Source organism: Rhea pennata, chromosome 2 (genome assembly GCF_028389875.1).
Source record: "Rhea pennata isolate bPtePen1 chromosome 2, bPtePen1.pri, whole genome shotgun sequence".
NCBI classification, from domain to species: Eukaryota; Metazoa; Chordata; class Aves; order Rheiformes; family Rheidae; genus Rhea; species Rhea pennata.
In genome coordinates this window covers 48,911,363-49,140,748 of record NC_084664.1, presented here as the reverse complement: position 1 = coordinate 49,140,748, position 229,386 = coordinate 48,911,363, and the positions used below count along the sequence as shown (strand labels likewise).

At 42.4% G+C, this 229,386-nt stretch overlaps 6 protein-coding genes across 13 annotated transcripts; 3 read left to right on the top strand and 3 right to left on the bottom strand.

Annotated features, from left to right (window-relative positions):
- The first annotated feature begins 4,688 nt into the window (after nt 1-4,688).
- Nucleotides 4,689-15,083, top strand: TGM4 (transglutaminase 4). The gene is made up of 14 exons (XM_062568483.1): nt 4,689-4,728; nt 5,599-5,817; nt 5,975-6,081; nt 6,411-6,540; nt 6,973-7,091; nt 8,545-8,652; nt 9,171-9,345; nt 9,913-10,051; nt 10,315-10,418; nt 11,590-11,841; nt 12,538-12,894; nt 14,106-14,275; nt 14,438-14,574; nt 14,942-15,083. The coding sequence occupies exons 1-14, from the start codon at nt 4,689-4,691 to the stop codon at nt 15,081-15,083; spliced, it is 2,199 nt and encodes a 732-aa protein (XP_062424467.1).
- Nucleotides 15,084-16,320: 1,237 nt separating this feature from the next.
- ZDHHC3 (zinc finger DHHC-type palmitoyltransferase 3) lies at nt 16,321-53,502 on the bottom strand. Of its 7 annotated transcripts, none has more exons than XR_009957609.1 (8): nt 53,130-53,502; nt 36,852-37,181; nt 33,960-34,084; nt 30,618-30,714; nt 28,668-28,749; nt 26,897-27,027; nt 17,707-18,213; nt 16,321-17,151 (listed from the first exon to the last, which is right to left on the bottom strand). XR_009957609.1 is itself a non-coding variant. In XM_062569451.1 (7 exons), the coding sequence occupies exons 2-7, from the start codon at nt 37,155-37,157 to the stop codon at nt 17,971-17,973; spliced, it is 984 nt and encodes a 327-aa protein (XP_062425435.1). In that variant the 5' UTR covers nt 37,158-37,181; nt 53,130-53,502; the 3' UTR covers nt 16,321-17,970. The 7 variants fall into 7 exon arrangements, 4 of the variants coding, with proteins under 4 accessions (XP_062425435.1, XP_062425436.1, XP_062425437.1 ...); XR_009957610.1 differs by having other exon boundaries at nt 16,321-17,154; nt 17,833-18,213; XR_009957611.1 differs by having other exon boundaries at nt 17,833-18,213.
- A 123-nt stretch (nt 53,503-53,625) lies between these two features.
- EXOSC7 (exosome component 7) lies at nt 53,626-75,496 on the top strand. 2 transcript variants are annotated; one of them, XM_062567878.1, is made up of 9 exons: nt 53,626-53,737; nt 54,414-54,515; nt 55,200-55,294; nt 61,624-61,789; nt 66,235-66,305; nt 70,943-71,066; nt 71,682-71,837; nt 72,573-72,667; nt 74,972-75,107. In XM_062567878.1, exons 1-9 carry the CDS (start codon nt 53,681-53,683, stop codon nt 74,985-74,987), a joined length of 882 nt encoding a protein of 293 aa, XP_062423862.1. In that variant the 5' UTR covers nt 53,626-53,680; the 3' UTR covers nt 74,988-75,107. The 2 variants fall into 2 exon arrangements, with proteins under 2 accessions (XP_062423862.1, XP_062423863.1); XM_062567879.1 differs by lacking the exon at nt 72,573-72,667 and having other exon boundaries at nt 74,972-75,496.
- An 8,722-nt stretch (nt 75,497-84,218) lies between these two features.
- CLEC3B (C-type lectin domain family 3 member B) lies at nt 84,219-94,497 on the top strand. Its single transcript, XM_062569450.1, has 3 exons — nt 84,219-84,466; nt 91,023-91,121; nt 92,456-94,497. The coding sequence occupies exons 1-3, from the start codon at nt 84,358-84,360 to the stop codon at nt 92,854-92,856; spliced, it is 609 nt and encodes a 202-aa protein (XP_062425434.1). The 5' UTR covers nt 84,219-84,357; the 3' UTR covers nt 92,857-94,497.
- Nucleotides 94,498-109,755: 15,258 nt separating this feature from the next.
- CDCP1 (CUB domain containing protein 1) lies at nt 109,756-143,152 on the bottom strand. The gene is made up of 10 exons (XM_062568482.1): nt 142,787-143,152; nt 127,028-127,109; nt 126,359-126,583; nt 124,551-124,907; nt 122,588-122,956; nt 117,166-117,393; nt 115,999-116,379; nt 115,129-115,494; nt 113,746-113,827; nt 109,756-112,394 (listed from the first exon to the last, which is right to left on the bottom strand). The coding sequence occupies exons 1-10, from the start codon at nt 143,150-143,152 to the stop codon at nt 111,947-111,949; spliced, it is 2,904 nt and encodes a 967-aa protein (XP_062424466.1). The 3' UTR covers nt 109,756-111,946.
- Nucleotides 143,153-186,266: 43,114 nt separating this feature from the next.
- TMEM158 (transmembrane protein 158) lies at nt 186,267-187,379 on the bottom strand. The gene has a single exon (XM_062567877.1). It carries the CDS (start codon nt 187,309-187,311, stop codon nt 186,409-186,411), a length of 903 nt encoding a protein of 300 aa, XP_062423861.1. The 5' UTR covers nt 187,312-187,379; the 3' UTR covers nt 186,267-186,408.
- Between the last annotated feature and the right edge of the window lie 42,007 nt (nt 187,380-229,386).

The window sequence follows — 229,386 nt, the reverse complement described above, 5'->3', positions numbered from 1 at the left end:
GCCAGGGCGGGGAGGAAGCAAAGCAGCTCCTCGAATAAGATCCAGCTCAAAAAAGATGGGCCAGAGCCTCAGCCGCTCTCAGCCGGTGTCACTTTTTGGCCCCGTGAACGAGGTGTCCCAAAGGGGTGCTCCGCCGGAGCGGGTGCCTCGCTCGCCGCCTGGCGCGCCGCGGCTGCCCTCCCTGAAACTCCACGGGCACCTACTCTACACCGAGCCTGGGAGAGTTTCCACAGTGTTGCAAGTGGAAAACCGTGGTGCTCCAGATCAGTGTTTTGGACAGCAATGGTTTATTTTGAGAGCTACTTTGAATGGACGTGGAAAAAAAAGGGGGGAAATAAAAAGGCAAAACGGAAGCAACTCAACAACTCAGACATTTCTAAAGAAACGTAGGTCCGCGTGCTGCTGTTACAAAAGCTGGTTGCTCTGTAACTAAACACGGGGCTGGAAGGGAATAAAAACATAAAGCTAAGGAGTGGGTGGAGAGGTCACTTTTCGTTTTCTTAAGTGCCATCAATATTTGCGGCTGTGCTTATTCCAGTCACCTTCAATACACAGAAGAAAATCACAAAAGATAAAGGACAACAAGTGCCCTGTAAACAGGGGAGCAGCCGCGGGGGAAACTCCGACGGCGCCTGTTTGCACTATGCCACCTCCAAGCGCTGGCTCATGAGGCGACTCTCCTTCTGCTCGAGGCGATGGAGAAAGGACTAATGGATCCAGCCCCCCAGTATCTGGTTTTGCAAGCTGGGAAGTGAATTGTCAGAGTCTGCCAGGAGCTTTGCTAAACTGATTGGTAACCGGGGCTGGAGTCTGCCTGGGAAATTCCTTTCCTGCAGTAGTTAGAGGAGAATATTGAGTTTTTTATGAGTCCCAGTCGAAGTGATTAATTGTAACTGTTTGGGGAAAAAAAAATCAAAGGGACCGATATCTTTAATTGCCTGGAACCAACAAGACAAAAAGAAACCAAACCAAACAAAACAAAAAAAACAAACTGCCAAACCACAGCCAGCCACTCGGTGTAGCTACATTTAATTGGTTTAGCAAAGCCAGAAAGAGATTTGCCTGTAGGAAGGACAGAAATCACCTGCTGACAACATGAAACAAGCCGAAATCGTGTCCTTGAAAAAAATCTCCTGCAATTTAACTAGAGCTTTTCTCAGATCTTGCCAACAACTGGCTCAGTGGGTGTTACCTTTCCTGGCAGGGCAACCTTGTGTGAGCCAGGGGAGAAAGGTCTCCCTGTTGTGTCTTGCACCAGGCTTAGTGCTGCTGAGCAGAGATGCCAGCAGTTCTTTGGAAAAGTTGCTGAGAACAAGGGAGAACAGCAGCTGCCGAAAGTGAGAGGAGAAATTAAAGCTGGAGCCTCCCTGCTTTCTGCTGGCACATGCCAAATGTTCCTGCAGCCAGTGAAAAGGTCAACCATCTTCCAAGATTAAGGAGGTTCGTTGCAGGGCAGAATACTCCCCGCCTAATTTCTCCAATCCTTGCTTAAATGTTGAGGTTCAAATTGAGGATCAGAATGTGCATATTGTTGAAACCAGCCTTTTTCAAAACTCTGTGGGAGTAGACAAGTGTCTGTGGCTGGGGAGTACACTCCCTGCCTCCACCACTGACCCTCCAGCACGCACCTACATGAAACCTTTTCAAGAGTGAAACATTGTTGAAAGCAACCTGTCCTGTTCACAAAAAAGTTTATTTTTTTTTACTGTAGGACTATTGCATCAGCACAATTTAAGCTGACTGCAACCCAGCTTGGACTCAAGCTAGATCTAAACCAAAATTTCTTTCACCTTCTAGGATTAAAGAAATAAAGAACAAAAACAATGCTGGAAGGTAAATTGGGCATTTAGTGGGGTTTTTCTTTCAATAACAAAATATGTAGCTGCCAGCATGTTGTCTGATTCTGAGTGGTAAATGATGATTGATCTACTAACAGCGTTGGCAGTTTGGGCATTCATACAGATGCATCGCAAGGGCACAGATGCGTGCTGAGCCCTTGGCGCCTTGCAATGTGGTAGAGTCATGTTCTCAAGCAAGGACATGGAGCAAGTGATGACATGCATGAAGGGTGGCATCTGCTAACTCAGCACCCAGATTGCACCTACATTTCAAGCACCAAATGGAGCATTTCAAGCACCACTGGAGCTTTGTGAAAGCTAATAGCCAAATTCCTCAGCTAATGGAGACAAGCTGGTGCCTTTGGAGTCTTCTGTGGGAAGATCATGTTTAGGAAAAGCCTACGTTTAGATATGCAAATCCTGAAGACTGAGCCCTACCTCGTTGGCCAAAACGTGCCACACAGCACTCGGCCTTACAGCCAGACTGGACCAGGGGGTGCCATAACGCAGGAGTGTCAGGGAGCTCCGTGGTGGCTTTGCTTGGGCTGCTCCCCAGCTAAGTCCCTCCTTCAGTTTTGAGTATTTGGGGATTTGTTTTCATCTCTTTCTGCCACTGACCCCTGTCCTGTACCAGCATCTACCCTTGCCACCAGCTCATCCTGAGGCACTTCAGGGAGATGATAGGTGGCTGGGGCCCAGCCATCCACCCCCTCCTGGACCAGGAACCTCAGGACAGCACACATTGGCTGGTAAACAGCTACTGACCCACCGAATCCCTCACTCTTCCTGAGCACAGTCTCTCTCTCCTCTTTCCCAGCCAACTGCAACAGCCAGGCTTCCCCCCACCTCTGCTTGCCCCCCAGGGGAGCGGCAGCCAGCACTAGGCTCCTCGGGCTTTCCAACCAACAAGTGCAAATATTGTATTTTATCCCCCAACCTCAACCACTTCAGGCCCAAAACTGACAACAAAAATCTCATTGACTCAAAGAAAGTCAGACCCATCTCTCGTTGCTCTGATGGCAATGCTCTTTCCTCAAGAATTAAATGTGCAAAGACTGACTTTTACAGGTAGCTCTGGAGTTGCAATCCCTGTAACGTGGATTTTATGGCACAAGTGCATTCCTGTTACTCATCCAGCCCATGCTCTGATTGCTTTGTCAGTGAAGGGCCTGTCCATTGGTCATCATCCAATTGCGCAAAGTCACCTTTCATGTGAATTGGGATTTAAGTTTCGCTATTCTTCAGGGTCTGACTATGTGCTGAGGGAGTTGTAGTCATTTTTTTTTCATGGGAACTTCCTTTCACTAAACACCACCCCTTGGCATTAGACCTGCTCACACCTCATAGCTGGAGACAGATAAAAAGGGCAGCTGCCTTCCTTCTTCACGCTCAGCAGCAAGCAGCAGCACTGACAGCACGGACGCTTCAGGTCAAACACCAGCAAGAAACATGAGCCAAGCCGGTGAGTTTTTAATGGTCAATACGACTTAGCGATAGCGTGCGGTAGATTTGCAGCCTGGCAGCAAGGACTGGCAAGCTGCAGGCTTTCCCATCACGCTGAGTGCCACGGATGGGACCTTGAAGAAATGTGGTTCGGTGCCACTGGGGAATAGCTCCTTCCTGGGGGCGGCCTTGTTCTAGATGTGGACGTTGTGGTTTTGTTGGGCTGGTAAACCAACCTGAAAAATGCAGCCTGATTTTCATCATTTTTCATCCTGCAGAAAGTTGGCTCCCTCAGTGATTGGAGGGAGTCACTCCAGATTGTTCACGCTTAGAAAAGTTGTTCTGTGTCAAGCTGAAGAAATTTCTTTCTTTCAGGCTACTTAACTGTGTAGGTTATTGTTCTTTAGCAGCAGCTGATATCACCTGACGAACGCTTCAAAACAAATCAGAATCTGATTTCCTTGGCACTGAGCTCAGCCCGTGGTGGCCCTTCCTTCCCTAGCACCAGCAGATCCTGCACCTACCTGCAAAGGTGCTTCAGTTGCCCCCGGTGCAGCCCCCAAAGCGCGATGGCTAGCGGCGCCCGTGGGGGTCAACCCGACCATAGGGCACCCAAACCTGCCGGCATGGCGTAGCCACGAGGCTGCCCCGCGTTCCCACGGCCCTTCGTCCCTGGGGCACTTTGCAGCCCGGCTCCAAAGCCGGGGAGCCCGTGAGGTTAAGTGGCATCTGAAAAACCTTTTGCAGCGGTTCACAAGTGCAAAACTCCCACAGGAGGCTGGTTAATGACTGCTGTGATATTATTCGGGGCCCATATTTGAGGGGAAGCGTGTGGAATCCTCCATACCCTGAAGAGTCCCATCTCCCGGCCCTCTGGCGCTCCTGGGATGTTGGGGGTCTCAGCAGTTCGGGGGACCTGAGTTTCCGCACGTCTGGTTCAATTCCACCTTGACTGCACGTGCCGCATTTTGAAAGGAGCAATTAAAGCTACCATTAATTATCATTTGCTAATTATTAAGGAAGTGAGATAACAGGGTAATAAAATCCCAACAGCCAGGACTGTTTTCTGGGCTGCCCCGGGCTAGCAGCAGGCCGCCTGGGAGCACCGTTGCTGAATGTTGTTACAACCACCGCAGTTGCTGCTATTATTATTATTATTTTAATACCGGTGACAGTGAGGCTCTGCCTGCTGCCGGCTGGCAGGGCGAGAGGGCAGCCGACGGCCAGCGGGCGCCGATCTGCAACCCGGCGAAATCCCGGCCGGCTGTTTGCTGAGCAAACAGCTCCGTAGGCAGGTGGGCGGCAGAGAGGGCGAAGGCAGAAATCCTTGCACCGCAGCCACCGCTCGCCCCACGGGCTCCCGCCGGCTGCCCCGTGCCTCCGTGACCAGGGGCTCCACGGCCAGGGATGAGGTGTGTTCGACCCCAGCTGGTTGCCCCTCATCGTGGTAAGGGCTCGTAACTCATCCCTTTCTGCAGGGACAGGGGTGGTCAGGGCAGTACTTTTTGCAACCACTTGTCTACTGTATGGGGTTCTGTGTGTGTGTGTGTGTGTGTGTATGTGTATACACACATATGTGCATATGTGTTTGTGTATATATATAGCCTTTTCTGTAGCAGTTTATGCATGCACACACACACGTGCACACATACGTGGTGCCCGCCGTCAAAGAAAGCAAGAGGAAGATAGTGCATTTTCACAGGGATGAAGTAGGAGAGGGTTCCTGTAGATGCCCACTTCACAGCTGCAAGGGAAACGCTTGCATTCATGCTTTTACACCGAGGCAAATTTTACTTTGTGGTAAAGCAGCTCCTGTGTGTCGCAGAAGAGCTGTTTGTGGCTGTTGCCTCCTTCACAGCATGTTCATGGGACGCTGGCATAAAGTCATCGCTGCCTCCTCTGGCCCCAGGCCAAGCTCTGGGCAAGGACCCACACACTCCAGGTGTTGCTCTAACCAGTACCCATATTTCAGATTAACAAGCCCAGAGGAATTAAAAATACCTGCTTGATCTGTGCCCATGGAGTTTGGGTGTTGATCATTTCCATTCCCATCAGGTTTCTCAAAGGCCACGGTGTTGGAGGATCATTTCTGCCCAACTTGGCCTCCTCCACCGGCACCTGGACCATAACATCAGGTGCTCAGTGCTGAGGGCAGGAGCAGAGAGGTCATTGCTAGTTGTGTTACACCACCCTTTGCTTGTTGAGATGCTTGACGTGGTGTCTTATGAGATTGCCGGACACACACAGACATTTTTGTGACCCATAAAGCTCCATTAAACAGACTAAAACTGTCTTTACTGCACAATTTCACGTCAAGCCTTTCTCTCTTTCTCCTTCTCTGCCACTGGCTTTCTAGGGACCCCGCTGAATGTCACAGGGGTTGATTTCCTCAAAAGCCAGAACACGCGCCTGCACCACACCGATGCGTACGACAACCAAAGCCTGGTGGTGAGGCGCGGGCAGGACTTCTGGCTGAAGCTGACCTTTGACAGGGACCTGAGTGCCACCGACAAGGTGAAGCTGCAGTTCAGCATTGGTAAGTCACTCGCCCGCAGCGAGGGGATGCTGGGCAAAGCAGTGTTTTGGGTGCACAAGGTAGCACCTCGCTGCCCGTCTGCTCGCTCTGGCCGTTAGATGTTGCGGCGCTGTCAGCTCACGTGGCTCCCTTGAGTTTTTTGTCGACTTTGTTTCAGGGGATAAGCCGATGAAGACCCTGGGGACCCTGATGTCCCTGAACCTGAGGAGTTTGAAGGACTACAACGGGTGGCGTACCACCATCATCACGTCCTCCAACAAAGAGGTAGAGCCCGTGGACGGACGTGCTGCTCCCACACGGATCAAAGCAGGGGGAAATAGCACTGTCTCCACTGGGACTGGCAGAACAAGTTCTCATGTTTCAGTCCTGCTGTCCTGATTATTTTCCATGAGCAGCATTATCCTATTTGATTCATTGCTCTGCCACTGCATACCCAAGAGCTGCCCCATCCTTGGCCCTTTTCCCCTCTCCCCGCGGCACTGACCGCAGGGGTTATGAGCATCAGCACTTGTGCCAGCCTCACATGGGCTTGCTTGTGCTGTGCCTCTTGCTATCGTGAAGGATCTGCCATCCCCACCTTGTCTTCTCCCTAGTGCCTGGTGGCTGTGACCAGTCCGGCCAATGCAATTGTAGGAAAATACTGCCTGAAGGTGATGACGGGGTTGAAAGCTTACAAGCCTGAAAATGATGCTGTCTACCTTTTGTTCAACCCTTGGTGTCAAGGTAAGGAGAAGGATCTAGCAATCGTGGATTATAATTACTGTTACTGGAGACCATGCTGAGGGGAACTTTTCCTCACATTTTTCATCTTCTCTTTTCCTGGTACAACTCTTCTCCCTAAAACACTGCAAGTGCTGTCCTCGTGGAGCCAGCAGTAAGGTGGCAAGAGCAACGAGCTCCAATTCTCTGCAGTACACATAGTCCGCTCTACATAAACGGTTATTCAAAATGAAGCATTTTTCTACTATAAAACAGTAATCTTACAGGTACAAAATAAGGAGTAGTCTTATAGGTGACTCTTCTACAATAGGAAGAAAAGTATAAGTGTTGGTATGGTCATTATCTGATGTGAATGTCACCAGCCACCAGCTCCCACCATTTTACTTGCCAAGGAAAGTGTGACAATCAAGTAACATCTCATGTTTTTTTCTCCAGCGGATACTGTGTTCATGGCCGGCGACGCTGAGAAAAATGAATACGTGCTCAACGACACGGGATACATCTACGTTGGCTCAGCAGACTACATACATGCGAGACCCTGGAATTTTGGGCAGGTAAAACATTACCATGTCTGCATTATCACTGTTATTTGCTCTTAGGCATTCGTTAAATGAATCAGACTGATGAACAGTTTAAGCTCAGGAGAAACCCAAAGCACTTGAATAATCCTACCAGTTTCACTGGGAAGGCTCACCTGCTTAGAGTAATCCATGTACTTAAGTGTTTCCCTTAGCCATAGCTTGAGACTAGACTTAATGATACATTTATAATTGCATCATGAGACCCTCTTGAAGGGTGTGGAAATGAGGAACAGGGCATTTCTAGCTAAAAAGCATCCCTTAAGGAATCCTCTCTTCCCTAATGCTGCTGATTATTGATTGCAGCAAAGCAATTGCCATTAACAGGTAAGGAGCTTTGGAGAGTGATAGCAAACAAAAGTCTGATTCTCTACCTCTTGCATCATTATCAGAAAAAATAGAGGGAAAAGCACTATTAGAGGTTGTTGGTCTCTACTTAGTACCTTCGCTACCAGTTTGGTGAACGACACAACCTGTCTTTCCTCTCCAAAAGGTCATTCCTTCATGATCTCTCTGGAATGACTTCAGCAGAGTGGAATGGGAAGCCCATTGGGGCTAGAGATAAGAGGTGGATGCCGAAGCAGGTCTAATGGCACCCGTAGAAACCACAGAGGAGCACAAACAGAGCACCCAGCAAACTATCTAGACAGACTTGGAAAATGCTGGGGGATGGGGAAATGTTGCCATTTCAGATTTCTCTTTTCTTTTGTTTTGTAAGTCTGTGTTTTCAAGCTGCAAGATAAAGCAAAGTCCCACAGAGGTCCCCATGCTAACACCTTTTTTACACCTTTAATGCCTTTTCCACAATGTGGTAAAAGGGCACTGTACGTAGGGCTGTTCCCATCCTAATATTTATTCAGCTCTTGAGCAATGAGAATTATGTTGATATTCTCTCAGTCTTCATGACCCAGGATGTTTGACGAGTCTATGAATTGAGCCTGAGGGAGCTTTATCTGAAATTGCTAACGAGGAATCTCCTGCTGTAACAATCTGCATTTCTGTCCCTTTTTTCCTCAGGGTGTATGTTGTACCTATGTCAATAGACTGGATACCTCTGGGTCTCTTAAGTTTTCATTATTCATGTGAGTAATCTGCGAGACTTCAGGGAGATGACGTAGGTAATTTAGGACAACTCACAGAAGTAAAGAGTGTTGGGTCAGGTTCCAGCTATGCTTGCAAGACACGTGACATGATGTCTTGCACAGTTTTCCTCCAAGGTAGTTTTTCACCTAAGACCATCCTAAAAGAGAACAGCCTTGGAAAGGCCCAGAGGCTAGAGAGCTAGGTTCATTCAGTGTCATAAAGCAGGTTTAGAAGTTAGGAGTAGTCAGATAGTTTCTTCCAAGTACCTAAATAGATGTCATAGTCTTGGAGCAAATTATATTTTAGAGCAGTGAGTAAAAATGTCTCCATTTTTCCTCGAAAACAGTTTGAGCAATTCATCTTGGATGCCTGCATGTATCTGCTGGACCAAAGCAAACTCAAGCCAAATGCAAGAAGGGATCCTGTTGTTGTGTCCAGAGCCATGTCTGCTTTGGTATGGCTCCACTGGGGAAGTGCTCTGCCACTCCAGCTTTCCCTCCTCCTTCTTATTTGTTCTTCTCTCCTTGGAGCTTTGAACACCATTTTGGGGCGAATCTGCAATGGGTTCCTTTGGGAAACTGCAAGAGAAGAGCCAGAGGAAATTTTGGGCAGAGGGGAGGGACAAGCGAAATAAAGCATCTCCCCAGCTCACAGCCCTGAGAGCTGCCCTGCTCCAGGCAGCCCGCGGGTAGGACCAGCACAAGGGCTGCATTTCAGGAGGGAGGCAGCTGCTCTCTGCCACAGGACCCCTTCTGGGGCAGTGGGGTTTAGGATGCAAAATGCAGCCTGCGCTTTACTGCCCTGAGCAGCGGTGCCAACTCCGCCCTGGCTCTCGCAGGGCAGCTGGCGTGGGCGGCCCCACCAGCGGCTGCAGCGCTGGAGCACATGGAAGGGGGGGACCTCAGGGTTTAAGCCCCGTTTAACCTCGTCCCTGAACGTGTCTCCTCTGCGTGTGCATGTCCCACACCACAGGTCAACGCCAACGATGACAGAGGGGTCTTGATCGGGAACTGGTCAGGGATGTACACCAGCGGGACCTCCCCTCTGACGTGGATCGGGAGTGTCTCAATTTTGCAGCAATATTACAAAACGAAGCAGTCAGTGCGTTATGGTCAGTGTTGGGTCTTCTCAGGAGTCCTCACTACAGGTAAGCAGTAAATTACCCCTTGTAATTATCCTCATTCCTGTGCCAGTAAATCCAATTACCTTATCCTCCCCGAGCACTGGGGTGGCAGGGAAGTCCCTGCATGCCCTTTCGGCATGATGTTTTGATTACAGGACTGGAGCATCTCTCAGATGAGAAGAGGCTGAGAGGGCTGAGACTGTTCAGCCTGGAGAAGAGAAAGCTCAGGGGGAACTTATCAATGTGTATGAATATCTGATGTGGGGGAAGGTAAAGACGATGGAGCCAGACTTTCACTAGTGGTGCCCAGTGGCAGGACAGGACGCAATGGGCACAAACTGAAATCCCAGACGGGTCCATTTGGATGTAAAAAACTTTTTTACAGTAAGGGTGACTGACCACAGGACCAGGTTACCCAGAGAGGTTGTGGAGTCTCCATCCTGGTGGATACTCCAAAGCTATCTGGACATGGCCCTGGGCAACCTGCACAAGATGACTTTGCTTGAGCAGAGAGGTTGGATGAAATGATCTCCAGAGGTGCCTTCCAGCCTCAGCAGCACTGTGAGTCCATGTTTTGTCTGTCTCTCACAGTCATGCGCTGCTTGGGGATCCCAGCCCGGAGCGTGAGTAACTTTGACTCAGCACACGACACGCAGGAAGACCTGAGAGTTGACATTTACCTGAATGAAAATGGAGAACAGTTGAACAACCTGTCATTCGACTCCGTCTGGTAATTGCCAAAGAGGGCTAACACTGGCCAGCCTTCCTGCATCGCACCATGCACACTGCTTGTGCTTTTGAGGATTTCCCTGCTACTTGGGGTTCGCTGCCCCGGAGAGACAGAAATCCTGGGGTTTTCTGGACTCCAATCTCCATTAAACCAGCTCTTTAGGAGGATAAAGCACAGGTGTGTAGGTTGGAGGTGTATATTACACCATCATGAGCCAGTAATCCTTTTTTTTTCCTTTCCTTTGCAACCCTAAACACACCCAGGAACTTCCATGTGTGGAATGATGTATGGATGAAACGGCCGGACTTGCCAGCAGGGTTCGATGGCTGGCAGACGATTGATTCAACCCCTCAGGAGCGAAGTCAAGGTAGGACCTGCCCAGAAAGGCTCTTCTGTGACACCTGGAGGAGGGAGGGACATTTCACGTGAAAATTAGGGTCCCTGGTCAGCAAAGCCCAGATCTACCCAGTGCCTCTGCAAGCACGTGGGCAGTGCCGTCCACCAAACAAATCAGGGGATGGAGGAAACATTTCTTGCCAGGCAGAAAACTGACCCTGCAGGACACTGTGAGGACGTGAACACCATTTCAAAGCTGGAAATCAGAGCTAATTTCTGTCCCCCACCATCCCCTGATTTGTTTGGTGAAGTTAATCATGGGCAAGATCCTGTCCCTGTCCCTCAGTTTCCCTGTCCATCATTACTACTCAGAGAGCAGAGTTAAGACATAAGGATTCACAGAGGGAAAATATTTTGAGGGCCCCAAACATTGCATGCAACTGATGAGCAAAGATTTTACTTCTTGTTTTTTGCTTTATTGTCTAGTGGTCACAGAGACGCATCTCAGTGCAGTGCCAGGCACTGTGTTGCAGCCTGGGAGGAGGGATTCTGGGGCCTGAGCAAGGCCCATCCATTGCCTGACTGACCCACAGCCTGCACAAAGCCAAGGTGTAAGAAGTGCAGCAGCACCATTAAGCACTGCAGGGACTCTTACCTAGGGCTCTAGACAACCCTACAGAGAGGAGCTGCAGCATTCCTGCATAATGACACTTTCGGTAAAGCTTTCCCAAGGAGGTCATGAGCTTGTCCATCTCTGAATGAGAGGAAGTCCTGCCAAAATTGGCCACTACCCTCCCTGCACAGATAGGGGGAATCTAGAAGCAGGAAGGGGAGCACAACTCTCAGAAGGTCAGATACTGCCAAGAGGTCAGCTCAGGTGCCCAGACTCAATGGACCCCCTCACAGGGCTGTGACTTTCAAACCCTAATATGATTATAGGGAGAAAAAACACATAAAGGCTACCATGAGACCTTTGCAGAATATATCTTTGATACAAACACAGTTGGTCATGCAAAAAAACAACAAACAGCTAGTGTAGAAATCAGACCTTTTGGAGTTCGTAGCTATATTGAAGAAGTACTAACAGTCAACTACAATGGCAACAAGTTCCTGCTTCGGGGGAGAGGGACTGGTGCGTGGAATAACATTTGGAGGCTCTGCTCACCTTTGGAAAAGTGCATGACACTCAATACGCTTTCTAGGTGTTTTCCGGTGTGGGCCATCTCCGCTGAAGGCCGTCCGAGAAGGGGACGTGTATTTGAACTTCGACTGCAAGTTTGTGTATGCGGAAGTGAATGCCGACACAGTCTACTGGTATGTGAAGAAGGTGAATGGCAAGGAGAAGTACGTCAAAATTGCTGTGAATACCAGCGCTGTTGGCAAGAACATCAGCACGAAAGCTGTGGGGCAGAACAGACGGGAAGACATCACCGCGCAGTACAAGTACCCTGAAGGTGACTGCCCCCCTCCTGTAAAATAGTGCCAAAGAGGAGACCCTTGGCCACGTAGGTCATCCCACAGCATGTTATTCCCAGGATGAAAGTGCAAGGGCAGCTGCAATGGCAATGGCAAGTGCCAGCGTAAGGCCTGGGGGAGGCAACTTTGTTCGTGGGTACCTTCAAGCCTGCAGTGACACCCATGGGCTGCTTAACAGGGAGATGTGCGAGCAAGGCTGCAGGTAGCAAAAGAAATGGGCCAAGCAACAAACCTAGTGTGGTCTGACTCACGGTTGCTTCGTTTATTTCCTTTTAGTCTTTCTAATCCTCAGACCACATTAGGAAAGAAAAACAAAAAACAAAAATACCCCATTCTCTCCATGGTTCTCCCTGCCTCAGACCCAGACGTGATGTGCTAGAGTATTAGACCCTTCCCAGCGAGGAGTGGGACATTTGCAGGCTAGAAAGCTTAAGAGTGTCCATCCTCTAAAAGTGTCTGCTTCAGGCAGTTCCTCCAGACCTTCATCAGTCCAAAAAGCTGCAGTTAGCTCCAGTGGTAGTGTAAAACTACCTGAGTCTCTGGAGCTGAGACAAGGAGGCAACTGGGGCCCCAGCATCTTCTCTGGGCAGCAGCAGCAGGATAAATAAAGGGAAGGTGGCTCTGGGTGAGGAGACTGAGCTACAGCTGATAACCCAGGTTTTTCCTTCATCCAGGCTCACCAGACGAAAGGAAGTCCATGCGGACAGCTTCCTCTTTCATCTCAAGAAATGGATCTGGTGCACGCTACGCTTCAGCCATCGTCCCCAGAGCTAGGATCCCAGAGGATGTGCACATCAGGTCTAGTGACCAGGATGAGGTGTCCCCCAAGCCTGAGGTCCAGCTTGAGATAACTAGCAAAAATCCTTTGTATCCCGGTAATCCCATTGAGCTGGACATCGTAGTGAAGACCTCTGCTTCCAAGAGCCAGACCATCAATCTTGCAGCCTCCTGCCATCTGCAGTCCTATACTGGGAAAATTAAGGCCAGTCTTGTATCTATCAAGGAGACCATCAAGCTTGAAGGCAAATCTGGTAGGCACAGAGATCTCAGCTATGTTCTGTAGACTATTTATTGTGACAATCTTTGATTTTCCTAAAGCCAAGGTGTGATGGCTCCACTGTAGGTCAGTCCATGGCTCTGTAAACCAGAAAGAGAAGAAATTGCCTACTTGTTACTCATCGCTCTTGTGACTGCATTTGAGAGTCTTAGTCATCGAGTGGGATCCCCGTACTGTGGCAGAGATCTAAACAGGGAAACAGCCCCTGCCCCTGCAGCAATTTCCGAGAGATGGCTAGAAATACCTCTCTTTGATGTGATAGACATTTTCACTGTGTGGGTGAGGTGTGCCTGTGTGTCTCGCTCCTGGGTACCATGCACAGCATGGCCCTACAAGCCTCGCATAAGCCTAAGTGCATCACAGATGGAACCACAGCCTCGAGGTGTGGATCGTCTGTATCGGTCGGATCCTTCACAGGATTTAGACGGGCTGAAAATGTCAGCCTTTTCTTTCCTGGTCTTGCTGCGCTTTTGTTGATGAGCTGATTGCAGTTTTGGTGACTCTGTTATTTTTGCAAAATCGAATTCTTTACCCCCAAAATTCCAGCCTGCAGGCTGTCAGTGTAGCTGATGCCTAGAGCTGTTTGCTGTGCATCTCTGAGCTACCCTGGTTGCATTTCTGATCCCCGACACTATGGCTGAAGTTTGCTAAACGAGAGAATGGCGAGTGATGACTAATTAGCAGCACTTGTGCATTCCAAGAAGGAGTCACTCATGCAAAAAAATTCTTGCTGCTGCTGGTTTCTGAGTGTTTTCACACACATACTGTGGCTGTCAAAATGCAGCAGGATAGGACGCAAGGGTAGCTGCATGCATTTGGAGATAAGAAAATCTAAAGTGAAAGACAAGCAGCTAATTTCTCAGCAGTACTCACTGTCTTCCGGCCACTGCCTTAGAGAAACCTCAGGGGAAATGCACTTGAATGCATGCACACAGATGTTTCTCAGCCACCTTGGGGGCAGCCGGGGATGAGGATGGGCTAAGCCAGGCTGTGGAGATGCCACACACAATGCAGACCTGGTGCTCGGTGGGGAGACAGCGCAGGCCCAGCTGGCCCTTTGCTGAGGTGGTGGCCCCTCATCCCACATCCCACTGGCACTGCAGGCATTTGCCAGCAGAGCCAGCTTTGCTGCCCAGTTCCTTGGTGTGAGATAGACCTGCGCTGTCACATTTTCTCTCCCTGCAGAGACAGAGGCTCCTCTGAAAATTGCAGCTGACAAGTACATGGAGAAGCTGGCCTCAGTGGGAGATGAAGATCTCCTCAAAGTCTTTGCCATCGCCGAGATTGAGGGAACGGATCAAAAACTCACCAAGGAGATGACACTGACCTTCCAGTACCCCCCCATCACTGCTGAGGTGAGGCACTGTCCAGCTAGGCTCCTCCAGGATAAGGGTGGAAAGTCCCATGACCTTTAATGCCAAAGTTTCCCTTTTACACAAAACAGCAGCAGGTCCAGCACGGATGGTCTTTGTTGCCTCCCTGAGCCCCAGCGTTCGTGTCTGCTTCTTTCTTGCCAGATGCCAGAAACTGCAAAAGTGAACCAGGAGTTCAGCTGTGCCTTCATCTTCAAGAACACGCTGAGCATCCCCCTGCAGGACTGCAAGCTGATTGTGGAGGGCCTGGGCATGTTTAAGATGACATCATTTGACGAAGGGTGAGGCAAAATTTTGAGTAATCCTAGGTCCTGTATTAAATTAGCACGCATCTTACAAGCGCGGCAGAACCATACTTTTTAAATCCCCCTTGAAGAAAAGAAGTGTTTCAGCAGCACAGGCCGAGCTTGGGAGCTCTTTCCCTGGAGAGCGCTGGGACCATCTGCCAGCTGCAGGGCGCCCAGTGGGGTTGAATCGCACTTGGGTTACAGGATGAGGGGAAACACCAGCACCAGACAGACTTGATGGCTATTTCTCTAAGGGAAATGATTAGAAAGCATTGAAATGATGACATGAAATGACTGAAATGACAAAGTGAAATGATTAGACGGTCATGCTGAGACTATTTGGTTTTTCTCTTCTTATTAGGGACATTCAGCCTGGTGGGATCTTCAAGTCTAAAATAATCTGCACCCCAAAGAGAACAGGCGAGAAGAAAATAGTCGCCACGCTGACCTCAGTCCAGGTCAATGGGATATCCGTGGAGAAGGCCATCACCATCACCGAGTAGGATAGGTGCTCAGCGGGCTGTAAATGGTGACTTGCTAAGCGCATATCACAGCTGTACGCCACTGGCACTTTTTGCCTCCTTGACTACTGGTTAACAGTTTCTAAAAGGAAAAAAATCTCATTAAGTGAAGGGAGTGTAAGTGACTTAAAGGGCATAGCTGCTTTGATTGCAGTTAATGATGATTTAATAAAGACTGTTAAAATCGATGGTGTGATTTCGCCGTATGCTATCATCATTGCCCTGGGCCGGGCAGCAGGGCTGGCAGCGCGCGCCGGGGCTGGCTTGTCCTTGCAAGGCCAGTGCCAGATTTGTGTGGGTTTGGTCAGTGACGGGCCAGCAATGCCCAGGCAGTGTTTTGGGGCTGGCGGCGCCGTGGTCCTGCCACGTGCAAGAGGCCACCCTGGGACCCGGCCAGGCTGCAGTGCCACCGCGCAGAGCCCTCACCTCCTCCTGCATGGATCCATGTTGTAGCTCAGAGGCGTGTTGAACAAATCCCAACTGAGCCATCCCCTCTCCTTCTCAGCCAGCTGATGACTGTGTAGCATCTGCTTTTTTCTTTTTTCTTTTTTTTTTTCTTTAGACAGCAAAAAGAGCAAATCTGGAATAGTTTTCCCAAACACCATTTTTCATACCTCTTCCTTCCTTATCACCCCAGTTTTTTTTTTTTTTTTTTGGGGGGGGGGGGAGGGAAGGGAATATTTAGAAGAAGTAGCACCTCTAACATCATTATCAGTCCTTTCCTGGAAAGCATGAGTTAACACCAAAAAATATGGATCATTTCTACCTTCCCCATCCCACCCTGATGGTTGCAAGAGGAAGGCGACCACAGTGCATTTCAGGAGCGCTTCTGGCAATAGCTACGTGTGGCGCGTTGCACCGGGCATGCAGCGTCGGGCAGGAAACACCAGCTGTGCACAGCTGGGTCACCCACAGCTTCACCCCGCTGCCCTGGAGCACCGTGCTCACATCTCCACCGAGCATCGGCTGAAGACAGCTCCACGCTGTGGGATCACCGTGACGGCCATCGGCAGTCAGATGCCAGGGTTTACACTTCCCTCCCCGCAGCCGCCACGGCTCAGCCACCCTGACACCCCTCGGTCCCCGCAAGGCCACCTCCTCCCACGGCACGGCGATCCCGGGACCAGGGACACCCTCCCTCCACGCAGGGCGGGCGCTGGGCCACGCACGTAGCGACCGCCGGGGAGAGAGGAGGAGCAGCCGGTTCTTAGGGGATGGACGCATTAATTCTTTAATAAGTACAGTAGCAACTGGAGGCATCAAATGAGTTGTTACAAGTAGCAAAATATATATATATATATTTGTGAGAGATGTAAATTCTTTACTTGCATAGAAAAGCTGCTTTAAAAGACACCGGATATAAAGCTCAGGAGCAGTTTCCACACCCGTCACACCGCTCTCCACCGTCAAAACGCCGCGCCGCCGCCGCGAGCGGATCGCGAGCCGGTTTCAGCAGACCCCGTGTCCGGAAAGCTCTGCGGTTCCTCCGTGGGGAGCGCGCCGCGGCGGGGCGGAGCGAGGTGCTCGCCCGGAGTCCCGTCCCGCGCCAGCCAGGCACCACATGCGCCCGTCGTCGTGCGCCGGCCTTCCCGGCGATCCGCAGCTCTGTCGGCAACGAGAAAAGTCGTAGCAGCAACCGAGTGATCTGGTCCGAAGACTAAGGCACCATTTAACAAGGGGCAGCGACCTAGGAATAAAGCCCTTTTTTGCATCCCATGAAGAACAGTGCAATTTCAGGCTTTTTGCGGAGCTCCACTGAGACGCAGCAGAGCAGGAGACAGCCCGGGGGCTGCGCGGTCCTCGGGGGAGAGGAGGAAGGGGTGGGAAGGAGGCGACCGACAGCCGGTTCGCTGGACCTGAGAAGTCACCAAGTGAGCAGGGTGACCCAGCTGGGACCGGGGGACGCCAGGGCAGGGGGCTGGGCTCGGTTCACCGCAGCTCTGCACAGGGTACAGGGACGCGGCCCTTGTGTCTCTCGCTTTGGCTGCGATTTCCCCGTGGAGCGGAGAGCCTGTTTCTTCACGGCAATTGAAATCACAACCTACAAGTTCTGCTGGGGAAAAAACAAACAAAAAAACAATCAAAAAAAAAAAAAAAATCTCTTTGCTCTCAAGAAGTCAACTTGCTTCCTGACAGCAGCTTTTGGAAATGGGTTTCTGAGCAACCCCAGATTCTAGGTGCCGGATTCCCACCAGCGAGGAGCTGCTCCCCAGTCAAGGCAGTCGGCATTCACCACGAGCTACCTGCAAATTTAGCTTAAGGAAACCCTGAATAACGTCAAACACTCAGTAGATAAGTCTGCCAAGAAGAAAAAAAATAAATAAATAAAATCTAAATTAAGCCACTTAGGGAGACAGTGAGCACCTCTGGAGGCAGAGCATCTCCCCCTCTCTGACCGCACATGCGGCCCAGGGGCTGGCGTAGAGCAGCTGCCTCCTTTCGGGGTCACAGCGAAGCCAGGGGCCTCCCGTACCAGCGGTCACCGGCTGCGAAGGAAGCGCAGCCAAAATTGCCCTCCGAAAGGTTACAAGAACAGAAGAGAAAGAGGGATTTTGTGATTGCACCTTTCTGGCTGCTGGAACCAATCTGTCCAACGATTACGAACCTTCCTTCGAGGCCAAGCAAGAAAAGCTCAAGAAAGCAACTGACAGGAGGAGGGAAAGGAGCTCATGGATCCCATCAGCTCTCAAGCTTTCTCTGCAGATTTGCATTGCTTCTGCTAGTGTTGTACCTGGCTTCCGGATAAATACTCCTGATTTTTTTTTTTTCACCAAAAGTCCATTTAAAAAATCCCCTCAGTCTTCAGCACAAAGAGTTATTAAAAAAAAAGAAATTAAAGCCTCTTTTGACGTCTTGGAAGATGTTTTGCTCATTCACGTAACACTTGGACTGCAACGTCTTGAGCTAGAAATTGCTCAATTTCTTCTTGGCTCATAATTGCAGATGCAGGGGCTGCTGCTGCTGCCTCAGGCGACGGTGGGTTTTTACAGTCCAGATTTGAAAAAGGACTGAACCAACCCAAGGAGAAAGCACCGCCAAAAGCCACTTTCATTCCTTCCCAGCCGCTGATCTTCTCCCAAGTTGGCTTCTGATTTTTAAGACGCTCAATACCCTGCAAGAAGAGAAGAGTTTGGGGTTGTTTCACATTTAAAGCAGGTGTTTGTGCAGCAACCGCTGCAGCACATGCAGAACGACGTCTCTATAGCTGGGCCGTCGTTCAAGTTTTAGTTAGCGATGAAGAAATAAATCCTGTTTTACTGTTCCATCTCCAAATTTAATAACCGCCCTGAAAACATGACAAAATTCAGGGACAACCTGAAACTGAATGCAGTTATTTCAGTATGAATTCCTATTGATTTTTATGGCAAAAGATGGCTGCTAAAAAGCCATCTCCTTTGAAATGCGGCTCTCTTTTCCTGATGCTTTCCGCAACCCTCCAATGAGTAACAAGGTTTGATGCCACCTTAAAATTTCACCTTATTTGCTCGTTTTTACAGTAGCTTAGATACAAGCAAAATACTGCAATGTTTTCCACTCACACTGCCTTACTGTAGCCATACGTAGTCTTGTCGCTAGAAGCTGATGTAAGAGCAAGTTTAGTTCGCACCAATTAAGAGCGAATACTGAAGAAGAAAAACTCTATTTCCATCTCTTAAACACAAATCAAAACGCAAGCTTGATACTCACTGGCGTGTGAAAAAATAAATCTATACAGACTGAAGTACAGGCCTCAGAGTGGGACCCATCGTTCTCTCTCTTCTAAGAGGCCTTGGTCAGTCAATATTCTGATATAGTCTGTCTCTAAGAACATCCCCTTATTAAAACAAACATTTTATTTCAAATATCAGGTCCCTTGAATTTTGGCAGTGACTGTTTTCTGGCAGTCTCCTCCAATAAGAAACACAGGACTAAGAACCTTTTCAAGGTTACTGCTTCTTGAAACAGGGCACAATTCTTTTTATGCACATCTTCGGCACCATATAGGAGAGGAGTCCAGTCTACAGGCGAGTATTATGCACTCAGAGTAATACAAGAGACAATGTAGAAACTGTTCTTAATAAAGCAGAGATACTGGATCAAAGTTTTGAGAAACCTTAGAAAAGGAAATACCAGCATGTTCAGCTAAAACCATTTAAAACAGCAGTTTTACATACGCTTATGTTCCAGTTCTGCAGATTTTCTCTAATCATCCACAAATCATTTCAAAACTTTGCAAGGAAAAATGGCTATGTGCAGGATCTCAGCAGCACCCTAATTGCACTCATAGCAGGCCTTACAAATAACACAATATTTTAAAGTAACAACAATTTGGTTTTGCAAGTGAGCATAAGCAGGCCCAAGAGGGAAAAACAAACAAACAAACAAAAAAACCCCACTATAAGCAGAGGAATTAAATGCAAGGCTTTTGTGAACTTCATTCATGCCGCATTTCTCATACTGACTCTGGAGAAATACAACAGTGAATTCAGAGAACGAGAAATTATGTAACATCAAAACTCAAATCTACAAGGTTGGAGATTTGGAGAAAAATTCAGCCCCTGAAGCACAAGCGACGTCGAGCACAGGGCGGGCTGCTGCTGTGCCAGTCCCAAGCTTGTGGGCGCACAGTTCTGCCAACAGCTCAGCCAACACGGCCATCTAAATGTCAAATAAAAATCTTTAACGTTTCTGGGCAGCAATCTTGCTCTTCCCTCCCAAAACCCAGTGTTGTTCACTTTGCTCTCAACAGTCATCTGCCAACCTAGGCGATAAGCAAGGTCAACAGGAGGCTGTGTTAATGCCAGATTAGAGTTTGCCCCATCCAGTCCAATCAACCGCACTTTCTCTCTCCTGCCCTGACCTCACTAATCCCTTTAGTGTGCGTATTCAAAGCAAGCAGAACTCTCGCAAAATTGAAACCTGTCCTAATTTTGTCTATTTGCCCCATGGGCAGCAAGGTCTTAGCGGGATTATGGAAAAAGGAGAAAAGGGAAAAAAAAAAAAAAAAAAAAAAAAAAAGGGAAGGAAAGGAAATATTTCCACGGTATCTAAGTTTAATTAGTGCTGCAAAACTACAGATAAATACAGACCAATGGAGGGAAAGAAAAGAAAACATAGTAATCAGTAATTTAATGTTTTACTTCAAATGTTCCCAAAAAATCTGGAGTCAACAAAATTGTAAGTAGTTTTGCTTTTAAAAAAATAAGCAGGAAAGAAAAAATGCAGAACTGCATGTAATGTTGCAGACATCACATTGCTGTTTAAAGAAACTTTTTTAGTATTTCCCAAGTACCTTCTCCCACTACTTTAGAAAGTGAGAAGGCTCTATTTCAAATCAAAATACATCTGTTTCTCTTCCCCATCATGTAGCTATTTCAACTCAGGGAAAAAAAAAAAAAAAGTTCTTTATTGTTCCAAACTACTTAATTTCTGAATAAACACTCAAAGAGAAAAAATGTACATGCAGAAATAAATACCGGACGCATCCATTTCAGTAAGAGGAGAAACTCTGCCAATGCAGGGATGGCAGGATAAGGTTCACCCTTGCTATCACAGGGATGTTTGAGGAGATACCAGAATAGACCCTTGCCCCGTTTCGCACGCTCCTTCCCTTGGTACCTGCTCCTGTGCACTGTCAGGAAGAGGAGGCTGAGCTGGCTGGTCCGACCCAGGAGAGGTGATCTGCCGGACATTAGAATCTCGCACGTTAGAAGAAATATAAGAGGTGCTTTTAATACACTTCAAACCCCAAGGCAAAGAGCAAAGGGAACAAGAAGGTATTGTCACGATTTGTAAATTAAGGTTAAGACACAAAGTATTGCTTACTATCCAAAACAGTGATGAAGGCACACCTTGACAGGAGACGCTCCTGGCCCTGCAGGGCGCAGGAGTTCCTTGAATTCATTCCTGCTTAAGCACAGCTTAACTGTTCAGAAAAGAAAGATATGAACTACCACTTCAATGCAGAACTTGTCACACCTACGCCAAATTGTTCCAACAGCAAACAGCCACCAGTTAATCACCTTAACTCCAGTCTGAAGTTTGTCTAGCTTCAGCTTCCAGATTTACCTGCCACAACGAACGGGCAAAGCGGTGTTTGCCACAAAGGCGCTCTGCCCGTGGCCAAGTTGGCCCTTCCGTTTCTCTTGGCCATGCTAAAACCGAACAAGCACCTGAAATAAGATAATCCTGTTCAAGAAGAGACTTTTCTTAACGAAAATCAGTAAATCTGTCCCTAACACATTAATGCTGACCCACATCTGGTGTCATTATTATTGCATCAAATTGCACCACCAGGTTGGTTGGTGTAAGCAAAATGAAGAAGGTCAGACAACCAAGACACACACAGGCAAACAAATGACAGAAAGCAACGGGTATTTCTGTAAAGCTGTGATGACAGTGTTTAAAACCAAAAGAGTTTGGCTGAAAGTATGAACTATATAACACCATTTAGCAACTTGAATTCACTAGAGACAAGAAAAACTGAATAATATTTTATCCACAACAGTCTGAATATCAGAGCAATGCAACCAATCTTCCCCCAAAACATATCGGCAATAAGGGTAACTAAAATAAAGCAAAATGGGAACTTGTATCAGTGGAATTCCACTATCAAAATCATTTTCAAAGTTGTGAAACATATGGAGAGATCCACTTGTTTGTTTCTTGTCTAGGTGGGTAAAGTCAAAAAAAGAAAAAAAATGATGTGACTTGATTTTGTGTCACAACTGTTTTAGGGCCAGATGCTCCACTAGGTCAAGTTACCACCTTCATATGCCCTGCCAGCTAAACTCATACTGTCCAAAGATCTAGCCCTTCACTGTTAAGCTAGTACCATAATCTGAAGAAAACCAGATCATACACATTAAAATCAGAGCTACAAATTTATTTACAACAGCTTTCCACTATGAGCAGACCAGAAAAACAAAAACTAAACTTTTTCTTGACTTTTCTTCATTAGGAAAGTTGTGTATGCAAAAACCACATTTCCTTCACAGTATTTTCCCAGTGAAGCACCAGTGCAGATAATGTGAATCTAAGTACAGTGCTAGAGCAGAGAGGCGACAACACTCTTGCAAATCTAACCCAGAGCAAGCAGGAGAATATTGGCTGTGGCAGACACATTTACACAGCTGATGCGATTACTGCAGCCTCTTCCCAGAGGTGAAGTAACATTGCTGATTAACAGATCAGTACATTACTGATTAACCATTTTTAAACTTAAAAGTTGAGCACTAAGCTAGTTCACCTTCATATGCTTCTGCCAGCTTGCATATGAAAATGAAAGTTCAGAGCACCACTACACATTTTGCCAATGTTTAAAGGAAGAAAATAAGAACAGCAAAACATTTTTTTTGGAAAAGTTTTATTGCATTTGTTTTCCATATGGAAGCATTGACAGATTGAAAAGATGCAGCATTCACATTACTTCCAAAGTGAGACATCCATTAATTTCTCCTTCCCCGATTTGCCTCCCTTCCCCCATGGCTTTGAGTAAGTCTAAACAGGTCATTTTCCAAAAATAAGATTTTATCTTAAACCAAGGAAATAAAAGATTCCTTGGGACTCGTGGACACAGTGGATTTATATTTTCCCTTTGTTTACGACCATTTGGTGAGCCCACGGGAGTCATGATGCAAAAACAGAACAAAATTCCTGCCTGAACACAAGATATCAGCTGTAGTCATGACTGGTTAAACTGTACTGGTTTTTGGAATGCCTTCTGTCCCTCCCGCTTTCAACAGCGCACACCGTATTATCCACACAGTTCGTGACAGCACACATGCTCCATACCATCAATATTTCCCAATTCAGAGTTCATACATGTATGTGTGTATTTATACACATAACACATGTATGCATAAAGAAGAGAAAAGATTTACAAAGCTCTAAACCAGGGCACTGCTAGGAATAGAGTCCCTCACTCTGGTATACCTACCCACCCCATCAATATTAGATTTTATTTCATTCTGTCTGCCTCTGGTCACTCATATCAGTTTTTCACATTAAGAATTATCATCAGGCATTGCTCTAACAACTCATTTACCAAGACAAACACACAAAACAGACATTCCTGCTATCCTAAACACTTGAAAACTAGATTTCTTTTTTTTTCCTGTAAGTGTAAGGCATTTAAAATCCAGAAGGTCTTCTAAATTTGCCACAGTTACCCAAGGAGGGCAACAATTTTCTGCACACAAGGGAGGGAACAGACAAAATAATGCCATAAATATGAAATCAGTTCTGTGGCTGGAAGGAAAGGGTGGAAGGAAAAACGCCAGGGTGGGGTGGGGGAGTGGATGGAAAAAGTGGTGTTGGCAACATTTGTTTTAAATACTTTAACTGTACGTGATCACCAGGTCAATTGGCTCTCCTGCTGTGTCGCACTCTTGTCTTGCACCTTTCGGTCAGTGAAGTGTCCATTTCTCAGTTCAAGTTCATTTATGAAAGAGCAACGTGCTCCTTCAGGAAGTCCAAAGGTGTCTGTGTAGGACTTGGCACTCATTTGTCTTCCACGGAGCTCCTCACCATTAGGAGACAACATGAGAACAGACTCTGAAGAGGTGGGTCACAGCAGAGAAAGAGGATCCCCTTCACATTAGTTATGCCATACAGAAAGCAGATAAAAACAAAGGCCAGTAAAAGTTAACAAGTTAAAAAAAAAGAGAGAGAGAAAAAAAGAAAAAAGAGAAAGAAAAAAAAAAGCAAAGGAAAGCAAAAGAAGCAGCAGCAGTTTCAGCCAGAGATACAGAATTATCTAAAGTTGTGGAATACAGGGCTTTTTTTTCTCTCTGCAATTATCAGCCATTTAACAGACATAAAAAAAAAAAGTTTGTTTTGCTTTATGTTTTAAACATTCATGGAAAATTTATAACAGTAGTGCTGTAATATATTTCTATTTTAGTGGAAATGCTGGTCAAGAATTCCTCAGACCACATACTGGTACGGGTCTGCTTTTCCTTGGTCTGGTGTTGCGAATGGGCTAAGCCATGCTATAGAGAACGGATGGCCAAATACTGCTTTCATGTTCATCCATTTTGTTTTTTTAGCCCATCTTCTCTCTTCCTTTTTCAACTGTTCTATTCCCTGAAAATAGAAATACCACATTTTCAGTCAAATACTTAATTTTTGTAGTTCTGGATTTGGGGAATAGTCTATTCTTCGTTACTCCTTATCCAAAGACTGGAGTAAGAAAATAAATATATATCTGTAAAGTGTTTCCTTTTTTTTTCCCTCATTGTTTTATACTAGAAAAAAAATAAGGATAGTAAATATTCCCCGGAAATAAAATTACTCTCGCCTTGTTCAAGCCTGGAAATTTCATCAAACTTTTCAAGACCTACCCTCCAATTGCCACAGATGTCAATTAAAAAAAAGCCCACCAACTAAAACCAAACACGTGTGTTTTAATGGCTGAAAGCATTATGTGCTAACCAGATGGAAAAGTTTTAGAGGAAACCATAAGCTTGCAGACAAAAAAAAACAAGATAATCTCTATCATGCTCCCAGATTCACCAAGCAAGTTCAGGAAGTGCCCATCGTTCAGGGTGGCTGAGTCTACCTGGTGCCTCTTCATGATTCATTAAAATCACTACCAAAACATGCATGGGCTGACAGCAGGGAGAAAGGGTTAAATAAGTATATTGATTTGAGAGAAATCATTGGCATTGTTTAGTAAAGGTTAGAGGGAGAACAAAAATACGGCATCAAGCAAATCAGCTGAAAAGTGAACTAGTCATTCACTTTAAACAAACAAAACTGTATCTTATCTAAAACCCCTGAAGTCAATTGGGTCTTCCAGGAAAACTAAGCCTAGCTGTCATGGAAGCAAAATTAACCAGTGCAGTCACTGGAGAGCACTACTCTTCGACAGGTACCAGCAGCAGACAGGCAATTCGGTTCTTTAACTTAGGATCTTCTGAAAGGTAGCTTCTCCTGATTCACAGCTCCCTTCCGTGCTACAGACTAATGCCTTGTACCATAACGGTGTGTCTCAAATTCACAATTCTCAGAGCTCTGCAGAAACAATACAGTCAACTACAAAAGATGCACTGACCACTGGTAATGTCACCTTCAGAGGCAACAGCCAAACACTATGGTTCTGTGTCTCTTCCAGCAAAAAGGGACCATCACTGTGGGACAGTGTACACAAAATGGTGAGGTGAAGTCTCCAATGGTTGAAAGAGGGACATGAGAAAGGGCAAAGGACAGCCCTGTCTCTAAAATGTGAAGAAAAACAGAAAAACAGACCACAGCAGGAGAAATTTCACCTGTAAATATTCCTCCACACATTGCATCCGAGACACAGCTAGCCCAAAGCTAGCAAAAAAAAGTCAATGAGAGATATCATGGACAACACAGAATTTTCCAAAGAGCAAAGTCACTACCTGTAAGTACCAAAAAAAAAAATCACACAAGCACACAAGCACACACAGGGGAAGACTACATTTCATTTTAATTTTAGATTGTGACATAAGAGATTACCTCTGTGGGTACCCAGCATTTGAGGGAGTGGGGAGTGAAATCAAGGGACTCCTGTGGGTACCTGGCTGTAGGAAGCAGGTTCTAAATATTCTTGCCAAGCTCTCAAACACCGAGAAATTCAGATGATGATTTCACAGGTAACGTTGTTAATTTATGTGATAACAAATAAACTCAAGCCTGGCAGGATCCTGTTGTTCTGTATTATACTGTACTTTCTCCTGGGAATCTCTCCCTCAGAAAAAATAGTTGAAATCTTCCTCTGTACATAGGAGAGCTGTGCAGTGTGATCATCAGCCTCCAGCAGAAGCCCAGCATAAAAACAAGTGCTGTGGAAGCCTGAGGAACAACAGGCTCTTACACGCTACAGTGCCAGTTCTAGGTCTCTTACGGCAACAAGAATACATATTCCAGCTTCAATTGGCCATGCACAAACAAATGAAGGGGAAGGAAAACTGATGGGGGAGGAAGGAAGCAAATAGAATTGTCACTCTTTTAAGACAAGTGCTTCTCTTCAATCTCTCCAATTCATTTCAGTCTCTTGGTGTGAGCTACCACAGACGTTTGAGCATGCTTGGTGAAGGCGAGCAATATTCACAAGTGTGAAAATATCACCAGGAGTCACAGGTTCCACCTTTACAGAAATGGGCAACTGCAGCAATATATGAGGGACTGTAACATTAGATAACCTCAGCTCTGCTGCCTCTCAACTGGGGATGACATTTGGGTTGGCAGCAGTGTACCCACCAAGTTACTGTGCACCTAGATGTTAGAAACCTCCTCCTCCTCCCTTTTTTTCCACCTGGCAGTTTTTGAACCATTTAACAAGTGGCTAAAGCTGGAAATTTCCTAGACTTAGAAGAAGGGGGGGAGGAGAAGGAAAAAAGAAAAGAAAAATCTCCTCCACACTTCCCTGGACCCTCCTACTCAACTTGGCTGCCTAACATGTAAAGCTGCGAACAGTGATGCCAGGGCATCCACAGCAGAATTTAAAATGACACCAATGTAACAGCACTCCAGAAAAGGAAAAAGATTCTCCAACTCACAGGCACAAATGCTCTATATAGAGTAATCCCAGTTACCAATGCTACCTTATCAAAGGTACTGTCAACACAAGATCCCAGCCTACAAATGCATATGTCCACACTAGTTCTCACAGCAAGAGAACTTTAGGGTGTACAACCTAGACAGTGCTAGCTCAGTTTGTTACATCAGATTTTTCCTCAAAGGGTACACATACACAAACTCCCTGTGCAATGAGGTAGAGCCCTGTAACTTTTCACTGTTTCTAAAAATAGCAAGACACAGGGTAAAGGGGAGCGCGAGACACCCACCGTTTCATCAGTGCAGATGGAGTGTACTTGAGTCCCAAACATTACTGAGGTGAAGATGAGGAATAGGAGAGCCTCAAAACATAAGAGGATAAGAAGAATCACTGTAGTTGGTGGAGAGAATGAGCTGCATTCTGTGAAGACAAAGCAATGGAGGTGGAAGGGAAAAGATCAGACAATGAAGTAGCTGCAAAACATCTGCTAATCTGTAAGTTTTTCATATTGAAATCGTAGAACTAAACTAAAATGGTGACCATATTCAAAAAAAGCCTATAGGCAAGTTCTGACATTCTCAAAGGTATGCAACAATGAAAGGATCATTCCTACAAGTGTAAGTACAATATTTCCCGTAATGATAAAGTCCATCAGAAATCTCAAGCTAGCGCTCAGAATGCAAGGAAGATTGCTTCTGCGTCAATATAAAAATAGAGGACGCTTTCATAACTTCTCCAAGTCATAACCCAAAGAAGTGTAGGTTAAGCCAAACTCTTGTTTTTTCTCATACTCCACCTATACTGCAACCTCCTGGCAAAGTTTAGCTGAAAAAGTCTGAAAAGATAACCATAAAGGACAATCAAAAGAAAGGAAAAGAGAAGAAAATATTATAGGGCAAAAATCACATTGTTGAGTTGGTTCCTCAGAACATTTCCAGACTTCTCTGAAATCAGCGAGTATCAACTAAAAAGAGTGCTTTCCCCCACTGTGAGAAGATGCTAACTTTTAACAGACCTGCAATAATCAGGGGCCAACATTATCAATACAGATCTAAGGCAGAAGGAACAACACATGCATGTCTGTTCTGCCAACCTGAATCTGGGGTAAGTATGAAAGTGCTTCACCCACAGAAATCAGGCTCCGAGAAAAGGTGCAGATGAAACATCTTCCTTTGATATATCCCTCCCACAAGGCCCTGGCCACTGTAGTTAAATCCAGACTTGATCAATTAGTGTCATTTGGCATCTGACAAATTTCTGCAGAATAACCTTGTCAAGTTCAGGTCGTATGTGTAAATGCACACATGCTCTGTGGCATTTTTACTGAAACTTGTCATCATGACACGTAAAATGACAAAATTAAATTCCAGTAAAAATTAAGCTAATGCTCTTCCAAAAAAATCTACAAGCAGCACATGTACATCTGCACATACATATTTCAACAGCTGGCTGTTTGACTCAACATTACCTAGATGGTTTCTTATGTATGTCATTTAGCTGTCACAAACATTTATATCATGTTTGCTTAGATCCAAAAACCCACCATCACAAAAACAAACAATTCACCTCCTTAAAAAAAAAAAACATAGTGTGTTTTTTTGGTTTGTTTGTTTTGATGGAGGTAAATTGTTTGTTCTTTTGAGGGTGGATTTTTGAATCTAAGCAAACATGTTTTACTGGCAGTCTTGTGTGAATGATACCCTTTTCAAAAGGGCACACACATTCTTCTTATCATGCTTTGACATTCAGGAAATCAGTGCAATATTTGTGTAAATTGTAGATTACTGCACACATTATCTACGAGTCTTTACATTTCAGCTTCTACCTGGGCAGTCTCAGGCTTAAGTTGAAATAAGACTTCTCTCTTCAGGACAGAGACCCTAGCAGGTTAGACAGAATTATTAAGATCCAGGATTGATCTTAAAAATAGATAGCACAACAGAGCCCTGAGAGTATTTATCTGAAACTAGCATTAGAAGGGGTTGCCTTACAAGCAAACCACATTCTAAAGTCTGCTTCATAGGTTAATCTGTAATTTAGAAGAGATACTTTGTACTCACTTGTCCAGTCTTCTTCAAAGCAATACAAGAAGTGAAATCCCACCATGATTAGAGCATGCAGGGAAATCAGTGCTATATACATCTGAAAAACAAAGGATGTAAAAATAGCTAGCAGGCAAAGCTTAAAAACAAAATGCTAACTCTTATAACCATTTTAAATAAAGCAATCAGAATGCATTAAGATTTTCTTATACATACATACACACACACATACACACCAGAAATATCAAAGCACCTTGAAGTTGGAAAATGCCAGAACTACACATGCACATTCTGGCATTGCTAATAGCCAGTGCCATTTTATGAAGGCACAAGAAAGGGACTGTTTTATCCAAAGCCAGCTGGACCCAGACTCCTGCATCCCAGCAGTCTTCCATATCGTTTACTTCCTACCTTCATCTCTGCCGAGTACAGCAAAGCTTTCAGAAAACACCACCACTAACAATAAGGTACCGTGTCAAAGCTTAGATCCTCACTCTCAAGCGTGAGAGCACTGTATTTTCCCAATGAAACAACAGGTAATTTGTTTTAATCACAATAAGCAATTTATCTACTTTCCAGAATAAGTGAGAAACAAGGCTTTTTTTTAAATAAGCATTTCTTCCGAGTTGGACACTGGCATGGTAAATTTCCGTCAAGATTTAACAGTTTGTACTTACTGTATTTTTTTAATTATGTCTTAGTTTGTAACAAAAGCTTTAAATTATGTGCAGAGCTACATGTACATCTACAATTTACAGACACAGAACTAACAGGAAGACTCCCCTGAACCTACTGACTGCAACAAAAGAGCCAGTAGGTGATAGAAATGGCAGAGACGTGTTACCAGAGAGATTCCTGGGGAAGCAGAAAAAGGTGACAGGAAACTATTTTGCTTTTCCTTGAAACTTTGGTGTGCAGCCATACTTTTAACTCCCCAGGTCTTATAAAGAATAAACAAAAACAAAACCAGCAACCTTTATTTTGCTTCTCCCTCAGCCAGCTTAAGCATTTAACGCAGGCCACTTCAAAATGTATGTTAGTTTTAACAGAAACAGAAATCCTTCTGATAGGATTGAAGCTCACCCATTACAGTGAAAAGACCCCTGCTCAGGGGGAAACAAATGGCATTCATTTTGTTCTGTAATCCACATCCTAACAAACCACACTGCAGAATGCAAGTTTAGGAGTAAGTCTTTCCATCTAACTGAAATTTCCCCCCTTTTTTCACTTGGTAATAAGAACATTCCTCTTTGAACCTACAAATTTCCCAAAAGATTTATTAATAAAACAGAACATCACTGAAACCCAGTCTTGTAATGTTCACACTACTCCCACAGGATAGTTGCAGTTGGCTTTGATGAAACAGATTTCAACTGTTCCATAAATATGCAGTATTAGAATCTGCGCTCCCATTTTCTTACTCATTATGCCACAGATAAGGTATAAAAAGTCAAACACCTCCCTGATTTTTGAGTATGAAAATAAACTACTTGCAAGTAGAAGGTGGATAATCCCTGCCAAAAAGGATGGAGACTTCCTACTCTCCATCAAGGCAGCATCAACAACTCTTATTTTATGGCCCTATACAGGCATTCATGAAGAACCCTAGATATGGACCAGGATCCTGTGGACATAGCACACTATAAAACAGAACAGAAATATAGCCCATGCCTCAAAGACCTCAACACGATAATAAACCACTTACATTATGAAATAAAATGCTTGAAATAATCGATAACACAAACCTCAGAAAACCCTGGCAAATACTTCTTGTGAGGCATTTCCCTTTTGCTGTATCACGTGCTCCCTAATTAGCAAAACAGAAATCTCTAATACTTCCCTATGAAGTTTGCCTGTAACACGAAAAAAGAAAAAGCAAGCCAACCTCCAGGGCTGCTTCGCAAACTATACACAGCATTGCATTGCTGCCAACTGGACAACTGCAACCACCACTTGCAAAATACTTACTGTAAACAGTACAAAGTACTTCTGGTTATTCTCTCCTACACAGTTATTGACCCACGGGCAGTGATGGTCCATTTTCCGAATACACCTCTTGCAAACACTGAAAGAATACAGATCTTTATAGCACATTTCATTCCAGAAATACAGCAGGAGTTCACATGCATTTTGGGAATGTGGAGAAATAAAAGATAAGAATCAGGGATGAAATGTGAACCTATATAAATCCACTGGTCACTACATTAGTATTTCTAGTTTGCTCACTTGATTATTTCTGTTCAAAATGAACCATATAATACCAAATCACTGTTATAAAAAAAAAATGCCAAACAAAACACATTAGCATAATATTCAGTGATTATGCCAGAATGTGGTTTGAACAATATATTCAAACAGATGGAACGTGTATGTTTTACTCTAGGTTTAACCTACTCGCTCTGTGAAAATGTTCACAGATTAAAAAAAGTCAAAGATATGAAAAACAGTAATGAATGAATTTTACAGTTGCCAGTAAATAAACCTTAATTTGTTGTTAACACTAACCAGTAGCTGGTGCTTGCCAAAAAGAAAAATAAAGCATTAGAAAAGATTCTTGACATAAAGGCAAGGCACACACTAGCATAAACCAGCAGTGGGAATCAATCAGGAAGACAGTTCCACAATATACATTCAAGGTAAAATTAGATGTTAAAGCACTTCACAAAACCAGACTAATAAAATAAAAATGCTAGTGTGCAAACTGTGGCTAAGAGTCAAACAATTAAAAGATTATTACTTTGTCTAAACATCACACTCTCAGTCAGGAACTGCTTCAACTCACATCATAAAAGAAGTCTTTTTCTCTGCTGCTTTCTCATATGATAGGGGAGGAAAGGCAGTCTCCTGATACCACATTGCACAAACAAGTACGAAAATTGATTAAAAAAAATAACCCCCAAAACAAACAAAAAAAATCCAAATGAAATAGCCATTCCAGAACACTTCTGGTCACACAGAAACAGAAAGCACTGAGGGCTCTGCTAATTTTATTTGCATTTTCCTTCTTACAAGAAAAATACTTTGACCTTAAGGGAAATAAAACAACCAAACACTGAAGAGAGACCAGGAACACTTTCAAACAAAAATATAAAAGTTGTCCTATGAACGCATATGAATAAATAATGGAAAACCTCTCTCATAACAGCTTTGCATTCAATCTACACTGTGGGAAGAGATAACCCCCAAGGACACGTGCCATGCCTGAAAAACAAATGAGCTGGGATAGCCCTGATCCTAAATGAAAGGCTGGTCAGGCAGGCCTGGGTTCTCAGCACATGCCCAGATCCAGAGCCACTTTTCTTTAGGTGGACGCAGGTATCTATTCCCTGCTAGCCCCAGGTACAGTGGTCAGCAGGAAAAGCCTGGTCTCATTGGAAGGAGCAGCCTGAAATGAGTTTGAAGCTGTGTTGGGGCTGAAATCAGCTGGCATAGTGAAAATAAGAAGTTAGCTGCCTGATAATGCTATCTTCATTGCACAAGCGTCTATTATTGGTATTTAAAAAAGGGGGAGGGAGGAAGACTGTGTAAAGGGGGAAGATGCCTCCTTGCAGCCTAATTTACTTTGCACATTTTTCAGCATATGCACATACACTTCCCTTGGGCTTTTAAACAGATAAGTACCAATGCGACTCTTCAATTACTCCTAGGTCTTAGTCCTCCCAGAGGGAGGACCTGAACCAGCCAAGCCAAAGACCACTTTCACAAAGGAGGTAGCGGAGGCACAGAGGAGAGTTTTCATTCCACTCACATTTGCTGAAAGTAGTTAGAGGCAGCCAGTAAAACTAGCTGGTGGAAAAGGAAACAGAAACTGAAAGCAGTAAGCAGTAGGGAACGCCCACATAAGAGCACCCCTCGCAAGCCCAAAATCAACCAGCTTCCAAACCCTGCAAGGAATAGTTTGATGGGCATGGGGCACTAGCTTAATAGCATATGAATTAGAAACCGCTCTGCTCCCTCAGGCACAGCTAGCAGTACCTCCTGCTGCTGCATGTGCACGATCTTGCTGTGTCAAAGACTAGCACAAAAAAAAAAAAAAAAAAAAAAAATCCACACGAAATTGACTGAAGAATCTCAACAGCATCAGTGCTCAGTTTTCCAAACCTTAACATCTATAAAATTATTTTGAAGCAAAGATCTTCATGGGGAGGAGGTTTTGACTTTAGCCAAAGAGTCTTTTTCATTTACCTACACTTGCGAGTCATCAGCAAGACAGCATTTTAGATGCAAAGTTTCATTCATAATTGAAGAAGTGTCAGAGGGAATTTTACAGTAGCATTAATAAGTGATAGGCACGATCACATTGCTCCTGCTGACTAACCAATTCCTAGTTTTGACTAAAATAAACAAAATAAACCACCATTGGTAAACTGAAGCTCTGAAGAGAAATTTGAAAAATGCAGACAGCAGAAGTAGGTTTGTTCAACTCAGTACCACGTACTCCCCTTCCCACAAGACCCCTGCATGAATCAGCAGTAATGATACAAGCTCTCCCAGTATGCATTGGTTTTTGAGTAGATAAGAAAGGGATACCACTGCAAACTCTTTAACTACTTACTGGAAAGAAGGTTCACTTGTTTTAAAAGCAGAAGAGAATTTTAGGAAGTAGTTATTTTTTTTGCTCACTGTCTTAGTACTAAAAAGCTCACTATCAGTAACTCTCTTCACGGAAGTTTATCCTACCAGAAAAAGAAAGGACATGACAGATCAGTAGGCATACTGATCTTTCACAAGGCACAAACAAAGTTACAGTACTTAATGAGAATATGGAAGTCAGAATTTTTAAAAACATATGTAGTTATTGGAACTTTATTTTAGAATTTAAATATCACTTCTAAGTAGAATCTACAATTATACAAATAGGTCCTTGAGTAACGAGTGAAAACAAAACTAAAAAGGACATTTGCCCTTTGAGAGATTATATTTTATGGATTTCTATGCAATCTGGTATGCAGTATCTCTCCTTTCAAGTTATGGCTACATGATGGTATGTGCTAAGAAAATTTATACAATGCCAATCAAAGGTCTGAAGTCAAGGTAGTACTAATTTGTTTCTAAATTTCTCACTTTGTGAGAAGTGGTCCCAGACTGTTGTAGATTAAAACTGTACAAATAATGCCCAAGATTTCTTTTTTTTCCCAAAAGTTCCTTAAATGTGTTTGGCACTATCAGTAACAGAATTTTGATGCCGAAGTCTTAATTTAACCACTGAAGTCTCAGGTATCTAATAACACATTAGATCAAGGCATGCTGGATAATTCCTGAACTCCAGTGGTATGTGGTACAAGAGCAGTTCCTCAGAAAACACTTTACCTGCAGTGATGTGCTCTGTCCGGCTTGATGCTACAGCATTTTGGGCACTTATAAACCACCTGCCCTGGCTTTAACTGTAAACTCTCAATGAACTCCTTTGTGGCATTACCTTTGGGTACAGCACCCTGCAGAGAAAAACAAACCAGAAGATTAATCTTAGCACTGGACACAATGAGTGCTAAGAACAAAACAGCTAACTCAAAATTATGGGAGGGGAGGGAGAAGATAGAGAGAAAAACTTCCTGAAACTCTGTTCACTTTAGGGCAAGATGATTCAGGAAAGAAATCAAAATGAGGTCCTAAAACATGGAATCAGGTACTAAACCTAATTTTGCCTTTTCTTTTTTTAAATCAAAAGCAGCAATTAATCCTCACTTAAGGAATTAGTCTTCTGAAATCCTATAGTAAAATTGCTTTACAATATTTAAGAATCCTTATCCCTTTCTTGACACGTATCAATGGATTTATCATTCCAGTGTTTCTTATCACAAACTGGAGATCACAAATGTTTCAATCCAGCAGAAGCAGCAACTGCTGAAGTACCGTTGCAAACATTAAGAGTTGCTGATAAACAGCTCATATATTTATAGCCCTGCTTCCATATGTGTATTTGTTATTTAAATTAGGGTTCAATATGCAAACAGCAAACACTTTCTAAACAATTCCCCCCTCCCAAAATAAGACTAGAAAAAACATTCTTAACTACATTTTAAGTGGGCAATATTACTGTTCCTGTAGGAGCATGAACTTTCAGAAAGTACCAAGTCTACATTTTCCAACATTTCTACGGCCACAAATTAATTCAAAAAAAAAAAAGTCATGAAATGCGCTGCATGAAGTCACTGCTGCTACATAAACACAAATGTATCTCCATAGATACAGGCTTTTACACCAAAATAAACAAAGATGTAGTATTATAAACAGATTTCTGAAGGAACAGTCTCCTCTTGACAAATCTATACAATCCCAGCAGCAATAAACAGAAATAGTACACATTAATAAAACAAGTGCACATTAAACCAATATTTCAAAACTCTCTTGAGCAGTCTGTTCTTTTTCCCCCTCCTCATAAGAACTTCCCAATAGGCCTGACCAATTTAAAAATTAACCAAGACCAATTTCCACAAATGTTACAACTCATCTCTGATTGACGTTCCCTCTCTTCAGCACACAGGAAAGCTCAAGACCTTAGGGACATATTTAGCAAGGACACACAGCTGACTGAAGAATGCTATCAACTTCTGAAGGATTCAAGTTTTCATTTATCTGTAATAAGAACACTATTCCTGTTTGCCTCAACAGTGCTTTCATTCTGATCCCAGATGTCTCCCTGGCTCTCCATGTTCCAGCATCCTCTTCATCCCAGACTCACGCTGTGCGCCCTACATTGCTGCATCCCACCTTGCCTCTTATCGTTACCTCCTCAATTTTGTTTAGCTGATTTCCTCATAAAAATATCTACGAAGAATAAAACAACATCCTACTGGCTCTCTCCATCCATGCACGAAAAAAACACCACATACTTGCAACTGAAGTATCTTTTTTCCCCAATTACTCTGCTTTGCAATTGTGTCTCTTTCTCCTACGCTGTACTTGCCCGGTTAGTTTTAGAATATAGCTTTTGTTCCAAAAGAGTTATAGCTAATTCTGTAAAGTAATTCTGGAGATCCAAAGGTCCCTAGGCATTAAAGCCACAAAACATACAATAATTAAAAATAACAAAGTTCATATTTCTTAGGATATAAACTATGCAACAAACTGCTACAACCCCATATTTCTGAATCCAATGATAAAAGTTTCAGTGCCTCAACTGCTGCTCACAGCTCTGCCAAGCAGCAGTAGCATGCAATGGATCAGTCTTTGCTTCAATATATACAGTGAAACTACCCCAAATTAAGATATTTGTAGCGCTGTGGCTTCTAGGAGAGCTGGAAGCTAAGTAATAAAGACTACACTAAAAAGTTTTAATGGCCTTTAATGAGGTTCCAAGTAGGAAATGACATTTGGAATGAGTAATTAGAGTATCAGAGAGTCACTGCCATTCCCAACAGCAATAAGCAGACTCAGGAGGAGGGGAGGGGGGAAAGGCTAAGCTTGTTTCTTCTCCCACTGACTAGGGGAGATAAGATGAGACTTTAAACTGAATCCACTGTCCAGAGGCTGAAAAGCAAAACAAACTATCACAGGGCATTCAGAATGAGCAGCATGTACGGAAAACATATCTTCACTAGCTGAAAGAGGAGGAAGCAACAGATCAGATCTCTCATGAAAATGTCCTATGGATACACAAAGCTGGGGCAGGGGGAAGGGTCTTACAATCCCTAAGCTTCCTGCCTGCCTAGGAACTTTTGGCTTGCCGATTCAGGAGTCTGGCAGCTTACTGCAGACCTAGAGACACAACCTCACTTCGGCAGAGAGATTTAATGAAAAATCATGCCTACATAATATTTGTTTTAACAGGTCTCAATAAACTCAATGAAATCACCAGTATGAGAGATGCAACAGTTTTTCAAAATAACAAATGTCCCATCCCATTCTGCTGAAGAAATACTTGCCAAGGCAGACAACCAAAACCAGTTTTTCTAGCTTTCCTGTTTGTCAAGATATGACAAGCCCTAAACACAGATCATCTGTATCAAACAGTGTAAGAGAGAAACACGTTCTTTCTTGAGGAGCTGTTCATACAGAATCTAAAGTCTGGTCCCTTACTTTACATCTGACTTGAGTGGGATGACAAATTAGCATACTACATCAGCAGCCTCACTCTGCAAATTGACACGCAAAAGTTATTTAAATCTGCCACTCACTCAACAAATGAGTTACCCAACATCTAGCAGTCAAGAAAAACACCACCCATCTCTTGCTGAGACATAAAAGGAGAGATATACTTACTGGATCTGTCAGCATAGCACGAAAATGTGAAGCCAAAGCGAGGAAAGCCAAGGTGTTGAACAGTGTGCCATTGATCACACTATACACATAATCTCTTGATGGAACTAACATGACAAGAAGGACTACAAAGTCGGCATAGAACACCAGCATCCAGGTAACAACAGCACACGCAATACCACAGCCATCTCGAATAAACCACATCGTTCCCAGGGAACTGCGGCTAGGAGGTGGAACACACTTCTCTGGCTGGAGGTATTCAGGTTTCCTTTCAATATCTCTGGAGCGGTAGACTGGAGTAATCATCATAGGCTATAATGTCCATACTTGCATCTGCAAAAGGATCAGAAACAGTGTTTCACCGCTTTGCAAGAAATGCAGAGCTCCTTTCATATAATGGTATGAGGATCATGTGGAAAATTCCAATCTGCAGAAAGAGTTGAAGAAGCAAAAAAAAAAAAAAAAAAAAAATAAATCAATCAAGAAATAATGGATTTGGAAACCAGACTCTCATGCGAACACTTCTTACTCAAGAGAATCTCAAAGTGCTTTTAAGACTTGCTTAATTACACATTAAATTCATGAGTTGGCCACCTCCACCCCCGTGGAGGAAAGGCAACAAGTGTTTAAGGAAGAGCACCACAATTAGGTAGGTGCCAATAGGAACAGCCACAGCAAGGACTGAAGCAAGAACTGAAACTGGCATGTGGGAGAGGACTAAGGACCTGACACAGGTGGCAAGCTCCTTGTTCTCTGGATCAGGTCTCAGGAAAGGATGGGTCTCTCCTACAGACACTGGAAGTTGAGCAAGTGGGAGAGGTTTCCTTCTGTTTTATCCATGGACTCACAGCTTTGGAGCAGAACTGCAAATCCAAACTACTGAGGAGTTACTGTGACAGGAACAACTGAAGAAACTGTCTGCACAGAGATCTTTACAGGAATTTCTAATCTTGTCTGGACAATACTTGTCCTAAATGACAGCTGTCTCCCACTCTCACCTCCTCCTCTGGCTTTATAACCCTCTTAAATCTTTTACATTGCTTTCCTTCTCCTGCCACCTCTGCTCCACCTCCCAATAGCATTTGTTTTACCTCCCTTTTAGCATTCCTAGCTATATCCAAGCCACTCTAATCAGGGCAGTAACATAACACTTACTGCCACTGCCACCTCTTCTCCACCTCTCCAGCCACCTTATCTATCCAGAGGGTAAGGTCCATCTCTGAGGCTGCGCTACTCCAGGTATGCACAGTGCTTACTGTAGTTTCAGTTTTCCACCAAGCTTTATGCAATTGGAGGTAGGAGGAAATAAAAACAATGCCCATAAAACTTTGGCAAGGGATCAATCAACCCTGTGCTGAGAACTTGCAGCACTCAATATTAGAATACACCTGGAATGTAACACCTTGAAAGCAGCTCTTTACACACCTATGAACTTCCAAGAATGCTTCTTTTAAAAAGGGCCAAAGTGCCAAAATTCATATTTACACAGTGCTCTAAATGCTCAAAACTCAACCTTCATACTTAAAGATCTTCTAGAAAACTGGATACAACAGTTCTGCTACCAGATACACTATATTCCATGTACCCAAACAGAAGGGCTCAGCCTCCTCCTATTTCAACATGAAAGAATTGTTCATATTTCCAGAAGACACTGCAAAAAATATAGCACATTTTTCCATTTAAATTCAGAGAAAGGGATACAATGCATATGCACTACTAACTATATCTTCTGGCAAAGAAGTTCATGCTGTATCTATCTTTGTGTTTAATTGTTCAAAACTGACACTGTTGCCCAGACAAAATGGATAATTCTATAGAAAACATGCTGAGAAGATCACAAGAATACCTAGAATCTTTAACAAATATTGCAGTTTCTCAAAATATTTATAGCAAAGTTCTGTCATCTACAAGGCAAAAGCTTTACTTTGCCGTAATGAGTAACATTGACTTAAATGGAGATGCTATTGCCTCTATCTAGACAGCAAAGGATTTGATAGCTTGCTTTCTGGTTATCATTTCAAGAGGACCAAATTCATAAGAGGACAATTAGTCTTTCATAGCCAAAGGTTAAGGTTATTACTGAGCAGGTTAATTAAATCCAAACACAGAAGGATGACTTTGTGCATGTTAGTATAAGTGACAAGGGAGACAGCTCACTGGATACTTAAATGGAGCTGGTATTACCCTACTGAGAGGCAAAACTCAAGAGAGCAAAGCTTCCAGTGCACAGAAGTGGATAAACCACACAGGCTATGAAAGCAAGTACCCGATCAGCATACATTAATCACAGAATTCTTTTCTAACATAACAGTAATAAATAAACTAAGAGAATTAAAGTATTTTCTTATATTTCTGCTTTTAACATTTAGGATGTTGTCCAGTGAGATAGCTCAAGATGTTTTATGAAATTGAGAAAGTTGCATGAATTAATGTTAAAGCATACCAGCTTTTCTATTTATACAGGTAACATACAGAACAGAAAAATCAAGACTAAAAATGTGCACATGTGCATCTCATTTACTTTGTGGGGGAGGAGGGACTTCTCATTCACGAAATTCACATACCACATTGTAATTTATTTTGTTTTAACCATAGCTATAATTTAGCTTCATGACTCCTGATATTTAGAGAAAGATGCTCTACAATTTTCAGAAACAGCTATTACCCATACAATCTGCTAGTATAACGTCAGATAAATCAATACCTCCAGATAAGTCCATATCATTTCCCTAATTTTTCATTTCTGTAAAGACACTTGCTTATTCATACTTTTACACAGCTTAAAGATGTTTTTAGAGACCGAGTACCCCTCCATCTCCTGACACACATAAGTTAACAATTTAAACTTCATTACATTATTTCATAATCTTATTACAAACTATGTTGGTTTGCCAGCTCAAAATAAACAAGATTAAAGACTCATGCCTGACAAGGATGTTTTAGTTGGCAGCAAGATCATATTAAATTAAAAAATAAGAAAAAATAGTAATTTTTAAACTAAAGTTTTAGATTTAACATCAGATGCAGTAACAAGTTGGAATAGTCCTGAATACAGACAGTCAGGATTTTTTAACCTAGAATCTGTAAGCTCTACTTATGTTAAAAGGCTTGGTTTTGTTTTCCAAAGCAAAGCACAGAAAATCTCACATGAAAAGTAAACTCCTATTTAACAGGGGAATCAGTCTGACAAAAGGTATTGCACTTAAGTATTAGCAAAGACTGAGACCTAGCCAAATACATAGCAGTTAAAATTGTAGGTTTATTCCTGAATAGCACACTACCTACGACAGTCAACTAAAAATTCAGATCTCTTGAAAATGCAGGAAATGGTTTCACTCCAGTGAAACACGTACAGCGCTCTCTCATAAATATTACTGAGGTGTGGGAGAGAGAGCAGTATTGCTGTGGAAGTGTCTAAAGAGGAATGGGAAGGGCCCTTGACACACCTCAGGCAGAGTCTGGAGACTAATTTTCACAGAGCAGAAAAAAAAGTGGTAAGTGGATACAGCACAGGCCTCCAACTCAGACTTTTGGCTGGAGGACAAATTTGTTATTAAATAGGTGTTGTTACTCAATACTTGCTTAAGAGTCATCTTCAGGAGACAGAACGAAGAGTTAGGAATCGTACATAAACATCACTCATTATTTGAGAAATATATAGGTATTTCAGCATATATAATCTTAGAGTCATGTTATAGGAGCACAGAGTCTCAGGTTCTCCTCTTCATGGCCTGGTTATCTTTTTTTTTTTTTTAATTCCTTTTTTTATATATATACAAATATCTGTTTGTGTTTACAGTGCCTAACCTGCTATTCTCATATAAACTGAACACCTCCCCCCCCCCCAAAAAAAAAGGGGGGGGGGCAGGGAGAGGGGAGGTAAGCAGAGTAACTTGATCTAACTGGTCTGCTTTTGAATTATATCACATGTGAACTTAATTTACAATACACGGACGGAATATGTCAGTCCCTCCTACTCTGGAGCAAACAATATGTAAATGCTAAAGACAAAGGACTTAATCACAGCATAAGGCTATAGGAGAGGCCACTTAGTAAGTGTGAGACACATTGACAATAAACGCATCAATCTAACTTAAGGATATGTTAGAGCAAAGACCTTTTCTTTTATATCTGGAAGGCATGTGACATTTCAGGCATAATCAAAAAATAGGTAATATACATATTAGGGATGTAAATAAATTATAACACATTTCCTGCTCAAATGAATCACTTAAAATATGCTTTTATATCCTATATAAATCAAGTAAATATATAAATAAGCCATGTCTAGATTTTCTTTTCTTTTTTTAAAACAGCCTGGCCAGCAACTCCTGAAGAACAGGTTAAGAATCAGCTAACAAGTAATTTGAGCCTTCATCCTACCGGTAGCTAGAGAATCATAGAATCAGTAAGGTTGGAAGGGACCTCTGGAGATCATCTAGTCCAACCTCCCTGTTCAGCACAGTCACCTACAGCATGTTAGACAGGGTTGAATCCAGGCGGGCCTTGAATGTCTCCAGAGAAGGAGACTCCACAACCTCTCTGGGCAACCTGCTCCAGTGCTCCGTCACTCTCATAGGGAAGAAATTCCTCCTCCTGGTCAGGTAGAACTTCCTGTGCTTAAATTTCTGCCCATTACCTCTTGTCCTGTCACACTGGGCAACCGAAAAGAGTTTGTCCCCGTCCCCTTGACACCCTCCCTTCAGGAGCTTATACACATTGATAAGATCCCCCCTCAGTCTTTTCTTCCTCAGGCTTTTCTGAAAAGGCCCAGCTCTCGCAGCCTTTCCTCAGAGGACAGATGCTCCAGCCCTCTGATCATCTTTGCAGCCCTACACTGGACTCTCTCCAGTAGCTCCATGTCTCTCTTGTACTGGGGAGCCCAGAACTGGACACAGTACTCGAGATGAGGCCTCACCAGGGCTGAGGAGAGGGGCAGGATCACCTCCCTCGACCTGCCGGCAACGGTCTTGCTGATGCACCCCAGGATACTGTTGGCCTTCTTGGCCACAAGGGCACATTGCTGGCTCATGGTCAACTTGTCATCTACCAGGACTCCCAGGTCCTTCTCTGCAGTGCTGCTCTCCAGCAGGTCAACCCCCGGCCTGTACTGGTGCCTAGGGTCCTGCTACGTGCAGGACTCTGCACTTACCCTTGTTGAACCTCATGAGGTTCCTCTCTGCCCAACTCTCCAGCCTGGCCAGGTCTCTCTGAAGGGCAGCACAGCCCTCAGGTGTATCAGCCACTCCTCCCAGCTTGGTATCATCAGCAAACTTGCTGAGGAGGCACTCTGTCCCTTCATCCAGGTCATTGATGAAGAAGCTGAACAAGATGGGACCCAGTACTGAGCCCTGCGGGACGCCACTAGCCACACACCTCCAACTAGACTCCGCACCACTGATGACAACCCTCTGAGCTCTGCCTCTCAGCCAGCTCTCAATCCACCTCACTGTCCACTTGTCTAACCCACACTTCCTGAGCTTATCTAGGAGGATTTTATGGGAGACAGTGTCCAAAGCCTTGCTGACGTCAAGGTACACAACGTCCACTGAACTGCCCTCATCTACCCAGCCAGGCATTCCATCAGAGAAAGCTGTCAGATTGGTGAAGCAGGATTTTCCCCTTGGTGAATCCATGCTGGCTACTCCTGATCACCTTCTTTTCCTCCACATGCTTAGAGATGACATCCAGAATGAGCTGTTCCATCACCTTTCCAGGGATGGAGGTGAGGCTGACTGGCCTATAGTTGCCTGGGTTCTCCTTCTTGCCCTTCCTGGAGTGACATTGGCCTTCTTCCAGTCCTCAGGCACCTCTCCAGTTCTCCAAGACCTTTCAAAGATGATGGAGAGCAACCTGGCAACAACATCTGCCAGCTCCCTCAGTACCTGTGGGTGCATCCCACCTGGGCCCACAGATCTGTGGATGTCTAGCCTGCTCAGAAGGTCTCTAATCCTATCCTCCTCAACCAAAGGAAAGTCTTCCCTTCTCCAGACTTTTCTCCCTCACGTCCAGGCTCTGCAATTCATGAGGTCTGCTCTTAGCAGTGAAGACTAAAGCAAAGAAGGCATTCAGTAACTCTGCCCTCTCTGTATCCCTTGTCACCAGGGCCCCCGCCCCATTCAGTAGTGGGCCCACATTTTCCCAAATCCTCCTCTTGCTGCTGATATATCTGAAGAAGCCCTTCCTGTTGTCCTTCACATCCCTTGCCAGACCCAATTCCAGCTGGGCCTTAGCCTTCCTCGCTGCATCTCTACATAATCTGGCTGCATTCCTATAATTCTCCCAAGTAGCCTGTCCCCTCTTCCACATTCTGTGTACTTTCTTCTTCTGTTTGAATTTGGCCAAGAGCTCCTTGCTCACTCATGCAGGTCTCCTGCCCCTTTTGGGTAGGTTACCTGTAGCTCTGATGCTGTAAAACTTACACTAAACTTAACATCATCATCATCCCACTTATTTCCATTTAATTACTCATGCTGCTATTGTCAAGCACATGGTTTAACTTTCAAGGCAACAGTATTACTATTCAGGCATTGCAACCATTTCTTCTATTAGAAGTCTATTAACATTCAACTTCACAAAAAGCTTACATTTGCCATACAAACTCAAACTTCAAATTTTGGCAGTTTGCAGTGATACTTTGGAAGACTTCATGACATGCTCAGAACTACAGTCCATTGACAGTATGTTAATAGTTGACAGACAATACTAAATTTAACTTTTTATTACCCTAAAAGAAAATAAACATACATCATCAGTCATGTAATACTCATTACAATTAAGCTAGGTAATGCAGATAGACATGTCTTTTAAACAAAAAAAAATATATAGGGGATATAAACTGAAATTGTGAGACACCATTTTGAAGTTCATTTCCTATATGTAAAGCTTAACTGATTATAACGTCACATATTCAGTCTTCCTTTGCAACAGAAATGGGAGAACATGTGCTGTTTTCTAATTAACACGTTACGAACCAGTGCTTCTCCTGCCACTTTCATACAATTCAAATCTAACAGCAAGCCTGTCAAAACTTGCCAAACCAAGTTCTAGCAGGAATAACAAGGAAATATCAATATTCTCTATACATTTCCTAATGGTTTCTGCAAGGCCTGAAAAGCTTTATCTGATCAACAGGAAGGAAACTGAGAATTTTTGGCAGTCTCCTGCAGATTGATCCAGATATCCATCAGCATGGCAGTTTTCAACCCAATTTTCTGAATGATAGAGGGACTTCTAACCAGTCTGTGAAAGACAGCTAAAAAAAAGCAAGTCTATTAATAGCAGGCTTAAATTAGCTATCCAGAGATCCGCATTTCCACCAGAGTATTTTCAAGAAAAAGTTGAAAACTACTTCTCTACAGTTAAAATGGCAAAAGCAATAGGGAAGGATCAGGCACAGGGCTCTTATGACTGCACTGACCAGACACCTGATGACTCACGTCAAAATGTCATAGCGAAAAGTCAGCACCACTAACTCTATTCCAGCTGCCCCAGGAGCAGGGCAGCAGCAGGATTATGCTGCATGTGGGTATGCGCAGCTTCTCTTGTGCTTTTAGCAAGAGGCTCACAAAATCTCAGATTCTCTAGAAGCCTTTGGCTGCTGACGTCATGGGATTACAGCAGAGTTTGCTTCCGTACTGAAGGAAAGTGGCAGAAAGAAATCAGATTGTGAATTATAATACATCCCTCAAAAATAATTTTAAAATATTTTAAGACTAAAAACACACTTTTGAGGATAAACGCACAAGTTCGGAAATCTGTTGCGGGGAGGGAGGGAAAGGAAGGAACACAAAGCCAAGCAGTAACCCTGTTACAATGTTTTCTATACATGAGAGAACCAGTGACTACATTACAACTCCAAGCTATATTCATGGATTAGAAAACACTTTACATGGTCATTTCATTATTTTGATGGGGCCATGATCAAGAGCTTAGTGAAAAGGCACATTTAAGAGGTAAGAGATTTTAATGTTTTTTTGTTGTTGTTGTTGGAAGCATCCTGTTAAAGGTGAAGATTAACTGCAGTTTCGCCTTTCTGAAGTATATGTTTGAACAGGGATACGTACACATAGAGGAAACTCTTCCCTGAGGAGAACAGGGGTAGGTGAAAACAACCTTAGAGAGACCTGTCAGGTCTAGAAATTCCATTCTGATGGTCCAGATCAGGCGGAGACTGACAGGCTTAAAAGCCACATAAGGCACAAAACTTAGTTGTCCTCTCATTTATATGACTGTAAACAAGAAGCAACTTCAACTGTGTCAGTGGAATGCCATTAGTATAACTGTCAGGAAAATAAGGCCATGTTTGCTCAATTAAAGACATGCTTATTTTCTATCCTAATGTTTGTGATATACAATCTCTCAGGACAGACGGTAACAGCTTCCTGGTTAATGTCTATTATCAGTTCTGTTTAACCAATGGAAACGTATTGTATGAATAAATCATAATGCGAAAGAGAGGAGATACCTGATAAATGATTGCACCCCCATCTATAGGGCCTGCTAGTCTGAATAAAGCAAGACAGAGACAACGCAGTAACTGTTCGAGGTACAGAAACACTGAACCAGTACAGACCAGGGGCTCATCATCTAGGAACAGGGTAAGTCAAAAGGGCAGTAAAGACTAAGGGTCTAATCCCAAGCTTAGGGATCTTAGTAAGCTTTTGACCAGAGATCTGCAGAGATCTAAGGTGGTTTACAAATCTACATTAAGTATAAACCATCACGAAATAACAACCGTCATAACATCTCGACTATCAGAGCAGCAAGAGCACGAGACATATTCGTTACTTCTTACATTTTCCTGATAGACTAAATAAACAGGAGCTACTCAATCTATGTAAAAAGAGAAATATCAATCCTGAAAATATAAATACAAACTAGCTTTGTGGCATTGTTGGTTATTTGTAGTAAGGATCAGAAGTACAGAACAATCTCACAGAAGGGATTGCACTGCGTAACAGAAAGCAACAAATGGCGACGTCATGCTTTCCCACAGAAGTTGCTGTTATTCTGAACAGACAGCCTTATGAGATAACAGACAGAAGCAGCCTTCCTAGTCTTTCCAATCTTAATGCTGACTCAGGACTTAAACTAGCAAGCCACTGGGTTAAGAGAGTTTAAATGCTCAGTTTGCCCTGTATCAACCTCAAAAGGGGAAAAAAATAGAGGGGGAAGGTCTGTCTATAAAGTTGGTATTATTTTTAGCATGTATTTTAGAAACTACACTGCCTTCACGGCATAAACATATTTTCTAGAGAAGGGAGTTTCAGTTTTTAAGTATTAATTTTACTAAGATGCTGGAATAACCATCCCAGTCTATAGAATATTCAGAATATTGTCTACAGGAGAAAAACCACCTTAACTTTCAGAAATACCTTTTTATTCAAGGCAGCCTAACACAGAATTTGGCACCCATCTTCCCTGGCTACAGCCTCCCCCCCCCCTTCTTCCCCCAAGAATGAGCAAGTCACTCAGTTTCTCTGTATTATTTTCCCCCACTGGCAGTCCAAACTTTTTCTGTATCATTTAGAGGAGCTTTGCAGCATATGAAAGGCTGTAAGACATTTTAAATTTTAAATCTAAATATAATACCCGAACAGGTAAATACACCAGATACAGAAGGACCCTTGGTGTATATTAAAATATGGTGTTGATGAAACAGTGAAATAGAACAAAATACCACCTCTATCCTGTAAAGGCCTGAAGTGAAAATTATTACTGTCACGATCCAGCTTTGTGATGTTAAGTTAGCCTAGGAGAAAGCTACGCTGCTACTTCAGAGAACATGAAAAACTTGCAGATTCAAAGTTGTTGCATGATGAAGTTTTTAAAACACTGTAAAGAATTTCTTGGTTGGCAAACTTAGTGTTCCTTGGACACCAGAGATTCAAGTAGCCACTGCAGAAAACGCAGATGTATATCACATCGATATCTCCCTTTATCTCCTGCTATAATCTTCTGATCTCCCTCTGTCTATGTATGGTACTACTATCTTCCGACTAGGTCATGTGGATGTTTCATTGTCCTTTTTTATTTATATAAAGTGCACAGTATTTCATTTTCCCTTTATTAATTCTTTGTTTCTATTTCAGCCCATTCACTGTAGCTTCTGAATACTGCTCCACTCCCTATCAGTTCTTACTGTAAAACTTGAAGCTGAACTTCATACACACACTATCCACTAGGTTAACAGCAAAAACATCAACAAGCACTTCCTCCTGTTCAACAATATTCCATTGTCCACAGAGGTATTAATGCGGGATTTTCCATGTCTTTATTTCCTACTAAGATTCCCAAACAGCAATTCCCAACGTTTTTTTTTTTTTTTTTTTTTTAGCTGAGCCCTGGTGCTGCAGTCTCCTTTCTCACTTCCTTACTTTTCCACCTCTACCCTCAGCTGTTATTTACTTGCTCCTTTCCTACTGGTCCCCTAAGGGAACCAGTTCTGTGCGGTCACTTTGTAACCCAGTGGGGTGAAGAGCTATCCAAGCAAATCTAGACCGACCTCTCACCATCCACCAGAGACATCCCCACCATGCATATCCTACTCCAGAAGCACAGCCAGAACCAGTCCAAAGGAGTTAACCTGCCTGTGCTCCCAGGCACTAAGAGCCAGCACGCAGCAGCACGTTGCCTATAATGCCTGGCACCTCCTTACCTGGGAACTACTGCTGCTGGAGGCCCCAGCATCCAAAGCCTGCGGATGCAAGTTGGCATTTCCTTTTGGACTCCCTGTTAATAGGGCGATGTGTAAAGTGTCACTGACAGACTTGCTGCACTGCAGCTCCAATGAAGCTACAGGCAATCTTTTTTCTTATTGTCTGCAGATCCTAGGAAATACATAGCTCTAATTAGGAAAGCTTTCCTTTCTCTTTTTCTCTAAAGCAACCTTAAGGTTCGGATTATTTGCATGCATAAGTCAAATAGATGGCATAATCACTCTCATCTGGTTGTATGCTTTAACCAGCTACACACAGGACAGGGAAATGAAAATTTGACAGTATACTTTTACATCTTGTCATATTTTACATTACCTGCTCTCTTCAGTCAGAATAGCAGAAAAACAGCATCCCAGGATATCAATCTGAACATAAGATCATGCCTACACTGCACAAAGACCAGTGATAACAGTAAGCTCCATCAATTAGTATCTGCAGAGACTGGCTGAGCTGCTGCCAGGCCATTTCCAGACCCAAGCTAGGCTGGATACCCATCACGTACACTGTGGTCCCCTCTACAGCAGGCAAAACCTATTATGGATGTATCTTAAGCATATGGCTGCCTGAGCACGTTACTGTGAAATAAAAGCAATGCATGGGTTTGGAGTACATCACCTATGTTACAATGCTGGCTCCTGTTCTGTGGAAAAAGCACAGTAACCCATCCATCAGAAAGACTAGGTTCAGATTAGGTAAGCAAAAGAGATTCACTAAAGCTGAGTTACCATCGCTCAAGCTATGAACATACTGCCTTAGACCATCAGTTGTTCCCCTTTACTGACACAAACTGAACTGCTCAGGGAAAAGGAAAAAAAATACAGAACTCCTTGGGCATAGCAATTCTGTATCTGCTAAATGAAGATTACAACTTATACTCAATGGCTGGATTAAATTACATATCATTTTAAGGTCATTACATATCATACATTATCACCATTACTACTGAATAAACGATTTCAAACTGGCATACACACCTTGTCTATAACTATACTACTTAAAATTAAAACTAAAAATGTAAAACTGAAACATAAACAAAAATACTCAGTACATACTCAGTGTTGCTAGAAATATCTTTAGTTTTTAGGCAGATCTCACATTTTTCCTTCTATAAACCTATAACTGCACAGAGTTTCTGGGTCACATCCTCTAAATTTCAATGAATAGTCAGTCCAAATACAACTTACTACCACCAGCAGCTCCCATTGATGTGACAAGTAGTGCTATCTCACTGATGCAATAGTAAGAGTTACATTGACACAGTTGTAGTATTTGAAGGACTGGATCTCGTATTCTTAAAGTTGTATTCTTAAAGACACCCTTGAATTAAAGCGTGGCTTCACTTACAGCGATTGGCATCACTATAAGGCTATGCAGAAGACTTATTTCCATTAAGCAAAGAAAAAACACAGTGCTTGCTATCTACAATGATAGGAACTGGAAGCATTTGCTATACAATATAAACCCCTTCTCTGTGATGCCATTGTAATAGAATGACCCTCTGGATTTGGGCAAGTCACCTTTCCTATAGGTCTGACATTTTGCATCCTTGCTGCATCAAGAGTCTGGCACACAATCTCTCTCTTCCATACTCAAAATACACTTTATCATTTTTGAATCAGGATCAAAGGAAAATATGTTACAGAGTTCTGGTGTCCACCAGGCATCCCTTCCTGGCACACAGTCAGAGGAAAGGCACATAAAAGACCAGAATTCTTACGCTTTCTCAAAGCTTAAGCTTTTCTAATAGGTCAAATTGAGTGTTTACGTGTTCTTAAAGTACTCCAAAAACATTCTGAAGTTGCTGTTTAAAAACAACCAGGTTTACTATCTATTGAAATGCAACTCCCAGTCCATTTCAACCAAAGCAGCCACAGCACAGAATCACAGTTTCAGCACAGCTTACTCCCAGCGGTGAAGCTCGTCACTGTCCTATGGCCCCACCGCAAAGCCGCAGTGAAACCTCAGGTGACATACAGCCACCTCTGAAGCGAGCATTTCTGTTTAGCTGCTCACTCCAACGCCTCACCAATAACTGTGTTTCACCATTACAATTCAGTAGCAGATTACAGGACCTTGGTGAAATTGCTGAGGCCTCGGAATTTAAGTTTCCTGCCAAAGAGGTATTATGCAGTCCCGAACGCTAGCAATTAGTAACGCAGACGCTGAAGTGGATCTAAACAGCATACTGAAGCTAACGTTATTGAAAAGCGAATGCTACAAGCCAGGGCAATGCAGGCAGGAGCCCAGCAAGCAGGCACGGCACGGCACGGCACAGGATTGCTCCTCGGCGACTCTCAGCCTCCCGACGCGTTCCCACCTCCCGACCCACGCGAATAGCTCCAGTAAACAACCCTTCGGGACGCGACCCGCGCCCACCGAGCCCAGCCCTCGCCCCCGCCCCGGGCGGAGGCGGCCCCCGGCTGGCCCTGCCGGGCACCAAGCCCCACCGCGGCGGCGGAGCGGCGGCAACGGGCGGGCCCCCCTCGGCGGCGGCGGCGGCGCTGGGGCCTCCCCCCCGCTCCCCCGCCCCCGTCCGCCCACGCAGCGCCGCCGCCGCTCCCCGCCACCTACCCCACAGGCCGCCGCCGCGGGTCCGGCGCGCGCCCCGCCACCCCCACGCAGCGCGCGCCCGAGCGCACGCCGCCAACGCCGCGCGGGCCAACGTCCCGCCGCGCGCCGCCACACAGCGCGCCCCCCGCGCGCCAGGCGCCGCGGGCGCCGTCCCCTCCCCCGCCGCCCCTTACGCCGGCTCGCGGGGAGGAGAGGAGAGAAGGGGAGGGGCGCGCGGCGGGGAGGAACCCGGAAGTGAGCGGCGCCGCCCGGTAGGGCACGGCCCCCGCCCCGCCCCCGGGGCGCCCGGCCCACGCGCGGAACCCCCAGCCGCGGGGGCTCGGCCCCTCCGCCCCGCTCGCGCCTCCGGGCAGGCGGTCTTTGGGAGGGAAAAATGCAATGTTTGCAAGGAAAAAACAGGTACGGCCTCGATAGGAAAAAGATGCCGGGCTCGTGGGGAAAAAAAGTGAGCCTTTGTGAGGGGTAAAGACGGTCCATATAAGAAAAATCTATTTGTTAGAAGGGAAAATACATTTTTTAGAAGAAAATGCAGTTACTGGAAGAAAAACACATTTTGTATAAGGAATAAAATATGCTTTGTATAAGGAAAAAAAAGCACTTCTTGCATAAAAAGGAAATTGCTAAAAAATGAAGAGGATCAACACACACAGCAGCCCAAACAAGACTGCTGCTTCTGTGCCACATGCCCTTCCACGTTGCGGGCTGTTGTGGGCTGTGAGGCTTGGACACAGGCTGCCCCACGTGTGCAGCACCACGCACATCGCGGGGGGATGCTGGAGAGCAGGTTAGACGTACAAGAGCGGAGGTACTAACATTTTCCGTCATGTGCCTCTGTGCTATATCCACTGCCTATGTGCCAAAGGCTAAGCATGTGTATATATGCACACGCATTCATGTGTCAGAATTGATGCACTGCCATGCTCACTCTTGAGCCCAAGACAGATGGTTTGCAAATATCCAAAATACTGAAACGTCAAACAGGACAGAGCATATCGCTGCAGATATAATCACTCCCAGGCACCTGCTTGTTGTAGAGGGAGCAGTTGCTAAATTTGCTTGACACTCTCCATTTTAAGCCATTGTTTCCAATGTTTACAACTTCACCAGGCATTAATCATGTGGTGTGAATTTTTACATTCCAGGTGGTTCCCTCAGGCTGATTTTTTTCTATTTCACCCAACACATGTCATTCATTTACCATAATGAGGTTAAAGAAAAAGATACTGCTTTGCCCTTGTTAACATATCTGGCAGCCCTTTTCTCTGAAAACCTTCACAGATGCTTTGCCTTGAATAAGGGTATTCAAATATACCAGGATGTGGCCTTTATATAAAGGAGATATCTTTCACTATCACTGAGAAAAATGAACCAGATCTGGACTTAAGTCATTGGAAAACTGTTGTTTTCATACAAACAAGAAAGATTTGCTAGCTGGGCATCTGAACCACGCAAGTATTTGACTCACTTTAGGCAGATTCTAAGCTGGGATTGCAGAGGGGAAGAAAAAGCAGTTTCCCTGCTATTGCAGTCATTGATGAAGCCACGAGACAGGCAGAACTGTGAGCCAGAACACAGTATTTCCTGTGCTCTCCACAGAAGCACAGGGTGCATCTGCATTAGCATTTTAGTTCAGATTGGGAATTCACTTTTTTCAAGGGACTCTCTCAGTCATTTCCCCTTGGTTTGCACTGTTGAGTTTTAGAACGTAAGAAATGTGCTGCTGGGTCAGACAAAAGGTCCATCTGTGTTGTACAGCAGCATTGGCAGTTATTTAGGGAGAGCATGTGGGCCTGCCTGCTTCCTGCAGTTTCATTCCCTTCCCTCCTACTCCCCTGGCCCCACAGCTGTTAGCAGGAACCAGCCTCAGGAAGAGGCCTGGCCCTGCTCACCTCCTCAGGGTTGAGGGAGGGCGCGCAGGAGTGAGGTGATCTACTCACAGCACAGCTCAAGGCCACTGCCACAGGCCTACCATTGCCTCTGTCCTCCCGGCCTTGCCCTCCTCCCCTGTTCCTGCTATACTGCTGAAAATAAAAAGATTGGGTGCCTGCTTGCCACCTTGGAGGAGCTTGCAGCCCTTGAGCCCTGACAGGCAGGCCCCAAGTAGAACAGAGAGGCAACCGTTTCTTACTCTTGGCACTGAGGATATTGAATAGGATAATTCTTGCTTTGATCCAGAGGGAGTCAGTGAGACTCCAGTGCTGACCCTTACTGTTGAAAAGTGATCAGTAATCCCCACTAAATAATCGTGGCATGCAGAAATTTAATTCTTTCTGGATGCAGGTAAGCCAGCGGGCGCATTCCAGAAATGCATCTACTGTGCTCCAACTGATAAATGAATCCCATTAAAGGTATCAGACCAGAGCTAATCCAAAGTAAAACTCCCCAAATGTATCTCACTCCACAGGATTGCTGCCATTGCATCATACTGTAAGCTGAAGCAGGCATAGCCAGAAACATTTTGTACATCTGATTGACAAAGGAGTTTAGGGAAGGAGAGCAGGAAATATGTACAGAAACTCTGGCTGTGTAGCATGTCATGCAAGTCACCAGTCATTCTTGTAAGCCACAGGCCTTTTTTACCCAGATATGTATCAATATGAAGCCAGAAAGCAATATTAAAAATAATTCAAAAATTATACACAAGAGCTGTGCTAAGAGCATGAAACTCACAACATTAACCACTCATTGTTTTGAAACACTGAATTAAGGCTGTCAAAAAAACTTAACTATTGTGTTAATATATAGCATGAGTTTTTAATAGCATTTCCCATACTACTTCACCAAGGATATCTGGCGCAGAAACAACATTGCTCTCCTAATGAGAACACTTAGCTTTTTTTCCCTGCTCCTGTGCCAACAGCCCTGTATGCTGCACACCACTGACCTTTCTCTGAGGTAAAAAAACGTTTATTTTCTCGTTTTTTCTTACAGTACTTATCACTGCCCTTCCCAAACACTCACGTACTTTCACCGCTTGAGTTACTTTTACCTTAGCAAAGGGCAGGCAGAGAACGATGAAGAACCCCCTCGGTTTATGATGAGTTTGAGCTTCTCGGACGCGAAATTTTTCGGCGCACTGGGTGCTCCGCAGGCACCGTGTCCGGAGCAGTGCCCGTGATTGCCCAGGCGGGGCTGGCGCTCAGTGCACCCCAACGAGCCAGCCGCCCACAGCCGGCAGAAACGTGCCCCATTGCCTATCCCCCATGAAAAGCCCTCGAGGGAAAAATAACGACTGCACTCCCGACCTTGCCTGTAGACAAGCGGGGTAGGGGGGAGGGAGACGGGGCAGCGCAGAGCCCCCGCCGCTACCAGACGCGCACAACTCGCCACAGCGGGACGATGGCAGGCGAGGCGCCCCAACGGCCGGCGGCGCGCGGAGGGCGGCAGCGCGCAGGCGCGGAACCCACCCCCGCCGCCGCGCCCCAACGGCCGCCGCGCTCCTCCCCCTCACCTCCCCCGGCGTCACGTGACACCGGAGCCCCACGCGCGCGCGCCCGCTGCTTCCGCCCGTTGCGCGTAACGGCCGCGGCGGCGGGGGCCATGGCGTCAGTGGTGCTGAGCGAGGCCGAGAAGCTGTACATCGTGCACGGCGTCCAGGTAGCGGCCGCGGCGAGCGCCGGCCCGGCTGTGTCTGTGGCTTGATAGCGCTGCCCGGTGAGGGGCGAGGTCAGGGCCTTTCTCCGGGCCTGCTCTGCGTGAGCAGGCGTGCTCCGGGAGAGCGGCTGTCCGCAGGGTTGTCGTTCCTTGCTTTTCCTTCCGTTTATCTTAAGAGTGTGACTTTTCTAAGCTGGAAAGGAAAGTCTGCGTTGAGAGTGTTCTTATTGCTATGAATACTAGTCTCCTTAAATTTTACGGGAAAGGAAAAGGAAACTTGGCAGTTAAGTATTACTTGGGGCATCCTAGGAAATGCCCCCCCCCCAAAAAAAAATAGAAAAAAGAAAAGCTGTGTTGTGGTAGGCAAAGTAACCTTTAAAATCGAAATCTTTGTCTTGTTGTAGTCTGAGGCCTTTTGTTGAAACTGAAGGGATTTAGTGATGGATTTCAGGTCTGCCTACGATGAGCTTGGTGTAAGCTCTAAATAAATGAGGTGAATGGAAAAGTATAATAGATTCTCTTCTACACTTTCCACTGAAAGTTGGTGGTGAAACTAGGAACCTTCATCTTTAGTACTCTGTTTGACATAGGAAAAAACTTTCAAAATCACAGATTTTAATTTTCTTTTTGCTTGATTATGAATTCACTTTAAACAAATTATGTTGGTTGTCTGTCTTAGGAGGACCTTCGCGTAGATGGTCGTGGCTGTGAAGACTACAGGTGTGTTGAAGTAGAAACAGATGTTGTGTCAAACACAAGTGGATCTGCAAGAGTGAAGCTGGTAGGTAAATTTATTAGAAATTGTGTATGTTGCTGATGAATACTTCTGGGTTGTGTGATCGCGGTTTTAAATCAAGGCAAGACTGTTCAGGGGGAGGGGATGTACACCTACCGATGGCTAAGTGAAACCATAGACCGTTAAGGTAATAACAACAGGATATATAATTTACTCACTCAGGCTAACTTCGTTGACTTGAACTAGATTTATTGTAAAGTACATCTGGAAAGCTTTTCCTGAGAAGTAATCTACAATTTAATCTTGGAAAAAATAAAATCACTGTTGTGCCTAATCACCAGAAAAATAATTTTCTTATTTTAGAGTGAAGCAAGGCTACTTCCAGCATGTTTTGAGTTGGAAGAAAATATCCTTTGCAATATTATAACAGTTCTGCAGATGTAACTATTCCCAGAACCAGAATGATAAAAAGTTGTGAATATTCAGAGTGTCTTGTTAACATAAAGAACCTTATGTAATAAAAAAAATGTTTGAAGAAATTTGCTCAGGCTTAACATTGTTCTCTTAAAGTGTTTGTTTTTTTAAAAAATGTGATTTTAGGTTCCCTGTAATAGAATGATCGGCACAGATAACCAAAGGGTAAAATTGTCAGCTGTTCTTAGGTGTCCAAATTAAAGAAGTAATTTTGTGAATATATTTCCAGATGTATGATGTTTTCTGTTTTAACAGGGACACACTGATATTTTGGTAGGTGTAAAAGCTGAAATGGGAACACCAAAGTTGGAGAAACCAGATGAAGGCTACCTGGAATTCTTTGTTGACTGGTTAGTACACTAAAGGAGAAGAAAATAGATCTAATATTTGGAACAAATCACTGATCAGACTTTACCATTTTTCTCAAATTTATATCTTAATTCCGCCAGCCTGGTGTTAGGGTCTGAGTAATAGAAATGTATTGTTTTAGTAGTAGAGTTCAGAAATTTTCTGCAACTTCTGCAGAACCAAAATGAGCAAAGCAGTAGGAGTTAAAGGATGATACCAGGTTAAATGAAACCACTCTGAATTGTGTAGCATCACTGCAGCTGGAGAAGATTAATGACTTGATTGCACATGTATTTAACTTGGTTTCATGATTATAATGCTAGTAGTCTGTGTTGCAGTGATAGAGAAAGTATCTTTCAAAAATTAAGTATTCCAGACATGAAAAAATGGAACGAGCTCTGATATAGATTGTACTTAAAACTGTACAAAGAATTTTGCTTGCTTTTGCTCTGAAAGCAATGGAAAATAGATTGAAGTGCATTTTGTTGGGCATATAGTAACAGTTCAATCTGCACTGTATACTTCGGATGCAGAAGTTAATTAGAAAACTAATTTAGTTATCACATTTCTCAGTGAATCAGTTCCGTGAACTAAATCCAAATTTGTTTTTAATCATGTTGATAGTTTTGTGCTGCAAATGGGCTATTGGTTATCCTTAATCCTTATAGTGTTTAAATTATGAAGGAAGTTAGAAGAAAACTGAAAACTTGTGTCTTCAAGTTGCTTTGAGATAGCATGTTGACACTCTAGTGTGGTTACAGACTGTTTCCTGTCTGAAACCACAGCATCCATGTCTTTCAGACTTCCTAAAGTTCTCCTCCTTTATGAAATAATCTATTTTGTGAGCCTGCTCATGAAAGCCTTCTCACTGACACATTATCTGTTTTGCATGTGATTTTTTTTTTAAAAAAAAAAACTTGAACTCTGACATTAGACAAGTATACAGATAGTAAACCTAAGGTATGAGAGCTGCTAAGTAAGCAGATATCTAGTAATATCACTGATCTAACTGACTCTTATCTACGTTAATGTTTGTCCGTTTCTATCATTATGCAAACAGATCTAAGATTGCCTCTGCACATTGCAAGATGCTGGTTCACTGTGGAACCTTGTGGTTTTTGGAGGGAAGGATTTACCTGTGAATTAATATTTAGTCTATGGCTACTGCTAGAGAAAACGTTGGACAGAAAGATACTCTTCTCAAATGTAGTCCTGTTGTTAGATGGAAGATCAGTTTGATTATGTATTATAAAATGTATTTATGGAATGTCCTATATAGTACTTTCTTGGTCCTGGTAGATTCTATATGAATCAAGTCCAAGGTAGAAGGCTTTAGTGCTGCTCCTCTACGTTGTGTTAGTATAATTCTGTTACTCAGCAATGTTTGAACTGGCTGCCAGCAAGAATCTTTCTTAATCTGGCATGCAAGTGGTATGTGTTATTTATTGTTCAGTGGCTCAGCAGGGACACCTGCCTATTCAAACAAGTAGTTTGTGGCATTATGTCATTTCTGTGATACTATTTTCATGTATAAATGAATATTAGAAAAACTTTAACTCATTAATGTTAGTTTGTATTTTACAATTGATAATCTCTGCTTCTTTTCATAAGATGATGATAGGGAGATGTGCAGGAATAGCATGCTCCATGGATCTTGTCAGGTCTATAAATGTGTAAAGCAGTTCTCACTTGGTGTAACAACACAGAGCAAAGCCTAAGTTTGGGAGGAGTGACTACCCTTATACAATGCTTATGCCACCAGGGAAAGGTTATCTCTAGCTTCCAGAAAGATCTTGTAGATAAAATGTGACATTGTGTTGTCACGAACAGCTTATTTTCTGTAAAGAGAAATGAGATGCTGCCGGTATGGTAACTGCTGATGTTTTCCCACGCTGCCACTGGGTGGTAGTAGCTGCGCATGATTTGATATACTGCATCTGTTGTTGAAGTTCCTATATGCTGTACTTGGCTTTTATATTGTTCAAACTAATAGTGAAAATTTGCATTGTACTGTGTGCACTCTTAAAATGCTTACTTCTTGAAACTTCCTTGACTTCTTTAAAAATCATCACTTTCTGGATCAATATATAGTCATCTGCACCGAAATTCTATTTCTCATCCTTCTACTCCGAGTCCTTATTTTGTCTCTTAAAATTTGAGAAGGGCATTTAGACCCCTTTTAAGACAGACTGATTTGCTAGTCTTTGGAAGAGATGAAATCTTGGGGAACTGGTTGATGATACTAGAAATTAATTATTAAAAAAAAATTCTTGTCCTATACAATGTCCTTATTCTCCATCAACATGGGGGAAGATGGTCATCTTTGTCACTGATGTTGGAATGCTGCTGTGTCTGTTTTCTTGTGTTTGAATTTTGGGGCTGTTCAAATACTGACTTACTAATTTTTTTAACTGAAGCAAATATGTATCTTTTTCAAAGTATAAGAAACAACCTTAAAAAAAAGAAAACAAAACAAGGAAGATGACTCTGAATTCCTTGAATGCCAGAGATGTTGTTTTTTGGAATGAGGGAAGCAAGAAATACTTGTGCAAGTCTGACCATCTGCTTCTCCACTTTGAAGGCCAGAAGTGCTTTTGTTCCTGCTGTGACAGTGGGCCTGTTTCAGTGGTGCAATGCAGAAACCTGGATCAGATATAGTCATAAATATTACAGATGGCAAATAGTTCTCCAGATTATAAGTGATCGCAGTATTGCAAAACAACCACATCAGAATGCGCTTGCATGATCTTCAGATACTGTTTTGGGGGGCTTTGTGGGAAAGAAATGACTTAAAACAAATTTCAGTGCAACTACTGTGGATGTGTTACTTGAATGGTGGTTGTAGTAAAGAAACCTTCCCCCTGCCTTCAGTCTGCAACCTAGTATGGTAGGAACTGTCTTTTGCAAAGGCAGTAGATAAACTAATGAGTGTTGAAGGAATCAAATGTCTTTATTTCTTTTCTTTCCTCCCCCCCCCCCCCCTTTTTTTTTTAAATGTACTTACTCATAGAATTGTAGAATGGTAAGGTCGGAAGGGACCTCTGGAGATCATCTAGTCCAGCCCTCAGCATAGCCCATATGGGGATTGAACTCATGACCTTGGCATTAGCAGCACTCTAACCAGCTGAACTAAACCTACTCCACTGAAGGTGATCAGTAGTTGGTTGGGATTTGGCTTAGTTTCAGAGATAAATACCATCCGATGCTTGATTTCTTTTGAGTAAAACTTTAGAACTCTGTAGGCAGATGTTTGCATCTGATGTGAAGTGTGGTGTCAGGTTGCCTGGTCAGTGACCTGAGTCAGTAAATCCATGTTGGTGGAGTCCCAGTTTGACTAGACTAAATCCAAACCACTGTTAGCCCGATTCTTTGTAGAATGTAGTTTTTAGAGCTTGGATATCAATCATACTAATACAAGTAGACATCTCTTGGACCCGAATTCAGGTTTTTCCATGTCTGAGGTGACTGTATATCCTCTTCCTTTTGTTTCTGTCTGTAGCTTGGATGGAGTGAGCCTGTTTTATCTGCCCTGGCAATTCAGATGTGTCCTAAGTGTGGTGCATTCTGGCTGCTTTCTACAAGATCAGACTATTAGTGAGGTGGTTAACTTATTGCTGATTCTAAAATGATGGAATTGCCTTCTTGCAGTAAATGATTGTATCTTTCTTTGGATATGAGAAAAGAAACCTAACACTGAGTACCTGAAGTAAGTACAGCTTGAATTGAAGAATATCCTATGTGTAGTGAGGCCCTGGCATGCTAAGGAAATAGGGGGTGTGCCTAGTGTGGAAAACCCAGTTGACCTCTTGTCCTTGGTGCAATTGAAATCTGTGTCTCAATCTGAACTGGGAATTTAAAACCAGTTTAGTTTTAAGTTAATCTTTGGGTAATTGTGAACTGCAGTTAGCACAGATAATCTCTGTGTTATTTCTATAGTCTCTGTAGACTGGCCTCAGATTCTTCTATTTAATGTTTTCTTTTGGCTGTGATTATTTACCTTGTAGATGATGATATGATAATAGCTGTAGCAACAGATGGGAACTACTGAACTACTCTGAGGAAAACATGGTCTGCTAACAGCAAGGGTTTTGAAAGGAGAGATATTCTTTAGTAGAAGTATCCTTCTTTGCAGGAGCCTAGATTGTTAGGCAATAGGACACTGAAGCTGTTTGAAAGTCTTTAGAATTGCATTCTGTTTGGGGATAGAAATTCTGTGCTCCATTTGGCCACTACTAGGGTCTTCCTGTGTTCCATAAAGCAAGCTTTCTGGCATTTTATTCCATTAGTGTGCTACACAGTTTTTTTTTTCCTCCTCTCTCTCCAAGTTTTACCTAGTAGAAAATCAGTAATATTATGTGAGCATAGGGTGGCAATGTTTACCACATAGTTGTTTTAATATTATTCTGCCAACATTATTTCTTCATTTCACTTTGAAAGGAACTTGGTACATTAAAACAATAATGGAATTAAGATGCAGTAAAACTTGCATGGTATCCTGACTGAGTCTTATTCTTCTTTCTTACTTGCTGCCAAATAAACTGACTATATGTATCCAAAACTACAGCATTTGATGATAATGTGGTATAGACTGAGGTTTGTATAATTCTTCTTAAACTATTGTTTGGAAGCCTAATGCTTGCATAACCATACTTTAAACAGAATGGTTTAAGCAGTAGTCTTGTTGACTTGCATGCAAGCTGCTTTCAGTAGGTGCTTGTTTAATACAGTCTAAAGGCCTGACTCAGCCATGTTGCCGGAATTATTAGGATTATATCAAAATAAAACTTACTTTATAGAATTGGAATCTAATCTTACACAACTACAAATATTATTAGTAATGTCATGCTTGCAGTAATCATACAGATAGCAAGTATAATTTGGAAGCATAGATCAGTGTTTGATTGGCAGTCTTTTGGTGGTTTTGTTTTCCCTTCCTCCACCCATCATATTTAGTGCAACCTGCTTATAAAAGGGGCAAAATAACTCTTAGAAAATCCAGGAACTCTTTCTAGTATCCTGGATCTTCATCAGTTCTGCAAAAGAATTAAGTTGGGAGAACTACTGAGGTAGGGATTTTCCCTTACAGACTACAGTCTGGTTAATATGACTCATTTGATTGGTATAAGGCATACATAGCTAATGTGGATCCCTGGTATTATAGGGGATGTTTGTTTGTTTTAGGGGAAGGCTGTATTCTCAGAGTTTGTTCCCTGCTGTATGTTTGCATTCCCATGGAGCTGTTGTTGGAAAAGCAAGGGACAAAATATGCATGAAAAATTGGTGCTATGTGGTGCCCAGCCAGCGGAATTCAAGGTTTTGCTATGAGATATTTTGAACGCATCAAACTGCTTTTCAGGATCCATCTGCTTTCTGCCATCCTGTAATCAGAAAGTAAGAGGTCAGGCTAGTCTGAGAACAAGATCGACAGGATCTCTTCCAAAGATCCACAGCTTGAGAATGCTCTTACCCTCTCTGTAAACTGGAGAGATTCAGAACATTTGTTTATTATTTCTGTGTGTTTCTCTCTGGGCATTTCTGTTCTACTTCATTGGGAGTTGGAAGGATTCTCTTTTTTTATAAGCCTGTTGTCTTTTATTTTTGATAGGATTTTGTTCTTAACTCTGTACGGGACCCCGGCCCACAAAGGCTTTCTTGCGTGGCTGCTAATAAACAGAGTTCATTATGTTGGAATCGGGGGAAGTGAAGACTGCACACTGTTGTCAGTTCCCTTTTGGGGAAAGGGAATGTCCTTTAATTGGTGCTCTCCTTCAGCTGCAGTTCCTAAAGATAATGAGATGCTGTCAGCAAGTGGCTTGATAGCAGAGCATACACTCACTAACAAAGTTACCAATTAAGGTCAGGCGGTCATGTCACTTCCCAAAAAAAAAGCCTCTTGTCGTATTGTCATTTCTTCCTCTTCTCATCCACTCTCTTGTCTTATTAATTTAATGTTCATCTTTAACAGGCTGCCTCATTAGCTGTTCTGAACTTAGAATGATTTTCTTGCAGTGTTTTTTTCTTTCCTTTGTGTGTATGAAGTGGGGGGGGAGTGAAGTGATTGAAGATAGTGCTTAAAAAAAAACTCAGTGAATTCTGACTTGGAAACTATTACTAAAGATAGTAGAATTTACCTGTGTTCTGTTAACAACGTTATACTAATCATCTGCATTATGATTTTGTTATGTAGAAAGAAGATAATTTCTTTACAGATGGTGCCTATGCTTGTACAAATTACTTCTTAGATATTCTTAATATTTAATAAATGCTCTTTGGTAGAGGCTACTTCAGAAGTGGAAGTCTGAGGGTTTTTTGTTTTTCTTTCTCTGACTAGTTCTGCAAATGCTACTCCTGAATTTGAAGGCCGAGGAGGAGAAGAACTTGCCACAGAGATAGCAAATACACTCTACAGAATATTTAGCAGTGAGAGCTGTGTAGACTTGAAATCACTTTGTATTAATCCCAGAGAGCACTGCTGGGTTCTCTATGTTGATGTTTTGGTAAGTAAGAAAGTAAAAAACTAGTGAGCTTTAAGGAAGCCTTCAAGGCACTGACTGACTGAATTCACATAATCATATGTATTTTCATATTAAAAATACTTCTCTCATAATGCAACGTAATGTTCACAGCATGGCCATCCTCTTGTGAATTTGCCTAAAACAGTTGCTGCTTCCAACTTGTTCTTTTGCTCTTTTTCTGGAAGCCACCGCTCTGCTGCAGAGCTGAAAAAACACTGAATACTCCGAATCTGCCTGAGATAAAAATTGGTGAGCTTAGACTGATAGAGAAATTACCACTGAAGAAGGCTTAACTATTCCAAGCTAGATACATTCTGAGAGTGATTGTCTCATTCTACAGAATGTAAGTGTGTTTGTGTTAGGGTAATGTAACTGTCTACTATGTCTACCTCTTGGCACTATTACTAGTACTAACTCAATGAAATAACTTCTTGTCAGAAGAGTTTCTAATTTATCTTTGGCTTAGGCACTTTCTGATGGAAGTTATGTGCAGGTATGGAATGTACAGGAGAAGCCGAATGTTTGTTCGTATTAAAAAATGTAAACAATTTTGTGCATGCAAACTTTGTGTATGCAGCAGCTCAATTTGCATTCAAAGCTTTCTGGTACAGGAACTGAAAGTAGAAGTCTGGGAGTCAAAGACTGTCCTGAGCTTTCTTTCTAGCTCTTATTGGTCCAAGACTGACTTTCCACTTGTCAAATGTGTAAATAAAAATATATAAAAGAATCTCACTTGGTGGAATCAGTTAATGTCTCTGAAGTGATTTGGTTTTGGCAATGCAGCTTAACATTTTACATTAAATACAGGGTTTTGTAAAACAAAACAGACATGCAGACTGAGACCTAAATAAATTTGGAAATATGAGTCCATTAGTGTGTGGTTTTTTTTCCTTTTTTAAATAAAGCAGGAGCATTAGACTAATTATAGTAGACATGGTACATGCTGTGACTTAGTCTACACACAGAATGATTTAAGTATGTACCACTGCTGAGTGCTTTAACAATTCTAGCCACCAGCTTTTTAGAGCCTGGCATAGTTTAATAGGGAATGAAGTGCTAGTTCTGAGAAATTACATTGGGGCCTTTAGTTACTAGGTAATTGTGAGCAGAGGTACAGAATATTAAGTGATGTGCTTATTTAGGCAGTGTACTGCTTCTACAGTATAAACAAACAGTTTCATAAAGTTGACTGTAAAAGTAGTTGTATACAACTTTTGCATGAGGGAGTGAGTACTGCTAATTTAGAGCTCTTGGATTCTTCTTGGACAAATTTGTTGGTATCCACAGCTAGAGAGAAACAGCTTTGGTCTTTCTACACTGCTAGTTGTATCAGAATTATGAACATGCATGAAATACCTTTGGTCTTGATTTACATGTAGTTTTATTTAGAGTACCAATAAAAAAAATCTGTTGTAGGTTTGTAACTAAGACTCTAAATGTGGTGAGTCTTTTTAATGTAACATTTTGCAGAAACTTTGCATATGAGCCATTAAAGAGCTGCTGGCATAGTTAGAATAAGACACTTAACATCTGTCTCTTGCTGTTTGTTTTTTCCTCTTCTTTTTCCCCAGATCTTTGTATGTTTTGAGATACTTGTATTCCTGTATTTCCTTTTCTAAATAGAAGATATATACACATGGTACTGAGTGTTTACACTGAATGTAGATACTTGATACCTATGGATTTTCCTGAATCTGCTTCTGCTGAATGTTTGCTCTGTTTTAATAACACATGGTGGAGGTATGACACTTGTGCTAATTAAAAATTATTTTAAACTACCTCCTCCATCTTTTGAGGGAGAAAGGTTCTAAAGGTAGTAATAAAGCCTGATGAGAGTTCTTTGGATGATGTTTTCCTTCAAAATTTCTGGAAATAACTCACATGAGTACTTGTGTGCATAGGTAAGTTGAAAGGAAAATAGACCTTACATCTCTGTCATAAGGCTGAAAATACTGGTATCTTGTATTCAGATAAAGATAATTGTTTTCACATCTGTTACTCTGAAAGACAAAGACCCAACAAGAGTGTTAGGAACCTGGATGTGTTACATTGCTATGTATTTCAATTATGCAGTTTCACAGAAGCATACATATTCAGCTCCTATGTGTGAACAAAACTTAAGATATGCAACCTCAAAAAAGAAAATAATGTATTCTAAACAGGCAGCTTAGAAATCAAAAACATCTCTCATACTCATTTAGACGTCAGTGTAATTGGAAGGTGTTTTAATTGTGTATAATCCTAATAGAGCTACTCAGAATGGAAAGAAAATAATTTGAAGTGTTATACACGTGGGCTCTAGGCTAGTATTCTGCAATGTACCTTGTGCATTCAAAATCAATATATTTCTTTAAGTAATAGAAGAAATATTACTTTCCTAAGAGTAGCTCATAAATGTGGAGTATCTCATATTGCAAATCTATAGTCTGTCATCATCCACTATCCTCTTCTCTTTTTTTTTTTTTTTTTTTTAAAAACTTCATAGTTACTGATTTCTGAAATAGTTTTGGGGATGTTCTTTTTTGTTTTTTTCATGGTGTGTTTGACATGTACATAGCCTTGTTCATATAAATTGCCTCAGCAACCTGCCATGCTGGGCAGGGAGAGTTAAAGTTGTGCTATCTCTTTCTGTTCCCCCATCCCCTTACAGCATTTTGTCTGTGTGAGGAGAATCTATTCAATTCTGCTGAAATTTTAGTAGTTCTTTGCTGAGCATACCTGAGAGGGTTTCTCAATCTTTCCTATTCCCCCAGTTTGAAAAATAAAGTCTTAGAGAAATCTCTTTTTGAGGAAAGATGTCTAGAATGTTGTTTTCTTTCTTTCTATACTCAATGTTTTTTCATATCAATAGATTAAAAATGAGTCTTTTTTTTTTAATGACTACTTTACTTCACACAGCTCAAATGAGTTTGTAGCCTTTCTTCATTTCTTTAAAAAAAGGGGAGAAGGGGATCCCCAAGTACAGTGTCCTACTGCTGAGAAGAGATTGCTTGTTGTTTTTGGAGGAATTGTTGTACCATGCTTTGTACAATAGCTCCTCTAGCCTGTAGGTGCCACTGCAATATAGATAAAACTTTAGAACGCAGCCTGAGCATAACCCTAGCAACAGTAAAGGCACATCCCATTGTTGTGTCTTAATAACAAAGATATTGTGAGTTTATTGCATTATCCAGTAAAATTCAATAACTACTGAAAGGGACAAGTTAACCTGTCTGTATCCAGCAGCTGTTGTCAAAGAAATAATTTGATCACCTTTGCATTTAGCTTTCTATCCCAACTTTATGTCATACTGCTACACAATTCAGTCTGTCTTGATAAAAGTAAACTGGCTTCCTGGAATATCTGGTTTATGGTTTGCTCTCAGTGGGGGAGTTTATCCCATTCTTAAATTGCATTGATTGTTCTTCAAATACCTATCAGTTTTGCAAAACTTATTTTGCCCATAACATATAGAGTAGGTGGATGTAATGGAGAAGCGTCCATATATTCTTGCTGAAATAGATTGAAGTGCTTGCCTGGCATGTGTGTGTTCATAGAACAGTACTGGAAGCATGGAGTGGAACTTGTCTGGCAACTATCATTTGCCTGTGACCAGATACATTTCTGAATCATATATCAAGCTTGTAGAAGGTGTTAATTGTTATGCCAGTGCTGCATTTATTTACTGGATACAGCACTAGTTCTTTCTATTGCTGTTCTTCTCCTGATGTTAAGGTGGGGGGATGGCGAAACAAGCTAGACACCCTTCACAGGCTTGACCCAAAAGATACTGTTATCACAAGTGGACTTTGAAGTACGATTTCCTTGGACCTTTTTCAGCTGCAAAACTTGCTGTTGAATACTTCTCCAAAAAATAATAGAGAATAAATCTGAATGTGCCTTCAAAAACATTCCTTGTATAATTGGCTTTCTTTAACACTTTATTTAATAATTCCATGCTGTATACTGGTTGAGAATTTGCATTGTTTCTTTGAGAACAGTGGGCTCCACTGGACTTGTCTAGGTGATACATTGAAAGGATTTCTCTTTGAAATAAAGTACACAAAACTGATTTTCTTGGTTTGATGTTAAACTTTGTATTTGTTCATTATCAAAAGGATTCTGGTCATAGTCTAGTTCCTAGCCTTAGCACAAGGAGGATGACAGCACTGGCAGTTTCATTTCAGCTTCTGTTGTTAAATATTATCATGAATACGTGCTTTACCTCTTCTATTTTGCATGTATAATACAGTCAGCTGAAACGGACATGTGGCATTTATTTTCATAGGCAGGCTTTAAACACAGCTTAAAAAATACTGCTGTGTGTATTTTCTGATTCTTAATTCATTTTCAAGTAAGTTTAATTAAAACAAAAGTTTTGTTTTAAAGACACTAACCATATCTTCTTTCTAAAAGACTGTTCTGTTTTGTTTTGTTTTCCTCCCCAGTTATTGGAATGCGGTGGGAACCTCTTTGATGCAATCTCTATTGCAGTTAAGGCAGCTCTCTTTAACACAAGGTAAAGCATAAATCTTGTTTCTTTGGTATGGGAGTGGCACAGAGAAAATGAGAACAGTGTTCTTCTGTGAGCTAAGCATTTTTAATGCTTCATTTCTTTAAGTAAGAAGAGTCAGAGGCAACTGCATTCAGATGCTAGGCAGTCTGTTTGCATGCAAACAACATGAACTAATGGCTTTAATCCAGTTTCTAGTAATCATTATGCATTACATGCTCAGTCATACTCAGAATATAACTCCTGTTCTGTAGCCCAATAAAAAAAAAAAAAGAAAGAAAAAAATGTATGGCTTAATTGCAAGTTGATGCCTTGTGGGTTGAAAGTCAAGTATTTACAGGTATGTGAGATCATCCTGAATAAGAAGCCCTGTTAGTACAACCACCAATGTGTAACTAGCTCTAATTTCCCACTTCTGATGTTTTAACTGTTAGTCTGTGGTTCTTTGTGAAACTAAGGGCAGAAAATGGTGGTGAGAGGTTGTAGGGAGGGGGAAGTGATGCGCCTTTAGAGTAACAGAAATCCATGTGTTTTGGTTCAGAGAATGGAAGAACAAAATCTAGTAGAATCACTAAAGCAAGTGCTTTCTATGTGTTTCAAGGATAGCATCCAATAGAATATTTTTTCTGATGTTTTTGTCTTCATTATAGACAAAAAGGAGTTTAGAGTTTCATAGCATCTTTGAGAAGGGAACTAGTGAATGGCTCCGGAAAATCTTATGTAGCAAGAATAGCTGGAAGAGCTGCAAAAAATTAGACTGTTACAGACACAAATGTTCTAAAGTGGATCTCGCATTGTTCCACAGCTGTAAATTAGAGCTGTGCCGAAGTTACTGGCATAGTTCTGACTTACTCATCAGGGAATTGGTGCACAGCAGTAGAGCTGGAAAACAACATGCCAGAAAGAAGAGGAAAATACACTTCTGAAGACACAGGCAGTATGTCAGGTTAGACACTTATTTAAGTGAGGAGGAAATCCCTCTGAGACTAATACTTGTGTATATTGCTGAGAAATTTCCCATGTTAGTCAAGTTCTCCATGGTACTTTTTAACAGTAGATTGTTTCGATAGCATTAAATGTCCTCACACATATAATCATTCACGAAGATTTTGACAGTACACTAAAGAGGGGAGAAATGCTTACATCTTTGTGTGCAAGCTGCCAGGATACAAAACTCATAGTTAAAACTGTTGCTCCCATATGGGTTGTTTTGCAGGTCCAAGACATACTTTATTTACAAGATAATTGAACCTCTTATCTTACTGTAACCAGAATCCTAATTCTGAATGAAAAACAAAGAGTGTATGGAAAAAAAAAAAGGTGCTCTTGGAGGAAAGGTAACATGGAGAGAGTGATTGATTTTGATGCTTCCAAAAACTGTTCTCTGTATAATCTTTGATTTGTGGGCAAACATCTTCAGTCTTATGAAAGCAGGATATCAAATCAGAATATGGTACAATTTAAAATAGCTTTAAACTTGTAGATTTTAACCTGCAAGAACCTGGTCTATTAACTTGACCAGGAAATGGCAGTATAGCTAATTTTGAAGTGAGTTAGATTTGGAAAAAGCAAAAACAAGAAAAAAATAACAAACTTGGAATTTCAGCTGACTTTCAAAGTGAAAAGCTTGTGTCCTGATGCACTACCCCCACTTTCCATCAGTATCTGCTGCATTTTCTTTGGATTAATACAAGATTGTTTAGAGTAGCTGTCTACTTCATAAAATATTATTGTCCAGTTAAGACTTTTCAAAATAATTATATTTTAAAGATGTATAATCAATTTGAGTAACACTTCAGATTAAGTATTTTAAATTTAACTTGACATCTCCATTCTCTTTCAGAGTCTACTTAACTACTTATAATTTGTTTACAGCTAGGTTTTTGTTACAAGGATTTTCAGATCTTTTTTTCATTAGTGTTGGCTGCAGCCTTAGAACCAGGAGCAGGGATTTCAAGCTGCTGAAAGATTTTGCTTTATTTTTCTTTTGAAGTCATAAATTTTCAGTTTCAGTGTTCAAACAGGCATTTGAAAAGCTCAGCTTCATCAACTTAGTCCTTAAAATCTAAGCTTTTACCATTTTTGTATTATCTGTGGAGACACTCTTCCTTAGGGCTAAATAAATCCACAATAGTAACTTCAGGAACTTTGTGTAGGAATTACAGTATTTAAATCCTTTGTTTGTCTAACTTGACTCATTGTATCCCATTCAGACATGGAACAATCAAAATATGGCTGTTTAGGGGGAATATTTACTCCTTATGGTTTTTCATTGTTCAGTGTGTTCTAAAAACTGCATTAAAACTGTGTCTGAGAGGTAGCAGATAGCAAAACTTGTTCTTAGCTATGTGTCTCCAAAGCATTTAAGGCTGCATTTGTCCATGATCAAAGTGGATATTGCATAAGTATGTAAACAGCTACGGAGCGAGGGCTTAGCATTAAACTCCTTCCTGTGGAACGTGCTTAACTGCAACAGAGGCAACAAACTAGATAAATATCAGAAGTTAACTGGTTTATAACACAATACCCTTGAAATGTGGTGCTCTTTTGTTAGATGGCATGATAAAAACAGCTGATGCTTGCTTGCAGGAGTAGAATGGATTTTGCAGTTACGAAATCTGATTCTCCAGAGCAGTGTTCGTTAAGTGCTGCTGTACGAATTTCTGTACTGATTAGTTGCTGGAATCAAGTGTGAAGAATAAAAGCTGCAGGATAAACATTTACAGATAATTTTTTTTCTTAAGATAAATTTCCACAAGCGGGGGAGAGAAATCTCAGGTTTTCAGGAAATGTACTTTATGCTGGTAACAGTTGTCTCTGCCCAGTGGGATCCTTTGTGTATATATCCATCTTTTTCTCTGTGTCTGATTAGCTGTCTTTCTGCCTGTGCATACCTTTCTCTCTTCTGTTCTTTGCTAAGACAGGTGTTAATTCTGGCAACTTACACCACTACTAATACTTGCTGTAAAGCACATGTTGTTCTGGTATCAAACAGGTTGTGTGTCTTTATCTTCCTCCTAGTTTAAATACTGCTTTGGCTCATACACTTCTTGTCTAGGCTGTTATCCAGTGTTGTTCACTGTCTTGTGTAGCTTGAGAGTTAGTCACTTTTTGATTTTATTCTATCAATTTTAATGGAATGTTTTAGTTTAGGGTTTGCATTTCCATTGAGTTCTTATATAGCTCTACAAAGCATTTTGAGTTTTATTTCATGAAGAAGTATATGATGTGGTTGTGTTCTGCTTACTGGAAGATTGTACTTATGGCTTAGGTTGGGCCAACATCGTGTAGAATTTGTCTCTCTTCACTAAGCAAGCTTAGCTGTTGTAAAGTGCTTGCCTCAAGGACTCTTAGCTGTGAGTAACTGAAATTTTTTTTTTAAGGAAACAACAAAAAACCATTTCCTTTGGTAAGGAAAAAATTAATTAAATCACTCCCAGTATTCTCCTCTCTTAAGAAAGATTTGTTTCAGAATGTGTAAAAGAATGTAATCTCCAGAGTCTAGTTACAAGACACAATGCTACTTTAAAAGTACTAATATAGAAACAGATTGCAGTTACATTCCACAGGGCTACTGAAGTTAGCTTTCCAGGGATGTCGTGAAGTATTTTGTTTTCAAGTGCAAATGTGTAAAAGCAGGAGAAGTTTGGTTGAGCTCTTTTTTAAACTGGCAATAAAGCAAAGTCTCTTAGTCAGTACTCTCTTTCTTCCTGGTGGACACCCACATTTCTCCGCAAATGTGACAACTTGGGGTGAAGAAGGCAAGTGACCATTTCTTGGTTTCTTGAAATGCCATCTCCTGCTAAATTGTTATAAATGTTTTTATTCATTACACTAAGAAAGCTATATTAAATCCTCAGAGAAAACTCCCATTAAATGGCTATAACATGTGCAGAATATTTGCCACTGATAAGCCTGTGTAGCTCATTAGCAAGAGATCATCTGGTCGTTCACAATAGACAAGAAAGTGTTTCCTGGATTCCTACCTGGGTTTTTATCCTTAGTCCTCGCTTTTCTATGTCTAGCTGTAGAGCAGTAGAGACTTCTGATGATTTGAAGAATGAGAATATCCTGCTGATCTTCCCAATCTGCTAGAGAGAAAGGATTTTACTAATGTCTCCTTTACGCTTTTCCTAGGTCTCTAGTTAGTGTCATCCTTCCTGAACAACTTTGCTGCTTGTATTTGCTGGTGGTGTTATGGCTTTACCATGCAATGTAATTGCTGTAATTCTGACAACTTCACTGCTGTCTGCAGGCTTGGGAACCACAGTATGAAAAGGTTCAGTTTTTGTAATTTCTCTGCTATTTTGCCAGCCAAGCGTACACAGAAACATTCAGATTTGCGATGTGCAAGTTCCAAAAGGCAACACTATTTGCTCCCCTGTGGCATAGCGTAGAATTCAGTTTAAATATTAATGCATAGAATGATGTGTATAGAGGGTCTCATTCTGAATATCTTCCCACTTAAGATATTTTCCTAGCCTCAAGAGCTTAATTGTTAATACTTTGATAACATTCCAGGATATTTTTCTACCATTTAACCTTATTTAGAGAAGAGGACACTTCTTGGAGTTGAGACTATAGGATAACTGTATTCTTTGTCTGTTCTGAGTGTGAATTTACATGTACTTCTGTTCCTGTAGAATACCAAGAGTGCGTGTTTCGGAGGATGCAGAAGGCTCTAAAGAGATTGAGCTCTCTGATGACCCCTATGATTGTATTCGACTTAGCGTGGAGGAGGTGCCATGCATTGTCACATTGAGCAAAGTAAGTTGGACAAAATTTTGACTTTCTACCTTGAGACTTCAGCTTCCATTAACTTCAGCTACTGTTTTATTTTCTTCAGAGATAAATTTTGTATTCCAGAAATGAGGTGTCTAATACGTATATGTTTATTCATCCTTGCTGCTATTTTGATTAGAAGGAGCTTTTACTGAATAAGTTTTTTTTTTCCATTCTGACTTACAGATTTCCACTTCATGCATTCTTAATCTTTTTGCATACAGAAGAATTGTTTGTTATGTATTCATCCCTCATTGCTCAACATGCAGTGCAGCAGATGCTTCAGTACATAACAAGAAATGAGCATTTTTGTAAGGCACAGAGGTTGAGTAATCTGTCTGGAGTCACAGAATGGTCATTTGTTGCTGTGGACAGAACTCTGTTTTTGCGGGAATAGCACTATCTTTTCCTTTCAAACAAATAGTAACATGCTTATCTCACTTTGGTTATGTACATACACCCAGTCTGGGGTCAGAAGCTGCTTTTAAGTGCTGCGCTGTCGACTTGGTGTCTGAGCAGCACCTACCACTGACAACTTAACTTCTCAAAAAGAGCTTAAACAACAGCAAATTAATATGTAATATTGTCACTAACTTGCAGATTGGATATAGGCATGTGGTGGATGCTACGCTTCAGGAAGAAGCCTGTTCTTTGGCCAGCCTGCTTATTTCTGTGACCAGTAAAGGTGCTCTCACTTGTATGAAGAAAGTGGGAAAAGGTAGTCTTGATCCAGAGAGCATCTTTGAAATGATGGAGGTAAGGAGTTTTGAACAGTTACTGTCTTAGATAATAATGAATTGGAACTTGAGTCTTTGAAAAGCTGTAATAAGGACTTTAGAAGCAGGGGTGCTGCTGCTTTATTAGTGCATGAAGGGGCTTGTTGAAGGTCCCAGGCAGTTCCTTTGAAGCAGAATCTCGTAGGAATGGAGGAATGGAAGTTATCTAAAACTTTTAGATGCCTGAAATGTATGAAACTCCGTTTACATTCACTGTGTGAATATGGTCACGTACCTCACAACTGTAAAACTGTAAAGCTTAGATTGATAAACCTTTAAGAATTTTGTAGAGAATAGTTTCCTCCTGTTTCTTTTTTTTTTTTTTTTTTTTTTTTCTTGAGAACCAGAGAAGACATGGAAGAGTCCCTGTAGAACTTGAGATGGTACTTCAATGTGTGCTAGTACATTTCATTCTGTTGTAGCACAACTCATTTTTCTTGTGATAAAGTTACTGTTCTTATTTTACTATCGTCTTTCTTTGCTTCTTTATTGCATTTTTGATTTGCTCCTACCCCGTGAAAATACTGTTACCTGGCTGTTGTTCACATCCACATGAGAATTAAATTTTAAACATTTCTTCAGGCTGTTCTCAAAACTCTTGAGTTCCAGTATAAATTCTCATGCCTGGGCTTGGCCTTAAGCATCAGACAGAAATGAGTTTTGAACTTTGAGTCAGAACAAAAATTAAATACTTAAAACTGTCTCTGTTTCCTAGAGATCCAAAACTAATATCAGCATAGCTCTAGTGAGGAATGCAGAAATTGGAGCCAAGCTTGAAAACAACTATTTTCAAATGAAATTGCATGTTGAGTATGTAAGGCACTACTTTGTTTCATGGTGTGCATCCAGAGTGCTAATCTTAGTGTTACCAGTGGGCTATTTATTCGCATCTAGAGAAGCCACTTACTCCACTTAACATCTGGGCAGATGCAGAGGAAATTTACCTCCAATTTGGTATGCTAAAGAAACCAAACTTTTTTGATATGGACATCTGATATTCGTGTCTTCCTGATGGCTTTTGAGTCTAATTCTAACTAAACATCATAGAGGAGTTGAGGTTTAGGGTGTATGACTTCTGTGAAGACATGAGTGTTTTAAGTCAGATACAGGTTCACGGTGGAAGCATACTCCCATATAAATTATGTGATAGCTAAGAGAAGAAAAATTTCGATCAGAGCCTCTACTTTGATCATCCATCTCATTCCACACTGAGCTCTAGGAAATGAACTTCTGTAGTTCCAGAATTCAGGAACTACTTGTATAGCCCATCCCCCAAAGGTGCACTTGGGACCGTATTATGCTCATCTAAGCATACATCAGAGATGTGTGTACAATGTAGCCACTGAAGCCTTCAAACCTTCCTACTGTGCTTATGAGCTTTAGTGAATTTGTCCCTAATTGCTGGTGCAAGGATTTAAAGCCAATAAGGTCATCACCCAGTGAGTTGTGCTGTTTCTCACCTGCTTGGAAGAAGTATTCTCTCCTGGGTAGTGAATAGTTTGCTGAAAGAGTGAGAGAGGAAATCACACAGAAGAAAGAAGTTTTCTGGGAGGCAGGAGATGATCTGTTTGATACTGCATCAGACTCAACACCTCAGCTGGAGAACCAAGAGGAAGAAGAAACACAGTGAATACCTGAGAATGTCCAGCGGAAAGGGTGCATAACCCTTGCTTACACCTCCATTCCCTAGCGATTCAGTTGCAGGTTAGAAAGTGTTCAGTTTTCCCTGCCTGGGAGTGACAGGAGTTCCAGCCAGGACATACCTCTTAGGAAAGCAGCTTCACGGGAAAGTTTTGGGAAGCTGCTAAAATTGAACTTTTCACTGGATTTGTCATCCATAAGGGGGGCGGCAGGAGTGAGAGATTGACACATTGCCCAACACTGTTACCAGCTCTGAAGCTCTATGCAGAGCCCATTTTACTTTGACTAGATGTGGGTGACGTTATCCTGCATTTGAGTACATCACCCCTCTGGACGCCAGAGTGCTTTTGTGAGCTTTGCCCCAGGGCTGAGCTGTGTGTTCCTGTGTGTCCCCTTTTTTTAGCATGACTCACACTGCCTAGGATTGAAATTAGGTACCCTACTGCATCAAAGCTTGTCTGAAATTAGAAATTTATCTTATTTTAAGGTTTATTTACCCACAGTGTTGAGAAATGCCATCAATAAGTGGCAGACAGCTTTGCGGGCCATTAGCTGTATGACAGATGTAGATTTAATTGGACAGATCAGGAGCTAATAAAATGAGTTAAATGTAATTTGACTTTGGCTTTTAAGAACAGGTGGGCTCTGTTCATCTCTGTACAGTCAGTACTTCAGGTCATTCAGAGGAATTGCAGGAAAGTTTTAAGGCACCACTGCTTTAAGATCTTTATTTCAGCATTTCCCAACATTACTTTTTCATGCAGCTTCAGCAGTATGATTGTGTGTGTGGAAAAGTGGGGGCTGATACCAGAACTAATCCTGGTGGATTTCCACTGCTGGGAGTTCATTTCTGTAAAGAAAATGTTCTGCTAATTTCTTTGAGGCCCCCAGACTGTACAAAATTTATCATAATGAAGAATCTGGCCTATAGAGACTGATTTGGTGATGAAGCCAGTGTGCATTTTAGGCTCCTAATACGAGACCAAAACCTCTGGCCATATGATGAAGCACTGAGCTAGCCTAAACTCACTCTTCAGAGTTTGAGTATGTTGAGAAAAGTTTGATGAACCTCTTATCAGTAGGTTTTCTTGCTGGATCAGGTATCTTTTGTCCTCTGGCAGCTGTCATGTTGTTTCTTAGCGTGTGTTGGCTAATTTGAATGTGTGCTTGTGTCTGATATAGATTTAACTTGTACTCCTGGACAATCCAGTGGTGCATCAATCTGGCATTAATAATCACAGAATGCTTCTCTGCGGAATGGGAGCACTGCTTTTAGGCACACATTTTTTCAAAAATCAGATTAAGATGAGACGTCCACCATTATTTTTCTTAATTAAACGCATGTTTTTCACATATCAGCTGGTATATATTAATCACTAAGGGGAAAATATTTGTCAAAGGAAGTGTTCGATTTGAATTATCTTCCCGTTAATAAGCATATCTCAGATTTGTTTTTCTTTCTTTGCATTGCAGACAGGAAAGAGAGTAGGCAAATCATTGCACACATCCCTACAGAAGATTTTGGATGAAGAGGAGAGTTTGGGGACCACGCGGCAAAAAGTTGGATTTCTAGGATGAGTGTTTATTAAATGTTCAAAACTCTTTTTAATTGATTGTGCAGTCTTGTTGTTTATATATGGAAAAAGGATATTTTTGTTCCAATACCTGTTTCCTTCCAGTGAACAGGCTTTTAAAATGCTACTAAGCATGAAGAAAGCTACATTTAAATGGGAATAAGCAAATTGGTGATGCTTTCCACATGGATGAGTGTCTGCGCATAGGAAGCACAACAACAGCAATTGATATAATGCCTGGGAAATGCTTGAGTCTGTTTTCAAGAGTGGCTGGCACAGATTTCAGACCAACTGTTGTGTTTTAGAGCATGCGTGGGGATGTCCTCAATGCAGCACAAGCGGGATTTTGGGCCTCTTGGGATTTGTTTATTCACTGGCCGCACAATTCTTTGTACCAAGAGTAAGAAAGCAGTGTCTGGTGGAAGTCTGCCTTCAAATTTTCTTATCTCTCTTTGAATAAAATGTGATTAGGTTTTACTATAAATGCAACATGGCCCAAAGTTTCCAGTTCATATTTTAAATCAAGATTTCTTTGCTACTAGAGCCCTGCCTTATCCCTTTTGCCAATGGGTACAATAGCTGAAATCTCATGGTAGCTAAGGAGAGAGGCATAGCTAAGGCAGAAGGGAAAATAAGTTAATTTTGAAGAATTTAATAATCTGGCTGGAGAATCGTAGTGGCTGTCAGTAATGAGTCTTTACATCCTGTGCTGGACAGCACTGCCACAGAGCTATTGCCTCATCTCTGCCACTGTCCTACTAATTCCTGATCAGTAATAACATAGGAGATACCTGTGCAAATGCAGGTGTTTGCTGGATAAGGGACAGAATAGAAAGGAAGACAACTGTATAGCTTCTACTAGGAGGAGTACCCTTGTCCTTCTGCTACGTTTTCACAAAGGCAGGTTCCAAATGGATTTCTTCAAAGTTGGGAAAGACGGGAAAAGCTGCCAGATCACCTGGTCTTCAAAGCAGTAGGTGCCCTGCACCAGTTGGCAGGTATTGCAGAGGGTAAGAGCTCTTCCTTCTGTGGCTTAGGAAGAAACACAGGAAGGGAGAGTCTAAAGAAAAAGTTATTTTTCAAGTAGTTGCACAAATATTAAAAACCACTGCAGTAATCCAGAAGTTGCTTGGGTCTTACTCGAGCTGACTTTGGTGAATTTCAGATTTTAATTTCCTACTCTCAGATTAAGAAGAGTCTATTGACTATCGGTGGGAAGAAGGGGAAGGTTCTCTGCCAAAAGAGAATGCAAATCTAGGACAAAACATGGTACAACTTAATTTAATAATCATGATCACATTAAAATATATGGTAAGCTTCAGACTGCAAAATCTCTTCAACCCTTTCCCTGGAGCTGGCTAATGCAATTGTTCAAGATGACTATGATACCACTGTGTATCTAGCCTATAGGTAGCCACTATATTAAACTGTACAATGAACAGTCAGGTTAAAAAATAGAAACTGTGTCTGTTTCAAATGGATGCTTTTTCAGTACTTTAAATAAAACAGGTTATGTAGGATATGGTAGTGCTTTGTAGTAATACAGGCAAGAAGTGACAATGGAAATATGTGTAATCATCTTTAAACACTGCTACAGAGTTATTTTACTTGGGGCAAAGACTAACTTAACAGACTCTTAGCAGATGTGGCCCGTTCCTTGCCATGCAAAGCTACTTGTAAGAGTGTAGAAAAAATGAAAGCTGTAGGAAGAAGAAATAAAAAACATTTACCTCAGATTTATCATAGGCACTTTTTTGTTTCATCACATTGTTTAATGTTCCAGAAAATAGTTAATCTAAACGAGGACTAGCCTTAAGCCACAGCTGTTCTCTGAGTAGCTGTTGCTTGTTTTACTGTAAATTTGTGGTTAGGTACCAAAAGACTTCCCGGAGTTATTTCTGGGGTGAATGTTGTAACATGTTAGTTAATAATTGGTGTGCTTCTGCATAGCCTTCCAGCTGAATGGAGGATCTCCAGATACGTTGTAAGTTACTAATGATAGTGGTGGCTCTATTGTAAACAGGTTTCACATCCCTTCTCCTTTTAAAAGTTTATATATATAATTATGAGAGCTAGGGGAAGAAAACTTCACCCTGTTCCTAAAGGCATTAACTGACATCTCTGAGGAGGTGAATGTGCATCCATTCCCTCTGTGCTTCTTACTAGGGAAGGGAAACACTCGGTTCATCTGGGATCCAGGCCGTGTGCTCAGGTACCTGAGAATCCATCTCTACTTTCAACACAGGGAAGCCTGGGGAGCAGCTGTGCATACAAAAATGGTTGCCTCAGTCACAAAATACTGGGGACCAAAACTTCCTCAGTCAGTAGGAGAGGTGTTGTGAACTGCCGTGTTGCAAATGTCAGCAGTGCCTCCTCCCACCCTGCATATCCTCCCACCTGTGCTTCTGTGGGGTCTGTAAGCAGGCACAGAATGAATGGGGGGGGCGGTTAAAGGACCTCTTAAAGGTCCTACTCCTACCATTTAATGGCAGCTAAAAGCAGTGGGATGAAGGCTGACCCCCATTCCAACTGGGGCTGTTTCTACCCCTGAGATGTAAATAAAGAGTCTAGCCAAAAGCATTACACAGCTTTCACTTGGTCTCAGCAGCCCCTGGAGAGTTGCTGCTACCAACCCATATCCCAAATGGATAAACAAAGCTCTGATGGGGGGGAAAAGGGGCCTACAGCTATCCCAGTTGACACAACATCTGCCAAGAAATATTTCAGACTGTGGTTCTCAGGCATGTTAAGGACTATGCTGCTCATTTCTATTTTCTTAGCTCTGCTTAACCCCTGCCTTCCACGCCCAAACAAAAATAGCAGTTAGAGATTTTTAATAGAAGCTTCAACCAAGACTGCTCCTGTTCCCATTTGGGCTGGTGGAAAGTTCCATGTGTTGCTGTGCAGATATTGCCACGTTTTCATTGACTCAAGTCCAGTAGAACTAAGAGGAAACATCTGTGGAGCAGGATAGCTCAGTGTTTGTCCCAGAAATTTTTAATTGCTTGTGCTGGGAGTGTCAAGTGACTGAAAGCTGTGTATTAGAGCCGAGGAGTCCAGCAACTCCTGCTGGGCTTCTGCTTGTGCTGCCCAGGAAGCACACACTTGCAATTTACCCTTTTTTTTTTTTCCTCCTGTATATCGCTGCCTAAGGTCTGTTTGACGATTAGGGCTCCCTTGAAGCAGAAGAGGGCTGTGCTGTAGGTCCTTGAATCTGTGATTTGCTTTCACGCACCTCCAGACCTATGTTTGTGCTGAGGGTGACGTTCACCAAGCTAGGGAGCCCGATCAGCTGGTGTTTTGCAGCTCTAGTAGCCATTCAACATTGGTTTAGTTTGTTTAGTTTTTAATAAAAATGGTTTAGATTGGGAAGGAGAGGGAGGCTTGTTTTGGCTGAAGATTGGAGGCAAAGGGGAAGAGAGAGGGTCCATGCCACACACTTAGGCTTTAAAAATTTTGCTTCAGCAGAGCTGTTCTGCAACCAAGTTTGTAGCTAAAAGAGAGCTAGAGGCTCTCTTTTGTGGCTCCCCAGGGACGTGAGTATGCAAGTATTTTTGGTTTGGTTTTTTGAGGGACTCGACATTCTGATTTGACACAGATAATATCTCACGGAGCTTCTGCATTTTCTCTGTAGAGAAACAATATACGATATAAGTAGGAATTAACTGGGACTTACACCTCCATTTAGAGTTTTTCTCTTAAACTTCAGCAGACACCACCACCAGTGGGATATTCTCCAAGCCCTGCCATGACACTAGTTTACTTTGCATGTGGAAAGCAACCACTGGGCGCCAGGGTTGGGGAGAAAAGGCAGCATGACTCTGTCACTGGCGAGACCTGGGAGGAGAGAGCTCTGATCCTTACCCCAGAGCCTTGCAGGCTGCTTTTCCTCAAACATTCATTGAGCAAAACACCAGAGCAGGCCCAGAACCGGGTGGTATATGGGTTTACTTCTCAAATTTACGGAACTATATTGCCTGTAGGACGTGACAGCTGTGAATCAGGTCTTCTGCTGAGCCTCCTTGGCCACAGGCTAAGATGATGGGAGCAATGCCTCAGGTCACGTATGCCTGCTGTTTTTCTTGCCACACTTGTGCTCCGGGGAATGGCTAAGCGTGTCTAAAAACACCAACGAAGGTTAAACAAGGTCTCTGCGGCGAATGGCTGCTGGAGGCGTGCGGGGCAGCGGTTATTTCCAGCCACGACCAAGCATAACGCTTTAAAGAGAAGCAGGTCCGCAGGAGCCTCTGTTGCTGCTCAGGCCCGCAGCCCTGACGTGGTGCCGAGGTGGCCGTAACCAGCACCAGCTGATGGCAGCCCTCGAGGAAGCAGCCGAGTGCAACGCCAGGCACAGTGGCGGCGGCGGTGGAGCAGCCGTCGTGGGAGCTGCGCGCTGCCGCAGGCTGAGCCCGGACCGCGGTCTCCGCGGGATGTCCCTGCCTCCGGCCATCACACCGCGCTCATCCTTCGGGGCGTGAAAAAGCAGAAATCGGTATTCCTTCCAAAGTAGGGTAGCGGTCGGCATTTCAAGATGACAGTGCCCGGACCACCAGTGAGGGACCTGAGTCACATGTGCCTTGTTTTCAAGGCATTTCAGGGACTCGCAAACAGGAAAAAAAGCAAACCTAGGTAGGCAGGGCGCTTCGTTAGGCACCCACCTACTCACAAAACATGCTTTCCTTTTTTTTTTTCATTTTTTTAATCAAGCACACCCAGTAACAAGGACCTTTTTCCTGTCCCTGCAAAACAGTGCTAGGCTCTCAACTGGGCTGCTGCTGCTGACTCTCCAGCGGTGCTTTTATACACCATTTCATCCACTGGAACGGTTTAACAAGGCCAAGGTTATCCTAAGAGCTCTGAACTTTTCCGTTGTCGTCCTGACCTCAAGACTAGGACAGGATCAGCAATGCCGACACCCCAGAGTGCCCATGTCACAGCATTCGCAGATCGGGTTTGATCTCCCCGATTTAGACTCAGGAGTTCATAGTTACTGAGGCCCCTCAGCTAGTACCTTGGGAGGGGTGAAAAGGGAACGAAATGTTGGCCATTTTGTGATGTACAGAGACCCTCTTCCGCCAGCTGGCGCGGCAGGGCCGGCTTTTCTGGAGCCGCTGGGTGTGCTCACAGACAGTTCTCTCCCTAGACGTTTTCTCGCAGCGTTTCGGCAAATGCTAAGTTTTGCTTTCGCCGTGCTTGGCCACCTTAGGGGTTCCAAAGTCCTGACTTAAGTCCTGCTTCTCTTTGTTGCTCCTAGAGAGAGACCAGCTTTAATCTGCTGACGGTTTTCGAGAGCATGCTACGCACTGGGAAGGTAGTAAAAGGTTCCTTTCTTCCTGCCGTGTGATCATGCAAGCCTTTCTCTAAACTCAAACAAATTAAGAAATTCATAAGGCTTATGCTGAAGTTCTCTTGCAATCCCTTAATTCAGCAACCACAGCTACGTGAAAGGAAACCAATTAGTCAAATATGAGAAAGATTTGCAATTAGATCGTAAGCTGGCAGCACTGCTATCTGCTTTGCTAGTGCTAAAATTTGGACTTTTATTTCGACAATTAACTTCACTTCTGCTGGTGCCAAGACAGTTTCTTGCCACCTGGCTAAACTGCTCAGCAAACTTATGCTACTAGGAATTTCTCCAGAGTTCTAGTATTACATTTAGACATTTGACTACAGTTTTCCAGGAGCTGGTCAGACATTTAGGAGGACATGGACGGCAGGTACATGAAAAAAAAGGCTGTGACGGAAGACAGAGTTACCCTTAGCCCGCAGCAGTCTGGATGCTCCAAGCAGGAGGGAAGGCAACTACTTCCGTGCAGCCCCTTCTGGAAACGGGAGGATTTTGAGAGGCTCCTAGCGCTTGAACTCGAGCTCTCCACGTTTGGCTTAAACTGGACTCAATTTAAGGCCCGCGGAGTTGCTTAGACACAGATCCTTCTGCCATGTGGCCTCTGGAGAGCCGTGGGGTAGGGAAGCGGCTGTGCTTGCTGCCAGATACGGGGGGAAGGTCCCTGCCCAGGCTCAGAGCCAGTTTCCCAGTGCTGGCATGGGGTGCACTGTTTGGGCAAAGCTCTGGCTCCTTCGTTTTCCCATCATTGTCCTCAGGAAAGCCACCCGTTTCCTCAACTATTATCGCGTTCTCCATCTTGATCGGTCTCAAAAACCATTGATTCAGCTCTTTCCATTCTAACCTGTTCTGATGTTGTTTATGCTGGTGGAAATCAGGAGCCCTTTCTCAGCTTGGCAGCACCTGCTCATTCCCTAGGAACCAAATCAAAATAGTGTCTGATCTCGCTGCCCATTTCCTTGCCTAGCTGGGCATGAATTCACAGGTCTGCAGTGTTGCCAGAAGGATCCAGCTTCCCTTCATGGTCTTATTCCAGCCACTGTTTTGCTAACTGAAATCCCTCCAAATTCAGCATCCCGGCCTATTTCTTGGGTTTCCCAAAGGCCACGTAAACTTTTCTGACTGCTTCCCTTCACCTCCAGCTCACTGCTCTTTCTTCCCTGCAGCTCTGGGACAGTTTCCCCAAGCATATTTTCTTTTGCACTCTTTCATCTCAGTTAAAGGGACTTATGGTCTGTCTGACCAAGAGACCAGGTGTGAAATAAGAGAAGTAATAAGAATAATAATAAGAATAATAATAAGAATAAGAATAATAATAAGAATAATAATAAGAATAATAATAAGAATAATAAGAATTTTCACAGAATCATAGAATGGTAAGGTTGGAAGGGACCTCTGGAGATCATCTAGTCCAACCCTCAGCATAGCCCCATATGTGGACTGAACCCACAACCGTGGCATTAGCAGCACCACACTCTAACCAGCTGAGCTAAACCTGCCCCTCTTTTACTTTAATGGGAAGTAGAATTTGTAATTCCACAGGTTTAAATAAACATGGACGCAAGTGAGTTTCTTGGCATATTGTAATATTCCTCCCTCTTGTTGATCCCTCCATAAAGTAACTGTCTCTTTCCTTCCCCGGGAGGTAACACCTCCTCTTCATCCCTCAGGTGAGGATTACCTTGCCCCTCCATCCTCCTAGGCCTGTGAATAAGTGTGAATCATCAAGCGCTCAGAAGCATTGTATCTGGCCAAGGAACCAACTTAGAAAAGACCACTGATATCCACTATCATTTGATTCGCACTACAGCCTCCGGTCTCAGGAGAAGCCCAGACAGGGAGTGATGGGCAACGGCCTTGTGCTCTTTCCCACAGCACTTCCCCATAAATGTCCCAGTTCTGGACACAGGCCTGGGGCAGCTCATCACACGTTGCAGCAGCACATCAGTGTGGTCCTGTTGGGTGAGTTCGTGTGTGTTTATGAGCTGTTAGGACGTCAAGGGTTTCTTCAGTCTATTTAAGACAGAGCTGTGGCAAAGCCTCCTTTCAGATAAGTGCTACAATCAGACACAAACCTTTTAAGCCTCTTTATTCATTCTTTTTCTTTTTTTTTTTTTTTTTTCGATCCAAGACTAAAACTCTGGTTATGGTGCTTATGGGAAGTCCCACCTGAGACAAACCCAGAGCAGGGCCGCGGGCTGGCGGGAGAGACCCTCCTGATGCCCAGGCTGGTGCTTTTGCACGGGGACCACGTGTGCTCCACGGGGCTGCAGTAAAGCCCTCTCACTCCTGCCACATCTCCCCAGGCTGCTGTTCGCACCATTGGGTGACTGGTGGCACCTGTGGCGACAATAGACACCTCCTGGTGGAAACCACAAGCTTCCTCAGCCCGAAACACCAGCTCTCAAGCAAAGGAGGACGGCGCCTGGTGCGACGAGCACGCATGGCCTACAGCAGTGGTCCTGCCTGGCCCGAGCCAACGGCGGGAACAGCTCGTCTCAGCCAGGCAGGACCATTGCAGTAGGCCCATGCTGGGAGAGGTGTTGAGGGTCTTCTGCCAACTCAGACGCTGGTCTAGGCAGTGCAGAAATACAACGTTCCGGCTGGCCCCTGCCACCCAGAAACCCTGCGGTTAGGAGCAGTGTCGGCTGACTCCTCATCGGAGCCATCTAATTAATTTTACACACAGCAGCAAAGAGAGAATTTCATTTTTTCCCCCAGTAGGGCAGAACACTAATTTAAAAAAAGACAAGTGAGCAAATCTGGAGCCAAGGAAAACCAGGAGGTGCTGAGCTGACCAGAAGTACTTTGGATTAGCAGATGCTGCCCGAGTATTGAGAGAAGGGACCGTGTGCGCCCGTGTGTAGGGTCTGGGATTTCTTGGGCTCTATCTGATCTCGGGGTGGTCCAAGAGGGAGGACAGTAAATCCCAAGAAATATTTATTGTTTTGCTTAAATACGTGTGGGACTGTGTGTGCGTGGTAAAGAGGCACGAACAGCAACCGCTGCTGCTACGGCGGGAGAGGCTCGTGCGGCGGCCGCGGCACCCCGTGCGCTGGCGGTGACCTCGGCAGCTCCTCGAGCTGCTCCGAGGCCTGCAGGGAACCTGTGGGAGGGGTGAGGGGAAGGGGGCTCCCCTGGGGAGCGTTTCGGCCATCCCCAGTTGAGCTCGCGCCCCTCACCTGTCACAAGCCGAAACAGCTGTTCTAGACACCAAATCAAGACCCGAATCTCAGAGCACGTTCGGTCCTCTAATCCCTCAGCTGGCCCCTGGGAAGGCCCCACATACGTAGCTGGGCTCGTTGCAGCGAACACGAGGCGTCATCGGGCTTTTCAAGGCCACTGAGTCTCGCTAAGCGGCTCAGCGCTTTTAAAAACCTGAGCTCGAGACCCTGTGGGTTGCCCGCCCCGCTGCCCGCCAGGCTGCCTGGGTGCAAAGAGCACCCGAGCTTTGGCTCCGAGGGGAGCGAGTGCCGTCCTCGGGAAGGCATGCCGCAGCCTCCCTCCGCCCCGGACCCCGGCTCCGGCCCGGCTCCGCACGCCCGTTGCCTCCAAAGTCCCTTTTATTTTATTTCATTTTATTTTATTTTATTTTATTTTGTTGCTTTTTTGGCACACGGGGCACGCGATCAACCCCGTGGCATTTTACCGAAATCCATAGGAAATGAGCCTGGCTGCGTTCCTAGCCCTTCTGCCCGTTTAGGTTAGTCGCCTCGCAGCAATTTGTGCCTTTTTTTTTCCCCCTTCTTTAAGGGAAAAAAAAAAAAAAAAAAAAAAAACAAAGTGCTGAGAAATAAAAGCCGGCCGGGCCGTTCCCAGCATTCGCCGGAGTCGCCTGGACGGCGCCGGAGGAGGCCGGGAGGCTGCGCCCAGCGGGAGGCTCCGGGGCCGGGATCGAAGCGGAGGGGACGAGGGGCGGCCGGCGGGGGCCGCGCGGCGGCATGGCGCTCCGCGGGGCCTGCCTGCTCCTCTGCCTCCTGGCCCTCCTGGCCCACGGCGCCGGGCAGCCCAACGGCAAGGGCCGCCAGAAGCCAGCCGCCGCCAAGAAAGGTAAGGAGCTTCGCCCCGCGCCGTGCCGCGCCGCGCCGTGCCGCACCGGGGGGCAGCCGTCACGCACACGCTGCCGAGCGCTGTAACGAAACCTACCTTTTTTTTTTTTTTTTTTTGCAAAGCACTTTTAAAACCTAATAAAACTCTTTTTTCCCCCCCCTTTTCTTTTAATTTTAGTCCCCCCCTCCCCCCACCACGCACCTCCCTGCAGGAACACTTGCGTCGCCCCCCCGCAAACTAGCAAAAAAATAAAAAAAAAAGGGGCGCCGCAAGGTTTCCGCCGGGCTCTGTCGCCCTGTCCGCGGCGCGCGGGACCCGCCGTCACCGAGCCCTCCGCTCCCCCGAGCCCTGCTCCGCGGCGGGCGCCTCTCGGGAGCAGCCGAGCGGCAGGCGACGGGCAGCTGTCCTAGGTCTGGCTGAAGGAGCAGCCTGCAATCCGTTAGGCATCAGCGCGGACCTTGGTGTTGAAACGTTTGCCCCCAAGCGCATTTTAAGCTGTGCGTGAGAGCGACGTGCTCGGGCTTACTGCAGTGTAACACTCGCAAAAGGGTGCCCGAGGTCCTTGGCATTTTTTTCGGTTTTCTTCTTGTTTTTCTTTTTTCCCTGCTGTCCAAAGCTTTTCTTTCTCCCCCTCACCCACTACAACTACACTAAGGACAGCCGGGGGAGGTAAGAAGGAGGTTTGCACTGCTGCCCACCATCGATCCGCGACGCTCTTTGGTCGATGTATTCGACCGTAATTGCATGACTTTGGAGTCCTCCTAGCGTGGGCTCTGCAGCCTGGAGCGAACTTGAAAGAAAAAGCAACATTTGAGGAATTCACTTGGCCGGGCTTCCTCTGTGCACTCTGCCATTGGCTATTTTTGTCAGATCTTGTCCTGGAGAAACGTCTCCATTTCCCCCAACCAGATCTTTCTGGGAAACCTCTACATTTTTGTTCATTCCACACTTGTTCTGCACCTATATCTTCAGCGGGACGGGGGGAGTCCGGCCCCCGGCGTTTCTTGGCAGGCTGCGTTCTACCACCCCTGTGTTTTATCTCCCCTATCTTTACCGCAAGCTTTCCCCGAGGAGCCATTTCTCGGGTCCCTTTTTTTCCCGTTCGGGAGCGTTCGGGGCGCAGGGGAAGGGGAAGGCGAGCGCGAGGCTCCTCTTTGCCCCCAGCCCTGGGCCACGTCCGCGCGCGGGGCGCCGGCCACCAGGCGCGGGGCGAGCTGCGGAGGCCGCGGCAGGGCTGGGGCGGTCCGTCCGACAGCTTCGCTGCGAAGCCAAGCCACAAGTGTTAGCACAGAAAATGGTGTCTCAAGCCAAGCTGTTTTCATTCGCTCTTTCTTTCTATTTTTCCCCCTTTTTTTCTTAATTTTTTGGGGCGAGGCGATGTAATTATTGCCTGTATTTCAGTCTGTTTCAGAACAAAAGTGGTGTTTCGAAATAAAAAACTCAAGACAGCATTTAGAAAATGCTGAAATCCTAAGTTCATTTTGACTGTTTCTTTCCCCTACCCCCCCAACAAATTTCCAGCCTCCACGGCCTGCTCCGTGGCCATGCACACGCTCTGGGGTCTACATAGATCTCCTGCCATAACAACACAGGCACAGCCAGGTCCTCCTTGGTGCTCCTTTAGGTAAGGAGGACATTTCAAAAAATACCTCAGAAGTCGTGTAAAAGAGCCATAGGTGTGTTCAGGCTCCTACTCTGATCCAGGGAATAGACTGGAATAGGAAACAACCTTTCTGGCTGGAACATTTGTGGAAATACCCAATAGTAAAGGAAATACTAACGGCAGGTGAGGTTTGATGAGAGAAATCACAAATCAGAGCTCTGTTCACCCAGCTGAGGAACAGAAACCTGTTCAGAGAGGAGCAAATCAGACCACAGCCTGTCCAGTCAAAGCTAAGCTACCTAGATACAAATTTCAAATATCAAATAAATATAATTAAATGATCAAAATAATGCAACACAAGGGATCGTTTATTATTTAGTATGCAATTAGAACATGGAAAAACTGGAGAGAACTCCCATTTGCAGGCATCAAACACATTATTTATGAAGCTTTCATAACTAAGAGCACATTGTGACCCATCTCCTTTGCGAGTCCCTTCTTCATCTTGTCTCTGGTAGTACTTAACTTTGCTACTCCCAGGATTTGCTCCAACCCCCATGCACAGCACTGGCAACCCTGCCACTGACTTCAATAGAAGCAAAACCAAGCTGTAATAGCCTTGATCATAGGCTTAAGGAGACAAGCCTTGAAAATAGCAGCATACAGACAAAATTTTCTGGCAAAAAAATAGAAAAGTCAATGTTTGTTGACGTAGTTGTGGTACTTTTATTTTTTTTTGTTGAAATGCAAATTAACCACTGAAAAGGAGCTACCAAAAAAAATAACTTTTTATAAAAATGCATCATTTCATTGTTCTAGGGAATGTGATTTATTTGCTATTTGGATGCTAGTCAAATGGTAGGGGCTTGGTTCTGCAAACTCTGCTGAGCACTTACTTACAGCACCCTGACAGAAGGTTGCTCACATCATTAAGGCAGTCCCATGCTATAGCACAGGTCAGCCTGTCGTCTGCTTAAGATCGACTTTGAAAGATCTGCTTAGACCTGTTGTCTTTTGTGCAACTTTCAATAGACATACGTAAGCTTTTATCATAGTTGCCATGGATTCCATCGTATTCCTTTCTTAAATCAAATCTCACTTGTCATTTTGAAGTTTGGGGATTGTGACAAGAAAGTAAGTGGAGGAACCACGTTTCTCCAGATGACACCAAAGTGACTGGAGGATCTCACTGCTGCAAGAACATCTTGTGACTAAGGACTTGGAAGCAAGATGGAAAAAGTGATGGGAAAAGGGACTGGGCACTTAGGCAGCTATCAAAGACATTTCCGATACCAGCTCACAGTATCATCTAGCGCAGAAATCTCCCTGTCCATCCAGCAGGAACAATGTAAGAAGCTGCTCCAGTAAGATTTATTAAAGGCATCTTTCTATGACCTTTGGATATTGTTTAAACCTGAAAGACATTCATTCCATTGCAGGAGAGGCTTACATGGAAAAACTACTGAATTAATTAGCTGTTTGCCCACAGAATGTTTTCATCAAAGGCACTAAAATGATAACTAGTGCCTCAGTGCTGACTGAACCCATTTAAGGGAATTGAGCAATGATTAAAGCAGCTCAATACTCTCCTCCTGATGTTTTCTTTTCCTTCGTATTCATGACACACTATAATCTTCTTGGTTCTTCATTTTGTTGAGTTTCCAAGCTGTTCCTCCTTCTCTCATGTAGTATCTCAGCTCACCATCTCCCTAATCTTCAAGGAAATATCTGCCCTATGGCTTTCATGTGAGAATTGTCCCATTTTCTTTCACCCTATGAGAACCACCAGATGTCAAGCTAGGTAAAGGAATATCACCTGAGGAGCTGTAGGGCCAGTGTAGTAAATGCAGATTCCTTAATGTCAAATTTCTTATCACAACCAAGGCATAACAGTTCTTTTGCTCTTACGTAGAAGAAATTTGAGTACTGATTAATAGCTGGTTAGAGGAGCTGTGATTGTGCTAAGCTGCAGATCATGATGGCGTGTTCAGTGACACAGAAGATGGTTTCAGCCAGTGGCACAAGGGTGCTGAAGATGCACTGAATAGACCCGCCTGCTCCTATCCCTGCTAAGGGCTGCATCACTTACATGGATAAAAACTGCCATAGGAAATTCTGAAGGAAGGGTCAGGGAGTTGCTACTGCGTCTCCATTGATGGGAAAGTGGTTCCTACCTTACCCAAACTTACCGAAGACCAAGAGCTTTGACGGCCCTGAAAGACTACTGCTTCTTCCAAGGAGCTGGTTAATGGGACAGTTTGCAAAGCAAGCAGGCAAGCTGTCCAACCCTGAAGCCTTTTCTCTGAAGCAGCATCTTTCCCATCCAGCAGAATGCATTGACCTCAGCACAGGATGTGCTGGGGTGCTTCCTGTGGCCCATGTGCTACAGGATGCCAGAGCAGATGATCCAGATGAGCACTTCTGCTGCTGAAAAATCTAGGAAACCGCTTGCATCCCCAGGGAACCACCAGCTAGAAAATCTGTTATGTAATGACCTGCCTCTGTCCGCAGGCGCTGCTGGCTCCATGTCTCCTCAATGGCAAATGTCACTCTCTGCCAAAATTTGACCATTTTCTTCCATTACATTATTAGCAATATCTTCTGGTTAGCACCTGTAAGGTATAACACAGAGTTATCCATGCTCATTTTCATAGTTGCAGCTGCCTCTCCCTGTTCAGCCAAAGCACCCATTGCCCTGACCAGTGGCCCCTGAGTCAGGCTTGGTACCTGCCATACCAAGGTACCATTCCAAGGTCCAGGGATGGAAACAGTGCAGTGAGGGAGTTGGCAGGGCAGTGTGGAGCACCTGGGCCCTGGTGCACTCACCGAGCACAGCAGGAAGAGGAGGACCAATGTCCAGGCTCTTGGCACCTCTTCTAAGCCCACAGCTATGGTACCAAGTGAGAGGAAGTCACCATGGGTGGTGTCTCCCATGAGGCACGTGTCTCCACCAAATCACCTGCAGGAGCAATTTGCTACTCGCAGCTGACTGAAGAGGAGGGCTAGGCTCTTGGCTTAGATACAGTAAGTAAGAAAAACTTAGTAAATACAAAAACGATGATTCCCACTCCCGAAAGACTCTAAAGGCTGTTTCATACTCTACTTGTAGATAGGTGATCTCATCTGCACTCAAATACAAGGCACAGCCACAATGACACAGAGGTTCATGACCCTGAGGATTTACTGCAGCAACAGATATTTCTACAGAAAAATTCCTCCCAGCCCTGAAAAACTTCCAGCAGAAGCAAACCATGTCTGAAGGGGTCAGCATGAGGACATGAACCAAGTACTCATCTCTCTCTCTTGGCTCCCTGTTGAAAATAATGCCTAGTTTGAAGCTGTGCTCTCAACATTTAAAGCCTTCTGTGAGGCTGACCTTGTAGCAAGTCATGGCTCCTTGCGTTGCTGAACCCACCATGGGGGCTGCAATGCGGCAACGCAGCACTGCTGTTGACCAGCTACAATCCCCATTTGGGTATATGTAATCTTTTCCTAAAACACTTGAAACAGGCTCAGCTTATCTTTTGGGCTGCAGCATCACATGGTACAGACAAAAGGGGACTTTTGTACCAAAACGATAAGGTGTGAAAGAGGAGTGGTGAAATTGTTGGGGGAGGGAAGGAAAGACATAGGGCAAGAGACTCCATCACTGCCAAGGACTGCTAGAAAAACCTTAGTAAAGAGAAAACTTTTTTTCTACTGCTTCACATCAGAGAAAAGTGTCCAAGGCTAGGGTTGCAGGAGAGGAAAGTTTGTGAGCCTGCTGGTGAAGTACCCGGGTACAGGGGAATGTCTTCTGTTGTGTTCACTGCTTTCCAAAGGAGGGTGTGAGGAAAGCGGTGGCGCTGTGCTTGTCTCCTCTGCATCTCTGATCTAGGGAAACCACAGGCAACCTTATCTTTCTGATCCCATCACTATGCTTCCCAGAAGAGTTTTGGAATAGCTCTTACCAGTGCAATGCTAATTTATGACAGCTGTGGCTGCACCCATTGGGGCAACGCTGCTGTCCCCGTGTGCTCTCTCCACCTGACGTGAGCTTGCTCCGCTGGAAATGTCCTGAGTATTAACTTGTACATCGGGAGAGTAGCCATGGGCGAGGACTGCCGTGGCCTCTCCCCACATGCAGACCCTATGCTCAGTGGGTCACGTGTGATGCTTCGCAGTCTGCCTGAGAAGGAAACAAAGGAAAGGAGGGGAAAATGAGAGAAAATGAAAAATGATGTTAAGAGAATAGCATCGTCCTTAACGTACTGGTTCTGATATGCAGTTGTCCCTTCCCCAGATTTCCTCCTTACAAGGAAGGTTTGGGTCTGTACTTCCTAGAAGAAAGCTCTTTCCAAAGTCTTTGACTTACTGTACATTAAGAACAAGTAGCTATTTTTGATATAAAGTAGCTCTGTGATCTCTTTGTTCTCCTATTAGCAATGCCAGAAGTGAAAAAACTAACAAAACTTAAACTTTGGTGATAGGCTACAGCCAACTCAGCAGCTTTCAGCAGTTAAAAAACAGTTCCTATTCATCATCAGCAGCTTAAAATTCTCCATAAAGCACCTATATGTGGCTAGACCCCTGCTCAGGAGGGCAGCATCAGACTGCAAGTTCCTGCTCTTTGAGGACATGAACCTGGCATACTGCTGCCCCAGGTGTACGCCCTGACCGCGGGCTCCTGGGAGGATCCTGCACCTCCCTGGGCCCATGCACTGGCCCCCAGCCCAGGCTCAATGTGGGGTGTGAGCCCCAAAATCCAAACTGGGAACGTGGAGGTGGCGCGACCAGCCTGGAGAGCCAACACCTACCCTGACGGATGCTTTGGGGGCTGGGGAGGGGCTGGATGGATCCTTTTCTGCATGCATTTTCTCAGAGAGAGAGGAGTTTTGATGCCAGGAATAGCTTCAGCTGCCTCCCTTGGGGAGGCGGGAGATGTTTATTCTCATCCTGTGGTTTTTCCAACAGATGGCGTGAGCATCAAAATGATTGAAGACCTGAAGGCCATGATCGACAACATCTCCCAGGAGGTTGCGTTACTGAAGGAAAAACAAGCACTTCAGACAGGTAAAGGACTCACTAAAGAAGGCTTGGGTTTTGCTGTGAGAGAGGAGCCGCTTTTAAAGTGGTTACAACTGCTCTGCACCGTTTTGACAAGACACATCCGACACAGACTCCGGGGGGGGGGGGGGGGGGGGGCGGAGAGCGAGCTGGAAGAGCAAAGCAAAGAGGGATCTCGTGCAAAGCTTCCAGGCAGATGAAGCTCCTCAGCAGTTAAACGTCTGGAGCTGTGCAGCAGATGTCCCCCTTCCTCATGTGCTCGTGTACAAATATTGATATTTCTATGACACTAAGACAGATGTTTATTTTCCTTCATGAATCAGAGGGATGGGTTGTGTGTACTGATTGCTGTGTACTTCAATCAAATGTACTCTTTGCTGCCTGCTTTTGCCCGAAACCCAGTGAGATGGGTGAGGTTGCATGACCTATTATATATATTGCAGTATTGCCCAGGCAAACTCACTGAAGGTCAGTCTCACTGTGCTTTGTATGATAGCTTTGGGAGGATGGTCCCAAGATGGTCATCTCCTAGATGTGCTCCACAGCTGCTCTGTGTAGAGTGCCATAGGCAAGGGATCTGCAGAACATGAATTAGAGATGCAATAGAAATGCAGGTTAAGGAGCATTTTCTTTCTGAAAGAAGAGGAACACAAGCACAATTAAGGCTTTAGATCCAAGCTCATGATCCTTGAGATTTAACTGGTTTGGATATTAAAAACGTGGCTCTGATTAGTTATTGTTTGGATGGAGTACCCTGAGCTCCTGGGGTTTAAAACTTAAAAAAAAAAAAGTTGCTATTCTTAACAAAATCAGATGAAAGTAGAAATTTCCTCTGAAGACCTTGAGCTCTGCAAGCACAACACTTCCAATCCAACCCTGTGAGAAAGACATTTTTCATGTGTGCATAGTTAAGATGATTGAATTAAATTTGTACACTTTCTCCAAAATTCTTCAACACCCAGCAGAGACAATAAAAAATCTTACCTCCAAAGGAATTTATCTGAGAAAGTTTAACAGCAGCTGGAAAATAGAGAAGTCAGGGAAAGGGGCATGAGACCCACACTGCGGCTTTGCTCTGGGAACACAAGAGCGCAGGACAGTGACAGGGACACCCTGGAGGTCCGTTTTCCCTGACTGTTTACCAGCAGGGAGGGCACATCCCTACAGCCATGCCATGTGGCTTACCCAGCGGAGCAGAGAAAGGCCCCTGGGGATGCTCATTCCCATGCCTAGGAATTGCAATATGCTGGGAGAAATGAACCTTGTCGTTTAACTGTTGTGTGTGGATTTTTAAAACGGATTCCTTTTCTTTTTGTTTTGTGTGCATGGTAATTTCTTAGTTTGTCTGAAAGGCACCAAAATCCACCTAAAATGCTTTCTTGCATTTACTGAGACCAAGACATACCACGAGGCCAGCGAAAACTGCATCTCTCAGGGCGGCACCCTCAGCACCCCCCAGAACGGGGAGGAAAACGATGCGCTCTACGACTACATGCGGAAAAGCATCGGCTCAGAGGCGGAGATCTGGCTCGGCCTCAATGACCTGGCAGCCGAGGGCAAGTGGGTTGACATGACGGGCACCGGCATCCGCTACAAGAACTGGGAGACTGAAATCACCACCCAGCCGGACGGCGGCAAGTCGGAAAACTGCGCGGCGCTGTCAGGGGCCGCGATTGGCAAGTGGTTTGACAAGCGGTGCAAAGACCAGCTGCCCTACGTCTGCCAGTTCATGATCGTGTAATACGAGGGCTCCTCCTGCCGACTAGGTTATCCCATTTGGCAACAGGATTATAAAGCTATAGGTATGTGTATGGGTACATACACACACGCGCGCGCGCGCACGCACGTTCAAATAGAGTCACTCTTTGCAAAGGAAGCTGTCGTGGCTTGGTTACAGATTAGAGAGAGTTAGACCTGAGCTGCACTGCACGCAGCTACACCCGGCTCTGTTAGCAGCTACCCTGTTCTTACTAAGGCATGATTTATAGATATATTTTTTTACACAGGAAATTTATTAGGATGGCTTGATCTTTTCAGCAAAGAACCAGTGCAACGTTCCAGCCTTGCAAACCAGCCGGTTCAGCTGTCTGGGGCGGCCGCTCTGCAATTTCCTTTCCGTTCTTGCTGAATTTTGTTGGAAGACCAGCAAAGCTAGTCTTCTCCTGTTTTGCTTCCTCATAAACCCCGACAGCGGTCCATGGGAGCTGGGCACGAGGAGCGCAGAACCACGCTGTAGTCACTCGCAGCGCCTAGATACACCCTTCTCATCCTCCTGATCCTCCTGCTCAAAGTCCCATCTCAAAGAGTAGGGATAGTCACTTCTGCTTTACAGTGAGATATCTAACTGGGCTTACTGGCTCAATACAACTCAATAGGTGGTCAGACTAGTGCCACTACGTGTATGAATGAATTAGCAAATGAGAGTCACGCGCTGATTTACTGAGGAGAAGGGGGTCCTTCTCAGAAGCACTTGCCATTTTGTTGGCTCATTTCTTGTCAGTCAGCGGCAACTGTTCCACCGATTTTGGTGAGAGAGCTGCCCCCAGGGCCAGGTCCTTCAGAAATCCCACCCAAAGCTTTATTTGTGCTCCAGCATCGGGGAGGAAGCTATGATTCTTTTACAGCTTGCTCAGTCAAAAATCGTATTGGAAATAGAAGATGACAGTATTAGGTATATCACAGACTTTTAAGGTAATTATGGGTTAGACAGTCATACCGAAGACAGCTGTCTATTAAAAGCAAATCCTTAGAAAACTGATTTTAGCGTCTTTAGGAATCATGCTTTTCTTTTGCTTATTGTTTAGTGATAGAAACTTAGAAACTCTGTTGAAATGAGCCAGTCCTTGTTGGTCAAGGCCTAGTCCTCAGCTAAAATCATTCTCCAAGTTCTGTTTGGGCTGATAAAGTCATGCTCCACTGAAGATCTGGCCTCAGTATGCATTTACTGAGAAAAGGGTTAACGTAAAAAGATTTAATTCAGTAACAATGATGAGAAAAGAAACAAGCTGCAGGCCACTTTGACAGCTTAAAGAGGCTTTGATAACGTTGATTTGCTTCCTGCTGGCCAAAACATATCTGTGGTGCTCTGAATGTCCGCGCTTGTCGGTTATATGTCCCTGGTGGAGGGTGTCAGGATGTAACACGTGCACTCAGGGAGCCCATGCGAGAAGTATTTCAATGTGCCGATTGGTTTAAAAGCAGCGCGACTATGTGTTCTCCAAAATGCCGAGTGGGAGAGCCAAGCTGGAGGAATTGAAATACACACACACAGTGCATACTTCTGAGGCTGTCATTATTGCCAAACTCTCCGCTGTTCAAATGACTATAAAATAAAAATACATATAGCTTGCTGAAAGAATAAAGTTGAGTCAATTTGTTTGGACTACTTTCTTCTCTCATTCCTTATATTTGCTTCAGAGGAGCGCCAGGGACCTGCCAGGGGACCAGAGACTGCAGGGGCAGAGGAGAAAAGCAAAAAGCAAGAGCCTCCTGCTCAGTGACGTTGTTAACAGGCTTTTCCCTCGTATTATCATCCCGTTCGCATGCCACATGACAGAGAGGCAGGGAACCTTTGTACAGAAAAATAAGTTTTCCTTGCCCCTTGCTGCTGGGAAATTTCGCTCCAGAACAGGAGCCTGCCCAGCAGACCGGCCCTCCCTGGCCCTGAGGAGTCTCGCTCCGTGTTCAGTAGCAGCAGCCAAGCACCACAGCTCCGGCAGCAGCACCTTGCGCTCCTGGGGCAGAGCAGGGCAACATTTCCCAGGCTGCTTCCCAGTTCCTCCACAAAGAGCACGGCGGCGGCAGCTGCACCCATCCCTCTACGATGTGGTGACAACTTCCTCCTCCTCAGCATCCTGCAGAGGAGAGGATACCGTTCTTCCCCTTAGGAGAAAATGCTCAACACCAGCCTGGAAGGCTTCAGTTACTGCCAAATTTCATGGGAAATTCAGCCCCTTTTGCACAAGTGGGTAGCCCCACACTGAGCTTCACTCCCCATCTCAATCATGAGGGTTTCCAAGCCCTTTGCCTGTAGGTCAAGGTTGCACCCTACATGCCAGCTTCACTTGATGTCCCAGCATACATGGTCCAGGTCCGCATGACCGAAGAGCTCTCTGGTTTTTTGGAGATGGATATGAACACAGAGCAGCAAAGCCGAAAGCCTTGCTGGCTTTAATACTGACCGATCATAAACCACGAGGTGTTAGAACTCAAACGTGTGGTCAGAGAAATGAGCAGAGGTCTTACAAGGGAGCCCAGGAGCAAAAGAGGGGCAACATGACAGACACAGTCCCAGCTGCCACAAGCTTTGGGTGGATGCAAGTGTCACTGCTGGGCCACCACTCCATGTCCATGTGGGCCTCAACAGCAGCTACAGAGAGCAACACTGAAGGAAAATCCCTGTGAGAATGCGAAGGAGTCCATCCATCAAAAGCTGGAGAATAACTAGTTGCTCTCTGGAGATTTCTTGCATGTCTTTTGCTTCCTCTTTTTCACCTAGCTGTGCTCATGCCAGACCCTAGTCCTCATCGCTGCTTTACCCTTCTGAAGCTAGGGGGAGCATGGAGAAAGGCAGCTTTGCTCCTGCCACAGTTGTTGGATGTAGGACACTAAAACTGACCTTGCAGTTTCAGGCTTATATTTATGAGTTTAATATTTTTCTACACATTTCCCATTTATTGCACATTATGAAATTAAGAAGGTCAAGGAAAAAAAAGCCTGGTTCATAACAGATGGAAGAGCTGACAGTTTGTGTATGCAGTTTCTCTGTGGCAGGGAAATTCTTGAAGATTCCTCATCACTGCTTATGACAGTACTTCTTTTTCTTTTTTCTTTTTTCTTTTTTTTGGACTTCTGAACTCTGGATTGCAAATATTTCCTCTGCCCTTGCTCCACCTCCTCTTAGCGCAGGATTTTTTTTAGCATAGCCTACCATAGACTGCACTAATGTCTGCAGTAGCAGAGTGAGGCAGAAGTAGAGGATGGAGGGGAAGCAGATAAGCAGTGCAGAGGTGGTCCTGGCACTACGTACATCATTTCTGCGGCCAGTCCAGACCTTTGTGGTCACAGTGAACTCCAGCATGGGACAAGTTTGAACTGGGAGCCCTGGCCACCTCCAATTGTGCCCCATCTGCTGGGCACTGGAACCAGCATCATCTTTTTGATCTTTCATTAGCTCTCTTTGGCACTCATGGCAAGTCAGAGAGAGACACCTGCCATCCTCGAAGTGCAGCCTCCACCGAAGGTGGTAACATCTGCAGTGCAGACAAATGGAGAGAAACCTCAGCTCTTCTGCAAGAAAAAGAAATGTGGAAGCAACCATACTGGAACCAACATATTGTGATGTCTGAAATCTTAAACGCACCTCGTGTTATTAAAACAGATGGATACTGCATCAGACCTGTGCCACTGATTATTCTGCTCAGCTGCCTGTGACTCTAACAGAGCTGTGGAAAAGATGAAGCATGAAAGGCATGTATATGTATATGAACAAAAGAAAAAAAGGGACTGGGTGAGACTGTCAGCCAGTGTTAAGCCAACACCACTCTGCCCACATTTGACTTCAGTAGAGATAGGCTAATTTACACAACTTATAGTCCTGACCCTAATTCATTTAGGTCCTTAAGTACAGGTAAAGGATCAATTGGTTAAAGGTGGAATGGTTGATCATTAAATGGTTCACAGCAGTCTCAAATACCTCACTGAGCAAGGGCCAGAATCAATAACCTGTTATTAATGCACATTAACACCCAGGCCAGCAGCAACATCGCTCCTGGCTTCAGCCAGTGAAAGGGCCAGAGATTAGTGCAGCAGCAGCAAGGAAAGATAGGCAAGAGTTTGGGAGCCACAAGCCTACAACAGTGCTTTGGGTCCTGAAACTGAACAATTTTGTGGAATTTGGTTCTTATCAGCCTGGGAAAATCCAGAACGATGAGTTTGGTGACATGGCAAAAGGACCATAGTCTCCGGTGGGAAGACAGACTGACACTGAGAATGAGCACCCAAGCACAAATGCAAGCTGCCTGCATCAGTCCATCCCTGGGGGTTGGGCACCAGCATCTCTTACCACATCAGGTGTCATCTCTGCCTTTGATCCTCTCAAGAAACAGCTACTACAGGCATCAGTCCCCACCTGTCACAAGGGGAAAGTGGTTCCCCCCTCTGACTGTAGCATAACACCATCCATAGGATGTACTAGCAATTCTCCAGAGGGAAGGAGCATCTCTCTCCTGCACCACCAACCCTTGTTCTTGCTGTAGGCTTTGCTATTTGGTTCAGCTTGCACTTAAGCGCTGAATGCCCTGTTTAAGGGCCTGGCCTCCCAGTCTCTCTTCTTGCAAATAAGGTTGCACAGAAGTTGCAGGTATCCACCTCAGCAGCCAGCACATACACAGAGGAAACACAGACGTGTGAGGATCAGCAAAGGGCAATAAGCCAAACTGTTGGGAGGACACATTTAGGAAAGGTTGGGTGGTCAATGCACTCACGGAGCACATAAAAATCATCACCTTGAGGGCGTAAGATAAAGCAGAGGAAGAGAGGATATTAGAGCACAGCAGGCAGAACAAGTTAAAAATGCTGTCCCCACCTCGAAGCTGCCAGAAGCTTCTCCAGTATAGAAGCACCTGGAGGGAGTCTGAACGTAACAGATGGAGACTGCTGAAAATACAGCTAAAAAGAAAAGCACAAGCATCTTAGCTGTGATTCACATCCAGCAGCCTTGCCATTCTGGTCTGCTGTTCAAAAGCAGGATGGTGGCTGTGTTAGCTCCCCGTAACCTCGAACACAGATATTCGTGCCAAAGGTCCAGGCCATCAGTGCTGGCAGCTACTGTAACATACCCAGTGTCTGCAGCCTCAGCCTCTTCTAGCCAGTGCTGCATTGTGAGCATGCAGTCTCACCTGCAACAAAACAAAAAAGCAATGCAAAGACAACTGCATGGCTAAGAAAGATCTGAGGCCAACTGCTAAAAGGGAATTGTTTCTCAAAATCTCAAATAAGCTTAGGTACAGCCTCAGCAGCTTTACGGAAACCCCCTTCTGTGAGTGCTGCTAGACACAGGCCCGACTTTGGACAGCAGGAAGTTTGTCCCACTGCTCAGATGTTTTGGCAGCATCTGTAGATGACAGCCCCTGCAGCAGGGCATGGTTTCTCATAGAGGTAACACTACAGAGGCTGCACGTGTCTGTGTATACCTACGTGGACAGGCAACGTTAGCATGTAGACTTGAACTAAAGAACACAACAAACCAGAGTTAAACGTAGAAAACATTTGCTTTCACTTAATTCCTGTTAGAAAGCTAACCCTGAGCCTATTAACAAGAGAAGGAAAAGTAAACAAATCACTTGGCAACCCTACAGACCATCATGAAGAACACATTTCAAGGAGCTATGTTTAGAAAACACTGTTCTGGATGCACTACATCTTATAAAGTAAATCTAATAGGTTCCCCCTGCAGTAACAGGAATACTTTTTATTTCTGTGACACCCATCAAAGCTGAATCACAGGGAATCTCAAAAGCAAGGTCTCTGTCATTCAATATTGCACCGTTTCTATGTTTCTCAGCACTGGTGAGACCACATCTGGAGTGCTGTGCCCAACACTGGACTCCTCAGTACAAGGAAGATATGGACATACCAGAGTGGGTCCAGCAAAGGGCTTGGAAGATGATTAGGGGACTGCAGCATCTCTCAGATGAGGAGAGGCTGAGAGGGTTGGGACTGTTCCGCCTGGAGAAGAAAAGGCTCGGGGGGATCTTATCAATGTGTGTGAATATCTGATGTAGGAGGAAGTAAAGATGACGAAGCCAGACTTTTATCAGTGGTGCCCAGTGACAGGACAAGGGGCAATGGGCCCAAACTGAAAAACAAGAAATTTCATTTAAACATAAGAAAAAACTTTTCAATTTGAGGGTGGTCAAACCCTGGACCAGGTTGCCCACAGTAGGTATGACGTCTCCGTCCTTGGAGACGGTTAAAACTGATTAGACATAGTCCTGGACAACCTGCTCTAAGCGACCTTGCCTGAGCAGGGGGTTTGGAGAGGATGACCTCCAGAGGTGCATTCCAGCCTCAGCAGCTCTGAGTAAATGCAGACACCAAGCAGGAAATCCTACCTACCTGTCTAGGTCCTTTCCTACAGTCACAGGAAAGGAATAGGTGATCCAGGGGCACACTCATGACCTCGGACACCTGATAAATGAGCTCTCACATGGAAAGTCTTCCTATGAAGGAAGGCTGTCAGGGAAGCTGAGAAAACTCTGCCTTGTGAGACACAATTTTTAGATTGTGATGGCACTAGAGCTTTAGACAACTTGTTTTAGGGCTTTGCCAAGAGCAATTACAAGACAAGAGCTGAAAGTTGATAGAGTGATTTAGCCAAAAGCAAACTGAAAAAAATCCACTAGAACACCAAAAAGGAAACAAGATACATTGTACATTAAAGGATCAGCACCAAAACACAATTCGTGAGTAGGTAGATTCGGCTGTGATACAGCACAATCACAGTGACATATTGCTTTACTGTTAAATCAGCATGGTCCACAGACAGATTTAATTTCATCTGGATTCACAGGCAGCCTCGATGCTGTCTCCATCACTAGGACTGCCCAAATGCAAATCCAGCCTCCTGGTGCTCTGAGCCTCTCCAACACAGGGGATCCAGACTTTGGGCTATGAGAGATGCTGCAGGTCCTACCAGCCTACACATCAACGCAGAGTTTCTGAAAACCACGCCAGTAGCTCTTGACTTTTATTCTTTATTCTATAATATGTCAGAACAGAAAGCCAAAACCTCAGGAGGGTAGACTTTAAAGCAGTCAGCTCTTAGGAAACACTCCAGAAATAGCCTCACTGCTTATAAACATAGTTAAACATTTGGTTCCATTGAGCAGCATAGACTTGGAGTGAACGATGTGGCTGGGCTACTACGTACCTACAGTCTACGACTGACGTTTTTCTGCATGGCCTGGAAATGGAACATGCCCCCAGAAAATGAAGTAGAGCAACCACGAGCACTTTTCACTCCTAAATTAAAATATAGACACAAAAGAAAGGGATGCAAACAAAGTGAGTAATAGGAGTGTATCACCCTAGAAAAATAATCCAACCTGAAAGCATAGCACTAGGAGGGGAGGGAAAAAAAACATGTATAAAACATGGAAAGCTTCAAAATAAACAAAAATCATTACTGAGATTTTTTTCTTCTCTGGACAAACACGTTTAAGCCTGCTGGAATTGCAGGTGCAGGTAATGTCCAGAGACAGATTTAAAACCACCTCAGGCCTGTGACTTTTATCCAGTGCTGAATGCACATCAAAAAAAAAAAAAAAAAAAAAAGGAGCATACAGCTCACAATATAAAATTGCACTGAGCAGTGCACAGATGCAAAGATGCAGCCTTTCTTCATGTAATAATCAGGGGGTCTTAATGACCCTGGAGATCTATAGAAAATCATGATCTCTAATTTGCTACATCAAAGGCAAGACAGTTTTCTTGCTCCCACTCTATCTTGTGAAATGATAGAGGCATCCATGTGGTGCCAGGACCTCTTGGGGTATCTGCCAGTTTGTTTCTTCCTTTACCAGGAACAAACTGGACATTGCTGAAAACTCTGCAACAAAGTTGTACTGGCGGGTGCCTCAAGCCACAGAAAAACTTCAGTGTACTTCCTTCCCTCTGCTTCTGGGGCAGAAAGACACAGGCAGAAGGTAGTTATCTTTGCCCTAGCTCATACAAAGGTCTCAGGCAGAGCTCAAGAATGTGCTTGGGGTCCTGAGACGTCTTCTTGTGATCACCCTTCCTCTCATCCATCCTCTGTGCTCTGTGATCAGGGACTTGAAGAACCAGTTTCAGCCTGTGGGGCTAAGGATAACATTTCCAGGTCTCCTTCCTCTCTCTCAGTGCCCTGAATTTGGACATCTTGGGTAGTAAAGTTGGTTGCTTCAGGCAGAAAGACTTAAAGTTGTATAAAAATTCTCTCTCTTAAAAAAAAAAAAAAAAAAAAAAAAAAAGGAGAGAGAGAGAAAACCCGAAAACCCTCAGAATCCAACAGCTTCCCAGCCTGTTTATCAGCTCTCCTTCTACGGGAATTGCATCATGTCAAATCTGATGTGTCATATTTTGCAGCTCTCCCACTACTTCCTCAGCTGCAGCTCCGTGGCACGTCGCAAGCTGTGATATCTAGCACAGAGCTAAGGTGTACGAAAGCAGAACTGGGATTTCAGATAACAGGAATACATGAGTCTAGAGTCTCAAGTAACCCTTCCTCCAAGAGCAAAGCCCTCAGTTAAATTCAGGCCTCCACAGGCGGGGAAAACGGGCCAGGACAACAGCAGCCCGGCAGGTGCCGCGCTGCTTTCCTCGCCCCTGCCCATCTCACGTACGGGCTCCCGGCCCGCCGGGGAATTATTAATGCATTATATAAGCCCAGCCACGCTGGCAGCACACGGACGCAGAAAAGACTGCTGCCGCTGCAGAAAGCCAGCGGGGAGGTTTTAAAGGCTGCTGAGTCGCGACATCTACTTTCCAGCCCTTCTCCATGGCAACACCCCAGAAACACTAATGCTGTTTTGTGCATTTGTCAGGAAAGCGACCTGCCCGGGGCAAGCAGCGCTCAGAGGCTGCTTTAAACGCCCAGGCTCGGATAGGGGAAGGCTCCTCTGCCCTCGGCGCTAACGCAGGGCGCGTGCAGGGAGCGAGTCCGGGGAGCAGCCGCGATGACGCTGGCGGCCGGCGCCGTCTCGCCCTCCTCCCACCTCTGCCCTCTTAGGGCTGTGTTTGTCATGCAGAAGGCACTGGAGGTTTATGAGCGCTATAGGTGTAGGACTCCAGGTTCAAATCCTGCACAATTAGAGGTGCGTACACACGCAAGACATATTAAGGCTGTAAAGCCCAGGACCATAAAAATCAGGAAAATGTGAAAATTAAGCTTGCCTGGAAACCCTGATTCAACATCCTTCTTGCATTATACCATCGTGTGTTAGCAATACCAGTAATTTCATAGCAGGCTTAGTACTTATTGCTGCTGCCACGCATGCAGTAAAACAGCAGCAAGTGCTATTATAGCAGCAGCTTTGGGGAAGAAGGTGAAATGCAAGTACCCCAGCACGAGCACACCCTCCCTCCCTGACCATTAGCAGCAAAGCTCCTTCTTCTTCCCCAGTTTCTTCGAGCTGTAACCTAGATTTCACCAGTATCTTGGCTGCAATTCCCACCTCGCTGGCCTCCAACTCAGACCTCGATTTGGGGGTCAGAGCTCAGGGGAGGGAACGCCAGGGACTTGCTTGGGTAATGTGGCCACAGCCCTGCGGGTTGGCTCCCGGGGCCACCACGGCCACCAAGTGCCTGATCCCCATCACATCACTGCAGAAGAGGGCCAAGTCTTACTGCCACGGCTGCGCCACGGCAGTTATTCAGCGCAGAGCTATTAATCACAAAATGGACAAGCAATCCTCTGCTTCGAAGCAATCAACCCCAGTGCTAACTCTAAATAAGCTCTGAGCACAGATGATCCTAGTCACCATGAGCAATCACTTGTCACTGAAAAGACGACACATTTCAGAACACATGGAAATATATTTCCCCTCTCTTAAGGAAAAGGCTGATTCTTTTTCTTCTTTTAGATAAGGTCTACAATCAATGTCTACAAAGGTAAATGCTCTTAACTGTTGTATAAAGATATCTAAAGATGTTTCACTGGAAGAGGATGGTGCTGCAAGCGATTTAACTGAATGCTGTGACTGGGAGTGGAGACACAGTGGTCAGATGGGCGGTAGCTTAAACTATCATCATCAGAAGCAACCATATGGGCAGCCCTTCGCCTAGGCCCTGCGTAAAAAGTCACGTCAGAGGCACCGACCAGTATTTCGCAGAGGCAGTGCACGCATGTGAGCTGGCTCGGGAGGGCCCGGGGCAGCATGCTCGGTGCTCATCACCCCTGAAAGCACAGCACGCTCTGCCTACCCAGGACTCCGGCAGGAAAAGATGGGTGGTTGCAATCCAGGAATAAAAAACACCCTTATGTACAGCTCCTGCTGCAGCAAGGGGTGCTCAGAAAAGGAGCCTTCTTCTGTGTCTCTGTATCCTTACCATGAGCCAAAGCAAATTTGTGCATTATTAGTTAACAAAAATAAATATCTAAATATGAGTTAAAAGTTACCAAAAAATATCTGAGCTGTATCCAAGCCATCACCACCGGGTGTCAGGAAAACAGATACACCTACCAGCACTGACAGCTTGCCACATTCAGTAACCAATCTCCGTTTGGTTTTGCGGCCCCTTTTCGAAACCTACATATCCAAACACGTAAACCAGAAACTGCCTCTGGCACAGTGGACACTATTGGGAAGTTCAGCCTTTCTAGGAGCTCTGTTTTCAGAGAAGCAATCCCACCCTTATGCACATCCGCTGGGGGCTTTCAGAATTTGAAATCTGTTCATTCTTTCCCCATCAGTCAGGTGTCTCCCACCTGAAGGGCACTCACACCTCACTTCTGCTATTGGAAATAAGCCAAGGAAATTAGCTACTGCAAACGCTCTCTGTGTCACGGCAGGAGCCTCAGCGGCTATGGACACATCTCACTCGCCTTACATGTGCTGGTGGTCTTCTCCCCGACTTCCGTGGGAAGGGGGCAGCACCTGCAGGGTGAAGAGAAGTTTAAAGCCCAGCTTAGGCTTAAACCTCAGCAGCATAGAGGAAAATGCCCACCCTCGAATAAAGGGTAAGTTTCACTTTTATGATTAGAAGTTAAAGTTGGTATCCGAGTTTCCAAACAACAATTCAAAAGGATGGGGATGCATCATTTTCATTACTTTTTGTACTTCAAGATAGCAGGAAGGGGAATCGATCTTTTATTTTGTTCATTGGTGACAGAAAGCCACAAGTCGTCACCATTGCACCACTTAATGCAAAGTGTGAATTGTGGAGACATTTTTGCCATTGTAAATGTTAGTGAAGCAATTACAGATTTTGTAAAGCTTATCTTGGAAAGAGGTTATATGATTCACAGCACCATTCATGGGCCTGGATCATTGTTCTGCATGTTTCCATCTAATTTGATGTCTAATTGGGTATTACTCACAGAGGAAGTCATTCGAGTAAAGCCAAGCCAGAGTTCCTAGAATATTTTGAGTCTCTCCTATCTATATTAATGTTTTTTCAAATAATTCTGCAGCTACTCGAAATCAAAGGCAAACAATTACTTCAAGCATCATCACCTCATTCAACTCTAAAGTGGATTTGTGTCAGCAAAACGTTGGAAGTCCGCTGTTGAAAATCTCAGCCAAATTCCTTGCTGTAATCCCTCCAGCCAGAAGAAAGGGAGAGAGTCAGCAGAGATATTTATTTCAGTTAAATCAAGGAGATTCAGGTGTGGCTGGGGTAAGAAATATGCTGTAGCCAGAGGTTAAAAGTTACTTCACTTTAGCATTTCTATCTGAGCATAAATTTCACAGAGAACAAAATTCACCAAAAAGTGCTTTCTGTTGACTTCCAGTTTGAGTTCAGCTGACCAGGGAGTGCAGGAGGAGAGCAAGAGAAGATGTGAAACTACAGGATGGAGAAGTAGAACAGAATGGGGGATGATGACAAAAATTTGCCTCTCAGTCAATAACTGAGTGCTTGGAGAAATGTCTCTACGTACAGTTCAATGTCTCCAGGTTCAGTTGTCTTATTTCCAACTATAACCTGAACACAGATTGCTCAATTTTTTAAGTTCCCAGAAGTAATATAAGGAAGCATCATCACAGAAATTCAGCATCTCCTTTCAGCTGAAGCTGCATTTGATCCTTTGACACAGTCTGGTGACCAAGAAAAATCTAAAAACAACGTGTAGGAATTTGATCTCCAGAACTGATTGGCCAAAAATCTAAAATGAATATACACATAATAAATGTCAAACATCTGAGAAAAAGGAGCTAAGAAAGGAAAAAAAATATTGGATTTTGTCTTCTGGGATACGTGCATGAACCTGTGACTTTTGCTAGGCTGGTTTAAGAATTTTATAAACTTTTCTCCATTAACCCAAAGAATAAAAACTCAAAAGGAAAATGAGATGGCTTGCTGCTTTTATTTTTAATTGTTCTAGAAGTCTAAATTAGCTATAAAATGCTAATATGGCAATCACACTACAAGATTTCATTATGTCTTTGCTCTCTCTTTTTTTTTTTTTTTAAGTTTGCCACTTACTGAATAAAGAGCTAGCCTTACTTTCATTAACTTAAGGAAATGAATGAAAGTAAAGTGTGAGCCTTTTCAATGTTTTGAATAGATAAAAAAAAATTAAGCTCTGAAAGTAATTATCAAATATCTAAACAGGCCTGATTTTACAAGGAAGCAGAACAGTTTTAATTTACCTTGGAAATTCAAAATCTATAAAGAGTCAAGCCCTTAGGTTTGCACAAATTTTAATTCTTCTTATACAGGAACGTCCTAGCATTTATCTTTCAACTCTTCACTTTTGAGGATATTAGAAGTTGCATCATTTTTCTTAGCAGCAGAGCATCAAAAGTTTCTAAACACCTATGATATAGCAACACACTGGTGGATGCTGCAGAACTCTCAGGCTGAAAGTCTCATGCAATCATGCCCTGAAGCACCCGTGTGCAGTCTAGTATGAACAAAACTATACTTCTCTGCTTAAACTGTACAGCAGTCATTTTCCTCTAGATACAAATGACTATTTAGCTTCCTACTTAACTCTTTGTTACAGAACAACATTCATGAATATTTGTTTTCAGGGCTTTTCCTCCCCACCCCCAAAATCCAGCAATTAAATACAAGTATCACTTTAAGAAGAGAAAGATACCACTAATTTGCTTCTCTTTTTCCTTAAAAAGATACTTTTAAATAAAAAGCTTTCACAGTGATGGATGTGAATTAGATACTAAAACAATCTGGCTCAGGGATCTGTTGTTCATACTCCTGAGACCATGAGGTGAACCTAACTTAAGGCCAGGGTCTTCCATAAAGAAACCTAGATTTATATTCAAGTACTTAACAGACGGTTTGCAGTGGTTAAATTTTACTTAATGAGGAATCAGTCTGTATAAGTTCCATCTATAGTGTTTCAGTCCTTAAAATAAAGATTGAAGGGAAGAATACTTCTACTGCAGTGGTATATCCTAAAACAACCTTCAGGTGAAAACATGCCCACGGTTCCCCTAAACCGGTTGCTATTTCATTTGAAAATATATCATCCCAAAATGGAAATTTCCTCTCAGCTCTCCCAATATTTAGCCAAACAGCTAACAGGTCTCCACTAAAGGACATAAGCGTTTCTTACTTCACCAAGCATCTAAGACGGACCCTGCGATGGTCTTGAATAATATTCTGTAGTTAGTACCCATCTCTCCAAAGGCCTTTGATAAATATTAGGAAGAAGGTTACTCGGAGTCACCGCTACAGCAGTGATGAAAGCCTCAGGTAGAGCTCCAATGTTCCTGTCTATCTGGAGGCCTAAGGCCAGCCCAAATTTCAGGCAATTTACTTTTCAAAGGGAAAAAGTTGCATTTAGCAGCGGAGGCGCTGCCTTAGCCGGCTGATGGAGACACGCCAGGCAGAACGCGTCTCGGCTTGAAAGCTGTTTGCGGATTGAGCAACAAGGTCTCGTGCAGCCTGCGGCATCCGCAGCTTTCAGCTCCTTCGGCGGAGGGGCTGGGACTGCGCACACGTTAGGATAAAAACTGACACTTAACCCTCGCTAGGAAAAGCAGCAGGAAGGTCAAAGCCCTTGCAGGGTCTCTGATATATCCTAAAGTCATTTTTGTACCTTTTACAAGCTTTCCCTCGTTTTCTGTGTTTCAAACACGTGAACCTCAGAACAAAAAGCCTCCAGAAGATACAAAATGCATCCAGGAGACCCATACATGCCTTTTGCTCCCCACACCACCAGTCACGCGTAGCAGGCCGTGTCCCTCGCGTGCTCCCTTTCACCCTTCCCCCATGGGATATGCAGAAAGGCGCTTTCAGGAAAGACATGGGGCACTCACCTCGCTCCTCCGGCAGGGCTCACTCGCTTCCTCATGGATTTGCATCTACGTGTGTTGGATAGACGTTCTCTTTGGTGAGTAACTTCAGAGTTCAGCTCTGTTCTGAAGCAAAATTAAAAAAAAAAAAAACAATAAAAAGGGCACTGGAGAATGTGCTTTACATTGAATATTTTTTTCGTAACTTAAAACAATACACTCCAAAAGCAAATTATTCCTGAATAGAAAAATAAAATTGTTCTGCCACAAGGACAGCAAGACATTGCCAGAGCTTTCCCCTCATTTTCTTGAGAAAGAAATCTTCCAGAGAAATTATGCCATTTTTGTGGTCTCTTATCTAAGATGACAACGGAATATTGCCCTATTAAAGCCTCTTTGACAGCCTGTACCATGGTACTCCTCTTCTACAGTTGTGACTGCCTTCAGGGGTTGTACCAGAATAATAATAGAAAAAAAAGAAGTATTTAAAGAAACCAAAGAGTTCCTTCTTTCTTTGAGGTTTCTTGTACGTGGTTGGGTGGTTGCTCTTTAATACGACAGATGGATGCAACCCCAGCTATGAAACCAATTTTTATTATATTAAGACAGTTGCTAATTGCAACAGTTTGCCATGCCTCATTTACACTGACAGAACAACACGCTAGAAGTTTGCGGTCCCTCTAACAGGACTGTCCCTTCCTCCAAGGTAGATTACTTGTTCACACCAGAATTGCTGTTTCAAAGGAAAACAGGACCTACTTGCTGGGAAGCTATACTTTATCAGAAATCAAACCATCGCTAAGCTGAATGTAGAAAAACATTAATACTGAAGGACTGAATCCTTATAAGTTTTTGTTTCCAGCCTCGGTTTTTTTGGGGGGACAGTTTTGCTTCCAACTTTCTGCATACCATCCTACAGCCTGCCTTTAGGCCAGCTGATGAAGATGCATACATAGATGAGGTTATTCAGCATTTTGCTTCCCCTCTGTCCTTATCTCCTCCTGACATTCGTATACTAAAAAGTATTCTGTCAGACCTACAAGTATCCAGGATACAGTTTCTTCACAGTAGCATGAGGTGTTTTTTTTGTTCAATCAAGGAGCTGAGATCTTAATGCTATTCTGCTGTCAACAACAAAAGCCCTTTCTTGTTTCTTAATGGTGCTCTGCAATTTTCACTCCAAAGCATAGTAACTTGGTTCTTTCACAGTCTTAACGCAATTTGTGAGTGTTCTGCTACTAAAGGATTTTCAAGTAGCTCACAGTACCAAGCTTAAGCAGCAAGAAGCATTCAAGCATTCTCTCTCCAGCTTTGCCACTTCTAGGAACAGAAGTCTCTGTTTCTCTTTGTTCTTCAGAAGAAAACTACAGTCTGGCTAGGATGTTATGACTCGTTCTATGGATGCCTACATCTCTGATTAACTGAAAATAGAATTTTTTATCTTTTGGCCTGGAGCACAGATAATCTCAGTCAAGATCCAAACAACTGAGTATCTTCATTTACATTTATACTAAGCAGTGGTTTTGCAGGGGGCCCAGAGACTGCCTTTCAAGAGCTGATCTGACTAATTCAGCCTAAGATGCATTCCCAAAGATCACTGAAATCCTCAAAAGTAGTGGAAATTTCAAGCACTACTTTCTGTGTGCATGAAACTTGCTCCAAATTATAAAAAGAAATAAGAAGCAAGCAGCTATACATACCGATTCCCTGCACTTTAATTTAGAAACAAAGAAGGGCTTCATATATTTTCACAAAGCTATCTTCAGGCCTGAAAGACTAGTAATAAAGTATACTTTTGTGCTAATATCCCTGAAAAGAAATTAATTTAGAATTCACTTTTATATGTCATTTGGACTTGAATAAATTACAAACATTATGAACTTAACCAAGAAGCTGCCAGGACCATTCATCATCATTTAGGAAGCTACAGTTATTTTACAACACTTCTCCCCAACAATCTAAACATAATCCTTTAAGAACAGCAATTAATAGCAATAAACGCAGCAAACCATGCCATGCACAATCCACAGTAGGGTCTCACTGTGAACTAGGTCCTCCACAAACTCATCCCTGTTGTCTAGGATGCGTCCATTGCTGTGGGCAGTCAGGCGTCAAAATACTCAAGGCTGACACTAGACACCATAGGGAGGCAAAGCTATCATTAAAATCTGTACAAGTTTTCCCAGCACGAGGTTTGCAGAGTTGGACACGTATATATTAGCTGATGGAATTATCCTTCTCTTTCTCCAAAGGGAGACTTGTTCTGGAAATCCTACAGAAAGCTTCCCTGCTTCCTAGGATTTCTGAGTATCACTAGTGTATTCTGAAGCACCAGATCTTTACCAGACTCCTTTGATCGCTCCAGTGTATGTTGTTTTCATGTAAAAACCTAAATCCACAAGTTGGACAGACTGCAGAGACCATAGATTGGGAAATGCTCAAAGGATCATCCCAAGATGATCAGAACATATTGAGGTTCTCAATATTTAACTCCACTCATATTATGCACATATTTATACGCGCACATTTGAGAAAGATGCACAGTAATCACTTCAGCTTGTAGTATAGTCACAGTTTATTTTTTTTTAAAAAAATTCAAAACTTTCTCTTAATGAAAAACGAAACTGGAATTTTGTTTGAACACTTATTTTAAACATAACCAAGTAAGTATAGTGAAAGTCAATCTCAAGAAACAACTGTAAACTAAGGTTCATAACAACATCATATCTTTCCTTCAAAAATTGAGCAGTTGTGAGCAAAAGCCTGAACTTATATTACATTCTCTTCAGTTAGTTAGAAGAAACATGAACTAAAAGATTTGGCAGAAAAGCAACAGCAGAAATAGAGCTAGAGGATGAGACAGAATTTCTCTAATGAATTTCTCATTCCTTTTCAAGAAAAAAGAGGAACATTGACCAGATGAAAACACAACTGGACTACCCTGATAAAATGTACTACGGCAATTCAATTATCTGAGAAAAATAGTCAATGATATTGCCGAAATCAAGTTTTCAAACAGCATTAAAATACTCCACTACACTCTGAAATATGTGATCCCAGTGACTAGCCAGAGATCTAGGAACACACATTTGTATGTTAAAGTGCTAAATGTAAGCACAAAAATACACAAAAGAGTTAAAAGGCACTTTTAGCTGGCACAGGTCATGCTATATGCTACAGGAAACTGAGTCAGATATAACATAATGCGTGGAACCAGTATAACAACTAGTGAGATAATGGTGTATACTATTACACATACAGAATCAAGTGCATAAATAGTTAATCTGCAATATCAACTTTGTTAACAGAGGGAGAAATACATATTCCTTTTGATGTAAACAGCAGTGTTTCTAGTAACAACATTTTAGATATTATTGTATCTACTTAACATTATTGCATGCAAGATACACAACACTGTCTATAAATTATAAGGCACTCTGTATTGTAAGGCAAGAAACAGTGAGGGTAAGACATGCAGAGAGAACTTCCCAGGTTGTCTAGTGCTGTACACAAAACTGAACATCTTCACTAACTGCACACCTAGACAGGCCAGATGTTTATATATAAAAGGCAATTTAATTCTCGTACCCTTAGTACTCTGATGCATGAAGATCTGACCCTCAAGTTTTAAAAGGCACAGAAGCTGAGGGGCATTTTAACTACAGTACTTAAATGAACCATGTTATTTTCTCGTTTTTAAGATGTATTGTTTTAAAGGCAGTTAGATGATGGAGAAGTTGCACCAGAAATCAAGAGTTGATCTCTACCTTCATTTCAACACAGTTGTTAAAGTCATTCTGTTGATTAAAAAAAAAAATAAAGCTTTCCTTATGGAGTCAACTTAGACACCTTGCACTCTAGAGAATGCTGAAAACAGAACGTGTTTTCTGAAAACAGAATGTGTTTTCTTTGTCTCTTTTTTTATCCTTTATTGAATAAGCCAGCATCTCTTATGGGTCAAGTGTAAAGCATTACTAAGCAGCTGGATCACCACATTATTATTTCCTCATTGCATCCTTGCATCTTATCTGGGACCAAAAGGGACAAGATACTAGTAAAATGTGAACACTACAGGCATCTGAATAGAAGTGAAAATTGTTTTAGGCTTTCAAAACTGTTTATGTAAAAAACCAAAACAAATAGTATTTGGTATAGGCCACACAGTACTATGGACTATTTTAACACCAGTCGGAAATTAGAGAAAAACACCCATAACTTTACTTCTGAACTAGAAGAGCACAAGCTCAAGTATTCACAATGATTTACATAAACAGAACTCTTTCAGGCAGCATATATGATCTTCCACTACATTTGCATACCCATAGGATGCTAAATGTGGTGAATTTTCAAGAAGCGAATGGTGAAAATGGCATTCAATGTCACCTCCTGTTTTCAGGCACTAGGAAAAGGAGCTAACATCTCCGCAATCTGGAGCTGCCTTGAACCAGGGATGTGGCTTATGCCTTCAAAAAGTCATTAGCCTACACACACGATAAATCTCTTGTGAAAGAGGAGAAAATACTAGACAAAACCCTCCTTCCACTTCTATTTATTGCCACAGTTTTAACCTGGTACTGTTAGAAATCCATTTTCCTGACATCTTGATAATTAAAAGAGAAAACAAAATAAGGAGTGTACCTTTGCCATCTCTTTCACAACTGAGAGTGCATACATTCCTGGAGAGCGTCTACTGTTTTTGACTTTGCTAGATACTCACTTTAAAATTGGAACCTACCAGCAGCTGAAGTTAAAACAACAAAAACAATATCAAAAACACACATAAAAAATAATACTCCTCTTCTATCTTTTTTCCCCCTAGACTGCTGTCCATACAAGTCACCTGTATTCCACAGAAAACTCAGTATAAAATTACTCCTGTAAACCATCCTGTTCCTTATTTTCCAGGAAGGATGTGCCCATGTCTCCATTATTCTTTTCATTTGCATCGCCACTGTTCTTTGATTCCCCGGATTTTTGATGAGCAAATGTATAAGCATCATGGTCTGTTTCTGTCAGAGGTGGAGGTTCCTCTGTGCTAGGGGAGAGTTTAATGTCTTTTCTGAAAGACAAGGGAGGTGGAGAAGGTGGCAGGCTACCAACAGGGCCATCGAAAGGCCGGTACACATCAACTTCTGGAGTGACTGAGCCATTAGATTCCTTTAGCAAGTGTCCATAGACCATAGCATCATCAATCACTGCGTAGACGTGAGACTCATTGTTTTTCCTCCCTTTTTTAAATAGGCCTTGTTTTCCAGGCATCTGGGTATTCACATTAGCATTGTATACTCCAACCATAGGATTCTGGCTTTTCTTCTTCCTGTTATAAAGTAGAAATAATAGGTCAGAAAGAATGGTCAGAACAGGTCTGCCCCATGGCTGGGGCACTTAGACAAGGTAATGACAACTTCTATTTACTCATTTCAGCTTCTCAGTATTAGACAGTCTACCTGAACTGAAGGCTACACTTGCAATCTCAGGAAAATCTCTTGAGTCTAGACACGCTTTCCAAAAATAGCAGAAAATAACTTTTCAGCATTCAGTTTCTTATTTCTGTTCTACTGACTTTGGACTTTGCAAGATTAACTCCAGCAATCTCCCAAGTTCAGGGGTCCCAACTGTGCTGGGCACCAAATCTCTTAACATCCACAAATGTTAATTGGGCCTAACTGCCATCAGACCCTCACAAAAACTGGCTGACTTGCTCAAGACAAGTAAAGTAAGTTAGATCCACTTATGAAAGTCAAGTTAACTTTTTCTGTTTCTAATGTAACAATCACAAAGCAGAAAGACTGAAGGGTGAGCTGAAGACTAAGCTTGTATTTCCAAAGTCTTTCTTGGGTGGCAGAGATGCATGCTTACAAAGCTCTAGTTACCATATTGGACAACTTTGTCCCAGCTTTATAGCTCCAGCTTGCCAGCACTGAGCATACATGCATCAGAAACCCCAAACTATTGATGGCTTCAAATTCTCCTTGTATGAGTAACGCTGTGTATGTCTGCTTTGCACAACCTAGTTCTCTCCCAAAGGGTTCATCTGTCTGTGAAAAGCGCTTGTATTTGGTGTGCAAATCCCAGGAAAGAAAAGCTACACGTTGTATTGAAAAATAATAGCTCTTGTTGTATCTGATTTTTCTCTGTGCCATTGGCATGTAATAAAGAGGTTCTCATTTTGGTCCATCCTCAGAAAGTAAAATTCCTCTGACCATGAGGAATAAAACATACTACACTTTTTAGAAAAAAAAGTCTTCATTTAATGACTTGGAATCAATCTAGGGACTCTGTCTCAAGGCAGGGATGCATAAACGTGGTTAGTTTTGAGACACCAGTAAAGTGAGTTTAAAGCTTGTTTGAACAGTCTTGTAAGAGTCATAGGCAGAGCAACCACACTGCGATTTCGTTTCATACCGATCACTGATTAAATCCAACCAATACCTTACTTTAGGTACAACCAGAAGCTAACACGAATGCAAAAGCTTATTAGTAAAGTCAAGCAATTTGGAGTAGAGTAGCGTTCTTGGAGTCACTTTACTTTAACCCCCAGTACATCGCCTACCTTTTGCTTCAGACCCGTGTTCTAAGGATATCAACATTTGAAATAAGGAGGGCCCAATGGCTCTCCAGAAATGTCTTATTGAACTGCTGTAACAGATGCTGAATTACGAACTTACTTCTTCCTAACACAGCACACGGTGAGTCCAATAGCCACAAGAAGTCCAGCCCCAGACACCACGGCAATTATCACCGCTAGATCTACAAGCAGACAATAAGGTACAGGAACACTAAGTGAGATGCAAAAAACATTGAGGTTTCTTCTAAAAGCCATTTGGATTTGAATCTTTTCAAGATTTCAAAGAGCACCAGTTGTGTGCAAAGCTGGCGTTCCCAAATTGTGCTCACCTAGGGGTACACAAGCCACTTTTAAGCAGTTCATGGCTGAGCAAAGATATGCTGCTTACTGTTTGAGGAGGAACTCCTGCTGCTAAAGGAAGGATACAGCCCCCAAAAATAAATAAATACAAATAAAAAGTTAATAGCCCTTGGTGTAAGAATTCATTATTTACACTTACCTCAGATGTCTTGCATGCCTCTAACTAGACAGGCCAGAAATAGGAGAAAGTGTGGGAAAAGACAGACAAGGATTCAGTAAGGAAAGTAGTTACATTTCATCAACCTTTCACTAGTACAATTACTTTCTATGAAATATAAAAAAAAATCCCAAGTCAACACAACTAAAAGTCATAAAATTCATCAGGGAAGTCCACATGTGAGCAAGGAGAAAAATGCCACATGTTTAAAAGACACACCCAGATTATAAACAAACAAAACAACCAAGAAAATCCCTGCAATTTGATACTGTTTCTGCTCTACTCTGTGTAGTCAATACTTCTACAGACAAGAGCAAATTCCCAAAGATGAAAATCGAACTGCTTATATACCTAAGTAATTAACAAATCTGAAGCAAATTACACAGTCTAAGCAAAGCCTACCCTAAAAATGACTTTTTAAACACCTTGCATTTCAGGGAGATAAAAACGATACGAAGAATACAGATTTTGCTATTAGCAGTGCTCCCCACTAAACGGTCAGACCTGCCCATGGGATTATTTCACACTCATGCAAACACTGAAAGTAACGGAACTCCTAACATTAAAGTAAAGACTACTTGGAGGAATAAGTTTGCACAATCAAATCCCAAGTCATTCACCAGGTCTGTGATCTCGAGAGGGAAAAACATCACTTGATCCTTCTGGCTGTGATCTCCAACTTGAAAAGCATAAATAAATAAATAATCTCACAAACCAAAATCTTACCCTTCTCCAAATTCAAAAGACACAGAAAAAAGAAATCTTTCTTCACGGACTCTAAAAGTACTCATCTGTAACTCAAGGAGGTTTTTGAGAAACAGGTATTTCAGAAGGCAAGGATCTCATAAAACACACACATGAACATATAAAACCGCAAGGCACGCAGCAGACCAGCATACATTATTGTTCTCACAAATAGAAAGGGATCAAGTGGAAAGCAAACCACCATAACCTCACAGAACTCACCTATCTTTTTTTCAGCAAAAGTCACCCAGAACAGTAAAGTCAAATGTGTCTTATCCACAGGTTTACAGTTAGAGATGTTTACCCAGAAGCTGTGGTACATATCTAGGGGCGCAGGCAGAAGCTCATCCTCCCGGCGCACAGTTTCTTCTGCCCCGAGTTTCTGTTCCTGTATGTTGACATAAGCACGTCCTGTCTCACAAGCAACGCCCATGCGGTCCTTTGTGAATCCCAGGCGAGCAACTTGCTTACTAGGCACAGTGATGTACCATGATATAGAGACATAAGGAGGTAGACCGTAAGGCCAGTTGGGAGTCTGTAAGTAAAGTTTAGCTTTTGGGTCTGGACTCACAGTGAACGTACACTCATCTGCAATAAAGGAAAGGAATACAGGAATGAAAACTTCCTTAGTTTCTATATATGTGTGTATATATATATATATATATATATATATATATATATATATATAAAAAAAAAGCTTTCTCTTTCAACATGCAAAATTTTCTGATCTTTCTTCTCCGTAACAAAAATGCATCACTTACACCTGCAACCAGCAAATTTTTACAGTCAATGGCATCTCAGAACCAGCAGTACAAGTCACCTACAACCTCTTTCACATCTGTAATTTTTACAGTTAGCACAGATTTATCTGCAGAATTTCCCACAACCACCTACCTACCTTCTGAAGTACAAAGTTTTGTTCTTTTTCAAGAAATAAACAATGCCACTGATTCAAACAAAGATTTGTCCAAGTAATCACATCAGGACTAGAAGCTAAAGAAGTGAACTCTTATTTCTATTTATTCATATACATATTAATAAATGTATTGAAAGATACAACAGTGGGGAAAGGTGTACAAAACATTACCTTACCTTTAATATGTTGCACAAAAGACATTTTCAGATCCTGATGATTAGACTCATTGAAGAATCCTTTACCAAATGTTTTTAAGGATATAGTAACATTGTTCCTCATCTGAATCTTTTCAATAGATCCACCAGGACAGAATACACCAACATTTAAATCCCTCTCTGGGGTGGCACTAACAATGCTGTAACTGTAGCTTGTGTTGCACCTCTGCTCTTGAACATGTTGCTGAAGTTTCAAGGTTGGAGACATAATTTCTACGTTGATCATTTCAGGAGCCAAGAGCTTCCAAATAAACTTATGCAGTCGAATTGGCAACTGGGTAATAGCCTTGGGTACTGAAAGGGCATAGATCTTCCTTTGACATCGCCAAAAATCAATACAGCCTACAATCACAAAAACAAGTCACACAGTTTTATTTTTCTTGCACCGGAAATAACTAGGAAAACCAGGTTTTCTTGTGTACCATAGTGTACACAGAGTCCTGTCACTTGTGCACGTGTCAAACCCAGACAAACATTCATCTGAGAAGGAACATATTCATCTGAAGGCACTGCAATAGACTTTTAAAAAAAAAAAAAAAAAAAAAAAAACTCTTGTAGTGACAACTACTAAAATACATATTAACCATAGTTTAAAAGCTTTCCTTAAAATGCTGCAGGACACTAAAGAAAACTACAAAAACAAATGTACACAAAACCACTGATTCAATATATTACTTCTGCTATATCAGTTGCTTATTGGAACATTGCTGCAGACTAGTTAAAAAACATGGTTAAGGTCCAGATACATAATTTATAAGTCTTTCTGTACAAGTATTTGAAAGCATTTGGAAAAAAACTATGCCAAACGGATATGCAAATAGCATAAGACACTTTTTTAATAACAGCCCTGATCCCATGTTTTAATGGGCAGATTTGTGGTTCTCCTGTTCTGTTTCCATATTTTGTAGTTTTTAGCAAGAAGATTCTTAGAGGCACGCTATCATTTCCTTTCTAAGGACAAGTACACTGTTTTTCTTCTAAAGGTACAATAATGCAGTGAACAACATAGTCCATTTTCCAACCACGCTCTATTTAAAGTGGAAATGAGAGACAAGGTTTGGCTGCTCATCAGGGAAAAGCATACAAAAGCATTCTCTAGGAAGCAGCGTAAAAGCACTCTTGCCATACTTATTTTTTTTTCAGCTGTGATCCTCAGACGGGCCAAGTCTTTGCACAGAAAGGAAATCTTGTAGATGGCACCAGACACTAAAGTCAAAGCATGATCACAGGTGCGAGGATCCTTACAGATCAAGCATAATGGTTCAGACATGAACGGGCTCCAGCTGGGCCACCCTTCAGAATGTATCGTTACAGTCATATTCCAGTCTCTGCTAAGATCAACCAAATAGGTGACATCTGCAACAAAAAAAGTAAGCATCTCAGACAGAGCAACTACTAGTAAGAATATGGGCTGAAGTGGAACTTCCTCTCTCTTCTCATTACATTAAATTACATTACATATTAAATTAGCAGTTGTTATAGCTATTTTTAAACTAGCTAAAAAACATTACTTACTTCTTATTTCCATCAGTGTAATCCAAACCCAAGAGATATCCTGTTCTTCCAATGCAAAGTTTCAAGACTTTTTGCATACAGACACCGTTTCACTACCTCTTTTCAGCTATAATGGGGTAACAGGTACACTAGTCCCTTTTGTACAGGTTAGGCTATAATATGCAAGGAACTCATTATAGGGTTCAGCTAACCATGTTAGATTTTTTCCCTAGAAGGCATCTTGTATTTCTTTTCAAGTCAGTTCTATTGATCTTATAACAGCTGATCAGAGGAAGTTTCTCACTTCTCAAATTTTCTCTTTATTGCAAGATTTCTATCTCAGATAACCTTCTGTGCTTTTTTCTTTCTTTTTTTCTGAACAGAGTTGCCTGAAGTCAGTAATTAAGCACATCCAGTTGTTTGAAGTCAGTTAAAGGTTAAACTAATTTAAACGTAAACAGCAGTATGGTTCAAAAAGGGAAAAAATTGCCAAGTGTTCTACACTGGCAAAAGCACTGAAGGTCACTATGACTACAACTTATAAAGACACTTCCCAAAAAAGCTTTTTTTGTTTTGTATTTAAATACAGATGCCAAGAATGAACAAGCACCACTCCTAAGAACAGTCAGTGAAACCTTACAAGCACCAGCATTTGTTTCCACAGGAGCTTTTGCGTTACGGGGGAAAAAAAGGTTTTCCTGGAAACCAAGATGAAGACTCCCATAACACAGAATTGTACAAGGAAGAGGAGAAATCTGTTTTAAGAAAAGAAAGAAGTTTTTAAAAGACTAGACTTTACCCACTAGAAAGCCTGTCACCAGGCAGGTGGGGAGCCTGAGGATCAGGCCTAGCCTGTCTGCTTGGTTTCCTTCAACAGAAGGACAGAACAAACATACTGCCTGTCCATTGAATTGTCCAAAAGCATCCTTCCAGAAATATTTTCAGACCAGCTGTAAAAAAAACCCCACAAAAGTGGGAGCTAGTAGAGTTAACCTTAAGAAATAAATAATGTCTTCCCCCTCCTTACTATTGATTTCTCTTGTAGTGCATCCCCTTTCCAAGTACGTCACTGCACGCAGGTTGTTTGCTGCAGGAAGCCTTGCAATTACAGTCCGAGCTCACTAAATCTAAGGTACCCAACAAGTTCAGAGTGTCCAGGCTAACATAATGTCCTGCCTGGGAGCAGCTCTCAAAGAGAGATTCAGCTCAGGAAGATCTTTATGAAGGAGGCATGTCTCCAGCTCCTTGTGTTTCTCCAACACCTGGAAAGAGTATAGGGCATTTATAGGAAGTGTTTTCCATAGGCTCTAAAATTAATGAATAGCAAGATGTCTGATGCCTTTATACAATGGCAAATACTTTAGGGATGTATTTGGCTCTACTGCCACAGGTGATGAACAGGTAAAGGAAAGGTTTTTCTGCAGATCAGAAAGTACCTTGATACCTCACCTCAATCCCTGGAATGGCGATGGCACAGATAATCCTGGAAACCATTTCCAGAAGCATGAAGGACAAGGTGATTGGGCATAGTCAGCATGGATATATGAAAAGGAAAACAGGCTTAACTGACCTGACAGCCTTCTAGGATGAGAAGGCTGCTTTAGTGGGTGAGGGGAGAGCTATGGATGTTGTTTACCTTGGGTTCAGTAAGGCTCTGACACTGTTCTGTAACATCCTCATAGACTGATGAAGTACAGCCTAGGTAGATGGACAGTGAGGTAGACTTGAAACTGGCTGAACTGCTGGACTCAAAGGGTTGCAATCAGGAGCACGCAGTTCAGCTTCTTTCAGTGAAAAGTGGTATATCCCATGGGTCAATACTGGGGCCAAAACAGTTTAACATCTTCATTAACAACACTGATGATGGGACAGAGCAAGTCTGCAGAAGCGGGAGCAGAGGCTGAAACACCAAAAGGTTGTGTTTTACTCAGAGGGGCCTGGACAGACTAGAGACAGGGGTGAGGTGATCCTGCTCCTCTGCTCAGTGATGTTGAGGACACATCTGCAGCACTGGGTCTAGCGCTGGGCTTCCCAGCAGAACAGAGACATGGAGCTACTGGAGCAAGTCCAGCAAAAGGCCAGATGAAAAAATCCAAAGTTACGACAGTAGCCTAGTTCACAACATTTATCCATCACGTGGAAAGAAAAATAAGTAACAGATCCACACAGCATTTTATGCAATTAAGGAGGCACATATCTCTCTGATGCAGAAAAGAGATGACATTAAAGAAAAAAAAACACACACATTTCACACTCTTTAGTTTCTTTTTTCAGCCATGGAGCTCAGTTGCATAAACAAAAAACGAACAGAATAACTTTCTCCCGCATGGGAAACTAGAGACATGAAAAAGCAAGAGGTCAGACGGACATCTCCAAGTCAGTGTAACAGTTAGGCATAGAATCCAGATTTTCCACTGCAGAAAATTCATTCTAAAGAGATTTTTCCTGCAGCTAAACATGGATAGTGTTAGATCAAGAAGTGATTTTGATTGTAAAGAGCTATATTTTCTCCTTATCTAATGACAAGCACCACAGACAGCTGTGGAATACCTAAGTGTTTGGGAATCTCTAAGAATATGAAGATATCAATTCAGATGTAATAAAAATAATTATGTTTAACTTCCACACTAGAGAAAGTATACTTTTTTTTTTTTTTTTTCCAATAAAAGTTTCAATACCGGCCTGAGGTCTGAGGTATATTTGAATCTTTGATGGAAATTTTAACTAAAATCACTAATGACATCTTCTAAAATCCCTAGGGAAATCACTGGTTTATTACTTTCCTTTAAAATAAATAAATAGCAGATTGTATTTTATTTAATGAAATGAAGACTATCATCTTTTCTACTGACCATTATATATTAAAGTTCCTCTTTGCTTTCCAAAGTAGAAGGGAGATAGAGAAAACACTGTATTTGGTTAATCAGCTTTATGTCTGACTTCCAAAATGCAACATACAATAAGTATAAGCAAATGTGATTTGGTTAACAAAGTTTTGTTCTGAGGATTCAGGAGGGTTTGCTGTTCACAAATGGAGCCAGAATAGATTGCAAAGAATTGTGAATGAGACTGCTGAGATGCTGCAGGCCCCTTCTGCATACATGATTTTAAGGCACAGGTGATACAAACTTCCTTCCCTCTAAATTACTCAAAAAGCCTCTATTTAGCTCCTGCAGCAGTGGCAGCCTGCAGCATGGACTTCTGTCCACCTCTCCCTTCAGTGAGAGGAGTGCCTTGGTTACTCTTCTCCACCAGAAACTCAGGCCAGAGCTAAAAAGCCAGAAGATAAATCACTTTGTGACCCTTTACCTAGCTAGTCTTCCTAGGCCTTTTATTTCTGTTTTCAGATAGGTCCTGTAAAAAGTACAAGTCATTGCATAGGTTATTTTTTTTCAGGGATGCACTTTACCCAGGACTGTCAACCAACACTGACTTGCACTTTTGAAACTGTCACAGCTTAGGAGACAAGCATGTCACCTCTCGCATCAGAAAGATGTTCTATACGTATACAAGATCTATGTACCTTAGTCTAATTCTTCTCTTGCTTACAGACAACGCATTGTCCACTATGTTCACCTTCTGATACTGCATGTGGCCAAAAGATTTGGGGAGTTAAAACAAAGCCTCCATGCTTCAGCAAGCCCGTATCACCTTTTCAAACTCCCAAGTTTCACAAGCCAATCTCACATTTTTATCTAACAATTATTAGGATCTTTAAGTCTCTTCAGTGGTGCTTTGCAAATGGGTTCTCCACTAAGTCAGTCATGGCAGAAGACCACAGCATTCACCAGCAATATAAAGCTCAGTCTCAAATGGCATTCTCCATACTGAGTCTAACATGTAACTACCTATAAAACCCATTAAAGATACAGCCCATTTCATCTTCATTTTCTTTTAGCAAGAGTTTAAACATTTTAATCAGTGCTAAATATTAAATGCTGAAGAATGTGTTAAGGGGCTGGAAAATAAAATCTGATTTTCTTAGTGTAGGAAGAAGTGGTAAGAAATCACAACAACATTTGAACAGGTAAGAGATGCTGTTAATGTGACTTTTATGTCAATGTGATACTTCAATAAAAGTTGTTCAGGTTTCCCTATGGAACAAAATAAAATTAAGAAAGAGTATGTTATTGATGTCATTAGTAGTAAAAAAGAAACAATTCTAAATCTCCCATTTCACCAGTTCATACTCTGGATCTCGACCAGAGGTGACAGTAGGTTTCACTTTGCTAAATGTAACTGTTAATGTCCAGAACAAAAACTTTGGCTTATAAAGCATAGCAGGCTGTTCACATTTTAAGAATGGTCTTTAAAACGTTGAATCTTACAGCTGAAAATAAAATCATCTGAATAAGCCTGAACTTGTTTTCTGTATTGGAAAACATGCAGTAATGTGTAAGCCTAAGTACTTCCAATCAAGCAGTCAAGGTTCTTAAATGATAATGGGATCAAATCTCCACATAAGGAATGTATTCTCAAGGAAAAGCTACCCAAGGAAAAGCTACCCATTGCTTGGGCTTTTATTTTTATATAGCATGCAAGATTCAACTCTGCAGATGTTAAAGAGTTTCCTTTTAACTATGCCATGTGTATACTGGAACAGAAAAAGAACCTTCATTTACAAGATACATTATAAAACCTACAATGGAGATTTTACTCTGCCTTGCAATTTTGGCATCATCATTCATCTCACTGCCACGACAGCCACTAGCACTCAGCACAATAATACAGGCCTCTCAGCATTGCCTGGCAACCTGCTTCCTTAAGCTTGAGGAAGGTACAAAGTTTATTATTGTGTGTGTGTGTGTGTGTGTGTATATATATATAATGTTATGTATATACATATATATATACACACATATATATACATATATATATATGTGTGTGTGTATATACACACACACACAAAAATATATAAATGTACAAACACACTTCTCTTCCTTGTGGTTCCCAGCCTAGATGTTTATAAACAAAAGTAGTAGAGCTAGTTCATGTCTGTGAGACAGCAAGTAAAACAGCAGGCATGGAAAGTTGTAACAGGCAAACAGCTACTTACTCTCATCAATCTGAGGGTGCTGAACGATGACTTGGAAAAGCAAACGGAGGACGCCAGGGTTCTGAGCATCCTGATCGCAGCCCTGCAGGGACAGGTTGAAACTGCCAGCAATATTGGCAGGTTGTCTGTCGCTCAACTTAAACACCTCTGGGTTACTAATTGAGCCAGGTATGTAGTACTCCACCCTCTCCTCTTTCCTTTCACAGTTGGACAGACTGTAGTTGTGGAAAAAAACACTTGCTCTCATGTTGGACGGAACAATAAATTGCCATGTCATGAGTTCATCCTCTGGAAAGCCCTGTGGATAGTTGGGGGACATGAGAGTGACTGAAGACTCCTCCTTCAAAGTAGATTCAATAATGCATAACCCTATGACGGGGGAAAAAAAAACATACAAAACAAGTAACAATTAAAGAAAGCTTACTAGTAGACACATGCAACACTGCAGCAGTAGAGTATTTTTATTTGACAGTGAGATCATCTACCTCAGTTACAGGCTAAGTTATTAAAAAAACACTCAGACCAACACACACACTTGAGTTGATGCTATTGTCCTCAATTACAGAAAAGGTAAGGAATATGTTAATGTTGTATTTTCAGCTTAGTGGGTTTACCTTCCAAGTGTGTAGACAGATGGTCCTGTATTTTTGGAAATAACAAATCCTACTTCTGGTCCTGAATTTACAGGAACAAACATACAACTTGACAACTGCTTCTGTTAGTACTGCTTCACTGGATCTCATGGAATGGAAAGGATGCAATCTTTTAAATCAGTGTGGAGTTCTCAGAGAACTAAGAGCACTCCAGCAAAAAACCTCAAATATAGATGATAAAATATTAATGCAAACCACAGAGACCATGTAACATGCTTTCTACTTGAATGAATCTCAAGCACTTGACAGAAAGTGAGGTTTTATGTACAAAGATAACAATCCCATTTTAAGACTCCAAGAACAGTAAGTATGAGGGGTGCCCTGTCTCAATTTCCTGACTGTTTCAGCAGTGCTACACAAGGGAAGGAGTTTCAAATCTCATTTTTCCAGTGTGGAAACATTTTGGAAATACGGATATGGATCAGTTTCTATCTATAATTGATGGCAAACTGCCAAATTCAGGAAAAGAGCAAGTAGATCTCCAAGAGAGGCTTGTCTTGAGATCACAAAGTAACCCACTGACTCTTATACATATCTCAAGAATTTTAAGAAGTTCATTACAGTTCATTATTTTATTTTACTGTGCAGGCTGAAGCACGTAGCTGTATGTAAGCAACAGACTCATGTGCCTTCCAGGCATCACTTCTCCTCCCTCCACCTTGCCTTCCTGAAGAGAAGCACAGATTTGAAGACTTGAGTAAGTTAATAAAGCTTTATTTGAAAATAAAACAAATTACATTTTGCAGCAGCAAACAGCTCTCTCAGCTCATTTCAATTATGCTGCCAAGTCTTACCTAGTCGAAAATATTTAAAAATCACAAACCAGATATGTTTATGTTTTAAAAAGTTTAAAGAGATTGAAAATGAATAAATGCACACCAAAAGCAGCAAAAATTTTCATAATTATCAAGTTAACCAATTGAGCTATGATATTTTGACCTTAGAAGAGCAATAGATACCAAACTTAAACATCCACAATAACAAAAAATCATTTTAGAAAACAGCAAGTAGAAGAGAGTTAGGGATAGTAGTACAGAAACTAGGCACTGAAAGCAAGTCAGTGAAGCAGAGAAGTGACCATTCTCCAGGCTTCTGTGTACACATTAATACAATGGTGCCAGTATGTGGAGACAGATAAAATGGGAGCATACACATGATAAAATCAAAAAAGTTGCAGGCATGCATGTCTTCAGAAATATCTAGCTACTGCAAGTTAGCTGAAAACAAAGGTTTAAAGAATTCTCCTGCAATATGCATGAAGTAATTATACTGGGAAGAAAAATAGGGAGGAAAAAGTACTCTGTACTTACTTTTTATGGAAGACCTATTTGCTATGTTAAAGCCCGAGGTGGTGAGAGATGAGTTCCACGGGAGATGCAAAGCCATGATTACTCCTCCTTGCAGTTTGACTCGAGACACCGAGCCACCTCTGCAGAAGGTGCCAATCTTGACTGTGGCTGTATCAATACAGCTGTTGATATTGTAACTAATAAAATCTGGACATGTGCCTCCCGGTTCAATCTGTCTTAACCATGGAGTAGCAAATTTCAGTTCAAGTCCAGCCTTTGTACTGGCTTTCACATCCCAAATGAAAGTCCTGTTAAGATGAGGTAGTCCTGGTGGGTAAAGGTGGACGTCTCCAAAGGGACATGGACCTGATACACAGTCTAAACACAGAGAGAGAACAGCCATGATACACTATGGAAGGTCATCAAACAAATGAGGAATTTACTACTTTCTCCTTCATTGCTATTTTTACAATTATTAGGTTGCACTTAATTTCTCTTGTTCTACATGCATAAAAAAAGACATTGCTGTAATGTGGTCAAATGTTGTCTTTAAACAGGACTCCTATCCCAAAGGACAGACAGGATGAACCAGCTCTAGGGATGAGTCAGGCTGACTAATAGAAGGGGGCCATTGTCTGTAGTATCCCTGCCTTGTTTGCCGAAGAAGTTAAAGAAGGTATTTAGTGAATAGGATAGAGAACAGAAAGAACAGATGGTTCTGATTTTACCCCATCTCAGTCAGACAATTCTGATTTGATGCCAATCAACTCATTTATCTTGGAACTTTCCACTGCTTGTTACGAACTTTATCTTCACTTTCTTGATGCCCTGACAGATAACCTGGATCCAGAATTTGCTGAAGTGATGAGTAATCACAGCTGCTATTAAGTATTCTGGAGAGAGCCTACAGACATTTCCTTAGAAAAATTCAGATTATTGGTATTTTAAGATGGACAGCCAAAATAAGCATGCTTTAATCTATTCCTAATCTCCCATTTATAAAGTCCAAAAAAAAAAAAAAAAACCCACAACTGTATCCTACAAATAGATCATGAAGTATTGTGAGTATTACTATTTGTATGAACCATATAATTAAAATTCCCAAACATGAAGAGAACTATCTTCAGATCAGAGTTTAAAAACAACCTCAAACAATGAGGATACAGCCAAAGGCTGAATGCCAAATGATTGTGATTTTGTGATACGATGCTGCTGATTAGTAAGTGTTCATGTCATTAAAGAGTATGTTGCCACACTTCCATACACTGGGGATAACATTCAACTCAAATGAAGGTTTAGTTCTAACACTTCCAAAATTTTCAGGTTCTTGACTTTAATGATACTCATGATCATGAATAATGTTAATTATTTATCACCATTAATAAAAGGCAACATGTGTATATCTTCAATATCTTGGTTGCCCTCACAGACTGAATCAAGTTGTTCAATGTATAACATGAGTGATATGTCATTAAAATATTCAGAGGCTTTTGACAGGAAATAAGTTCCTTTGACAGATTCACAACTTGGGGGAGAAGGGAAGGTAGCAAGCAATTGATGTAACAAGCTATCATTTAACTCTTTCTGAAACCACTGAGTTAACTTTCATTCTGCAGGCCATAAAATTGTAGAATTCTTTTAACTTCTGTAACTTCAGTACTTCAAATTATTTATCAAAATTCAAAGATTTCATCTTACGCAAAATTATAGGAGATACCTTACTACAGTAAGGGAACTGCCCTCTCCCCTCCCCCCCCCCAAAAAAGTACGTGGTTTTACTAGAGGAAAACTGTAATAGGATAAAAAAAAATTGAGAACATGCACCTTACCAATATTTTTCTGAATTTCCATGATGAAGTATTCCTCTGGAGTTTTACAAGTGAAGCTAAAAGTTACACTCTCGCCAGGCTTTATCTTGAGGTCAAATCTGGGTAAAGATTTTACACGAATCTGACAGCCCCATGAAACACCAGGTCTCAGTTTAATCATAACTGTGATGTTGTCCACAGTACGAAGAGAGATGGTAAAAGAAGCTAAGGAGAGGTAAAATATATATATATATATATTAGTGTTTTGTTACTAGCACGTACGTTCATCAGCTGCCTGTTCACACATCCCCAGAGATACCATGCTGTTAGAAGCAGTGTTTGTATCCAGGTTCTCAAGTCTCAAGCGCTAAACCTACATGCAATTCTCGCAGATGTTTCAGTTCAGCACAGAGCATAGGTGAGGATCGAAATCTGCTTGCTGCACTTGTCAGGAGAGGTGCTAAATGGAACTTGACTAGGATCAGTTCTGCTTCAGTTTACCAGTGCTATTTATTTCACATTAAAACCAACCAAACAAAAAACCTCATCCATTTCTTTCAAATTTCTGTTGTCTGGACATTAGCTTTCAGGCTATCTCCATCACACAACCTGCCTCATGTCTGAAAGCACCTATGAAGCTCTGACTCAGGAAATGTATTCAGCAGTTAAAGCTGAACAACTGCACGCTACCGTAACAGGCCACCGTCAGGTCCAGCCGGGCTCTCTGGGCTAACAGGTCAACCTCAACCATTATCAGACCAGACACGGTGCCCTAGTGATAGCAGAAAAGATCAAGAGCACAAATCAACAGACATGTTTTAAGAGCTGAAACTATTCTGGGTTATTAATGCATCATTAGCTACGACACAGTTTAATTTGCTCTAAGAGGAAGCTTTCCAGTCCTCAAAGAAAGCAAGAGACAAACTAGCAAGGAATATCCCTCTTCACAAAAAAGCTTTGGGAAAGAGTGGGCTGGTGGATAAAGATACACGTGGTCACAGCTTCCTACCCCCAAATCTCTCACAATTCATTCCCTGAAGGCACACATACAAGCAACATCTCCACAGCAGCATAGGTGGTGTCTGGGGCCTGGGAGGAACTTTTTGCCCCTGGGTCCCTCTTCTGCATCCCTGACATGATTTACCCTAGCCTTTAGGCCATCAGTGGAGGCACTGAAAGCCTGAGCAACCTTCACACATTTCAAGCCATCCTCTAATACTACTGAAGCAGGAGCAACTCTCATACTAAGTACTGGAGCCACAGAATAACCTTGTCATACTGAATGGGTAGTGGTTTATCAAAAAAATAGGCCACACTAGACAGTTTTCTTAAAACCTACAAGGTATAAAATGCAAAATAATACCAGCTGGAAATTCAAGAACAGCAGAAAAGTTATTTGCATCAGTCTGATGCTGAGTAAAGATCAAGCCCAGCCTTGAGTAAAGTTTGCATTGAAGGCAGCTGTATCTTCAGACGAAAATCTGAGGACAGGTCAGCCAGTAAGTTTTCTGCCATTTGTTTTCACTGCTCTCTTCCTCCATTCCTCCCAACATTCTTGTTCCTCTGTATGGATGACACAGTCACAGTGTCTATAACACTCAGGATTTTAGTGTTTAAGGAAAAAAATATATAGGAAGATATAGGAATAAGGGTCTCCCAAGTTCTGTTGAAAGAGGCCCAATCCGAGAGGGCTGCATGACACAGCTCTGCCCATATGCCAGGTTGGGGATCCTCTTGCTCACCAACCCCAATAGAGACCCACCATAGAGGATCCAGCCAGGTGGCAACCCTGGGAGAGCTGCTGCAGCCATCCTCCCTGCTACACAGCATGCTAGCAAGGCAGCTGCCAAACGCCTAGCTGCAGGGTGCCTCGAGCTCTGCTGGACCGTGGCACGAGCCTGTAAGCGCCGAAGCATTTGGCCCACTCCTGCCCAGCTGGGACAGGCACTGCTGCTGCTGGAGTCAGAGCCAGGAGCAGGCTGCCCAAGACCCAGAGGCTTTAGGAGGGATCACTTGGTACAGGTTCAGCTTCGAGGCTGAGAGTACGCCTTGATCAGCAGAGCCCTCTCGTGGCAGATGACAGCCCCACTTCTCATCTCAGCAAAACCCACCCACCTCAAAACTTCAGCCCTCATAAATGCAGAAATAAGCTTAAATTATTAGTTATTCAAGTTCCCATTCTCCCGTCCCCCAATTCAAATTTAAAGTCTCCTGATTTTTACAGCAATATCATAGTTGCACAGGGCCCAGCTTTCATTGCACTGTTTTGCAAAAACTTTGAAGATCTATCGATCAGCACAGGTCATCCTTTGCTGCCAGCAAAAAGACTCCACCTCCAGGATTTCAAAGATGAGTTATCACAACCTCACTGCTGGGGAAAGCAGGGCAGGAAAGGGTGGTCTAAGAGATACCTGGTTATTTTCACTTAAGCTTTGTTGGTGTCAAGTTTTTCCCAGACTTCTAGGCTCTTCTATACAATCTTGAAGTCTAGAGACTTAATAAGCCCCCGAAACTGCCTTATTCATTTGCCTCCAAGATCAAAGGCTTTAAAGGAAATTCAGCAAACACTGTGACAAATTTCTACACGTACTTGTAATGAATAGTTTACCCACCTTCCATACCATCAGTAAATACGGTCAGTTAGTAACTTCCTTATACCTTTTAAGTAACAGGACAGTCCTCTGACCTGACAGCTTACATGGGACTCTTTCCTTTTCAGGCAGCTAGCACTGATAAAAAATAACCATCAGCAACACTTGTATTTCTGCTTTAAAAACACTTTCACACAGTTTTTAATCTGAGTTACGTTTTTTCCCAGGAAAAAAGGACACAATACAGGCTCAAAATTACCACAGGGAAGGAAATGGAACAGTTCAGGCAGAAGACAGCTTTGATATGTTGTTAGTTTAACTACAAGCAGGCTTGTACTTCTGAATCTAAACCACAGCCCTGTGGCACAATGGCTGAAACAACAGGTTTAGTCCACTAGCACAGGAGGACTAAGGACCCTTTCCAGGTGATGAGGGATGCAGGTCATCCTGTTCAGCAGCTTCATGGCAGCCACCAGATATACCATTGCCAATCACAATTGGGCATGTCTAGAGAGGAAGATGTCGTTCTCCAGAGAAGGAAAACTACGTTGCTTTCCAAAACCAAGACCTAGGAGAAAGTCTGATGTGCATCAGTCAAATGTTTCCAACAAGAGGATTTTGAAGGAGCATCTTGCAACATCATTCCTTCGCAACACAAGGCCAACATCCCACGTACCACTTCACACTTCAGCTGCGACAGTCACGTACCCGCCTGACATTGTGGGAAGCTGACAGGAAGAGTCAGTGCTACAAGGGACTACTGACAACAGCACAATTGAAGTCCTCACTCAATCCCTTTTTTCCTGCCCCTGAAATTAGAGGAATACAGGACTATACTAGAAAGACACAAAGCACTAAATTATTTCCTCACTTGGGCACAACTCAAGCCTCACTATAGTTAATGGAGAATAAGCCTACTAGATTTACTGGGACACAGGTTATGCTTGCAAACCTCTTTGCAATGGCTTTCATCCTGGGATGTGTGGATACCAGAGAAGGGGAAGATCCATGAATTACTTCTGCAATGTCAATTAAAGCAAACTTATAGGAGTACACACAAGAAAACACAAGGACATTTCTCTCTCTAATGCGATGATGTTCCAAACACAAACCAAACTGTCAAAGGGGTAACTTCTAGGGATGGGAAAAGAAAACAGCAAAGCAAAGCTAGCAGTAAGAGCTGCTCCTCTCGGTTCTTCAAGACAATGCAGTTTTCAGAACAGAAACTGAAACAACTAATTCTAGCCTAGTCTGGGTTGTTCTCCACACCACTGTGGGCTTTTATTTTAATACTCTCAGTACTCAAAAACGTCATAGTTTTCCTGACGTTTGACATCCAGATATGACTTGTTAATAGTTTAACACCAATAATTAGTAGCTACCAAAGATGCTTCTTTATTGCATATTGTAATTGTCATACCCATCTACTGTTTGTAAGTATTACTGAGAAGTCTGTTGGAAGTCATCCTTGGAAGACCTGACTTCAGTTCCCTGTTTTTGTGGGCGCTATTGACGGTTTTGTTGTGGTTGCTGTTTTCAGACTTTGTGATCATGTATCATTTAACATTTATGCAAATAAGATTACATTGGGCAATGACACAAGACAAGACTCCTGAAGTGGTATACGCACACAGAAGAAACTAGCCTAGCTCTCAACTTAGGGATGTTTAAAGGGAAAGGCAAAGATAAGGGCAAAATAAAATAGTGCTGGTTCAAGCTTGCAAGAGGCCAGCCTCAAGCTTCAAGATTCAAGACTGGCTTGAATAGGGTCAACTCAGCACCAGTTTCCAGTCTGGATACGGATGGGGCCACAACCTTGCATCTGCAAAACAGGGACTGCCCAATGATCAGTATCCAAACTCATATTGGGAGATAAGGATGCAGATCACATATCCAGCTAGACTCAAAGCCATCTGCTAGAGACATACACAAGAACAGGTATTAAGCTGCATTACTGCATAAACATCTTGCTTAAATAAAATTCTGCAGACAACCATTTTGGACATAGAAATAAGAGCACAGTGCAATAGTTCCAACAGCATAGTCAGTCACTAGAGATGTGCTAAATTACACTGATCTATCAAATCTCAGTTTCTGTACGAAAATAAAGAATCATACAAAAAGGTACATCCAAGGATCTCAAAGTCATTAAATAACTAAATGACTAAAAAGAAAAAAAAGTACAGCCACACATACATATGCAACACTATAGAGAGACTACTTAAAATTACCTTTAATGCAGTGCTTTTATAAGAACCAGTCAGTCTCTTCATGACTCATACTGATCTGTCTTTGTCTGTGCTTCCCACTGCATGCCTTTCTATTAGGACTACCAGTAACTATACAGATTTCTTGTAAAGGAGGAATTTGGGTGCATCATTAATGCTGCACAGTGATGACAAACAGGATATTCACATGAGCAAAAAGCAGCATTACTGAAGCTGGATTTATTCTCTGTCTACAAAACCATGAAATCGCTGGGCTAGATGTCAGAGGTGACCTCTCCAGTCATGAGCTGGCCTGGATGGAAGTGGTTCACAGGCTAATGTAGACATCTCATACTGATTTTTTTTCCCTCTAGATGATTACAGTTCTGCAACCTTCCTTAACTATTTATTCAACTGTCCTAATCTTAAGCTACATTTTTCCTGCTGCAATTGAAGTTCATTACTGCTCATGCTGGTTTAAGACAGCACCTTCACAACAACTGTCTTGCAACAACATCCCTTTATCATCCAGCAATGCTTCTCCCCATACAAACACACCTTGGCTATCCTCATTTCAACAGGATAACTTTCCAAACCTTTCATCACTTTTATTGCACTGAGAACTCTCCAACTTGATTTAGAAACTGCACAGCATAAAACAAGTGATTACTCTGCAGAGTTTAGGCTAAGTTCTACTGTTGTGGCAACTAAAACTAATCTCCTAGTATTTAAATATATGCATACAGGATTTTTTTTCCATGTATGAGAAGGAGAGGCAATATAAAAGAGTTGAAAGGTAGAGGAGCTGATGGCACCCAGAGAGAGAGAATGTACATTTGGACAAGGAAAGGATTTGGGCAGGACACCAATTTTTATGGTTGTGTTTAGTGCCTTGCTAAACAAATCAGGAGTGAGAACAGAGCCCCAGCCACTGTCCACCTGCATTGGCTAAAGGGCTGCATTTTATAGCAGCCATTTCCAGCATAGGGATCTATGGTAATTGTTTCATGGGACTTCATCAAATGGATTAAAAAGAAACAAACAAAACAAACAAAACAAAACCCAAACAACTCCCAGACCAGAAGGCAGAACGAGTCAAAAATGACAACAAAAAGATGCCAGATGCTAATTTCCCCCCAAATAACGCAGGAAAGTATTAAGTTTTCTTGTTCTGGTTAATCAGTGTTTGTTCCACTTCAGGCATTTTTTTAATAAAACACAGTTGGACTGAGCTGACTCAGATACCATTCACAGAAACCCGAGGGAGCTGGAGGAGACAGGCTACAGCAGAAGACAAGTAGTTGCAATGCTCACTCCGGATATGAAGTATCTAGATTCATATCCCTGTTCTGCCTGAGGGGGATTTGAATCCTCATGTCTCACCTCTCTGGAGAACACCCTAATCCCAGCACCTTACACATCAACACAGGGACAGCACAGAGGCAATTTCTGCATGACATACAGCATTAGGGCTAGAAGCTGGGAGATGAAGTGCTTTAACCATCACCTAAACAACGCAGCAGGGGCCTAGCTCCCACAAAGCCTTAATGTGCATATTCCCTAGTGTGGGAAAGAAAGATGCATCTCGGTAAACTGTCCTGGAAAGCTTACTGCCTCCTGCAGGCTCTCACAAGCTCCAGAGATGTTCTCAGGCAGGTATGCTCTTTATGTGTAGGGAAAGAGCCTCGACATTTACTGCAAATGTCCCTGCAAGACAGAGGGAGGCAGGGCATACAGCTCAGTAATCCAGCGACATTGCTATAAACTACATGATTTCTGTCTCAAGTCACACAAATTCCTGTCCCTGAACAGGACAGCACCAACAGGAAAAGTTCAGAGCAATCTACCTTAAATGCCTTCAGCCTGGTGAGGAAACCTCAAGGCTGTCTCCTACATGATGGAGATCACAGGTCCCAGCTCCCTTATCCCAGATGAGTGTCCTAATGGCCCAGCTAAGAGAAGCACTAACAGTTATACCCAATCATTCATTCATTCCCCCAACATCTTCAACAGAATTCACTGTACATTGACTTAGTTTTGCCAACATCAGGTTATTGCATATTAAGGAGTGTAGGTCTCCCTACTTTGCTGACTTGAACCATTTGACGCCTGCCTTTTTTTGAGTGATTTTAATCTTTGCTGATTTTAATTCTTCAGTTTATCTATAATATACTATTGCCTAAGAATTAGCCACTCCCCCAAATTTCATCTGTGACATCCATCAATGTAATTACTTTTACGTTCTTCAAGCTATTAACAAAGTTAGTCAGGAACCCATACACTGTTTACTTTCTTTTCACATACTAATCAGTGCTGTAAGCAGTAAATGGAGATCACTAGCACAATTACTGGAAAGCTGCAATAACCCTTCCATGAATTACAGCACATCCTCCTTCCTGTAAGCTGCTGAAATCCTGTTAGACTTTTTATAGCAAGGAGATTTTTGGTTTATTTTTAAAATGCAAACCAACTATTCTTTTTTCATTGCTCAATGACTTTTTTCTTTTTTTGCTTGGACCTGTCTTCCATTACCATACTGCTCAAGATATGAGGTTCACATTTTGTGAACCAATTGTTTTCAGAGAATCATTCAGGAAATTTAAGTTTAAAATCTGCAAAGGCTGCTGACAGACAGATGCTGCCAATGACTATTATGCCATGGTGACCATCCCCATCTCAGGAGACAGGGGCTTAGAAGGAACATCTGTTCCTCAGCCACCACAGTACAGTCCTGTAATCACCACCAATAGCCAGAATGATGGCAAACGAATGAGGTGTCACATATCCTAGTGTCATCTGTTCAAGATGGAAAAGGGTGACCAGCAAGAGTGATGTTACAAGCCGTCCCCGCACAGTTCACTGAAGAATGGCCTTCAGTGCCCAAGGCCAACAAATCTACTCACTCAAAAGTTAAGTAACATTCATAAGCCTTTACAAGAATAGAGTCCATTCAGTTCAGAAATAACTTTATTTAAATTTGAGGAACTACTTAAGTTTTTCTTCTTTAACTAACCTTCTGAAAAGCTTCTAGGTAAGATACCCATGTAATTTACATGTAAAAGACAGATTTCAAAAAGTCACTTTTTCCACGAGAAGTGGGGAAAAATACACTTTGGGACTTGGTGAACTTAGCTACAATTATAGAAGGGAGAATATGGACTCTGGCATTCATCTTACATATATGAAGTTTTGCTGCTTCTGTAGAAGTAGGAAGAGGTAGCTCATCAATTTCTATTTGTAAGCTGGCTGCCAACTTGCATACAACATAAGAAACACAGGTTTGTGCCACCTGATGAGAAAACGTCAGATTGGTATGAGGAACACAAATCCTACGCAAGTCACTGCAGGAGCCTCCTTTGATCACGGAGGTGTTTGATTACACTCTTTATTCCTACCTCAGTATAAGGCAACAAGAGGACAGCATCTTGGAGCCCGTCTGTGCAGTTCACCAGTCTTGGCTCTGGTTAACAAATGTGGAAGAGTGCATTTCAAAACCAGTGGTCTCTCCCATGCCAAACATCTTGCCAACAGCTTTTTGTCTCTCACTTCTTAGGAACTCCAGATCATCCATTTTCACTGACTGCAGTTTGCCTGTCTTCGTACGCTAATATCTCAATTCCACCTAAAGATGTAGAACAGCCAGTGAAGACCTGTAAGTGCTGGTGTCTCTCAAAATAAGACCTCTCTGACAGCAAGCGATTGTGCTTACTTTGTTTGCCAAACAATCACAAGGCACAGCTTCAAGCAGGCTGTCTCATGGAACTCCTGAGCTGCCATGGGGAGGCAACTATAGAAGTGTCCAGTGGGACGGACACAAGCAAGACTTTTTCCTCCTCTCTGATGAGAAAGGTTAGAGAAAAAAAAAATGTTGTCCTACAGTTGTGGCTGCTTGGGCATTCAGAAGCAGACAAGATCTTGCTAATATAAATGAAATGCACATGTATAGATCATGGGATGTCTCTTCAACTGGCACTTCCATACGGTTTTCCAGGTGGTTTCCACTAGTACTGTCTACACTGGCCAGGTTTAGTTGCAATCAGGTAAGTCTTGCCTCTGTCACCAACTAATAAAGACACAAGACTGCTCTGATTTTCTAAGTCAGCAATCAATAGTAAACTAATTGCAGCACAATCTATATCTTAGCTTCCTAGTGGCAATAAGCAGATGTTGAACAAAATGAATCTGTACTGCCATACCTCTGTCACATTAGAGGAGAGAAGCCTGCAACTAGAGGGACAAGACCAGGCTCTGTTGGCTGAATCCTGCTGAGACACTATCAAATGCCACCAGCTGACTTAAGGGAATTAGGAATGGTTTGGCTCCAAATTGTGCTAGCAAATCAACCAATGTCACAGTTGATATGCTCTCTGTTCCAGAACTAAGGTTTGATAATGATAGCAGAACAGCCTTGTTGAAACAGCTAACGCTCCAGGAACTGCTGAAATTGCTTTGTTAAAACAACATCTTTAATTTTACCTCCAGCGAGACAAAGGTTGACAAATTCAGACTTGTGGTAGTCACACTTCCTGACTTGACAAGCCACATACTAAAGTCTGTGCCACATACACCTAAAATACAATATATCCAAACAGCCAAGAATTGGCAAGTTCTGGGCATAGGTCACAGGTGCAGAATTGCAATGGGTCCTAACAGCAAGGGGCTTAGACAGGAACTAATCTGCTAAGAACACCAGGCAACATCAGGCTTTTTGGCTGATGTGGCCTTTGCATTAATATAGTCCTACAGCTGGTCCATGCAATGTGTTTGACCTGGGTGAAATTCTTCACCATGCAAAGTTCACATCTGGCTAAACAGCCAAATATTTGCCAGCAGCAGCTTAGGTTGTTGACTTCGGGTCTGCTCTATCAGCAATAGTCTCCCAATACCTCTTCTGAGTCACTTGTACCCCTCTGTCATGAGCCCCCAGACAAACAACAGCACCCACAGTTGGCTGATACTAAGTTTCCCTTTGTCCTTCATCAGTTAGGAAGGACAATGATAACAAATAAGAACATGATAACAGAAACTTAATAAAAGTGAGGGGAGAGGATAGAGAGTTACCCAAGAAAAGCCCAGTTAGATCAAAATTGGCATTCTGTCTTCATTTTCCTGTATCCTCGAGCCAGGCACATACTTTGCTGAAGCTGAACCTTTCTAAGAGTTCCTCAGTGGGGACAGCAGCCTGAAAGTCTCCAAAGGCAGAGTGCAAGCGCTGCCTGGTACACAGTGCGAAGGCCTTGCAGCAGAGGTAGCAAGAAAAGCAATGATGAATTTAGCTCATTTTAACAAACTGTGAAAGCAGTAACCAATAGCTAGATTCCCAAATAACAGCCTGAGCAATAACTCAGTATTACAAACTACATCGCACCAGTCAGAACATGAATGAACACAACTCTACATGTGTTTACTTTTCTCAGATTGCTTCTGTCTATATCACTTCCCAGAAACTGAAGAAAGCCATGTTTTGCTATAAGCAGTTTCAAGAAGCAAATTATGTTTTCCCCACTTGCTCTCACCTTTCAGCATTATTTATAGATAGAGCTATAATTCAAGTCACTAACAAGCCCATATACAATAGAGCCAGTTTATCTGCCAACACGTAGGGGAAACATAGCATCGAGAATATATAGAAGTCTTCCTAACATGACAAAATGCAGCACAGAGCTTGACAGTGATCTCCAGGAATACACACACATTGCTTGTCAGGCAATGGCAGCAGCTTGTTCCCATAGATATAAACAAAGAGCCATAAAATTTATTTAGAATCATTTCAAGGCAGGCCACCTTAAATAGTAAAGAGCACAAGAATAAGAAAATGTGGCCCAAGAGTGAAGAATAAAACTGTAAATAATAATAATAATATCAATAAGGAGAAACTGTGATGAAAGAAGGATAAGAATTATTCATCTATGACCTACACCAATTTGCAAATACACCATCCTGGTTTACTGGCCCAGTAAACAGGCCACTGTTTACTGTTGTCAACTATCTCTTTGGTGTGCTCCTGCGGGAAGTTAACTTTTACTTCATAACTGTAGCAGTCAACGTATATAAAAGCCACAAGTGTCTGACTTTTCTTGTAAAGAATGGCTCCTCATGCTTTTTCTAATATGAACTATTTCTATCACAAACTAAACGCAAATCTGTTCAGGAATTTCCTAAGACTCTGGTCTTAGTAAATGTGAATTCCCAAGTTTTTATTACAAAAAAGTGAGTGTATGTATGTATGTAAAAAATTAAAAACCAAGCAAGCAGCGTGATAAAGGCCATTTCAATAAACTAAGCCCTGTCTTTTGCCTGAATATTGCTGCTATATATTTCAAGAAGCCAGAATGTAGTTTTTCTCCTCTTAACTTGCTTTTCCTCTTCCAGTACTACAGATAAGAGGAATTCATTTAAGTCATTAACAAGTCAGAACACAACTTCTACAGCAGATACCTGCTACCAGGCAAGGGAAAAAACTTTTCCCTTATTTCATAAAGCAAGTCCTGACTTCCGTCTAGAAATTCCTGTTAGACTACAAGGATTTGTGCAAGACAATGAACACAAGACAGAATGAAAATGAGGAGGGCAATCTTCTAGCTGAAGAACTTATTTCCTCCATGTCCACAGTTGATGGCAGTACTATAGACATTAGCTTTGGCAGTCTCTGTGTTCCCACCCCATATCTGCCCTGCCGCCCGTTCGTGCTCATTCATGGTGCCCTTCACCACATGACAGCAAATGCTTCTGTGCCCAGGCAGAGCACTGCACATCACTGACAGAGCAAGCAGCAAAATAAGCCCTTCTGGCTTGCTCCACCTTACTGGAATTATTTTTCAGTTAGGTTAGATTCCCCAGTGCAGCCCACAATGCAGCCATGCAAACACAGGAGCTAGTGAAAAAGCAAGGAAAGAAAGAAGCCACCACTGGGAGCAACTACTCCAGGCACTGTGGCTCCAACAACATCCTCAGTCCCAAAAGACCTGCTGCCAATCAACCACATCACAAGTCAGCCTCAAGTACTGGCCTGCTGCACCACGTTCTTTCCTGGGCCATTTCTTAACCAAACAATTAGTATTTCCAAAAAACTTCAGTGCTTCCAGTTTTGTATATAAGTAACCCATGACCAGAAATATAGTTGTTAAAGAACATGCATTCATACACAACTCCAGAGAGCATTACCTATCGCTGGTGAGGGTACACCAATGATGATTGGTTGCAGTTGCGCTGCTACTGACAGTAAGTTCAATTAAGTGTATTAATACTCAAGTATGTTCATTCTTCCACTACCTCATGTCCCCATCTGGGCTTTTGTGTTACCTCTGCATTCTTTCAAATCTTGTTTTTAAAAAACATATACAAACAAAAAAAAACAGCCAACAAGACTCACTAGTTAAAAACAAACATTCCCTTTCCTCAAAAAATCTGGAATATATATTTCCCAGTGAAAAAATTAAGCTAGAACTAAGACACAAAAAACAGGTAACTTATTATACACACTTCGATTTCTAGACAGAAAACATTAAGCATTCTAGACTGATAGAGGCAAGCAAAAAAAAAAAGTACAACTGAATACTCATGCACATCAATTGTGGTCTTAAAAGGAGAGGTCTTGATCAAGTAAACAAAATAGTGATTCAACATGGAAATAATCCAGCTTCCACTGACTTTTAAAGGAACAAAAACAAGCCTATTATTTATGTTCCATCAGTGCTATGTTAGAACACCAGAAAGAAGCTGATAATAGCTTGCTTTTTGAAAAGAAGCAGCTTTGCATATTAAGATTTACATGCAACTCAGTCAACTGAAAAGAAAACTTAACTGAAAGGTAGATCATGAAACAAAGTGGCACTATCTGATAATTCACTAACAATTACATTTAAAAAAAAATCTAAAAATACATACACAGATTTTCATCACAAAAATTTCATTTTTAGAACAACCTTATGTGTGACAGATTTTATAAAAGCCTAATTAACTTCATTATTAATGCTTTAAAGAGACATAAAGAGATACTAAAAGGTTAGATACGTAATACTTCATCCACACTCCCACACCTATGCACAGCTATACTGCTAAGTACTTTACGTAATTTTTTACCTATAAGTTAACCAATGTTCTAGTTAATGATTTATGCTATGCATATAACATTGCATCAAAAAAAGACAAACTAATTTGACTAGTCGTGTTTGACATACACATGGAAAGGCTCCTACAGGAAAAGACAACACTGTAGTACTCTACGTGTCAGCAGGGGAACAAAGGGAGGAGGGAGGAAAGAAATGATTTCTCTAAGGATGACGGGAAACAGTTCTAAAGAAAGGTACACTAAGATCTTCAGCTGTCCCACTAGTCCCAGAAAAGAGAAACACTCCTCCATAACCACCTTGTGTGTGGTTCTGCACACAGTCTGAATCTACACCTAACCTAACTGAAGGAAGGTCATTGTGATTTGCAGTCAAAACATGGCAACGACAGAGCCAGTACCAAAGATCAACAACAAGTACAAAGGGACTCCTTAAAAATTGTAAATACACAGTGTGTGTGGGTGGGGAGTCTTCCTTAACTTGTAGGATCTTAGGTTTTTCAAAACTTTGCTAAGGGAAATCTGGTTATCGTTCTGGTTGTGCATAATGAGAGTAACTCCCATCATAATCAAGTCTATATCAGATACACAAGATTTTGCTACCACATCTGGGAAGGCACTACTCCCCTCTCTTTCCTTTTTCCATCCCACTTGCACCATACCATCACTGACTCTCAGTGAGAAACCTTTGGTCAATCCGTCTCACTAACTCAGCAGAGGGTGAGCCACTTTTTATTTTGCAGGAGAAAGACACTGGGTGAGTGAATACTAGAGGATCACAGAGCAGCCTGGCATGGGCAAGCTCTAGGGCTTGTGCAGAAAAGGGGGAAGCAGGCAGGAAGCATATGATTATAAAGGAGGGGGGAAGGAGGCAGGAAGAGGGACCTCTGTTGGTGGCAGTCAACCTTTAGGTCTACTAAGGGTGTTTCATACAATTTCACTTTTTGTAGCTTTGTTCTACAGAGCAAATTCATGGTTTGCCCAAGGGTAAGGTCACTGGTTATGAAGAAAGAGAACTGTCTGTCTCTCTCATTTGTTCCCTATTTCCTTTAAATTAAGCTAAGAAAAACCCAGTTCACACAAGAGTTTTGTCTTTGAAGAGGTTTTGCAAAAATAAAAACAGACTAGATGTTCCTCATCTGACTCACACTTACTTCAACTCTCCTGCACACTCCCATTCAATTTTATTTTGCCAAGTTAGTGCCCTTGGCTTTCCAGGGACAGATTCTGCACCCAGAGCTCCCAGTACAACTACACAGCCAATACTCTGCCTACTGTTAGGTCCAGTTAAAAAACTAATGCTGTGGGCTCAATTCACTCCAGCCTTGGAACAGTCTCTTGTGTTTTTGCATAAAGCGGGTGTAAACTTTTTTTTTTTTTTAATGCCAATAGTATGGGTGAATGCATAATTCCAGTTGGGATGTTTGAAATGGAATAGAGAAGAAGCTGGAGTAAATGATGGCAACGAGCAAAAATCAAAGACATTGGCTCAGAAAGAGCTGTACTGCACCTCAAGAGGAAGACCTGTGAAGTTTCATGGGTGCCAGGAAGATTCTTTAAAAAAAAAAAAAAAAAAAAAGATTATGTAGTTTGACTACAAAGTGAGAAAGAATGTGCAAATAGACACTTCAAGGGTGGTTCACATGAAGAATATGATTAATAGGCTGTATATCCTAGCAAAGATCCAGACTCATATAGGAAAAAAGATGCAATTGAGACTTCTTGATTAGCTACCTCAGTGATAAAATATCTTTGGAAACTCTAGCTCTTCTTCTTGCAAAAAACAAATCTCCAGGTTTTTCAAGTTTGTTTTGTTTAAAAACCAAAGACAATTAACCACATCATATTCTTTATGCTTTGAAGGAGCTCAAGAGAAGTAAATAATGGTCATTAATTTGATTCCTACAGGCTATGCAAAAATAAAAATATTTAAAAGTTCCTGAGTAAATAGCTTGAAACTTAAACCTCAAGTGCTGTTGGATTTCACAGTTGACATTTAGACTGCATGTTTAGAATAATGATGGCTTTGAGCCACACACAAACATAACCAGCTCAGTCCAAGGTAACAAATGTTAAAAAGCCATAAATTTCACTTCAAACTCTTTAGCTCGTTCATAATCACCACAAGTAACTTAGCAGTTATTTTGCATACAAAGTCATGCTTCAAGATTCTTTGTCAGGACCAATAGCTAAGAAATGGCCTGTTGAGTTTTGAAGATATACATGAACTTCCCATGCTTCCATTTTTGGCAATGAAGACTTTTGAAATTGAAGAAAATCCCACATGCTGTCCTTGCATATGTAATCTGAACTCCTTCATGTTTGCGGCCAGGACCTAATAAATTTCTTTGTGAGTTGTGTACACAGGATTGCCTCAAACACCGAGGAAGCACAAGAGAAACAGCTTTTCTAGGGAGCAGCACTCTCTCATTGGACTACCTGGGCATACAAGCCTTTCTGATTCCCTGCACATACAATTTATCAATTGGTCTAATAAAAACCATTTTCTCTGCCTACATGCTGAGGCCATCAGCACCACAGTGACACTGCCACCAGAAGCCCAACTCTGAGCACAACCCTGTGAGCTCTTGCCCCTACAAATAAATAATTCTGCCTTCTCTCCTTGTATCCGGGGAGGACAACATTGTAAAGTTACTTGCACAATCAATACTCTAGTAAGGCAAGATGGAAAGATCAAATAAATACCCTTGGTAGTATTTGCGTAACACAAAAAAAAAAAAAAAAAAAAAAGAAAAAAAAAAGAAATTTCCAAAACAAAAGTGTCCAAGAAACCCAGAACAGAAAGAGATGTTTGAGGAATACCTCCTGTTTCTCTCAAAAGGAAAAATCATTTACACTAAAGAAAACTTTTGTTCTGGGAAGCAGGCGAGGATTACTAGGACCTACAAAGCTTTCTGCTTTTACTGCCTTCTAGATGCATAACAGAAAAGACACCTAACGCATGTTCCTTTCTATGGACTATAAATAAAAAAATGAAAGAAATACGTTAGAATTACTGTCTGTAGTGTTTATTTACAGTATTTCAATAGCTTATTTTTAAAATTAGCACAGAACAAAACACGGAGGAAATGCAGATTTAACCATCCTCCACGGAGAAGAGAGGGAAGAGCACCAGAAGCGCGCTGTGGGAAGCAAGGCGGCTCCACCCGAGAGGCTCCCCGCGGCGCCACACGGCCGCACCGCGGCGGGGACACCTTCCCCACAGGTGAAAGGACGCTGCGGGCCTTTAGCTCTTTTCTACCGTAAGGTTTTAACGGGACAAACGCCCCTCACACACACGAAAAGAAAAGAAAAGAGAAAGATTTAACCGACGGGTAGTCTGCGCGAGTGCCTTCCCGCCGAGACCCCAGCAGAGCACCCCCCCCTTCGCGGGGGCCCCGCCTCGAGGCGACCGTTAGGGGCTCGCGACCGTTAGGGGCTCGCGACCGTTAGGGGCTCGCGACCGTTAGGGGCTCGCGCGGCGCCCCCTCACCGCGAGGGACCCGCTCGCCGGCGCAGCGCCCCCTCCTCTGTCTTCTCTTCCCTTCCCTTCCCTTCCTTTCCCCTCCCAGCCCAGCCCTACCTTCCCGCCAGAGGAGCTGCGCCGAAGCTGAGAGAAGCGCAGCGGCGACCAGCAGCGCCCGGCCTGCCGCCATCTCGCCGCATGGGCCCAGCGCCGAGGAGGGCGCGGGCGCGGGCTCCTCTCAGCACCGCCGCTGCTTCCTGCTCCACCTCGCACCTGGCCGGGAGGAGGAGAGGGGCGGGCCGGCGCTGCCCGGCGCAGGTGAGGCTCCTCCTCCTCCTCCTCGCGGCTGAGGGAGCGTTTAGGCTCCAGAGGCGTTAGCGGGTGAGCCCGAAATTCCCTGGAAGTGAAGGCATCCCCAGCCCTCTCTCCCCTCCCCCCGCGTATCCTTTTCGGGTAATCTGGTGTCTTTCGAGACTCGCACATGAAGTGTCAAATGGACCTGAAAAACTTTCAGGAAAAAAAGCTCTCGTGAGGATTTCTTGGCACCTCAAAGCATCGCGAAGTCCGACGTGTGTCGACTTTGCGCGGACCGGGGTATTTCTCCGACGTTTTCCTCACAAAATCACTGCTGCTTGTGAAGTCCAGGTTGGTAGGGGAGTGGGTGTATTCAGCAAGGTACCCCCTTGAGTCGGTGTTAATAAGTCAAGAGGAGAGACAGTGCACCTATGGATAATTTCTAACACTATAACTAATACTTTTCTATACCCAAGTGTAATATTATTAATATCTACCTTTTGTTCAGTGCCCGATCTCTTACTAATGTTGGGTAAATACACCTTGCTTACTAAAGCATCCCTTAGTTTCAGCTGAAACTGTCCTTTCTTATCTGACATTTCTGCAGTAACATATAGGTGCTATTTCAAGCCACCACATTTCACACGGAGGCTGAGTCCTTCCGATGAGCAGCTGTTTGTATTCTGCTTGTTAAATGTTTGAGGATTTAAAAATTAAATTTTCTATGCAGAAACTAGTACATCCTGAGATAGTCAGGAATAGCTGTTTGCTTAGTGAGTAAAAAATACCTTACTACTTTTAGCTCTAATGGCTGAACAGTTCATCTTCTAAATAATTTCATGCAATTGCAGCAAGCAGCTACTTTCATTTGTATTGGCCCACAATGGCACGTCATTATTATGAAAACATACATATCCATTCATGTTCAAAGAAGGAGAAAAATGAAAACAGTGTCAAAAATTCAAGAACTTTTACAGGTTTAAGACATAGCTTTAGAAAATTCTGAATGCCCTTTATTCTTACCGGTTTCAGCTGGCAGTAACAACACTTAGCTCTTTCCGGAAATTTTCACGCCTCTCTTATAAATTAGGCATATGTTGTAGAGTTTAGATATTGCCTATATCTAATCCCATCATTTTTTTGATGCTTTTTCTGACATGGTCTGATACTTCATTGGGAGAGAAAAGTTATTCATCTGTACAGTGAGGCAATTTACTCAGTTCATCTTAATGAATGATATACAACTAAAAGAAGAAGCTTAGAGCAAAAAAAAATTTAGTCACTAGAGATGGACATTGTTAATAAGAAAGTAATTGACTGGTTGGTTATATGCGTTGAAATGACTGGATAGGAGTGTTCGCAACCATATGAGAAGGAACAAAGTAATGTCTTAGATCAGTTCTAATGCTACTTCACTGATATAAGAAAAGAAGAAAGCACTATGCTTTTAATTTTCTATGAAGCAGAACAAGTATTACTGGTTGCAGAAAAAAAGAAGACTTTTGGCTAAGTGACAAATTTTAGCTTATGTTTGTTGTGCTTTTCATATTTGAAATCTTCAGAAAGGCCAGTACTTTCCTACTGAAGTTAATTCCTCTTCAATTTGTCAGCTTTATGTTATTGCACAGTTTCTTTTTTTCTTTTTCTTTTTTTTCCCCAAATCAAAACCCAAACCATGGTAGACTTCTTGAAATGGATGTTGTGTTTTTACATTCAGTATAATTCTTAACACTCTTCTATCATTTGTAATTTTAACATAGGAACATAGAACTGGAAGTCACATTCAATCTGGCTGTTCTTACATTCTCTCAGTCATCTTCTCTGGTCTCCTGCATTTACAAGTAAGCTTGTCATATCATTCCCTTTGTATGCTCTATAAACATTAGGTAATCAGTCTTATGACATCTCTGTGAAACAGGTAAATTCCTTCTGATTTAGAAATGGTAGACTGAGGTATAAACAGCTCTTATGATTTTCCCAGGGTGACAAGAGAGTGAGTTCTACTCTGTAGGGTTGAGGGGGCTGAATAGTGATAGCTAGACTGGCTTGTTAGGAGAGTGCCTTCCAAACAGATTTGCACATCTACTGTCTCATGAGCAGTATAGATAGCTGGATTAAGATGCATAGAATATTTAACATGGGAAAACATGCAGAAATAACCGCTCCAAATAAAATTTAAAAAATGACTCTCTGTAGACATAACTCTGAAAGAAAAAAACATATTTTGCATTGACTTTGCTAAAACACGTTCAGATAATGCGCTTCCTTATAGCGGTCACAACCCTGTTTGCTGCAGATGAAAAAAGAGTTAATCTCTATCAGTACCTATGGCTAGAAATACCAGTACTCTACAGTGCAGTTCTGGGAGACCAGCAACTTTAAAGTTAACAAACTCTTCTAAGTATCTACCACAAAAAGTCCTGACCTCAGAATACAGCACAGATGATGGAAGTATATCATTCTCTGTAATGATGCTCCAGCATCCAGAAAGTGGTAAAGAGTGCTCAGAAGGCAAATTCTACTAATTAGGCACCCTCTTAAAATAAAATTTTTCTCTGTCTGACAGCAAAGAGTAAGGACCAAAGGTAAAGAATTGTCACTCTAGTTACATGAGTTGATCTGATAAGCCCAGCAACAACTTACTCAGCATTGATATCACTTAAATCACTTCAACTTTGCTTTTATAGTGAAATAAGAAAAAAAACGGAGAGGGGAAGTAAAAGACCCTCTTCCTTTCGTAGATCATTTTACCAAATTTTCCTTTGAAATAGCTATTGACTTCTGCTTAAGAGTATTTTCTTGAGAAGAAAAACTTTCTTTTGATGCTGTGAATTTGTCCACATGTCCATTTTGGCTGATGGCAACTGATGAATGATTCCCTAATTCAGTCTTCTAATTGAAGACATTTTTTTTCTTAATTGGCACTGTCTTTATTCTTTGTGCTTAAGAGTTCTGTTTTTCCCTCTTTTTTCGTTATGCTCATATATTGATGCTGATGGGAAGGATCCTGATTTAGTCATAATGTGGAGTAAAACCATTTTTCCATTGGCTTAATGCACAGTGCCCTAGTATAGTTGGGAAGAGTGTGGAAAACCAGAGAGCTTAATCATCATGTTAATCATTGTTAACATTTTTTGTCATTTTTGTACTATTCTTCTTCCACAAAACTTAAAGTGCTTTGTTGAAGCAGTTTCCAATGGGCCATATATTGTTGTTCAGTAGTGACCTTTACTAACCTGATGACCACTGTACTGTTAATACACTTCCAAGAAAGAACTAGGATTAATCCTCTTGTAAATGTAAATTTAGCAAGGGAAGACAAGGAAGAGGTAAATATTGGGATAAAATGAAAAAAAAATTGTGAGTGGGTTAGTCAAAAACATTTCTCTCTGCATATAGGAATCAAAACCTTTGCCTGGAAATACTCTGTTAATTATACAGAACAAGTTACAAGAAAACACTGAAAAGCTAGAAATGAAAGTACTTGACTTATAAAGCAGAATATTTTTGAGGGGCACATCTCCCACTTCAGCTTCGTTATCTCCACACTCAGTGTGTGTAACATGACTAAATGAACAAATCAAAGAATGAGCCAGCTCTGTTCCTACCAATAAAGTTGCTAATGAGACAGTCCATTCTCTATTCTTTTCTTCTATAATGAAATTGTTAAAGTAATAACCATATACAGCACATAGGCACAGACCCACACAGTCACCCTATGGAAAATTCTGCTGAGAAAATATTCCGATATCCTCACACTGAGAAAGATGCAATTTAAATATACGGATGAGAGGAAGTTCACTTGAGTGATTTTGCTCTGACTCTAAACAACAAAACAAAACTAGCATATTCTGAAATGATGGGATGTATGCTTAATGCAACTGTCTGTGAGGCCAGTGGTGGAAAGCCAATGTAGCCTCAAAGAGAAGAATCAAGATGCAGTTCATTGTGCTTGAAACACAACTGCTGTATAAGATGACATTTGTATAAAACAAACCAGCTTTCAGCCAGCTGTGTAGCCCTGATACAACTGTCCAAAGAGCCTTGGACTAGTAGCCTACACTTCTGAAAAGGTGGATACTCACTGAGTATTTTAGCAGAATTTCTGAATATTCTATTTACTCTATTATTGAAAAAGATTGGATTGAGCAGCTGTTTTATGACAACATTACTAGTACTAAATTATGCATAAAGACCATACTTAATATGGACAACTCTCTCATGCCAACAGTGAGAGACAACTTTGCTCTGAGATGGTGGAGTTCAGGATCCTTCTGGAAAGAAGTAAGGCAAAAAGTAGGATTGCAACCCTGGACTTCAGGAGACTGGACTTTGGCCTTTTCAGAGACCTACTTGGAGGAATTTCATGAGTTAAGGCCCTAGAAGGAAGAGGGGTCTAGGAGAGCTGGTTAGTATTCAAACATCACCCTCCAAGCTCAAGAGCAGTGCATCCCTATGAGTAAGAAGCGCAGCAAAGGGGGCAGGAGACCTGAATGGGTGAGCAAGGAGCTCTTGGCCAAATTCAGACAGAAGAAGAAAATACACAGAATGTGGAGGAGGAGACAGGCTACTTGGGAGAGTTATAGGAATGCAGTCAGAGTATGTAGAGATGCAGTGAGGAAGGCTAAGGCCCAGCTGGAGTTGAGTCTGACAAGGGATATCAAGGACAACAGGAAGGGCTTCAAACATATCAGCAGCAAGAGGAGGATTTGGGAAAATGTGGGCCCACTACTGAATGGGGCAGGGGCCCTGGTGACAAGGAATGCAGAGAAGGCAGAGTTACTGAATGCCTTCTTTGCTTCAGTCTTCACTGCTAAGGGGCAGCCCTCATGAATCCTGCAGCCTGGACGTGAGGAAGAAAGTCTGGAGAAAGGAAGACTTTCCTTTGGTTGAGGAGGATAGGATTAGAGACCTTCTGGGCAAACTTGACATCCACAAATCTATGGGCCCGGATGGGATGCACCCACGGGTACTGAGGGAGCTGACGGATGTTGTTGCCAGGTCGCTCTCCATCATCTTTGAAAGGTCCTGGAGAACTGGAGAGGTGCCTGAGGACTGGAAGAAAGCCAATGTCACTCCAGTCTTCAAGAAGGGCAAGAAGGAGGACCCAGGCAACTATAGGCCAGTCAGCCTCACCTCCATCCCTGGAAAGGTGATGGAACAGCTCATTCTGGATGTCATCTCTAAGCATGTGGAGGAAAAGAAGGTGATCAGGAGTAGCCAGCGTGGATTCACCAAGGGGAAAATCCTGCTTCACCAATCTGACAGCTTTCTCTGATGGAATGCCTGCCTGGGTAGATGAGGGAAGTGCAGTGGACGTTGCGTACCTTGACTTCAGCAAGGCTTTGGACACTGTCTCTCATAACATCCTCCTACATACGCTGAGGAAGTGTGGGTTAGATGAGTGGACTGTGAGGTGGATTGAGAACTGACTGAAAGGCAGAGCTCAGAGGGTTGTCATCAGTGGTGTGGAGTCTGGTTGGAGGTGTGTGGCTAGTGGAGTCCCGCAGGGCTCAGTACTGGGTCCCATCCTGTTCAACTTCTTCATCAATGACCTGGATGAAGGGACAGAGTGCCTCCTCAGCAAGTTTGCTGATGATACCAAGCTGGGAGGAGTGGCTGACACACCTGAGGGCTGTGCTGCCCTTCAGAGAGACCTGGCCAGGCTGGAGAGTTGGGCAGAGAGGAACCTCATGAGGTTCAACAAGGGTAAGTGCAGAGTCCTGCACCTAGGGCAAAATAACCCTAGGCACCAGTACAGGCCACAGGCTGACCTGCTGGAGAGCAGCTCTGCACAGAAGGAGCTGGGAGTGCTGGTGGATGACAGATTGACCATGAGCCAGCAATATGCCCTTGTGGCCAAGAAGGCCAATGGTCTCCTGGGGTGCATTAGGAAGAGTGTTGCCAGCAGGTGGAGGGAGGTGATCCTGCCCCTCTCCTCAGCCCTCGTGAGGCCTCATCTTGAGTACTGCGTCCAGTACTGGGCTCCCCAGGACAAGAGAGACATGGAGCTACTGGAGAGAGTCCGGTGTAGGGCTACAAAGATGATCAGAGGGCTGGAGCATCTGTCCTCTGAGGAACGGCTGCGAGAGCTGGGTCTGCTTAGCCTGGGGAGGAGAAGACTGAGGGGGGATCTTATCAATGTGTACAAGTACCTAAAGGCAGGGTGTCAAAGGGATGAGGGTAAACTCTTTTCAGTTGTCCCATGTAACAGGACAAGAGGAAATGGGCAAAAAGTGAACCACAGGAAGTTCCACCTGAATATGAGGAGGAATGTCTTCACTGTGAGAGTGACGGAGCCCTGGCACAGGTTGCCCAGAGAGGTTGTGGAGTCTCCTTCTCTGGAGATATTCAAGGCTCGCCTGGATGCAACCCTGTCTAACATGCTCTAGGTGACCCTGCTGAGTGGGGAGGTTGGACTAGCTGATCTCCAGAGGTCCTTCCAACCTTACTGATTCTATGATTCTATGAAGAGCTTACAAATATACAAGCAAAGGGTGGTAGAAGTACCTAAAGCAAAAGAGACTTGCTACAGTATGGGGAATAGACTCCAGGGCTTTGGTGTCTTAGCCAAAGGTACACGACTAGGGTTTGTGCAGTTGTGCTTTACTGTGGTCTGATATTCAAGAGTTACTGCTCTGTGCCAACTCTCAGGTTCTGCTGTTCAGCAAGACACTGTCCTTTGTAGTTGAGAATAGTGATGATGCACAACATCTGCCTTCTCATGCTGGAAGTTCTGTTTAGGATCTTAGGAGAATGGTAAAAAGTACAATATCTCTTGCAGGAGCACAGGAAATATGATGTTTTTGGAACTCCAACACATTTCAGGCATATTTTTTTAACTGTCTGAAGCCTGTTACTGGAGTGTCCTGAATGTGCTACCTCCTGACTGAGGTACACACAGATATATGTAATATTGCAATTATTTTTAAAGCTATTTTTACTTTGTTTTATAAAAGTGATGTATTTCTCTTGTACAGTAGTTGCATCATCCTAGTGTATCTTAACCTGCTCTCTCTTAATATTAAGGAAAGACAATTGAACTTTCAATGTTCCCTTATCTCTATTTGAGAGAACAAAAATCACTATTACATCTGCTTCAATTTTACCAGGAAGATCAAGTTATATTAATACAGAATATCTGTCATGGCACTCATGGGACACCCGTCTGCAGTGTAGGGTGGCTGAGAGGAGAAGAAAAAGTTGAAATTTCATGACTGCCTCAAAAAGTATGAAAGGAGGTGGGATTTTCATTGCCTGCTTGGCATATAGCCCCCACACATTCTTTTGAATATTTGTGAGAATGCTAACCATGTGAGCATATTTGCTCATTTGCTTTGATAACTTCTTTAGTGCTGGTTGTATTCTACCGGACATAATTCATTCACATGGTTAGAAGCTGTGAGTGAAGTAAAGTGAATTGTATTTGATGGGACTCCAACCCATTGAAGCCTAACCTCACTATAAGACAAAACTAATTCCACCCAGTATGTCTGCCCTGAGCCCCTGACCACTTCTGATGAGTCACTTCCTGAGGGAAGCAACTGACTTAGAAGGAGCAAGGGAAGAGAGCATACAAAAATGCCAAAGTTCATTAAGGTCAGGGCTCTTCTTATAAATTTAAGTATGTGTTTAGATAATTTCATAATCACCATTATCGATGTCATCCTGACCCTGGCCCTAGTTCAGAATAGCCTCTGGACACTTGATTAAGTCTATACCTCTAGAACAGATTATAATTTCCCAGAATAAAGTATAATTGTTTGCACATACTTAAAGCCCACTACTCTCAAGTTGCACGTTTGTTTAAAGTTATCCTTGAAACAAGAGTTTCCTAAATTTAATTGTATCTGTGCTGCAGCTGTAAAATACCTGTTTGTTTTATTTGGGAGTTACTTTATTATAACGATTAGTAATTATCTATATGATGCTAAGTGATGATATATATGATGCTAAATAAGGAATGCAGCTCTGCATGATCTGTCATAATATATACATTCCTAATCATAAAAATGGAGCAAAGAATTAGGCCCAGTTGTAATACTGATGCATGGAGTATTTTGGAATCAACAAATTAATCTTTCATAGAGTGGAGTCATGCAGTATATAATTTTGGTCAAAAACTTAATTATTTCTAAGTTGTTCTTGGTGGTTAGATGAAATGTAGCAAGCACAGAAACTGCCTACGGCTCCTGAATACAGATATGATTAGTTTTGAAATATAAGTGAAATTCAGGAATGCTTGAATGCAAGGCTTTGATTCCAGACTTGTTACCTGAAAATACATGCACAAAGGAGCTGAATGCTTTAAAAAATTTTCTCTAGCCAAACCATTTAAAATGCTTTTTGTGATGTCTCTGATCTGACTTGGCAGGTATATTACACAATGACTACAGAAACATTTGTTACAGCTTGTTCATGATCTTATGACACCAAAGAAACAACCCCAAGTGGACTCAAGTCACCCTTCAGTCAGTCAGTTAGTATGGGGCTTTTTTCTCATTGTAGCACAGTAAGGAAATGTTGAATTTTACCCTTGTTATTAGACAGTCATGCTTATTGTAAAGATCGCAAGTTTTATGTAAAGGGTCTTATCTGTCTTTTGTCTTTTGCCTGAGATTTCACAAGACAGGTTAGTTGGAGCTCCAGAGTGGACAAGAGATCTGAACAGCTGGTCTCCATTACACTTTGCATTGAGCAAAGAAAGAAGTGAATTACAAACTGCTTGGTAATTCTGACCTCGGTCAAACTACTCATTCAAATAAGGGTTACTCATTTGTGTTAAGAATATGAGCAGGATTTATCCACAAGCATGCTTCAGTAAATAGATAGCTTGCAATTTTCTTATGAAACTGGGTGTGAATAATGTGTTGTTGGTACAGTACCATAGGAGATAGATTGCTGCCTCCAATATTTTTCATTTGTCTTTGGCTTATTATCTTCTTCTTGCTTACATTTTAAAGAGAGCCTAACCAGGAAAATAGATAGAATCAGTACTTCATGAGGGAGCGCTGCCCCTTCCCTTTTGTGCTATGCAAAATGCAGACAGGAGAAAAAAAAACATATTAGCAAGCAAGAGCGGGTCTTTGGCTGTTATATGTCAGTCACTGCTTCTGACTGGTGGTCAAACCCAGTGATGTTTCAGCATAAACTGTATTGCCTTGCAACACAAGAGGACTGTAGCTTGAAAGGAGTAACTTCCATCCTGTTAATGAAGGGAACATTCATCATAAATCACAGAGACAGGCAAAGCAGATGGCAGAAAAAATCTTGAGGCTTGGACATTTCTGAGTTTCTGGGAAGAAACCCAATTTTTTGTCAGAGATAAGTCATACTCCATCATCTTTATCTTTCTCTAAGTGAAAACAAAACAAACCAGCTTAGCAGAAAGAACATTCCTAGATGTTTAAGAATTGTTTTTTTACTGCGTACATTGGTATCTGATTGTCAGTTTATACAGACATCTCTGGTACAGATATTCAAGCACCGATAACAAAAGATATAAATAGTATGCTTGGTAAACAACTTGAAGAATAGAATAAGCTATTACCAAATAGCATGTATGCTGATATGTATACTTAGCTTCCACAGAGACCACATGAGTCATGTAAGGGACTCCATGAAGGGACCAGCACTTCCTCATGGCTCTCACAGTTAGAAGTATGTAAAAGATCCTTTATCCTTTAGAGCTGTTAGGGGTGTGCCTGTATTTACTCTGATAAAAAGGTAGTAAATTTGGAATGAGCTCAAGACTTTAAGATTTCCTCCTTAGATGTGTATATTATCTAACATTCACTGCCTTCAAAAATATCCACAGCTTTGTTAGAAAAGTAAATCATGTACATGCTGCATAATGTTCTGTCTTTAAAAGCAGGTGATGTTAGGTACTGAACTGATCCAACTTGCAAAGACACTGATTGTGTCTGACACTGACACTGATAGTGTTTCCACTACAGATTCATAGCTCCCAAGAAGCAGAGTTGCATTCCAGGATTCATTCATACTCTGTAGTGTTCTGGCAAAACATTTGACATCTGTGATCAACATGTGACAAAAGGTCTAAGTCAGTGATGAAAGACAGTTGTGGAATTATATGGGATTTTGTGGTGTTAGCTAGGTGCAGTTACAGCAGGTTATCTAGGAAACTGAAGCTAAAGTTCTTATTCAAGATGTAAAACTGCTAAGATTTTCCTGGAAATGCTTAACAAGTAAGAAGTAAACATATGCTGAAGCTATTTTAAGCCATAGAGAATGTAGCAAAAAGTGATATTCTCCCTAAGAGGATAATGTGCAGTGTTACAGGCTTTTTGTTTTAACTGAAAAATTTGCAGTTAGATCCAGTGCTTACCAAAGTCCAGGCGAGCTGGACATGATGCTCAATTTTGTGGCATTTATGCTTTGATTATTCAAGTAGCTCCATGGCAATGGCTCCCAATGCTGTTGCAGTGATTCCTGGGAACTCCAGGATGATAAGTCAGGGAGCTCTTATCTAGGTTTGAATTCGTCTTTCCAGAAATCTGAGGTATTTAAATCCAGCATCCTAACTCAGTTTTTAAGGAACAAGCTATGATATTAAAAAACCTGTTTAGGAATGGGAGCAAAATGCCAGTATTTACACTTGGCAGAAATTAGACACCTGCCCTTTATTTTTGTTCTGCCCTTCCCTGTGAACCTCACTAGCCTTGCTTCACAAAGCTTTCCAGCAGGGTTAGTTAGCCAGGCAGAGAACTACACTTACTGGGCTGTATTTGTCTTTACATTATGTTTTTTAGATCCTGCTGATCTAGAGCTGCATTGTGTCATACAGATGTGCTTTTAGCTTCTATGTACCTCAGTTACCTAATACTTAACAAAGAAGAATAACAATACCTTTTTTTATCAGTGCTGGAAAGATTAAACCAATTCAGAACTGGGGGGTACTCATGCTATGGTAATGGAGATTGTATAAGTGCAAGAAATTTTACTATCAGTTGAAGTTATGGACTCCAGTATGTCTCCATTTTCGAAAGAAGCTGTAGAAGAGGCCTCTTTGTCCTTTGGTGAGAGGAGTCAAATTTCAGAAGAGATGAACTTCCCCCTCAGAAGATAGATGGATGCTGAAAGGACATGGATCAGCACAAAACAGGCAGGGAAACTTTCTGTAGAACTTTTTAATACTGAGAGTGTAAACTCCTGGGGCAGGGTCCAGCTCTACTGTGTGTCTGTAGATCATCTCTTTGGGTACTGAGTAATACATATCATTGTATTTCTGCTACAGAAACAATAAATTAATGAATCCCCAAGCATCAAAGAGCAAAACTCAAGTGAAAGGCATGGTAGTAGTAATTATTAGAAAATCAGTGTTTCTCAAAAGATATTTGGCATAGATTACCTATGGTGATTATAAAAATACAGTGAGATATGCAAATCAGAATGCATATAATTGGCATAGATGCTGGCTTTTCCAAGGGCAAGTAATGTTTCCAGTACAGAGAACTTCTCTGCTTTCTTAGAGGCCTTGGAATCCTAGGACTTTAAAGCTAGACTTCAGAGAACATCTACTTTATACTAAGGCTTATCAAAGCCATAGAAGGAATAGAGTCTAGGTAAAACACTACTTTACAAATACCCAATTTATTGGACAACGTGAAAATGCTAGTGAAGGCAGGAAATAAGAGATCCTTCTGTATGAAAAGGTTCAACATCTTTTTCTTTCCTGATTCCTGTCTGTGCATTCAAGCTCAGCAGAGGGCACCGAGCCCTCTCGAATGAGCCTTTACAGCCTGCTACCTTCTTCCTAATAAAGCTGTACACAGAACAGGAGGTGAGAGAATATATTTTCTGGGGCAGTGCATCTGCACAAAGAATTATTTGTAAAAATCAGTTGGCTCTTGTTCCACATATAGCAATACATAACAGATCTTCCACCTAACAGAAATATTTTGAGAAATGTAGATGCAGCATGTCTCCATTTAGTTCTGTAATAAGACATAGTATAAGTGTTTAGTGTATGGTTTAAATTATATTCTTTTACCTGCTTGATTTCATTTTGGCTTTTTCCTTTGTGCTATCAAATATTTCTGCTGTTTTGTACAGTAGAGTCAGCTGAACATAAATGTCACCACTGCAGAGAGATCATACACAAGTCTATTCCCTGCTAGAATCTCAAGCGTCTGTGAGCTTTTTACATCAGTGAATTTCACATTCATTGAAGTGAGTAGGGGCAGATCCTGGCAGGGTATTTATACCCTACCCCCTTTAGGTGCTTATACCTTCTTGACTTCAGGTTCTGCACATTTGATTCTGCAACACATTCATAAGAGAGGTTACAGGCAATGTTCTGCAGAGCCAATATGGCTAACAGATTCCAGATTCTGTAAGCAACAGGGCACAAGGAGCTGCTGCATTTTTGACTCCCCGGAGAGAACAATGGAGTAGCCAGGTATGTACAGAACAGTTCAGGAGAGACCTTCCATGCAAGTTTGGGGATATAAACACAGAAGTGAAACACCTTTGCTGCCTTGTTTTTGCAGTTCCCTCCCTCCCAGCAGTATGCAGCAAATGTAAGAAAGCTCCCTAGGTTTAGCACTGGGAAGAGCAAATTCAGCTGAAAATCATAGTGAATGTTCCTAAAGATTAGCCATTCAGTACATAAATGCTAATTGTCTCTGGAAGTATTCTCCAATATCTTTGTGCTGTCAGATGGCTTTTTTGTGAGCTATGGAAGATGTCACAGCTTGCAGCATCCTTTTATGTCAGATGTACTTCATGACCATACAGTGATTCTTTATATAACATCTCCAGGAATCAGGCCAGCAGGTTTTCTGGAGGGGAACAGAGACTGTATGGGTGATTCAGACTTACTGCTCTGCTGAATGCCACCTTTACTGTGTGGAGTTTGAGTGCCCCTCAAGTTATTTTGGCAGACAGAAAATAAAGTGATGGCTACTTCATTTTGGAAGAAGAATATGCTAAGTGGAAATCCAGTTTCTCATTTCTCACTATGCAGCAGAGAAAATTATTAGTGCCTGACTAATAATATCACAGGGATGTATGTTGCTTTGCAGAAGTAAACGTTCTTACAGAGGTTGTATAAACTAATGCTGGGTTTGCGAAGGGGTATACTTCTTGCACGAGGGAATAGTACTTTATTAAAAGTTCTGCTGAGTATCTGAAGACCATACAGGATATTGATAGCTAGTCCTGAGAACAGTACAGCATGGGGATAATCCAAGGAAACAGGTCTGTACCGTACGAGATAGATACCACAATGTTATATGCAACATTCAGTGGGATATATGGTATTCACGCATTGGGAATGGCACCTCTGCCTAAGGCTGTCTGATGTTTCATGCTCTAAAATTGTTCTTGGTTGTTTGCAATTTTATCATACTCTGTGCTGAAATTTTTTACATCAACTATCTACCTTGAGCTACTTTTTAAGGAATTTCTAGCCAAATTTATTCAACTGTGTTTAACACCTGTGAGGGAAAACTCATTTTATTACATATGTTAAACTCATTAAGAAATATGTGGTGACCTTTTTTTCTGAAGAGCTCTACTTTTCACATGCTTTGGACCACAGACTTAAAATTGGTGGTGGGGGGAGGAGGGTCTGTCTGATTTTCCAAAATTTCCAGCAGTCCAACAATTTCCTGTTGCTGAAGCTGTGTAGTGAAATTGATGTCTTTACTGCTTTCACTGGTGATACCAGAAGGCTGTTACAAGGCTTCCAGTTACTTAGTACAGCTGCTTTATGCTCCCTGGAGGGTTTCTGTAAGGAAGTTGAGATCCATAGTTTCCACAGCCCTTTGGTTGAAGGCAGGTTAGTGCAGTTTCTTCAGACTGCTGCCTTGTCCTCAGCAGCAGGACATCATATCTGAGGACCTAGTTTCACAGCTCACAAATCTGACTGAAAATTGACCTTTGGAAAGGAAAAAGGAAAAGGGAAAAAGGAAAGGAAAAAGGGAAGGAAAAAGGAAATGGAAAAAGGGAAGGAAAAAGGAAATGGAAAAAGGAAATGGAAAAGGAAATGGAAAAAGGGAAGAGAAAGGAAGGGAAGGGAAGGGAAGGGAAAGGGAAGGAAAGGAAAAAGAAGCTGAACCAACACAGCTTTTGGCTAACAAGCCCTCAAAATGACACAGGAAAGGGAAAAGTGAGGAGATGAGGTAGTAGTCTTAAGACAAGATATGACATTTCTAGCAGTTTTTCAGGTAAAAGAATCAATATTTTTTGACAATTTTTATTTTATCTGAAAATTTCAACCAGCTAGATCCCAAAACAAGTACTGCAGAAAATCCCATGAAGAGATCAGCAGCTCCGTCTTCAAAGTAATGTACTGTAAGGAAGGCATGAAGCTGCACACTGAATAACATGGAGAAAGCAGGAGAATGAGCAGCTGTTACTTGAATGAGCACCTTCCATCATGTCCACCGAGTTCAGCTTCTCCAGAAAAGAGGTCTCAGAAGCTTAGGGATCACAACTACGTATTGGCAACTACTGTAAATTGTGAGTTACGCACTGAGAAGTAAAGTAGAAGAATCTTAAATCATTTTTATTATATCTTTTACTGTTCTTTTATCCCCTAAGCACACAATATTTCTACTTTCATATTGCAGAGGACCAAAATGGCTAATGACTCTTACACAAGTTTTACTTGAAGCTATGCATGAATGTACTTTCTGTTAATAATAAAGTGATTGCCATTTATCATCTAACCTTTCCATGAATCAAAGCTTGCCTTATTTTATATAATTCTTCTTCTAAACAGCATTTAATCCATCAAAATTTCAAAAATGTATCTATTATAAAGGCTCACTAATGCTTCTTAGGAGCATAAAAGGGATACAGAAAGAAGGAAAAATGATGAAAAATTACAATGCACTTATAAAAACTTCCAGTCCTTTCATTTTCTTCCCCATTTTATTTACTTTGCCATGATAAGGAGAATAAACAAGTGATTTTTTTGTCATTTTTCCCTCCGTGAGACAGAAAATCATCAATGCTTACTACAGTTGAGCAAATAATTCAAAATGAATAATTTATAAAATTAATGAATTATTTTCTCCCGTTTATATAATAACTGCTAGATCACAAATTTCTTTTAAATTTATTCCTTAGTTAAGTTTATGTGATACATCTTAAGGATTCTACTATTCTGTAAATTGAATGCTAAATTTAATTAATTATTCATATTCATTAATATGCAGATTGTTTTCTAATGGCTGGTGAAATAAATGAAATGATGTAATTTTCATTCTCTGGCTGAATAAGTCTTCAGTCACTTCCAGCACAGACATTCAGAAATGTGAATGTAATGCTTTTTTTGAGTAGTCAAGCATACAAACTTAGAAAATTCTCTTCTGAGTTTAGTTGAGCTTGAAAAGCATGATTTCCCACACGTTTGTAAGCAAATGAACACAGAAGATGTGAACGCACATCTAAAGTGAATTTATTCAAAATTCAAGTAGATATTGGGTTGAGGTTTGTTTATTTGTACATATTTCACCAGTTCTTCAAGTGGAACTGATACTTGCAGGTCTCTGCATCAGGTTCTTATATAAAAGACACTATTCCCTTCAAATTCCTGCATCCTTCTTTCTCTTACTCATTCCCAGCAGATAAATAGCATGCTTTTGTATTGCCAGTAGGCATTTAAGAGCTTTTTTAGCCAGTTCACGCTAGCAAAAAGTATGTAATGAGAGGTAAAAATGACTTTCTTTGTACTGTGTGGCCAGAACACATGCTTTAACATGAGCTTTTCTTTTGACTTCAGTGGCAGATAGATCTTGTCCTTAGTCCTTTTAACAGCTGGTTGCTTTGCTCTGAAAACCAGAATTTCTCTAGCAGCAGTGTGCATCCTTTGTCAGGGGAGAAGTGTACCTGTATTCCCAAGGTCTCAGCTGTCTTTACGAGTTGGTATCATTCTGGTACTAAGTCTCCTCAGCTGAATGCCTCTCATTGTGGCACAAAGCTCCTGATAATGTCCTAGCGGCCACAGCACCTCAAAACCGAAGGATTAAGATTTTCTAAAAGCTGAACTTTACAGAAGTATAATTATTAACTGTTCTTTAGCCAGATAACAATAATGATTCTTCAGTTAATCAGTTAGGTGCCTAATGATACTAAAGAACTAAATCACAAAAGGTACTGGCACTTTAGAACTAATTTGATGTGAAATTATTCCTTCCCTGCAAAAAATCCCTTTGCTTTTAATTTAGAGACACTATGTCCTTTGAGAAGAAAATTTAAGAATGTGACTTTAACAGATAGCTTTTCTTTCCTTTTTTTTTTTTCAAAGTAAATATTTTGTTAGGAGCTGGTAAACTTTTTATTGGCAGGTGAAAAGTATTATCTTTATAATTCATATAAAGTAAATGAGAGACACAACCTATTATTTATCAGTCAGAGACTGTACTTCATTGTCCTGTGTGACAGGATTGCTTGCAAGTTTTTGGGAAGGGGAATCTGCATTTCAAATAACCTCTCATGCTGCTGAGAACTTTTACTTCCACTTCTTTTAATACTGACACCTTCTCAAGTATTTCACTATCAGTGAAATATGTTTCTACCCTTACGCTGTAATAATAGCTGATTATTCTACTTAGTCTAGTATCTGTGACAACAGTTGTTCTCTCTTTTAGTAAATATAGTATGTGTGAATCTAAAGATAAAAAAAGTTCCATCCAGTATCCAAAATCCTAAGACTAATCTAGGTCAGCAGCAAGACTACTTTTAAGATAATACATTATGGTAGCATCTAAAGACTGAAATAAAGACCAGTACCCTGTTATGTTAAGCTTGTGTGTATATCGTAGCCAAACGACTGAAAAGGAGTCCAGGGCTTTATGCTCTGGAACCTGGAAAAGCTGCCCACTATAGAGGGAAGACCTTGTCTCTAGTAAGGAGCAGGCAGACATGGCTGATGGGGAGCTGATGAAGACAACCTTGTTTCTCTAGGTTGAAGAATTCCCCGCTCCACCTGGTCTCTGAAGTCCCCAGCTGTGCTCCCGTGGGCCCTGCTGTTTGCCAAGGTGAGCTCCTGCCTTTTGGAGCACCAGGGTCTCTCTCCTTGGAGCAGACTGCTGTGCACCAGGAGTCTGTGCTGTTTTCTGCGGGGTGGTTGGGGTGCAGTGAATGGTGAGCCCTGCAAGAGCCGTGGGGCATGAAGCATGGCTTCTGCTGAGCTGGAACTTTGGCAAGGCTGCAATCCAGCCAGCACTGCCTTGTGCAAACATGAGATTCCAGCCGCTGTGAGATGAAACAGTGCTCAAGCCAGCATGCAGGATCGCAGCCTGAGCAGTGGCTTCCCAACACGGTTACAGGTACTTTGTATGGGGGAAGCCTAAACACACACACACACTCCAAAAAGCCCTTTGCCTGAGGAGTATCTCCTCAGAAACCTGTCCATAATAACGCTGCATATCACCCTGTTTTGAACACTGGATAATAGTTATGGAGTGGGAAGCCACTGCTGCACCAAAATAGGATAGCTACAAAAGCATTGCTGCCCTTAATTTACAGGTGAAGGACTGAGAACACCTGGAATAGGTTCTATCAGGAAGGTGATATATAAAGGGCTGCTACACTGCTAAACAGGTATGGAAAGTGTTACAGTTTTAGCCCTGATTCACTTGGGCTCATTTTTCCCTCCTTAATAGCGTTAAAGGGCACTTTAGTCTTGAATTGCGCACTCACAGTTTTTTTAAATTGAAGGCATAGGTTGCCATGGTTAGTCCAATCTACTGCCCAAAATGCAAGCTCAGTGTCATGTAGGCAGTTTGGTTAGAGCTGGGGTTTTAGGCAAGATCAGCAGGGTGCTAAGCTAAAACCCTGACTTCAGGCTCTTTTTCCCCATTATTGCTGAGCTCTGTCCCAGCTTCATCTCTGTCTTTTCCCTTAGAGAGTTTTCATTCTCCACAGATTTTTGCTTTGTCACAGATATTACTCACCTGCCTGGCTTTTGTTTTCCCTTCAATTGCTTACACGTTTGAATATCCCCCGATAAAGCATTTCCGAAAGTATTCAATTTAACTGATGTCTCTCCTGCGATTAATCACGATAGATAAGTAGTACAGTGTTATAAGGTTCTTTATTATCTGCTCTGCAAGTCTGACTGTCCAACTGTTCTTTGCACATTTTTTTTTCATTTGGCTTATTTTTGTATTTTTTGGTGATGGTGCCAAAGCTCCATCAAGAAAGGCTTAATGGTTGTTTAAATAGATGAACTAAATGAGGTTTCTGTGACAACATTCAAGTATCAATTGTTTCAGTACTCCACCTAGCAGACAAGACAGACCAGGAGTGATCCAGTATGCAGCCAGGACAAACCTTCTTGGTAGCCTAGGTATGCTTGACCCAAGACAGACTCTCTAAATAACTGGAAGCAAAGCTACAGCTCAGTCCCTCCCTTACTTATGGCAAGACATATCTGATCCTAGACTTTAAGGGTCTATTTTGTGATGCACATGGAAATATTTATAGCAACAAGTTTATGAAGAAGTTCCAGAATAAAGTGTGTTTGCTTAAATTATTTTCTAAATATCAAAATTATTCAATATAATAGAAATGATCACAGCCCAATGATGAACACTGTAAAAGTTGTTTTGAGAGAATCATTTGATGAGCTTAGCAGAAATTCATTGGTTTGTGCCCATATAGCAAATTAAGTAAACTTCCCACACTTGAGAAGGAAGAAACAACTCTTTTTGACAATTTTATGAACATATTATAGTAATCCTTCAACTTTTTTCAAAGAAGTACTATTATTTTATGCATATACTTCAGTCTCTCACTCTGTGGAAACTTATATTTAGGGTTGATTTAGACAGAACTCTTTAGTTTAAAAAAAAAAAAAAAAAACAAGGAGGCTATCAGACAAACACACAGGTGATCTTTCCCTGAGGTTTTTAAACAAGAATTCCCTAGTAGGGAATTTCTGTGCAAAATACTCAGTCTGCATTTTCTCATTTGAGACAGGGAAGTGTTGTGTTCATGTGGGTATTTGCATGCATCAGAGCACCAGCAAGAGAGGTTGTTCATACACAGAACTAGAACACTGTGGTCTTTATTTATTTCTGAAGATGGTGCTCATGCTGAGGGAACAATTACAGGGTTAGCAGGGCTTGAGATAATGATTCTGAAGGAAGCTTTTAGCAGAAGAGATTTCCCGTTACCATAATGCACCTATTCCACTATTATAATGGTTCCGGATAGATCCAGTGCTTTCCATTCTGCATCAGTCAGATTGCTTTGACAAACAAAGCATTGCTCATGGTAATGTTGATTGTAAAGTGAGAAGGAAACTCACACCCTAATCTAATTTAAAATGTAGCCAGGAGGTGGATGTTGATTACAGTGAGTATAGCCACCATCACGTCAGTGTAAGCCTAGTCGTCTGATTAGAGAACGGACAGCTCAGTACCAGCAGCACTCTGGAGCAGTATCCGATCAGCATCTTAAGAGTCTCTGGGCCACTGGTTTTCCTTAATTCCTCTTTCTTATACATTAGAAATGTGCTCAGTGTGTTTATGTGTTCTGCTTATTCAACAGCCCAGAGGTGGGATGGGAAAAATAAATTTGGGTTAAAATGTGAGCACAGAGCACAAGCCACAGTTTGTAAAAGAAGACTGTGAATTTACCAAGTTAACCTTGCTTTGAAAAAATTTAGAGAACTAGAAAATGGAAGAAAAGTAGCAGCAGTAGGGGGAGAAATAGGAAAGTGAGGTGAGAGGAGAGGAAAGGAGACAAGCAAGAGAAAGGCAAGGGAAAGTATTTTGGGGGACTGGTATGAACATTAATGAGAAGTCTTATCCTAACCCCGCAGAGACCAGAATTCGTGTTCACAGATCAGATCTGTTAGAAATAAAAAGCTCTACGCTTTGCTCAAGTGCCTTTAAGACAAAGAAGCAGGTGGTCTCAGTTCATTTCAGGTCTTGTTTCAGTTTCTACATAAAAAGCCACCTACACCACTGGCCTTTTTGTTACTAGCCTAGGCACAGATGTCAGGAGCTGCAAGATCACAGAGCCTTCATCTTGCTACAGGCTCTTTTCCAGCCCCCGTCCATCAATGTCTTAGCAACTTACAATCCTACCTGACAGATGGGGAATGAAGGCAAAGTGATGCTGATCAGCTTGCCCAAGTTTGACCAGACAGTCTGTGCGAGACTAGGGATTGAATCTCCCAAACACAAGTCCAGCTTTCCTTTCAGTCAGTCCTTCTTGGTGAGATCCTGATGATGCATAATATATAGCTACCTCTGTGCAGATACCTGCTGCATAGATACAACCAAGCACTGGAGGTTATAAAGTTGTAATTATGGGACTCCTTATTTGACTACATTCAACAACCAGTATCACAGCTTTATTTAGTAGGAAAAGGTACTATTTGGACATATATAACATGCCAGGCTGTAATGGATTCAACTAAATCCACATCTGGCCAGCTAGATGCTAACTCTAGATGCTAACATTTTATTAGCACAAAATAGCACAGCAGTTGTACTGGTGAGTTATCTACAAAAAATGGTTGAAAAGTACAGGTCCAGCTCATAAGTCTAAAACTGCACAAAATGTCTGAACACTGTACAAGCTATTCTCATGAAGGATTGCCTTTTCCTGAAGAAAATAGGGCTGGTCCTTCTCATAGAGCAGCAAGGCAGCAGGAAAAGATTATATTTTGTTTGATGTCTTTCTAATGGAATTTTACTTGTGTGAATTTTTTTGTTGTTTTTGAGTAGCTGATTACTGCAAACATTATGAACTTCAGATTAAAGGAACTGCCTTTGTTTTCCATAAGAAATAGGTTTTAAAAACAGTGTAGATAAGATCCCATGAGACCTACTGGTTTGACTGGAAGCCAGGTTCAAGTCTCAGTTGTGCTGGTATAAATGGAGAGTAACTCAACTTCTGTCAATGATGTTACTGCAAACTCCATCTCAGGCAGCAGAGGTCAAAATCTCCTCCTCTGTTTTTTTCTCAATCAAGTTAAAAGCAACATGCTTCCAAGAAACATATGTCATCTCATGGGCAGCTACCCCAAATTTAAGTTAGACGTGAAAAGTATGTGTCCGTAAGTGACTAGGGCTAACAAATCAAGGTCTACGTGCTTTTTTGCGCAGAAAAGTCAGCTTGCTCTGGTAGTACTCTGAGCCAGGCAGAAATAATACAGCTGGGTTAGTGCAGTGCTGGACTTGAGCTAGCTACACCCCCTCACAGGGCAGTGCTTCTGCACTGAACTCAGCTCTGCACTGACCGCAGGTCTCCATTCTCTGCCTCAAACCTAACTTTTGGAGCATGGGCCAAACTCATTCATGTGAGGCTGAAAAAGACCAGATAGATACATTCATGGACAAATGCACAAGAGAGAAAAGCAGAAGAAGCTATGAAACCTGTGCGGTGTGCCAGGGAGTAAGATGTGCACAGCAGCCTCTGCCTCCTCCCCTTCAGGACTTGTCACTGCCAAAGTGCAGCTCAGCCAGAAGACACAGACCAAATGAGCGAGTCCAGAAGAGTGATACTTCCTGCTAGCTTTGTGCAGCTCAGGAAACATGCACAGAGCAAGACAGTAGAAAATCAATGGTTAATTTTTCCCCATAGGATTACCCTGAACTGAGATAAAACCAGCTGTGCTTGGGCTTAGTGAGACTCCACTGTCTGAGAACACAAAGGTTCAGCTAGCCATGGGATGCAACTCCTCAACAAACAAGGCAAGTTTGAGGCATGCCTCCCTATTCTAGGGGCCTGTGGCTTCGACGCTAAAGCAGATAAGCAGTATGGTTGTTTCGCTAGTCAGTACTCCAGGCATGGATGATGCTTGACTAATAACATGAAATGAATCTTGGTCCTGTGGCATTTGTATTCTAAGACTTTGATTGTGGCAAAGAAGAAATAGGCAGACTCCTGTCCTACACAGATTTTGCTGAAAGTCTGGAAAATAGAAAGGGAGGCAAATAGAGCCCAAGTGAGATTTTAACACTTCGGGGGAACACGCCGGTTTTGCTGTTCTCTGTTCAAACAATTCCCCTTTCCCCCTGTTTAATCCATCCCAAAAGATCCTTTCAGTCCTTACTGCTGTGGTGGATCTGCATCCCCTCATACTGAGCTGCAGCAGTTAGCCAGGCTTGGCTCTATCTACCTCTCAAGTGGCCTTTCATCTCATCCTTGCCCTGGCTGTGGATGCAGATGCTCAGGGAAAAAGGAGGAGAGAAACAAGACTAGAGTACAGCAGTAACCATCAGATTTGCTAGACTCTGCCAGGTATTGTGGCTGCTTTGAAGACTTACATCAAGAAAAGTAGTGGGTTTGGGGGAAGAAAAGGTAGGAGGATAAGACTGCAAAGTCCATCAGAAAGAGGTATGTGCCTGTGAGATCAGACTGGGTAGGGGGCTAACACACACCACACACACATAACATGCATACACAGATATACACAAGGTCTTACCTAATATTCATTTTTGACTCTTTTGGATTTTATAATTAAGAACAACTGAAAACCAACAGAAGAACATTTTTGAAAGCAGAGAGACAAATGTAGGAAATGCATAGTTATTAGCATACATAGACTCCTTGCAGCGCATTCTTTGCAAAGCCCAAAATTAAACTTGTACCTGGAACGGGGACAAATGGAAACACTGACTGTTATCCTGTGTACTCTTTGTCCACTGCATTTCCCAAAGTTCCCCAAATATGGGACTGACGGACATTAGCTTACTGGAGTTAAGACCTTGCTGTTAGCTGGCAGGCATAAAGTTGATGCTCCTGCCTTCTCCATTCTTGAAGTGTAATCTGTGTCACATCTGTCCGCTCTGCAAGGATTGCCAGAAAAGCCAGTCAGGAGAAGACTGGTTTGGGGCTCAGTAAGAGCATGTTGCCCATGTGCCAGAAGGGAATAGACAAGGAAGAAACTTGGGAAATTCTCTCTCCTGTTAGGAATCAAAGATGCTTAAGACTCACACTCTGTGTTTGGATACACTTAATTTAAGTGCTAGTCTCTTTTTTCCATTTGTCTTTTGCCTCAGTTGGTCTGTCATTCAGCATAAATTGTAGAGTGGGATGCCAAAGAGGCACAGTTTTGTTTACCACCTAAGATTTCAAGCTTCCTTATACTGCTTCGCAAACTATTTGGGTAAAGTAGCCAACTTTCCTGACCTAGAAGCTGTCTGTAAAAAGCTGAAAGCCACAACACCTGTACCATATCCCTCAGAGAGCTAACGAGCTCTGGCAGTGGTCCGCAAGCAAAGGCTAAAACGGTGTTATTCAGGGCTTGCAGGACAGAGCTGGGCTTTGCATGTCGTTGGATCCAAGGGCAATCTGTTGATGTTTGTGTCAGCTCTCCTCCATGAAACCAGCAATGCCAGGCGCCCCCCACACCGCAACAGCTCTGCTGCTATGCGCACAAAAGAGCCCAAGGAGCAGAGGTGTGTGTGGGTAGCTAGCAAAACGCGGGGGTGTTTGACCCACGAGCCAGGCTCCCCAATCTAGGGGAACTGACCTCAGTTATATTAGGGTGATTCACTTTTGAGCTGCTCAGAAGCCACCACTGCTGCACAATAGTATTTTCCAGTTTCCAAATCCCAGAAGTTATTAAAGCTTTCCTACCTGACTGTTGTTGCTAGGCAGAAGGTATCCTGGAAGTGCTCCATCACAGAGGTCAATTAAATGCTATCCTCAAGCAAACTGCTTTGAACTGAAGTCTGTGTAAAAATACAGAGGCAAGATCCTTGTTCTCCTCATCAAAGAATGATTTGAGATGCTGATAGAGATGAGCCTGAGTCACAGCTTTTAATTTCCTCAAAATAGAAAAGAAGTTTGGGTAGTAATTTTTAGGACTATGTAGAGACACTGAATTTTTTAAACACCAATACAATGCATCCAACATAATGTACGTCACTCGAAATAGCGACGCAGAGAGGTCTGACCCCCTTCACACCACCTTTCTCATCTGTAAGCATTGTTGAATGATATAGTAGTTCATGTCCACATTAATGTTAGCGTCCCCAGTCATACTGAGGGAATGAGGCATATATTTGCTCAGATTCAGGATTTACTGCAAGAGAAGGAGCAAGATAGGAGGGTTGATAAGGTCTGAAAGCAGGAGACATACAGGGAAAGAAAGAAAGGGAAAGAAAAAGATCAGCGTAGGTTTAAAGGTGAGGACATTTTCTCACTGACAATAAATGTGACGAGAAGGCTGCGTTCGTTATTAAAGGTTATTGGAAGAAGTCAGATGAAAAATGTTTTGATAATTGCTATCTAAAAGTTTTCTATGATGTGTGCTATTTCACACTGGATTTCCATCAGCTCAGCCAACCAACCAGTTTTGGAGCCTGTCTCAGAGCCAGGATCCCTGGGCCTCTGCTGCGTGCAGCTCTGGGACAACTCTGTCAGGCAGCCTCAGCTAGGGAAGGACCAAAACAGCAAGGTAAGCTGGGCAACTACTTGCCCTCTGACTGTGTGAATACACAGGGCTCAGCTAAAAAAGCTGTAAGGGAGATTATGGCTGAGGCTTCCATCATTTCACTGCTCCAGGATTTCCTTTCAGCCCAGCAGGTAGAATTTCATTTTAAAATGTTAACATCTAAAAGTAATCTAATTACTTTTTAAATTTACTTCTTGGGAGAAATTCCAGTTCCAGAATGTTAATATAACAGATTTTTCATGTCCCCTTCAATGCTAGTTGGTACCTGTATTAATTTTTAAAGCAAATAATTTCTGTGTCAGAGAGCACCATTTTGGGAGCCACTATGTTTATTCAAGTTTCATGTTGAATTAATTGAATAGCTCTGGCAGAAACAAATATTTAGGAAATGTCAGATCATTTTATTCTGAGTTTTTGAAGTGTTCCATTCCACTGAAGCATTGTAAAAGTTAAAGAAAACAAAGGAAAACATGTTGATGTCTGTTTCTTCGCCATGTTGGGCAATGGTGTTGGAAAATCCACATCTAACTATTCAGTGAGTGAGAAACTAGAACTCTCACGTCCTTTTCCCACAGCACATTTGACCATCAGGTTATAGAGTTGCTGTCTCAGTATAATTTTAAGTATCTTAATGCATATGTAATGAATTGTATTTTGGAATGCCAGCATTCACTTCAGAGATGGGAAGTCCAACTTTGCTCTCCCGCATCTTAACTGCATACCCAAAATGCTTGGCTGTGGTGGGAGGGAGGGAAGGAGTATCATGACAACATCAGTCTTCAATATGCAGAACAAAATGTATGATGCTGTGCCTGAATGTGAATCATTTTGGAAATTTTTAAAGAAACAGCAACGCCACCTTCCTCTTGCTCCATGCCAGCTGCATGTCACCTTCTTCTTCTATGGCTGCATCAGAAGCTGCTGAAGGCTTCTGGGGAATGTTCTATAACAACTTTCATTTAACTTGAAAAAGAGTTTCATAGCCTTTCCTTTGGTGTGAAAAACAATGTTTGATTTACAGTCACTCCAAACTGGATTTCTCTTTTTTGTGTTACACAATCATATAATATACAGTTCATTATTTGATTCCCCCACTAGAAACAAATGAAACCCTTATCCTTCCTCCGATTTCTGTGCATGTATCCTGCTGACAATAGCAGGCAATTTATTATTTGCTATATGATGTTAGGAAGGAACAAGATTTATTGCAAGAATCTTTAATATAAGCCAGCATGATTTTAAAACCAAGACACTGTTTGCTCCCATTTCTGGGGCTGCAGACCTGCCCTAGCAGAAGGACAAGTGACAGACATTGCTTGTGAGAAGAAACTGTAGCACATGAAAAATAGTTGGATAAGAAAATAGATGCTAACTATGTAAGCTAAAAAAATCCAGTGCATATAGAAAATCACAGATAACTGGTGAATTTTCCCACTACAACATCTCAATCCTTTTTACTGCTACAGCTTCTAGTATGAACAATTCAGCTACTTAGATTTGCCAGTGTGTTATCTTTTTGCTGCGTTAGACGGGCCAGTGGCAGAGGAGTCTGACAGTGGCAGAGGAGTTCATCCAGCTTTGGCAGTAAGTGGAACAATAGCATTCTAGCAAAAATGCTGAATGGGGGAGTCAAGTCACTACAGAACAAAATTTCTCACTCAGTTTCCTCATGCTTCTTCCCTCTCTCTTTTTTTATTTTTTTTTTCCTCTTGTGGACAAGCCACTTAACTGCAGTCATCTTTAGTTTCCTTATTTTTGTGTTAGAGGCAGAAATATCTCTGCCACCTACCCATGCCTACTCGTATCTACAGAGTTTGTTCTGAAATCTTGGGATGAAAAATCAAAGGAAAGAGTTGCTAATAAAGCAACAGCAAAATAGTACACCTTCTTTATCCCATGTTTTGCCCTGAGTCTCATCTCACAGGAGAACAGTTATTCAGAAAGGGAGGTCAATACAAACCTAACAACAAGCTGCCTGAAAAGTTCATATTTCTTACATTCTTTAATGATGTTCAATGAACACAAAATTGTTACTAAGGAAACGAGCTTAACAAAGGTGTTATGTGTGCTACTTCCAAGGTATAAGCAAGGCTCCTGCTTCCACTAGTAAAGTCTGTCATAAGAGAGGATGACTTTTCCATGTTTTCATGAGTCAAACAGCTATCTGAAAATCTACAGTCCAGTAGTTTAAAGTTTGCCTGATGCCACTCAGCTAGGACACCATTTTTCTCAGCTCCTTCATTTTCATGTAATCAGTATGAATTTAAGATACTCTTAGCTGAAGACTCTCCAGGAAACCCTGGAATTGAATATAACATGAAACTGAATCTACTGAATCAATTATTTTCTATTGCTTTGCTGCAGGCTATTTTGGAACAGAAAAGATATGATTTGGCTATTCAAAATGTTGTTCATGTAGTTAGATGCTTAGAAAACAGAACATTCTGCATTTTAGGGGTTTGATTATGAACCTACTCTAGTTGGAAAGAGATATATTTCCATGGAGCATGCTCCTGAATTCCATCTGAAATTTACAACAGACAATTCTTAATAAAATATAATTCCTGTTATATTCAATTGCTATTATAGTCTTCCTAGAATTATATTAAATATCATAAAGAGAGAGGGGAGGCTGTTGGCAGTCAAGATTGAAAGATTTCCTCAGATACTCCAGCACCAGCAATGGCACAAGACAGAACAGTGGCAGGGTCATCTGTTGTACCAAAATGAGTGCAGCCCTGCAGGAAGTCTGAAGAGGCAGCGGTCTGCCAAATGCAAGTCATGTAGGTTTTGCCATGCCCGTGGGTGGACTGCCTCAGAAAGGCCAGCTTGCTGAAGAGAGCCCTGAAGACAAATTTGAAGGACTTGATATATAGAAAACAAGGAGAGATTGAAGGATGTGTAGTTGTTTGGTTGAAGAAGAGAGTATGGAGGAATGATATGAGAAGGGTCTTCCAATACTTTAAGGATAGCTGTAAGCAGGAAATGAATGTTTGGGTGGGTGTTTGTTTTGGTTTTGTGAGAAGTACTAGGAGTAATGGGTTTAAATTACATGTCATGAGATTTAAATTTGGCATTAGAGATGGGATTCATCTAACTGAATGTAAACATTACCATTACCAACAAGCCATCTAGGCTTCCTACCTGTCAGTGAAAAGAAATAGCCACTTACTGAGCACAGATCATCTCATCCTAGAATAGACATTTAAAATAATGCTTTTACAATGCCTGTGCTTCTCATTGCACAGATGCAATGCCTGCTTCCTTCACACAGTGTATCCAAAGTGGTTCCTGCTCTCACATCCCTAAATCCTAAAGTTTGAGAATCTGCAGTGTTTGTGGGACTCTGCACCAGAGACTGCTAATCCCACTTGTCCTCATCTGCTAAGATAAAGAGCAGATCCATGAGCAGGGTGAACAGCTACATCCAAGTAGTGCTGTGACCACAGGCCTGTATTTATCAGTTGTAGCACATCACTGTGAGCCCTAATGGATGGATTAAAAAGGCTGCACATGCATGCAGAATATAAATGTCCCTGCTTCCTGCCATCATGTGCTGGAAATCAGCTCTGGGTCACGGATCCTATGGCTCTTTTCAGGAGGACAATGGGGAAATGGAAAGAGGGAACACCACCTTGATGAAAGACAGGAGTTTTCTCCTGCAATTCAAACCGGCTGCATGGCACAGATGTCTGCACTACATCACTGTTTTGGAGATCTGAGGAATTAGTGTGTGATGACCAGGTTTTATATAATACCATCAAAATTACAGCTTAGGCTGTCAGAGGGTAATAAATTAAATCACTGCATCACACAAAGTAATACCCTCTTTCCACAATAGTGCGTTCTGTTCTGTTCTACAAACACACACAAACACACACACATATCTGCTCCTTGTTTCTTTTCCTTTAGTAACCTCTGTATCAAAAGTGCAGGGATGCTGGCAGTGGCTAAGGGCAAATAGTAACAAAGGTGCACATTTGTACATCATTGTTGCCTTTAGAGAAAAAACTAAATTGCAACAACTGTGCCATGAGGAAAGACAAAAATCTCTCTAGCTAGAGCAGATGGAAATTACTGCACTGTGCACACTTCTGTTCTAAACTACAGAACCCAAAAGGGCTAAAGGTCAGTTTTAAGGATCTCTTGATGAAGTATAATGGAGTATACTGCCCAAGAAAGACCCATCTCTTAGCACATTTTATTTACAGAAACAATCTGACTGTTGAGCCACGTGTAAGCCACCCTGCCTTTGAGACTCTGGCAAGCTTCTGTGTATTTTATTGGATCAATAAATAAATACCAACAAAAGGAACAAAGAAACAGGCAGGGTCAGAACACAGAAATCAGGTCAGTACATTGGTACTTGTAAAACATGTTAAACCAACCATGCACCAACACAGGCATTAAATCAATACATGAGAAGATGAGGTGTTATCAGCAGGCAGGCAGGTATAGGTATCTTCTAATTTAACTGCATATCTGTACCTCAGTAAGCTATTAGAGGTAAGTAAACATGCTAGTGTAGAGGTTTAATGACAACTTACTCTTGTGCTTCTGTAACACTTTCCATCTTCAGAGCACAACCCATCTGAGACATGTAGGTAAATATTACCTCTGCTATACAGCTGACTTATTTATAAGCTATCAGCAGGTATGTTATGCTAGCAGGCTACAAGGACTAATTTATAGTACAGCCATGGGCAGGTTGTTGGTGTGTTTGCACCTCAGAGTAATTTCATACGGTCAGTCTGTGATGGAGCCTGATTTCTTTGTCATCCAGCTCCTGAGGTGGGAGGATAAGATATCTGTCTGTAGGAGTCTACCAGTTTATTCTCCCACAGATTTCATGGTCAAGGCTGTCTTCCAGATAGCTGTATCCCAGCTGTCTTCCCTGCCACAAGCTACTTACTTCTCAGGCCTAGTCTGTCAGGCCAGTTTGCCTCCTGGCTTCTTAGCAATTGCTAGAGACAGTGGAGGGCACTTTATTTTATCTTTGGAAGAGCTCTCTCTTACCTGCCTGAGAATCACAAGTCCTGACCTCATCTCTCCTAGTGTAAATCAGGAGAAGCTACACTGAAACACTAGGGTTACAGCATTAGGGCCAGACTGGTTACAAGAAGAAACACAATTCCTTACTATTTATTGATTGCTAGGAGGATCTGATTCTAACTGTGTTATAAAGAGTCACTCAGAGGAGAACAGCATTTCATTAAAAAGAGAAATATTTTATGTGGATTATTCTAGAGGCTAAGAGACTGCATATGAAATAATTTTGGGTCATATTTAACACCTTTTCTGGTAGGCTAATAGCACTGTAACACACTTAAACATCTATCATTTCCTATGTCGCTACAAGCAATTTAGGAGTGGGTTTTTAAAGACAAATAGATGATGATTTCCAATCACCAGGCTTGTTGGTCTAACTATTTTCATTGTCTTGGAGATAGGATGCAGCTGGTGGTAGGTAAGGTAGGTGAGGCCTTCATCGTGGGTCGCCCATGGAGCACCCCACGTGGGACAGTGCTGTTGGAGTCTGGCTGACTGAAGCGGGAAGTAGTTGGCAGGCCACAGCAGGACATGACTCTGCTCCCAGGAGGGAAGAGTCGCAACTGTGATTTGGTCTTCAGGCTGCAACACACACATATTGAGATAATAAAACTCATTTGGGTAAGTCTATTTAGCCTGGAGGTACTCAGATGTTAATGGTGCTTTATGCTCCTGTGCATTAATGGGATGGTTGGTGAATGTGCATTTTTATTCCATTTCTGCTACTTAACCTGCCAGTGAGTCATTTTTGTTTATCTTACAGGCCAGTATTTGATAGCATCATTAGACAGTGTGATTATATCATAAATCATACTGCTATTAAAACAAACCTATGACTCTGTAGAACAAACATAGATGTGCACTGTAAATGCCTGCCCGTCTGTAAGTCTTCAAGTTCCCTGAGAATACAGGTTATATTCACTCCCACTCCTCTCTGGTGCACTTTATTTTACAGGACTCTCTCATTTTAGTTACAACAGCCTTCCTAAACCTTGTGTTTGCTCCTTTCAACTTAGTCAGTTATTCAGATCCAAAATGAATCATTATGACAAGTCATTCTAGGGTTGCACAAAGAAAAGCTATTTGCCCTAAAGGAACAAATCCTTCCATCTTCCACGTCTCCCACCTAAAAAAATGTATTTGATTCCCAGGGTCAAGACAAGGGCATGATAAGGCCAGGAAGACAGGGAATCTTTCCAAAAGATAATGAAGGTTGAGGTCAGGGACAGAGCAAGATTGGGTAAAGTGGTTTGGAACAAAATCCTGGAATGGAAGAGCAAAAGCAGGAGCAGAACCAAAAAGCAGGCGACTGAACCAATGGCCAGGAGCAAAGATCTGGAGCGTAACAGCAGCCCAGAGGCACATGAAAGGCTGAGTGACGCCAGTCCATCGGGCTGAGAGGGCAGCCCAACATCCCCCAGGCGCAGCCGGCAGCCCACTCACCGACTACAGCTCACCTGCCTGTTGGCGATACGCACAGGATGGACTCTGGAAGATCCCAGTGTTTTGGCTAGTCAAATTCCTTTGGAGAAACATGAGTCATGAGTCAGCAGAGATAGCCAGGCAGACCAGCAAAGCAATGGCATCGTGCCTATTACGTTGCACTGTGGTACGTGAGCTGCAAGAGTACATTATAGTTGAAAATTCAGTGCAATTAATCAGTAGCTATAAGCAAGTATGACAACAAATAGGTGCTGTGGCCATGGCCTTAGATGTTAATTTGTGTCTGCAGCATGTCAGGATGGGCTAGCTGAACATTAGATTTGTAAAAAGAGGTAATCATACTAGCATTTGCGAAGTCTGTAGTAAAATTGCACGCTGCCTGGAACTTCTCTAAGTGTTGGTCGGGGAGCAGTTCTGTCTGTGAGTCTTGTTACCATTTAGATAGTGTATAATTCATTACAGGGACCCAGATTTCATTAAAACTGCCTCCAATTATGATTCATTCGCATGCTTTTATTATATCTCTCATACAATTTTGCATTTATTTTTTACATTTGTTAGTATGCAGATGGCTATCTGATTACAACTTTGACCTTTAAGAGAAAGCATAGCCTGGTTTTGTAAATGCCATTTTCTGTATGTTATACACATAAGTATAACCTTCCTAGACACAATGACTGGCTCTTAATGACATGAAGCATAAATACCCATATACAGAGACTTTAACCAAATACACTGCTGAATTAAAATACCAGCCATGTTAGTGCTAATCACTCAGACCTTTGGGCATAAGCAGCTCTCACATAACAGTGTTATATCCAGAGTTAAGTTGCAATGTTGGCCAGGGATGGATTATTCAGTGAAAAGAACAGTGGTAGTTTGGTTTTGTTGTTGTTGTTGTTGTTTACTTTTCCCATCTTCTAACAAGAGCTCAAGCTATGCAATGAAATACACGACATGAATATACTCTTATTCAAAACCATTGCACATGGTGTATTCTGATATATGGGTCATGGAAAAGAGGAAACCTTCAGAGTTGTGGTGAGGATTAGAAGCCAACCAGACAGTGGGAAAAATAAAATTAGAGAAGGAAGTGTGAAACCTTGAAAATGCAAGAAGCCGGGATTATTCACACTGACAATGCCAACACAAATGCCCTTCAGCCACTACATTTGGATTCCATTTGCACAGCACCTTAAGATGCAAACAACTGCAGAAAATCTTATTCCATCCAGCACAAGAAATGCTTCTTCAAAAATTCTGGCTGCCAAGAGTAGCTAACACGCTGAAAGCAGTGACTGTTAAATTACCTGTTTTAGTGATTAATATTCATTAAACCCCTAAGGAGCTCTCTGGGCAGCTACCTTCAAAAGTGAAGAAAGGCAAAGGTGAAGAAAGCATTACTATAGTGCCTTGAAACTGGAGCCAGTCAGATTAGCTCTAACTGCCTCTTTAGACCAGTCCAAAATAATGGTGATTTTGCCTTCTTTTCTGCAGCAGTACTCATCCAAAGGGCCATACCGGCACAGCTGTGATGTGGTGCCAAAGAGCAGTTACAAGGAACCAAAAGGAAAAGAGCCGCTCAGATTTGCCCCAGCTCTTTGCTTTGGGCACGCGTGCCCACAGCTGCTGGGTTCTGCCTCCAAAGGGGGCACAGGTGACATGTTGCAGTGGCCATAGTGCCCACTGTCCTCAGCCTGCTGGCCTGCCCTCTCGTAGAGGCTTCCCCCTCCTTTCTACAGCAGAGACGGCTCCACTCTTTCAGCTTGATATGGTAAGCTGGCATGTGTTTCAGTGCTGGGTAGTAAGTCAGTGCGTGGTATTTATGGAAAGCTGGGTTGCTGTGCGCTACTTTCCATTAGGAACTTTCTTCCTGCAACCCCTTCTTTCAGTTCTCTGAAATAACTCAAAATCAAAAAAAAAAAGAAAAAGAAAATGAAAAAACACCCCACAAAAGTAACATAGAAACTTAAACCCCAAACACATTTATTTAAATCCATCAAACTCTAAAAACAGCAAAAGCTTAATTTAAAAACAGAGGAACAGATACAGCCTCCTTTCCTTATGCTTTGTCCAGACTCTGATTGCTCTGTGCTTTGTTACTGATGAATAGAAATAAATTTCTTAAAATCCTTGCAGAAGACATTGATTTAATTCTTTTCTGAAGGCATGTGTTTCTCTCCTTTCTAACAGGCCGTCTAAGGACACCTTAAGCACTCTCTGTTCATGTGCTAACCCCAGGCCTAGAAGGATTGTATTGCCTGTAGCAAGTTCTTGCTGAATTGCTCACATATTACATTACTTCCTAGATAACCAAAACTATAAGCGTTGCAAGTGAAAACAGGCAGTAAGGCAGCTGCAGAAAAATAAAGGCAGGAAAATGAAAATGACCCAAAGCAGAAAACTTTTTCAACTTTTTTAACTCTAGCGCTTAAGCCAAGCTCATAGGTAAGCGAAGTATGCTTGTATCATTGAGGAACTCAGAACAGTAATTTGAAAATGATTGATGTGTATGGTCAGTAGTAATTGGTTTTTATCATTGATCTGAGATTGCGTGAAATCAGGAAACAGCTAAGCATAACTAATATTTTGCAAGTAATATCAGGCACAATATGCTTGGGAACTTGCTGTGAATGCTTTCTGTTGCTCCTAGTCAACCTGCAGTCCTTAACACTGAATATTTTGGTATTTTAAATATAATACAGAAATATATTAATTATTTCACATTTTCCAGCTTACCAGCTCTCCAAATTTGTCAGAATGATTTAACTGGCATTTTAAAAACAGTTTTCTGGTGAGAAACGTCACTAATTCATACATTATTCACCATGAAATGTTTTTATATGTAACAGAAGACAGCAAGAGAGAAAATTTGATAGCCATGAAGATGCTAAAAATAGAGCAGTTTCAGTTGAATCATACAAAATTTGATGAAATTAATTAGGAAATTTTTAAAAAGTGATCATATTCCTGGCACTATGTTAAAAGACTTTCCAATTATACAGTTACGCTGGGGCTGGTCTCACTGCAATCAGCAGGAGCTATATGCACAGATATGGTTCTTGTTTCTGTTTTAAAGAACTGGTTCATTCAGAGTTTATGCTCCAGGGTTTTTGTTTTTCTTACGCTAGTAAAGTCACTGATTGCTGCTCCACTGTGTTCTGCACACATAGGAAAACAGATTAGCCAATGCTGTTTTCTTTCTGCACATGTGGGAGGAGAGTAAATCTCTATGACCCATTCCACCCACGGTACTTCAGTGAGCACTGGGCAGCAGCATTATCATTCCCACTGCCTGAATTTGGGGAACTCAAAATTGTCACAGGAACAAAACATTCCAGATGTAGGAGCGAAATGAGAGCTGTCTTCTTCTGTCATAACTCAGCATGGGCTGGTGCCAGTAACTGCTATGATGGCAATCTCATGGGGAGAGAATATGAGTCCCCATTTTAGAAATGGGGATAAACAAGTGACATTTTGGAGAATGAGGTTTGTCATGGGCAATCCACTCTCACACCAGGGTAGCTGGAGCAAAACCTGTGGAGTTAAATTAAGTGCATAGCAAAGGAGAGTACCTAAGGTAGTATCTACAACAATTACTACTCAAACTCTGAAAAAAATAATAAAGTAAACCAAACAGACCTGGAAGACTCTCTGTATTCATTAAAGACATCAGTACGTAGCTGTTTTACTGCACAGACGCTCATGAATAGTTCAGTTAAAGATTTTTTTTCAGCTCAAAATGATTTTCAAGTTAGAGCCTCATTTATTTCCCAGATTGCTAATGTGGTGACCCTTTGCTGTACCACCTGGAGTTACAATGGGCAGCTGCCTGCTTCCCATGCTTGGGCCTGGGGTGAAGTCCCAGCTACGTCTTGAGTACCCTGTGGGCAACTGCTGCCAGGCCCCTGGGGGAGTAAGAACAAGAGACAAGTTGGCAATGGTCCTCACTAGAAACTCATCATACAGTCATACTATCTTCTGTGAGAAACTGCTACTTGCATGGGCCTGCTGTAAACATATTCACAGTAATAGCCACTGTAACAGTGCTCCCAGGATAGAGAGAAAGGTCATATATGGCAGGTGAACAACACAGAAGTATGAAGCCTCTTTATGTTCCTAGCCCCCCGATGATCCTACAGCTAGGCAATGTGGATTGGCATGCTACAGGAAATTCCTATTTTGGAGAAGGGATGGGGTGTTGTAAGGCTGCACTGGACATACAGTGAGGTAAACATCATAGGACCTGCCTCAGAAGTGGGTTCACTGAGTAAAGAAAAGGATGAGCCCCTGCTTTGTTAAATGTTTTACATGTCCTGGAGGAAATGAAAAAAAATGAAAAATTCATAGTAAGCATTGGCTGAAGAAAGTAGTTTCCATTTAGGAGCAACTACATTGCTGGCATAATTAGGCACAGCTCATATTCCCCAGAGAAATTGTGTGGAAACAAGTAGTGCAACAAAAGAAATGAAATAGCCCCATGATTAAATCTCCACCAGCTACCTCCACACCAATTTTCTCATGTATTCACCTCCTAGAAAGTATTTCTTACACCTTGGGGGATTCTTCCATATACTTTCGGATTAATGAGAATCTCTTCTAGTAACATGCATCACTTCGTAATGATTTGTTTTTGTTGTATCAGCTCACAGCACCACCTTTCAATGGGAAAAAGCATTTCCAAAGTACAGCTATTGCCTAGCTAAATTCTGGCCAAGATTGTGTGAAATATCTTAATTTAACAATGTAAGGCTGAAACCTTGCCCTTCAGTGAGAAAAAGCGCAGAGAAGGAATGAAAGTATGTTCATGTTTTGCATTTTTATTGTGCTTTGTATGCTCAAATTGCCATATGGGATTTAGCTCATTAATCCTTTCACTACCAGTATGAGATGGATAAATATTATTTCCTCTGCAACTAAAGAAGCAGAGACACCAATAGACATGTTGTTTTCAGCAGGCTTGAGCACTCACAGGCTCCAGCATGAACTGTCTGTGCTTATTATCCTATAAAACTAGACCTGTGGTGAGTTGTCCTGGCCATTGAGCCATTTGCTAATGGAGCCAGAATGCTACTAGCCCAACACTTGAAAAATCATATGGGCCACTCTGCTTGTACAGTTCTTGTATGTACCATCTTCCAGGCAAAGGCCTTTAATTTCTGCAAAATTTGAGCTTTAATTGAATGGTAGTGATTTTGACCCTGTAGTTACCTTGATACACCGAGTGTAACTTGACCTGCTGCTCCCTTCCTAAGCGAGATGCCAGCTTCCCTGGCTGCGCCAAGCTTCCCCGAGGTGCGAGACAACTACCTCGGGTAGAGCAGAGAGGCAGTGAGATGCGCCACATCGCTGCAATAAGGCTGTGTAGGAAAGGCAGTGTGTCGGGGCTCCCAGCTTCACAGGAAAGGGTTTGGGGCAGGCACACGAGTGGAGAGCTGTGTAGAGACAGGACCTTGAGGAATTCAGATGGAAGGAAACTCTTCAAATGGGTCTGCTTGCCATTTACCAGAAGACACAACAACATCTGGGGACACTTAGGGCCCCAGATCAGTGCCTGGGACAGAAGCGTAGAAAGAAGCCTACTAGCTGATGAGAAAGGAGAGACAATTTCCCACTCAAATTTTGCCATGAACACAAACATTCCTGTTGGTCTTTGGCTTGAAGGTGTCAAAGGCCAAAGACATGAGAGTTATAATCTGAAGTATGGAAAGAGAATGAAAAAAGCAGAAGAAACTGATAGTACAATTTCTTTATAGCTTAGCAATAAAAGATGTGTTTCTGAGAAAGAGAGGTGAGAAACATGAAGCAAGAAAATGTCAAGAAAGATAAAAACATGTCAGGAGAGAGAGGGGGGAAGATGGAGACTGCAAGGGGAAGCCAATCTTAAGAATGACTATTTTGGAATGACAAAAGAAAAAGTGGAATGAAACTTAGGAGACGATGAAGACAGGAACAAAAAGAAGTAGGTAGCCTTTAAAATATATGGCTGTGAAGATACTGGCTACATATACACACACACACACATATACATACATATATATACATATATATACATATATATACATATATATATACACACACATACATACATATATATATATATATATATATATAAAAGTATGCTGTAAACAGAATATCAGCACGTGATCTTGTTAACAGCAGTGGTCCAGACTGGGAACTACACTCACACCAGCATGATTTCACTATTACTACTTTTTGGCTTAATTAATACAATTCTGATAAACATTATTGTGCTGGACAACGAGAAACATATATTTTACATGGATCAAAGCAGATTCAATGGAAGAAACATATCCATTCTATAAGGACAACTTTTAGTATGTTTTCTTTACCTCAAAGAATGTCTGAAGCAAAATTAGATTGGGCAGTACATACAAAAGAGGGCTTTGCCATTTTCTTGATTGTTTTCCTGCAATATGTAGAGTGATTTCTTTTCTCATTTTACTTAGGTAATGGTAGTCCATTCCTACTTTTTCTCAGTCCTCTCATTTATTTCCAGGCCCTTATTTTCTTTATTACTTTTGCCACTTTGGGGGCCAAAATTGCAGTCAGTTACTCAGGCAACACACTGAAAATTTTGCTTGAAGTATGGAATCAAGTTCTTACTTCATCTCATGTCAGCTCTCTTTTCTATGACCTTAATCACCGTCCTTTTCCATAGTTGGTATTTCTCAATTAATTTGTAGAACGGGCTGGCACATTTACTCTCTTTCTTTTATGCTTTTTCTATTTCTCCGTTGCTTTTATTCCTCAATGTTCTTCTTCTGTATCTCCATTTTAACCACTCCATGTTGCTTAGCAACACCCCGAACGACACCAACAAGGTAGGTCCCAGTGCTTCTAGCAAATCTCACCTTACAGTGAACAAAAACATAATTTAGTTTCACACTCCCAATGACTTCATTTCCTCAGAACAATGTTTATCTAGAATTCCTGTTTCCTTAAGCAGATCTTTTTCTATGAGAGCTAAGTACATGTCAAATACAGAGAACCACACAGAGTCCAGCAGGAGAGTTGGATCTTCCAGTTTTGCTCTGACATTAGTAACCTGTTGAGATAACAAGAAAGCTAAAATAAGAGATTATGTTTTAGATACTGTCTTTGCCAACATTCAGGTCCAGAGCCTCCTCTGATTGCTATATAGATAATCAAATGCCCACACACAGCTATGAATCCAAGCTTTATAAAAACTGGAAGAAATTTGGATTTGAGATTTGATTTGGCCACAACTCTAATTAAACACAATCCAGATATTTCTAATAAATATCCCTAATATCCCAGATTTTACAATAGGCTTCTCCTTTGACCTAATAGAACAGAAAGAGAACAAATTGAATAAGCATTATTTCTTTTTATTTCTTATTTGCATTTGTTTTGAACAACTTACTTAATCAACATTATTACAAAGGAAGGCCAAGACATGTGGTTCCTTACCGATCACAAATTGTTATTGATTCCAAATCATGGAAAAAGAACTCTATAATTAAAATATTGCTATGCACTACAAAAAAATAGCAGGAGTTAGTCAAAAACATGCTGGCTTTTTTTTTCCACAAAATCACTTTTTCAGAGGAAGACTCTCAAGTATAGTTTTCATCTCCGTTAAAATGTTCTATTTTTGAGGGAAAAATGGAAAACAATTTATTTTTTTTAAATATGCTTTTAAAATTTTAACCAAAATATTTCTTAACTTTTTCTCTTTTGAAATCTGAATATTTTGAATTTTTATTAACACATTTTCCCAGAATCATTAAAAACATTTCTTGAAAAATCAATACCTTTCCCTGAAATATGTTGAAAAAAATAATTTATTTAATAAAATTGTATGAAAAGTAACTGGCACTTTCAGATTAGCTTCAGAAAGCAGCTGATTTCCAAATTAGCAAGCCCCAGCATCCGATTGAGAAATGCTGGTTTGGGATTTATAACCTATTTGTATAAAAAACAAGAGAGGAACAATAATGCATTAGTTACTATTATATCTGCATATATATCTTGGAAATAGATTCTGTGATCTTTAGTCGTACAAAACTTCTATTAACTTAAGTATTTGATTTCATTGGGCCTGGTTCAGCCCCTAGGATCATGTAATGTTAACTCTAGAGATAGTTCTATTCATCACGCTGTAGTCACAATGAGTTATACTTCCTCACCCAAGTAAGGCATTGAATTTTTTTTTTTAGGGCTGTCTTTGTTCAGTAGCCCTTACTCATACAGGGTAATATTTACTGCACTGAGAGTACTGTCGTACGTATTAATCATGCAAAGCACTGATGAACTCAGCCCTGAAGAAAAAAACTCATACGTTTATGTGAGTATGGCAGTTTTGCCCCACACATCCATATACCTCTTGACATAAAAAAATCTGCTCTCAATTACTGATAACCTACGGGACTTCAGTATACTTGCAGAATATACAGTTATTGTTGAGCTGTGCTATTATTGTGTATTTTTATTATGGGAATCTATATGGCACCAAGGAATAGCAAAACTGTATCCATGCTCAAACTACCTTTAAAGTCAGTATAATCATCTATGCTAAAACTGCTTTTAAAGACAGTATATTCATCTGTATACTCTAGCTTGTGGTAAATCTATAAAACACAACTACACAAATACATGAGAGAGATCCAATTCTGAGGTCAGAGTATGGAACAAAAAATGTATCAATCTAACAGCAGCATATTAGCCTAGCACCTTCTAATGCTGAACCTCTCTCTGGGGAGAATTTTTCATTCTTGCGATGAAAAAGAATCTGCAATACAGCTGAAGTATATAAAAAGAAAATGAAAAAACTACCTCTGTTTTTAAGTATCCCTAGCTTTCCAACAAACACGTACATAAAGTCAGAATAACTTTGTTATATACAAGTCTCATGCATATACATATATATATGTATATATATGCCCTCCCTGAGTGTATGAAGGATTGTATATGGATGACTGATCGCTTCTTGTGTTGCCCCTGCTAACAACTGGTTTCAAAAATAAATCCAAATGAATAGAACTGGCTTAGAATCATCCCTGTAAAGAAACAACAAAATTTCACTGTTTGTGAAAGAGAAAATAATCAGACACATGAATGTTTGAATTTGGACTCTAAAACTAGTTGGTGCAGAGATGTATCATTTTGCATTGCTCTGGACTTCAATCTTCTGGGTTTAACTCAGAGAATTTGCCACTGACACTGGTAAGAGTTGTGCATGAAAGGACATCACTTTTTGTTACTAAAAATTATTGGTTAATTAGTTATAGCAGCACCTAGATCAATGGAAGCAGAGTTACTGATGTTAAGAACAGATGCAGAAGGGACTGAGAAAAGCTCATGGTCAGTATAAAGCATTTCCACCATGACCACTGCAGCCTGTGAAAGCTGATAGTTACTTCACCGTTAACTCAGGCCAGGCATGATTAGAAAATCCAGAATACACAAGTGTGCCAAACATTGCAACTATATTCTTCACAGGACAAACCCTGCTGCCATCTCACCGAAGCCCCAGGGTTCAGGGAGATAGGTTGTTAGACCAGGAGGCTCGATGCTAAACCTTGTACCTGGGTAATCTCTGCGCCCTGCACTGTGCCTTAAATTCAAGGGACAGAAACACGAGCTGTCCTCTCTCTATCCTTACCCCTAATGATCACTGCAGTCTAAGGAACACCTAGGAAATGCTCTTTGCACTTTGTCTCTCAGACCAGTACTCCCTGAACACATTGCTGTTTCTTGTATTCCAGATCCGGCTTGCCCCTTTGGGGCTTTTTTTTAAATGCCATCCTTTTTTGTTGTTGTTGTTAAATATTTTATATTTTAACAGTCATTCTACTTATAAGCCTTTTTTCAGAAAAACTGTAAGCAAATCCCTCTCTTCTATCACATTTTTAAGTGAAGCAACAAAATACTCTGCACGTGGCAGTGCCTATTCACGACATCTGTACTCAAACCAGTGTTGGCACACATCAGAATACACATCCGTGAACCATTTAGTACCTGGTTTAGTGTTTTGGCAGGTGTCAGTAAGGGCAAATGAAAACTCTCTAATAACTGAATTCATTTGTTTCAGACAGTAACTTGATTCTCTTGCTTAATTTTATATAATTCAGGAGAAATCAATGGCACACCACTGGTAAAACTAGCATAAGCAAGAAAAAAGAATCTAACTGCAAGTTTTAAGCTTAAATTTAAGCCCAGGCACAGGCTTGCTTGATCAAAGCAAGTACTCTGTACCATACATTACAAAGCCAGCAAAATTTCCAAAAAAGTTGCCAGCTCTCTGCTTAAAATATCTTGTTAACAAGAAATGCTTTCCTGGCATAGCCACTCTTCTGCAGGCTCTTTATTTCATATGCAGAGCATTTATCTTTGGGGAGGGTGTTAACATTAGCTTTACGTTCTCTCGGTAGCCTTGCCTTTCAGTGTGAAGAGGCTTATCAGTCACACAGGCCACATCAAACAAATAATTGCTTTCAAACACGTCTCACTTCTGCACAAAAGAATTCTTACAAGGCAGAAATGACAAAATGTAACATCAAGGAAAGCAAAGCAGGACTCCATACGTTAACTATACCAGGGAACGTGCCCTTCAGATCAGTAGGTCAAGTGAACATTTCTCAGGGTGACCAACTCCTCTGCTTTCTAGAAACAAAACTACTGCAATGTTTATTCAAGTGACATGGCCATTAAGGTCAATGGGAGAGTCAATGGGACTAGAGATAGTCCAGTAAGATGTACGATTTTAAAATCTTGGTTTATTTCTGCTGCCAGTCTCTGTTTCTCTCTGCATTATTTGCCTTTCTTCCAGATAGCATACACAAACAGCATGCACTTGTTTTATTTTGTCCTGAATTAAAAACAAGAAGAGAAAAAGAAAAAAATGCTTGACATACCTAATTCCTAATGGAATTTAATCCTTCCAGACTTTTCATCCACTCATTTCCATCAAACGTAGAGAAGAAAACATTACAAATACATCAAACAAGGCCCCGAGCGAGTTCATGTGTTCCTAACAAATTAAATACATCGATGTTAACAAAGAAATGAGCATTCTTCTTGCAAAGCTTTCTCACTTAGCTCACATTTTGGTTTCAGCAACTTCAGCTGGACTAATGTCTAAGGCAAGTGACATAGCTTTTTATAAGGCTAAAGAGTTGGAAGTATACAAGAAATCATATTTCAGACAATACAACTGTCTGTTCAAACAAGAAAGTAGAAGTCTTGCAAATTTTTGCTTCTTGCACACTTGCAAAGTGGCAGCTTGATCTAGGTCTGGTCCTGCAATTCCTCCCTTCTCACCACACCAAAGCCTTTCCACAAACAACCCCGCAGACTGGTAGATGTAAAGAGGCACGGTATCATTAAGTCTTCAACAAGTATATTGCGTCCGAGTTGGTTTTCAGGAACGCTCTTTTGCAGAAGTCAGGGACTTGCCACTGCACTACTTTTAAGGTATCTCAAAGGGCAGACCCAATCCTCCAGAGGACCTTCAGGTCTGCAACCACCCGACCTCACACGGACCCAAGAGCTGCAGCCGGCGGAGCTGCGCTAACTGAACGCCCTCAGAGCATCTCTGCCACCGCCGACCAGCTCTCCATCCCATCCTGCCCCAACATCGGTGGCATTTCGTGTGACGCCTAAAACGTACTGCAAGGAAGCGACAAACACCGCTCCGAAAGGGTTTGCCATGCCTGTTTCCTCCACGAAGGACCCGGGGAAAGACGGGGTTTGCAGGCGGGGAGGTTGGCCAAACCCTTCACTCCACCCTGGCAGAAAGAGACCCACAAAAGGCTAAGGTGGCTCCAGAAAGAAAACCTCTGTATTGAAAGCCAAAGAACACAAAGCTACAATAATAAATGCACACTATCTCAGCTGGTAAATACAGTGTAAAAGGTTCATTAAAGTTCAACTTGAGCAATAACAATATAGGTACTGTTTCAGTTCTTAATCCTGCCAGAAAAAGACTTATCCTTTTGTAAATAAATTACAAAAAAACGCTTAAACTGTATTCATATACAAAAAAGCTACTCTGACTACAACCAATGCGATTGACCGGGGTGCGGGGGAGGGAGTTCTTTTATTTCCTGCGTTGATTTTTTGGGGCTTTTCTCTTTTTTACCAAAACGTTGGTTTAAAACGGGTAATAAAGATATAAAACGAGCACACAGGATCTGGTCGTTTCCAGCTGCGGGGCCGGGGCCGCCGCGGCGCTGCGTCCCTCAGGCCGGACAGGGAACGGGTTGGGGGGGGGGGGAAGAGGGTGGGCGCCCTCCCTGCCGGCCCCGCGCGCGCCCAACGGCCGCGCGGGCAGCGCCCAACGGCCGCCCGCGCGCGCGCCCAACGGCCGCGCGGGCAGCGCCCAACGGCCGCCCGCGCGCGCCCAACGGCCGCGCGGGCAGCGCCCCGCGGCACACCTTTGACACGCTTTAAACAAGAAAAAACACGGCACGGGCAGCGCGACAGAGTCCAGTCCGGCGGGCGGCGGCCGCCCGCGTCCCTTCACACCAGACGACGAAGCAAGGGGGTCCCCGGGAGGAGCCGCGGCAGGCTACTTGGCGGCGGCGGCGGCGGCGGAGGCGGCGGTGCTCCTGCGCTGCTCCATGCCGTTGGGCAGGAAGCCGGCGATGATGGGCACCGGCCAGATGAGGGCGGCCACGCTCCACACAATGATGACCAGAGTCATGAAACACGCCACCAGGGTGGACTCGATGGGCTTGCGGTTCATCCGCCAGCCCGGCTCGCCCTTCAGCTCCTCCAGGCTGAAATCCAGGCAGCAGAAATTCAGCGGCTCCCCTTGCAGCCAGTACTGGCCGGGCTCCGCCGCCGGCGGGTAGGTGAGCGAGGAGGCGGCGGCGGCAGCCTGGGGTGCGGCGCCCCGGAGGCGCCCGACCCGCCTGCCCCGCACCCAGCTGCAGCCCACGCAGAGGCGCAAGTCCTGCTGGGCGCCGCCGGCCGCCAGCCCCAGGTGCTCGATGAGCAGCGGCGGCCCCACGCGGTGGAAGGCGGCGGAGAAGAAGGCCCGCCCGTGGCTGTTGGTGGAGAAGAGCAGGAGGTCGCACTGGATACCCAGCGGGCGGCTCCAGCGCACCAGCAGCGAGCTCAGCATCTGCCGCTGCACGCTGATATTGCAGTGCGGGTCCTCGGCGGGCTGCGGCTGCCCCTGCGGCTGGGGCCGCTGCTGTTGCTGCCCGGAGGAGGTGGGAGCGGAGGGGGAAGGCTCTTGGCTAGGGGCAGCCGGCGTGCCCGGGCTGGCGGTGCCGCCTTCCTCCTTGCTTGTTGCCCCTTCGAGGTCCATCTCGAGGCTGGCCAAGGAGCGGGAGGAGGAGTTGACAGGGGGCAAGAAGAGCTCTTGCTCCTGCTCCTCCTGCCCGCTGGCAGCCGCCGCGGGGCTCCAGCCCTGGCAGGGTGGCAGGCAGGCGGCCAGCAGTGCCGGGAGGAGCAGCGGCAGCATGGCATTGACTTAGAGCCGGAGAGGAGGGAGAGGAGGAGGAGGAAGGGGAGGCTGCATGGCGCTGCCGGCTGCCATCTGGGAAGAAGCAGCACACCGCTCTCGCCGAGAGAGCGAGAGGAAGGGAAGGGGGGTGGGGGCAGGCGAGGGGGTGGGAGCGGGGCTGGGGCTGCCGCGGCGGCGAGGCTAGAGAGCCGGGAGCCTCGGTGACGGCAGCGGCTCCCCCTCCCGCCTCCTCCGCCCCCGGCCCGGCCGGCCCGGCCGCTCCCCCGGCGGGAGGAGCCCCGGGCGGCCGCCCTGCCTCGGGCGGGCAGCGCCGCGCCGGGCCGGGCCGCGCCGGGCAGCCCCGGGCCGGGCGCAAGCGGGGCGCCTTGGCGCCTCTCCGAGCGGCCAGCACCGCGGCTCGGGCAGCTGCCGTGCAAGTTGCCTTCTGCTGGCCTCGGGAGGCAGCGGGCTGGCGGGCGGGGAGCGCTCCCGCGCGGCCTCCTCGGGCGGAGGCGGAGCAGAAGGGAAGATCGTCAAGGGATCGACTACACGCTGTCTCTTTCCGACTTCATCGGAGGAAAAATAAAGGGACGGAGTGGAGGAGAAAGACATGGGGGGAGGGGGGTTAAACTGCCGAGCATCGTGCGGTGGCAGGGCCCTTCCCATGTCTGGTCTGGAAGAGTGCGCTCAGCCGTAGGAGCTGCAGCCGCCTGGCTTGGGCTGAGGCATGCTCTTGGGAATGCTACATACCCACGGTCAGGTGTTGGGGGACAGTTGATCCCTGCGGAAAAGGTTTAAACAGGGAAACTTGATTACAGGGAGCATAAACCTTTCTGTGAGATTTATATGAATTTTCAAAAGGCTGCTTTATAATCAAGTGGGATACCCCAGGTTGTATCGTGACCCTGTGATGGGTATTGTATTACTCTTGACATAGTTTGAGGCTTGCTGTGCTACAGCCTGCCACACAGAGCCTTGGGAGGGACAGAACTCATGCAGATGATTAATGTTTCTTATCCTTTACCTTGGTCACAAGGTGGGATATAGTTATATTTCCCTGGCAAGCATTCAGACTGTGATTCTTTCTTTTGCCTTTGCAGCCCTCTTTTGACAAATACGCCCACAGCAGGGAGATGTGAATACAAAAACTAGGTTTTCCCAAGAATACGGGACAGTTTATGTAAATGATGGAACTGAACTCCTCAAGACACTGCTTTGAGGTTAGCATTGGTCCTAAGTGAGAATCACAACAAAGCCACACGTGCATTTTCTCACTTGGGATAATGAGTTATTGCAATATTACTCCAAATTATTTCAGCTGAGTGAGTGTTGAGAATAAAGGTCGGGAGTGAATTTTAGATTTGCTGTAATTCAGTATGAATGAAGGTAATGAATTGGATTTCTTTCAAAAGTCTTGTCTAGATATATCATGACAAAACCCAGAGTTGCTTGCCTCTATTCAAGAGAGACCTGAGTAAAATGGACTTTTATTTGGGCCCAGAAGGTCCAAAGGGCATTACCAGATGTTTAGTTTGGCTGGGCATTTAGTTTGTCTTATTACAGAGAAACAGGCCTGATGAAATTTTCAAAGCAAGCTGTCCGAGTTCCACAGGTCTAGGTTTTTGCTCAGATGCTACAGTACAGTGTATGCAATTTTCACTTATGTTTCCACCTACAGTCCCAAGGATTTTAAGTTTTTCTGTTGTAATGGATTTGTGGATCTAACAGATGAAGAGAGGGACAGTGTGTAGCAAATGATGCTAAAATGGTGTGACCACTCATGTTCAAGCTGCATTTCATTGGGATCTTGGCACAAAGGACTGGAGATGAAATGAAACATCATAAATAAGATTAGTTCCGAACTTTGTGGCAGTATGTGGGTGGCAAATGTTCTCAGGGAGAGCTTCAGTTTTCTTGGTCTGAACTCCCAGCATCCAACTGAATGCAGTCAGAGATATTTGTAAAGAAGTTTAGGGTGGGAAGATTCAGATAACTTTTTTTTCCTGAAAAGAAAGATAACTTGCCATGGGAATGTTAAATGCATTTAGTATCATTGAGACTACCAAAGCAAAGAATTATTAGGGACAATTTATGTGAGGTTGGAGAGGTTTGCATGCCTTACATCTGTTCCTCTTCATCAAAGAATAATTGAGCAAGTGGGTACAAGAAGAAGAAAGTATGTTAGATCATTGGTTGATAAGACTGTTCAGCCACTTTACAGATATTTCATTGATAGATCTATCAGATCTATCAATTAATCTCTGCATGGAGTACTAGTACACAGAGTACCAATATAAAGGCATATTCAAAGGTTTTCATGTATAAATCTCAAGTATATTTTTATGCAGGAGGAGGCTGAAGTCTAAAGAATTCCAAAGATGGCCAAAGGTGACTGACAAGTCTGAGGCAGATCAGGATGTAGATTTTGGAGGTTTGATTCTGTAGATACAAGTAGAACTACAATATGCACCGTAGGTCACAGTAGCATTTTTCAGTGTGGTAGAGGAGGTGTGAAGTGGGCTATAATGATAGAATTTTAGCAGGGAATAATGAAGTAACGAGAGTAGGAGTTTCATGAGACAGTGCAGAATTGTTTGGAAAATGAGGACTAATAGTGAAGGACAATCAGAAGCTTTGAGAGTCATTTTAATGGCATTTCTACTGAAGTACTGCTTGTGAAATAGTTCAAAGATGAAATCAAAAATAAGTATTTCTGCCCAGGTGCCATTAAAATTGCACCTCATAAGCGTGTTGTTTTAGAGCCTAAAGTCTCATTGCAGCTAGTGGAAATTGACCGTAAGCAGGTGTAGATTCCAAAACCAAATCAGTAATTGCATTCAAGTCAAAAGCTTCTGATCCTCAGTTAACTTACACTGATTTACACTGAGGAAAGAGAATTACAATGTGGAACTTTTCTTTATAAAGAATGCCCTTCTGAGGTTGTCATTTCTGAAAGGAATTGTATGTGGGAGAGAAAACAGGAAAGCAGCCGAGCAAAGGCTTGGATACCCATCTGTAACATTACAGAGATACTTTAATATTGAAAGATACCTACTTTCAATTATCAAAAAATAAGATTTTAGGAGCAAGTAAGTATAGCAGTGTGTTAGCAATCTCTGTGAAAATGCTAGGTAAATAAGGAGAATTTCACAGTCAAAAACTGAAGAGGGAGGCAGGATCAGGAAAAAGAAGTTGGTACTTGACTCCTCTCGAAAAAGAGCAGCTTCAGTTATGTGAAAGGAACAGGATCCAATCATCCTGGGGATTGTTCTGAGAGAGCTACTTATTCCCAGCTGAAAAAAGTGTTTGATATGATTTAAAAGGGCTTGCTAATAGTTTCACATCAGATGTGTGGAGAATATCAGAGAGAAATTAAGTGAGCTCATCTTGTAATGGCTGTGGATTATACTCTTTGAACAGTGGTTAATAATCAGTAGTTTGCTGGTTGACCAGGGAGCTGAGAGATATTCTCTTATTGCCTATTGAGGTGCTGCTTTGATTGGGAGCACAGTGTATCAGAACTTTCACTTGCTTCCTTCTCACTTGGTATTCTTGTGGATTTGTCAGAAATTATTTGTGATGGAACAGTTAAAGGTCACTGAAGCCCCTGAAATGGATAATAGGTGTGAAGGAAGCTGGTTGGACAAAGTGGCTTGTTACTGCTTTTGTTGGAAAGATTTATCTGCAGAAAACAGATCGTGCGCTGCACAGAACAAGCCAGCGTTTTGTACCACACTTTATATGAGTATCAGTAGGCCAGACAAAGGGAACAGCCAGTTGGCAGACAGGCTGAGAACAAGGGTATAATCTCTCCAGGAGCCAACACATCCAATCTCAGCAAAGACACTAAGCTCGTGATTTGACATGCATTTCTTCATCAGCAGCAGTGTTTTCCTCATTTGCCTCCACACTACTCTCTCAGTTGTACAAAGACAGATGTCCCTGAAGCCATAAAATGACCTATGTCAAAGAGCTGGGGCAGATAACAGTACTATTCTAAAGTGTACCTGATGCACATGCTACTTGTCCTTAAAATAGCATTTTTTTTTTTTTTAACTCTAATCAGTTCCCTTACTGAGATCACCAAATCCCTTGCAAAAAGCTGTACCTGCATAACTGAGGGAGACAGAGAAGATGGCAGGGAAAGTAAGAAAGCAATCTGAGCAGTGGAGGCTTAACCTGGGCTGTTTTAGCCAGTACATGTCAGAACAAGCTGTAGTGGGGCTCTCACTGTTTGCAGGCCACAGCGGCTATGGACCAAGAGAAGACAACTGCCATCAGGAATCCAAAACGAGTAGTAGTGAAAAACAGTTACCAGGGTCAATTGCCTTTATAGTCTAATCCAGCTGCAAATACATTTAGTAGAAATCAGGAAAGCATTGTTCAGAACATCAGGTGGCATCAATACGAGAGAGGGATTGCAGGATGAGGTTTTTTGTAAGCTTTGAGCAGTACCTAGGAGCTCAAGTGCAGAACTGTGTTAGCATACATGTTATACTAGCACAAACTAAAAATACTGCTTAAAATCTAAAGCTAAGTGTGAAATATATGCAGAGAATGCTAGAAGGAATGTATTAATAGTATTAAACTTTCATAGCTTTTTTGTAACATGCTTTATAGGTTAAGGATTTTTGCCAAAGTTAGGTCAAAAAGAAACGACAAGAGAGGAGCAATCAGTGGAAATGAGTATAGAAGTGGTCCAAAGAACAGACTTTTCATCTCCACAGCTGAAAGTAATCTTAGGACAAGACCAGACTGATCTGAGGTAGTCACAAAACAGAAAAATCAGGCCACAGTTTTGTTCGATCTAGTCTGCTTACAAGGAGTGACAAATGCAATATTTTTTATCAAGTTTATACTAATGCAGGTTTTGCCTTGAAGTAGTGTTCTGTTAGGACTGGACTCACGCTCTTGCCTAGGTTCCCACTTAGAAACTGGAGGAGACCCTTGCTTCCCCACATCTGACTTTCCAAAGTTTAGGCAAGATTCAGCCCTAGACAGCCTATAGTTGTGACTATATTAATTTTTGCTTTTAACTATCAGTTCTTGTTCATTTTAAATTTTATTGCTAGGAGCCTACCTATAAATCTAGCATATTACATCTCTTATTTATTTCAGTAGTAAATCTATCTGGTATTGGAGCTTGGGGTAAAACTGACGAATTTAGTATCTGCTGTGTCTGTAAAGATAATGAATCCAAATTAAGTGATCTGTGCAGGCAGACTTGAAAGACCTGTGACCTCAGTCATTTTTAAGACACCGCAGATAGGGTTTCAGGGTAATATAACAGCTTTGTTGCCACCGGAATGTCCAATCTGCAGGACTAGGGACTACTTTCTGCCAGGCTGCTAAAGCCTGTGGGAGGGTGATTTTCACTGGGTGTAGAGTTTTGTGCATTCATGAGGCACAAACGTGTTCCTCCCCACTAGGTACGAACATCTGAATGACCTACCTATGTTCCAGGCAAATCCTGACATGTTACAATCTTTCTTGAAGAGATGTTAACTAAAGCAGTAGTTGTTTAGTGTTGATGCTGCAAGGGTATTAGGCATGCAAGAGCATTTAACATGGTTATATATAAAGTTCTGCAAAATACTTGTACATGAAGCAGCATTTCTTAATGACTGGTTTATGAGTTTGTCTTCAGAAAATCTAAACATTTACTGTAACAATAAACTAAAAAATCGCTCCCTGGAAAGCATTTAGTTCTGCGAATAGATTGAGTGTTTCCCAGCTTTGAACATGGCCCCGGGGCTTGCCTATATTATTATTTATCACTCTACAGGAAATGGAGACAGGTGCAGAAGTCTGGTATTAGTCTGCACTAAGGAGATGAGGGTTTGGCACTCCTATGAGCTTTTAATATGGCCTGAGTCTCTCTGTGGCTTTAATACCCAGCTATAAACTATAAAATTTTGCTTCTCTAGGAAGTTTTGAGGCGCTTGGACTGTGGTGCACTCCTGTTCTCCTGTTCCACAGAGAGGAAGACTAACACAGGTCAGTAGAGAGTTGAATTGTCATTGCACAGAAGACACACGAACACGAAACAGTATGAATGACCATCTGTGTCCTAAAGAACTTTTCCAGAAAACAAGTAAGCAAGATGAGAAGCAGAGCCCAAAAGAGAGGGTGTGATGTGGCCCTGTGCTAACATAACAGCTCAAATGGCAGGACTGGGGTGAGGCAGGACTGACTAATGAAGGGCTTTGAAAGTGAGAACAAGGAGTTTGCATTTAGAGCAGTGGAAGGGGAGAAATGACAGGACTGTAGAAAGCTCAGAGTGGTGTGCCCAAATGAATGAACTTGAGACAGTTCCAAGGTGCTCTGGTGAGAGAGGAGATTGCAATAGGGAAGATGCACAGGCCTTGGCGAAGAGTTTTGGCAGAGCAATCTGAGAGGAATTGTAATATACTGGAGATGCAGCATGAGACATACCAGATTTAAAGCACAGCAGTATCAGTATCATTGGTAAAAATTAGCAATAAAAGCTGAACTCCTCCCTGCCTGGTGGACTGTGCATCCATACCTTAGATTGGAGCTCTTGGGGGTTATTTCTGCCTGCTGGTGTGCACAAGTAAACCATCTTGTGTTCTCAGGTAGTGCCCAGGTAGCAGTTTTGGTGTTCTACATACTCATCATGCATGCCCTTCTTGTAAGGAACCCTTGCCTGCTGTCCCTCAGGTGAGACACCTCTGCTGCGTATCGGGGACAGCCCTTCCACGTTCTTCAGGGGTCAGCAGAACTGCAGTAACTCTCTGGTCACATTAGAGCTAGTGAATCGTTCAAGCTGATACAATTAGCCTAATGGCCACCCGCTCCTTGAACTGGGAAGCAGTCCTAACATGCCGAAGAGAAGGTGGTTTTGTTTCTCATTACACTGATAAGGTCAGCATCAGAATTTGTAAAACAACAGTTTGAGTTTAAACTAGCAGATCCAAAGAAACTGTCAGCTGTATCTGGGTTAGATAAGATCCAGAGTTAAAACAAAACAAAACACATTCTTCATTTCCATGGGACTCACCAGTTCACACTACTAATTATCTGAGTAACTGGCCTCAGTCAATAGGACATTGCCTCAATTGTCTGTACAATAACAAGGAGCTCACAAACACAACACTGGGGCTGATTTTTGATCTCTGTTACACCTTTGTTAACCTGGAGTAACTTCATAGAAGTCAAGGGAATCAGAGCTTCAGTTTCCAAGTTGCAATACACCCTTGTCCCAATTGAGCAAAATTAATATATGAACAAGGCCACTAATTACTTTCAGCAGGAGCGTTGCACTCATCTGTGCTTTCCTATATGATGCCAGGGACTGATGTGGGGTTACACAAGTATAAATGAATGTGAATTTCAGCCCTTAAACTTGATGCACGAAACAAGCAGCAGAGTACACAGCCTATTCGGAAACAAAGATTTTCTATTTTCATGCAAATGTTCTCAATGTTCTAAAGCAGAAGGAGATGCTTAGAAAATACACGCTGTACGAACAGCTTGCTCTCTAACAGATTGATTTTCAGTCAGCATTACCCACTCAATCCATGAGCTAATAACCACAAAGCAAGTAAGAGTATAACTTCTGATGTTACATGCCTGGTTTAAAAGGCGTGCCTGCGTTTTACTATACTATATATACTATATATATTTTTGATTCTGCAAATTAAAGAGGGCTACATATCAGCCCTAAGCTGTGTATCTTAAATTCGTCTGTGGGATCTCTTGCACAAGCTATTGCATCAAATGTTACTGTTTCTAATATTGTATGGAAACCATCACCCATATCACTGCATTTGTTCTTCGCCCTTTTTACTATGTCATTGTGGAGCATATAGAGCTGACAACTGCCTTTTTATCTTCTCAGAAAGACTAGTAGGCAATAGTCTGTCATAAATGTATTCAGACTCAGATCTTCTCTGAGTCCTAGCTATGAATGAAGTATTTGTTTCTCTTCTGTCCTATAACCCTATGCTAACCATATGCTAACCCTGCTGCAGTCCCCAAACTGCACTGGTAGAAATGCCATGGTCCCCTGGATTCCAGACTCTTGTCATACACTTCCCAACCCTTACAGGAAGAATCAGTTATGAGAAGGTGACAATAGGCATGTCTATGCTTTTGGTCACATCCATTGTAGCTAGATAACCACAGAGGTAAAAATAGGATTTAAAAATAATCCCCTGTATTCTTATTGCAAGTCAGTAACATTTAATTAGTCTCTGTGGGATTTCCGTGTGCAATGACAGTCAGGAATGCTGTCCCTCTAGACAGTGGACCACTAGAATAAAGAGGATAATCTGATGGAGAGATTATAGTATTTTAATTAGCTTAAGGCCTTACAAGAATATTATTGCTATTGTATTGTCCGCCTATCTGAATACTGAATTAGCTTTTATCCCTGCCATAAAATACTCACTGGCTACATTTTCTTCTTCATGCCAGATCATAGTGACTGCAGGCAGGTTAGATCAGAATCTGCTTTTCCAGTTTTAATAAATATGTTTCAGTGCAGTGCCAGAGGAGAAAGGAGCATCGTCCTCTCTCAGTGCAGGGAAACAGCTTGCTCAGAAGTCTGCAGGATTACACGAATTTCCTATTTTAGGTCTTCATTTTACTTTCTTTTTTAACTTTTGTTCATGCTTTTGCTGTTTGATTTAGCTCTGTATCTCTTGACACTGATGTCTGCTAATAGGCATATTCCTACCTACAGTTTATCAAACAATTGGCTTCCTTGTGTTACAAAGTGATAGATGCTAATCCCTTGATCATGGCTTGTTGCATGATTTCTTTGAATGGATGTCAGCCTTGAGCTTTCTATACAGCACCATATAATATATAAAATATAATAATAAGACTTTTCAAGAAAACATCATTAATCTTGGACTTCCATCTCTGTTTTCTAATTCTGTCAGTTATTATCCCAATACAGTTTTTGTTTTTCATTGCCCTGATGTCAAATCCTTGCTCAGAGGACAAAACATTGACTCACATGCTTAGAGGTTACAAAACTTTCCTTAGGCCGCATGAATTTTCTGACTGCAGTATCTAAGCCAGTACTCCTCTTCCCTGATGTCTACCCACTGGTTCCAAAATAGTATAGCTGAGACTCCCAAGTTAGATGTCTTTCACTCTGTAAAATGACCAGTATAATTTAATTTCATTTACTGCCAGCAGCTCCACTTAAATAAAAACACTGGATGGCTGGTTGCAGAAGGCTAGGAGCACAGTTTCATCTCACGGACGTTTTTATTTCACTTCTATTCTCCCTGCTTCTAGCCTGCAAATAGGAAGAAAGGTTTGGTATGTTGATGATGGTTAAGAAGGAAGTCTGAGAAATATTGAGTGAAGGTAGTTGCTTGTTATGCCGGTAATTGCATTAAGGAGAAATACAGAGCTTACTGTCACATGTTAACCAAAGAAATAAAAAAAAATCAAGATATTTCTGTCATACAGGAAAAATCACATTATTAGGGCAAAATTAGGAAGAAGGATGAAACATGAGCCTTACTCAGTCTGCCAAAATTTTATTTTGCATGTTGGAGGAGGTGGGTAGTAGACTTCCCAGCTGTTCTCCCTGTTGTCAAGCGCACCAGTAGCTGGCTTTTCTCTAGAGATTTTACAAATGCTAATGCTATTTTTGTTTCATAATGTTATACCCTTGAGCACATGTAAGGAACAAAAATGAGTTTAATAAACAGGACTCACTGAAGCTCTGCTGATCAGTGAAGATGAATATGATTAATTATTTAGCATTATTTTATTATTCAAAGTACTGTCTTTAGCATCAAACATTTAGAAAACATTTTCTAAAGATTTCTCCAGTGGAAAAAAATAACAAAATTCCCTAACTCAAATCTGAGGCTTAGCTGACACAGAAGACCTTGTGAGAGTCCTTTGTACTAAAAGGAAATTTGACATGAGAGCAGAACTGGGATTTCTTCTGTCACTACTGGCAGCAAAGAGAAGCTTGAGGTATCCTTCAGCATGCTTGAAAATGGCATCTTCAAAGATGATGTCCAAAATGGTCTCAAGGCAGTGGAGCTTCTTTAATGAAAATTCTTACTTACTATAATCAGAGTTGGCCTGGACCTGAACCTCTCCCACAGGCAATTTTAACATTAAATAAATTAATATAAAATCATACAGAAGTAGAACTGAAAAGTAAAATTCCTTGGGAAATTAATATTCCGAAGAAATTTGTTTCCAAACTATTATTGTATGAATTTCAGAGAGTTGGCTTAATACTATCATGTCAATAACAAAAACTACTTTGTGCCACTGTACTATTTGATCAATTTTGCTTATGTTTTATATCAAATTAATGTCTCAGGTTTCATATATCTGCAAAATTATTTTGTATATTATCTAATATTTAACATGAAATATAGAACATATATGAAAGCCAATATCAAACAATAACATCAAAAATGGTTATATTTTATCAAAATACGCATTTCTACAAGATCCTAACAATACTCAAAGGGTGTGAGGGTTATATCATTGAAAACTGAATAGGCAAGTGACAATTTCTTACAGAATGATTTGATCTCAACAAAACTACGTTTGTGCTGACTTTACAGGCTATGCCTTTGGCTCATTTACACACCTCATGCTGCCCTGATTATGAGCATTGTTAGAAAATCACTTTGTAGAGATTTTACTGTCAGTCACTCACAGATGCTCAGATTCTTCCAGCCCTCCTAATACGCTGTTTCCAGTGTGCCAGGGCTACAAAGGGATTAATTTAGCATATGAATGCTAAACAATTGATTCAGAAGGCCAGATTTTCCTCTTAATCCAGGATTTACACCAACATCACCTTGTTGATTTTGACAGCACTACTTCTGATGAAGGTGTATGAGAGTGGAGACTCTTGAGACCATGAATTTGATTGCAGTATGGCCAGGCACCTGCTGAAATAAAGGTGTTCTTTGTGATCTTAGTAGTAATTTATTGGGCCAGGTTTTTCAGCTACTATAAACTGCTTTTGAAGTCAAATCCACTGAATCGCACACCATATTCGCTGCTGAATCCCACAGGAATTGTAAGCACTGAAGAAACTGCTCCAGAAGCTCAGCACTGAAGATCATTGTTTGTATGGATGGTTTTGTGTAGATACCTCTAAAGCTACTGCATCTGGATCTACCCAGCTCACTGCAAATGAGATCCAAAAGGCACCAGAAAAGTTAATGTATGATAACTCTGGCTGTGCTCTTGTATATGTATATATGTCCTGTTAATGATCAATACTGATTATGGAGCAGCGTCAGGCAATTATGCAAGGTTCAATCCATCACAGATATTCCTATGTACTTGAGAAACCTTCCTTTCCCCCCCCCCATGAAGTCTTCTATAAAAGCCAGACTTAGACATGCACCAAGCAATGTTCAAGCCCATTATAACAACCAAGCTCTGAAATGGGAGGTCCCTCCATATTCTGTTCCCAGCGTGGTCTAGTGGATGGACCACCAGAATAGGCCCTGGAGTGAATCCTGATTCTTTAATTCATTTACCATGTAACTGGACAAAACAAGACTTTGTTCTGCCACTGCTTTCTCTAACTTTGTTCTGTGACTGCAGGCTCCTGGGAATGTCCTGATTTTTTCTTCATGTGAGTGTATGGAGTCACAGAACAAATGAGGCTGGAAGGGACCTCTGGAGATCATCTAGTCCAACCTCTGCTCAGAGCTGGTCAACAACAACAGGTTGTTCAGAGACTCATCGCTCTGGATTTTGAATAGCTCCAAGGATGGAGACTCACAACTTCTCTGGGCAACCTGGTCCCATGTTTGACTACCCTCACAGTAAAATAAGTTTTTTCCTATGTTTAAATGGAATTTCCCATATAGCAATTTGTGCCCACTGACTGTTGTCCTTTCACTGGCTATCACTGAGATACAACTCAGCAGATACAGCTACAGCACACCTGGCACTGTAGGGATTGCTCTTGGTGGTGCCCTGTAGTCCAAAATATGTAGAGGGATAACAGGAGGAGTCACAGAGGATCTCTCTCCTCAGCATTCCCAGCAGCTTCCAGCACTTCTTCATTAAACAGAATAAATAATTCATTTAACATCACAGACACTGGTCGAAAGGGTGCTCAAGGGACTGATGGAGGGGGAAGTGGGAGTATCACCACACAGGAGCAGGCACAGTGGGAGCCCCCCCTGGTCTGTGCACTCCTTGTGCACACCTGAAAGACAAGGAGGCAGAGGGAGAGGCAGAGCATGCCTCAGATGCTGGAGCAAGGACACCTGTCCTCACTGCACAGGACACTGTCTGCTGGAGCCTAGCAGACCACTCGGGTTGCGGGGGGCTCCACAGGAGTACATTGGCTCAGAGGCCCTTTGTCCCTGTCCTTTGCCTGAAGTTTGCCACACAGATGAAACCAACCCTTATCAGGAATGGATAAAATGATCCCAAGGTTAGCAAAGTGTTCAGAGACCCTTTGGAAAGAAAAGTACTATGTAAATAGAAGCTGATTCTTGCAGGTTATTAATAGACATATCTGCAAAAGTAATGTGCAAACTACAAAAGAGAGATCATTCTGAATTAAATTACCATATATTTTTTTTTCATTGCTGTCTCTTTTCAGGAGACCTGGATAATGCTGCTAACGATGACAGGTTGAATAAAAGACAGGGTTTGTGTGGGCCAGAGGTGGGAACACAGGAGGAGACTAATTATATCGTTTTTAACCTTTGCATACATCTGGGCAAGATAAAAATGAATTATGCACCTGACAACTGAGCTGTTATCCCCGTAGAGGCTGCAAAATGGTTCCCAGGTCATCCAGAAACATGATCTAAGATCTGAGATCTAAGATGTCCCATTTCTTCTGGATCTAAATACTTTCCAAGTCATTAAACAAAATGGGTATTTTCTGCACATTTCACCTATGGCTCATGTAATTATCCTATGGACAAACCAAAACAGATTTATTCTTACTCTTACCTCAACAATGCAGAATATGAGGGGCAAGCACTGAAGTGGCATGGCAGAGCTAGGGGCAGCATTTTTCAGTGTACCTTTTGAAAATTGCATTTAATCAGCTGAGGAAGATGATGCTGTTTTTACAGACTCTCAGATGTGTCACTTGAGCACTTTATCAAGTGGCATTTATTGCACTTTCAATGTGTGCTGTGACAGTATGCTTTGTTCAAAGGATTGAGTCTGACATGGAGGAGTGGAGGGGGCTTTAAGACCTGCATCCCCTAGTGATGCAGCAGGTGTCTGAAAGGGGGAAGAGCCTCTTTGCTGACAGCAATTAGGAAGGGAGGAATCTGTTCCCATGAAATAAGAACTCTCCTCTTGCTGCCCTTGGACTTTTCCTCCCTAAAATTCAATTCAAACTACAATTCAAGGTATATGTTCTATTATTTACACCTTATAGCTTTACTATTTTAAATGATTTTTGCCTGATTGGAATTGTATCAAAAGAAAACAATTTGGCCCTTCAGTTGTGATATTTTTTCCCTAGCTCTCTACATGGTCATCTGTGCCCTATGCCAAATTAAAACTGTCAGTAAAATACAAAGTGGTGGTTTTGAGTAGAGCTATGTGTGTTACTTATAACATTTTAGTTAGCCCCTTTCCTGACTGAGCTTTTCAGAGTTGAACTCCAGAGACTGAAAGAGGTGTTTTTGAGAATCTTAACCCAAACTCTGTTCTGAGTTTTGTATTTGTCCCTTATCTCTATTTTTGTCCAGTACTCTGCTTATTAGCTAGTGACTCAGGGCACTGAAAGGCTTTAAAACTTTTGCAGCCTGAATCAATTTACTTTATTCATGAATTTTGACCTCTCATTTTCATTCTTTGTTGTCTCAAGGAAGTAGTATGAATTATGTCAGTGTTTTGAAAAGAGGGCAGAGAATATGTAGTATTTGGCTGTCAAATTTTCAGAGAGGCATTGATTTACAGAACTGGAAAGAGCAATATTTCACTGGAATAGTTGTGCTTGATGGAGTATAAAAGGTGCTGTTAGCTTGAATCTCCTTGTGGATAACCCGATGCCTCAAAGATGACTCAATGCCATTTGTTTGTCTTAAGTAGTGCAAATAAACAGAAAATGAAGTGGAAATACTGTGCTAATTAAGATGCAAGACAAAACTCAGTTCTTGGAAGGTCACATTTTGCTGAACTGAGATTTCCCTTTCTCTATTCTTTTTAATCTGTGGCACCTTCTGTATTTATGACCAAAAACTTGGGATTCTGTAGTTATTTAAACACTAAAGGCTAGATAATCTAATGCCACCTGATGACTGAATGCATCCTCATTAAGCTGCTAATAATGACCCACTTATGCTCTAGTCTATACCAGTAACTCCTGTGCAGAGGAAGAACCAACTTGTCAGTTTTTCTTTGATTTGAACAAGAATTAAGGAAACAAACATCCCTCAGATGGGAAGGAGAGAGGAAACTCCCAACCTAAGCAAGCTAAAAAACCCCGTAAGCATGTGTATGCTTTTATCTGAGAGCATCTCTTGTAGGTCTCGTTGGACTATTTCACTCTTCATTTTTCTCATGCTGTTGACCTGTATTGTGTTATCTTGCAAACATGTCCCATTACTTCATTAGATGCTATGGGGACACAGAGAGGGTGGAAAAGTCCCTTGTTTCTCAAAGACCTGGCAGTAAATAGATGAGAGAGAAGCTAAGAGGTTAATTTTAAAAGCCAACTGACCTGTAATGATGGGGATGGGATGATACCGTTCATTCTGTAAAGCAGTTGGCCTCCAGGCTTTACAACAGGCATCTCCATGTGCCAGTATGTTTCCATGCCAGGGTATTGCAAGAGAGTTCATCAGTGTTTATGAGTTCTTGGAATACCACTTAAGATTTATTCTGTACTTAGTGTTCAGGAAATACTAATGAACTTGGAACGGAGGAGCCTGTTACCTGTATTTCTGTGCTGTAGATCTATGCTGAAGAGGAACTTCTTCACTGTGAGAGTGACAGAGCACTGGCACAGGTTGCCCAGAGGGGTTGTGGAGTCTCCTTCTCTGGAGATATTCAAAACCCGCCTGGATGCAGCCCTGTCTAACATGCTCTAGGTGACGCTGCTTGAGCAGGGGGGGTTGGACTAGATGATCTCCAGAGGTCCTTCCAACCTTACCCATTCTGTGATTCTGTGAAATGTAAGAAGGCTGGGTCAGTTTTCTGTAAGACATCCTAATAATGCAGATCTGTTAATAATTCGGATGTAATGTGTCAGAAACTTATGGCTCCTAATGTCACCATTGCTTCTCCAGAGGTATTCGTCTTCTGCGTGCTGAAATGGCCTTCAGAAGAGATTCCTTGCAGGAGCCTCCTTGGTGCTGATACTCAAACATCTGCAATAGCGGAAACAGCGTCCAGTACTAGAGCCTCCTGGATTTGACTGTAAGTCACATATTTGTATCCTCTGGATGTGAATGTGAATGAAGCTGCTGAGCTTTTCAAAGATCCAGCAGGTTAAATATCGCTTATTTGTCAGACCAAGCAATTGAGTACAGTCCAATGCTGTGCTCACTCATGGCATGTCAGGAGACAGAAGGTGAGCTCAACATTTTAATTCCTATTTTTTAAACCTCCGTTGGGCTGGTCCAACCAAGCTGCTTGAGAAACAGTGTCAGTCTTTGTAATTGGGATTGTCTGTAGTAACAATGTTCTGCTAGATGTGGATCCTGTGAGTCTCAAGAGGGCTTGTGAATGTGGCTGATTCATCACAAAGTGAAGGGATTTGCAGGCATGTATTGCAGTGACTGAGTACATACAATCCTAGGCAAAAGAAGAACAAACACAAAAAGCATTCTTATTGCATCATTATCTCTATTGCCTGGGATAAGCAAACTTTGTCAGGTATATTATAGCAGAAGAACTCAATTTAGGAATTAGTGTCATGTCTGGAATGCCCTGCAAAGTTCCCAGAAATCCTGCCCCAGTCAAAAAAGGAGTTGTGAGTGTTTGAATTATCTATAAGAAATAGATGATGGCAGCAAAGCAGATTTAGAACAAAAGTCACTGACAATTGTTTGATGGATGAGGAAAGCTAAAATACATTAGGTATCCTTGAAGGAAAAAATTAGCAGTTGTTGCCTCATATGTTATTTAATTTCTTCAGATGTCTTTTGGGTGACAGCGTTGTTTGAGTCTATGAAATCAGCACTCAAAGTGAGGAGGACTATGCTCCCCCTTCTCTCTTTCCAGCCAGGTGCCTATATGATGCAGAAATAATCATGTATAAGCAAAGCAAATGACCCCCCCAAATGAAAAAAGAGAAAAAACCCTAACAAAATAGATATATTGCACGCTTCTTGAATGGGGAGTTGCATTGAAATGAAACCACTGGGTGCTCCTTCCAGCGCAGGTACAGTCTCCCGAAGTGGCTAGTTTATCCTCGAGCCAGGTGTTGCTTTCTTTGCACAAGTCAGCCTCTCTAAAAGACAATTTAGACTACATATAGGTATAAGGCCTTCGCTCCAACTGCAAGCACTGCTGTGGAGCAGGAAGGGCTGGATGTATACGCAAGGAGAGGGGAGAAGCACAGCCCCGTCTTGCTGCCTTGCCAAGAAATGGCTGGTGACATAAGGGCAGTTTGTGGGATAGAGCTGCTTCCTCCCAGCACCTGAAATGTGTACCATGGCTGATGGACAATGAGCAAAGTGAAACAGCATTTTTCCTGAATGAGAAGCACAATCCTAAATTTCTCCTTTAAATAAATAAATAAATAAAAATCCATTGTACTGTTCCCAGGAAAGACATAGAAAACAATATGTAGACCAGGAGTACATATCTCTCCTTTGAGGGAGAAAGACTTCTTAGTTCTGGTCACCAGCGTAACTACAGCCTTTGCACTTCAGCCCTCTTCCCAGGCAGTTTTTTTTTAATTAAAGCTGTAATCTGTCCAAAGCAAGGATCTAGAAAATATCTGGATCTCTTATTTTTTTCATTATTCCTCTGCCATAGGCAAGCGAATAACAAACTAGTCATATCAAAAAAGTGGTCACTGTGAGCTACTTTATTTGTTTTATTTTGACATTAGTCAAATGGGCAGAGGGTCTCCTAGAAATGACAGAATAATTTGAGCTGGCTGGCCTGGCAAGCTTGTTTTTCTCCAGCTATTTAGTTCTTGGGCAGAAGAAGCTTTGTGGCATTTAGTCAATATACGTTGAATGCTTCAAGAACTGAATGGAAAACGTGGAAGTGCAGCTGTGGCATGCGGAGTCAGCATGACGTTTGCTCCCTCCTCGCTGCAGCAGGAGCTCCTTGTCAAAGCAGCAACGCTGTGTGGCACATGTGTGCCCTGCGTGAGATGCTGGAAAGGTTTCCTTTTTGAGCACCTCCCATGAGACAGGAAGCAGAAATACCTGTGTCTGTACTGGACTCTTTCTTCATGCTTAGCTACTTCCCCACTGTTCAGCAGTAATTATCACCTCCACGCAGCCCATTACAGTGCAGAGTTTAAAATCCAATCAAATTGTTGCCCTTGTCAAATTACTCCTCACTCCTAAACTTCCTAATCAGCTCTCACAAGCTGAAACAGTTCCTGTTGCCTCATTTTCTTTGATTGCTTTGCTGCAGCAGAGGGGTCAGATGGAAAAGGCTGGGGAGAAGGCAGGGGAGCTGGAGAGCCTCCTACGTCTCTGTCTGTCAAGAGGGAGCTATTCGAGGCCCGAGATTTGCAGGCTTTGGGCTATGGCTGCTTCCCTCTTTGAAGAAGAGGGAATCATAAAAGGAGTAGCAAAATTGAAGGGATTGAGGAGATGAGAAGTAAAGCAGCTCACACGACTTTCAGTTAGTATATATGCTTGGCCTTGCTCTGTGCCACTTCTGCCAGCATGAGTCAGGTGTGGCACCACCAGGCACCCTCATGTCAGGCTGTCACTGTGAGAGAAGGAAGATAAGAGCATAACCCTATCCCTGCTGCAAATAAAATACCTACATCTCTCTGGTAGCTAATTTCCAGGGATTGCTGAAATCCTCGCGGTCTCCTGCTGTGTTTCTGATGTTCTACAGCTCCCGTGAGTTCAGCTTTCAGTTTGTTGAGCCCGCAGTTGCAGCTTGGCCCTGGCCTGGCCAGGAGCCAGCGTGGTGTTTTCATAGGCAACAGCTCTGCAGAGCGAACCCGGGTATGTTGTGTGGGGTATTGCAAAGCTGCAAAAAGGCTGTGGAGCTGCAGCAATACCTAAGCCCCCAGCAGAGAAGGGGGAGTGCATGGCGGCTCCACGCAGGGATTGCGTGAAGCTTGGCAGATCGTGAGCAAAGGAAAGGGGACGGAAATAATCTCTCGTAGGGTGGATGCTGTAACCTCATCCCAGATCTGCTTTGCTTGAAATTATTCTTGTAGCTGAGCTAGTTTGAAATGTGTTTCCTCAGAAACTCGTTTCAAATTTAGGATGTATTCATGCTCCAAATTTACAGAGAGCAGGGAGCCTTTCTGCTGATCTGAGTCTAGCATCAGGGGGGCCAGCAGAATTTCTATGCAGGCAGATCTTTTAAGGAAAAACTGTACTAAGACTGTGCTGTTTTTACTGGTTAAAATTTTCTTGGTGTTATCTGAAAGCATGTGAAACTCAAGGGGTGAGAGTAAACAACAGGTGTCATCTGTGATCAATTTAGTTCAACGTTTTAGACTTGGGCACCTCTGAAGCTGAAACTTCTTGTAAAGCTCATAGAGAGATGTGATCAAAGACACACAGGTATTTTTAGGAGTCTCACAAACAAATGGCTTTATGAAGGCTCTACTTTTGGTCTTGGAATATGGAGAGAGTATGGGAAACCTAAGAAAAACATCACTTTACTAAATTTCATGTCAAACCTCCCATTTAGTTCCAGCTCTCATTCCCATTCTTTGTTTTTTTTTTCCTAGACCCACTCCTGAACTTTCATCTATTTCTTCAGCAGGGAAGCAATACGTATACCACGTGCAGAGTCAGATTTGCCCTTGGGCACACCTGTTTGCCTCCTGTCTGAACCAGAAGTAATGAATTCTGAACATGCCTATATTAGCGCATTTATTTATGGGCATAACTAGATTTTTCCTACGCTGCAATTCTAATTCTCCTGTTGTGTATTTACATCAAGCCATAGAATTCACAGTAACACCATTAGACAAGTAACCATAATAAGCATCAGACCTGGAGCTGTTATACTAACTGCACAGGACAGAGCAAAGGAATCTATTTATAGTGGTAACATGTTGTAATTCAACAGTGGATTAAAAAGAAAAAAAAAAAGCAAACGGAGAAAATAGAGGAATCCAATATAAAGTTATATTGATTTTGGTTGAAGGGAAAATATGAAAGAACAGCAAATCAGTGTATAGACCTTGATTTTGAAAAACACATGTCAATAATTATATAACATTCTTTTCCCCCCGAGTGGGGCAGCATATTAGATGCTGCCCCTTTTTATTCGGAATCAGTGGTGAAGTGAATGCAAGTTCTTTGTCTCTGAAGCAGCAGCTTCATTCAGCAAATGCTACAGGTACTGTTGACCTGGAGAAGAGCGTCATTACTGCTGGGTGGTCAAGCAGCAGCCAGCTGTACTGGGAGCTCCCAGTCTCTTGCGCCAAGAAGGCTGATCCCCATGGTGGATCTGGGCAGATGTTCTCCCTTGGCTCCAGCCAAGTTGACAGAGACAGCATTGTTTCTGCTCAGGGCTTTTCCAGGGCTCTCAGCAGCCTACCACCTGGAGGTATCTGTTCATCAGCTCATAGCACTCCCTGATCTGTGCTGCGAATCACATCATTGACTCGTATTTATCTTTAAAAGGAAGGCAGGTTACAATAACCCTCCCTCCCCCCCCTTTTTTTTTATTATTATTTCCTGAAGCAGGTGAGGGAGCATTCACAAGGCCCATTCTGCTGGCCGAGCTGTGGTAGCAGTAACCTGCAGCGCAGATGTAGTGACAGCAGCTGGGAATGGTACCATCTCCAGATGGTATAGCTGTTTGCAAAGTGAATGCCTATATGTTTATAAATAGATAAATGTATTTACAGCCTATGTATTTCCCCTTTGGAATATAAATGACCTGCAGTCTAAAGTGAGCAGGCTCATCTCAGTTTCCTAATAAAGTGATTGTTTCTGCTGCAGTCGGAGGAAAACAATGACCCTTTTTCCAAAGAAGTCAGTCCACCATGCCTATGTAGAAGGGTTAAGGAGCCTTTTTTTTTTTTTTCCTAACTAAAGACAAAGATCTTCCCCCACAATGTCTTTCTTACAGGATGTCTGAAGAATGAAAGGAGGATTGAGTTATTATTTTTAGCCTACCCATTTCCTCTGACTGTGATATGGGTTGAAAACCTTCTTTTGTGATTTCACTGCTGTAGGGTAACTAGTTTTCTATAGTTCTCCAGAAGAGAGAGATTTGTGATTATGTTACATTACATGTTTATGACTATACTCGGGAAACTTGCAGAATTGTTTGCTAATATTTAAAGGAATTTGCTGAACATTAAACAGATCCTTTTTGCAATTCATGATGATTTTCTGCAGTTCAAATACTGCTTTTATGAGCATTCCTGTAATAAGACTTTTCTCTTTCTGTGTGCTTAAACACTTATTTAGTGTACATGTTACTAATTACTTTGTTTTTACTCAATAATTAAATAGTTAAGTTGGATGGATTCAGTAATATCTCATTTTACAATCAGATTAAGTTTTGCTTTTATTTTTGTTCTCAATTGTAAGAGTACCTGGAATATTTATTTTTGGCAGTACATTGGAACCAAAGTCAATGTTACCAGATTTATAACATATCCTTGGTATGTTCTGGTTCATAAACAAAGGAATGCCTTTGCATCCTCTTCCGCAGACAAATTATAGCACTTTTTGATTGTCTATATTTGAAATATGTTCCTTAGTTCTAGCCCACATAGCCCACTAACGTAGGATGTTCAGTTCCACCGATCAAACTCCCATGTAGGATTTGGGTAGTTATGCCACAGCAGTTCATCTGATGCTTGTTTTTATGGAAAACTGAACTTTATTTTAAACTTAACTTGGAACTTTAACGCATGACAAGTACAAATCTTTTCCTGTGCTTACTGTCATTATCTGTGGCTTGCAATAGGAGGAACAACCAAGAAATGCCAAAAGCATGGAAAATTTGTTGGATGCCAAAAGTATTACCGCCAAGAACCCAGGTATGTAAAACACAGACACTTGAATGGTCAAGGACATAAGAACTTTTCATAGCTTATATAACAGACAAATTATTCCAGATGTCTGAATTTCTCTATTAATAAGATTTTAGATTGAATAAAATGGTGTAAGTGATAAGAACGCTGTTGTTATGTAACAACTTTAGGACATATATTAGGATAAAAAAGAGATTATTGTGATAACAATGCGTAATATCCATATCTATATATGGAGATATATAGGTAGGTATATATATATGTGTGTATATATATGTATATATGTATCTCCTAATACAGAGAAAGAAGCTAATATTTGACAAGCTTTGGGGTATTTCATTCTTTTTCCATTTCTTTTCTAACAAACAGAAATTTTCTTGAGATTCAGTTCAACCCAACTTCCCTGACATCTTTGTCAGAGGTCTAGTTCTTCAAAAGTATTGGGCAACTTTGAGAACAATGGGAATTTGGTACCTAAAATGTCACAAAGGAGCTGGGTATAAACTCCTCACAGAACATATGGAATGAGACCATGGGCCATGCTTTAATGGTGGAATTCCACCATTTACAGATAGTGTAATTTGGTCTGACAGTTCTATCAGAGCTGGCCAAAAAAAAGGGGGGAGAAAAAAGAAAGAAAAGAAAAAGTGGCCGAGGGGGAAAACAGACTATGAGAGCAGAGAGTCCTTAAATCCAGAGAAAAGAAGAAAAAATTCTTGGAGGACCGGAGATAACTGAAGAAGAATAAATAAGAAGCAACACCAGACATGGTCAATGAAAATATCCTGCAAGATCAAAGTTGATATATTACAAAGTTTCGAATATTAGCAAGTATTTCCAAGATGCTTTCAGCCACCACTGGTGTGTTATCAGGGGAAGAAAAAGGCGTTAGAGCATCAAAGGAAACAAAGAATGTAATGAAGAAAGAAATTAGAAGAGTAATTTGGTAATTTGCATCTATTTGGTAGCGTAATCTTTAGAGACACTTTTGTTAATTAGCAGGTTTGGGCTGTACATGCTAGAGTAGTGAGAGTCTGGTGGAAACACCCAGAGATGTTTCTAGGCAATAATTTGGATGGCCACAGGACACATCTATATCCTCACAATTTATCAGCAAAATGAGTTATTTTTCCTTCACTTGAAATTTGACAGTCAAGAGAAAAAAAGACAAGCATCTTGTAGGAGACTTAATCTCTAAGCCAACATAACACTGAAAAGTTCACCTTTTCTTCCCAAACTTTTGCTAAGATGATGGTAATGGCATATTCCCTCTTGAATATATTATATTTGAGTGTACCTAGTCTTGGCTGTGGCTATTTGTTCTTTTCTTCTATTTGGGGTTTTATTCCTATTTTTTAATTTTAGCTTTGCGAGTGTTTAGAGGTCTAGCTATCTGTTCTGAAGTAAATAAATAAAAAATACAAAAAGAGACAGAAAGAGAAATTCCCTGCTCCACTGAAGTCAACAGAGACAGAACAGGAGCAAATTTAAAACTTTCTGCTATCGTTTATCAGTTCAGCTGTCATTTGGGTGGATTTTTATTTATCATCATATCATGTAATTTTTCCATGGGAAAAGTTGAGTGCTTAAATCCATACATTTCCTGAATACAAGAAGTGTTTGATTTTTAGGGTCTTCTGTACATGTATCAGTTCTGAAGCAGAGCTTTCAGTGAAACTTAATTTGTCCTTTTTATTTTTTGCCTTTTTTATTTTTTTACCAAAGAGAGAGAACTTTTCTTCCCTTGTGCAAGAATTTTTCCACTCAGAATTCTTTTTTTCCCTTCTGTTTTGCTTTTTATTTTCTTTATCTGAGACTTCTCTGGTCCCTAGGTTCTCCCTTCGCTCAGTGCATCTCCTGCACAGGCTGTGTCCCAGGCTCTTTCTTTAGATGGATAATTGCCTAGACCCATTTCATCTGAACATGATATATCCTTACAGGCCAATATTCTATCCCTGCTGGAGTTCAATTGAGTCAATAGGGTCTAAAATTATCCCTGAGGATAACTCTGAGGTAAATGCAGTGGATTTAGTTCTGCATTTTCCTTATACTTCTAAGATGATTTTTTTTAATTTCAGGTTTAAAAGTATATGTATTTTCAAAATGCATTTTAAATGAAAGTATGACCAAAACAACGCTTTCATTCTCTTTGATTATTACGTATTCTTTTCACACAGCAACTGTACCAAATACAAAAACATTTTTCATCAAAACAAGCAGACTGCTTTTACATATAACTCACTTTTCCTCTCATTACTGATCTTTTGCTGTAACCATGGCTCTATCTGTAATGCCAAGATTTGTGTGTATTAAACTTCATGTTGCTGCAAAATCTCTGAACAAACTTGTTCACGAGTCTCAGATGAAGATCATTCAAAGAATATCGCTGTAACAAAGAGGAATACGCAATTCCATAAATAAACCCTCCTAAGTGTAAAGTGTGACCGTATCATTCTCCGTGTGAACACTTGAGGCTTTTCAGAAAGCTGCTTTTATGTAAGATTAGAGAGCTGTCTCCATGACATGATGCTTTGCTTCTCTTCACCATTAGTTGGGCGTTATTTGTTCTGGCTGTAAATAGACAGGCACAGATGGCACCACGACTCGGCGAGCCTCCACACATCTTGCGCTGCAGGGATTTTTGTTATTCTTGTTCTCTCTCTCACAGCTCCTACTCTTTTTGAACAGTTTGTTGAGGAGAAAAGGGAAGGCTAAAGAACAATCAGTCCTCTCCCACACAAGGACCACTGAAGGCTTTAGACAGCTCACCAATGTTCATTTTGAGTCCATTCTGTGTTAGGGGAACCCAGTCGTAGGCTCTTCAACGAAGCACCGTTTGTGCCAGCATCACCAGGTGAAGGCAATGTGAAAGCAGATCAGAAGCAGCTGCTCCAATGGCACTGAGCTGCAGTGCTTGAACAGCACACAGCCTGTCTCCATGTGTCCTCCCTCAGTGCCCTGTAGCTCTGATCACCATGCTGAAAAAAGCTATAGCAGATAAAAGGGAATCTTATGTCTTGATGGACTGCCTTGGTGGACAGGAATTGGTGCTTGCAGGAAAAAGTCTGGAACAATTAGTGAAACTGAATTTGGAGAGGGCATGAATAAGAATAACATGACAGAGTTGTCCATTCCTCCCCTCCCCCACCATTGCATGGCATGGAGAAGATAAATTGGGTGATTATCTCTAGTCTTTCGTATAACAAAAGAACAAGATGTTAAGTGAAAGGCAACAAATTGAAATTGGATAAAAGGAAATCAATTTTACAGAGAGTACAATTAACCTATTACAATAATAACAGAGGCCCAGAACTCAGCAATTCTAAAAAGGATTAGACATTTATATATATGATGAAAGCATGCGTTTAATATTTTCTTTATGTAAGCTTATAACCTTCTGTGTCTCTAGAAAGAGAGAGCTACTAACATCTGGGTAAGAAGAAATCTCCCTTCCCTGCTAGCAGACAATTCTCATATTTATTTACTATAGAGTTTTTCACTGCCTTTCTCTACAGTGTTGGCGAATGCAACCAGAGAGCAGTGGCAAGGTAGTGGTTCACGTGGTCCATCACAGTGTTCTTGCATTCTCATATATGTAGCTATTAACTAGAAGAAATCAGTGAAGGCTAGCCAATATGTTCATGAATAGTCCAGCTGGTTCATGTTCATATAAACTTGTAACTTTTTTTTGAGACTAAGCTTTTTTAGATGCACTACTGTCAAAAAAGTAGCTGGAGAAATAACCTCTCTAGATGGACATCCCCCCCTTTTTTCCCTGAAAAAGACATTGCAATAGCAGCAATACAAGTTGGCTGTGGTGAAATGAAAGTCCAGTCTGCTGAGTCTCATGGTCTGGAGAGTTTCCTTCCTCATCATTCACATCTTTTGCATGACCTCCAACTTGTCCACTAAAGTCCCTCACTGATATAACATGTCTTTATACAGGTCCTGCAGCCCTGGAGGCCTGCAGGGAAGCAGAAGCTGCATCAGTGGATGCCCCGGCAGCTGCAGGCCCTGCACACAGGGCTTCCACTGTGCCCTGTTCAGCGCCCTGGGCCAGGAAGGGCTGGCAGTCTGGCCAGTGCTGCCCCTGTTCTCCTTTGGACTGGGAGTTCAGCTGTGCACTCATTGGTGAGCCCACCCTGACAGGTCCCTGGGGTCCTGAAAACCCCTTGCACCTCCTCCCACTGCCAGTCATGCCTCTGTATCCTCAGGCCTCCACTACATCTCCAGAAATGCCACTAATACTTTCCTCCAAGACATCACTGACCTCCCAAACGTCTTTGTGGCTGTCTGGCTTACAATACCAAGCATGGGAGTTTATCTACCTTTGTATTTATCATCCCATCACAGGCCCTGTCTTTATCGAGACTGCAATATCCAGTAGCAGAGGATAGGCTTGTAGGGGAGGAGAGTGTGATGAAAATATTGCATAGAAGGAGCGTCGTGTCGCCTCTCTTTTCTAATGAAAGGATTGACTGAGAACAGCCCATCAAAAGGGCTAGACATGTAAGTGATTAGCGAATTTTTTTAATAGTGGCAGTGTTTGAATATGAAAAACCAAAAGCACCTCAGTATTCAACAGAAGCTGTAACTACCATGAAGCAACCTATGACAATCTGAAGAGGAAGTAGTTGAAAGCATGAAAAGTGAGATTATAAATAATACTATATATTGCATTATACCATGGTCATACAATTCATGTTTTCTCTGTTACTCAATATAGACTGCTGTCAGGTCACTACTTAGCCACTGCAGATTTTTGACTACCCCTTAGTTTTCCATATATTAGACAGTTTGGACACTGACAAATAGAAATAGGAGGTGTCTTTTTTTCTCTGGGGATACCAACACGTGACAAACCTGAGTGAAAGCTGTGTGAATGGTTCAGGATTTTCTCCTGGGTCCCACAGAGAAAGACTAGGTCTGAGCATCCCAGACAGATTGCTTAGGAGATGCTGAAAAAGGCTAAAAAGGCAGCTGTAGATTCAGCTCTTCTTTGGGTGAGCAAAGGTGAAGACAAATACATAATTCACCTGACAGAGTCAGTGGAGGCAGGTTTGAAGTCAATAGGGTGCTGTTCACTGGCAGGGCATTTGTTCAGTCCTTTCCACCCTGGTTTTGTCACTGCCTCTGCCACAGTAGTAGACAGCAGCTCGCTCAGGGCAGTCGTTCCTGGGGAAACTCCTACTAGACACCTCGCCGCAGAACACAGGAAACAGTCGACTCCTCTGTTCTTGGTGGCTTCAAATCAAAACTAACTGCCTTCCCAGAACATATGCCTTAGCTGCATGTAAGCAAGGAGGATCAATACAGAGCAGCTGAGAGAGATTTAAGGACAGCAACATCCAGGCTAATCTAAAAGCAACCCCTGAATCTCTGAGAGACTCTTACATTAGGAATCACTTGCATTACTCTCGCTTACCCGTTTGTCCTATCAGCTTGTCACAGCTGGTCTTCTGGAGTTTTGTTGGCAAAAAAGTCCATCATTCGCTATGTAGTACCATCTCAGCCTGGGCCCCCAAAGATGTTAGCTTTGGAGTTTTAATGGAAGTCTTTAATATTTCTGATTTGATTTCTTTCTGATTTCTGCCATTGAACACTAGATTCTGCTGGTGAGCAGATCCGGGCTTTAGAGCCAGGTACACAGCTACCACTTAAACCCTAATGCATAACAACTGAAGTGAGTTGCTCTCAGTAGTTGCTAGGAAACTGTAACCTGCTCACAGCTGATGTGAGTGAGCAAGAGTATTTTGATGATGTCATGCTTTAGATTCATATTTCATTTCTTAAGAGACCTTTTTCTCTCAATTTCTACAGGAAGAGGTGCATGAGAGAGTTCTTTAGTAAGCTAGAACTTCCCCACTCCACCATGCGTATGCAGTCTAATGTCACTCTTGCAAAACATTATAATAAAGCAAAATTGACCAGGGCTGCTCAAGAAATGTAATTTTAGAGAACTTCTAGGCATTCAGGCCTCTTATCTCTTCTAGACACTGATTCAAGGACTAGCTCCTTAGAAACAGAGACATCACTTGATCAGCTATTCCACTGCCTGCACCCGAACAAAATGATGTCTTTCTCAGGAAAAAGATAACAAGAGTTTCTGATTATGCTTTTCAAGAACACAGAAATCCAAACACTGTGTATCAGAAATGGACTGAATACAAACCCAGAGGCCTGGAGTTGTGCCCCTGTTCAACGCTAACTCTAAGCTGTGTGTGCCCCAACTCCTGAGCCGAGAGAGGAGGCACCTGTGAAGCATGGTGTCTCTGAAGGCTTCCTTGGTGCATCTCTGCCCACAGGATAATGCAGAGCATGAAGGCAGGTAACTAGCCATGGCTCTGTGTCCAGGTTAGACTTCCCCTGGGGTTCTGCAAGTGTATTTGTCTTTTGTTTGTTTGTTTGTTTTCTTCCCCCCAGGCTGGATAATCTGTTTCTCTCTGAGGTCCTCCTGTGCTTGGAGGTCTTCTTTTGGGGTTGAGGATGGGTTGTCATGTCTGAAGATGCTGGCCTTGCCCTCTGCTGGCCTTTTGCTTCAGTGTTCACTGTGCACATTGGCACTGGCTGGAGCACCATGCTGCAGCTGGTGTAAGCAGTGCTCCAGACTGAGGAATCAACCCCCCTGTCTGCTGTCCTCCAGTGTACAACGCTCCCACATCTGGGAGCGAATGCCTTCATCCCTGACACTCCTAACTGTATCTGCTGCTTGTGCTCTGTTTGCCTGTCTGACTTGTTCTTCTTTTTCTTTATGGCTGCCTCTCGCCGTCCTCCTTCCCCCGACTCTTCCCCGGTGTGAGCATTTCTAATCAGCACAGAGTGCAGGTCCCAGGCGTGTGCTGTGCCGGACTGCTCGGGCAATTAGCTAACGTCTGGAGAGTGCTGTGCAGCACTATCTCCAGCACGCTATTTTAAGATATGAAGTCTCATCCATATATACAGATCTACCTAGCAGGCAAGGAGCTGAGGCACAGATTAGAGCTGACAGTGCCTCGACTCCAAACAAACGCTGGTGTTAAACGTGCTGTTCAGGGCAGGGAAATCCAATCTCTCCACACAGAGAGCACGCAGGTGCTCTTTGTGACGGGCACAGTCCCGTGGGAAAGGTGATATGCCCCCGTGTCAGCCAGAGCCTCGATACCTTCCCTTACTTAGTCAGCTTAGCCCAGAACCCACCTTCCTCCAAGAGGAACGGTAAGAAACCTCTCTGCTTCGTGTCACTTCCACTGAAGCCATCAGGGTGATCTGCATGAATATGCAGGAGGTAATCAAACCTCGGCAGTACAGCTGGTCTACAATACCTTTTTTCGTACGTGCTGCACATACAAAACCACTAGATTTTCATTCGGTTTAAACTGCACAAGGTCACTGAATTGAGTAATGGCAGGCAAAATCTGATGCTCTGTTTCTTGTTATGATATTTCTACCAGGATTTAAAACAAATATAGTTACTGTAATGGCTGAAGAGAGTGCAGCAGATGTGCTTCTCCTCCAGCAATGGTCTTGTTCTTCTGCCTGCGATTTTGTGACTAGTTGAAAGCAGTAAGAAAGTTAGGAAGATTACAATTACTGATCAAGTTACGAGACTTTGCTTTCGTCTATTTTTTATGTACCAAGACACTTCCGTAAATCTTATTTACAAGCAAAAAGGGGCTTGTGAAGCACTAAGTGATGGAGATTCCTCACTCATTTTGTTTTCTGCTTGATTCGCTGCCTGATTTGATGGTTGGGACCAAAGACTTGAGCAAACGCTCCATAGAGCTTTCCATTATTTTCCAGAAAGTACTTGAGTTTTGTGTGTGTGTGGCTGTCCACCAGTGGCAGAGCAGAGCACTCCAGAGTTTTACACAATGGCCATATGTATAACTTCAGTCATGTCAATTCACATATCTTCAAAACTGTGAACTCAAGACTAGGTGACTTTTCAGGAGAAGTGAAGTAAATGAAGGCCAGCATAAGAACTGAACCAAAATGAGAATTTAAGTATCAGTCTCTTAATTACCTGACATAAACCTGCCGTTTTTGTTTTAATAAATTACCTAAGTGCCAGCTAAAAGAAAGTCAATTACCTAGAAATCTGGTAAAAATTAATTGAGTTCTCTGAAAAACGGCACTCACCAGTTATGCAGTTAAATATTTGTGACTTATGACTAGCAGTGATACATTTCCAAGGCAGATGATCAAATTGTATATAAAACAAATTAGGCACCTGTAGTTTAGGAAGTTTCCATTAAAATCCACGATCTTGACAGATTTCTAACTTTCTGATACAATCACTTTTGGGGATGACATTTTCCTTGCTTGCTCTCTTCCTGAAGCTGATCTTTTAGATATGCTTTTAGATATATATAACCATTCTAGTTTCATGTCTATGTTTGTAGAAAGCATTATACCAGCATACTGTTTTATAGGATTAACTAGAGTATCTGTTAATTAAAAAGGTATGCTAATACAGGCTAAGGCATAGAATTAAGAGGGTACGTTCAACTCCAAATTTCAAATTTTGAGGGTCAACAATCAATGCTTCCCTGTGTGACTTGATTACCGTCATCTAATATATTCACAGATAGAAAATATTTTGCATTGAAGAGCAACATCGATATAATGTTGGTTTGAATAATCTGATTTTTCTAAGCAGATGATATGCTAATAAATGTTCAATAAATCCTGCAGCAATTATTAATAGCATTTAAAAATATCCTTTTGGGGATATGGGATTGGAGTAGATTAAGTTTTCAAAAAATATTCTCCCAAGTTTTCTATTCTGTTCTCATCTCTTCATACAGAGACAGCTGGTAGAAACAGTCAACAGTTTGTTATGCTCTGCAGAAAACAGCTCACCTGGATGAGGGCAGATTGAGTTCAGCTATCTTTTGATAGTTCAGTTAGTGTTTCCATTGGGATACTTATACTTTTGTCTTTCTAAAAGCAAGCTCTGGCTGCGCTGGCACCCCTAGCCTGATCTCCAGCAGCACGCTGGACATTGCGGGGGCGGCGCTGGGGACACCCACAGCGGCAGGGTGACCGCTGCCGGCGTGGAGCGGCCTGGCGCCACGCAGACAACCTCCAAAGAGGGGGCTGGAAGCAAGGTGAGAGCTGCTTCCCCCCAGGCGGCGAGCTAGATAGATTTTTTCCAGAAGAAAATCGACAATGGGAGATTAAAACACAACCGCGGGAGCTTCCCCCAGCTCCAACCACTGCGGGCAGCTGTCAATGGAGAAGAGCGTTTCCGCCACGCAAAGCTGTGCTGGGGGGCAGCTGCCCCGTGCGCGGCTACCCCATATGCAGCGCCCGCTACCCTGGGAGCTGTGGGCTGCAGCGAGGGCAGCTCTGCCGCATCTGCCGGGGCCTGAAGGACTCACTTGCAAGGTGCCTCTGCAAAAGCAGCTCAGGCACATTAGACTGCTGCCTCCCGAAGCTGGAGCTGCCACCAATATTGGTTATGGCCTCCGAGGAAAGCGATAATCAGCCACATTTTATTTTTATACTGTGAGCTTCATTTGTATTCATCTTTACGCTGATAAAGGAACAGCTGCTTTTAATCTTGCTTTCAGATCCTAGGCCTGGTATGGCTCCCCTCCCTGGGCGCGATCCTTAATGGCCAATGAGACTTAAATGCCAACTATTATCTTTATGGCAACTATGTGTGGCATTAGTCTTGGCTCTTTTTTGCTGCCTATTTAATTTTTGCAGTAGCAGGTGGCGCCTGGGAATGACTCTGCAGCCACTTTTCTCGCGAAGCGCTGGGATTCTCGCAGCGGAGGAGCACAGAGGTTTCCGCGGAGCTGCTTTGGCGCCTACGGTCTCATTCCCAGAGGCTGTCGCATAGCGATCCAAAGCACCCGGGGGGAATTCAAGCACCGATCGTTAATGCACAGTAAGGTAACCCTTGGACGAGCTGCACTGCTATTCTCACAGAAAGAGTGCTTAGGAATACCTCATTTATACAGCAGCAGTGAGACACTTTGGCCTCAGAAGTGCCACCGTTTGAATTCAGCATTCTCATTAAAAAATGTGAAGAGAGGGGACATACGGCTTCTCAGCAGGGTGGGTAAAATGGAGCCCTTCAGCCCCAAGGACAAGGCGCCGTGTGGGGTAGAGGTGAGCTTGCAGGAAAGCGGTCTGCTTTCCAGAAGAGACATTTTTCTCAGCCAGAATAGAAATTATTCCCCATACACATCTGCCTATTTGCATATGTAAGCCCTTTGGAAAGTAAAAATGGGAGCTTCATTTAAAATAACTGTAAAAACATGAAAACAGGTCTGCCATGTAGATAGGTGAAGAGCTAAATGCAGGTGCAAAAATGATTTCAGTCTACCCTGAGACTCAATAATTATGAAGAGTTGTTTCCCCCTTCTTTTCGCTAAGCACTTTTACCAAAGTGAGGAATTCCTTCCTAAAACTTGCCCACCGCAGAGCTCTGCGAGTCTCAAGTCTCAGCACGGGCGTCCCTGAGTTATGCCAGCTCCTGCTGGAGGACGGACAGGGAAAGAGATGGGGAAAGAATAGAGCAAGCGTGAGACAAGGGACTGGCAAGAGGTCATTTGTTCTTTTGGCCACAAAGAGAAGTTTTGCAAAGGGCTACACAGCTGGCGCTTGTATCCAGGCAAGATTTAATACGTATTTTTTTCTGATGATGATGATGAACTGTGCTGACGTTGGTTTGCTGACTCCATATTCTTTTTCCAGGAAAACCAGTGTGCAGAACAAAAAAACGGCATCCTTTGTGTTACTGGCGCTGTGACTGGCTCGAACACAGAAGGGACTATTCTCTTGAGTGCCCTTGCCCAGCCTTCACCCACCTGAGAGCACGCTGTGTTAAAATGTGAGATATTCTTGTGATGGAGAGCTACCTCCCGAGTTCGGCTTGCAAGAAAACAGCCAGAAGATGGGTTCATGCTTAGAACTATGAATTTGTCTCCTCACTTACATTCACCAGCTTTCTCATCTGAGTCTACAGCCAGAGTTGTTGAATATCAGCAATTCACTTCGAGTGACATAAGATAGATTCTCCCTATAGAAAAAAAAATACACAGAGATCTACACAGGGAGACATATACATACATTTCCAATCCACTGTAGTGACAAAGGAAATAAACTGTGTAAGGGTTGTTGAAATTATTTTTCATATAAAGGTGCAGTAACTTTAACCTTGTACAATCCCTACATATTCCACAGGGCTTCAATTATTATTCAGTGGTTTCCAATACAAATAATTTTTTAAAAGTTGTAAAAAGTGCTTAAGCTCCTTTATCAAGCCAGATGAAAGAAACAATAGCAGCTTCTGTCCCAGGTATAAGCAGGCCTCTGCTGCACCACTGGCAGGTTTTCATCACGGCCATGCTACAGTGATTCATTCCCTGTGCTCAGTCCATCCTACCTCCCTTCTCTCCCAGGTTCATTAGTCTTTCCCCTCTATCACAAGCACAGAGGAACCTTCCACCTACCTACGCTAAACGTAAAAGAGCTAAAAGTGTCTGTGGATCATATATGTATCCGTACTGAATATATTAATTTGCATAAATATATTGGTTTTATTTTCACTGCTGGCAGATCAGGTTGCCACATTTTAAGTTTTCCATGTGTTCTTATGCATGGCTCGTGAGAGGTCCTGCTCATTTATGGTATCCCAAGTACCTCTTGCTTTCCAGGACGAGAAAGGACACAAAGAAGAACAAGTGAGGAAGAAATATATCCCATTAGGTTCAGGCAGGATAAAAGGGCAGCTTCCCAGTCTGCCTGAGACAAAAGTAGGAAAAGATGTGAAGCTTTCACTCCCTCATCCTGTGGTGAGCTATGTCATGTAAAAGCTCCTTCAACCTTGTTTGGTGGTTGCTGGTGGATCCAACAGAGTTTGGAGGCTTGTGCCTTGACCTGAGTTTTATCAACATATGCAGATTATTTTTCCTTAGACTTTGCCAGGGAGGGAAGTTGGGAAGGGCAGAAGGAGAGGAAGAAATAAAGAAGAGAAAGAAAAAACAATTAAACAAATTTTACATTTTTTTTCCTTATGGGCTTTGACTGTATTCCAGAATGGCTTTAGAAATGAGACTCTAGAGATATGAAGAATATATTCTTACTTAAGCCATAATTTTTACAATTTTTCCCCTTTATTGAATGAGTAACCCACATACACACACACATACATGCTTCCCCTAGAAAGCAGATCATTTTGAAATGCATTGCCTGGGCTATTGCTTGGATTTCAAATGCACTTGTCATGCTTGGGTACTCCTGATTCCTGCTCTTCGCGAGTTTGTAGTTATCAAGCAACATTAAAAAGTAAACATGAAAGTCTTTTAAAGCAGCATTAGGCTTCAGATCTCTCAGGATAGCAAAAAAAAAAATCATTTCTCTGCTACTTTTTTCTCAACTTGTTCATACAATATGTTTTTTTTAATAATATATTTATATAGTAAAGACTAATCTGAAGGAACTTAGTTTAGCAGACATTGCCATTCTGTGACAGCCATCAGAGCTGTCCAATTACAGCTGTAGTGTTTTTCTCTGGTTGTTTGATTGCCCATCTACAAAAGCTCCTGGCCAGTCCTCTCAGCCTAACCAAGGAAAAGGCACCTTGACAGAAGGCCCCTCAAGACTCTGTTTTTCTTCTGTTCTCCAGCTTGCAAGCCAGTTCCAAACCAATGAGTCCCAGGAAAATAACAGTTCTCATTTTGTTTCATTACTGTAGCAGTTCAGGAAGGGAGAGAAATTGGAGGGTATCTAGATTTGACAGTGAAGGAGCTTGTCCGTGATTAGTGAGTAACTTGTTCATTAATTCCAAGTTCAAAATATATTTTTTCACTACCCTATTTAGCTTTTGCAGTCACAACTAGCTTGAGAAAAATTGAGCTGTTTACGTGCAACATAAAATGGATGTCCAAGACATTGTTTTTTAAAAAATTGTTTTGTATTGCTGACTCTAAGGAGGCGTGATATTCACACTTTGTCTTCTGTTCAGTTCCAGGAAATTTGTCTCATGAGGATCAGAAATGCTGCTATCTGCAATACAGACATTTCTATCAGCGGATATGACCAGGAAAACCTACTGTTTGTGAGTAACTGCTTCTAAAAATAAGCACTGTCTCTTAAAAGTGAAATGGGAGAGTGACATGTAGCTTTAAAACAATTCTTCTAGTTAGTAAGAGAAAATAACCCGCATCTGTGCCTATTCATGGTCGAGGGCGCCAATCCCCTCACGGCCCAAACACAGCTTTTGTGACTTGGTCCCACAGCAGTGCTGGGGCCATGGCAAGGCTTCAGGGGCTTCATCAAATCCTTCGTCCACGACAGCAAGGGGTAGGGGACAGCGCAGAGACACAAGCTACGGAGACGGGGAGGGAAAGGCAGTGCAGAGCAGCTGAGAGGCAAGGCAGGATCAGACCTTTGTGTTATTCTGCAGGACAGAGCCAGGCAGCTGACAAAGCCTCCGTCCTTCCTGCAAACGATGCAGCAGGCTTGCCTTTGTAAACTGTTAACCAGGGGAGTAAATCAGAGCTTATCATCGGTAAAATAACATGTGACAGCTCTTCTTGTCTCCCTCTTAGCAGTAGGTCTTCTTTGCTGCTAAGGGATAATTAAAGTGACACCAGCTTCTTAATCCGCTTGCTCTGATGACAGGGGTTTTGTCACTATTGTCCAGATCACTCATGTCACAAATGCTGCAGGACACAGAAGAGAATTGTCACTTCTGTTCCTGTTCTGCACTGGGTCTGCACTTTCATCTAAAATAATCCCTCCCTAGCTCACAAGAGAGAGACTGATGGGGGTGAAGGAAAAGCTGCTGGAAAAGCTTGACCAGCTATCACTGATTTGAGGGACGATTTCCAGCGCATTTCAGCAAGCTCACAGCTGCACCTGTCCCCTGCTACCACAAAGTGCAGTGGGGTTTTCTGCTGGTTTAGCTTTAGATGGGGTTGTTAGCTTTTTAAATGCTGCTCAAATAGTAATACATTAGGCAACAAACAAATAGTAACTACCAGTTACCGCTCCTTCCCACAACCTCAGAAGCAGTGGAGATTTTTGTCCCCTCAGTTAGAAACATAAAAAGCCAGTTGATTCAATCTTTGGCACAACCAAGAGGGCAAAGACCAGTGGTCAGGAGGAAGAGGGCAGCAATGGGGCAGGAAGCTCTTTAAAAGCCAGTAAAAAGGGAGACTAATTATAATTTTTGAAAATGATAGCCAGTAAACAGCCACCATTTAACGCCCTGCTTCTGCCATGGTACATGTACCATCAATGACAGTCATGTACATGTGCTGCTGCTCATGAAGGCTTGATGTGACAAATAAATGAGACCTCAAAGTCTGCTGTTTTCAAAAGTGACTGGTTTCTGATTTGTCTGAGGGAATCAACCTGAGGGTTTTTTATTGAATCCTTTTTGTTTAGTAGGCAGGACCAACCTCTTCTCTAAAAATAAATGCCTTTTAACATGGGCCCCCAAAACATCTGACACCTTGGGCTTGCAGACCAGAACAACCACCACTAGCTGAGCCAAAAACATAGAAGGATATTCCGCTATCCCCAATTTGTCAGGAGTCAGTCAGGTATTTCCAGCATCTTCTATCTTGTGCTTCACAAAGTCCATGGAAGAAACAAAGTCCTCTTTCAGTCTCAGCTAACTGGCCGTGCTCCCAGAACACAATGTGAAGTATTTCTCCGCTTTCTGAATGCAGGAAGCATATTGACCAAATCAATTCCCATTTTCCAAGCTGTCGTTCTTACCCGTCTGCATCTTTTAGTGCCAAGCTAGTAAACAAAAGACGGAAAAGTTTTCTCATGTGGACTACAAGCAACACCGCGGGGAGTCTTCTGAGGGAAGGCAAACTCTGATCCCAGCTGGCTCTTCTAGCGCATGATCTGCTCATGGGCTCATCTCACAAGCAGCCTGTTTGACCTGTTTCTGGGAGGATTTTGGGGGGTACGAGCATGAGATGGCAGAATCTGAATCGCACATGCTTTTAAATCAGCATAGACACAGATCGGTTTGGTTTGGTTTGGTTTTTATGGTTTGCCTAAGCTATAAAAGGGATGAAAGCAAAAGAAACTTTGCTGCCCGTACATCTGGAGAGCAGATACATGATGCAGAATGGGAGAGAGCTGGGAATTACTTGTGGAAATTTAGCAGAAGAAATGACGATAGATTGTCAAAAAGAATTTCTTTTTACAGAGTGATGATCTAATCTGTAAAAAAGGCTTTTAAAGAAAGTGGCAAGGAACCCCAGCCCCTTGGACTACCTACAAGCTGTTACCCAGTGTGCAACAGAGAAGCAGTCTCTATTGGCTGGACATATCCTCCAGCCCCCAAAACCCAGAACTCTGGGATGACTCTTTCACAAATACGTAACAACGCAATTTGCTGTGCAGCTTGCAGCCAGGGCAGTTGTGTGGCCGTTTCTGTCTCTAAGGACGTAATATACTACTGCCCACGTATATCAGTGAGGACTATTCTCGTGGCAAACTGGGGTCTCGAAACAGGCCCTTGAAACATAGCTACCAAATGAGTGGCAGTGCTGGCATTGCATAAAGGGCAGGGGCAGTAATAATAGCAACAAAGAACTTGCAGCATCCAGAAAGTGCAGCAGAGTTTAGACTCGGCCATGAAGACAGTTGTTCGGAAGAGTTTTAAATGTTTTGAAGGAAAGCTCAGTAGTGCCATTGAGCAGTGAGTTACTAAAAAACTCTGTTGCAATCCAGCCCCTAGGGGTGCTGGCTGCCTGGCTAAGGGTGCTGCTACAGACCTTTGCAGCACTTTTCCATTTAAACTGCATTTCTAAACCTCCCCTAAGCACATCCCATAGTTGGCAACGCTGTTGCAAGTGGTGCAGCCCACTTTGGTAGGCTGTGAGAACTGAAGTCAGCTCCTAAGCAACCTGTAAAAAGTGTCTCTAGCACCCTTCTCCAGTGGCTATCTATCATCTTCACCATTTTTGGCTCGGTGAGTGGCTCCTCATTATATTGCAATGACTTCAGGCTTAGAGCTAGGTTTTGCCACTGTTCAGCCTCATCCTCACACTGTCATCTTGTCCCAGTAATTTGCCAGAACTCCAGAACGTGCCCTGCCATGTTCTCATCGACCATCTTTGTTATACCATTGCTGACCAGTTCTCCCTGCATCGTTCCAGTTAAGTCTAGGTGAACAAATTATCACAACTATCTTCATGTGCATTGGCTCTTTTGAGATTGAACAGACTGACGTTCTCAAATGTATCTGTTCTTCAATGGATTATTTTTGAATTTCTTCAGCAAATAATTCTTGGTCTGTATCATGAGTCACAGAGTGCTGTACCTCTCTTAAGTAAAGCATTCTAATGATCATCTGTTCTGGATTTTATAGCTAGTAGTGGTGAAAGTTGAAAGCCTGGTATTGCCTATTATACTAAGACTGCAGCCAGATATTAAAGGGAAAAAAAGAGTGCAGGATGACATCTACTGTAGCCAAAGTTCATATTTTTCTTCATGAAAAATCAACTACATTTAAAAAAAAGAGGATTTGTAATAGCTGGAGGATGATTCATGCTTAAATATACAGCAGAGTGCTACTCAGAATTTGGTCTTCTCCACAGTCCTCACTGTTTTGTGAGTCCAGCCAGGGAAGAACTAAGATCAATTCTAACAAATATACATTTTCTCACCTTGCCCTTCAGCATGTCATGAGATAACAGTAAAATCTGGTGCTCTTTTGGCATCACACAAACAGCATTCTGTTTCTCTTCTCCCTCGTAGCCCATTTTCTCTTTCACTGCTCAGCAAATCTTCCTATGAAGTTAATGTTTAGCTGCAAAAATAAAGTGACAGAGGATGTGCATGAATACAAAAAATAGCAGGACTGTGACTGAATGGCCCTTTTTAGAGAAATTGGCTCTGTTTCAGTGGTTAGTGAACAGCTGCCTCCCAGCTGAGTTTTATCAGCTAAAGACAAGGCGATACCAAATCTAGCAAAACAGATAGAGAGGTATGAAAACTGGAGGATTTCCTTCTGGCTGTATTCTTGAAGTGCCTGAGCCTGGGTATTTATGGTCAGGGATGCCTGGGACAAGCAGCCCTGTCCAGGACTAGCAGCCCTGCGGGAAATACAGAGACTCCCAGGAGCCCCTACCAGGAAGGAAACAGGCCCCTACAGTAAAGGGCTGACACTGATGAGAACTAGGAAAAGAAGCCAAAGCTGAAGCCCTGGAAAAATGCCCAAATTGATATCTAGGCACAGCCTCATGTACTCCTGAGCTGCAGGAATAGGTCAGAAACTTAGGACAGAGACTGTAGCATTTCTGTCTGAATAGCAAGGGCTTTTTTGAACAATCCCTGATTTACAGCTGCTGAGCAAGAGCATTTTTCCATTTGTCTTGGTCACTGCAGTCTCTTGGTCACCTGGGCTAACATCCAAACACAAAAATCTGGCCTTCTGCTACAGCTGTGTTAACAACACTGACTGAGGCAGAAGCTGAAAAGATGTCCCAGACATCTGTTCCAGGAGGAAAGGAGAGTGCTCTTGTAGCCTTTGCTAACTTGCTTTCTGAAAGGCTGGAGCAGCCAAGTAAGGTAGGATCAGCCTTCCACAGATTCAGCTCTCATCTCTGTATTGCTGAGGACTACAATTTACCACCATCCTGCATAAAGGTATTGCAGTTATGTGGGGGTATATTAGTATGTTAAACGACTGGCGCATCTCCAGGGCAGTCACAGCTGGACAGGCAATGAGTTGGTGGTGTGTGACATCAGATTTTGGGCATGAGTCAGTCCAGAGAAAAGCCACAGCCCAAGGAGTCCAAGGGCAGCTCCCCCTACAACGGCCTGGGAAGTAACTGGGTAGCCATCTGCAAAGAGCTGAATGCCTCTGCAGTGCTTGCTGGACCAGACAAGTCTAGAAAATATCTGCTTCTCAGATGCTTCTAGAAGATACCTGCCAGCAAGGAGAAGCCAGCCTGGTAGCAACTTTGGAGCAGCTGGGGCTCTCCCAGGAGCAGTCACAGAGCCTCAAAGAGAGGAGGGGAGGAAAGCCTGGGAAGGGAATGTGCCTCCCATGGAGGTATCTTATGGAAATGGGGGAAGAGAAAACCCAGGGGCTGGGACCGTGCAGATGGAAGAGCCCACGGAAAGGCATGAGAGAAGCATGAAGACAAGGAAACCATCTGCCAGTGGCAATCTTGGGGAGTCTGGGGTTGAGCTATATTTTGTGTGATATAAGCCTCTAAAATTTGGCCTGTGTTACCAGTTAAATCATGATTTTTCATCTGCCAGAAACAAAAAGGTACTACCAAATGTCCAGTATTTTTTTATTAGTATTTCATTCAGATTTCATGTACCCATAAGTGAGTTTCACAGCAGGGTACAGTATGAATGAGTAGGGATGGAAGCGGGGCTCACTTGCAGCACCATGGCAGCGAAGGAGGCCACCCGCACCACCAAATATAGCCCAATGCGTAAGGGAACCGGGATTTCAGCCAGGAGCTGTGAAGATTACTTTGATGTTAGGTTTTGTGTTTTTGTCCTTCTTTCGTGTCTCAGGATGTTCAAAGTTCTGAGGGTTTTATGGTTGCTCTGGTAATTTAATAATTCTCTGTGGGAATGAAAATGTTATTTACAAAAATTTTTTTGCAAAGAAGTGTCAATTAACTGCTAGCAATTTTTGTAATGTGCACTGCAATCACAGCTACAGAGCACTGATTAAAACCAAGGACAATCCCTGCAGATATACAGGCAGAATCACTCACAGTCTCTTGCAAATTGCAATTTAGTACACTGGCAAAATACCAAAGCGCCCCTGATCACAGCCTGCCCAATAACAGCACTGGAGCAGTTTTTCTGTATTTCTCCACTAAGGTTTGGTGTTAATGGGACAGGGTCTTCCAACAACCTTTTAAAAGGTTAGACTAAATCAGTTGTTTGTATCTGAAAGAGCTGGTCTGTGTTAGTCCAAGCATCGTATCACATGTGGGTGATAAGCATAGGGAGGTACTGTAGAAGGGAGTGGGGCAGTGTTTTAAGGTTTTTTTCGTGATAGCCAGTAGAAGAAAAAGATGAGCTAACCAGGGGGGAATTCCTCTTGTTGACAAGGGATCAGGGAACAGACAGCCTCAAGGTTGTCGACTCTGCCTGGCAACCCCAGTCTTTCAGCCAGGTTGCACCTGCGCAGCCTTGATACTATCATCCCGCGATGAGAGGGATACATGGGGATGAATAATTCCGCTGCAAATCAGCTCTCCAACTGCACAGCATTTTTTCTGGTATTTCTATTTTTAATTTAGATACTCCCACACATGTGTTTGGTAGATTAGAGAAATAATGGAAATAAGAAATGAAGGCCAATGCAGGCAGGTAACAAGCCTGAAGGTGATGTGGGGTGCACCAACATTTGCCTAGAGCGGGGCCAGTAAATGGAGGTCTGATGGCAAAGTCCTGCAAGGTGCCGGGCACCTTCAAGCTTCTTCGGCAGGAGCTGAAAGTGCTCAGCACTGCTTACTCATTTTTAGACCCCTATGTTTGCAAATTATTATAAAGAAATAGTAGACTGAGGAGGTGCTTTTCCAGTTATATTACTGGACTAGACTTCAAGGAAACTGAGTTCAATTCTGAGGTCTGCTACACATTTCCTCTATGCAAAATTTGGGCAAACCTTGTAAATTCTTTCTCTTGTTAATGGGAAAACTGTTACCACTGTTTCCTTTGGTCTGCCTTGTCTAGTTATGATGTCTGAGGAGGAAAATATCACTGCTTGTTTATGTCTAGAGAAGGTAACTCACGGCGGGCACATTCTGTTGTAAAATAGCATGTTCCTATCATTTTTTTTAATCGTGAAAAAGGAAAGAGTCGTGAAGAAGGAAAGAGTTGTCAAAAGTGGCTTGAGAGGAGAAGTTTTAGCTGCAGAAGTTCAGAGATTGGGCAGTGTAGGAAACAAGAAGGAAAATCTGCCAGGTTTGGGCAAGAGCAAAATTAGTATTGCATGCTCATTTTTAGGAGAACCTAGATTTCCAGAGGAGACTGGCTGGCATTTTGATTTGTACACTGGTTCCTACAAATTACAAAACCAAAGATCAAAGCATAAGGGAAATCCTGTCATGTTTGAGAATCTTTTCTTTTTTCACTTGCTGTGTATGCAGTGTTTTCCAATAAATTACTTCAGATGAGTCCTAATGTTGATAATAACTACTTTTGCAAAGTCTAGACCACTCTTGCAAATCCCTGCCTGGCAAAGGCATTGGTGTGCTGCTGTGGACTAAAGGAAAGCTTTGAAATTTAGAGTAGTCCACTCTCTTCTCCCTGTTAATTTTAATGGAGGCTCAACTCTCAGCAGAAAATCACTGGATATGGGAAACCTCTTGAAAATGAGGTAAGAAGGAGGAAAACAAGTATCTGAGCTTCAAAAGTGAGGCAACTCACCTGAGATCAGTCAGTGGGCTAGTGCCAGGGCTGGGGAAAAGCATCCAGGTTTCCTGAGGCATGGTGTGCTGTGCTACTGGTACGCCTCCTCAGTAATCAGAATAAAGGGCTTTATATAAAACTCTTGGTGATCAAGAAAACCTTGGAGTATTGCTAAATTGCCCGATCCCAGGTAATGAAAATCTGCTGCTCCTCCCACATTTTGGGGGAAATTTAGAGGATGGATATAAAAAAGAAATTTGTAGTGATGAAGAAGATAACGTCCTTCACAACAGAAATTTCATGACTAATTGTTCACAGAGCTAGGTGGTCAGTTTTAACCATGCGATATCCAGCAGACTGGCACAGAAGGTGCTATTACTCTCAGTTCAGTAAGCACGTCATTAGTCAAAACAGCTACATGTATAAATTCCATTTATCATGTACCTTTGGCCTCCTTACTTGTCCTGGGAAAAAACTAAATGCCAACATGCACTGCCTCTCACATCAACATTTCTCAAACAACAACTACAAATTTAAAACACGAAACAACATGTTAGACATACAAATCTGTCTCTTTCCAAGAAATGTAAAATTTGTCTTCAAAACTACACTTGCCT

Excerpts from the sequence above, each read along its gene's own strand:
- EXOSC7 (XM_062567878.1), top strand. The coding sequence starts at position 53,681 with ATGGCGTCAGTGGTGCTGAGCGAGGCCGAGAAGCTGTACATCGTGCAC. Across the intron at positions 55,295-61,623 it reads CTGGAATTCTTTGTTGACTG|TTCTGCAAATGCTACTCCTG; the intron begins GTTAGTACACTA and ends TTCTCTGACTAG. Across the intron at positions 61,790-66,234 it reads TTCTCTATGTTGATGTTTTG|TTATTGGAATGCGGTGGGAA; the intron begins GTAAGTAAGAAA and ends TTTCCTCCCCAG.
- CLEC3B (XM_062569450.1), top strand. The coding sequence starts at position 84,358 with ATGGCGCTCCGCGGGGCCTGCCTGCTCCTCTGCCTCCTGGCCCTCCTG. Across the intron at positions 84,467-91,022 it reads GCCAGCCGCCGCCAAGAAAG|ATGGCGTGAGCATCAAAATG; the intron begins GTAAGGAGCTTC and ends TTTTTCCAACAG. Across the intron at positions 91,122-92,455 it reads AAAACAAGCACTTCAGACAG|TTTGTCTGAAAGGCACCAAA; the intron begins GTAAAGGACTCA and ends GTAATTTCTTAG.
- TMEM158 (XM_062567877.1), bottom strand. The coding sequence starts at position 187,311 with ATGCTGCCGCTGCTCCTCCCGGCACTGCTGGCCGCCTGCCTGCCACCC.
- CDCP1 (XM_062568482.1), bottom strand. The coding sequence starts at position 143,152 with ATGTGCGAGTCTCGAAAGACACCAGATTACCCGAAAAGGATACGCGGG. Across the intron at positions 124,908-126,358 it reads GGAAATTCAGAAAAATATTG|ACTGTGTATCAGGTCCATGT; the intron begins GTAAGGTGCATG and ends CTCTGTGTTTAG. Across the intron at positions 116,380-117,165 it reads CACAGCTGAAAAAAAAATAA|GCTGTATTGATTTTTGGCGA; the intron begins GTATGGCAAGAG and ends TTGTGATTGTAG.
- TGM4 (XM_062568483.1), top strand. The coding sequence starts at position 4,689 with ATGAGGTGTGTTCGACCCCAGCTGGTTGCCCCTCATCGTG. Across the intron at positions 6,082-6,410 it reads TCACGTCCTCCAACAAAGAG|TGCCTGGTGGCTGTGACCAG; the intron begins GTAGAGCCCGTG and ends TCTTCTCCCTAG. Across the intron at positions 8,653-9,170 it reads CCAGAGCCATGTCTGCTTTG|GTCAACGCCAACGATGACAG; the intron begins GTATGGCTCCAC and ends CCCACACCACAG.
- ZDHHC3 (XM_062569451.1), bottom strand. The coding sequence starts at position 37,157 with ATGATGATTACTCCAGTCTACCGCTCCAGAGATATTGAAAGGAAACCT. Across the intron at positions 34,085-36,851 it reads GTGCTATGCTGACAGATCCA|GGTGCTGTACCCAAAGGTAA; the intron begins GTAAGTATATCT and ends TTTTCTCTGCAG. Across the intron at positions 27,028-28,667 it reads CTTTGAAGAAGACTGGACAA|AATGCAGCTCATTCTCTCCA; the intron begins GTGAGTACAAAG and ends TTGTCTTCACAG.